Source organism: Vipera berus (genome assembly GCF_964194415.1).
Source record: "Vipera berus genome assembly, chromosome: 16".
NCBI lineage: Eukaryota > Metazoa > Chordata > Lepidosauria > Squamata > Viperidae > Vipera > Vipera berus.
This window is the reverse complement of record NC_138219.1, coordinates 7,089,191-7,341,685: the sequence shown is the minus strand read 5'-3', so window position 1 is coordinate 7,341,685 and position 252,495 is coordinate 7,089,191. Positions and strand designations below refer to the sequence as shown.

The following is a 252,495-nucleotide window of genomic DNA, read 5'->3' as shown; positions in this document are numbered from 1 at the left end:
GTTGATCCTGGTTTAGCGAATGGGTTTAAGACAACCCAGTTAACAGCTCCTGGACAGGAGTTCTAGATTAGCAATAAAACTCTGTTCATGCCCAAGTAGACCGTTACTCCTCCATGATAGATCAAACTAAGAAAACCAAGCCACACGGATCAGACCAACAAGGAGCCAATTTAGTGACCATTCAAAGTTACAACTACGTGGAAAAAACGGGAATTAGGACCGTTTTTCATACTTAATGACCGTCGCCGGTCATGTGATGAAAATTCAGACGCTTGGCAATGGGCTCATGTTTACGTCGGTCGCAGTGTGTCCCGGGGTCACATGATCCCCCTTTTGCGATCTTCTGACAAGCCGAGGTTGCTAACTTAACAACTGCAATGATTCGCTTAACAAATGTCTCACTTCTCAACAGACATTTTGGGCTCAGATATGGCCGTTAAGCTTAGGACTAGCTGTATTTTTTTTATATATATATATATATTTGCCAGCTTAAAAGGCCAGCGAAGGGCCATTCGACTTGGCCCCGACCTTGGAGAAAAATAAGAAATCTGTGGTTTCCCCCACACACACCCCTTCCTGTCAGATTTATGATTTGCAATTTGCAAACTATTCCGGCGGTACCCTCTCATTGGTATGGCTTCTCGGAATCTCCCATCCCTCTGGATTTTAACGGCCAGAATGATTCCATCCGTCTGGTGTCCAGTCACCCGAGGGATCTGGGCAGTCCGGGCCTACCAGCACAAAATGTGAAGGTCACTTTGCCCACGTCACAGTAGCAATACGAAGGGCGTCCGAGAATCGGACCACAGCGTGGCGCGACCTTGTTTGAAAACATTCCAGACGGACAGCAAAACTTTCAAAAGGAAGGAGAATGAGGGGGGAAAGGGAATCACCAGGAGACGGCGAGTTCTAGTTCTACTTTAGTCAAGAAAGCAAGTTGGGTGACCTTGGGCCAATCACTGGGAGATCGTGAGTTCTAGTCCTGCCTTAGGCATAAAAGCCGGCTGGGTGACTTTGGGCCAATCACGGGGAGACTGGGAATTCTAGTCCTGCCTTAGAAATGAAAGCCGGCTGGGTGACTTTGGGACAATCACCGGGAGACTGGGAATTCTAGTCCTGCCTTAGAAATGAAAGCCGGATGGGTGACTTTGGGACAATCACCAGGAGCCTGGGAATTCCTGCACGAGACACAAAGCCAGCTGGGCACCCTTGGGCACCCTTTTTCTCCGCCCCAAGAAGGAAGCAACGGCAACCCCTTTGTGCAATCTTGCCAAGAAAACGGCAAGTTCCCAGCAATCCAAAAACCGATTTGAAAGCACACACAAAAACACACACACACACACACACACACACACAGACACAAAACACCCTCCTCTCAGGGAAGAAACTCCCACTGCCCACTACTCACTCGAGGGCTTTGCTTGCCATCCCACCCACCCTCCCCAAAAGCATCATATCAAATAAAGTCGCATTCTTCTTCTGCTGACTCGGTCAAACCCTCTCTCTCTCACACACACACATACACACACACACTTCTTCGCTGTGACCCTTTCCACTTTCAGTCCCGCTGCCAAAAAACCAGCGTGGGACAGACGGGAGGGGGCTGGGGGACCCACACAGCAGACAACTATTCCCTGACACAGCGGAAAAATTGTGTTTCCCCCCCCCACCACCACCACCCCTTCTGTCTTTTTTTTTTTGTCTGCAGTTCTGGATTTTAGCTGGCAGAGGAATTTTGTGTCAATCTGCAAAGCCAGGCTCATGGGAGGGGGCTAATCCCCCCCTCTTCCCCCCCATCACACATTCCACCGAGCAGGCATGCGCAGACACACACACACACACACACACACACACACACACACACACACACAAACACAAAATACACGTCCATGTTTCGTCCATTGGGGAATCCCTGGAGCTAAATCAGATTTGGCCATTTGAGGTGTCAAAGGAAGGTGGTCCTTGACTTATGTCCAAAATTTCCGTCGCTAAGCGAGACCTCGGTTAAGCGAGCTTTTGCCCCGTTTCGTGACCTTCCTTGCTTGCAGTTGTGAAGGGAATCACTGTGAAAAATGGTATTGATTGCTTTTTTTTTTCAGCGCCGTCGTAACTCAGCTCGCTAAATGGATGGTTGCAAGTCAAGGACTCTCTGTAAGGGAATAACAGAGGTGGGAGGGACCTTGGAGGTCTTCTATACCAACCCTCTGATTGAGCAGGATGCCCATTTCAGTCAGAATCCATTCTTGAAAACCTCCAGGGATGGAGCACCCACAACTTCTGGAGGCAAGGAGTTCCACTGGCCAATTGTTCTCCCGGTCAGGAAATTCCTCCTTAGTTCTAGGTTGCTTCTCTCCTTGATTGGTTTCCTTAGCCTGGTCTGCTGAGTCTCTATGGCTGAGCCCCCCCCCATCCCAGCCTCTCTGCCCCCCCCTTCTTATTCACAAAGGCATCCCTTCAAAGAGAATCTCAGATCTGAATGCAATTCAATCGCAGAAATTTCCTCCTTGTCTTTAGTTGCTTGAGAAGCCTTGGACGGGTATCCCAATCCTTTGACTCATGGCGGGGGGGGGGGAGGGGAGGGGTTGTTGGTGGGCTGGCCTCCCAACCTTGAAGGTTCTCTCTCATGAGTGAGTTGCCCCACCAACGTTCACCCCCCACTCATCCTCCCCCAGGGACCCGAGGAACGTCTTGCAAGCTTGGGTGAAAGGTTGAGTCACCAAAGACGATGAACTCAGCTGGAAACGCTGCCTGGGGCCTTTTGATTCGAGGTCAGGGGGTCACCAGCGGCATCCGAGAAGGGTTGTGACTCACAAGCCCACAAGGAATGGGCTTACAAAGAGGCAGGCGACCCAACTTGTGCAGTTGCTGACCAGCTAGGAGAAAAGGAACTCTTGGGTGGCAGCCTGAGGTGAAGCCCCAAGGGAAGGTCAGGAGATGGCCACTGTGGTTCTCCAGGAACGGCCTGCTCTGGATAGCAGAGAGTTTTCCCTAGCTCAGGAGTGACCCCTGGGGTCCTTGGTGACCTCTGAGCTGGCTCGTTTTCCTGCAGACGTTTCAGGAGCCGGCTGTGCCAACACGGTTGGCATCATGTTCCTGCTTTGCAAAAAACCAGCTGGCAAGGTCCTCTGACGTTGGGACAATCCATTTCATCCTTCTGGACAGGCAGAAGCTTCACCTGGGCACTGAAGAGAATAGAATAGAATAGAATAGAATAGAATAGAATAGAATAGAATAGAATAGAATAGAATAGAATAGAATAGAATTTAGGAATAGAATAGAATAGAATAGAATAGAATAGAATAGTGTAAACTAGAATAGAATAGAATAGAATAATGGAATGGAGGAATAGAATAGAATAGAATAGAATAGAATAGAATAGAATAGAATAGAATAGAATAGAATAGAATAGAATAGAATAGAATAGAATAGAATAGAATAATGGAATGGAGGAATAGAATAGAATAGAATAGAATAGAATAGAATAGAATAGAATAGAATAGAATAGAATAGAATAGAATAGAATAGAATAGAATAGAATAATGTAAACTAGAATAGAATAGAATAGAATAATGGAATGGAGGAATAGAATAGAATAGAATAGAATAGAATAGAATAGAATAGAATAGAATAGAATAGAATTAGAGTAGAATAGAATAGAATAGAATAGAATAGAATAGAATAGAATAGAATAGAAAAGAATAGAATAGAATAGAATAGAATAGAATAGAATAGAATAGAATACAGAATAGAATTTAGGAATAGAATTTAGGAATAGAATTTAGGAATAGAATAGAATAGAATAGAATAGAATAGAATAGAATAGAATAGAATAGAATAGAATAGAATAGAATAGAAGCTGGAAGGGACCTTGGAGGTCTTCTAGTCCAGCCCCCTGCTCAGGCAGGTGATTGTCCAGTCTCTTTTTAAAAACCTCGTGATGGAGCGCCCACGATTTCTGGGGGTAAGCTGTTCCACTGGTTGATTGTCCTCACGATCAGGAGGTTTAACTGGGACTTGGACAGGGCATGGCTTTGGGGGATCATGAGGACCAGAGAGTTATTTTTTTAAAAAAAAATTATTATTGTTTAAAAGCTGAGCTTTTCAGGAACTTCAATTCCACCGTATCTTTTATCCCTTGGAGCACCCAGTAATAAAGATTTGGAATTCCGTCGGCCATCAGGAACCAGCCTGTTTGGAAAGGAATGGGAGAAAAAAAAGGGGGGGGGAATCTTGCAATTTAGCCATATTTGCTTGACAGACTGAGGCCAAGAGAATCGGAGTGGCGAGGCCAAATTTAATCCTGCCAGCTACAAACCTCAGCAGTGCAAAATTGAAATGTGGGCAGGAACGGAGTTTCTGAGAAATTTTCAAGGCCCTTCAAAGCAACGGTCCAACGGTAGGATTTGTGGCTTCCCACATGTAGGGGGAAAGAAAAAAAACCTGATTTCTTTAACGTGCAACTTGGCCCCTGTAGAGTTGCAGGAGGTGACTGGGGCCAGCTCTGAGCCTTCAGCCTTATTCTGGGGGAATTGCTTTGCTTTTAAGGCAATGCTCCACCGGCCCCGTTTTAAATGCTTGTTAACTATTTAGATTACCTTGCTAGGCCCCAAACATGGGACAAATCTTTATTTCCTGTTTCAGCCTAACCGAAGGCCATCAACAGGCAGTAGTCACAACAGTGACAGCTCATATTTGTGTAAATTTTATATATATGTAATCTCGCTTCCTTGGAGTCTTGTCACTTTTCCTTTAGAAGCTGCCAAATGGGACCTTTGGCCAAAACAAGCAATGGAAAATCTGTCTTGGAGATTGTTCCTTGCCACCATAAGGGGGCGGGGGAAAACCACACACACACACACACACACACACAAACACACAAAACCCAGGGTTTTGGAGTCCCCTAAGAATTTGAAAGTTCAACGGGTAAATTCTGCAAACCCTGTAATTCGGGCTTTCCCCAATGCAACCGCCTTCAGGTGGCTTGGAAGGAAAACCCATCATTCCCGGCCCCCGTGGTCAGGCTGGTGGGAAGGGAGGAAAGCTGTAATCTTGGCTCTCCGAAGACAGTCCCAAGATGGGAAAGTTTGAGGGAACTCCAGATGGAGAAAGCGGCAATTATTGTGAAGACGATCTCACCGGAATTCTTGACCAACTGGTTTTCAAGGGGGGCTTTTGAAGGCAACTGAAGCCAGGAAGAAATTGAAGATCAGTAATTTCTCTCCAACTTGAAATGGGACGGGGCGAGGAGACAGGCAAAGAAATGAAATGAAATGTTCACCGTGGCTGGACACTCAACTTCAATGTTCTACCAACCACAGCCCTCCTTGGAGGTCGTCCATTGGGTGATGGAGTTGTTCGACCTTCTTCTGCAGTCATCAAACCGGCCTTTTTTTTTTCTCCAGCAGCCTCGAACTTCAGCAGAGGGCAAGGGTGTTCCATACCACCTCATTGGACATGGGAAAGTTGGAAGACAAGGCGGGAAATGAACCAGGAACTTCCTAGATCACCCTCATTTGCTATCATCTAACCTCTGGAAGCTGATAGGGAAGCTTTTGGAGAACGGTGGAGGGGTGGAGGGAAAAAGGGGCTACTATTCATATTGCTTGAACCAAAACAGAAGAGAATAGAAGAACAGAGTTGGGAGGGACCTTGGAGGTCATCTAGTCCAACCCCCTGCTCAGGCAGGAGACCCTATACCATTTCAGACAAATGGCTGTCCAGTCTCTTCTTAAAAACTTCCACTGTTGGAGAATTCACCACTTCTGGAGGCAAGGAGTTCCACTGGTTAATTGTTCTGACTGTCAGGAAATTTCTCCTTAGCTCTAGGTTGCTTCTCTCTTTGATTAGATATGTTTTACCCTTCAGCCAAGCACGAGGACCCTATTGACTTTTCAGACAAACGGTTGCCCAACCTCTTCTTAAAAACCTCCAGGGATGGAGCCCCCACCCACCCACCCAAAATTTCTCTAGGAATTGGGTGGAGCGGAGAAACAGCTGCTGAGAAAAACCAGAAGCTACTATGGTTTTCCCACAGGAAGCTGGCTTAGCCAAGGGGGGCATCCTCTGGTGTCCCACCCATGTAAGTCGGCCTCAAGGAATCCGGTTCCCGTAATGATTGCAAGTGTGAAGTTGTAACGGCCGGATGTGGAAAAATCCCACATTGGCACCCTTGCCCAGCGGTGTTTCCCAAGCCCGTGGCGTGCTGTTTGATGAAGAGCAGTCGCCTTACCAGACGGGGTGAAAAATTGCATCAGAGAAATAAAATAAAGGCGTTTTTTTTCTTTTAGGCAATCTGCAAATGTCACCTTGGATGAAAGGACCTTGACTCCATATGTAAAAACACATATGGAGTCAAGGTGGAAAAAATCTGGGATTTCTCGAACATCCCGTAGTTCAGCCTATATTGCAGCTAAAGAAAAGAATTTCCCTTTGGTGTCCCGGGATGCTAAATGGATGATGCCATTTATTTGTGCGTTGTGTTGTGTTTGTTTTTTTTTTGTGTTTTTTTTTTGTCCTTTCTTCCCAGGTTTTGAGACTGTTTTCGGATGTTGTGAAAAGCCACGCAATCTCTTGACGACACTGGAAGTTTTAAAGAAGAGACTGGACCGCCATTGGTCTGAAGTGGTATAGTGTTTCCTGCCTGAGCAGGGGGTTGGACTAGATGACCTCCAAGGTCCCTTCCAGATTCTATTCTATTCTATTCTATTCTATTCTATTCTATTCTATTCTATTCTATTCTATTCTATTCTATTCTATTCTATTCTATTCTATTCTATTCTATTCTATTCTATTCCCTATAAAGATTCTATTCTATTCTATTCTATTCTATTCTATTCTATTCTATTCTATTCTATTCTATTCTATTCTATTCTATTCTATTCTATTCTATTCTATTCTATTCTATTCTATTCTATTCTATTCTAGTTAGTCTATTCTATAATATCACTTGGAGCACCTACCAACCTTGTTGTTGTTGTTGTTATTATTATTTCAGCGCTTGTTCTTCAGAGCATGGCTGGCGTCACTGTTAAGCTGGGGGTGGTAATCTCCCATGTGCTGTTTTTCAAAATAAAAGAATAAAAATAAAAGAATAGGATTTTTGCATTTTGTAAAAAGATTCCGTTTACAGGAATGGCTGCTTTACCACCTATTGTCCAGGCACCTCAAAAGGAAGAAAAACAGTCTTTTCTTTTATCTTTTCAAAGAAAAGCTTCATAAGCAAGGAAATATGAGATGTTTGCCTGCAGAACATGGGGCTAAAACCAGCAGAAAGGTCAGCAAAAAATCTTCCTAGAGTTGGGAGGGATCTTAGAGGTCCGCTAGCCCAGCCTCTGCCTGGTGCAGGAATTGTTAGACTGTTCTGGAACACGGGCTGTCTAGTCTTTTTCCCCCCCCCCTAAAAAAAATCTCCAGCAATGGAGGATCCACCACTTTGGAATGGCAACAGCTGTATTGTTTCATCGCTCCCGCAAGTCAGGAAATTCCTCTTTAGTTCAACAACTTCTGGGGTTTAGTCCCACAAAGAGTTGGCTCTTTTGCCGCTCCTCCTTCTGTGTTCCTTGCGTTTGTGTTATAAACACAGGAACACTCCCGCCATCGAGGATGTGTTTACTCAAGCAATGCAGCTGGATTTCAGAAAACTGCCGCAACTAGAGGAACAGAGGCAGCTCAGGGCTGAACTGTTGCATCCGTAAGCTTCTCAGGGCCCGGTTGACTTCTGCAGACGTTTCATGACCAGACTAGGTTGCGTCATCATGGAGGCTGGGAGGGGTGGGTTGTTGTCTACTAGCTTGCTCTGCCCATCTCGGTTCAAGGGTGGTTACTTGCCTGATAGAAAGTAGAAAACAATGTGCGATAGGAATTGGAGGGAAGGAAGGAAGGAAGGAAGGGAGGAAGGAAGGAAGGAAGGAAGGAAGGAAGGAAGGAAGGAAGGAAGGAAGGAAGGAAGGAAGGAGAGGGAGCAATAAAGGGAGGAAGGAAGGAAGGAAGGAAGGAAGGAAGGAAGGAGGAAGGAAGGAAGGAAGGAGAGGGAGCAATAAAGGAAGGAAGGAAGGAAGGAAGGAGAGGGAGCAATAAAGGGAGGGAGGGAGGGAGGAAGGGAGGAAGGGAGGAAGGGAGGAAGGAAGACCCCAGCCAAGACTGCTAAAGAAAACTATTGTATCTAAACAACCAAACCACTTCACTCCCCCATATACTGATAATATTACCTAGCCTGTTCCCAAAACACCCCCAGGAAAGCCATTCCACTCAGAAGCCCCCCCGAGAAGCCCCCAGGTCCACCCAGGCAGAGTGCAAGGAGACCTGGCCGATCTCTGCAGGACCTCAGCCGGACATCCAGGAGGCATCACCTCAGTCTTTTCCACCTTGGCTCGGACCTTTGGGGAAGGCCTGGTCAATGTCCCCGTCGCTCAGAACAGCCTGAGTGAGTCAGAAAGATGTTGAAGGATTCATGATTTCTTCCTGGGCAGCTTATCGTGGTGATGGTGGCGCACCACGTCGGGCCCGAAGAATGTGAGAACGTGAGTCCAGGCGCCTGGTTCACAAGGCAGTGATTCAGATGGCCCAGCACTCCAGCTGAAACTCGATTCCTTATTTTTTCCTCCTCTTTCTTTTCTTCTTCTTCTTCTCCTTCTCTTCCCAGGGCTGAGCTCCGAGAGCTTTTACAACTGTTTTTCCGAGAAATTCTCATGTCAAGTTTTTGGCCAGGCCTCCAGAGACGTCACCACTGGGTCTAGCTCTGACCTACGAGTCCCAAATGTGCGTGGATTTGTGCCAAGGCAGCTGAGGATAGACAGGAGGGGGAGGGGGGAGCAGAGAGCGAGAGAGAGAGAGAGTGAGAGAGAGAGAGAAGGAAAAAAGCAGAAAGAGAGAGAAGGGAAAAAGCAGAGAGAGAGAGAGAGAAGGGAAAAAGCAGAAAGAGAGAGAGAGAAGGGAAAAAGCAGAGAGAGAGAGAGAGAGAGAGAGAGAGAAGGAAAAAAGCAGAGAGAGAGAGAGAAGGAAAAGCAGAAAGAGAGAGAGAAAGGGAAAAAGCAGAGAGAGAGCGAGAGAGAGAGAAGGAAAAAAGCAGAGAGAGAGAGAGAGAGAAGGAAAAAAGCAGAAAGAGAGAGAGAAGGAAAAAAGCAAAGGGAGAGAGAGAGAGAGAAGGAAAAGCAGAAAGAGAGAGAGAGAAGGAAAAAAGTAGAGAGAGAGGGTCCATCAATCAAAATGATAGACAACATCGGATACCAGCCAGCCCTATGATGAGAAGAGACAGAGTCTGATACATAACAGATGTGCAAAAATATAAATTTAAACAGATAAGGGTACATTTTAAAAAAAAATGGAGGTGTTTTTTTTTAAAAAATTGTACCTTTATTTATTTAAATTAATATTTTTTTAAACAAAAACCCAATATCCCCAGTTGTATCTTAAAAAATCAGGGCTGTTCATCCCCCCCCCCATTCAAAGCCGCTTGGTTTGGTCTCCTTCGGTGGCCTGTTCTGTCATTATAGGTTGGGCCAGCCAAAGTCATGGGAAGAGGGGGTGGGTGGGGGGGTTTGCAGGAGGCAAGGACAGAATTAATTAAGCTTTTATTTCCATTCAATTATCCTGGCTCCACGCTTCTTCCACAGCTTTCTGTCACGTTAAAATATACGACTCTAGCAGCCCCTTGGGGCAAAGGCCAGGATAATCTGAGGACCCAGATTGTTGGGGGCAATTAAGCTGACTTTGTAATAATGCCGCTTGGTGTGTGTGTGTGAAAGCCCTAATAAGCAGGCATATACATAGAATGAAGGGACGCGGTGGCTCAGTGGGTTAGGACGCTGAGCTTGTCGATCGGAAGGTCGGCAGTTTGGCGGGTCGAATCCCGAGTACTGCGTAACAGAGTGAGCGCCTGTTACTCGTCCCAGCTTCTGCCAACCTAGCAGTTCGAAAGCACGTAAAAATGCAAGTAGAAAAATAGGGACCACGGTGGTGGGAAGGTAACAGTGCTCCGTGCGCCTTTGGCGTCTAGTCATGCCGGCCACATGACCACGGAGATGTCCTCGGACAAGCGCTGGCTCTTCGGCTTTGAAACGGAGATGAGCACCGGCCCCTAGAGTCGGAAACGACTAGCACGCATGTGCGGGGGAAACTTTACCTTTACCTATACATAGAATGAAGGCTACTGCCCTGAGTCTTCGGAGAAGGGCGGGATATAAATGGAATTAAAATAAAATAAAATAAAAATAAAATAAAAATAAATAATTTGAACGGCCAGGCACCAAGCTCTCTTCGATGTCGGTCTGCAAAAATGGTGGCCTCCTCGTTTGGGCTTCTCTCCTGCAAGGCTGAAGTTCTTTCATTCTCCTCGGAGCTGCCAGAGGAAAAGAGGCAGCCAAACCTTTGCTAGTCACCGGGATGGATAAACAGACCTAGAACAAAACGTGCCGTTCCCTCTGGATGCGACTCAGTGTTCGGGATGGGGCGAGCCCGTTTCCCAGCTGGGTCACAAAATGACCGGTCCAAAGCGATCCAGGAAGCCTTTGAGTCTGATCTGGGTCTCCTGGGACCCCCTCCCCTGCTTTGCCAATGGAAGAGACTGTAGGCTGTGATTCATTGGGGTAGAAGATTTGCTTATCACAGTATAATTAAGGAATGAAAACCTCTATCATCTCTCTCTCTTCTCTATTTTCTATCATCTATCTATCCATCTCTCCCTCTCTCTCTCTCTCTGTCTATCTATCTATCTATTATCTATCTATCTGTCTGTCTGTCTGTCTGTCTATCTATCTATCTATCTATCTATCTATCTATCTATCTATCTATCTATCACCTATGTATTATCTTTCTCTGTCTGTCTCTGTTTGTCTGTCTGTCTATCTATCTATCTATCTATCTATCTATCTATCTATCTATCTATCTATCTATCTATCTATCTATCTATCATCTAATATCTATCTATCATCTATCTATCTATCTGTGTCTGTCTGTCTGTCTGTCTATCTTATCTATATGTATCACACACACAACCTAAACCCAGAGAGCTCACCGGATCCAAAACGACATTTGTGTGTGTGTGTGTGTGTGTGTGTGTGTGTGTCTGTCTGTCTGTCTGTCTGTCTGTCTGTCTGTCTGTCTCTCTCTCTCTCTCTCTCTCTCTTTATATATATATGTGTGTGTGTGTGTGTGTGTGTGTGTGTGTGTGTGTGTACAAAACATGCATCGCCCTTTGAGGTGCATTACAAATCCCAAATCTGCAGCAGCCCTGTTCACAACTGCGGGCACGCACGCACACACACACACACACACACTCTCTCTCCAAGCGAGAGGTGGGGCAGAAAAGGTCCTTGGCTCGATTCAAGCCAAATATTTCTGCCTGTCAGGCCGTTTGGGAGAGAGGGCGGCCTGCTCCCTTCCCCATCCGTGTGGGGGTTTCAGAAGCTGTTTGGAGACGTGTCAGGAATCCCTTGTCTCTAAGCATCTCCAGATGGCCATTAAGCCTCTGATCACGGTCATTAAACAGAACGAGCTGGTCGGGATCCGAGAAAGCCTTCCCAGACTCAGGTTACCGTCGGTTGAGGAGCTTCTCCGCTCCCCAGCTATTCACCCCAAGACTTGCAGGCCACAGACAAGCCCCCCCCCAGCACCCCATTTACAGCTCCTTGGTTCTCTCCACCCCAATCAAGCGCTGACAAAGCGGAGGATCCTCCGAGAGCTGAGTTTCCAAGGCTTTGGTGGAGTTTGGACCGCTGCCTTTGCAGTCTTGAGGGATGAGGATGCAAATGTCCCGAGTCAAGAAAACTTAAAGGGAGGGTTTGCATGGACAGCGGGGGGGGGGGAGCACAAGAAAACAGGGGTGCAAGGAAGGGAGGTCCTAAAGCCCCCCTACGGAAGCGTCCTTGGAAATCCGAATTGAGTCGTGGGAAGGCAAGAAACAGGCTTGGGGGCTTTTCAAAGGCCAGCTTTGAAAAAAATGCCTGTTTTGGCAAACTATATAAGTAGTCCTCACTCTGCGACGGCAAGCGAAGGTGGAATTCCCGCTATTAAACAAGGCAGTTGTTAAGGGAGCCTGTTTGGGCTAAAGTTGTTAAACGGATCGCTTGCGGCTGTTAAGCAAATCCGGCAATGCTTAAGGGACTCATGCCAATTTTACGACCTATTTTTTTGGCTAAGGTTGTTAAGTGGATCACTGTCTTGCTCAGCCACGCGAATCCTGATCCCAACAGAAGTTGTAAATTGAGAACTGCCTGTAGTGGAGTTCTTTTAAGCTTATTAAGTCCTAATAAAAACCTTATTTTTTTTCCGCCCCGAATTGCAAAGAGTTTTCTTTCCACCAAGCAGGCAGAATAAAATAAAATAAAATTTAAAAAAAAATCAAATAAAACCCATAGAGGGGCAGGGGTGGGGGGTGGGGTGGGGGGGAATTTTGCATTCCTTCCCAAATGATGCAAAGCTGCCAAAGCTGGAAATATTACATTGAAAATCTTGGAAGTCGGTTGATTAATAGGGAAGGCGAACAGAGGCGGAAAGAGAAGTAGGCCAAACGCCTTTCAAAAGCGGGTTTAGCCGTCGTCAGGTCTTGGCAGCCCTCGTTCCAGCGCTCCCAGTGCCTTTGAACATGCACAGAGTGCCTTCCACTTAAAAGAGCTGGGATCCGTTCTTCATTTCAAGGCGGTGCGGTTGGCAGCTTTTTTCCCCAACAACATCCGATGCCTTTTGCAACTTGAGGCAAAAGGAAAAAACCACCCCCCACTCAAAAAAAAAAGAGAGAGAGAGAGAGAAAAAGATTTAGCAAACTGGGATGAATTTCATCCTCACCCACGGCGGCGACCGGCCCGGGGTTCAAATCCCAGCCTCTGTAAATGACCTGCCGAAGACCTTTCAGCATTGAGGAGGCCTTTTTGCTTCTTTGGAGAGGGTGGAAAACTAGCCTTCACTGGACGATTTCCCGGCCCTCTCGGCTTTTGCAAACAAGGAATTTTTGTATCTTGGTGAGATGGAAAAAAAGAAAGGAAAAAGGAAAAAAAAGAAAGAAAAACGGAGGAGTAGGGAGGAGGGGTGAACCCCCCCCCCTTTATGCCATTTCCACCTGAGTGGAAATATACCTATTATGCTTTCCCGAGAGGAAACAGCCGGAGGGGAAGAAGGGAAGGATCGGCAATTTTTTTGCCTGCCCCCCCCCTTTAGCAAAGTCATCTTTTTCGGGGGCTAATTGATTCACGCCACTGGTCGGGCAAAATAATTTTTAAAAAAATAAAAATAAAAATGGAGCTTTGCCACGTCTGCAAAGGGAAGGAGGAACAGAAGCGTGGAAATTCCAGAATTTATAACCAGGCTTTTCTCCTGTTCTTGCCCCAATTTCCCTGAAATCCAGCCGGCACGGAGGTTGGGATGATGGCATGCCTACGTTGTGCCCCGAACATCTCTATTCTCATTGCCAAACCCGAAGATAATTCCTTAGAGAATCAGCAGTGTGACCTTTCCTACGTCTGAGCAAGCCGCCAGTTTTGGGGTTGATTCTCTAGTTTAGTTCCGGAATTTACTCACGAGGCAGTTTCTGAAATATGAGACTGGGAGTCTGAGCGACTTCCTCTGACCATCTCAAGGACTTCCAAGCAGGACAGTGCCTGATGGGGCTTGGACTTCAGTTCCCATGCTTCCCTGGTTGGCATGGTCAAGAGGTCCAAAGGATGTAGGGAAAGGTTTTCTGGGATGAACTGCAGAAGACCATCCCAAGACAATTTTTCGGGAAGCAACTGGACTTTGTTTTTCCCAGTTGTGTCCTGAAAAAGTGGCTTGGGACAAGCGCGGACTGGATGACTGAGAATCTCCATAGATATGGAAGAAGAGGAGGAGGAGGAGGAGGAGGAGAAGGAGAAGAAGAAGAAGAAGAAGAAGAAGAAGAAGAAGAAGAAGAAGAAGAAGAAGAAGAAGAAAAAGGAGAAGGAGAAGGAGAAGGAGGAGGAGGAGGAGGAGGAGGAGGAGAAGAAGAAGAAGGAGAAGAAGAAGAAGAAGAAGAAGAAGAAGAAGAAGAAGAAGAAGAAGAAGAAGAAGAAGAAGAAGAAGAAGAAGAAGAAGAAGAAAGAAGAAGACGACTTGCAGTAGGGAATTCCACAGAATAATTATGCACATTCATACTAATCATCCCCCCCCCCGCCGGAACTAGGTTCTAGCCCCACCCTTACATTAACATGCAAAGTTTGAACATCGTCTGAAAAGCAATTTGGCCTTTTCCAAAAAAGGAGATTTTCAGGCTGTCCACTCAGGCTGGACAGCTAGCTGTGCCCTGATTCTGCTTCTTCTACGCCAGGGCTTCTCAAACTTGGTCCCGTAACCATGTGTGGACTTCAAGGCCCAGAATTCCCCAGCCAACCGTTCTCCTCCTCCTCCTCTTCTAGGTCTCTCCACCATCAGCGCCTGTTGACTTGGGAACAAGCCCTGGAGGTCCACCTTGGTGGATCTCCTAACGCTTTGGGTCCCCTTCTTGACATCCTCCACGGAAACGGGTGTCACTCTGTGTTTTTCCGAGCGCGTGGTGCAACCTTCCAGATTCTCCAGCCGAATGACTACAAGGTCCTTTGATCTCTTTCATCTCCAGGAGTGACCGATACATGCGGTTGCCTGCAATCGTGACTCTTCTCAACTTCCTTTTTCTTCAGAGGAAAAGGTGCCGTCACCGTAACCTCATCCAAGCTGCAGAAGGCATCATACAGAAGATGCTTCCTTCAGGCCCAGTTATGGTGAGCTGTTTCTACTCCGATTTCCTAACGCACCATATAAGGAGAAGTACGCCAGTGGTTTGGAACAGGCACACTCGAAAAAGAAAGAAATCACCCAAAATAATGTGTGCAAATCAGCCCTGCGTGCACCAGAGCATCCCAGACAGAGATATTCATCTAATCCACTTTTCATGCAAATATATATATATATATATATATATATATATATATATATATATATATATATATATATATATATATATATATATATATATATATAAACGTTTCGACGTAGTTATTGCCACAAAGTTTAACGAAGGGTGAGGGGTGACATGATAGCAGCGTTCCAATCTCTCAGGGGCTGCCCCAAAGAAGAGGGAGTCAAGCTATTCTCCAAAGCACCTGAAAGCAGGACAAGAAGCAACGGATGGAAACTAGTCAAGGAGAGAAGCAACCTAGAACTAAGGAGAAACTTCCTGACAGTTAGAACAATTAACCAGTGGAACAACCTGCCTCCAGAAGTGGTGAATGCTCCAACACTGGAAGTTTTTAAGAAGAGACTGGACAGCCATTTGCCTGAAATGGGATAGGGTTTCCTGCCTGAGCAGGGGGTTGGACTAGATGACCTCCAAGGTCCCTCCCAACTTACTTATTATTATATTATATTATTATAAAGAAGAGGGAGTCAAGCTATTCTCCAAAGTACCTGAAGGCAGGACAAGAAGCAACAATGGATGGAAACTCATCAAGGAGAGAAGCAACCTAGAACTAAGAAGAAACTTCTCTGACAGTTAGAACAATTAACCAGTGGAACCACCTGCCACCAGAAGCTGTGAATGTTCCAACACTGGAGGTTTTTAAGGAGAGACTGGACAGCCGTTCGTCCGAAATGGGATAGGGTTTCCTGCCTGAGCAGGGGGGTTGGACTAGAAGACCTCCAAGGTCCCTTCCAACTCTATTGTTATTATTATTGTTGTTGTTCTATATTATTGTTCTCACCGTATCTCCTGAGCAGCTGTGCTAAAGGTCTTCATCTCATCCCCTATTGAGTGGGAAGCAGGGCTACAACGCACAACCGGCCTTGTTCGGTGGATGGCCAAGTTGTCACTGCCAACAACGGACTGAAAGAACTATTGTTGGCTTCATCAATGGTCGCTGGCTGGCACCGGCTGAGTTGTGGATGGCGTCATCGCCTCTTTTGTTTGCCTCCTGAGGAATCCAAAAAGGTTCTTTTTCATGGGTGCGAATTTGCCCGCTGAGTGATGTCTCCTCCGTGTACGACCTGTGCTCAAGATACCACTGTGTGTGTGTGTGTGTGTGTGTGTGATGGCTCTACAGGGTGGACTTTAAAACATGCTGAGGTTGCCCCTTGCCTTAGACATCCGTTGCAACTGGAGGGTTTTTTAAAAAAAGAGAGAGAGATTGGACAATCATTTGTCTGGAATGGGATAGGGTCTCCTGCTTGAGCAGCGGGATGGACTAGATGACCGCCAAGGTCCCGTCCAGCTCCGTGATTCTGTTATTGAAATTCCTGGCTGAGATTTGGTCTTTTTCCTTCCCCCCCCCCCCTTTTCTTATCAGGTTTCATGCTTCTTTCTTCCGGCGTCTCCTGAAAAAAACTATCTAGGATAGGACAGGACAGGACTAGAACGGAATGGAATATAGAATAGAGCAGAGTACAATGTAGAATATGGAGTAGCATATAAAAAATAGGGTAGGGGTAGGATAGTAACACCAACCGTGTAAGAGAGTTAGAAGTTACCTTAAAGGAGGTCTAGTCTAATCCCTACTCAGGCAGAAGATCCTATACCAAAAGGCTGCCCAGTTTCTTCTTAAAAGTCTCCAGTGATGATAAGATAAAATATAGAATACAGAATGGAACGGAATATAGAAGTAGAAAACGAAATAACAATAGAATAGAATAGAATAGAATAGAATAGAATAGAATAGAATAGAATAGAATAGAATAGAATAGAATAGAATAGAATAGAATAGAATAGAATAGAAATTGAATCTAGAATAGAATAGAATAGAAATTGAATCTAGAATAGAATAGAATAGAATAGAATAGAATAGAATAGAATAGAATAGAATAGAATAGAATAGAATAGAATAGAATAGAATAGAAAATATGGAATGGAATGGAATAGAATTTGGAACAGAACAGAACAGAACAAAATAGAATTTGGAATAGAATAGAATAGAATAGAATAGAATAGAATAGAATAGAATAGAATAGAATAGAATAGAATAGAATATAGAAATTAGAATAGAATAGAATAGAATAGAATAGAATAGAATAGAATAGAATAGAATAGAATAGAATAGAATAGAATAGAATAGAATAGAATAGAAATAGGAATTGGAATTGGAATTGGAATTGGAATTGGAATAGAATACAACACAAGAGAACAGAAATAGAAATAATAAAGAGAATAGAATGCAGTACAAAATAGAAATAGAAATAGAAATGAAGGGAAGAAGAGGAGAGGAGAGGAGAGGAGAGAAGTTTCTTTGGCCAAATGTGGTGAGACACACAAGGAATTTCTCTCTTTGCCTCTCCACTGCAGGCTGACCCCCTCGCCTCTGCTCTAAAAATATTCCCCCGCCTTCCCTTGTCCGAAATCAGTGAATCTTGTCCATCACCACCACCCACCCACCACCTCCCCAAATCTCTGCTTGTCCTTTCCTGCCCCACCCTTGATAAGCCATCATCCCCTCGGCCCAGCCCAAGAGGAAAAGGTCTGAGCTGGGACAGGAAGAGCTGGGAAAAATTTCCTGCTGTTAGAAATGTGTTAATTTCCGATGTTTCACCTATTTGGTGGGCAGAAAAAGACCGGCTGGCTTCCTATCGTGATGTAACCGGCCGGTTTCTCCGGGAATCACTGTCCTCGGTCACAGTGGGAAAGGTGACCCTCCTTTCAACCCGTCCCTTCAACTCCTGCTTCCAATAAATGGCCTTAATTCTCCTTCTGCTGGGAATTAAAACAGCTGGGAACCTTCCCCCTCCAAGGGATGGTTGTGAAACTGACTTGGTACCAACGCCTGAATTGGGCAGACACACGAAAAGACGGAGAGAAGACGGAAGAATAGGGATTCCCAATCACTGACCGACGAAACCAGGATAGGGGATGAACGAACCAGACTGGGCTAGGGGTTAAAGCAACAGGTTAGAAACCAGGAGACGGGGAGTTCTAGTCCTGCCTGAGGCATGAAAGCCAGCTGGGTGACTTTGGGCCAATCACCAGGAGACGGGGAGTTCTAGTCTCACTTTAGGCATCAAAGCTGACCTGGGTGACTTTGGGTGGATCACCAGGAGACGGTGAGTTCTAGTTCCACCTTAGGCATTAAAGCCAGCTGGATAACTCTAACCCAATCACCAGGAGACGGTGAGTTCTAGTTCCACCTTAGGCATGAAAGCCAGCAGGGTAACTTTGGGCTGATCACCAGGAGACGGTGAGTTCTAGTCCCACCTTAGGCATGAAAGCCAGCTGGATAACTCTTAGCCAATCACCAGGAGACGGTGAGTTCCAGTCCCAGCTTAGACCCGAAAGCTGAACGGATGCCTTTCGACACCCTGCCCTTGTACGGTTTACTATTTCTTCTAATCATCCAACTCAGATACCACAATGTCACGTTCTGTCTCACACCACAAGGCACTTCCACCATCATATCAGGAAAATAAATTTCCCTGGATTTTATTATTATTATTAATTATTATTATTATTATTATTATTATTATTATTATTATTATTATTATTATTATTATTATTATTATTATTATTATTATTATTATTATTATTTTCCTCATTTTTGCTCCGTCGGTGACCAAAAACCAGCATAGGTCAAAGTTGGTTTTTCTCCTCCGGACAACAAAGCGAAGCATCTGAATCTCAAGATTGGGAGTTTGCCGGTCCATTTTGATGCATGGTTCTCTCTGCAGGGTTTTCGTTTCGTCCGTGAGGTCCTGAATCACCTTTTTTGGGGTGGGGGATGGGGGGGGTGTTAAAAAATGGAACAAGCTCTGTGTGCGGAACGGGTGGAAGTGAGGTTTGGTTCTGGAACGGATGGCGAGCGCTTCCTTTTCTTCGCAGCTGGGTGAATAATCAGATTTCCCCACCGCCCTCTCCTTCCTTTGCAAGGCCCAGGGGGAAAAGCCGATTGAAATGACTCTTCCAGATCCACTTTTCCAGACCCGGAATCGGTTCCAAATATAGGCCAATAAATAGATAGGACGGTAGTGAGCGCCAAAGTTTAGAGAGTTTAGTTCAGGGCCGAAATCATACAGGTCCTCCTTGAGTGACGGCCGCAAAAAAAAAAATCTCTTGTCGCTCAGCGAAACCTTTGCGAAGGGAGCTTTGCGCCCTTTAACCCTTTTTCTGGCCACCATTGTTAGGTGAATCCCTGCGTTTGCTAAGTTAGAAAGCTTCTCTCCTTGATGAGTCTCCATCCGTGGCTTCTCGTCTTGCCTTCCGGGGTTAGAATCACAGAATAACAGAGCTGGAAAGGGACCCCGGAGGTCTTCTAGTCGAACCCCCTGCTCAAGGAGGAGACCGTCTACCATTCCAGACCAACAGCTGTCCGATCTCTTCTTTAAAACCTCCAGTGTTGGAGCATTCGCAACTTCTGGTGGCAAGCTGTTCCACTGGCTAATTTTTATCCCTGTCAGGAAGTTTCTCCTTAGTTCTAGGTTGCTTCTCTCCTTGATTAGTCTCCATCCGTGGCTTCTTCTCCTGCCTTCTGGAATTAGAATCACAGAATAACAAGGGTAGGAGGGACCTTGGAGGTCTTCTAGTCCAACCCCCTGCTCAGGCAGGAAACCCTATACCATTTCAGACAAATGACTGTCCAGTCTCTTCTTAAAAACTTCCAGTGTTGGAGCATTCACAACTTCTGGAGGCAGGTTGTTCCACTGGTTAGTTGTTCTCACTCTCAGGAAATTCCTCCTTAAATCCAGGTTGCTTCTCTCCTTGATTAGTCTCCATCCGTTGCTTCTTGTCCTGCCTTCAGGTGCTTTGGAGAAAAGGTGGAAACACCACCACCCCTCTTCTTTTGGGGCAACCCCTTAGAAATTCCAATTCGCTTCTGGATATCTAGAGCTATTCAAAAGGGCAGGCCTGCCTTCCTTGCCTCAATCTTTGGCTTGGCTTCAGATGGCGCTTACGTTACCGGTAAGAAAGTTGGATGCGGAACCATCCAAAATCAGTGGTATCGATGTGCCTGATGCAAAAAAAAAGGGGTTATAATTCAACTGGAAAGAAAAAGCAGAAGGAGCGAATTTCCAAGAAAGGAGAATTGGGCAAAAGCTGTGGTAATGAGATTGGCAGCCCGGGTGCCAAAGCATTCCAGTTCCCCACCGGGAGAGAGTTTGCTTCGAGATTCCAGATTGCAACAGGATCCCTCTCTTCGTTCGTGTAGGCCCAACTGAGCAAGAAATAAATTTAAAAAGTTGAGGGAGGGGAAGGACCTCCGGGCGGTGGGAACAGATGGGGTGGGAGAAGGAAACACTTCTGAAACAATTAGCCAGGAGGTTGATAGATGGGGGGGGGAAATGAAGTAGCAGAGAAGAGGGAGGAGGAGGAGCTGAAGGAGAAGATGGAGAAGGAGGAGGAGAAGATGGTCAAGGAGAACATGGAGAAGATGGAGAAGAACAAGATGGGAAAAGAGAAGGAGAAGATGGACAAGGAGAACATGCAGGAGAAGGAGAAGGACAAGATGAAAAAGGAGGAGAAGAAGATGGACAAGGAGAACATGGAGAAGATGGAGAAGAACAAGATGGGAAAGGAGAAGGAGAAGATGGACAAGGAGAACATGCAGGAGAAGGAGAAGGACAAGATGAAAAAGGAGGAGAAGAAGATGGACAAGGAGAACATGGAGAAGATGGAGAAGAACAAGATGGGAAAGGAGAAGGAGAAGATGGACAAGGAGAACATGCAGGAGAAGGAGAAGGACAAGATGAAAAAGGAGGAGAAGAAGATGGTCAAGGAGAACATGCAGGAGAAGGAGAAGGACAAGATGGGAAAGGAGAAGGAGAAGATGGACAAGGAGAACATGCAGGAGAAGGAGAAGGAGAAGATGAAAAAGGAGGAAAAGATGGACAAGCAGAATATGGAGAAGATAGAGAAGAACAAGATGGGAAAGGAGAAGGAAAAGATGGACAAGGAGAACATGCAGGAGAAGGAGGACAAGATGAAAAAGGAGGAGAAGAAGATGGACAAGGAGAACATGGAGAAGATGGAGAAGGGAAATTAGAAGAGAAGGAGAAGATGGACAAGGAGAACATGGAGAAGGAGAAGATGGGAAAGGAGAACATGTAGGAGAAGGAGGAGAAGGAGATGGAAAAGGAGAAGATGCAGGAGGGGGAGAAGAGAAGATGAAGAAGATGGGAAGATGGAGATGCAGAAGGAGGCAGAAGAGAAAGTGAAGGTGAAGATGGAGACGGCTAAGATGGAGATGGGGGAGGAGAAGGAGAAAAATGGACATGCTGGAGGAGGAGGAAGAGGAAGGAAAGGGGAAGAGGAGATGATGGAGGAGGAGGAGGAGGAGGAGAACAAAGAGGATCGGAAGGAGAAAAGGGTGGAACATGGGCAAAGAAGATGAGACCACCCTACTGGACGTTGATGAGAAAATTATGCAGATCCTTGATGCGATTTTTGTGACAGGGCCTGCTCAGAGGGGTATGCAAAAGGCCCAGTTCAGAGGACCAACCCTAGCTATTGTCTCCAACAGCCCTGCAAGGGAGGCCCTCTCAACCCCGAGAGTCCAGTTGGAGACCGGCTGGAACAGAAAGAGGGGATGTGTCAGGGGTCAGTGGAGGACAACGAGGGAGAAACAAAGGCGAGAGGAGACAGCAGCCCAGCGAAGAGCCGCACCACACGGATCTATTGTCATAGGAACTTTGTTGAGAATGTGTCAAGATGTGTGTGAGTCATCAGCCCAATCTCACGGCAACAGAGCCGGGGGTTTCGTGAATGCCGGACTGCGGTTTCAGCTGTTTGGGGGCTGGAATCTCGGAGGGAGGGGCAGCTTGGAAAGGATCCACCCTCCAAAAGTGGGTCTCACCTCAACACAGAAGGTCCTACAGGTGGTCCTCGACGTACGACCCCACTTGAGCCCCAAATTTCTAGACATTTGTTAAGTGAGTTTAGCCCCATTTTACGACCTTTTTTGCCATAGTTGTTAAGTTAGTAACATGGTTGTTAAAGGAAGGAAGGAAGGAAAAGGAGGGAGAGGAGAAGAGAAAAGGAAGAAGGAGAGGAAGGTTGAAGGTGAAGAGGGGTAAGAGGAAGAAAGAAAGAAGAGAAGGAGACGGGGAAAAAGAAAAGAAGAAAGAGGAAAGAAAGGAAGGAAGAAAGAAAGAAAGAAAGAAAGAAAGAAAGAAAGAAAGAAAGAAAGAAAGAAAGAAAGAAAGAAAGAAAGAAAGAAAGAAAGAAAGAAAGAAAGAAAGAAAAAGTAGGAGAAGGAAAGGAGAAAAAGGAGGGAAGAGAGAGAGAAAGAAAATGAAAGAAAGAAAGAAAGAAAGAAAGAAAGAAAGAAAGAAAGAAAGAAAGAAAGAGAAAGAAAAATAGGAGAAGGAAAGGAGAAAAAAGAGGGAAGAGAGACAGAGAGAAAAAAAAGAAAGAAAGAAAGAAAGAAAGAAAGAAAGAAAGAAAGAAAGAAAGAAAGAAAGAAAGAAAGGAAGGAAGGAAGGAAGGAAGGAAGGAAGGAAAGGAGGAGGAAAGGAGAAAAAAGAAAGAAAGAAAGAAAGAAAGAAAGAAAGAAAGAAAGAAAGAAAGAAAGAAAGAAAGAAAGAAAGAAAGAAGGAAAGGGAAGGAAGGAAGGAAGGAAGAAAGAAAGAAAGGAAGGAAGGAAGGAAAGGAGGAGGAAAGGAGAAAAAAGAAAGAAAGAAAGAAAGAAAGAAAGAAAGAAAGAAAGAAAGAAAGAAAGAAAGAAAGAAAGAGACAGCTGCCAAAGCTCAAGACAGACTTTTCCCTGGAACCCAGCCTGTTCCTCCTCCTCCTCCTCCTCCTCCTCCTCCTCCTCTTCCTCCTCCTCCTTCCAAGGTCCTTAACCTCTGGAAACAGCTGCCCTGGGATCCGGGCTTGGCTTGGCACTCCCTCCCAGTTTGCTTGGGAGACCTCAGGGAATTGTGAGAAAATGGGACACTCTGTTCCCAGCAGATCCATCCCGGTTCTGGGCAAGTTAGGAAAGAGCTGTCGAATGAAGAGACGCATCCCTCCGATTCCCGCATCTGACCAGAACCGTCTGGGATGGGTCAGAATCCCCAATGACGAGCTGATGTTCCATAAGGCACGTCACCCCCCACGTCACCGGGGGGCCACGTCACCCAGAATCACGAAAGCACAACGCCAAAAAGGGGAGGGGAAAAACAAAAAAGGCCTGGAAAATTTTCCCTAGGCAAAACAAACAAAAAAAGACATTAATTTCGATGACAGTCCAAACACTGGGAAGGCCCAGGACTAGAAGTTCTCCTGATTTTGGAACGATGGCTGTATCTCCAAGAGGGATGCCTGGATTTCAAATGTTTTCATGAGTTTTGGGGTGTCTGAGCTCACTTCTTTTTGCTTTAGGGGAGAAAAAGGGGTGTCAGAAAAAGGCAAACAAGGTGGCCCCAATCCCCATTCGGTGAAAGCACGTGGGTGGACACCCTCAAATTGGTCCCAAGATGGTGCTGTTGAAAAATCAAGGACGCCAACTTTGAAACAGAAAACTTTCTCCTGTGAAGACCACAACTCATGGTGTGGTTCATGGGTGGCCAACATCTGCCTTACAAACATCTCTGGGCCTTGGGGGGGGTGTGTGCCGAAGTGGACATTGCCAAGCAACCCAGGAGAAAAGATCTAAAAATGACTGACAATTAGAAGATCGTCACACCAACCACGGTTGGCAACATGAGGAGCTAGGAGGCCATGAATCTCTCAAAATCTGCCCGTACAGGATACCTTCGCAAAGTTCATGAGATGGTTGCAGTGGTGGTCAACCACAAATCGTTTAGGGCTTCCAGATTGGGATTGCAAAAAACAAGGTCGCCACTGGTTGGCAGTCACGAGCTGGGCAATGCTACCTCTCTCTCTCTCTCTGCTGTCCCTAGTGATCATCTGCATTATTATATTTGTTTATTGTCAAGCTTCCGAGGCATTGTTATATTGTTGACATTTATTATACAGTATTATATTATATTCTACCCTTATTATTGTTTGGAAATAACTCAAGGTGGCGAACACACAAAATACACCTTCCTCCTCCTATTTTCCCCGCAGCAACAACAACAAGCTTGCAAGGTGGGTTAGTCACCCAGCTGCCTTTCATACCTAAACCAGAACTAGAACTCACAGCCTCCTGGTGATTGGCCCTTTAATTGGATCTTTAAATTAAAAACATCTTTTTGTTAAGACTTAAGACAAGGAGGGAAAGAGCTGACTGGGTGTCTAGGAGTCAAATCACTTATGGTGTTGATGAAGATTTCTGCTCCCACCTCCTGCAAAAACCTCCAAAGATTGGAAAGCTTGTGGACTAGCAACTTAAGAAACATTTGAGAGTTTTGCATTCTCCACAGGAGCCAACCCACTCACAGGTGGGTGGGTGGGGGGATTTAACTTTCAAAATATTGCCTCTCTTTTGACAATGAGGAATCCTTAAAATGTTGATGGATAGAGATAAGCAGACCACAATTCCAAGATTTTTCTCTCTCAGAGGTGGGAGATCAAACATTTGTACAGGAGGGGTGGGGGAAGAAACTGCAAGGCATCTAGAGAAAAGGAAAATTTACACACACACAGACAGACAGACACACACACGCACGCACGCGCACACACACACACACACACACAGACACAAAAACCTGCCCCAAAGTGTGTGTCTCATCTCCGCCAACTCATCTGCCATTCCCATCCTTAAATCATCTTACAGCTAAATAGCAACTCTGCTTTTTTTTGCTTTTTTTAAACAAAAAGAGGAAAAGATTTTTTTTATTTTTTTTTTAAAAAGGGGAAAAAACTTATCTTATTCATAGCATTACGTCTTTCGGCATCATCCTTTTTGACTCAGCTCTGCAGCCAATGAAAAGATGTAAGCAGAAAAGAAGGCGGAGCTAACTGCAGAGTAATTCAATTCAATAGACACACACACACACACACACACACACACACATATATATATATATATGGACATGTATACATCCCCACATCTCAAACTCAGAAAGTTCCCAAGGATTAAAAAACAGAAAGGGAGAGAGAGAAAAATAAACCAGGATCGAGTTGATTTCTTCCTCTTTTTTTTGGTCCATTGTCTGATTCTACAACTCTTCGTTTCAAAAGAGAAGCAAACTGAAGGGTGACAATAAGGATTTTTTCCTGTTGCTTGCTAAGATCTGGAAGGAAGAAAAGAGAAGAAGAAAAGAGAAGAAGAAAAATTCGTTTGCATCCTGCAGAAAACCCAAATCAGCTGCAGGAGCGGAGGGGAAAAAAATAAATAAAGGGGGGAAAAAAAATTCTATTTTTCAATTGTTTCTCTCTGGCAACTCAACTCAAAATCTCTTCTAGTTTGATCTGATTTGTTTTTTTTTCCCTCTTTTCTCCTCTTGGGGGAATAAAACCTGGTTAAGTTTTACCAACTTCGGGTTTGCAAACGGCAAAGAGAAGAGAAGGGATTACAGAGTCCTTTATTCTTATTTTTATTTGGCATTTGTCACTGGGGCAATTTTTAAACCATCGGGGATTTCTTGATTTAGCCCTGGTTTTCTCCGACAAGGGAGAGAAATTTGGTGTGGGGGGGTATCCCTTCTTTTCTTCTGAAATTGACTTTAAAAAAAAATTATCCATGTTTCTGCTGCTGCTCATCCTCTGTTTTAACCCGGCTTGGTCAGCAACCCAAAGGGGTCCTTTGAGCAGATACGATGAAGAAATCGTTTATCCTGAAAAACTGAATGCCACTTCAGTTTTGGGGGGTCAAGACCCGGCTGGCACGCTTGACAATGAGAATTCCCTCGATTATAACATGGATTCGGACCAACATCTGTCATTTCGACTGCAGATGTTTGGGGAGGAACTGACCCTCCATTTAGAGAAAGACCCCAGTTTTTTCTCCAAGGACTTGACCGTCCAATATTTGGGCAGATTGAGGCTGGAAGTGGACACTCCAACCGAACGTGGCAACTACTACACCGGGACAATCAATTCGGATCCGGAATCGATCGTGGCAATCAATTTTGACGGGACCTCTTTGATTGGGGTGCTGCAGTATCGGGGTACCGAGTATCACATCCAGCCTCTGAGAGGGGGAACCCCAAACATGGCAGGAGGAACCGAGGCCCACGTGGTGAGGAAGAAGATGCTGGACAAAAGGGACGGGCCGATGTGTGGGGTTGGCGCGCAGGCGCCAGAGGGTACGCCCAGCGAAGAAGGAAAGCTATGGGAGAAAATGGACGCATCTCCCAGGAGAACCAAGGTAGGTAGATAAGTCCGCCAGCTTCATTAAGGGGCGGTTGTTGTGGATCTCAAGGTTTCTCAAGTGGGTTGGGGTCTCGGCTGGGTCTTCTGAAGGAACCTTTTGTTCTTAGAGTGTTTTCTCTGGCGTGGAGTCCCACGTTTGGGGTGTAAAACGTTTCTTGGTGTCTCCTCCATCCTGTGGACCCAGTTTGCTGTGTGTTCCTTCAACAGAGCCCCAGGGTCATTGTCAGACCTGGTGGCCCATGGCTGGTGCTAAGGTTGTCCCTCAGAGCATGGTCCTGACCCAGGAAGGCTGTCAATTCAGAAAGCCAGCTATGGACTTAAGGAGGAGATAAAAACCTATGATAGCCAGAGATAAGAAGGACTGGAACAATATAGGCTGACAGGAAGACTGGCTGAATTCTCGTCACCCAACTAGGTGACATTGAGAGGAGGGGGTTTGCACTGATGACATTACCTAGTTGGATCACCAGATGTCTGCAAGAAAACCACCAAGCTCAGAGAGCTCCAAGGACCCCACCCCCCCCTCCTCCTCCTCCTCCTCCTCCTCCTCTTCTTCTTCTTCTTCTTCTTCTTCTTCTTCTTCTTCTTCTTCTTCTTCTTCCTCCTCCTCCTCCTCCCAGCAAACCTCTGTCCCTCTAGCACTGACGATGTTACCGTTTGGTCATGAAATGTCTGCAAGAAAACCACCCAGCTCAGAGAGCACCAAGGACCCCACAGTTGTCTTCTTCTTCTTCTTCTTCTTCTTCTTCTTCTTCTTCTTCTTCTTCTTCTTCTTCTTCTTCTTCTTCTTCTTCTTCTTCTTCTTCTTCTTCTTCTTCTTCTTCTTCCTTCTTCCTTCTTCCTTCTTCCTTCTTCCTTCTTCCTCCTCATCCTCCTCCCAGCAAACCTCTGTCCTTCTAGCACTGACGATGTTACCTAGTTTGGTCATGAAATGTCTGCAAGAAAACCGCCCAGCTCAGAGAGCACCAAGGACCCCACGCTAGCAAAACCCTAACCATCTCTGGAAAGCAGCAAAGACAGAAGGCTAATTCTTAACACTGACCGGAGTTTCCAGAAGAGAGGTGGGACAGACCAAACAAGGGCACCCCAAACCCAGATTTGCAGTCATGGATGACTTGAAAAGAATCTGGGAACTCTGTTTACTAGCAAGTTGGAGATCGGAAGCTGAAGACGAGGTCCTCAGATTTATTATGCCAGTTGTTAATATAAAAGAGTCAGCTTGGTCTAATGGTTAAGACGCCAGGTTAGAAACCAGGAGACGGTGAGTTCTAGTCCTGCCTTAGACGTGAAAGCCAGCTGGGTGACTTTGGGCCACCAGGAGACAGTGAGTTCTAGTTCTGGCTTAGGCATGACAGCCAGCTGGGTGACTTTGGGCCAATCACCAGGAGACGGCGAGTTCTAGTTCTGGCTTAGACATGAAAGCTGATTGGGTGACTTTGGGCCATTCACCGGGAGACGGCGAGTTCTAGTTCTATAATAGCCACGAAAGCCAGCTGGGTGACTTTGGGCCAGTCCCTCCTTCTCAGCCCAACCATTTCACACGATTATTGTTGCAGGGAAAAACGGGAGGAGGAAGGAGCATAAGCCAGGTTCGCTGCCTCGAAATGTTTATAAAAGCCTAACAAAGGCACAATATAAACACACCATCAAAATGAAAAAATAAAGACGCACAAAAGGGGTGGGTGGGGAGAAACACTGTTTTCCAGGCTGTGTGCGACCTCAACTGTCTAATCCAGCCACGATCTACAGCCTGAACCCCAATGGCTTGAACCTTTTGGTCCATTTGGGGGTTCGGGCTGTCCTTCTGAACCCCCCCCAACCTACACACACACACACACACACACACACACACACACAAAATGTTGGACTGGCAAATGCAGCTGTACCTTTTCTCGTAGCCTGTCGAAAAAGCTCATTTCTGCCCGGAAGCAGGAACAGCTGGTCTCTGGTCTTAACAGTTGTGTGAACCTTCACTCTGGGTTTTGCCCAGCCTGGCCCCGGACCCAGCTACGCCCGGCTCTTTAAGGCAGAACTAATTTTTTTTTCCCAAGGAAGGAATTTCTCTCCGACTAAGCCAGCCAGAGGCATCTGGAAAGTGGGGTGGGGAGGGGAGGAAGAAAAACCGAACGGGGTGGAATTAGGTTTCTCACGACGCCCGACTGGTTTAAAACAATGTTTTAAACTCCTGGGTTTGGTTCAAAGTCGCTCCAGGGTGGGAATTGGGGCTTGGTGTTACATGCACCGTTAAGAGATGGCTGCAGAAGCTTGGGGGAAGAATTGGGAGGGGGGGGCAAAATCTGGGGGTGAACTCTGAATTTGGGGGGGATGCTTGGCGGATTGATAGCCCAGGACTTGGGTGGCGTTCACACACACACACACACACACACAGCCAGCTCCCCTGGAAATGCAGCTGTGGCCGGGAGTCACAATCTCAGCCCCAGACACCCCCAGGCCCATCTTCCTGTAGGATTTGGGGCTTTGTGCCAGCCTCAGAGACCATCCCGCGCCCTTTCTTGGCTCGGGGGAAAGCCACAGCAGGCAGCCAAATTGGGCTGCCTTGAAAGCAGCAGCTCCGATTTAACTCTCACAAGGCCGGGCCGCGTCCAGGGAGCCAGGCTAAACGGGAGATGGTTTGGGCCGGGAGACGAATCAAGTCAACTTGTGGGGATTCCAACGTGGGCTGGGAACCGGCGCGTCCTCCTCAAAGTGTCCCCTGAAAAAAGGTCTAAAGCTAAAAAGATCTCCTTCCTTCTTGCACTGATGATGTTACCTAGCTGGGTAATAAGATGTCTGCAAGAAAAGAATCAGGGAGCACCGAGGACTCCACAGTTATTGTCTTCCTCCTTCCTTCCTTCCTTCCTTCCTTCCTTCTTCCTTCCTTCCTTCCTTCCTTCCTTCCTTCCTTCCTTCCTTCCTTCCTTCCTTCTTTCCTCCTCCTCCCTCTCCTTCCTTCCTTCCTTCCTCTCTTCCTTCCTTCCTTCCTTCCTTCTTTCCTTCCTTCCTCCCTTCCTTCCTTCCTTCCTTCCTTCCTTTCTTCCTTCTTTCCTCTCTCCCTCCCTCCCTCCCTCCCTTCCTTCCTTCCTTCCTTCCTTCCTTCCTTCCTTCCTTCCTTCCTTCCTTCCTTCCTTCCTTCCTTCCTTCCTTCTTTTCCTCCTCCTTCTCCTCCTCAAGCCCTTCCATCTTAAAACATGCTGGCTGGGGGGTTTTGGGAGTTAAGAATTCTTTAAGAGATGATGACCCCAATTTGGTGTCTTCCTGCTTTCCTGTTTTCTTGCTTCCTGGTCTTTCCCAGGAAATAACAACAACAACAACAACAACAATAATATCCAAGGTCCAACTGACTTTGATTCTAGCCTGGTGCTTTAACCCCTAGGCTAAACTGCCTATGCTCAACCTTTTGTGCCTTCTTTTCTCCCCACAGCGCTTTGCGTCCATCCCACGCTACGTGGAAACCTTGGTGGTGGCCGACGAAGAAATGATGCGCTTTCACGGCGCCGGGCTCAAGCCGTACCTGCTCACCATCATGGCAGCCGCTGCCAAGTTCTTCCGCCACCCGAGCGTCAGAAATCCCGTCAACCTGGTGGTGACCAGGCTGGTGGTGATCGGAGAAGCCGAGGACGGGCTGAGGGTCACCTCCAACGCGGCTGAGACCCTGCGCAATTTTTGCAGCTGGCAGAAAGGGCTGAACAAGGCCAGCGATAAAGACCCCGAGCATTTCGACACGGCCATTCTCTTCACCCGACAGGTGAGATGCTACACCTGTCCCATCTCGCAGGCATCTGAGTTGGCTAAAAACAGGTCTTTGGAGGGCCAGCGGAAACCTGGAGGGGGGAGGGTCTTTAAAGAGCATCTTGTAGGCGCTTTCACAAAATGGGGAACAGGAATGGGCAGGTGGAAAAGAAGGAAATTGGAAGAAAAGCTTCTTTAAGTTCCTTTTAGGATGGTGTTTCTCCACCCTGGCGACTTTTCAGACAGGTGGACTTCAACTCCCAGCATGCCTCTGGTGAATTCTGGGAGTTGAAGTCCATCCAACATAAAGTAAGCTGGCTGGGGAATTCTGGGAGTTGAAGTCCACCCATCTTCAAATTGCTGAGGCTGAGAGATGCCGCTCTAGGATATTCTTGACCAACTTCGGTTACTTAATAATAATAATAATAATAATAATAATAATAATAATAATAATAATAATAATAATAATAATAATAATAATAATAATAATAATAATAATAATAATAATAATAATAATAATAATAATAATAATAATAATAATAATAATAATAATAATAGCACTTCCAAACTCTGGGTTGCAGCAATTTGCCATTTTCAATTCCCTAGAATTCCTGCAATTACAGATCCCCAAATCCAACTTTGGAAATAGAAGTTATGCTACTGAGCTTTCTAAAATGTCTTATTTTTCGTGAAAAGTAGGTTTCTTTCGTCAGAGTTGACCAGACACTGGATGGCACAAACGTTAGGAACTTAAGCCTCATCAACGGAGTGAGGGAAAAACAATGTTTACAATACACGTTTACCTCTTCTCTGCCAGGATCTCTGCGGACGCTCCCTCCAGCTGTGGTACCCTTGGCATGGCAGATGTGGGCACAGTCTGTGATCCGACTCGCAGTTGTTCCATTGTTGAGGATGACGGGCTTCAGTCAGCCTTCACTGCGGCCCACGAATTGGGTAAGTGGGATCAGATCTCGAATCTGAACAAATCTAAAACTAAAGCAGCTTAACTCTTGTTAAATCAAACGGAAAGAAACAAACGAGGGCTGAGTTTCCCTATCCTTAGCCTCAAATCCGTTGACCGAGTCCACTAATGCAGAGTAGGGAAGGTCACCCTGGTTGTTGATCAGGAGGGTACCGAAGCTAAAACCGTCCTTCTCGACTCGCAGGCCACGTCTTCAATATGTTGCACGACGACGACAAACACTGCAAGGAGCTGAACCGCCACAGCAGCGCCCGCCACATGATGGCCTCCGTCATGTCTCCCGTCAACCCCGACGAGATGTGGTCCCCGTGTAGTAGCCGCTTCATCACGGATTTCTTGGACAACGGCCACGGTACGATTCCGTCTCTCTTCTCGTCCGTCTCTCGTCCATTCCTGGCCGAGAGTCCGCCTTAACCTGCCTTTTCCTTTAGGGGATTTTTTTTTAAAAAATAAAAAATTTAAAAAATAAAATACAGGTGTCCCTCCACTTACGACCACGATTTCCGCTGCTAAGCGAGATGCTCGTTCGGCGAGTCTCGCCCCGTTTTATGACTTTTCTCGCCACCGTTGTTAAGTGACACGGCGGTTAAGCGGATCTTACCGACTTGGCTCATCAGAAAATCGCAAATGGGGATCACGTGACACACACACACCCCGGGGGGACACCGCAACCGTCTTAAGTACAATGCCAGTTGCCCAGCATCTGAATTTTGATCCCATGGCGGTAGGGATGTTGCAACGGTCGTAAGTGCGCAAAATGGTCCTCTTTTTTTAAGTGCCGGTCGCCAAATGAATGGTTGCAAGTGGAGAACCTCCTGTATTTCTAAATATTGTGCATGGGGAAAAAGAGCTGAAGCTTGAAAAATGGAATTCTCCATACCCAGGAAATCTGGCCAGCCTTTAAACATTCTTTTTTTCCCCTTTTTTCTCCCTTCAGGCTCCTGCCTTTTAGACAAGCCCCATGAACCGCTGAAGCTTCCCGCCGTCTTCCCTGGCAGCAATTACAACGTGGACCAGCAATGCCAGCTCAGCTTCGGCACCGAATCCCGCCACTGCCCCAACATGCACTCCCCCTGCTCCTCTCTCTGGTGCACCGGCCAGATCAACGGGCAGTTCATGTGCCAGACCAAATATTTCCCCTGGGCAGACGGGACCCCCTGCGGGGAAGGGAAGAGCTGCATGAGTGGGGAATGCATCAGCCACACGCAGCTGAAGGCCTATAATGTAAGTTGTCAGATCGATTATTCTGTTCTGTTCTATTTATTCCATTCCATTCTATTCTATTCTATTTATTCCATTCCATTCCATTCCATATTTTCTCATTCTATTCTATTCTATTCTATTCTATTCTATTCTATTCTATTCTATTCTATTCTATTCTATTCTATTCTATTCCTTATTTCTATTCTATTCTATTCTATTCTATTCTATTCTATTCTATTCTATTCTATTCTATTCTGTATTTCTATTCTATTCTATTCTATTCTATTCTATTCTATTCTATTCTATTCTATTCTATTCTATTCTATTCTATTCTATTCTATTCTATTCTATTTTCCATTATTCTATTCTATTCTATTCCATTTTATTCTTCTGTTCCTTATTTCTATTCTATTCTATTCTATTCCTTAATTCTATTCTATTCTATTCTATTCTATTCTATTCTATTCTATTCTATTTCTTCTATATTCCATTATTTATTCTGTTCTATTCTATTCTATTCTATTCTATTCTATTCTATTCTATTCTATTCTGTATTTCTATTCTATTCTATTCTATTCTATTCTATTCTATTCTATTCTATTCTATTCTATTCTATTCTATTCTATTCTATTCTATTCTATTCTATTCTATTCTATTCTATTTTCCATTATTCTATTCTATTCTATTCCATTTTATTCTTCTGTTCCTTATTTCTATTCTATTCTATTCTATTCCTTAATTCTATTCTATTCTATTCTATTCTATTCTATTCTATTCTATTCTATTCTATTTCTTCTATATTCCATTATTTATTCTGTTCTATTCTATTCTATTCTATTCTATTCTATTCTATTCTATTCTATTCTATTCTATTCTATTCTATTCTATTCTATTCTATTCTATTCTATTCCTTATTTCTATTCTATTCTAGTCTAGTCTACTCTAGTATAAATTGCTTTGCAACTGTGACGTTCACTTAACGGTAGCAAAATAGTTTCATAAATTAGTAACTGCAAAAAGGCTTTGGAAATCAACTCAGTCACATCACCAGCCCATTTTATGACCGCCCCAACTTAACAACTGTAATGGGCAGGCTCCTTTATGGTCGCTAACTTGAGAACTACTCTTCAATTCGGATTTAGAACGCAGGATCCGTTTTTTAAAAATCCTCTTGCACATTAGGCACCGTTATCTTCACTCAGTCCCCTTCTTTATCCTTGCAGATTCCGACCCACGGAGGTTGGGGCTCCTGGGGGCCGTGGGGCGACTGTTCCCGCACTTGTGGCGGTGGGGTTCAGTACTCGACCCGGGAATGCAACAAGCCGGTTCCTCGGAATGGGGGCAAATACTGCGAAGGGAAACGGACTCAGTTTCGCTCTTGCAATGTGCGGGAGTGCCCAGACGGAAACGGTAAGCTCATATATATATATATATATATTTCTTTTGCCGTTTTCCTATTTTTATTTGCAGCTGAGGTGCTTTGTTTATTTCACTTAAAAAAATCAGATCCCCAAGGGATCTGTGATCCACCTTCCGCATTTTTTGGATGGACACAACAGCTCATCAAAAAATGTGAACAATGGAAGGATGTGAGCCAGGGAAAACAATTCCGAAGCGCACAGGGTCAGCGGAAGGGAGGGTCCCATTTTTTCGATTTATGACCAGCCATGAATGCGAGACGGAGCCAAGATATGCTCTGGCAACATCTGGCAACAGATGTTTGCTCCAAGCCGGGAAGGAATTTCAGAGCAAGATTCCAGAATGAAACATGCTTGGCTTGCTAGAGTGAGAAAAACAGATTTCTATTCTACAGTGATTAGTAATCTCGAATTGCAGGGAAAATAAAATACAGGTAGTCCTCGACTTACGACGGTTTGTTCCAAGTTACAACGGCACTGAAAAAAGGGACTTATGGCTGTTTTTCACACTTACGACCGTTCAGCATCCCCCATGGTCATTTGATCCAAAATCAGATGGTTGGCAACTGACTCGTATTTATGACAGTTGCAGTGCTCCTGGGGTGATGTGATTCCCTTTTTGCAACCTTTTTGCAACCTCCTTAGGGAACACCTGCTGCCGGCATCAACTTCCCTCCGCCCTGTGCGTTCCCACAGAGAGGGCCTCCTCAGGGTGCCACCGGTCAGAGAATGTCGATTGGTGGCCCCCAGGGGGAGATCCTTCTCTGTGGGCGCCCCGGAGCTATGGAATCAGCTACCGGTTGAGCTCCGGACGGTGCCCGACCTCCGCTCCTTTCGCTGCGAGCTAAAAACATACTTTTTTGAACAAGCTGGCCTGGCCTGATGGAGGACTGGGGGGGTCATTATTGTTATTTAATTGGGGTTTTTAAGATGTATTTTTAGTATATGGGCATGTATTTAATTATTTTTTAACTTTTGTAATCTTGTATTTTTATTCTTGCCCTGTTCACCGCCCTGAGTCCTTCGGGAGAAGGGCGGTATAGAAATATTATTAAAAAAAAAAAGTCAGATTCACTTAACAACCGCATTGCTAACTTTACATCTACAGGGATTCAGGTGAGGCAAAGAAGGCGGTAAAGTGGGGCAAAATTCACCTAAGAAATGTCTCGCTTAGCAACAGAAATTTGGGGTTTAATTGAGGTCGTAGGTCGAGGACTACCCATAAAAGTAATCATGGACGTACGGCGGGGCGTTTCCCCCCCGTTTTTTCCCTTTTTAAAATTGATTCGAAGGTGAGATTTATTTTTTTTAATCTTTCATCCAGCTCTGACCTTCCGGGAGCAGCAGTGCGCCGTGTACAACCACCGAACGGACATGTTCAAAGATTATCCCTCACCCATGGACTGGGTCCCTCGTTACAGCGGTGTGGCCAAGCGCGATCAATGCAAACTGACTTGCCAATCCCATGCTTTGGGCTACTATTACGTGCTGGAGCCAAGGGTAAGTTTTAAGCCAGGAAACAGCAACGTTGGTCCTGACCGGAGACGAGTATTTGAGTGTCTTCCTTCAGACGTGCTTCAGTGGTCGCCAACTTCTCAGCCGGCGGCCACAACATCTAGAAAGTTGCAGATCGAGGACTAAAACAGGATTCCTCCTTTTTTCTAGGTAGCTGATGGGACACCCTGCTCCCCAGAATCTACCTCGGTCTGTGTCCAGGGACGCTGCGTTCATGCTGGCTGTGACCGCATCATCGGGTCCAAGAAAAAGTTTGACAAATGCATGGTGTGTGGTGGAGACAACTCGCGATGCACGAAAGTCTATCGCTCCTTCACCAAGCCTCAGTAAGTGGCCTTTTGGCTTGAGATGTTGAAAAGATGGTTTAAAAAGAGATCGGAGAGCCATTCGTCTGAACTGGGATAGGGTTCCCTGCCTGAGCCAGGGGTTTGACTAGAAGATCTCCAAGGTCCCTTCCGACTGTTATTCTTTTTCCCCTCACTTTTGATCCGAGTAATTTACTCAAGCCCGTTTCCCCCCCCGAGAGGATTAATCAAGTTTTAAAGCAAATTGCTGGAGCTTTCCAGCAGCCTGAGAAAAACCCGTGCTGAAACATCTGGATTTTTCCAGATGTAAGACACACTTGGATCTCCTCTGATTTCAAACGCGCTTTCTCTTTGGGTTTCCCCCAAAGGTCTCCTACAAATTGTGCATTGTGAGTCACCCTCTCCTATCCTGCGAGGGTTTGTGGTTTGGGTTTGTTTTTGTTTTTTTTTTTGGTCCAGCGAGTTAGCCTGCTCAGCTGCCAAGCTAACCACTCTTTCTGTATACTTATTTTTTTATAAAACTCAGTGCCACGTGTACAAGGAGCTTGTGCGATTAAAACTGTGGCAGGTCTTAGTGACTCTAGAATACTGGGGCACGTTGAAAGATTGATGGTTCTCCCCCCCCCCCCGGAGATTTAAATCACTTCCAATATTCAAAAGGGAGCCAACGGTGGCTAAATGTTGACTCTTTTACAACGCTGTTTTAATTCTGCAATTGTTGTTGGCCCTGGCTTGGTGATACACAGCTGAAAGTCCTCAAGGACTGGGGTAGGCTGTAAGCATGAGAAAAAAAACAGATGGAAAGGGAACGCTGATGGTTTTATATATTAATTTATTTCAAATTTCTGCACCGCCCATCTCGCTAAATTTAGTTTAGAGCCAGGAGTGCCACGTTGGTGGCATGGCGAAGGTGCTGCCTTAGAAACCAAGAGACTGGAAGTTCTAGTCCTGCCTTAGACATGAAAGCTGACTGTGTAACTTTGGGCCAATCCTGAGGAGATGGTGACTTCTAGTACCGCCTTAGGCAGGAAAGCCAGTTGGGTGACTCTGGACCAATCACCAGGAGAGAGTGAGTTCTAGTCCCGCCTTAGACAGCAAAGCCAATTGGGTGACTCTGGCCCAATCACCAGGAGAGAGTGAGTTCTAGTCCCGCCTTAGACAGCAAAGCCAGTTGGGTGACTCTGGACCAATTACCGGGAGAGAGTGAGTTCTAGTCCCAGCTTAGGCATAAAAGGCAGCTGGGTGACTCTGGGCCAATCACCAGGAGACGGTGAGTTCTAGTCCCGCCTTAGACAGCAAAGCCAATTTGAGTGACTCTGGACCAATCGCCAGGCGAGGGTGAATTCTAGTCCTGCGTTAAGCATGAAAGCCAAATGACAGCCCTCTTCCTCAGCCCAACCCACCTCGCAGGGTGGATGTTTTGGGGGAAAATAGGAGGAGGAAGGCGTATTTAGCATGTTCGCCGTCTCGTGTGACTTATAAAGCAGCAAAACCGCTAACTTTCAAGGCCAGCCTTTCACCTTTCAGTCTCTTGTTTCTCCAACCCACAGGTACGGCTACAACGACGTGGTCACAATCCCTGCTGGAGCCACTGGCATCCTGATCCGCCAGATCAGCAGCTCGGCGACGGCCAGCGACGGCATCTACCTGGCCCTCCGCCGGCAAGACGGCTCCTACGCCCTGAACGGCAACTACATCCTGATCCCCTCCGAGCAGGACGTTCACCTCCGCGGCGGCGTCACCTTGCGCTACAGCGGGGCCACCAAGCCGATGGAGATGATCACCGGCACGGGACCCCTGAAGGAGCCGCTCACCTTGCAAGCTTTGGTGGTGTCCGATCAGAAGGCCCCCCGTCTCAAATACACCTTCTTCGTTCCCAAGCCCACCAAACACCTCTCCAATCAGTGGCTGAAGCAGAAAGCCCGAATTCTGGAAGTGCTACAGAGTCGGCGAGGACGCAAATAGAAGGCCTTGGCAGGAGGATGTGGGGCAGGGGTCTCAGACGCTTCCCCTCCCCCTTCCCACCTCGTGGGGAAGGCCAAGAGTTAAGGGGGGAGAGGTTTGCCCTTGCCTGCATTTGCAAAGAGGACCTTCCCGTCCCAAGGCACCCAGAGCTGATAACTCAAATTGCTCAGCAAAGTCTGGAATTAAAGCGGGGTGGTGGTGTCTTTCTGTTTCTCGGCTTGCCACGGACAATTGGTTTGGACGTTAAGCGAAGCGGGAGTCAGATCTGGGACCGGGGAAGGAAAGGCTATGAACCGGCCAGGGATTGCGGCCATGGGGCTAAATTTTTTAGCACTGATTTGTTAGGTTGAAATAGTTCCCTCCGGAGAGATGGGTGGGGAGGAGGAACGTGGAAAGAAACGGACGGAAAAGACAGACGGGAAAAATCTTTTTCAAAAGCCAAAAAAAAGAAAAGAAAAGAAAAGTAAAAGAGGGGGGGGGCGGAAAAAAGCCACTTTGGGATTTGGTGGAAGAAAAATGTTGAGAAGCCGAAGAAAATGGAGACCGGACTTGCAAAGTCGGATCCGAGTTCTCTTCTCGTGGGTCAATTCCGTGCAGCGACTGGACTTTTTGACGGTTCGTCTCCGGCCGTTCCTGTAATATATTTATTATTTCATCTATTTATTTGTCATTTTGGAGAAGCAAGAGAGGAGATTTGGGGAAGGGGGAGAGGCGACCGGCCAGGCACATTTTTGAGAATCAAGCAGGCGGCATCCCGCTTCTTTCGCTCTTGCGTGACTTGCTTGGTAGTCCTCGACTTACGAGCACAAACCACCATTGTCCGCTGGTCTAAGCAATGTCCGGCGAGCGGCATCCTATTTGACGGTCCTTTTGGCCAGGGTGGATAAGCAGATCCCTGCGGTTCTTAAAAGTGAATCAGGCAGTCATTAAGCAAATCCGGCTTCCCGCGTGGACTTTGCTCGTTGGAAGCCGGCTGATGGCGCTCATGTGACCCTGGGATGCTGCGACCGTCGTAAATATATAACGGTTGCCAAAAGCAGCCCAGTTTTGATCGTGAAGATGCTGCGACCTTCGTTATTAAGCGCGAGGACTGGTTATAATCACTTCTTTCGCAGTGATGTTATAACTTGGAACGGTCGTTAAATGGATTGTCGTAAGTCGAGGACCACCTGTATTTTACACCCACCCGTTTCATGGGATGGCCAGCAAAGGCATCTCCATCTACTTTGTCTACCTCATCCTTGGAGGAATTCCTCCTCTTTTCATCTCTTCTCCTGCTTCTAAGAATGCTGTTCTGTCCTTGGCTGGTGGGCGCCCACCTTTTCAAGGTCCGGCCTACATCTAACTTCTCCTGGGCACCAGAAAAATTGCAGACCTGGGGTAGGGCAACCTCCCATCCCATCCCTTTGAGGAGCAAGGGTTTCAATCACGCCATTAATGAAGGTCCTTCAACCCTACCATGCTCTCCAGACCTGGTTTCTCAACCTTGGTACCTTGAAGACGGTCATCTGACTTCAAGACTTCACCTCCCAGAATTCCCCAACCAACCTGTGTCCTCTTCTGGGTCTCATAGCCAGCTGATCTTGTTGACTTCGGAGTCCGCTTTGGAGGTCAGCTTGGGTCGAGCTCCATTCTAGCTCTACCTCGTTGGCGTCCTCCACGGAAATTCTGGGAGTTGACGTCCCAGCCTTCTTCAAGGTGGTCAAGGTTGAGGAAGGCGGATCGAGGGGGCTAAGCGGAGATCCACTGCACTGTTGACCCAAGGGGTTGGGTCTTGGGAGGACCCCCAAGTCGTGGGAGAGCAAAGCAATGGAACATCTGGAGAAGAAGACCACCTCGGATGGAGTGAATTAGCTTTGCAGGCCAATGTCCGTTGCTCACCTTAGAATAGAAGGAGGTGGAGGGCAAATTTTGGCAATTGAAGTGCACAAATCAATCTCGGCAGCTCATCCTGCCCTAGATGGTCTACCTATTTCTCACCTCCTTCTCCAGGACATTGTCCCACCTAAGCACCAGCCACAACTTTTTCTTTGGAGGGTCTGATGCTTTTTTTTTAAAAAAGAGTCTCTTCTCCCAATTTTTTTTTTGTGTGTGTGTGTGTGGGGGGGGAGGAGGATAAGGCAGGACACAACACCTCTCCAAGTTCTCCACCTTTCCAAGTTCTTGTCCTTTGCTAACCGCTCTTCAGCCTGACTCGATCTTCTCGCGGTGATCCCTATCCCAGAGAATCTCCCCAAACTTTCCCCCTGGAGGGGTGGATCTATTTAAACCCTCTGTAGAATCAGAGGGGAAACCTTTTCAACGGAACCCCTTCCGTTTCTCCTTTGGCCAAAGGGATCGCTGACCAAAGTTAATTTAATTAAGTTATAATTTTAACGGGGCAGCAGCCTAAGTCTTCCGGAAGCCCCGAGGCAAGTTCCCCGGGCCTGGAGGCAGGGCCTGTTTTATCCATTGGGTTAATAAGCATTATGTTAATATTATTAATTATGGTTTATTAATGGTTTGTGTTGTTGTTTTTTTCTAAAAAGCAATAAAATGCTGCCTGTTTTATTTATTTAAGGCTATTTATAAAGTCACTCCTGGTGCCGCATGGTTCTTTATGGGGATGAAAGCCAGGTTGAGGCAGAAAAGGGGGGGGGAACGTTAGCAGAAAATGTCACTTGGTCTGGTGGCTGGGGGATTCTGGGAGTTGAAGTCCACCCCTCTTAAAGCAGGCTGGCTGGGGGATTCTGGGAGTGGAAGTCCACCCCTCTTAAAGCAGGCTGGCTAGGGGATTCCGGGAGTTGAAGTCCACCCCCCTTAAAGCAGGCTGGCTGGGGGATTCTGGGAGTTGAAGTCCACCCCTCTTAAAGCAGGCTGGCTGGGGGATTCTGGGAGTTGAAGCCCACCCCTCTTAAAGCAGGCTGGCTGGGGGATTCTGGGAGTTGAAGTCCACCCACCTTAAAGTTGTTGAGAAACACCGATCGGGGGTGGTGGTGGTGGGGGAAGCAGAGGCCCACGGAAGAGGCAGCAGCAGAATCTTCCTTCAGTGGGGAGACTCGACCTTTGAGGCTCTCCCGTCCAGCTCAGTCTGGAATTTCACTTTTTGATAAAGTCACAAAAACAGCTGTTGGGCAGGAAGGATGCTTGGAAAAGACTTTGATGGGATTGACAGCTGGACTCTGCAGCGGGGAGGTGGAGGGGGGAGAATAAGTTACCTGCTTTATGGCTTCTTCAGATCCCCACCCACCTCCTTCCTTGATCCAAGCGGGACGGCTGGCGCCTACCATTTTCCCTTTTCCCATAATGCTGCAGCGGTGCCCCCCAGATTTGATTATTCTGGGAAATCTTTTCATTTCTCTGTTCCGGCTTAGCCAGGACTGCCCTCCGTCCCCTGCACAGGGCGATCCCAAGCCAAGCTCGTTCTGAACATCGTCCAGATCAGGCGAGATCTTTTTCCCCCCTCTTTCGGGTTTGTAACCGTTACTCAAGTGGCATCTCTCGTCTCCCAAGGATTCTGGGAGGATTCTCCAAAAATGAACATGTATATATTTTTTCCTTGATTACAAATCTGCCAACCCCCTTTTTAAAGTTAGCTTGAAACCAGACGAAAAAGGATTTTGCGTGGTCAGTTTTGAGTCTCCTCCGGCCAATGTTAGCCAGTGGCTCGGAGTTCCTGGTGGTCTCCTTTCCTTCTCCAGGCCTGACTTTATTACGAACTTTGCTGCCCTCTAGGGGAATTGGGATGGTGTCTCTCACCAGGAAGGAACTCTGGCTTAGCTGTGGTCAAACCAACAATGTCTTAGTTTACAGGCAAGTCCTCATTTAGCAACCGTTCGAATTGCAACAGCACAGAAAAAGGTCACTTGCGATTTGGTCCTTCCCTTAAAACGATCGAGGAGAGAAGCAACCTGGAATTAAGGAGAAACTTCCTAACAGTGAGGACAACTAACCAGTGGAACAGCTGGCCACCAGAAATCGTGGGCGCTCCATCACTGGAGGTGTTTAAGAGGAGACTGGACAGTCACTTGTCTGAAATGGGCATAGGGTCTCCTGCTTGAGCAGGTGGCTGGACTAGAAGACCCCAGCTCTATCCCGACTCCGATTCTTTTAAGACTGCGGAGTGAGGCCTGGAAGCAATCCGATGACGCATTCCCACGTTACCAAATGGCCAAAAATCAAAGCTTCCCTTCTCCCCTCGTCTGCCTGATAGTTACGGCAGGCGTACTTACGCAAAAATCGCCCAATTCTAGCTTTTCCTGAATTTCTCTTGCCACCCACAGACGCAGAGATAAGAGACACGGAGACAGAGATAAATGTTTGTAGGGGTGTATTTTTCACCTCCACCCGTTGCGGACCAAGCCCTGAGAAGCACACACACCTGGAGTAAAACGTTCCCAAATTAAATTACGTGGCACTGGAGATTCTCTATCATCCAGGTCATGCTTGTCCCAAGTGTTTCCCCACCCCCCACTCCCAAAAGGCAACTGGACTTTCTTGGGGGGGGGGGTTTCCCCTTGAAAATATTTCGTTTCTTCTCTAAGGAACGAACCGAAGAAGCTTCCTGGATGAGAAGCGAAAATTTTCAAAGGAAAAAAAAAAACAAAAGAAGGAAGTCCGGTTTCCTTTCGGGGGGGGGGGGGGGAAACACTTCTGCGTTCCCAAATGAACCACACCAAATGATTTTTCGGGGTGCCCCCAATTTGTCCAAGGGTACAATTTGGATAGGACGAGGCGGACGAGAAGGGGCGGGCGAGGCAAATACGTTTCGTTGAGTGACCGTTTGGAAGTTTTTCACCCCGACGAGCACGGCAGCGTTCCCCCGGGGTCACCGGATCAAAATTTGGCCGCTCAGCAACCAACGGGTTTAAGCGTCCCAGGGGGGGGGCGAGGGTCACATGACAAGGCCAATTCACTTAACTTGTGTCTCACTTAGGAGAAGCCACACATTTTGGGCCTCGGTCGTTAAATTGAGGACTAGCTGCATGCTGAATTCGGCCTCCTTTTTGTTGTTGCATTGGAGACGCTGAATTCCTTCGTTTACTGGGCTTTTGCAAAAAAGGCAGGAAGTGAACGAAACAGGGCAAAGTTTGCACAACAGGCTGCAAACTTACATGTGCTTTTGCAACTTACAAACTGGATAAGCCGACTTTTAAAAAAACAAAACACACACACACACACAAAAACACAACCAATTCCCCCTTCTCCAAAATCTTTTCCATCTGAGCTCTCCCTGCCTTTTAAAAAAATAACAAATAAATAAATAAATAAATAAATAAATAATCTGCAAAGAGGGATTCTTACTCCGGACGTATCTTGATGTCAGATGTTCACTCGGAGGAGTAAAGCGTGTGTAGTTTGCACAACCGAAGCCCGCGCCTTTTGCGGGTTGGTGGTGGTAGTGGTAGGGTTTTTTCGAAAATTGTCCGTTTCACAACCTTTGCACACAGAGGGTTGTTCTGGATGCAACTGGGGGTGGGAGGGGGGGGTCGAGAAATTTGAGTGGAATTGGAGGGGTCTGGATAATTTATTGTGATGATCTTTTATTCCGACGCGTATGTATTTGCTCAAAGCTCAGCCTTGCTACTCCAGAGAAATCCCATATGGGCATTTTAAAAAAGGCAGGGAAACGAGGCTGAGCTCCGTCTTTCTGAGATGCAACAGGATAGAGAAGGACGTTTTTCACCCCAGCTCCTTTTTGCGTCTGCAAGCATCGCGATTCATTGTTGCAGGCTGGGGGATTCTGGGAGTTGAAGTCCATCCCCTCTCTCTTAAAGAAAGCTCTCTGGGGCAGTCTGGGAATTAAAAGTCCATTTATCTTCAATCAAACCAGCTAGGGAATCGTGGGAGTTGAAGTCCACTCATCTCAAAGCATGCTGGCTAGGGGATTCTGGGAGTTGAAGACGGTCCATCTCAAAGCATGCTGGCTAGGGGATTCTGGGAGTTGAAATCCGTCCATCTCAAAGCATGCTGGCTGGGGGATTCTGGGAGTTGAAGTCCGTCCATCTCAAAGCATGCTGGCTGGGGGATTCTGGGAGTTGAAGTCCACCCATCTCAAAGCATGCTGGCTGGGGGATTCTGGGAGTTGAAGTCCACCTATCTTAAAGCAATGCTGGCTGGGGGATTCTGGGAGCTGAAGTCCAGTCCTCTTAAAGTGGCCAGGGCTGACAAACACTGATCTAGCCATAATGAAACCCAGGTTCTATCAATCCCAGAAATCCAGGTCAGGGAAGGAAGAATTTGAGGAACGATGTTGAGGTTTAGTCCTGGGACTAAACCTGGCTTCAAACAAGTCCGCTGATGGACAATTCACCCGTTTGCCTTTTTTCTTTGAACTGCCAAGGAGGCAGTCTCAATAAATAAAGTTAATAAATAAGTCTATTTACAGGCATACAGGGGATGAGTTTGGAGGCGGTAGGAGGGAAAATTCTGGATAAAGGGAGCAAAATGAATCTCCTGGCTTGTTTTGGGTGCAGGCGAGTCCTCGACTTACAACAGCTCATTTAGTGACCGCTCAAAGTTGCGACGGCACCGAATAAAGTGACTGAGGGCCGTTTTTTTCACACTTAACGACCGTTGTGGCCTCCCCGGGGGGTCACGTGATTCAAAGTTGGAGGCTTGGCAGCGGGCTCGTATTTACGACGGTCGCGGCGTCCCCGGGATGGTCACGCGGATCCCCTCTGACCAGGAAAGTCCACGGGGAAGCAGGATTCATTTCCCCACCTTGTGGCTAAGTTAAGGACTTTGTCGATTCGCTTGAACAACCGCTGAGCGAGAAGAGAAGAGAAGTTGGGATCAATCGCGATCGTAAAGCCGAGCCGTTCCAGCTAGGGTCACCTCGCCTGCTCTGCGTTGCCTTCTTCGGCTCAGGGGGGCAGGGGGCTGAAGCCAACGCTTCCCCCCCCCCCCGAAGAGAGAAAGAGAAGCGAGCGGAGAGGGACGGGCCAGAGGGCGGTCAGACGTCGTAGTTGGGCAAGTAGCTGTAAGACGGGCCGCTGGCCGAGGGCAAGGTGAGGTTGCAGGGGAAAAACCAGCCGATGACAAAACCTGGGTGGGCAAAAGAGTGGAGGAGAGGGTGAGGGTGAGGGTGGGGGCCCCAAGATTTTGCACCTCCCTCCACACCCAAGCGTGAAGGAGGGAGAGGAAGGAGGGGAGGAGGAGGAGGAGGAGGAAGGCTTGCAGACCCACCTCGGCCGAAGACCTCGCGCAGGAGGGCGATCTTGGGTTTGCGCGTCTGGCTCCCTGCCCGCGGACCCTCTTTCTGGAGCCGGTTGCGTAGCTGCTCGACGGGGGTCTCGTCGGTGATGATGGAGACCACCTGGGAGGCAGACGGGATGGGTGGGAAGCTTTGCGGGGGGGGGTTGTGTCTCTGAGACCAGGTTCCCCAGCCGGATGGCCGAGGGGTGTGTGTGTGGGGGGAGCGGCCTCCAAAGGGCTCTCCGCTCCCCCCTGCCCTGCTTTACAACCTCACCTGGTCGTAAAATACCACCGTGACGAAGAGGCCGAAGAGGATCGACTCCACCAGTAGGATGATCCGGTGAGCGCTGGCGGTGGGGGGGGAGGGAGGGAGGGAAAAAGCAGAGAATCAGTGATTGGTTGGAGAGTTATGGAGCTGGGGAATCCATCTGACGTATTCGGAGGCGGAAGAGATGGGGGTTTTTAGGAGGGGGGGGCCCTGAAGCAGACCCTGTGGGGGGGGGTCTTCATCATTTACTTCACAGGTCCTGCAGGCCCAAATTGGAAATCCCTGGGGGGGGGAGGGGGAAGGGAAAGACCCTCCTGTAGCTGAAGGGGACCCAAGCAAGGGCCACTGTAGAAGTGGGGCACACAAAGCAGAGGCAAGCCGTTCCCAGAGTTGCACAGTCTGCCTTGCATTTCCCATGTTGGCTGGGGGATTCTGGGAGATGACGTCCACCGCTCTTAAAGCATGTTGGCTGGGGGATTCTGGGAGATGAAGTCCACCCCTCTTAAAGCAGGCTGGCTGGGGAATCCTGGGAGTTGAAATCCACCCATCTTACACGAATGCTGCCTGGGGGATTCTGGGAGATGGAAGTCCATCCCTCTTAAAGCACGCAGGTTGGGGAATCTTGGGGGTTGAAATCCACCCGTCTTAAAGCGGGCTGGCTGGGGGATTCTGGGAGATGAAGTCCACTCCTCTTAAAATCTGTTGGCTGGGGGATTCTGGGAGTCGAACTCCATCCATCTTAAAGCACACTGGCTGGGAGATTCTGGGAATTAATTGAAGTCCACCTGTCTTTAAAAAGTGCTGGCTGGGGGATTCTGGGAATTCATTGAAGTCCACCTGTCTTAAAAAGTGCTGGCTGGGGGATTCTGGGAATTAATTGAAGTCCACCTGTCTTAAAAAGTGCTGGCTGGGAGATTCTGGGAATTAATTGAAGTCCACCTGTCTTAAAAAGTGCTGGCTGGGGGATTCTGGGAACTGAAGTCCACCTGTCTTTAAAAAGTGCTGGCTGGGGGATTCTCTCCCATTAACCAGCGGAACGACTTGCCACCAGACATTGTGGGTGCTCCATCACTGGAGGTTTCCGACAAAAGAGGCTGGACCACCTTACTTGTCCGGAAGGGGATCAGGTTTCCTGCCTGACCAGGGGGCTGGACTAGAAGACCTCCAAGGTCCCTTCTGTCTAAAGCAGAAGCAACCTCTGGAGGAGGAGAGGAATTGAAAAGGCAAAATCCTCACTTTTCCTTTGCTTCCAACAGCCGAGAGAGACCAGCTGTTCCCTCAAGGCCAGCTTGGCTGTTCTGCCTCTTCCGAATCCCGGCCAAAACTCTGGCGTTCCAGTTGTTCTTGGCAAGGATTCGGTGACATGGCAGTTTTCTTTTGACTATATTTCTTCCTTTTTAAAGGCCAAGTGAGGAAAAAGCACAAGGCTTCTGCACGGCCCCCAGCTCCCCATTTCTAAAGTGGGGGGGGGGAAAGAAAATATATATATATATATATATATTTTAAAAAGCCTGCTGGGAGAGGGGAAAAAAAAGCAGGACTTACATTTGGATCGGGCTGCCCGGAACGCCGTCTTGATACTCTTCGGGTCTGGTGGCCGAAGTCCTGTCCAGGGGCCACACCCAGGCGGTCAAGACCAGCCCCATGGCGTAGAGGCTCGCCAAGCCTGAGGCCGGGAGAATATAGGTCAGCCGACGCCAGGAAAATTGAAGAGGGGGAAGGAAGTGTCCGAGCCAAGTCTTTCCCTGTATCCGTCATTAATCCTACAGGCTCCTTCTCTCCTCCGTTCCCACCGCTGTGGATGGGTGGGGGAGGGAGGGAGGGAGGGGGGGAAGGGTTCCCCCTGCAGTCTTGTGGGGCTCGGTCTAATGTTTCAGGAGGTTTTCTAGCGGAGAAAATCGGTGGAATCAGCGGAACGGTTCGCCTCCTTCGCTGGAGATTTTTAAGAAAAGATTTATCTGGGACACTAAAGGAACTCCTGCTTGAGCAGGGGGTTGGACTAGAAGACCTCCAAGGTCCCTTCCGTTATTTTGCTATTCTTGTTTTCTCCTTCCTTCCTCCCTCCCTCCCTCCCTCCCTCCCTCCCTCCATCACTGGAGGTTTCCAAGAAGAGATTGGACGGTCATTTGTCTGAAATGGGATAGTGTTTCCTGCTTGAGCAGGGGGCTGGACTAGAAGACCTCCAAGGTCCCTTCCAACTCTTGTCTTTCTGCTATTCTTTTTTTCCTTCCTTCCTTCGTTCCTTCCTTCCTGATGCTGCAACGGTCGTAAGTGCAAAAAATGGCCCTAAGTCCCCCTTTTTTTGCAGTGCCGCTGTGACTGGTCGTTAAGTCGAAGAGTACCTGTACTACGGAGTGTAAACCGATTGTAGGTTTCGGAGGGGATGGAGATGTAAGGGAAGACAAGTGGGGTTAGAGCAGCCTCTAGTGGAGGACATCCGCAAGTGCACGTCCGATTTCAAAAAGCAAAACTCCCCCATTTAGGATTGCAAGGTCCAACTGTGAGGTCTTGAAAGGTCCACTACATTCTGCCACCTGGAAGGGGAGGGGGGGGCGGGTTGGCTCACCTATAACACGACACGGAGTCCTCGACTTATGGCAACTCGCTTAGCGATGGCCGGAAGTCACAACGGTGCTCAAAAAACAGCTTAGAACCAGTCTTGGAGGTTGCGCGATCAAAATTCAAGGGCTGGGCAACCAGAGTTCCGTACTTACGACGGTCGCAACGTCCCGGGCTCACATGAAACGCCGCTTGCGACCTTCCCAGCCGGCTTCCCCCAAGCAAAGTCACTGGGGGAAGCAGGCTTTGCTTAGTGACCGCCTGACCCACTTAATAACTGCAGCGGTCATAAAAGCGGATCATGTGACTCCAGGACACTGCGGCAGTCGTGACCCTGGGATGGTCATAAGTCCCTTTTTTCAGTGCTGTTGTAACTTGGAACGGTCGCTAAATGAATTGTTGTAAGTTGAGGACCACCTGTAAAAGGTTTTCTTGGAGAATCCTGTCTCAGTGACCTGATACTCCCTCCCTCCCATAATCCCTCTTGTTTTTCTGTTATTCTTTCTTCCTTCCTTCCTTTCTTCCACCCTCCCTTCTGTCAACATTTTCATTTTTTTCTCCATCCATGTATCAATTCCTTCCTTCCATCCTTCCATCCCCCTTTCTGTCAATTGTTTCCTTCCTTCATTTTTCTCTCCTTTTCTGTGTACCAATTCCTTCCTTCCTTCCTCCTCCCCTCCTCTCTTTCTTTCTCTTTCTTTCTTTCTCTTTTTCTTTCTTTCTTTTTCTTTCCTTTCTTCCTTCCTTCCTCTTTCTTTCTTTCTTTCTTTCTTTCTTTCTTTCTTTCTTTCTTTCTTTCTTTCTTTCTCTTTTTTCTTTCTTTCTTTCTTTCTTTCTTTCTTTCTTTCTTTCTTTCTTTCTTTCTTTTCCTCCCTCCCTTCCTTTCCTTCACCACTGCAGGTGAGGAAACGGTACCTGTGTAGAAGAGGAACTGGATGAAGTATTTCTGGTTAAGTTCTCCCACGCAGTTGTTGATCCTGTGGAAAGAAGGAAATATCCTTTTAAAAGAAACCCGGGGCGACCTCACAAACCAGCAACAAGCAGTCCTCGAATGTACGGCCACCGCCGAGCCCTGGATTGATGCTGCTAAGGGAGACATCTGTTCAGTGAGCTTTATGCCCCCTTTTGCGACTTTTCGTGCCCCCCCCAGGGGATCAGGGAATCGCTGCAGTCGCTAAGTGGGTCACACGGTCCTTGTGGGAATCTAGCTTCCCTGCCGACTCTCGCTTGTTGGAAGGTCGCAAAAGGGGACCGCGTGACCCCGGGGACGCGGCGAGCGTCGCAAACCTGAGTCAAGCGCCTGAATTTTGGCCCTTAACCACGGGGATGCTGCAATGGGAGCAAGCGTGGGAAAACCGTCGTAAGTCGCTTTCTTCAGTGCTGCTGTGACTTTGAGTGGTTACTAAATGAATGTTTGTAAGTTGAGGACTATCCGCAAAAAGGGAAAATGATCTCCAACTCGAGCAGAAGGCAGGCCTGGCAGTCAGGAAACAAGTGGGAAACTCGGGGCCTTATCCCCAAACCCAGCCGTGCCACAGAACCCATCAGGCTGAGCAGCTCAGGGCCGATGGGGGCCTTGTCTCTGCCCCAGCCATTCAGCCTTGAAGCTCACCAAGGGCAGTGATGGTCCATCCGGCGCACGCAGCGGTGGCAAATGCGGCAGTGATGGGCCCGGGGTGGCCGGTAGGTCTCACAACGGTTGCACACGGTCCAGTCCTCATTATTCTAAAAATCAATCAATCATCAATCATCAAAATAAAATCAAAATAGAATGCTGGAAGGAAGGAAGGAACACCTGCATATGGAGCACTCCTCCACGTTAACATGCGAGTTCAGGAGTCTGCAGCTTTTTAAGACCTGTGGACTTCAACTCCCAGAATTCCCCATCCAGCAGGCCTGCCTCAGACATGAAAGCCAGCTGGCTTGACTTTGGGCCAATCACCAGGAGACGGCGAGTTCTAGTCCCGCCTTAGCCATGAAAGCCCACTGGATGACTCTGGGCCAATCACCAGGAGACGGCGACTTCTAGTCCCGCCTTAGCCATGAAAGCCCACTGGATGACTCTGGGCCAATCACCAGGAGACGGCGAGTTCTAGTCCCGCCTTAGCCCTGAAAGCCCACTGGATGACTCTGGGCCAATCACCAGAAGATGGCGAGTTCCAGTCCCGCCTTAGGCACGAAAGCCAGCTGGCTGGGGAATTCTGGGACTTGATGCCCACCTATCAAAAATGTGTCAAGGTTGGGAAATCCTGGTTTAGGCGGATACACAATCATATCCATGAAGGAAAATGAAGGAAATAATAGCCATTTCTCTCCCTCCCCCCCCCCTCATTGGCCGGAGATTCATGGCTATCCACAGACCTCCTGATTTCACAACTCACACGGCCATTCTGATGTGCGGCGTTGTTGCTGTTGCTACTCCTGAGATCCGAGAAATCCAGGGCGGTGTCGGGCAGCGGGACCACACCTGGGGGAAAAAAAAAGTTCCAAGATCAGACTACCTTACCCATAATCCCTGCCCTTTTAGCCGCACTGGTGGCAGCAAATGGGAGCTTGAATCCAGCCTGCTAACGCTTGACCAAAGACCCAGTTGTGAGCAGGATAAGACAGAAATGAAATTAATGATAAATAAACAGATGGAGAGAACTTAAAGGAGTCTAGTGGCCCCGAAATAAATAACTCAGATTTTGTTCTTTTCTTGCATGTCTCTTTCTCTCCGACTCTCACCTTCCTTTCTTCATCACACAGAACCCCTTTACATTCCAAATCCATTATTTTCCCCCCCCTTTGAAAAAACAAAACAAAACTTCTCCAATAAAAATAATGTCTTCCAGATGAATAATCTACCTGTCTGGCTTGGGGCCAGATCTGCCAATCTATCATGGGAGGGGGGACTCTTATCAATTATCAATCTTATCAATTAGACTTGACCACTCCCTCCTTTATTTTCCTAATGCTTCCTGGAAGAGCCGGCACTGATCTTTTCTTAATCCAAGGACATCTTTGGGAGGACAAAAAAAAAATGGAAAAAGAGGTGGCTTTTACATCACAGGCCTGTTCTTGTTCTGTTCGGGAGCATCTGTTTGGCTAGCGTTTCTAGTTTCGATCTCAGATCCCATCCAGCGAGGCCGTTATTACATCTTTGAAGCAAACAAACGAAGATCAAGCCAGCTCTCCGTGGAGAAAGGAGAGGGGGGGGGAAAGAGATAGACTCATAACCTCCCCCCCCCTTTCCGTTCGTTGCTTGCAAAAGCCTCTGTCCCAAAACAGGAACAGAACAGAACTTCTGACGGTGGAGGATTACTCAACCAAGATGTTCTTCTGGCAAGTGACGCAGCTGAGGAATTCCGACTCGATAAATATTTTGATTTGGAATCGGACGAAGGGCAAAGAGACTGAGATTTCCATAAATCAATCTTGGCGGATTTTTTATTTATTTATTTTAAAAAAAAAAACATTTTATAAAGAGATGCGCAAACTGAAGTCAAGTTGGCCGAACGACAATAAACGACAATAAGTGATGTTCCCCAGAAGGGACACCAGATTCAACTGGATCCCTGGGAGAGCAGCGAAAGGGGAGCCAAAAGAAAAATAAATATTGCAATGCAGGTTTTATTCACTTAGTGCAAGGGTCTTCAAAGGCGACCCTTTTAGGACTTGTGGACTTCAACTCCCAGAATTCCTCAGCCAGGCACGTGTGGTGCAAAATGGTACTTATTGCAAAAAAAAAAAGACATATAATGGAGGAAAGAGTCACCTGGGTCAGCAAAAACGGCCCTCGTGTGACAGATCAGGAGCATCAGAACGACAAGGTTAAAAGCTACAGCATGGAAAGGACACCAAAAGCTGGAAATAAATAGAACAGTTATAAAAATTAATATTATAAGATTGTGCACCTATTGCAAGGTCTTTAGCAGCCTCCCCGCTCAATATCTTCTTTGAACAGATGTTAAATATTAAAATAATCCTCCAATCTCTTATTACCCAAATGCAGATTGGACACTAGGATAACTTTTACCAACCGGGCTGATTTGAGCTTCCTTGCAGAAATAAATGGTGGTGTTTTTTTTCCCCCAAGGGGTTTGGGTGAGTTAAGAGAGAAAAAAAACCCCTGGGGATTTATTGGTAAGAATTAAGGATATGGGAGGCCAGGAGGTATGTAGATGAAAAAGCACTGCAGTCCTGATTTTTTTATTTTAAAAAAAATTGCAACTACAGGCAGTCCTTGACTTACGACCACAACTGAGCCCCAAATTTTTACTGCTAAGTGAGACATTTGTTAAACGAACCCCTGAGCATGTAGAGAGAGCTCCTTCCTCCTGCTAGGTCAGTGAGCTCCTTAACATATGCCGAGAACATCTTCCTCCTACATCAGCGAACCCCTGAGCATGTACAGAAAGCTCCTCCCTCCTGACAGGACGCTGAACCCCTGAACAGGTGCAGAGAGCGTCTTCCTTCTAGCTCACTGGGTTTCTGAACATGTGCAGAGAGCATGAGGTTTATACCTTCCTCCTAAGCCAGGAATGGGCAAACCTTGGCTCTTTTATGACTCGTGGACTTCAACTCCCAGAATTCCTGAGCCAGCCGTGCTGACTCAAGGATTCTGGGAGTTGAAGTCCACGAGCGAAAGTCGCCCACCCCTGTCCTAAGCCGCCGAGCTCCTGAGCATGCGCAGAGGGCTCCTTTCCCCCCTCCCAGAACACCGAGGCCCTGAGCATGCGCAGAGAGCATCTTCCTTCTAGGCCACTGAGTTTCTGATCACGTGCAGAGGGCGTGAGGCGTATACCTCCCTCCTGAGCCGCCGAGCTCCTGAGCATGTGCAGAGGGCTCCTTTCCTTCCTTCTCCCCCCCCCCCCCGCGAAACCCCTTCCCTTTCCCACCCCGTTTGGGAAGCAACCCAACCGCCAAGCACGGCGTTCCTGAGCATGTGCAGAGGGCCGCGGGGGGGGGGGAGGCGGGCCTACCTGTCCCGGAAGCCCGGCTGGAGTAGGACGTGCTCCAGGATGACGTAATCGGCGTAGCCCACGCTCAGGTAGGTGAGCAGCAGGCAGAGCCCCCCGCAGGGGTCCAGCCGGGCCCGCCCCTTCCCGCCGCACCGGCACCGGGCCCCGCTCGCCGCCGCCGCCGCCCCCATGGCAACCCCGGCCGCCGCTTCCGGTCCCGCCCTCGCCCCGCCGCTCGGCCAATCGGCGCGCGGGAGGCGGGCGGAGGGAGAGGGGAGTGAAGGAGAGAAAAAAAAAGAGAGGAAGGAGGCGCGCGCACCCGCCCGGCTCTTCCCGTCGCCATGGCGACGGGGCCCGCCTGCTTGCTTTGCCGGCCGGCCTGCCTGCCGCGCCGGCTTCCCCGCCCCGCCCTTCCTCTCTCTCCTCCCAGACCAGCCTGCCTGGCAGGGCTGTTGTGAAGGCATAATCAGAGGCTCAGGGAGCAAACACACACACACACACAAATACACACACCCGAAGCCCTTTCTTGTATCTAAGGCTCGGTCAACAGCCCTGGGCTGCCAAACACTAAATAAATGACAGTCCTGGGCGGCAGGAGAAGGGCAACATCTTGAGGGGGTGCAGATGTTTCACCCCCCCCTTTCCATTGGATGGGATGGGCTGTTCCTAGGCCAGGGGTAGGCAACCTCGGCTCTTTTATGACTCGTGGACTTCAAGTCCCAGAATTCCTGAGTCAGCTATGCTGACTCAGGAATTCTGGGACTTGAAGTCCACGAGTCATAAAAGAGCCGAGGTTGCCTACCCCTGGCTAGCCATTCCTTCCTTCCCTCTATCATCTGTTCTGTTCTCTTGTACCTCTACTACTTCTACTTCTAGTCTCATTCCTGTTTCTCTTTCCATTATTTCTATTTCAGTTCTAATTTAATTCTGCTCTGCTCTATTCTATTCCTTTTTCTGTTCTACTCTATTCCGTTCTACTCTATTTTCTATTCTATTCTGTTTTCTGTTCTAGATTCTATTTACTACTACTTCTATTCTATTCTATTATTCTATTCTATTCTATTCTATTCTATTCTATTCTATTCTATTCTATTCTATTCTTATTTCTTACTCTATTCTATTCTATTCTATTCTATTCTACTCTACTCTATTCTGTTCTTGTTCCTGTTCCTGTTCCTATTTCTCATTCTATTCTATTCTATTCCATTCCATTCCATATTTTCTATTCTATTCTATTCTATTCTATTCTATTCTATTCTATTCTATTCTATTCTATTCTATTCTATTCTATTCTATTCTATTCTATTCTATTCTATTCTTTCCCATAACCATCTATTCTATTCTATTTTCTATTCTAGATTCTATTCTGTTCTATTCTATTCTATTTCTATTCTATTCTCGTTCCCATTTCTGTTTCTATTATTGCTGTTTCAATTCTTTATTCCATTCTTGTTGCTCGTCTGTACACTGAGAGCTTCTGCACCGGAGACAAGATCCCTTGTGCGTCCGATCACACTTGGCCAATAAAAAAGTCTTCTGTTCTATTCTAAAATACCATAACCATCCTAACACCTTGCAAAAAAATAAAATAAAATAAAATAAAATAAAATAAAAATCCTCTTCCTTGTGCATTAAGTGCGCTTTAAGGGGCGGGGACGAGAGGGGAACCGCCCCGCCCCCTTTGTCTGACGTCACAAGCCCTGCTCTCGCCCCGCCCCTCCGGGGAAGCTGGACCTGCGAAGATGATGATGATGATGGTGGCGGCGGCGGAGATGCAGGTCCCGGGGCGGGGCTGAGATCCGCGGGGCTCTTTCACACGTTCAGGTACCCGTGTCGGGTCTGGCCCTTGGAGGAGCATCTTGGGGTGCAGCCCTGGGTCCCCCACCGCCTCCTCCGCAGCGGCCTCCCCCGGCCCTGGACCGCTTGCAAAAAAAACCACAACCCTCCAGCTCTGTAACCTTTCTTGCAACTGAGCTCGGGCTCCGGCTGGCTGGGGATGATGGGAGCTGCGATCCCCAGTCCCGCAAGGGGGAGAAGCTGCAATCAGCCAGCCGGGCGAGGAAGCCAAAGCCTATAGCTTTTTTTGGGGGGGTGGGGGGTGGGGAGGAGTTAGGCATCCTTACTCCCGTGCAAAGGATTTAGGGGGAAGAGGGAATCTGGACACGGGTTTCCACCACCCCCCTTCCTGGCTGCATTCACACGACCCGTGCAGGGTGACATTCTTTGGGGATCAGCAGGTGTTTAAGCGCTGGAGGCAGGTCAGGCTTTGCAAGCCACGATTCAGGGGCCAGGAAGGATGTTGCCCTCTCGCTTTCGGTTCTTAAACTCGGGTTTGTGGGGGGTGGGGGTGTAACTTCGAACGGTCACTAAAGGGAACGGTCGTGAGTCTGTCATCCCTTCCTATTTTTCCCACTTCCCACCCCCCTCCCCAATTTCCACCTGGGGTGTTATTGAGGAGCAGAAGAGAGATCCTTTCGTCCCGGCCTTAAAACATTTCTTTTCCATCAGGCTGACCTGGACTGACAATAGGGATTTTTTTAAAAAAATGTTTTTAATATTTTATCATTGGGGCTTTAATTTAATTTTTTAACATTTGTATTGTTTTTCTTTTATTGTGGTTAGCCGCCCTGAGTCCTTCGGGAGATAGGGCGGCATATAAGTCATAATAATAATAATAATAATAATAATAATAATAATAATAATAATAATAATAATAATAATAATAATAATAATAATAATAATAATAATAATAATAATAATAATAATAATTTTATTTATATACCGCCCTTCTCCCGGAGGACTCAGGGCGGTGAACAGGGCAACCATATAAAAATACAAAAAATACAAAAGTTAAAAAAGAATTAAACATATGCCCAAGCTAAAAAACAGTAAAATAAATAAATAAATAAAATAAACAAACCACTGCAAGGTTGTCCCTTTTATCTCACCAATTTTGAAGAGCCAAAGAAACCGCCAAGCCCAGGTTTCTACAAGAAAACGACTTTTAGTTTGATCAAAACAAGAGTCGGGGGGGGTCCTCCCCCCCCTTTAGGGGGCTGCTTACGGGGATGAAGGCACACACAGAGCAAAGGTTTCTTCCACTTTTGGTACCTTTTCAGAACAAAGAGACTCAAGTCTCTGAACCAGGAGTAAAGAAGTACAGAAAAACAAATTGCAAGATGGTGACTCATATCCATCCATCCAGGCTAGCTCATCTCCCTCCCTCCCTCCCTCCCTATTTCCTGGACCATGAATCCCACTTTGCTCCTTTCACGCCTCTGTATATTTTAGCGTGAGACTTTTGATTTTATGTAAATAATTTCCCAGGAAGGCACCTACAAAGCTACTTGCACATAAACTATTTATACATACATACATGATCACAAAGTATCACTCCTAATATCAATATAAAGTGGTTTCAAAGTACCACTCCTAATATCAAGCTTAAGCATAATCAAATCATAAACACAATCAAATGTGAGCCTTGGTGGAGCAGTGGGCTGATGCCTCCTGAAGTAACACCAGCTGCCTGCAATTAGTGCAGGTTCGAGTCCCACCAGGCTGAAGGTTGACTCAGCTTTCCATCCTTCCAAGGTAGGTAAAATGAGGACCCAGATTGTTGGGGGCAATTAAGCTGACTTTGTAATAATGCCGCTTGGGTGTGTGTGTGAAAGCCCTAATAAGCAGGCATATGCATAGAATGAAGGCTACTGCTAAGCACATTGGTTTGCGCTTAAATTGTAAGCCGCCCTGAGTCTTCGGAGAAGGGCGGGATATAAATGGGATTAAAATAAAATCAAATAAATAAATAAAATCCCTTCACCGCCCTTCCTTTCTTTTGATCTTGCTGGCTTTGAACCAGGTGAAAAACTGGGAATCACGGGTGCCGGTTTCAGAATGGACCCTGAGCTTTTCTGTTCCTCTGATCTCAGGTTTGGGAGCTGGGAAGCAAGAAAGGAAACTCGGGGGGGGGGGGGGAAGCAGAAAAAAAAATAGGAACGGGTTACGGGTAGTCCTCGATTTACGACCGTCTGTTTAGTGACCCTTCAAAGTTGCAATGGCAGGGAAAAAAGTGACATGACCGTTTCCTCCCCTCCCCCCTTTATGGCCTTTGCAGCATGCTTGGCAACTGACTGGTATTTATGACGGCCGCAGTGTCCTGGGATCACATGATTCTCTTTTGCAGCCTTCTGACCAGCAAAGTCAATGGGGAAGCCACTTAACAAGCGTGGGAATTAAGGTCTTAAAACGGGACCAAACTCACTGAACAAATGTCTCACTTAGCCCCAAAAGTGTGGGGCTCCATTGCGGTCGTACGTTGAGGACTATCTGTATATGTTGTCATCTGGATGACCTTTCTGGTGTCCGTTCCGGAAAGCAGATGTGATTGTGTTCCCTAATTCCGGCCTTCGCTTGCAGCCTTAATCTGGATTTAAGGCTCAGCTGCTGGAAAAACGCCATCCAGCTGCCTTCCGAGATTAATTCCGTGGTTTTTTTTTCCCAAGCCTGTATCCGGAATCCGGAGCTGAAACCGGGCAGAGTTGTTCCCTGAAGTCTCCTCTGCTTATTTCATTTGATTTGGATTTATTACACGTATAGGCCTTCCCCGCTGCCCTCTCTTCCCACACGGGTTTCACGATAAAAATGGGAAAATTTGCAGGCTGCCCGTCGTGAGAATCCGTGTGCAAGCCATCCTCTATTTAGAACCCCACATTTCTGTTGTGAAGTGAGTCTTGCCCTGTTTTACGACATTTCTTTTCGCAGTTGCTAAGGGAACCACTGCGGTTGTTAAGTCAGCAACACGGTTGTTAAGTGGATCTGGCTTCCCCATTGACTTTGCTTGCCGGAAGGTCGCAAAACGGGGTCACGTGACCGTCAGAAGTACAGGCCAGTTTGCAAGCATCTGAATTTTGATCCTGGGATCCCAGGACACTGGGAACCATCATAAATACGAGTCAGATGCCAAGGGTCTGATTTTTTTTGATCGCGTGACTAGAGGGATGCTGCAAGGGTCCTAAAGTGTGAAAACTGGTGATAAGTCCCTTTGTTTAGTGCTGTTGTAACTTTGAACGGCCACTAAATGAAGTGTTGCAAGTTGAGGGCTTGCCTGTAGTTAAAGAGTTTAAATTCTGCAAAATATTATGCTGGTGAAATTCTGTCAAAAGCCCTTTCTCTTTCGAACACCCCTTTTCTTTGATTGTGTGGCCCAGGAAGTAAATGAAGGATATATTGTTGTCATGATTAATTTTGCAGAATGCTCCTGCTGGGGATTGCTTGCCAACAAATCACATTAGGTGGTTTGGGCAAGGCTGAAATAGGAAATTCAGAATTTGGTGGTTGGACGAGAGAAACTAGAACCGGTTTTTGCCAGTTTAGAGGGTTTTTTTTAAAAAAAAATCTGCATTTTGCTTGAGGGATGGGGCAGAAAGATTGCTATCACGATGTTGCAGCCGCTTTGTAAATTAATGCTTAAAAACTAGGATACGAAATGACGGCATTTTATGAGAGGGCCAATCCATGTGTTTTGAATATTTGCTGCGTGTCAGGAAACCAGACGGAAGCAGAGGTCAAAAACTTTGGGGTTGAGGACTAGAAACTTAACAAGCCCACACACCAAACAGGAGTGGCCAGCCTCCAACATTCCTGAGCATTGAACCAAACACCGGTATATCTCCTTTGTAACGCAAGCCAGTCTCCTTATTGGCCAAGTGTGCGCAAAGCCACAAATGGTGTGTGTGTGTGTGTGTGTGTGTGTTTGGGATGTTGTGTTCTCTCAGCCTACCCTGCAGGCTTGTTGACTTAACGACCACAAGGGAACCCCAAATTCCCGTTGTTAAGCAAGGCAGTCGTTCAGTGAGTTTTGCCCCACTGTACGAGTTTCCCCCCCCCACAATTGTTAAGTGGACGTTACATGAATCGTGCAGTCATTAAGTGAAGTTGCCTTCCCCTATTGCCTTTGCTGGTCGGGAAATGACCGGCTGAGAAGGTCGCAAAAGGAGAAACGCGTAACCCCGGGACACTGCAACCGTCACAAACACACGCCGGTTGCCGAGTGTCTGAATTTTGATCACGGGACCACGTCACGTGTAGAAGCCGATCCCTAGAGGCCTTCTCCAGCCTCATCGTAACTTACAAACCGTCCTAGGTCAAGGACTAACTGTGTCCGTCGGCAGGCTGATTCCTTTGGGGCTGGGAACGAGGAGGAGCCCCCTGGGGGAACTTTGGACCCCTCGCGCTCGATCGAGCCCACCTGGCAGGGATGTTGTGGGGGGAAAGTAGGAGGGGGGGGAAAGGCAGGATGGAAATGGGAGGGGGGAAAAATCTGCTTTTTGATGCAGGCGACTCCTCACCCTTCCTCTCTCCCCGCGACAGAACCCGTGTCCCCGGCTGATCCAATGCTCCAACGCCATGCTCCGCCGATTCCTGGACCGGCCTTGCACCCTGGCTCTCCTGATCGGCTTCCAGTTCCTCTTCATGGCCTATTTTTCCTTCGGCGGCTTCCGCAACTTGGCCTCCATCTTCGGCCGCGACACCAGCCCTTCCTTCGACTATTCCCGCACGCACGATGTCTACACCAACCTCAGCCTGGTCTTCCAGCTGCCCCCTCGGCTCAGCACCAGCCAACCCCTGCCCTACTGCCCGGATCGGTCCCCGCACCTGAGTGAGTCAGATTCTGCCTCGGTCACCCCCAAAGTCGCTGGCACGTCCGACGTGGGCGTGCTAGAAGGCGAGGATCTCCAATTCGAAGGCTTATGATGGACTTGCAACTCCCAGAATTCCCCAGCCAGCACGGCTGGCTGGAGAATTCTGGAAGTGGAACGGTTTGGAGACCCCTGTCTAAGGGACGCTTCCGAGCCTGGAGTGAGAACTCAAAAAATGGGATGAGGGTGGAAGAAGAGAGAAATCAAAATGTTAATTAGGAATTGCAATAACTCAATAAGAGAGTTGGAAGGGGCCTTGGAGGTCTTCTAGTCCAACCCACTGCTCAAGCAGGAATCCCTATCCATTTCCGGACAAATGGCTGTCCAATCTCTTCTTAGAAACCTCCAGGAATGGAGCGTGCACAGCTTCTGGTGGCAAGCAGTTCCCCTGGTTAATTCTTCTCACGGTCAGGGAATTCCTCCTTAATTCCAGGTTGCTTCTCTCCTTGATCCATTTCCATGCGTTACTTCTTGTCCTGCCTTCGGGGGCTTTGGAGGAGAGGTTGACCCCCCCTCTTCTTTGCGGCAGCCCCTCAAATATTGGAAGATGCTGTCTGTTTGTCTGTCTGTCTGTCGTATCTATCTGTCTGTCTGTCTATCTATCTATCTATCTATCTATCTATCTATCTATCTATCTATCTATCTATCTATCTATCTATCTATCTATCTATCCATCCTGTTGGTTCCTTTTAGTTGGCCCTTTGATGGTGAGTTTCAGCCATGTGCCCACTCTGGAGAAGATTCAGGAGAAAAACCCGGCCGTCGAATTAGGAGGCAGATACCGTCCTTCCAACTGTGAGTCCCGCTCCCGGACGGCCATCATCATCCCCCACCGCAACCGGGAGACTCACCTCCGACACCTCTTGTACTACCTCCACCCTTTCCTCCAGCGCCAACAGCTACATTACGGAATTTATATCGTGCACCAGGTAGGTGATGTACGAAAGGTGGGAAAGGTGGTTGAGCACGCAACGCGCCGCCTGGCTGAGGGATTCTGGGAGTTGAAGTCCACCAGTCCTAAAAAGGCCCCTGATATAGACTTTAAGAGGAGTGGACTTCAGCTCCCAGAATTCCACCAGCCCTAAAAAGGGCCAAGTTTGAAGGCCCCTGATATAGACTTTAAGAGGAGTGGACTTCAACTCCCAGAATTCCTCAGCCAGCGTGCCTGGCTGAGGAATTCTGGGAGTTGAAGTCCACCAGCCCTAAAAAGGGCCAGGTTTGAAAACCCCTGGGTTAAGAGAATCCCTGCAGTTGTTAAGATAGGAACACAGTCCTTAAGCAAACCTGGCTTTCTTAAACAAATTTGTCACTTAGCGAGAGAAGTGTTGGCCTCGACTGCGGTCATAAGCCAAGGACCACCTGTAATTTGGTTGTAGGCGTTTGTCTGTTGTTGCAGGTAATTCAAATGATCGAGGTTGCCTCTTTTCCCGCAGGCCGGGAACGCCACTTTCAACCGGGCCAAGCTTCTCAACGTGGGCGTGAAGGAAGCCCTGAAGGACGAAGAATGGAACTGCCTTTTCCTTCACGACGTGGACCTGATCCCGGAGAACGACCACAACCTTTACGTGTGCGATCGTTGGAACCCAAAACACGTCTCCGTTGCCATGAATAAATTCAAATACAAGTGAGGGAAGAGAGCTGGGAAGTCTAGAGCAGGGGTGTCCAACCTGTGGTCTGCGGGCCGCGGTACAGGCTGGCCAGGGCTTATATGTGTGTGCGCTCCCTTGCGCTAGTGCCACTGCCGCTACGCAAACAGGGCTCCATGCGGCAAAAACGGGGCGCCGTGCGGCAAATGGCTTGCCGTGTGGCGAAAACGGGGCGGTGCTAGCATCACCCCGTATGCGTCACACATGCTCGCGGCCCCGTTTGTATGTGTGCACGCATGCGCACATTACAATGCTTCCCTCTCCCTTTCCCTTCGGTCCGCTAAACAGGAAAGGGTTGGAGACCTCTGAGAAGGGGGGTGGGATTTGCCTGCCCCTCCTTTGATCCGCAGGGAGTCCTCGGCTTACAACAGGCCCACTGGCTGAGGAATTCTGGAAGAGGAAGCCCCCAAGTCATCAAAGGGTCAGGTTTGAAGACCCCTGCCTTAAGTTAAACCCTGTTAATCTCGGTTTGCAGGCTCCCGTATTTCCAATATTTCGGTGGGGTCTCGGCCTTGACCCCAGACCAGTATCTGAAGATTAATGGTTTCCCCAACCAGTACTGGGGCTGGGGCGGGGAGGACGATGACATCGCCATGAGGTGAGTTCCTGGTTGACCTTCTTCCCCTACTGCCTCTTACAGGTAGTCCTCGGATTATGACCGTTTAGACCAAGGATAGGCAATCTTGGCTCTTTTCTTATGACTCGTGGACTTCAACTCCCAGAATTCCTGAGCCAGCCAGGCTGAGGGGAAAGGGAGAGTTTCCAAGCTGAGCCACGCTGGCTCAGGAATTCTGGGAGTTGAAGTCCACGAGTCATAAAAGAGCCAAGGTTGCCTACCCCTGCCATATGCAGCACCCTTGTTCTAGTCCAGGGGTAGGCAACCTTGGCTCTTTTATGACACGTGGTCTTCAGCTCCCAGAATTCCTGAGCCAGCGCGGCTCAGCATGGAAACCTCTCCCTTTCCCCTCAGCACGGCTGGCTGAGGAATTCTGGGAGTTGAAGTCCACGAGTCATAAGAAAAGAGCCAAGGTTGCCTACCCCTGGTTTAGGCTTACTACAGCCTTGAAGGGGAAAAAAAGGACCATTTTAACTCAAACACTTGGCAACCGACTCATATTTATGACGCTTGCAGTGTCCTGGGGTCACTTGATGATTGGGAACAATAATGTGGACACCTGTCAGCTTGTGTGTCTTTTTTTCTTTTCCTAAACTCTATGGTTTCTGTGTCCTGTTTCTATGTTCCCCCTGTTGTCCGGTTGACTCTCGCCTTGCATGTAACCTGTGCTTTGTTTTCACTTTCTGCGTCCAGCATATTTTTTTTCCCCGTTCTTCATTTCCAGTTTTGCATCTTGAGTGGCACCTGTCTTCACCTTTCCACCATGTCGTCATCTCTTTTCTCTGCTTTCCTTCTCTCTTCCTCCTTCCTCCCTATTTCTCCTTCCTTCCTTCTCTCCCTCTTCCATTTTTCCTTCCTGCCTTCCTTCCTCCTTCCCATCAATTTTTTCCTTCATTTTTTTTCTCCTCCTTCCTCCGCTGTCAATTGTTTCCTTCCTTCCTTTTCTCTCTCCTTCTCTATTATCAATTCCTTTCTTCCAGTCCTTCTCTCCCTCCCTTCTTCCCTCCCTCCCTCCCTCCCTTCCTGCATCTTTCCTCCCCTCCCTTCTTCTAGCTTCCGTCCCTCTTCCTTTCCTTCCCTCTCTCTCTCTCCTTCTTCACCTTCTTTTCTCTCTCTCTCTCTCGTGAAGCCCTGCATGCTCATTTTCCTTCACACCATGTAACCATTAGAGGCTGTGCCAGCCAGGTAAGATTTTGGTGATTTTTTTTTTAAAACAAAACGAAACAAAACAAAAAGATATCTCAGCAAACCTCAAAGGCAGATAGATCATCCTTCACTTCTCCTTGTAACAAGGCTGCACTGATTTGAGCCCCGATGACGAGAAAAGTTCAAAAACACGGTCAGCTCGCGAGCAGGCCAGGCTAAATGTCTGTACTTGGCCACCTTTTGAGGTTTAGAGTTTGGAAAAGGCGAGATGAGAAACTGCTCAAGGCTTTCAGACGAAATGGTTTCGAGGCTGGGCCACTGCGTATTGAACTCGGGGTGGGGGGGGGGGAAGGAAAATATTTCGTAACCAACAGGACGTTTTAAAGCAATGGCTTTTCAACGGAAGCTAATTGCTTTTTTTTTTTAAGTCAAGGCAAGTCCAGGCTATTGCCAAAATACAGAATCTGTGGTGTTTTTTTTTTATGGAGGCCCTAAGCTTGTAAGCCGCCCTGAGTCTTCGGAGAAGGGCGGGATATAAATGGAATTAAAATAAAAAAAATAAATAAATAATTTTAACGGAAAATTGGGCCAATCAGTTGAAGACCTACTGTTTTTAAAAGAGCTAAAGATCTCTAAGATCTTAATCCACAGCCTCTTGGATTGAGGCTACCTTTGTTTCGTGGCTTGTTTGCTTGATTTAGGAGACCCGTTGTGAATAATTTAGCTTCCCTATATAGTTCTTTTCCAATGGGTGCGTGCCGGCTAGGGAATTCTGGGATTCGGAAGTCCACCCCTCTTTAAAGCATGATCATTGGGGAGTTTTTTGAATTAAAATCCACATATCTTCAAGCTTGCTGGCTGGAGGATTCTGGGAGTTGAAGTCCACCCATCTTAAAGCAGGCTGGCTGGGGGAATTCTGGGAACTGAAGTCCACCCATCTTAAAGTTGTCAAGGTTGAGGAACAGCCCTTCTGGTCCGATCCCACTTTTCCAGGGTGCGCTTCCGAGGGATGAGGATTTTACGGCCGCCGGTGTCCGTCGGCCATTATAAAATGGTGAAGCACGAAGGCGATCAAGGCAACGAGCAGAATCCGCACAGGTCGGTATAAGGTGGGGAACGTAGTCTTGAGTCATGACAAAAGATCCTGCCCTTTTGTGATAAAACACAACAGTGTGCAGGCTGAGGAGAGCTTTGAATAAATGGCTGATTTGTGTTTGTCGCCAGGTTCGATCTGCTGATCCGGACGTACCGGACGTGGTCCCAGGACGGCATGAATTCTCTCTCCTACAAGCTCCTGTCCAAAGAGCTGCTGCCCCTTTACACCAACATCACCGCCGACATTGGCACCAACCCTAAGGCCACCAAAACCGGAAAGGGCTCCTTGTCTGATTTCGGCAGGAGGGACTATCCGCGAGACAGCAATCACGATTTCCGTCAGGAGATGCTGCGTAAGACCCCCTTTGCCAAGCTCTCCCAAGCCATGGGATGGCAGGACCCTCCTCCAGTGACGGAAAAAAAGGGGGAGAGGCCAGCCCCAATCTCAGCAAACCCCAAACCGAGCCCCGGAGCCCCAAAATGGGAGATGGACGCTACCCTCGAAACGTTCAGCGAGGCCGTCCCCAGTCCGGAAGTCTCCAAACGAGTTTTCGAGGATAGCACGGAGACGGTCCGACCCAAAGGAGCAGGCGCAGCTTCGCCACAACCCTCAATCGGACACACTGCGCAGCGCTGGGCTCCCCGACCCGACTCTACAAATCACACGGATGCTAGAACGGCGGATTAAAAAAAAAACAAAAAACGATGACAGGCAGATTGTCAACGAGAGGTCGAAATTTAGAATTACTCTCTCGTTCCCTGCTCGGAGTTTGGGGAGGATCCGTCATCGTTTCTCCCCAGGCCAACAGAGCAAAAGGACCGGACAGAGGTGAAGTGGACAAAGAAAGGGGCAGGTGAATGGGGAAGAGTTAGGACGGCAACGGGAATTTGGTTCCCATAATCTGTGAATGCCGGCCGACTCTTCCTTCCCGGATGCAGGTAATCTACCAAGGCTCCCTTTTTCTATCTCGCGCTTCGCAGGACTGGATCCCGCTCGGAGGTGACTGGAAGCACAGGAGTGATCGACTTGGGGTGGGGGGGAGGACACTTCTCGTCTCCCAGATTTCTGTGCGCCCCCCCAAGCGCCAGGAAAGCATAACTCGCTTTGCTCAATTTCAGCTCAATTTTTTTTCTTTTTCGTCTGTTCCCTCCTTGTGAAATTGGGATGGGGGGGGAATCTACTCCCACCCCAGTGGTGCCCTCCCACACAAGCGAGCCAGCCAGGATCAAGGAACGGAGGGGGGAGATTTTGTGATGGAAAGAGGCCCCCCGCCCGGGGCGCTCAGCCTCTTCTCAGGTGCAGGAAAATCTCCCCCCCCTCGAATTGAAGGAGAAACAGACTAGACATTTAAACAGCGTCAAAGCTGTGCTGCTCTCCTTTCTATTTCTTCTTTTCTTCTCCATCCTTTCTTTTTCTTCCTCACCCTCTTCTCCATCTTTTTTCTCTCCATTTCTTCTTCTTCCCTCTTCTCCATCTCATTTTTTCTCTCCTTTTTTCCATCTTTTTTCATCCCCTCGTTCTCTTTTCCCTTTTTCATCTCTTCTCCATTTTTCCTTCTTTCTTCCTTTTTCCTTTCTCCATTTTTTCTTCCTCTTCATCTCTTCTCCTTTTCCCTTTCATCTCTTCTCCATTTTTTCTTCCTCCTCCTTTCTTCATCTCTTCTTTTTCCTTCCATTTTTCTTCATTTTCCTTCTTTTTCCATTTCTTCTTTCTTCTGCTTTCTTCATCTTTTCTTTTTTCATCTCCACCTTTTCTTTCCTCCCCATCTTTTTTCTTCTTCAGCCCTTCACCATTTTTTTCCTTTTCTCCTCCTCCTGCCTCTCCTCTTCCTTTTTTCTTCCTCTTTTCCATCTCTTTTTTTCCCTCCTCCCCCTCCTCCTCCAGAGGAAATTTTAAACTCTTTAAATAAGCTACAGAAGCCTTAAATAAGCTACGGAAGCTGAGTAAAGTCTCCAGTCAATCAAAATTCTCCTTTAAGAGTACAATCCGGAGCGAAAGCTTTTAAGAGCTTTTAAGAGTCAGATCTGCTCAGTGTTTGGCAGGAGAATTCCTTCTCCCCACTGGACTGATGTTTATTACTATTTTAGCTGCTGGACCTGTTTTGTAGGTTCCTTGCACCCAGCCACCCAGAAAAAAAAAAATCAGAATTAAAAAATAATAATCAGGACCTGTTTTGTAGGTTCCTTGCACCCAGCCACCCAGAAACAAAAAAAAATCAGAATAAAAAAAATAATAATCAGGACCTATTTTGTAGGTTCCTTGCACCCAGCCACCCAGAAACAAAAAAAAATCAGAATAAAAAAAATAATAATCAGGACCTATTTTGTAGGTTCCTTGCACCCAGCCACCCAGAAACAAAAAAAAATCAGAATTAAAAAATAATAATCAGGACCTGTTTTGTAGATTCCTTGCACCCAGCCACCCAGAAACAAAAAAAAAATCAGAATAAAAAAATAATAATCAGGACCTGTTTTGTAGGTTCCTTGCACCCAGCCACCCAGAAACAAAAAAAAAATCAGAATAAAAATAAATAAATCACCAGACGAACAATTATTGTTCCTTTAGCCAACTTGCCTTCCCTAATATTTTGGGTTTTTTTTTTTTCTTCTTTCCGTTCGGGCTGGTCCCAGCCTGTTCCCTCAATTCCCAATCAGGGTCCTGCTCCCCACCGGTTACGCACCTCACAATCTCTCGATACTGCCAATGATGTGTCATTTTATTTATTCTATTGATGTAGCCGTCAATCCCCTTTGCGGTAGTGATACCCTTTCCTCCTTGGTTTTGAGATATATATATATATATATATATATATATATTATATATATTTGGGTTTGTTTTTTTTTTACAAAAATAAATATTTCCCCCACCCAATGAAAGAGCTGTTCTTTCCTCTACCAACGGATGGCCAAGTTAACCGAGTTGTAACCATGGTTTAGTTTTATTTGAAAGGCAACGCATTTACCTCAAAACTGGTGGTCTTTTCTGCTTGGCCTCCCGCCCACCCACCCACCCACCTCCCAAACCAACACGATTAATTTCCTCCGGCCCCCTTCCTGACAAAGTCCAGCATCCAAATGCGGCTCAAATCCTGCGAATCCAGAACTCGGCACATGCTCAGGAGACCCTGCCCACCAGCCGAGCCACCGCCATCTGGGCGCTGAAGATGCAATCGTTGACGGAGACCCCGGCATAAGAAGCCCCCACCAGGCTGAGGGGCAGATTCTGTTGCTTCAGTTGAGAAGTAGCGCTTTCTGGAAAAAGAAAACACGAGCCGTCCTCAGCTTACGACCGGGATTTCAGTCGCTAAGCGAGGCAGTCGTTAAGCGAGTCGCCTTTTGCGGCCTGCTTTGCCTTGATGGTTAAGGTAATCCCTGTGGCTTTTGAATGGGACCTCCTGCTTGAGCAGGGGGCTGGACTAGATGACCTCCAAGGTCCCTTCCAGCTTCTATTCTATTCTATTAAGCGAATGCAGCTTCCACACTGACGTTCTTGGAAGCCAGCTGGGATGTCGTAAATGGTGATGGTGCGGGCCCAGGATGGTGCAACCCGTGTAAATATAATGTAAATATAACTTTAATATTTAAATAATATTTAAATAAATCCATGTAAATAAATCTTTGCCTTATGAAGAAAATTGAAACAATAATTTCATGGCTGCAGCTAAAGGCCGGACAAGAAGCAACGGATGGAAACTGACCAAGCAGAGAAGCAACCTAGAACTAAGAGGTTTCCTGAGAGTGAGAACAATTAACCAGTGGAACAACCTGCCACCAGAAGCTGCGAATGCTCCAACACTGGAATTTTTCAAGAAGAGACGACTGAAATGGTCTAGGGTTTCCTGCCTGAGCAGGGGGTTGGACTAGATGATCTCCAAGGTCCCTTCCAACTCTATTATTATCGTTGTCATTGTTATATTATTGTTCTCACTGTCGGGAAATTCCTCCTTAGTTCCAGGTTGCTTCTCTCCTTGGTTAGTTTCCATCCGTTGCTTCTTGTCCTGCCTTCAGGCGCTTTGGAGAACAGGATGACATCATCATCATCATCATCATCATCATCATTATTATTATTATTATTATTATTATTATTATTATTATTATTATTATTATTACCGATGTGTTTCCAGTGGCCGAGGGTGTACTGGGGAATGCAGGACTAAACAAGAAAAAGAAAATTCACAAACTTAGCTGATTTCAGATAGGAGAGGGGGATTAAAGAATTTCTAAAAACAAGACTGGAAGTTTTATACAGGCGGTCCTCGACTTACAGGCTTCGGAGAACTAACCTTGTGTACTTTAACGATGGAGTAAGCAGGCCTCGCGGAGATTGCAAGGTGTTTCTTCACAGCCTCCTCAGCTCTGCTTAACAACTCGCTGTGCGGAATTGTATCCGGATCACCAAGGTGTGATGTAAACCAGGCGCCACCGAGCATCACCTGGTCATTGGGAAGATTAAAAACAGCTTTTCGGGAAATCCACCTACCTTAAAGGATGCTGATTGGGGGATTCTGGGGCTTGAAGCCCACCCCTCTAAAAGCATGTTGGCTGGGGAATTCTGGGAGTTGCAGTCCACCCACTTTAAAGCACGCTGGCTGGGGAATTCTGGGAGATGAAATCCACCCCTCTTAGAGCATGCTGGCTGGGGGATTCTGGGACTTTTAAGTCCCCCTCCCCTGCTTAAAGTGGCGAAGGTTGAAAAACAATACTATATAGGGAAAAATAAATTAGCCCCCAGTTCCACGCTTAGCCTCTCTCCCCTTCTTGGCTGTGCTTCAAATTTAAAGGCACTCGTGTTACGCCTAGAAAAATCCGACAAGGAGGAGTGAAAAATTAAACAACCCCACCACCGTCCCCTTGCTTCGTACCGTCAGTCGGGTGATGGAGTCTTTCTGACCATTTTGTTCGGGAAACGCCACCGAGTCGTAAACGACGCCCAAAAGCGAACGATCCTCAAACGAAGGCACCAAGTGACCGAATCCCTGGAAAAAATGTTTTAAAATGAATTAAAGAAATAATAATCACTGCACCGCACCTGTGGTTTGGAAGCCTTACCCAACAGACCCTGAAAGTAATACAGGTGTTCCTTGATTTACGACCACAATCGGGAGCGGAACATTCGTCACTCAGCAAGGTGGTCGTTAAACGAGTCATAGGATTTTATATATATATATATTTAGTATATATTTTATTAGTTTTTATAGGAGTAGGAATAAGGCGGGGTTGGGATTTGGCTTAGGGTTAGGGTTTTTTCAAATGACATTCTCAATATTTAGCAAACAACATAATGTCTGGGTTCATGTGTTTAAAGAAAAAAAACAATGAGTGTTAATTATCATAAACATGTTAATTAATCGCTCGATGGTCTTCTTGCTTATATTCAAAGTTACACATCACATTCCTTTTTCTCTAACTCGTTTTTCTAGACATGGATAACAATTATCCCATATTCTAATCTAAAGTCTTCTTTCTTCTTTCATCTTTAAAGCCAATCTATCCGTTTCCGCACACTCTAAAATTTTCTTAATTAATTCTTCTTCAAGTTGGTAAATTTTCATTTTTTCCCCAATACTGGGCAAATACAATTCCTAGGATGTTTTTTTGACACGGTCCTTAAGCAAATCACCATAGCTGTTAATGCGAATTTAGCTTCCGCCCCACCCCCCGCCGCCCCCGTTGTGATTTTGCTTCCTCGCGCTTTGCTCTCTCCTTTCTTTGAATCCCGCTAGCTAGCCGAAAGGTTACCGTGACAGGAAGCTGCACGTTTTCATATTGTAGATTCACCACCGCCACGGAAACGGCTTGGATAGCCAGCAGATCTTGGGTAAGGGGTTCGAATCCAGCGGGGAGCAAGTCAGCCAGAGCTGGAAGGGAAAAGAAAAAAAAAGCAATATCAGAATCTTTTTTTTCAGATTGGCCCTTTTGCAAGTTTCTAGCCCTCAAGGCTGCACCAAAGAAATCAACCACCTAACGTTGCTTCGTCTTAGGTTTGGGGGGGGGGGGCAGGGTATCATTTCCTGAAAAGGTGTATTTGTGCCTGTGGGTGTGTGTGTGTGAGAGAGAGAGAGAGTTAGAGAGAGAGACCCAAACTTTGGATCTGCAACGACAACCACCCCTGCAAGGAAGGGGCCATTTCTCCTACCTCGGGCGGGCAAAGCGCTGATCACGTGATCGGCCTCCACGGTGCCGTCCTGCAAGGTGATCTATGGGGTGTTGTGGGGGGGGGGGGACAAAAAACAAAACCACCATCAGCATTCACGTTCTCTGGCCGAGTCACTCTACTTGCATGGTATTCAGGGCGGGGATTCCATGCAGCTAGAAATCTAGCCTGTCATCAACGGAGCCTGAGAAGCTACATTTCTAAGAACAGGGTTTGGTTTTTTTAATCGACACAGAAGGACGTTCCTTCTTTTTTTTTTAATGAAAAAAAGAAGAAGAAGGACGTTCCGTCTTGCTGGTCGGGAGAAAACCAGACCACTCTTTGCAATGTCCAGCTGAAAAATCTCAGCCTGGACACTCCTAGGATGGAAGACTGGAAGGTGGTGGTGGGGGGGGCCCAAACCGAGGGGGAGGTAACCCCTCCCCCCCAAAATTCCTCTTGGGTCTTTTCTCCCACCTGCCAGGACCCCGAGGTCGTTCTGTCCAGGCGCTTCACTGGGGCGTTGCAGTGGATTTCGACCCCTCGTTCTCTTGAGAAGGAAGCTAAACTTTTGGGGAGGGTGTCCAGTCCGTCACGCAGGGACCACTGGCTCCAGCGTCCTTCCTGGGCCTGGCGGATCAGGTGGCAATCCACCGGAGAAGTTTCCTCTGGAAGGAAAGAGGGGAGAATTTGGAAACGCTGCCTCGGTTGGCCAAACCTGGTTAGAGGATCTGCCCCTGCCATTTTCCTCCCTTCCCCTCCTCCAGTCTGTTTAATATTGGTAAGTTGGCCCCTTGCCGGCAAAGGAGCCTGTAGCACTTCTGCAGCAGGCAGAAATTCAACAGGTGTCCGCTCGGCTTCTCTTGCAGCACCCAAACTGCCCAATCCCAGCTGCTGAATTAGCACACAGCTAAATTCTCAACTTATGGCCACAACAGGCCGGCATTTGGGTCGTTAAGAGAGGCAGTTTGTTTAATGAACCGCACCCAATTTTGCCACATTTTGTTGTTTTGGGGGGGGGGGGTTTGGCCCAGGTGGTGAAGTTCAGTCGCCCAGGTTGTTAAGGGGATCACAGGGTCGCTAAACGAAACCCCCATTGATTTCGCTCATCTGGGAAGGTCGCAAATGGGAATCATGTGATCCCGGGACGTGATTGGTTTTATTTATTTTAAAAATGGGAATGTTCTTCTGGGTCGAAAGGATGGATTTGATGATTTATTATTATTTCCCCCCACTCACTTTTTGCAAGGGCCATGCCCAGCATAACAGAACCGTATTTCTGCTCCGCCAGGAATAACGCAGGAAAACAGGAACGGACGCTTAGTGCTCGGCAATCACCAGCAAAGACGCCCCGACAAAGACTATCCACGGCTATATCAGCCATCTGAAAAAAAAAAGAAAAAAACACCTCCAAATTACAGACAGTCCTCAATTTACGACTATTCATTTAGCGACCGTTCCAAGTTACAACAGTGCTGGGGGAAAAAAGCAACTTATGGACCCGGTCCTCAGACTTACAACCAGGTCCTCATCCTTACAACCGGTGCAGCATGCATTTCACCATTTCCATCGCCCGATCCCTGGACTGTGCGGACTTTACACCTTATAAAGCTTTTTTTCAAGAGTTTTTTCAGAAAAACAAAACAAGGTGGTTTGTTTTTTTTTAAAAAAATGCAGCGGGGTTCATAAGCTGCCCCTAATGGCGATTCCTATTTTTTAGGAAATGAATTTAAGCTTCAATTTCTACGGCTGGAATTTGTGCGTGAGAGAGAAGAGGAGTCCAGAATACAAATAAGGAGTCGGGCAACGCTCTCTACATGGGGCTGCCCTTGAGGACCACTCGGAGGCTTCAGCTGGTGCAGAATGCGGCCGCGCGAGTTGTGATGGGGGTTTCCTGATACTCCCATGTAACACCTCTACTCCGCGAGCTGCATTGGCTTCCGGTTGCCCTCCGGGTGAGATTCAAGGTGCTGGTGATGACCTATAAAGCCCTAAATGGCTTGGGTCCGGGATATCTGAGAGAACACCTGCTGCCGGCATCAAGTTCCCTTCGTCCTGTGCGCTCCCACAGGGAGGGTCTTCTCAGGGTGCCACCGGTAAGAGATTGCCGGCGGATAACACCCAGGGGTAGGGCCTTCTCGGTGGGTGCACCTGCCCTTTGGAACCAGCTGCCCGTGGAGCTTAGGACTGCCCCCGACCTTCGTTCATTTCGCCGGGACCTGAAGACCTGGCTCTTCGAGCTTTCCGGCCCAGGCTGAGAGTTTTTAATTGGGGTTTTTATATTTCTTCAGGGATTTTATTTAATCTTTTTTAATTGTTTGTACTTTTTATATCGATGTTTTAAGTACCCTGTAAACCACCCTGAGTCCTTCGGGAAAGGGCGGTATATAAATTCAATAAAATTCAAATTCCAACATATACAGCACACTTAATAATATGATTCTATTATATTGGCGAGTTTGGTTTTCCCCAGGCTGGAGTTGCCTGTAAGTTATTCCGCATTTCTGTCATCTCACATCATCCCGTACAAAAAGAAAGATTATTTTAAGAGAAGCACAGCTGCCTCTGCATCCAGCTGATAAGGCAGAAGGATTCCCACCCTGTACTTCTCCTTTGCCCCACCTTTCAAAATACCAGCCTTAACAGAATATATTAAAAAAAAACCCATCCTTTTTTTAAAAAGGAAATTTCTTCTCTGGTTTAAGCTTTGTTACAATTCTTCCCCAATTCTCTTCTGCTTTGCACAATGCTGCCCACTTAGCCTTGACCCCAAAACCCTGAGACCCTAGATTTCTGCATGCAGGGATTGTTTTCCAAGGCAGCACCAAAAGAAAGTATCGTAGACCATCCTGCCTAGGGGGAAGAAAGCTTCCTAGTTTGTTTGGGGTTTCTTTTAAGAAATTTTTTTTCCCCTGTGTTTGGAAAATGAGCTTCTCAGTTTATTTTATTTTTTTATTTTTTTTCCTACTTTTTTAAGATGAGGCAGAAACCTAGCAAGTGAATTTTCTCCTGGGGAAAAAAATGACTTATTTTTTCACATAAAGCAGAGGTTGAAAGGTAGAAGGGGCCAAGCTAAGAGCTGGGGTGGAAAACAGGATGATCTCTAAAACAGAGAGATTTTGGGGTGGGAATTAAGGAGGGTTTCGTCGCTCGTGGAAATACCTCCTGGCCAAAACGACGGGCCACAAAGCCATGGATGGTCTCATCGGGTTCCTTTCCGCGGGTGGCCAGCAGTTCCTTCAACCCACTCCAGACAAGAGGACTGGAGAACGGAGGCACGGTCTGCAAAATGCCCCTGAAAGAGAAGAAATATTATCGATGGAGGAGAATCTTTGCAGCTCAGGGTTGAAATGAGGGGTCCTTGGCGGTCTCTGAGCTAGATGGTTTCCTAGCAGATGTTTCATGACCCAACTGGGTAACAATATCAGTGCAAAAAGGGAGTAAGTTGGAGGAGGAGGAGGAGGAGAAGGAGGAGGAGGAAAGAAGGAGAAGGAGAAGGAGAAGGAGAAGGAGGAGGAGGAGGAGGAGGAGAAGGAGAAGGAGAAGAAGAAGAAGAAGAAGAAGAAGAAGAAGAAGAAGAAGAAGAAGAAGAAGAAGAAGAAGAAGAAGAAGAAGAAGAAGAAGAAGAAGAAGAAGAAGAAGAAGAAGAAGAAGAAGAGGCGGCTGTGGGGTGCTTGGTGCTTGCTTGTTTTCTTGCAGACGTTTCATGACCCAACTAGGTCACATCCTCAGTGCTAGAACTGCTAGAACGCTTCTAGCTAGGAGGCTTCTAGCACTGATGATGTGACCTAGTTGGGTCATGAAAAATGTCAGCAAGAAAACCACAAGCTCAGAGACCACCAAGAACCAACCCCCCCCATGGAAATAGTATTCCTAGTGCAAATGAAAAAAGATGCATTTTTCCCCCCATACAAAACAAAATGGTTGGATTTTGTGGAAGGATGAACATACTTAATGCCGGAAGGGAGTTTGTGAAGGGTGCCCCCAACGTAGAGGTAGCGATTTTTCGAGGCTGGATGGTCTCCTGGAACGGGAAGAACATCGGCTTCTAATCCGAGTTCTGAAACCTAGGGAAATAATAATAATAATAATAATAATAATAATAATAATAATAATAATAATAATAATAATAATAATAATAATAATAATAATAATTAATCATCATCATCATCATCATCATCATCATCACATTTTCATGCCACTTTGCTTGTAAGTCAGGAACTAGGTTTTGCTCTTCGCCTACCCAACCTACCATCAGAAGGGTGTTTCTTCCTACAATCCCGGCAGGCCGGATCCCTCTGGGGCCATGTTCAAAAACAGCCCCACCTTCGGTCTTGGTGGAATGAATCCAGCCCCCCAAGCGATGGCTGCCCTCGAAAAGGGTGATCTGTATGAAGGGGGGAAAGCCAAGAAAAAAAGAATGAAAAAAGGATAATAAAACTAGACTTCTAGCCCCGATGGTGGCACCTAGTTGGGTCAGGAAACGTCTGCCAGAAAACAACCAAGCTCAGAGAGCACCAAGGACCCCCCAGTCACCATCCTCTTCTCTCACCTCTTCGCTGTAACTTGGCTCACCAAATGTTGTGAGTTGAGGACTACCACAATTTCCCTTGCTAAGCCCAACAGTTGTCGTAATTTGATATTACAGGCCGTAGCCTGGATTTTATATTTTTGTTGTTTAGATGCCACAGGGGTTGTTTTACAAACGTGTTTGAATTCTGTCCTAAATTTGATTGGTCTACGAATCACACCCTGCTCTTCCGACAGCCATAAATCAAACTGATGGGTTGGATGGGCAGGTTCTCACCTTAGATGCCAGGGAGCTTCTGGCCAGGTAATAGCAAGCGGCGAGACCACTCACCCCTCCGCCCAGGACAGCCACCCTCAGCTGCATCGGGAACCTGATGGGAGAGAGGATGCGATAAAGCCGGGTGTCCAAAAGCTGGGTGAATCCCCCCAAACTGGGCGGAAGTGGTTTTTCTTTGGGTTGACGGCACACAAACCCATGACCCAATCAGAGCAGGGGCCAGGAAATTAAATGTAATTAATGACATTGCCTCTAGAAATTGTGGGTGTCCCAACCTGGGAGGTTTTTCAGAAGAGACTGGGCAGCCATTTGTCTGAAATGGTATTAAGTACAGTATAAGGTCTCCTGGTTCAGCAGGGGGTTGGACTAGATAACCTCTGAGGTCCCTTCCAGCTCTGTTATTGGGAAGGAAGGAAGGAAGGAAGGAAGGAAGGAAGGAAGGAAGGAAGGAAGGAAGGAAGGAAGGAAGGAAGGAAGGAAGGAAGGAAGGAAGGAAGGAAGGAAAATCAGAAGCTGATCCACATGCATTAGGCTGCTCTTCCTGCATTGCTTTATTTACTGTTTATTTACTATACTGTTATTTCCATCTCCATTTCACACACCCACACCCAAAGTCTTAACTCTTTTCACTTTTCACGGATCTTTCCTTCCTAAACCTTGCAGGGTGTGAAGCTTTGGGTTGCACCGATCCTGGATTTATTCCTCCCCTCCCTAATCGTAGATTAAAAACGCCTTTTTAACCTGCCTTTCAACTCTCCCCACGCTTGCCAGAGGCTTCGATAGCCATCTTCTGCAAGCTTTCCTCTCCGCCCCGCTTTCCCCGCCCCACCCCGCTGTTCTGACGGCTATTTTTGCAAGAAGCAATCCCTCCTGCGTCCAAATCCCGCCTTCTCTAACTCCCGGTTGCATTCATACGACCAGCGATGACCCGCGAGTCGCAGCGACCCCTTTACCTGCTCTTCCCACGCCGAACGAACACGGGCTTTCAATCCCCCAGTGCAGCTGCCATGCAAGCTCCTCCCCCCGGCCGGGATTGGTCGAAACAGGCGGTGACGTCACGCATCACGGATTGGGCCGATCGCCTCCAATCGGAGGTCGAGGGGCGTGGCCAGCACATGGGCGGAGACACCGGATTGTTGACGGAAGCGGCGTGGCGCAGTATTGCGCAATCCGTAGCTTTCCTTCTCCAAATCGTGCCTAAATTACCTTTGAAAGCAAATCGATCGGATCTAATAGAGATAAATTCATGAGGACTAGGATTTTCACCTCCTTTGATAGCAGATAGGAAGATTAAAAACCACCAAAGATGTGATGGCACCACTCTGCAAGGCTGTTGTACGGTTTAGAATGAGGCAGTATACATTAATGCAATTATTTATCGTCTCAGTGCCTTGTAATAATTTTAGTTACATTTTGAGTCGCAAATGTTTCCAGTGAAACACAGACCTTCCCTATTCACTGAATGCTATTTTTTTAAAAAAAATACTCTGGCCAGCTCAGGCCTATAAACTCCCTCTGTCACTGGAGGTTCTACATCCTGAGGGACCTCTTGTGCTAATTTTGTCCCAATGAGGCGGTTCCAGATGGGTCGCAAGGACTAAATTCAGAATACGGGGATTTTTTTATTCATTATTAGCAATGAAATGACATTAAAAATTAGTTTTATTAACTTTATATGCCTGTCTCGCTATCCAGTTTCAGAATTGTGCAGGAATTACAACCCCCCCCCCCACACACATACAGAGCCATGCACACAAAGAAACACCACACACAAACACACACACACAGCCTTTTAGCCTAGAGGAAATTGCAAATTTGCAGAGAAGTGAAAAACAGGTTACAGAGGCAGCGACAGACCTTAAATTAAGACACATAAGCCTGCATCGCCAAACTGCCGGCATTTTTGCTTTCTACCACTTTGACCCCGAGGGAAAGTAATTCAGGTTGTAGACAATTCAGTGCCAGATGTTTTGAAAAGTGGATCACTGATAACTGATGGGAAATGGCAGTTCTCGGCAGCTGTTGAGAATCAATGCCGGCTTAATGGAACCTCCACATTGAGACGCAGTATATCTCACTTCATTAACTCCAGCAGAGCAAAAAGAGTTTGTGTGTCTCACATCTGACTGGAATAGCTTGCGCTCATCAAGATGCCCCTATCAATTAGGACGTGCGTTGTTTTTTCTCTCTGTAAGCATCAGATGGTTAGATCAGTTAAAACACAGAAATTCTCAGTCTCCCCCCTCCCCAATTCTCCAGGGATCTCACAACGAAGACCCTTTTCAAAAAGCCAGCCCTTTGGGGACTCGTATCCCTCTCCCCAACAGAACCAAGACAACATGGAGTGTTTCTTTTTTTTCTTTTTGTTAAATAAATTTATTCACAAAAGTTTCAATCTCTTCATTTTCTCTCAATCGTCTACTGCATATGTCGAACAAACCCCTTCATTGTGTAGAAAGTTGTTAAAACCAAGCACGATGCCCCGGTCTCTGACTGGGGTGTATATTTGTGTGTCACAGCACACCTTAATTTTGGCCCTGAGGGTTTTAGGAGGAAGCCAGGAAAGGAAGGGAAGGAGGCGAAGAAAGGAAGAAAAAAAAACACAGATGCGCAGGCGAGGATAATGCTGCATCCCCTCTCTGAGGTTTCAATCCTCCAATCCTCATTTTCCTACCAGGTCCATTTTTAGTAATAATAATTATAAAGTTGGAAGGTACCTTGGAGGTCATCTAGTCCAACCCACTGCTAAGGCAGGAAACCCTATACCATTTCAGAAAAATGGCTGTCCAGTCTCTTCTTAAAAACTTCCAGTGTTGGAGCGTTCGCAGCTTCTGGAGGCAGGTTGTCCCACTGGTTAATTGTTCTAATTGTCAGGAAATTTCTCCCCCTTATCTTAAAAATTCTGGGCAGTTCAGGAGCAAGGAAAACCGTCCCCCAGAGGCAAAAAAGAAAAAAAAAAGATTTAAAAAGCCAAAATAAACCTGGATAAAATTGTAGGAAAGAGAAGCGGAGATCCAGCCTGGGGAACGGGGGGTGGGGGGTGGGCCCTTTGGAGAAACAAATCTCACGCGGATATCGTTCGTTGGTTTTATTACAATTTTTTTCCCCTCGCCATTGCTTTCCCCCCCTCCTTCCCACCACCGCTTTTTCTTTGAAGGTTAAAAAGACCCAGGTGCGAGTCTCTTGAGGTAAAAGGGGTCTGAGGGTCAAAAAGGGGTCTGCCAGTCAATACTTAATTTCTTTTTTTTTTACTGTTTCTTCCAGTGGAAGTCATCCAGCTCGTAAAAAAGTACATAACCTTCGCTGGAAGGGACCTGATTCTCGCTGATCGGTGACACCCTGCGGAAAGAGGGCAGAAATTGGGGGATTGGGGGGGGGGGGAGAAGGAGAGAGGTTAATATGCCTGGATGCATATTAGTCCTCAACTTACGTACCACAAGTGAACCCATATTAAACGAGTGGCTGTAGGTCAAGGGCTGCAGCTGTACGGCACGGCTGCTTACCGGGAATCGTTAAACACTCGCCAGCCAGACTGATCCTTACAGAAGGCTGTATAATGACCGTAGTGGACACTTCCGGAGTGATTGCACAAGGCGTAGAGGTTGTATACTGGGGTGCCTTCAAAAGAGAGAAAACGGCATGTAAGGTACGCAGGAATACTTTTCTCTGCTTCCTGGATCCTTAAAAGGCCATGTTTAAAAACACAGGTTTGATGCTACTAATGAGATTGGATTGGTTTAAAAAAAGCTTTTTAAAATTCGGGGGTGCTGGTATTTTGGGGGGATTGGATCAAGATTAAAATTATCTATTTCGTTCTATATTTTCTATTCTGTTCTATTCCTTTCCATTCCATATTCTGTTCTGTTGTTCTATTCTATTCTATTCTATTCTATTCTATTCTATTCTATTCTATTCTATTCTATTCTATTCTATTCTATTCCTATTCTAAATTCTATTCCATTCTTCAATCTTCTATTCTATTCTATTCTATTCTATTCTATTCTATTCTATTCTATTCTATTCTCTATTCTCTATTCTCTATTCTCTATTCTCTATTCTCTATTCTCTATTCTCTATTCTAATTCTATTCTAATTCTATTCTATTCTATTCTATTCTATTCTATTCTATTCTATTCTATTCTATTCTATTCTATTCTATTCTATTCTATATTCTATTCCATTCTTCAATCCTGTATTCTGTTCTGTTCTGTTCTATTCTATCCTATACTATTCCTATTTCTTATTCTATTCTATTATTATTAAATTCCAATTATTGTTCTTTTCCGCTCCGCTCCACTCCATTCCATTCCATTCGTTGCTTGTCTGTACACTGAGAGCTTCTGCACCAGAGACAAATTCCTTGTGTGTCCAATCACACTTGGCCAATAAAGAATTCTATTCTATTCTATTCTTAAAAAAAAAAAGACACCCCAAAAAAAGAATCATTTCCCAATTCTGGAAATGACTTACCGGCCTTTTCGCTGGCAAACTCCTTCAGGTTGAGCTGCTGGAGGGGGAAATCCACATATACAGAACATTTCTTAATGGAATAGCGGGTGGTGGAAAACCGGTTGAGATCTGAGACAACCGAGGGGGGGGGGGTGTTAAGGAGCAAGTTAAACTCACAGCTTTGCCCATGTCGGTTTCCCCCCAAGGGATGCACAAAAAGCAGACTCGACTCAGGCTGGGCTGCTTTCGAAGCCACGCTTCTAGATTTCGTTTATTTCGTTCATTGGATTAAATTTACAGGCAGCCCATTCTTGCGGTTAGGTGACTCCGGGGGGTGGGAGGGGGGGAAAGGGGCTTACAACACACGTCACCTTTCTCCCTCTTTCTCCTGGACTTCTCCCCCGCCGCCGCCCCCCCACCCCACAAAAAAAAAACAACCCCAAACCCCAGGAGAGACACAGAAACAAATAATGGGAAAGGATACGTAGCACGAGTATACGGGGGAATCGCTGGATGGTCAATTTCTTGGTGCTTCGGGTCCTCTGTCGGCACTTGTCACATACCTTGGCCGAAAAGAGAGAGAGAGAGAGGAGAGAGAGAAGAGAAGAGAGAGAAGAGAGAGGAGGAGGAGGAGGAGACAGAGACAGAGAGAAGAGTGAGGTGATTGAGTGTGAAAAACAGTCCTAAGTCCCTTTCTTCAGGGCCGTCGTAACACTGGTCGCTAAATGAATGGCTGTAAGTCGAGGACTATCTATACCCGGGCTGAGACCTGCTCACTTCATCCCTTGGCTGCGTACTGCTGGTGCGGCCTCTGCTTCCTTCCCTGCCTCGTTTGGAAGTTTCAGCCCGTATCCACAACCGACCGAATCAAAGCCAGATGTTGCAATCAAAGCAAGCCAGCATGACTGCATTCCTAATCTCCTGGGCTGGAATTACCTCGCGGCACCCAGAAGTGGAATGCCCAAAGAACGGGAGGGGGGGGGAAGAAAAAAAAGTCTTACCGGGGCGTTTTCGGAATCTAACTCCTCTTCTTTGGTGAACAGATTGAAACAGTCGAGCAGGGAGACTTTCCCGCTGGCAAATCCTTTCTGCGAAAGGCAAATGAAGCATTGGGTTGGGGGAGGAAAAAAAATACTCCCTGCCTCGCCATTTGCCAGGCTGAAGCCCGAATACAAGTTAATAATAATAACAATAATAATAATAATAAAAAAGTTGGAAGGGACCTTGGAGGTCATCTAGTCCAACCCTCTGCTCAGACAGGAAACCCTATCCCGTTTCAGACCAATGGCTGTCCAGTCTCTTCTTAAAAACTCCCAGTGTTGGAGCATTCACAGCTTCTGGAGGCAGGTGGTTCCACTGGTTAATTGTTCTCACTGTCGGGAAGTTCCTCCTTAGTTCCAGGTTGCTTCTCTCCTTGACTAGTTTCCATCCGTTGCTTCTTATCCTGCCTTCAGGCTCTTTGGAGAATAGCTTGACTGCCTCATCTTTGGGGCAGCCCCTGAGATATTGGAACGCTGGTATCCTGTCTCCCCTCGTCCTTCTCTACGTTAAACTGGACATCCCCAATTCCAGCAACCGTTCCTTGTATGTTTTATCCTCCAGTCCTCTAATCATCTTTGTTGCTCTTCTCTGTGCTCTTTCTAGAGTCTCAACTTCTTCGTTAGCACGTAGTATTGTATGTGCTGCTGATAATCACCGTTTTATCCCGTCTTTCAAACTGGCAGACACGGTTCTTGCCTGCTCCCATTTTATCCTCGGGGACACGTGTCTTCAGGTACGCCACTGGACTGAGGGTGTGGACTGGCTACCCGCCCTGGGTGATCCCTTGGAAACTCACCTTGGGGATAGGCAGGGAGAGGTCGCAGAAGACTTCAAAGGTGGTTGACCGGTAGCCACAGGCCTGACACTTGAGGCAACTCTTCAGCTGGCCGACGAAGAGGTCTGGAGGAAAAAGGAGGAGGAGGAGGAGGAGGAGGAGGAGGAGGAGGAGGAGAGAGAAGATAGGATACGAGGTTCTGTTACTACACGGATCAGGGTGGAATCTTGGGATCCAAATATTTTGCCTGTTAGACCCGAAGCAATGGTACGGTCAGTCCTTGCTTAATGACTGCTCTCTTGGTGACTATTTGAAGCGACGAGGATCTCTCCAGGGCTTCTTTACGATGCGGTTGCTGAGTTCTGAAAGCCCGCATACCCGTAGGTTCACGCCTACCTGGCGGACATGTGAATATACAGGGAGTCCTCGACTTACAAGAGATTTCACGACCGTTCGAAATTACAATGGCACTGGGAAAAGGGACTTGTGACCGCTTTCCCAGAGTTACGGCCGTTCCGGCCGCCCCGTGGTCAAAATTCAGAGGCTTGGCAACTTGACTCATAAGCCAGATCCGATTTAACAACTAGCTTACTAGCTTAACAGCTGCAGGAATTCTCTGAACAACCCGTAGCCCAAAAGATTGCAAAATGGAGCACAGCTGGTTTAACAACTGTTTCATTTAGCGACAGAAATTTTGGGCTCAATCATAGTCCTAAGTCGAGCACTACCTGTGTTTTGGGTGCTTGGCAACTGGCTCGCATTTGCAGGCATTTGCAGCACTCTGAAGTCACGTGACTGCAATTTGGGGGGGGGGGCTTTTGCCGGCTTCTGTCAGGGTCTACTCACCTACTATTTTGCTGTCTTCTCTTTCTAAGTAGCGTTTCCACATCTGGTTAGCTTGTTCTTCGTCACTAGAAGGAGAGCAGAAACCCAAGGGGGGGGGAAATTGAGAGAGAGGAAGGAAGGAAGGAAGGAAGGAAGGAAGGAAGGAAGGAAGGAAGGGGTGTGGATGGAAGGGAAGAGAGGGAGAGAGAGAATGAGAAGGAAGGAAGGAAGGAAGGAAGGAAGGAAGGAAGGAAGGAAGGAAGGAAGGAAGGAAGAAAGGAAGAAAGGAAGGAAAGGGAGAGAGAGTGGGAAGGAAGGAGACGGAAAGAGAGTGGGAAGGAAGGAAGGAAGGAAGGAAGGAAGGGAAGAGAGGGAAAGAGAGTGGGAAGGAAGGAAGGAAGGATGATTGGGGGCCAAAATGGAGTTATTATTTTGTGTCAACTAATGCACCCACATTTTTTAAGCCAAGAAAAACTAGCAGGTCGTTTCCTTGGCGTTCAGTTTTTGAAGACAAGAAAACAAAAGGCGATTTATTTATTTATTTATTTATTTATTTTAAAAAAATAGTAATTTGTTTATTTTAGGACAAGTTTTTTAAAAATAGACCACGATGCAGAAAGGTATATCCAGCTCACTTCCAAAAATAGAACAAGGGGGGGGGGGGAAATGTTACGATGAAGTCAACAAACCTTATCGAATATATAAAGCTGATACAAAAAGGCAAAGCAGATACCAAGAAAATTTCACATGCAAAAAAAATAAAATGTCAGAATTAAGTGAAAGGAAGTTTAAAAAAAATTAATAACCCACCATAACGAGGCAAAAAAGAAAAAAAAGATATTTTAAAAAGCATTTGCCGATGTGTCGAACAATAAACCACGTCTGAAAAGTTCAGATTAAAAAAAAGGAAAAAAGCCTCCTCTAGTGTTGTGAAACGCCCACAAAATTTGTGCAATGGTCACACCAACCAATAAATTAAAACCGTCTGAATACGCAAGGAAATAATAATAATAATAATAAGAAGAAGAAGAAGAAGAAAAAGAAGAAGAAGAAGAAGAAGAAGAAGAAGAAGAAGAAGAAGAAGAAGAAGAAGAAGAAGAAGAAGGAGGAGGAGGAGGAGGAGAAGTAGTAGTAGTAGTAGTAGTAGTAGTAGTAGTAGTAGTAGTAGTTGGAAGGGACCTTGGAGGTCATCTAGTCCAACCCCGCTTCCTGCCCTGGCTCACCTCAACGTTTCGGATTCCTCTAGTACCGAGGCCCACTTGGCATCTGAGAGAATGCAGGGACTCTTACGGCCCTTCCGGTTAATCTCCACGTGGAGCCGATCCATGAGGAACTTCAGAAATTCCTGAGCATCTTGCTGGCTAGAAGGAAAAGGGCAGGAAAGATCACAAGCTGGTGTTAATTTCCCAATGTGTGAGATAACACACCCCTGGACAAAAGAGATTGATCATAAATCCTTTTTAAAAATTCAGGGGAGAGCACATGACCTGGCCGCTAACAGCAGCGTTTCCCACATCTTAGCCACTTTAAGCTGGTTGGGGAATTCTGGGAATCGACGTCCACCTCTCTGAAAGCATGCTGGCTAGGGGATTCTGGAAGTTGGAATCTACCCAGCTTAAAGCCTGCTGGCTGAGGAACTCTGGGAGTTGAAGTCCACCCATCTTAAATAAAGCTGGCTGAGGAATTCTGGGAGTTGAAGTCCACCTATCTGAATACACAGCTGGCTGGGGAATTCTGGGAACTGAAGTTCTCCCCCTTCTCAAAATGGCTAAGCTTGTGAATCTTTGTAAGAGTGCAACTTTTGCTTCTAGTGAGCATTGGGGAAAATAGGTTAGGCGCTGAGGGGACCGGGCGCGTCTCACCTGTATCCTGTAAAAGATGGGACGTATTTCTGAAAGACGGACTTAAAGCGGCTGGGGTTGGCAGCCTCGACGGTATCGGGGTGCCACAACGTGGCGATGACATCTGCAAAGGCTGTAAAGAAGACGGGGGACACACCCAGCCCTGGTCATTTTCTCCCACCTTCCCATTCCAACTATCAGCAACTTGCCCAAAAGCTCACACAGCGTGGACTCTTTATACATAATTCACTAGGTCAATAAGTTAATGGACCTAAGTCTGCACTTCTGTACATCCTGTTGGGGATGAATTTCCTAAAGCGTACTGAACTGAGAGGAACTTAATTTTAATTGGCGACACAATTGTACAGTGAACAGAAAAGCTTCTGTCTCTCCCCCCCCCCCCCGGCCAATGGTTTAATTAATGGCTGAGATATTCTGGGGTTTATCAGAGAACTGGGCGGCAGAGAAATGTAGTCAGTAAAGGAAATAAATTGTCCCCGAGAACAGACCCCGTGGGCTCTGCGAGGGTCTTCAAGCAAGCTCAAGAGAGCATCCCGAGCTACAAAGCTTCTCTCCGGGCTGTTCTGAGGCTTCGTGGGGCGGTGGCTCGCCCATTTGCAACCCTGGGCTAAAAACAGCCCCCAGGTGACCGAGGGACAGGATTGCCCTGGCATTAAGGCTTCTAATTATACCCTTAAGACCGGAGTGCTTATATAATCGCAGCCTGCAAAACTCGGATTAAGCTTCTCTCGGGAGACCAATTAAGCTCTCTGGGTGGCGGCAAGCGTATTTACGAGGGTGAGAAAGAGGGCTGGTACGTGTGTGTGTGTGTGTGTGTGTGTGTGTGTGTGTGTGGGTGGGTGGAAATCTTGTCGCCACCCCTCTTTCTTTACCTTCCGTCAATTCCTGCTGGGACCGGAGCGTGCATGGCTGCTCCTGCCGAAACTCTCGACGGAGGCAGTAGTCTCGTAAGGCCTTGGTGCTACTCAGGCATTGCAACACCGCGTTCATGAAGCACTAGGAAGGAGGGAGGGAGGGAGGGAGAAAAAGGGCAAGGTGAGACCTCCCACCTGCAGCCCAATTGTACTGGGGTGGGGAGGTGGGGGCGGTTGACTCCTCACATCTTGCTTACCGTGTTGCCAAGGTTGCGTAGACCTATGTGCCCGGAGCCTAGCAGGAGCGTGTGATGTGTCTAAAAGGAAACAAAACAGGAGAGAAAATGAATCGGTGACGGGCTTGTTGTGACAGCTGGCGTAACGAGGTAGTTTGATTCGCGTCCCACCCCCCACCCCCGTTAACATGGACTAAATTCCTATATGCGAATAGACAAAACGGAACGGCCCATGACAGGGAAATGTAAGCTTGTTTGAAGATGCCCTTCCTCACACACTGGGATGCTCACCGTTGCCAGCCCCTTCATTGCTGGAAGGGACCTTGGAGGTCTTCTAGTCCAACCCCCTGCTCAAGCAAAAAACCCTATCCAATTTCATGGTTCTCCAATCTCTTCAGGAAAACCTCCAGTGACGAGGGAGGGAGGGAGGGAAGGAAGGAAGGAAGTAGAATAACAGAGTTGGAAGGGGCCTTTGAGGACTTCTAGTCCAACGCCTGCTCAGGTAGGAGACCCTATACTATTTCGTACAAATTATTGCCCCATCTCTTCTTAAAAACCTCCACTGTTGGAGCACCCACAACTTCTGGAGGCAAGCAGTTCCACTGGTTAATTGTTCTCACTGTCAGGAAGTTTCTCCTTAATTCCAGGTTGCTTCTCTCCTTGTTTAGTTTCCATCCGTCGCTTCTTGGCCTGCCTTCAGGGGCTTTGCAGAAGAGGTTGACACACACACACCCCTCTTCTTTGGGGCAGCCCCTCAAATATTGGAAGACTGCTATCATGTCCCCCCCCTAGTCCTCCTTTTCATTAAACTAGGCACCTGTCTCTGCAGCGTCCTGTTGCAACTCTCCACCCACCCGCCCTAAAGGCCATCAAGCAAACAGCTTCAGGTTTGAAGATACAACGGCACTTCACACAACCAAGCTCAGAGAACACCCAGGACCCCACAATCCTCCTCCTCCTCGCCAAAAATCCCTTTCCTGCTAGCACTGATGATATTACCTAGTTGGGTCACGAGACGTCTGCAAGGAAACCACCAAACTCAGAAAGCAACATGGACCCCACAGTCTTCCTCTTCCTCCTCCCTTCTAGCACTGATGATGTTACCTAGTTGGGTCACGAGACGTCTGCAAGGAAACCAGCCAAGCTCAGAGAGCACCAAGGATCCCACGGCTGAATCCTGAGCTACAAAGCGTCTCTGCCGGTGGCATTCCTAGTGTTACCTTGCTGGTCATCAACAGAAGCCCCATCGTTGCCGTATGGACGACCGACTCGGAGATGTCCGTCCCTCGGCCATTGACCTTGCACTTGGCGCAGAGGGTGCGGTGCAATTTCTGAGGCAGCTCCACCAAGGTAACCCCCTGGACCTCCGGCATGGCTCCCGTTGGGTCCCAGACGTTGGCTGAAGGTGCTGTGCCTTTCCCCGTTCGGCGCCGAGTGCGAAAGGGCCGCCGAGCCCTCCCCGCTGTCTCTATAAGCCATCAGCTCACGAGCCAATCCCCTTTCCCCCAGCTATTCTTGGCAATTCTGGAGGCTCGCCGCCCAGGGATTAATTAGCCGAGCGTGCTACTTTAGGGATCCGGCGAGGCAGAGGGAACAGCGGAGCCGAAGGGGAGAAAATAAAATAAAAAACAAGCCAGCACAAACACCAGGAAGGTGACGGCAACCAGGATTGCCAGTTCTGGGGAATCCACAAAAGAGCTAAAATGAATCTGGAGAGAGGGATCCAAGGAGAGTTTCTCGTCTCCACAGGCAGTTTGCCCTGAAGGCAGGAGGATGGCTTTACAGATGGCCCTCGACTTATGACCACTCCCTTAGTGACCGTTCAAATTAGGAAGGTGTTGAAACAAGTGACTCAGGCATAAAATCATCACGGCGTCCCCTCCGGTTACACGATCAAAATTGGGGCACTGGGTAACCAGCCTGCATTGATGACAGCTGTACAGACAGTCCTTGACTTATAGCAGTTCGTTTAGCGACCGCTCAAAGTTACAGCGGCGCTGAAAAAAAGGGGACTTGGGGCCGTGTGTTTCACACAACTGTGGCAGCAGCCCCCACGGTCCTGTGATTGACATCCAGCTGCTCGACAACCGGTTTCGTATTTATGGCGGTCGCAGCGTCCCGGGATCACGTGATCCCCTTTGGCGACCTTCTGACCAGCAAAGTCAACGGGGAAAGCCAGATTCGCTTAACGACCGCGTGACTAGCTGGACAACTGCAGTGATTCCCTCAACGGCTGCGGCAAGAAAGGCCACAAAGCGGGGCAACATTCACCCGGCAGCTGTCTCGCTTAGCGACGTAAAATGTGGGACCCCACTGTGATCGTAAGCCAAGGACTCCTTGTGGTGTCCTGGGATCAGCTCATCTCCATTGGTGACCTTCCCACAAGAGGGGGAAGCCAGATTCGCTTAACGATGTCATTCGCTTAACGACCCTGGCAAAGGGAGGTCTCCAAATCGGGCGCAGCTCACTCACCGGCATTTAGCAATGGGCGTTCTAGTCCCAAGGTAAGCCGTAAGCCGAGGACTTCCTGAACAGCTAAGCAAGTTGGCAGAAACTGCGAAAGAAATATCTCTCTCCCCCCCGCCCCCCCCCAGTGGGAATTAATTAATGGTTACCACCTTTTGCCAGCACTGGACTCACCAATGAGTTGGGAGAAATAGCTTGGGAGAGGTGGAGGGGGGCAAGGCTTTTCAGCGGGGGATTGTGGGTACACAACCGAGTAAAAATAGGGACGCCGTCTCCCTTCGGATGACTCCAAGGGAGGGTGAACAAACTAGAGATGTACAACAAATTAAACAGGAGACTCCTGAGAGGGCAACTTCTCTTAGCTGCCCTGCCAGTCGGGAAAGACGGAGTCTGTATTAAAAAGGAAGATATTTTTTTTGGGGGGGGGGAAGAGATTGTGATATCTTACGCGTGTTTCTATGGAAACAATCCACTTTTTTTTCTCGTGTGTGTGTGTTTGTGTTCGTGTGTGTGTGTGTGTGTGATTAGCAACGATATCTTCCCTTCCCGCCCTTCCCCAAACCTGCCTTGTGCTTCAAAAAAAAAAAACCACCTGAAAACAACAACAACAACAACAAAACACACCCGGAGCAATTCCATAATCTGAATTTGAATCGTCCGCTCAGGGAACTAAGGGGTGGGGGGGGGTGTCTCCCTGAGCGGGACAGCTAGGATGGAAAGACAGGGAGGTTCAGTTAAAAGAAGAAAAAGCAAATAAAGGGAATGAAATGCAGAAAATGCAGGAGCAACGAGGTTGCTTCCTACAGCCAGGTGTTTTCCCAAATGCTCCCCTGATCTTCAGCAGACCGTGGTAAAACCAGCAAAAAAAAAAAGGAGGGAGGGAGGGAGGGAGAGAGAGAGAGAGAGAGAGAGAGAGAGAGAGATTTAAACAGAAAGAACGGAATCAATGAAGGAGAATATTTGCAGCTCAGGGTTGCAATCAGGGGGCCTTGATGCTCTCGGAGCTTGGTGGCTTTCTTGCAGACGTTTCATGACCCAAACAAATAACATCATCAAGGCTAGAGGGGTTTGCAAGGAGGAGGAGGAGGAGGAGTAGGACGCCCGGGAACTCATTTTCGTGACGGTTGCAGAGAGCCGGGGTCACGCGACCACCACCACCCCTTTTGCGACCCTCTGACAATGGGGAAGCCAGATTCACTTAACAACTGTGGCAGGAAAGGTCCTTAAATGGGGCCAAACCCACTTAGCCACCGTCTTGCTTAGCAAGCTAGCTTTCTGCCTCAGGTGTGGTCGTAAGTCAAGGACTAGCTGGGTCAACCCTCTCCTAAAGCCAGAGTCTGGCCAAGGTAGCCCCTGGCTGCCCCAAGGTAATTTTCCCAAGCAAGCCGGGGACTGCAATTTTCCCACCCGGCGTGACATTTGTCACTGGGTTCCGCAAATACAAACAGCCCCTTACGGCGGCCTTGTCTTCCAGCCTACTCAGCACCGGCATCTTGCTTGGAGGCGGGCTGGCCGACATCAAGATATCTTGGGAACGGGCGTACTCCGCGGCCAGCGGGTCGATGTTGCAAGTCCTCAGGTAGCTCTCTGTGCGGACGGACAGGAGCGGAGCGGTAGGTCTCCCGTCCAGGCCGGACGTCACGTTGACCCGCCGGAGCGAAGAGCTCCTCTTTAAGGCCAGGGCGCCCAGGCCGAGCTTGTGACTGCAAGAAGGGTTGTGGTCCTGCAGGGTGAGCCGGCTCAGCGCCATGGTCAGCTGCTCTTCACCGCGGCTGCCGGGATGGCTTAAGTCCCCGATGCTGATGGACTTGGAGCGGAGGAGGTTGCTCTGCCGCCACTCGGCATCCGGCCCGCCGAGGAGGACCCCAAGAGGCATGGTGAAAGAGGTGGTGCCGGAGACCGTGCCGGCTTGCGGGCAGCTGGGCACGCGCAGGGCATGGTCAGCTTTGAGCGGTCCCCGGCGGGAGGCCGAGGCCCGAGGAGCCTCGCTCCGTTTGGAGCTCCTGCCTCGCTCCAGTTCCATTTTCTTGCTCCTCTCCTCCAGGTTGCCCGGTCGGGGCGGCAAAGGCCGGAGTTTGGAGGCAGTGCTGATGGTGGCGGGGGTGGAGAGCCCATTGGAGAGGGCGGAAGAGGGGCAGCAGGCCCGGTGCTCTTGGCTGGGGGCCCGTGGCCCGTTGAGGAGCTTGGTGGTGGCTTTCGGCTGGGAGGTGATGACGGCTTGTTCTCGAGCCCGGCTCATGCGATGTTCCGAAGCTTGGGGCATCGTGGAGAGAAGGATGTGAAGAGCTCTGAAATGAAAACAACGGAGAGAGGGAAAAGCAACAGGGTAAGCCACGATCCAAAGGATCTCAGCTTCTGGAGAAGTCCCCGATTAGAATTTAAGACAGCTAGCTAGCTTTGAACGCAGAGCCTCAACCGAGATCCAGAAAGCACGACGGTGTGTGTGTGTGTGTGTGTGTGTGTGAGAGAGAGAGAGAGAGAGAGAGAGAGAGAGAGAGAGAGAGAGAGAAATTTCCTTTCCAGCGACACAATACACACCTCTGGCAAGTGGAGAGTCTCTCAACTCTGCTGGCCCCTCGTTCACACCTCACAGAGGTGCCTGACTGTACCGGACTTCCCCTTGGCTGTGGCCCTGCAAAAGAGAACGGGGAAGCGGGGTCACGCAGGGCTCTTGGTTCATGGGAGAAATTAAGAGGCGCCACGACGATGCAGAGATGGTTACAAAAACAGACGCAGGTTTTAAGCCTGCGGAACGGGGGAGCAGGTTAGGAAACAGCTCAAGTTCAGCTCCACCCTAAGTGGCGGGGTGTTGAGAGAGAGAGAGAGAGAGAGAGAGAGAGAGAGAGAGAGAGAGAGAGAGAGAGAGAGAGAGAGAGAGAAAGGGAAAGCCCGGGTCTTTGTTTTGCAAATTCCCTTACTAGAGGCTGTATCAACAAAGAAGAATTCCACACAAACTTGCAGAGTTTGTTCCTGACCTAGCCGGCTGGCTGACAAATAACACCCTGCTACCCGTCTTCCAAGGGGAAAAAAAAATAGCTTAAAGGTAGCTTCTCCAGAGCTCTGGCTGCTATAATAACAGTGAAGGATTCTCACAAACACGCTGCCACCAGCAATGACAGGGCAAGCGCCACTTTATCTATAAACACAGAGCAATCCCTTCTAGCACTGATGAGGTTACTGAGTTGGGTGATGAAACATCTGCAAGGAAACCACTAAGCTCAGAGAGCACCAAGGACCCCACAGTTCTCGTTCCCCTCCCTAAAACACGTCCTTTCTGGCACTGGTGATGTTACCTAGCTGGGTCATGAAACGTCTGCAATGTTTGCTTCATCGTCAACACAGAGAAAGCTGCACATGTAAATTAACTGAAGCAAAAATAAATAAATAAATCCTAACAGTCCTTCCAGAATTATTATTTTTTTTTAAAAAAAAATGGGAAATTCAAAATTTGAGCTATATCAATCCATGAGTAGAGCTGTAGAAATGGACAGCGACATGTGCTTCAAGAATAGAGGCGGTTTCTCTCTAAAAAATCAGCCCGGAAATAAATGCTGTTTTTAGCTTCAGGGCCAATAAACCGTCCTTAGATCTATCCTCCTTAGGATGCGCCTTAAAAAGAGTTAATTTGCAATAGCAACCATAAAGGCGCGCTGGACAGGAAACCACACAATCAGCAATCAATATTGCGACAAATTATGACAATTAACAGACTTTCCCCCCCCCCCTGAAAAATACACCGAACAGAGCCAGGAAGGAAAATGGGATAAGGAGAGGAATCAATTTCCCATCTGAATCCCACTCCCTAAATAGACTAATCAAAATCTGAATCTAAGTGATCAGATCTAACTGGAAATTCCCTAAATGGACAATGGAGCCGTACCGTAAACAGCTCCAAGGCTGCTTACTAATATTCTTATTAGCAAGCAGATAATCAGCTAAAAATGGGGAATATTGAGTGTAAGAGACTGTTAGCACAGAGATTCTTTTTTTAAAAGACAAAACAAAACTTTTGAGTTTACACGCTCTTGCCAAAGTACTAAGTATGGGGAGGACAATGTCTAGTTAGTAATGAACATAGCTGGGAACAATAGGAATTGTAGTTCCTGGCATCTAAAAAGGATCAAATTGAAGGGAGGCTTATTGGTGTCTCTGGGAGGGAGAGGGAGGATGGGAAGGAAAGGAGGGAAGGGAAAATAGCGGGAGGGAGAGAGAGAGAGAGAGAGAAAGAGAAAGAGAAAGGAGGAGGGAAGGAAGGACAGAGGGAGAGAGAGGAAAGGGAAGAGGAAGAAGAGAGAGAGAGAGAAAGAGAGAGAGAGAGAGAGAAGAGAGAGAGAGGGAGAGAGAGAGAGAAGAAAGAGAGAGAGAGAGAGAGAGAGAGAGAGAGAGAGAGAGAGAAGAGAGAGAAAGAGGGAGAGAAGAGAGAGAAAGAGGGAGAGAAAGAGAGGGAGAGAGAGAGAGAGGGAAAGAGGGAGAAAGAGAGAGAGAGAGAGAAGAGAGAGAGAGAAAAGAAAGAGAGAGGGAGAGGGAGAGGGAGAGAGAAGAGAGACAGAGAGAGAAGAGAGAGAAAGAGGAGAGAGAGAGGAGAGAGAGGGAGAGAAAGAGGGAGAAAGAGAGAGAGAAGAAAGAGAGGGAGAGAGAGAGAGGAGAGAAAGAGAGAGAGAGAAAGGGAGTATATACACACACACACACATACATATACACTACACACACATATATATATACACTACACACACACACACATATATATATACACTATACACACACACACACACATATATATATACACTACACACACACACATATATACACACACACATACACTACACAACATATATATATATATATATACATGGCTGGGGAGGGTCTCGGGGGTCCCCCAGGCTCGGGGGCAGCGCCTCCTGAGGTGGTGGGGACCCCTCCCCATATTCTATCCAGAGCAAGGGGAGGCCACCTGCCCCCCACCAAAATAGGGGCGCCTACTCCCCCAAGGACCCCTCCCCCGAGACTCACCCACCTCTCCCCCCACCGCCTGCAGGTTACATAATAATGCCCCCCTCGCTCTCCACGCCCTTCCCCCCCCCGTGTGACACCTATATAATGTATAGGCGGCGCCCTTCCCCCTCCCCCCTCCCGCCCCCCACGGGCCCCTCCGCATCCCCACGGCGCCGGGGCACCTCGGTTACAACGGCGTTCTCGAGACCCCCAGTCGGTGGGCCGCTCGCCCCGGCCCCCTCAGCGGCCCCGACGACCCCTCCGCTATCCCCGCACCCCCCCAAATACAACCCGGAGCCGCGAAGGTGTGCGGGCCTCACCGCCGGCGCGACGCCATGGCAACGACTCCTGCCGCTCCGGCCGCCATCTTTGTTCCTCCTCGCCCTCCCGCGCCGCGTAGCGCGTTGCCCGGAGCACGGCCGGCTTCGCCGAGGGCTTCTGCGCAAGCGCCGACTGGCGTCGGCCGACCCCTGAACGCGCCGCCTCAGAGAGAGTCGGCGATCGAGCGTGGCGCATGCGCAACTCCGTCCCGTTCTCGTTTTCTGGAACGTCCTCCAAGGAGGAGCTTCTCTTGTTTTCCTCCCGGCCGGGCAGAAGCCACGCTCTCGTTGTCACAGCAACGGGGAGCCTCTTTCCAGCAGGGATTTAAAGAGGCCGCAGCATGTTTTTCAAAAGTTGCTGCTTTGCAATGTTAATGCAATGGGATTCCTGGGGAAAAACGTAATTATATAGGATCCCTTTATTCGTCAATACAAAAATTCCTATTAATAAAAGAGGCTGCATTTTGTTTAAGCAAGGAAACCCATCAGGATGCAAATCAGAAGAGAACGCTTTAATGTACAGTAAATGCTCCGCTTCTCCAACTCGTTGGGACTTGAACTAATCCTAAATGGATTGGCCCCCACAATGGGATTTTTCCACGTATTTTACCAGGAAACCTTGATAACAATGAAGCTCAGGGTTGAAATGAGGGGCCCTTGGTGCTCTCTGAGCTTGCTTTGTTTTCTTGCAGAGGTTTCATGACCCTAAGTCAGGAGTCTTCAAACTTGGCCCTTTTATGACTGGTGGACTTCAACTCCCAGAATTCCTCAGCCAGGCACGCGTGGAGTTGAAGGGCCAAGTTTGAAGGTCCCTGCCCTAACTAACGTCTGCAAGAAACAAGCAAGCTCAAAGACCACCAAGGAGACCTCAAACCATGATAAAGTAGGCTTGAAGTCAGCACCCTCTTATACATAGCCGTGTCCTACAAATCCATTGGAAATGTCCATTTTGCTGTCCGAATTCGTGGACACCTAGCCCTAAGTGGATTTGCACACACAGACACCCCGAGATATGCAAATATATGCCAGTTGCCATATGTCAAAATTTTGAATATAGGAATGGTGCAAAGGTCATCAAATGCAAGGAACTTCTCACTTTTTTTAAGGGCTGTTGTAACTTCGATTAATCACCAAGTCAATCGTTATAAATCAAACATTACCTGTACAATTCATTTTTTAAAAAAACCATCAACACCTTGAAATCCATCAATGAATGTCACGGACAAAATTAAAGCTAGGTTGAGAAACAACAAGAAAAAAAAATGAAGGTTGCGAATAGACTCCCTCCGAGCACAAGCTAAAGAATTTATTTGCAAATCAGAAATGAGGTTGATGGGTGTTTTGCACAATCCAGCTGTACCAATTTTATAGCATAAATTGGCAGAAAACCTCAGGTCATGTTCTTGAAGAGTCAATCTGTCTGGTCTTGTTTCAAGTTGTTCGCATTCTATGTTTTCAATAATCTTTTAAACCATTTTTTTTAAAAGTAGCATGCAAATTGCAAGTAGTCTCCAAAGTTCTGAAAAATTGGCATGCTGGTACTTTTCTTAAATAAATAAACTAGGTCAAATATGTCTCGGTGAACTCCAAGTCATGGTTACAGATCAGAAGGATTATTTTTAATTTGTTGTGCTAGACAGACACAATGCACAGATTGGCTAGCAATCCACAAGAAGAAATTAAGACACAGAAATATATGACAGTCACTATCAAGGATCCGAGTGCCGGAGGGTCCTAGCAGAATTAGTGAGGTGGGGGCTTCATTTGTCTTTGTGTTCGATTAGCCCTTTGGATATCAGATCAGGAATCTCTACAGCTAGCCACGGCCCCAGCTGTTAAGGCAAAGGAAATAATAAAGTGAGTTTGTACGACACGCGAGGCTAGACAAAAAAACAGAACAAGTTGTCCTTGACTTACAACCATAAATGAGCCTAACATCGCAGCTTGTAAATCATGACGGTCAATAAACAAGGCATCCCATGACCAACCTGAGTTTATAACTTCCCCACCCAAAAGTCATTAAGGGAGTCTGGTCGGAAGATTGCAGCTGATTTTACAGCCTTTTTTGCCACCGTTAAGTGAATCACTGCAGTTCTTGAGTGAATGACACAGTCATTAAACAAAGCTGGCTCCCTTTACTGACTTTCCTTGTGGGAAGCCAGCAGGGAAGGATGCAATTCCAGGACGCTGCACCCATTGTAAACACCTGTCAGTTATCAAGCACTCAAATTTTGATCACGTGACAACAGGGGGAGGGAGGTCACTGTAACAGTCGTAACTTGCAAAAATAGGTCGTAAGTCACTTTTCCCAGCATCGTAATTTCAACTAAACAAGGATTACAAAAAAAATAGCGCTTGCTCACTGAAATCTGTCACTGTGGTATCTGCATCCAACCTAACCCAAATTTTGCTTCTTTTCTTTTGAAGTTCTTCTCCTTCCAGTCAAATGCTCCCCAACGTGTCAGAAACTCACCCCCAAGGCCATGAGGTGGGCTAGTCCAAATTTTGGTACGTTCCGAGCCCACAAGGGCTTAAAATGGTCCGTCAGGCATATCTTGCCTCCCCTGTAAGAAAAAAGTGTGTGTGTCAGATTTTAAGAAAGTGCAATTGACAGATTACAGGAGATATCAAGTACCCTCTAACAAGTATGAATTTTAAGCACAACTGACCTGTACATTTTGGCTGTTTTGCCATCCAGTTCTGGAATAGCAATTTCCGGTGCAGTAGATGGATAAGTAACTGGAATCTGAAAAGGAAGCAGACTAGGAGTGCCAAGCAATTCTTAGGAAAGAAGTCCCATCAGGATGGAGAAGGAGAGACCAGGAATGCAAATTAATTCAGAAAAGTAAAAGGGAAAAAAGGAATAAGAAAACATCAAATAATATATTGGGTAAAACTCACATCAAACTCAACAGCAAATTCGTATTTTAAGAGGTTGTGGATGTACCAACACTTCCCAAACCACCTACAGAGAGAAAAACAGAAAGGGAAAAAAGGTAGTCATCAACTTACAAACGTTGTTTTGATGACCGTTCAAAAGTTACAACGCACTGAAAACAGTGACCGTTTTTCACATTTACGACCGTTGCAGCATTCCTGCAGTGATTCACTTTACAACTTGGGTAAGAAAGTAAAATGGGGCAAAACTCACTGAACTGTCTACTTTAGCAACATAAATTTGGGGCTCCATTGGGGTCATAAGTCAAGGACTGCCTGTATACCACCCAAATTTTTCACAGAAAGTAAAGGTTTTAACTTTTGTATGTTTTGATTTTTAATTCCCTGTAAACCGCCCTGAGTCCTCAGGGAAAGGGCGGTATACAAATGCAACTAATAAATAAATAAAGTCAGAACCAGCCCACTTGCCCCATCCTGAGCGATGCCAAGCACTGAATCTGGAAGCTTCAACAGATGCAGCGTGCATTCCCTCAATAAATATATCTTTTTTTTTCTTTATCTCCCTTACCTGGTACCTTCCTTGTTGGATTCTAACCTGAACCAGTCATTGTCGGCATTCTTATTGTTCTCCACGTACTACAGGAACAAACAAAAAGACATTTTGCAAAGCAACGAGGGATGCTTCAGGCAGGCATGGTGGTCCTGCCTGAAATTTTGCAAATCCAACTTTTAAGTTTGAGGCTGCTGTCTCCCTTGATCGTCTTCCCCACGACCGTATTGACTCGCCTGACTTGAGGGAAAGGAGCAGAAACGTTCCTGCGTCCTGGCTTAGTTTGACCCTCTGGAGCCACCGTCGGCAACGCGAAACGTTGAAAAAGACACGTAAAACGCCGGAATATAACTTTCCCTGCCTTTAAGTAAATAAAGTACGGACCTTAATGAGCGCTTGGTACTCCTCCTTCAGCCGCTGGATCCACGGCTCTTGATCCCGCGGCCCGGCGTTGGTTTTCAGCAGCGGCAACGCAGCCACTACTCGCCGGGTCGCCTCGTCTGCCATCTTTACTCAGGGAGAAAGAGGAAGGCGGGGCCGGAAGTGGCTTCACTAACGCAAGAGCAAAGCAGCCACAGTCGTCCTCCTGATCGAGGCCGAAGGGCTTCAACCGGAAATGCGTGAGGAAAATAGGGAAAGGAGCCGCCATGATGACTGCTGGCGCGGAAGTGGTGTCAACCTGCCGGCCCGCGGGCCGGTCGCGTCATCAGGAAACCGCGCCCACTCCATGGCCGGCAATAGAGAAAAAGATCCGAGACGTCGCGTGAGGTCGCGAGTTTGACAGGTCGTATGTACGAAACGAATGAATTGCGGGTAGAAGGCAGGTTGGGATGGGAGGGGATGCGAATGACGCATCGTCCTGAGCCTAATCTGGTTGGTTTGTGTGGGCCACATATTGTGTGTATGTGTATTTATATTATTATATTATATTATATTATATTATATTATATTATATTATATTATATTATATTATATTATATTATATTATATTATATTATATTATATTATTATATTATTATATTATATTATATTATATTATATTATATTATATTATATTATTATATTTATTATATTATATTATAGATAGAGAGATGATAGGTATATGATAGAGAGATGGATGGGATAGATAGATAGATAGATAGATAGATAGATAGATAGATAGATAGATAGGATGGATAGGTAGGTAGGTAGGTAGATAGATAGATAGGATGGATGGATGATAGATAGATAGGATGGATGGATGATAGATAGATAGATAGATAGATAGATAGATAGATAGATAGATAGATAGATAGATAGATAGATAGATAGATAGATAGATAGACAGACAGACAGACAGACAGACAGACAGACAGAGAGAGAGATATAGATAGATATATGCAGGTAGTCCTCAACGTATGAGCACAATTCAGCCCAAAATTTCTGTTGCTAAGTGGAACAGTTGTTAAGTGAATTTTGCCCCACATTATGACCTTTCTTGCCACAGTTGTTAAGTGACTCAGTAGAAACACGGTTGTTAAGTGAATCTGGCTTCCCCGTTGACTTTGCTTGTCAGAAGTTCCCAAAAGGGGATCACGTGACCTCAGAACACTGCAACTGTCGTAAATAGGAGCCACTTGCCAAGCGTTCACCTGTCAAGGACCGAGATGCCCTACGTACAGTCACCCACGCACTCGTTACCTCCCGTATTGATTACTGTAATGCTCTCTACATGGGGCTGCCCTTGAAGACCACCCGGAGGCTTCAGCTGGTGCAGAATGCAGCTGCACGGGTTGTGATGGGAGCTCCCCGATACTCCCATATTACACCCCTCCTGCGTGAGCTGCATTGGCTACCAGTTGCCCTCCGGGTGAGATTTAAGGTGCTGGTACTTACCTTTAAAGCCCTACATGGCTTAGGTCCGGGATACTTGCAGGACCATCTGCTGCCGGGAACAAATTCCCATCGTCCAGTACGCTCACACAGAGAAGGCCTCCTCAGGGTACCGTCAGCTAGGCAATGTCTTCTCTGTGGGAGCGCCAACCCTATGGAATCAGCTCCCCCCTGAGCTTCGGATGGCCCAAAACCTCCAATCCTTTCGCCGCGGCCTCAAAACACACCTGTTCCACCAGGCTGACCTAGACTAACAGGCATTTTAATTAATTTATATTTAGTATTTTTAATTCATTTTTTAAATTCTCTAATTTTTTATTGCACTGATGTTCTCAATTTCATTTTATCTTGATTTATGTACTTATTATATGTTTTGTTGTTAGCCGCCCTGAGTCCTTCGGGAGATAGGGCGGGATATAAATCCCATCAATAAATAAATAACTAAATAAGTGTCTGAATTTTGATCACGTGACCACAGGTATGCTGCAATGGTCATAAATGAAAAATGTTCATATATATGACATGTAGATAGATAGATAGATAGAATATATTTATATTTATTTATTTATTTTAATCCCATTTATATCCCGCCCTTCTCCGAAGACTCAGGGCGGCTTACAATCTAAGAAGCACAAATCAAAGTGCTTAGCAGTAGCCTTCATTCTATGTATATGCCTGCTTATTAGGGCTTTCACCACCCCCCAAGCGGCATTTTTACAAAGTCAGCTTAATTGCCCCCAACAATCTGGGTCCTCATTTTACCTACCTGGGAAGGATGAAAGGCTGAGTCAACCTTCAGCCTGGTGGGATGCGAACCTGCACTAATTGCAGGCAGCTGGTGTTACTTAAGGAGACATTAGCCCACTGCTCCACCAAGGTTCCTTTGTGGGACACAAAGGATATTCTACTTAAACTTATATTTTTATTTGTGTGCATAATGCACTATATTAGAATTGTGTATCACTGAACCATGACCTCTGTAAATATGTTATTAAATATTTATAAATAACTCAAGGTGGTGAACCTACCTAATATTCCTTCCTCCCCCTATTTTCCCTACAACAATCCCTTGAGGTGGGTTTTATCTATTGCATCTATCTGTTCATTCATCCATGCATCCATCGGTAGATCTTTCTCTATCTGTCTGCTTATCTATTTGATTATGTTATTGTCATCCAACCTTTTCCTTCACCTTGCAAATCAATCTTCAAGTATTTTACCTTCTTGGATGAGTCAGCCATTGGACTTTGGTCCTTCTGTATGCAGATGATCTGCTCTGTTACCTGGAGCTTCTCCTACAGTTCAAAGATTCTAGCCCTTATGGTACTAAATGAGATTTGAGTTCCCGAGAACCAAAAGCCTGGCAGGGGGTTCCCGAAGCTGATGACTTAAGATGCCTGGGTGAAGCCAGGGCCGGGATTCCAGGAAGTCAGGCGCCCCAAAAAGCAGGAAAACAGACCGGAGGTAGGTGTCCAGAATGCAAAACTGGGACACCACTGGGCATCTTTCCTTAAGACCCCGAGTTTTCAATCAGATTAGACACACAGATAAGGAAAGGAGAAACGATTTGTCTTTATTTATCTGCCAACATTTTCAATTCAGGAAAAAGCCCCAGGATTTTGCTAAATATACACCCTGCGCAGAAGGAAACGGAGAACACAATTTTGAGAGAGTCGACTTCACGCTCCTTCTTCGGCAGGTTGCTGGGCCTGAACAGGGAGTTTGAACAATTGGGCCATATGTTGCTGCATCTGCTCGGTGAAAGGATGAAGGCTGTCTTGTAATTGCTGAACTGCTGTCCTGCAGGGAGGGGGGGGGGAAAGGAAAAAAGAAAATTAAAAAACAAACAAACAGAAGCTTACTCATTTTCTACCCCACAGAAGCACCTCGAAGAGCTTTTAACCCAGGGCCCTTCCGCTCTTAAGGTAGACTGCTGCCAAACATGGAGGTTCCGCGTTTAATAAAATCAGTTATGCCTGCACCCAAATTCCAGGCATCATCTGAATGCAAGTCGTCGAATTACGACAGTTCCTTTAGTGTTCCTTTGAAAGTTACCACAGCAATGGGAAAAAAGCGCCTTTTGGCCCTTTCCCCCCTTACTTACGACCATTGGACATAAATTTTGGGCTGAATTGTGGTCGTAAGTCGAGGACTAGAAGGAAGAAGGGACTTGGGGGGGGGGGGAAAACCCCAGCTCTTACTCTATTTGGGTCCTTATGTCTTCTACCGTCGTTTGCCCAAATTTGTCGATGGATGAAGCGAACCCTTCGGTTTGCTGCTGCAGCCTCTGGATTAATTCAGTGAACTGAGCAGTGAAGCGCTTTGAGGCTTCAACTGGAGGTTCTTCCTCCGCTTGACGTTTCACTACACCGCCTGTGTAAAAAAACACACAGGAAACATGGATGAGAATCAAGAGCCCAGGAAGGCTGCCGATGGAACGTTCTCATAGAACGCTCAGAACGGAGTTCCGGCACCTTTTTTGGATAGAACCTTGTAGGGAAGGCAAGGCGGGTTATATGACGTGTGAGTTCTGGCACCTTCTTCTTTTACAAAAAAAAAACACTGTATATGTGTGTGTGTATATATAATTTATATAATGATACATTTATATATTATATATATATATATATATATATATATATATATATATATATATATATATATATATATATATATATATATATTTGTTTTCTGAGGTTTTCGCGGGTGTTTGTATGTAGATCTTTGGTCATTCGGGTTTTTCCCCACGTAGAATTGAAGGTATAAGGGCAACGTTTCGACGAAATCTCATCCGTCATCCTCAGGCTGGTGGCTTCAGCTTCGTTCTTCTGGGAGAAGTGTGTGGTACTACCACACTACCACACACTACCACACACTTCTCCCAGAAGAACGAAGCTGAAGCCACCAGCCTGAGGATGACGGATGAGATTTCGTCGAAACGTTGCTCTTATACCTTCAATTCTACATGGGGAAAAAACCCGAATGACCAAAGATCTACATATATACATATACATATATAGATATAGAGACAGATAGAGATAGATAGGGATGCGGTGGCTCAGTGGGTTAGGACGCTGAGCTTGTCGATCAGAAGGTCGGCAGTTTGGCGGGTCGAATCCCGAGTGCCACGTAGCAGAGTGAGTGCCTGTTACTCGTCCCAGCTTCTGCCAACCTAGCAGTTCGAAAGCACGTAAAAATGCAAGTAGAAAAATAGGGACCGCTACGGTGGGAAGTTAACAGCGTTCCGTGCACCTTTGGCGTCTAGTCATGCCGGCCACATGACCACGGAGACGTCCTCGGACAAGCGCTGGCTTTTCGGCTTTGAAACGGAGATGAGCACCGGCCCCTAGAGTCGGAAACGACTAGCACGCATGTGCGGGGGAACCTTTACCTTTACCTTAGAGATAGATAGATAGATAGATAGATAGATAGATAGATAGATAGATAGATAGATAGATAGATAATAAAGATATAAATTATGCCAGAAAAGGACAGGGCTGTGTCCCACAAAGGAGAAAAACTAGGATTGATTTTCTTCGGCGGATAATAACCCAGTCTTGCAAATGTTGCTTGGTAGATTCTGTCATTTCATATAAAATTGGGGTCCTTCCAAATACTCTGTTTTCATTGGTAGAAAGCTGGCCTTTCCAAAACCTTCTAATGGTCAATGTGTCTGTTCAGGCATAATATTTTCTCAGAAATCAATAGCACCAAGTTGGCTGCTTATTAAAAAAATACATCCTCTACTTTTACGTACCTTTTACACAGCAAATGCTGATCAGCAGGAGGATCAAGGCAAAAACTTTCATTTTCTCACCTGCTTTGAGTTCAGCCTACTGGAGAGAAAGGGGGACGAAGAAGGGGAAACAGACAGAGAAGGGGGAAAAATATCATTAATTATTCCTTGCCTAGCTCATCCAGCTGTCCTTCTCTTGGAAATTTATGACTCAGCCAGTTGAACTTCTGATTATTATTTTTTAATGCCATCATAGGGACTAGAAACTTTGATACTTGACATGCCAGAAAACTCCTTAACTTCCTTAACCAGGTGAAGTGAGCTGACAATGGGCAACAGTCCTGGTTTGATTTAGTAACACAACATCTATGCTTAGACAGAGTCACGCAGAAGAGGGATATGTCGGAAATATAAAATGGTTTTTTCCCCCAAACTAAAAAGATGGTTGCCACGGTTGGTTGCTTGCCTGCCCCATATTTAGCAAAGCCATTTTAAATGCATATATTAAATAATGAGAGACAGACAGACAGGTAAATAGACAGATTAGGAGATAGATAGATAGATAGATAGATAGATAGATAGATAGATAGATAGATAGATAGATAGATAGATAGATAGATAGATAGATAGATAGATAGATAGGCAGGCAGGCAGGCAGGCAGGCAAACAGACAGACAGACAGACAGACAGACAGACAGACACAGACAGACAGACAGACAGATAATAAATAGACAGACAGATTACTATTATTTACTTACTTTTCATTTTTTTTAAAGAAAAGCCTTTGATCCTTACCTGTGTGAAGAATTTAAAAGAGACTATCTGGAGAAGAAATGTGTTTTAAGCAGAGGCTGGGTATTTTATACCTTCTCCAAAGAGCCCAGCCCTTCGTGCCTGATCTTTTCTGACCATGATTGGCGCTTATGTCCCCTTCCACCACCACCACCCCACCCCACCCCCGTCTATACCGGCCAGCCCCATCAATTCTCTTGGGAAGGGGACAATTGCTGCTTGTGTAATTCTTGTGTAAACAGGTGTGTGTGTGTGTGTCTGTGTGTCTGTGTCAAGACTAATCTTCTTTCCCCATAGGCACAGACTTTCGTGATAACGTTCAGTTCTGGCCAGAAGCTTTACAAGAGGGCAAAGCTCAGACTGAAACCCTGAGTCCTTCGGGAGATAGGGCGGGATATAAATCCCATCAATAAATAAATAAATTTTCCTGTTTCTGACTTTGCTGAACGGGTGTCTGCTAAGGGACGTCTCGGCCAGGGGTAGGCAACCTTGGCTGTAAGATGAGGACTCCCTACGTTTGGCTGGAACAGGAGGGAGGGATGGCCATCCTCAAAGACCTGTTTTTGCCAGCTCATATGATTTGGGAGCAGGGAAAGGGCAACCTCTGAGTTATCTCTTATCCACTGGACATTAACCTCCAGCATGGCAAGGTGGGAGAGAAAAAAAGCTAACAGAGCAGAATTATTTTTTTAAAAAAAAACATCCATGATGGACAGAGAAACATCCTGATCCAGCTGGCCCCGAAATCAGAATAGAATAGAATAGAAAGAAAATAGAGAATAGAGAATAGAGAATAGAATAGAATAGAATAGAATAGAATAGAATAGAATAGAATAGAATAGAATAGAATAGAATTAGAATAGAATAGAATTAGAATAGAATAGAATAGAATAGAATAGAATAGAATAGAATAGAATAGAATAGAATAGAATAGAACAGAACAGAACAGAACAGAACAGAATTAGAATAGAATAGAATAGAATAGAATAGAATAGAATAGAATAGAATTAGAATAGAATAGAACAGAACAGAACAGAACAGAACAGAATTTAGAATAGAATAGAATAGAATAGAACAGAATAGAATAGAATAGAATAGAATTAGAATAGAATAGAATAGAATAGAACAGAACAGAACAGAACAGAACTAGAATAGAATAGAATAGAATAGAATAGAATAGAATAGAATAGAATAGAATAGAATAGAATAGAATTAGAATAGAATAGAACAGAACAGAACAGAACAGAACAGAATTAGAATAGAATAGAATAGAATAGAATAGAATAGAATAGAATAGAATAGAATAGAATTAGAATAGAATAGAATAGAACAGAACAGAACAGAACAGAATAGAACAGAATTAGAATAGAATAGAATAGAATAGAATAGAAATAGAATAGAATAGAACAGAACAGAACAGAACAGAACAGAACAGAATAGAATTAGAATAGAATAGAATAGAATAGAATTAGAATAGAATAGAATAGAATAGAATAGAATAGAATAGAATAGAATAGAATAGAATAGAATAGAATAGAATAGAATAGAATAGAATAGAATAGAATAGAATATTTATTTATTATTGTGACTTATATGCCGCCCTATCTCCCGAAGGACTCAGGGCGGCTAACAACAGTAACATATAATAAATACAGAAGTTAAGATAAAAATTAAAATTAAAGGCCTCTGTACAATAAATTAAAATTAAAATAAATTAAAAGTTAGAGTTAAAAATTAAAAACATAATTAAAATCCCTGTCAGTCCAGGTCAGCCAGGTGGAAAAGGAGTGTTTTGAGGCTGCGGCGAAAGGACCGGAGATCTTGGGCCATCCGAAGCTCAGGGGGGAGCTGGTTCCACAGGGCTGGCGCTCCCACAGAGAAGGCCCTTCCCCTGGGGGTCTCCAGCCGACATTGTCTAGCCGACGGTACCCTGAGGAGGCCTTCTCTGTGTGAGCGTACTGGGCGATGGGAATTCGTTCCCGGCAGCAGATGGTCCTGCAAGTATCCCGGGCCTAAGCCATGTAGGGCTTTAAAGGTAAGTACCAGCACCTTAAATCTCACCCGGAGGGCAACCGGTAACCAATGCAGCTCACGCAGGAGGGGTGTAATATGGAAAATAATAGAAAAGAGAAAATAATAGAAAAGAGAATAGACCACAGAGATGCCCATGAAAAAAAGAATCCTGAATACATCAAAGATCGGATTTAATCTTACACTTCCTTGCATTGTTTTGATCTCTCAACAGTTGTGACAAGGAGCTCAAGGCAAGTGACAAATTAACTGCTGAGTTAAGGAGCAGGTGATTGATTGACCCAGATATCCTGAACAAGCCAGCGTCTCTTCTGCCACCCACCAAAGGCTTCCTTGTAAATACCCAAATGCCTCATCCTTATTCTCACAATCTGTAGGGTAACAAATTTAACTGAAGGGGCGGACAAGAGAGGGAAGACAGGAAAGGAGGGCTTAGTTCCAAGGTTTGTTTTCAAATTCCAAAGATCTGGAAAACTTTGATCCTCATGGGACGGGGTGTGTGTACGTGGCTTGCGGGTGATAAACACAGTGGACAGTCAACCTAATTTTGAAGGCCTTCGCTGAATTTCAAGATCTGGGAATAATCATTAATCATACAAGATTAATCATTAGGGAACACCGTGTTCTCTTCTTGTGGGTTTTAGAATACAAATCAAACAGTTTTTGTTTGGTAATGGCGTCAAATCAAGGTCTTGCAAGGATCCGAGAGAGGGAAGGCTTTAATGGCATTTTCCAAAATTGGGGGGGGGATTTGACACCTGCAGTACAGGTGATCTCCCTTAGGTGAGATAAGTGGTGTAGAAGATAGATAGATGATAGATAGATAGATAGATAGATAGATAGATAGATAGATAGATAGATAGATAGATAAGACGGATAGCTAGATGGATGATAGAGGTATTAGAAAGATAGATAGATAGATATAGATAGATAGATAGATAGATAGATAGATAGATAGATAGATAGATGGATAGATGATAGATAGATAGATAGATAGATAGATAGATAGATAGATAGATAGATAGATAGAGGTATTGGATAGCTAGGTGGATGCTAGAGGTATTAGAGAAGATGGATGGATGGATGCTAGAGGTATTAGAGAAGGATGGATGGATGGATGGATAGATAGATAGATAGATAGATAGATAGATAGATAGATAGATAGATAGATAGATAGAGGTATTGGATAGCTAGGTGGATGCTAGAGGTATTAGAGAAGATGGATGGATGGATGCTAGAGGTATTAGAGAAGGATGGATGGATGGATGGATGATAGAGGTATTGGATAGCTAGGTGGATGATAGAGGTATTAGAGAAGGATGGATGGATTTATTATTTATTTATTTATTTAGATTTATTTACCGCCCTTTCCCGAAGGACTCAGGGCGGTTTACAGGGCATTTAAAAACAGTCAATACAAACATTAAAACAAATTAAAAGAGATTAAATAGAACCCTGAGAAAATTAAAACCCAGTTAAAATTAAAATTAAAAATATTCTCAGCCTGGGCCAGAGAGCTCGAAGAGCCAGGTCTTCAGGGTGAATGGATGCTAGAGGTATTAGAGAAGATGGATGGATGGATGGATGGATGATAGAGGTATTGGATAGCTAGGTGGATGATAGAGGTATTAGAGAAGATGGATGGATGATAGAGAAGATGGATGGATGATAGAGGTATTAGAGAAGATGGATGGATGATAGAGAAGATGGATGGATGATAGAGGTATTAGAGAAGATGGATGGATGATAGAGCTATTAGATGGATAGCTATGTGGATGACAGAGGTATTAGAGAAGACGGAAAGATGATACAGGATACAGAGCCAGGGATAGCGGCCTCGCGCTTAATCCGGATTCCTTTTCACACGTTCACAGGTGGGGAAGAGACCCGCCTGGCTAAGCCTCCCCGTCTCTCCCCGCCAGCCGCCTGGACCAACGCGCGGCGCCTTCGGAAAGCCAGCCGAACGTCGGCGGGACATTGCCAGCCAATCCCGGAGCGGCTCGAGAGAGAGAGAGAGAGAGAGAGAGAGCGGCTCCATTGTCGTCCAATCCCAGCCCAGCTCGGCTTCCGCTCCTACCAGGAGGGGCGGGCTTTGAAGCCTCACGGCGACCAATCGCCTCCTGAAAGAGGGCTGGGGTGGGTGGGGGGGGCGAGAGAGGAGAACCTGGGGCGGGGAAGATGGCCGCCCCCATCAAGATCAGGGAGGAGGAGGAAGAGGAGGAGGAGGAAGAGCAGGGGGGGTCTTGTCTGACGTCTTTCTGACCTTCCCCATCTCTCTCACCCCCTTTTCCAGCCAATTCCCACGCTCTGGCTTTCTCCTTTGGGAAAAGGGGAGGTCTGTTTTTCCCAACCCCAAGCCCCCCCCAACATTATTTCTTGCTGGATCCCTAACCTGCGGGTCCCCCCCACCCCGCTCTTCTCAAAGCAAGAGCAAGGGTCACCATTTTTTAAATTATTTGTTTTATTTTTCTGCAGAAGGATTGTTTTTCTTTTCCCCCCCCCACATCCTCCTCCCCATCACACACACACACACACACACACACACACACCAGTGAGCCACTAAGGTGCGGTTCCGTGGTGTGAAACAGCACAACCCTTTTAATTTCTTTTCTTTTAGTCGAGGCTCAAGGTTGCTCAAGCCTGAAGGCAATGGGCCAGAGCCTTGGCTAGGTAGCCTGGCTTAAGGAGGTGAGGGCCGGGGTGGGTGGGTGGGTGGGTGGTCATGGGGAATATATTCACCCCCTTCCCTGCCCCACGGAAAGGGGCTCGCCGGGCCGAAGGACTCTCCAACCCAGGTAGCTTTGATGAACTTCACCGCAAATGCAAAGGTAAACACACTTTTTTATATATATATATATATATATATATATATATATATATATATATATATATATATACAAATTTACACAAATACGAGCTGCCACTGCTGTGGCTACTGCCTGTAGATGGCCTTGGGCTAGGCTGAAACAGGAAATAAGATTTGTCCCCGTGTCTGGGACTAAGCAAGTGTATTCTTTGGTCATTCGGGTTTTTCCCCACGTAGAATTGGAGGTTTTATATATATACATATATATATATATATATATATATATATATATATATATATATATATATATATATATATATATATATATATATATATATATATATATATATATAGTCCAACCCCCTAAGAGAGGACTATTTATAGAGGACTAATAAGGGCAGTCCTCAACGTACAACAGTTTGTTTAGTGACCATTTGAAGTTTACAGTGGCACTGTATTGTTTTAACGACCTTGCTGGGGGTTTATCTGGAGTGTTACAAAACGTGTTTTACTTTTATTATCCCGGGTTTAGGGGTTGTTTCTGTAAATGGCCAGTGCGTCGAATTTCCCTTCCGTCTCCCTGTTCATATTTAGGGTTGCCAATGCTTCTTTTTATTCCGTCATTTTTATCCTGTTGTAAGTCAAGTGTGAGATGGGTGGCCTTTCGTAAATAAATAAAAAATAAACTTAAAGGTGGCTTCAAACTCTCTTTTCCCCCCCCCTTGCTTCCGTTTCAGATGTTTTCCCTCAACAAATGGAAGGCGTCAAGCTGATAATTAATAAATCTCTGAGCAGCCATTTTCAGGTGGGTGTCCTTGACTCTAGGAGTCTGTAGTTGGGGGGGGGCGGGGGGTGTCTCTGTAACACGTTTCAGACCCTCGGCAAGTCTCGTACTTACGATGGTTGCAGTGTCCCCAGATCACGCGATTCCCCCTTTTGCGGATTGGTTTCACAACCGTGTCACTAACTGAACAACGGCAGGGATTCCCTTAAGAACTGCGGCAAAATGGGGCAAAACTCACATTAACAAATGTCTCGCTTAGTGACAGAAATGTTGGACTTGACTGTGGTCGTAAGTTGAGGACTGTCTGATTTTAAAGCTGCTGTGGGTGGCTTCCCTGCAGGTATCCCACACCATTCACCTGAGCACGATTGGCCACTCAGGTTACCATCTGAATACGACCTACGTGGGCGATCAGCAGCTTAGTCCCACCGAGGTGAGTGAAAGTAGATTTCTGGGCAGGATGGGATTCAAAATTGTCTTTTTGATTCTAATTTCCAGGTTACGACAAGTGGGTGGGTTTCGAGTCCCTCAAAGTTTGGCTTGTGAAATCAGATTAGTTAACTAGCCTTAGGAATGAGAGGCAGCTGGGTGACCCTTTAGGCCAATCACTAGGAGACGGTGAGTTCTAGTCCTGCCTTAGGCAAGCGAGCCGGCTGGGTGACTTTGGGCCAATCACCAGGGGACGGCAAGTTCTAGTCCTGCCTTAGGTATGAAAGGGTAACTTTGGGCCAATCACCAGGAGATGGGGAGTTCTAGTTCTGCCTTAGGTACAAAAGTAGGCTGGATAACTTTGGGCCAATCACCAGGAGACGGTGAGTTCTAGTTCTGCCTCAGACATGAGAGCGGCTGGGTGACTTTGGGCCAATCACCAGGGGACGGCAAGTTCTAATCCTGCCTTAGGTATGAAAGCCAACTGGGTGACTTTGGTCCAATCACCAGGAGACGGTGAGTTCTAGTTCTGCCTTAGGTACCAAAGTAGGCTGGGTAACTTTGGGCCAATCACCAGGGGATGGTGAGTTCTGGTCCTGCCTTAGACAAGAGAGCCCACTGGGTGATTTTGAGCCAGTCCCTTCCTCTAATCCCAACCCACCTTGCAGGGTTGTCGTGTGTGTGTGGGGGGGGGGAAATAGGAAACAGGAAGGAGTATCAGTTACGTCCCCACCTTGAGTCATTTATTTAAAAACCCCCAAACAATTCATTTTAAAATGTATAACATTTAACCATTTTAAAAAAAGAGTTAAATTCAATTAAAGTTCTTTTTGGAAAAAGGCTTCATTTGGGCACCTTCAAAGCAGACCAACCTCAGCCCATTTTCCTAGGATGGGAAATTGTTTTTTTTTTCCTTTTCACAGAAGTCAACAAATACAGTTCGTGGAACGATTAATAATTGAAAAGTTTCTTGGGACACCAGTTGAAATTTGGTCCAAAACTATTAAGTTTGAAAGAGAGTTTTTTTTCCCCAGTTTTTTTTTTTTAAATTCATCCAGTCCTTTTTTCCACGGTTGTTTCCTAGAGTTTTCCCACCCTTGTTGGTGATATTAGCAACGTCGGGAGCCTCAGTGCCCAAATTCTCCATCTCATAACAGAGCGGATACGGACCAAAGCAATTTTCCAGGTACTGCATTTCTCCCTCCTTGTCTGTCTGTGAATTCAAACCAGGATTTTGATGTCCTCCAATTAGCCCTAAACAGCCCTATGCTGTTTCTTTGCCTCCCTCGCAGGACTGTTGTAAAGATGACGGAGTATTTTAATACCCAAAGCTGCAATTTGCAGCCTGAAACAAATGGCAGGGTTTTTTTTTTTAAAGGCTCTTTGACTTGGGAGGCCGGTGTGCGATGTAGTTGGTTCACATGGTGTGGTAGGATGTAGGGTTTGTTGTCACTGTGTGTTGGGGGGGGAGAGCACGGGGGGGGGGAGGCTCAGCTAATCTCAGTGTACACATGTTGTACTTTGACAATAAAGGTTTATTATTATTTAAAGCAAAGAGAGACACAGATTGGAAGTAAATGTAAAACACACACACACACACACACACACACGACTTTTAATTAACTTTTCCTGTCGAATTTAAACTGTCATTGCCTCCTTTTAATTTTTTTTTTTTAAAAATTATATTCGGTTTTATGATTTTAAGATTTGCGTGGGTACACCGCCCCAAATCCCGCTGTGAGGGAGATGGCGGGTGTTCTAAGTGTGATTGACAAAGAAAAATAAATGATTCATGATTATGGAATAAAGAGAGAGAGAGAGAGAGAGATGATTTGGGATAATGACTTTTGAATGGCCCAGGCTGAGCTTTTGAGATGTGGGTTAGGATTTCTTTGTTAAAAAGGGAATTGCTGACTGGTTCAACCTGTTCCAGACTCAACAGGCCAAATTCACAACGTGGCAATTTGATGCGGAATATCGTGGGGATGACTACACCGCCACCCTGACTCTGGGGAACCCCGATTTGATCAGCGAATCGGGTGAGTCTGCCGTTCAGATAATCTTTGGCAGGTATTGACATCTCTTCCTTTCCCTTCTTCATCCGTTTACTTCCTTTCCTTTCCTTCCCTTCCCTTCCCTTCTCTTCCCTTCCCTTCCCTTCCCTTCCTTTCTCCCTTCCCTTCTCGTCTTTCATTTTCCTTTCCCCCTTTATTTTCCTTTCCTTTGTTCCTTCCCTTCTTTTATCTTCTCTTCCCTTTCCTTCTTTCCTCCCTCCCTCCTTCCTTCCTCTCTTTCCTTCCCTCTCTCTCTTTCTCTCTCCCCTTCTTTCTCAATCTTCCTTCCTTTCTCTCCCTCTTTCCCTCTCTTTCTTTTGTCTCTCTTTCTTTCTCAATCTTCCTTCCTTTCTCTCTTTGTCTCCCTCCCTCCTTACCTCTCTTTCTCTTTGTCTCTTTCCCTTTCTTCCTTCCTTCCTTCCTTCCTTCCTTCCTTCCGACTGACTTTCAGAAACATTGTGGTAAACTATACAACTGAATGGCTGCTTGTGCACTTCCAACCTGGGAATGGCTAATGCAGGGGTCACTTTTTAAGTGGTGGGGCCAAAGGGCCGCCCCTGCCACTGCTAACCGATCCTTGACCATCTTTTATTCCACACAGTTATTGTTGTTGCGCACTTCCTCCAGAGCATGACGTCACGGTTGGTCCTAGGGGGTGAATTAGTGTATCACCGACGTGCCGGAGAAGAAGGAACCATCGTCACTCTGGCTGGCAAGTACACCGGTGAGTTCCTTGGAGGGAGAATCAGATTATCCCCAATTCAGGGGTCTCCAGATGCCATCAGAGCAAGAATTCCTGGATCTTAAAAGGTAAAGTAAAAGTAAAGGTTCCCCCCCACATGCGTGCTAGTCGTTTCCGACTCTAGGGGCCGGTGCTCGTCTCCGTTTCAAAGCCGAAGAGCCAGCGCTTGTCCGAGGACGTCTCCGTGGTCATGTGGCCGGCATGACTAGACGCCAAAGGCGCACGGAACGCTGTTACCTTCCCACCGGAGTGGTCCCTATTTTTCTACTTGCCTTTTTACGTGCTTTCGAACTGCTAGGTTGGCAGAAGCTGGGACGCGTAACAGGGGCTCACTCTGTTATGCGGCACTCGGGATTCGACCCGCCAAACTGCCGACCTTCTGATCGACAAGCTCAGCGTCCTAACCCACTGAGCCACCGCGTCCCATTTTGTTTTCTTCTACCTTTGTCCAAAGACAGTTCTAGAAAGAACAATACATAATTTTTCAGGGGAAGGATGAGCGGAGAAGCCAGGGAAAAACACGAAAAAAAAATAGTGGAAAGAAGGGAAGGGAAAAAACAGAGAAAGGAAAGGAAAAGAGAGACAGAGGAGGGAGGGAGGCAGGGAGGAAAATGAAAGGAAGTGAAAAGGGAGGAGAAGGAAAAAAGGAAGGAGGAAGGGAGGAAAGGAAGGAAGGGAAATGAAAGGAAGTGAAAAAGGAAGGAAGGGAAGAAAGGAAGGAAGGAAAATAAAAGGAAGTGAAAAGGGAGGGGAAGGGAAAAAAGAAGGAGGAAGGGAGGAAAGGAAGGAAGGGAAATGAAAGGAAGTGAAAAGGGAAGAGAAGGAAAAAAGGAAGGAAGGGAAGGAAGGAAGGAAGGGAAATGAAAGGAAGTGAAAAGAGGGGAAGGGAAAAAAGGAGGAAGGGAGGAAAGGAAGGAAGGGAAATAAAAGGAAGTGAAAAGAGGGGAAGGGAAAAAGGAAGGAGGAAGGGAGGAAAGGAAGGAAGGGAAATGAAAGGAAGTGAAAAGAGGGGAAGGGAAAAAGGAAGGAGGAAGGGAGGAAAGGAAGGAAGGGAAATGAAAGGAAGTGAAAAGAGGGGAAGGGAAAAAGGAAGGAGGAAGGGAGGAAAGGAAGGAAGGGAAATGAAAGGAAGTGAAAAGAGGGGAAGGGAAAAAGGAAGGAAGGGAGGAAAGGAAGGAAGGGAAATGAAAGGAAGTGAAAAGAGGGGAAGGGAAAAAAGAAGAAGGGAGGAAAGGAAGGAAGGGAAATGAAAGGAAGTGAAAAGAGGGGAAGGGAAAAAAGGAGGAAGGGAAGGAAGGAAGGAAGGGAAATGAAAGGAAGTGAAAAGAGGGGAAGGGAAAAAAGAAGGAGGAAGGGAGGAAAGGAAGGAAGGGAAATGAAAGGAAGTGAAAAGAGGGGAAGGGAAAAAGGAAGGAGGAAGGGAGGAAAGGAAGGAAGGGAAATGAAAGGAAGTGAAAAGGGAGGGGAAGGGAAAAAGGAAGGGAGGAAAGGAAGGAAGGGAAATGAAAGGAAGTGAAAAGAGGGGAAGGGAAAAAAGAAGGAGGAAGGGAGGAAAGGAAGGAAGGGAAAGGAAAGGAAGTGAAAAGAGGGGAAGGGAAAAAGGAAGGAGGAAGGGAAGGAAGGAAGGAAGGGAAATGAAGTGAAAAGAGGGGAAGGGAAAAAAGAAGGAGGAAGGGAGGAAAGGAAGGAAGGGAAATGAAAGGAAGTGAAAAGAGGGGAAGGGAAAAAGGAAGGAGGAAGGGAGGAAAGGAAGGAAGGGAAATGAAAGGAAGTGAAAAGAGGGGAAGGGAAAAAGGAAGGAGGAAGGGAGGAAAGGAAGGAAGGGAAATGAAAGGAAGTGAAAAGAGGGGAAGGGAAAAAGGAAGGAGGAAGGGAGGAAAGGAAGGAAGGGAAATGAAAGGAAGTGAAAAGAGGGGAAGGGAAAAAGGAAGGAGGAAGGGAGGAAAGGAAGGAAGGGAAATGAAAGGAAGTGAAAAGGGAGGGGAAGGGAAAGTAAAAGAAAAGATGAGGGAGGGAGGAAAGAAGGAAGAAAGGGAAGGAAGAAAAAAGGAAACGAAGGAAGGAAAGAAGGAAGGAAAGAAAGAGAGAGGAAAAGAAAAGAGAGAACTTGTGACTCTCTCAGGCTGAAACAGCAGCGTAATCCAAAATCAAATATCGAAGTTCAGCTGAAGACTCCAGCTGGATTTCGGATGGATCAGCAGTAGCTCCGTTCTTCCCGGATCGATCATCGGGGCCCCCGTTGGGAATGGCTGGCGGAGACGTGGGGATTAGCAGAGAGGCCCAAATTGTCTCGGTGGGTTGGATTAAAATGCCTCTCTGGCTGGCTGGCCGGAAATCCTGTCTGGAATCTCGGTGGGGGGGGGGGAATCTGCTCAGTCAGGTTTACTAAGGTTTACTAAGGAGAGGAGTTCTTGCTTTCTACTCTTGCTTCGTGCTCCAAATAAATAACAAATAAAGTACGTTTATTTGTACTTTTTTGTGTGTTTTTGCCTTGTTTTAGCTCTGAAATGGCTAGCCACCCTAAATTTGGGGTTTGGTGGGGCTCATGCTAGTTACTACCACCGGGCTAACGACCAGGTGAGTTTAACCGTCTTCCTTCGCCTCCATCTTCTCGTTTTTCGTTTCCTCCTCTTCCTTCCTCTTTTCATCCTTCTCTTTCTCCTCCCCATCTTCACCTTTTCTTCCTGTCTTCTCCTCGTTCTCCTGCTTGTCTTCATCTCTTTCTCGTCTTTTCTCCTTCTAATTTTCATCTTTCTTTTCCTTCTTCTCCTCCTCTCCTTTTTCTCCGGCTAGTTTTCATTCACCTCTTTCTTTTGTTTCTTCTTTTCTTTTTCCTCCTCCTCCTCCTCCCAATCCTCCTCTCTTCTTCTCTTTCTCCTTCTAATATTCCTCTCGTTCTGCCTTTCATTTTTTTCTTCTCCTCTCCCTCTATCTTTCTTCTCCTCCTTTCTCCTTGTATTCTTCCCCCTTCCGGTCTTTCTTCTCCACCTTCTCTTTCTCCGTCACCTCCTCCTCTCCCTTCATCTCTCCTTCACTTCTTCCTCCGTCTCTCCTTCCTCCTCCGTACTTTTCTCCTTTTCCTCCACCTCCACCTTCTTCCCTTCTTTAACTTTTCTTGGGTCCAAATAGCCTTTCAGTTCGACTTTGATCTTTATTTTATTTTTTCCTTTCCTTGGCAGATTCAGCTGGGAGTGGAATTTGAGGCCAACACTCGGCTTCAGGACACAAGCTTTGCCTTTGGCTATCAGCTCACCCTGCCCGAAGCCAACATGGCTTTCAAGGGTGAGTGAAATTAAACTCTCCAACTGCCCTTCACCGTTTAAGGGACAAGAATTCTTTTTCATTTTGCTTGCCAAAAGTCTTCTTGTCCAAGGGAGGACTAGAACTCCCAATTTACTAATGATTGGCCCAAAGTCAAATCAGTCGGCTTTCATGTCTCAGGTGGGACTAGAACTCCCTGTCTCCTGGCGGTTGGCCCTAAGACACCCAGCCGTCTTTCCTCTCTCAGGTGGGACTAGAACTCCCCGTCTCCTGGCAGTTGGCCCTAAGTCACCCAGCCGTCTTTCCTGTCTCAGGTGGGACTAGAACTCCCCGTCTCCTGGCAGTTGGCCCTAAGACACCCAGCCGTCTTTCCTGTCTCAGGTGGGACTAGAACTCCCCGTCTCCTGGCGGTTGGCCCTAAGTCACCCAGCCGTCTTTCATGTCTCAGGGGGGACTAGAACTCCCCGTCTCCTGGTGGTTGGCCCTAAGTCACCCAGCCGTCTTTCATGTCTAAGCCGGGACTAGAACTCCCCGTCTCCTGGTGGTTGGCCCAAAGTCAACCATTTGGCTTTCATGCCTAAGGCAGGACTAGAAGTCCCAGTCTCCTGGCGATTGGCCCAAAGTCACCCAGGGAGCTTTCATGCCTAAGGCGGGACTAGAACTCGCCGTCTCCTGGTTTCTGACTCGGGGCCTTAACCACTAGACCAGACTGCTACTAATGGCTCTTTCCTCTTCTTCCTTCAGGCCTTCTGGACAGTAACTGGCGCGTGGGCGCAGTTCTGGAGAAGAAAATCCCCCCCTTGCCCGTGACCGTAGCGCTGGGCGCCTTCCTCAACCATTGGAAACACCGGTTCCATTGTGGGTTCAGCATCATCGTGGGTTGAGGGCCTGCACGCCAGCCTGGCTCTGTTACAAAGGAGAGGCAGTTGGGGTTGAAAAGTGGTGGGATCGCTCGCTTAGAGCGTTGCACCCCTGGATGATGGGCGCGAGGGTACTGGTGCCCGTGCAGGGCAAGAGCGTTCTCCCGCAGGCGCGTGGCTGGTGCCATGACCGCCTCCACGGGTCCGTGCGCAATTCCTGCCCGGAAGAAAACAACACCCTGGCGCGAAGGTGCCCGATCTCTTAACCCGGAAGTCCGATTTCGGTTGGCTTAGGGCAAAGTTAAAACCGGGCACAGGATTTTGGGCTGGGTGGTTGCAAAGCTTTCTTATTTAGAGAGTTCTGATCACCGGATTCCCCAGCAAGGGATCGGCGCCATTTTGTGTGGGTGACGTGGGGGTCCTGAAATTCGGAAGACACCCCCCTCCCCCCCCCAACTCAGCTGCTGTGTCTTGGGAGCGTTTGTGCTCTCCGGCTTCTTCAGGGCAGGGACCAAAAAGCTGAATTACAACTTCTGTGCAATGGTGAGTCTAAATACGATTAAAATAATGATGAGGCTGGGCTTTCTAAGCCCTCAAAAAAAACAAAAAACAGCCCCGGTCTGGTTCTTTAGCTCCTTTGTCTGATATTTCATAGAGGGGAAATCGCGCTCCTTTTTTTATCAAACTTTACGGATAGTCGTCTAATTATGCCATTTTTGAGTGTGGAAAACGATAGATGCTAGGAACGGATGACAATAGGTAAAAAGCAGAAGAGATAAATAGATTTGATACATTAAAAAGAAAAGGCGATCGATAAACCCAGGGAAAGATGGCGGATCAAAATGAAGAGAGACAAAAGCGATGTAAAGAAAAATGAAGGGTTAAAAAAAGACAAGGCGATAAATAAAAACCGAATAGATAAAATGGGTAAAAATGTACGAAAAGAACGATGACAGAGGAAAAAAAAGAGAGAGATGAAAATAAAACGCGGGATCGATGAAGATGGTAGAAAAGGAATCTAAAAGTAAAGCAAAACAGCTAAATAGATAAAAATTGATGAAAATAAAAAAATAAAGCAGATAAACTCAAAAAGAAAGATGGTGAAGAAGAGATGAAAGGTTAAAATGAAAGGATAGATTCAAATAGATGAAAATGGTAGAAAAGAGGTTCGCTAAAAATAGATAAATAGCTAAAATGATAAAAGAAATACATAAAAATAAAACGGGTGAAATAGATGAAAGATTAGATAAAAATAAGTTAAACAGAACAGATGAACAGAAAGATGATGGGTAAAATATTGCTTGATAAAGCTGCAGCGAAAGCTTTTGAGCGAACCCACAAAAGAAGGAAAAACCGATGTGGAAAAATAAACCGTGTTTTTATTTAATTAATGCTACCATTAAAGTGCTACTGAGAGAGCAGGGGGGGAAAGGTCTGTTTCCTGGTTGCGCTATAAACTAGCAAAATAGCATTTCAAAAAGCCCAGATGTGGTGCAGAAAAACATCTGCCAGCCGGAATTCAGTCCAAGATGCCCTGTAAGTCCTTGACTTACGTCCACAATGAAGCCCAAACTACGTTGCTAAGTGAGACATTTGTTAAGGGAGCTTTGTCCCATTTTACAACAGTCTTTTGCCACAGTTGTTAAATGAATCACAAATGTGTGTGTGTGTGTTTTCGTAGATTTTCAAGGGTACAGGTATGTAGGTCTTGGCGTATTCGGGGCTAGAACTGAGCAAAGATTTTGGGGTGGGGGTTTTTTTTTTGGCTGTACAAGTAGTCCTCTACTTGCGAACAACAATTGAGTCCATCGTTTCTGTGGCTAGTCCTTAAGTGCAACTTGTCCCGTTTTACGACCTTTCTCACCACAGTCGTTAAGCGCATCGCTGCAGCTGTCGAATTAGTGACACGGTCGCTCAGCAACCTGCCTTCCCTTCTTTTGCTGCGGATGTTAAGCGAATCACGAGGTCATTAAACAGATCCGACTTCCTCCCATCGACTTTTTCTTTGTCAGCCGCTTTCAGTAATAATAAGAGTTGGAAGGGGCCTTGGAGGTCATCTAGTCCAGCCCCCTGCTCAGGCAGGAAACCCGGTACCATTTCAGGCGGGGGGCTGTCCAGTCTCTTCTTAAAGTCAATGGGGAAAGGCAGATTCCCTTAACGACCGTAGCAAAAACGGGGAAATTCACTTGGCTGGCCAGAGGGTTGCCAAAGGGGGTCCCGCGATTACGGCAACAGTCATAAATATGAGGAGGTTGAATTTTGATTGCCTGTCCCTGGGGATGCCACGAGGCTGAGAAACGGTCCCCATTTTTTTTCCCAGCGCCGGCATCACTTTGAAGCGGTCGCGAAACGAACGGTCCGTCATTCGAGGACCGCCCGACTCGGCCTTCTAGGATTTTGCCAAGCGGAGATTCTCCCAATCCAGGTTTTTGGGGTTTTGTTTTTTTTTTTAGCTGATAATTTCGGACAGTAGAGGGGTCATGGAGGAGAAATTCTGGCTGTCGTCGATATGAAGGATTTGACGGGTGTTTTCCACTTTAAGCGTCCGGAGTTCGGTCAGCAGCAGCAGAAGTTTGGCATAGAGAAACCTCAAGGGAAAAAAAAAGATTTTTAAAAAGACCATCCGCTCAATTTGTTCAGTCTGTTTTCCTCCTTCCTCATCTTTCCTTCCCAGTTCCTAATTCACTTAACAACCATCCGGGCTTGGAAAATATTGGCCTAGGCCAGGGGTAGGCAACCTTGGCTCTTTTATGACTCGTGGACTTCAACTCCCAGAATTCCTGAGCCAGCCAGGCTGAGGGAAAAGGGAGAGGTTTCCAAGCTGAGCCATGCTGGCTGAGGAATTCTGGGAGTTGGAGTCCGCAAGTCATGAAGGGGCCAAAGTTCCCCCATGCTGGCTCAGGAATTCTGGGAGTTGAAGTCCACGAATCATAAAAGCGCCAAGGTTGCCTACCCCTGGCCTAGGCCAATATTTTCCAAGCCCGGATGGTCGTTAAGTGAATTTTGCCCCATTTTGGCCACCTTTTCCACTACGGTTGTTAAGGGAATCGCTGCCACAGTCGCTAAGCAAATCTGCCTTTCCCCATGGATTGAAACCCATTGACAAAGTCGATGGGGGAAGGGGGGGGAGCTGGATTCGTTTAACGACCTGGTGATTCACTCCAGAACGGCAGCGATTCGCTGAACATCCGTAGCAGAAGAAGCCCCAAAAGCAAAATCCGGCGTGACTCGCTTATCAACTGCCAGAAATTCCGCTCTCCACCGTGGTCGTAAAGCGAGGACTCCCTATAATTCAGGCCTCCCTTTTGAAATAATTCACACAGCCATTTTTTCGTTTGGAGGGTGCAGAAAGCTAATTCTTAAAAGAAGAAGAAAGGAAACTAAAAAGCAGTTTGAGCTGGCTTTGAATATTTGCGTACCTGGCAGAGAAAAGAAGATGGGAAAAGCTGAATTTTCAGCAGTTTTGAAGCCAGCTGGGAAATCAAAGCCAGACTCACTTTAACAACCGTGGGGCTAATTTAACAACTCTCTCCCGCCTTACCTGCCTTCAGGCCAGGGATGCCAGCGGTCGATGTATTTCTTTAAGGTCAGGGCGATCTTCTCCTGGGTCCGGTCGATCTCCTCCCGTTGGGTCACCTCTATGTGATCTACGAAGGGAGAAGGTTGTGGGTGAGGAAGAAGAGGACGAGGCGGAGGAAGGCTGGGGTGGTCCCCGACGAAGCGAAACGGGACAAAGGAAAAGGAAAGGGGCAGCTGGAGCCACCCTAGCTAGGCACGTTGGGGATTCAGGTTCAGAATGCGAAGCTTTGGAAGGGGCTCTTAAGAGGTCATCTAGTCCAACCCCTTGGCTCGGGCAGGATACAGTGTATTGGAAACAGAAAAAAAGCGGGGTATGACCTTAGAGGTCCTTTAGTCCAAACACACACACACAGAGAGAGAAGAGAGAGAGAGAGGGCTGGAATTCAGTGCATAGGATCCTAGAACGAATAGGCGGGAAGTGACCTTAGAGGTCATCTAGTCCAACCCCGTGACCAGGGCAGGAAATCATTGTATGGCAGTCCTAGAACAGAAAAGGACCTCCTGGTGTGTGTGTGTGTGTGTGTGTGTGTGTGTGTGTGTATAGAGCCTGCCCCCCTCGCAAATGGGGGTCTTACCTGGGTAGAACAACACCAGGGCTTGCAGCAAGACGTACTCGGCTTGGTGCAGCCTCAGTCTCCGCAAATTGTTGTGGAATTTAAGCAGCTGCTCTAAATAAACCTGCTGAAGTCCAACTTGGGGGGGGGGAGGAAAAAAAAGGGGGGAAATCAGAGAGGTGTCACATTCTTAAAGCCAACCTGGTTTTTTCTATCCCGACTTGGATAAAATATACCTCGTTTGGCCATGGGAGGGTGCTTTCACACAACCCAGGCAGTGTTAAAAAGAGTCCAGAGGCCACGCCAATTGGACGCCCTTGTGAACCGCCCTCCCTTCAGTAATCTCTGTTCCATGCTTGGCTTCGTGGCTGTTTAATCTCTTCCCCGAGATTAATTACAGTTTGTTCAGTCTGGGATGGAGGGGGGGAAAAAACAAAAACAACCCACCGTCCAGATGTCCAGGATCGTTTATCTGGGGTCTTAATTAGTCAAATGCTTTTAATATTAAATCCCCCACGGGGGGGGGGGTTCTCAAGGACGAGGGGAGAGGATCGGAGGTGGCTGTGTGAAACGGATGTAGTTGGGGCACCCCTGTAGCCTTCCAGCGGTGGTTGAACTACAGTTCCCAGCAGCCTCCTTGGTAGCAAAGGCTCTTGGGAGTTGTAGTTCAATCGGTCCCCCTATCAATGCACAGCACGGCGGGAGCTTGAAAACAAATTCCACCCCTTTTTACAGGTTGCCCCCCCGACTTACAACGGTTCATTTAGCGACCGCTGAAAGTTACAACAGCACTAAAAAGATGGACTCGTGACTGTTTTCACGCCTAATGACCACTGCTGCAAATGTGATCAAAATTCAGATGCTTGGCAACCCATTCAGATTTATGACGGTTGCAGATCTCACTTAACCAATGTCTCACTGAGCCACATAAATTCCAGACTCAAGGGCGGTCATAACTTGAGGACAACCTGGAGTGCTTTGGGCGGAACCTGCCTGCCAATTAACCATTTCAGCTTCTAAAATGTCCTTTTCTTGGCCAGTTTTTCTAGCAATGGAAACCTAGAAGGAACTACAGTTCATAGGGATTGTCTGACTTACGGCCACAACTGGAAAGGGAATTCCCCTTGCTAAGCAGCCACGGCTGTTCAGCAAATCGCTTTGGTTGTTAAGGGAACCACACGGTCGTTAAGCGAATCTCATTGACTTTGCTTGTCGGAAGCTGGCTGGGAAGGCCCCAAAGGGCGATCCTCTGATCCCAGGACACCGCCACCATTGTAAATACATAAAAACCAGAAGTTTCATCATATTACAATCCTTTGTCACTCCAAGAACTGGCCCCACGTCACGTTTTTCAGTGACGGTTGTAACTTGGAACAGTCACTAAGCGGTCCGTCCTAAGCCGAGGACCACCTCTCAAGCTTTTCCTCCCTCCCTCTGTGTTTGATAGCGCAAATTCGCCCATGAGATCCTCTCCGACCGGTTTGAGCAAACTCAAAGCAGGCTTCTCAATTTAATTAATTGAGAATTAATTTCTCAACGGCCCGATGCAACGTTCAGCTTCCATCCTCGGCATGGGGGCAGAGGGGCCCTCCTAGCCTAGCCACCAATCATAGTTAGCTTGTTTTGCAGTTCAAAGGCTAGTTTGTGAACCACAAGCTAGCCAAGCCTCTTAATCACGGCGCCGGTCAGGGCGAGCCACATTTTATACTGCAGCGCATAAATTAATCATTGCTCTGTTTTCGTCTGCACATTGCTTAATATACTGTGGCAAAGATCAGACAGCTTTAAATAGGGAACATAGTTCTGCATCACAGACACACACACACCACAAATTTAGAGATTAAACGTGGAGGTATAGAACCAAGTGGGTGTTGGCAGCCCAGATAATCACAATATTTATAATCTAGGAACGTTGATGTGTTTTTGGCTTGGGATGATGGCTTGGGCCTTCGATCCGGGGACTGAAAAAACGGATCGATACGGTTTTATGCAAGCGAGGTTCCTGGAGGGTTTAAAAAGGGGAGAGAATATTTTCTCGCAGATAATGAAATATGCATTTGGGCTTGGCTGTTCGGTTCGTCTTTCCCGTCAACTGCTTGCCGGGTCCGTTCTCTTTCACGGAAAAAGAAATTAAAAATAGTTTTGTGAGCCCTATGTTATTGCACAGGGCGTTTCTCAGCCTCTGCAACTTTAAAAGGGGTGGACTTCAACTCCTAGAATTCCCCAGCCAGCCTGCTTTAAGAGGGGTGGAGTTCAACTCCTAGAATTCCCCAGCCAGCCTGCTTTAATCGGGGTGGGGTTCAACTCCCAGAATTCCCCAGCCAGCATGCTTTAAAATGGATGGACTTCAACTCCCAGAATTCCCCAGCCAGCATGCTTTAAGATGGGTGGAGTTCAACTCCCAGAATTCCCCAGCCAGCATGCTTTAAAATGGATGGACTTCAACTCCCAGAATTCCCCAGCCAGCATGCTTTAAGATGGGTGGAGTTCAACTCCCAGAATTCCCTAGAATTCTGACATAAGGCGGACATAGAGGCAGCTCAGGACAGCTCCTCCCTGCACATGGAAGTGTCTGGTGCGATACACAAGGCTGTTAATTTACAAGAGGCACACAGTGAGTTCTCTTCCCAACCCCAACGCCCCCCCGTCCTCCCCCCCCCCCCCGATCTACCCAGGGCGGCATCTTGGATGGTGTAACAATGTGGGCCACATTTCCAAGCGTTAGTTTCCTCGTTGAAGACCGTGTTGAACTCGATCTGGCAGATCTCCAGCGTGGCTCCTTTCAGGAGGGAGATCTGGTCGTCGATGGGCAGGTTTCTGAATAGGAAGAAAGATCAAGCTTAGCCAGAAGTTGGGTGATGCTCTTAAGAAGATCCAACTGGATCCCGTGGCAACTCGGCTGGATTTGTTCCACCTTTTGATGAGTGGCTTTGTTTGATGGCTTGAATCCTGGTGAGTTTGGGATCCAGTGGACCCAGCAAAATAACCGCAACCGGGACCAGGAATTCTATTCTAATGAAGAATAGAATAGAATAGAATAGAATAGAATAGAATAGAATAGAATAGAATAGAATAGAATAGAATAGAATAGAATAGAATAGAATAGAATAGAATAGAATAGAATAGAATAATAGAATAGGAATAGAATAGAATAGAATAATAGAATAGGAATAGGAATACAGAATAGGATAGAATAGAATAGAATAGAATAGAATAGAATAGAATAGAATAGAATAGAGAAGAGAAGAGAAGAGAAAAGAAATGAATAGAATAGAATAAAGAGAAGAGAACAGAAGAGAATAAAGAGAAAATGGAATGGAATGGAATAGAATAGAATAGAAATAGAATAGAATAGAATAGAATAGAATAGAATAGAATAGAATAGAATAGAATAGAATAGAATAGAATAGAATAGAGAGAAGAGAAATGAATAGAATAAAGAAGAGAATAAAGAGAGAATAGAATAGAATAGAGAAGAGAAGAGAAGAGAAATGAATAGAATAAAGAGAAGAGAAGAGAAGAGAATAAAGATAGAATAGAATAGAATAGAATAGAATAGAATAGAATAGAATAGAATAGAATAGAATAGGACAGAGTTGGGAGGGACCTCGGAGGTCTTCTAGTCCAACCCCCTGCTCAGGAAGGAAACCCTATATCATTTCAGACAAAGCCCTGTCCAGTCTCTTCTTAAAAACTTCCAGCGTTGGAGCATCAACAACTTCTGGAGGCAGGTTGTCCCACTGATAAATTGTTCTCACTGTCAGGAAATTCCTCCTTCATTCCTGGTTGCTTCTCTCCTTGCTTAGCTTCTTCTCCTGCCTTCAGGCGCTTCGGAGGAGAGGTTGACACCCACCACCCACCCCCTTCTCTTCTTTGGGGCAGCCCCGAGAGGTGGGAACGCTGCTATCATGTCACCCCTCGTCCTTCTCTTCATTAAACTAGAGATGCCCAATTCCAGCCACCATTCAGCAACGGATCGGGGTGGGTGGTGTTGGTCTGTTCTTGCCGGACTCCACCACAGGGGGGATCGGAAGCGTGCGAGACCCCCCCCTCCCCCAGCCCCCCCAAGTCCAGGGAGGATGGAGACCCCAGAGGACAGGGTCCGCCCTCCCACCGCCACTCACCTGAAAGCCGGGATGGCCTTGGCGAACTGGATGATCTGCTGGATCATGAAGGTGCTGAGGTCGGCGAACAAGGGCAGTAGGGAGAAGACATCCGGCAAGGCCTCCTCCGAATGGTCCTCGTGGGGGGGCAGAAGGTACAGCGAAGGGAAGGCGGTTTCCGGAGAAGCCTGAGCCTCCGGATTGTGGATGCAGAGACGGACCGGCGGCTGGAAAGAGACGCTGGGTCAGGTGCCTTCACCGGGGACGTGGTGGGCGACCCCTTTTCCCAGAAGCGGGACGGCCCCGTCCTCAACAACCATTCGTTTAGCGACCGGTGGTGGTTTACCCACGGCACAAAGAAAAAGGGGGCTCGGCACCAGTTTGCACACTTAACGACCGTCGCAGCGCACACACACACCCCAGGGTCACAGAATCCAAATTTGGACCCTCGGCAACGGGCACATACTTAACAACGGTTGCAAGGGCCCAGGGCAGGGGTAGGCAACCTCGGCTCTTTTATGACTCATGGACGTCAACTCCCAGAATTCCTGAGTCAGGAATTCTGGGAGTTGAAGTCCATGAGTCATAAAAGAGCCGAGGTTGCCTACCCCTGGCCCAGGGTCAACTGATCAAAATTTGGACGGGAGAGAGAGAGAGAGAGAGAGAGGCTTTGGAGGGGGGAAAAATAATAGAGCAGATCCATCCTTCTTAATGGCTCACTTGGTAGTGGGTGAACTGGGAGAAATTGGAATCAAAGTGTTTCTTGTGGGCTTCTGTGAGGATCTCAATCAGCTGTTCCTGCTCCGGAGACAGGCCACGATCCTCCGGGGGTTCGACCGGGAGAATCAGGGGGCTCTTCTGCAGCTTCCGCTTGCGCAGCGCCCGGCGAGCGTACAGGGCCTCCTCCGACATGATCACTGCGGGGGGAAAGGGAATCGGGGTTCAGATTCTGCCTTGACGGTAGTCCTCGGGTTACGACCGTTCATTTAGTGACTGCGGCTTTACAACAGCGCTGAAAAAAGTTCCTTGTCCTTGTCCTTCCTTCTTTCCTTCCTGTTCTCTCTCTCTCTTCTTTCTCTCTGTCACTCTTTCTCTGTCTTTCCCTTCCTTCCTTCCTTCCATCCATCCTTCCTTTTCTCTCTTTCTCTTCTTTCTCTCTGTCACTATTTCTCTATCTTTCTTCCTTTCCCTGTCTTTCCCTTCCTTCCTTCCTTCCTTCCTTTCTCTTTCTCTTTGTCACTATTTCTCTATCTTTCTTCCTTTCCCTGTCTTTTCCTTCCTTCCTTCCTTCCTTCCTTCCTTCCTTCCTTCCTTCCTTCCTTCCTCTCTCTTTCTCTTTCTTTGTCACTATTTCTCTATCTTCCTTCCTTCCTTCCTTCCTTCCTTCCTTCCTTCCTTCCTTCCTTTCTCTTTCTCTTTCTTTGTCACTATTTCTCTATCTTTCTTCCTTCCTTCCTTCCTTCCTTCCTTCCTTCCTTCCTTCCTTCCTTCCTTTCTCTTTCTCTTTCTTTGTCACTATTTCTCTATTCCTTCCTTCCTTCCTTCCTTCCTTCCTTCCTTCCTTCCTTCCTTCCTTCCTTCCTTCCTTCCTTCCTTCCTTCCTTCCTTCCTTCCTTCCTTCCTTCCTTCCTTCCCTTTTTTTTTAGCATGTTAGTTTCCAACTTTGCTTGCTCTTCTCCGGCTTGCCAAAAGCCAACTGGTTTGCTTAAGAAACACTGCAGCTGGCTGGTCTCAAATTCCTTTGCCCTGCCAGCCTCTGGGGGTGGGGGGGTGGGGGGGGGTTTCAAGCTTCTCTCTCTCTCTCTCTCTCTCTCTCTCTCAAGCCCCCCCCCCACCAGCCCCGGCAGGCGAGGGCAGCTGCTGTGCTGCCCGTTTGCCTCGCAAGCTGCCCAGGATGGGGAGTGCAGGTCAGAAGGCAAGACTGCAATGCATCACGCCTCGCCCGCCTGCAGTGGCTGCAGCTGCCATCTTGCGCTCCGGGTTTCTGTGCTCCCCCCCCCGGTTCCCCCCCCACATCCATGCCCTGCGGGGGAGGGGGAGAAATCCAGCATTTGGCTGGATCCTGATTTCACCTCGATTGGATCAGTGGCGGCTCCAGAGCGCCTTGCTGGATTTGGGGCCCAGGCTGATCTTTGTTTGGGGTGTGTGGGGTGTGTGTGTGTGAAGCTTCCTTCCTTCTTTTCTTCTTTCTTTTTTTCTTTCTTTTCTCCCTCTCTCTTCTTTCTCTTCTTTCTTCTCTCTTTCCTTTCCTTCTGTCTTTTCCTTCTATCCCTCCTTCCACATTCCATCTTCTTTCTTTCCTCCCTCTCTCTTCTTTCTCTCTTTCTTTTGCTTTCTCTCTTCCTTTCCTTTCCCTATCTTTTCCTTCCTTCCTTCCTTCCTTCCTTCCTTCCTTCCTTCCTTCCTTCCTTCCACATTCCATCTTCCTCCCTCCCTCCCTCCCTCTTTTCTCTTTTCACTCGCTTTCCAGTTCTCTTCCCTTCCTCCGTAAAAGATAATCCAACGGATGGATGGAGAGGCAAAGCCTCTTGGGCATCCTTCTCTATCTGCCTTTCCCAGCCCCGTTGCCTCTTCGGGGGGGGGGGAGCGGGGGGGCTTCCCTCTTCTCGCTAAGGCAGCTGGCAGCTGCCAAGCCACCTCGGCTTCCCTCTTGAAATCAGCAGGGCTTTGCAGAGGCTCCGGGGGTTTCCCCCCACAGAGGGAGTGGGGGGTGAGAATCTCCCACAAGTTCTCCCTGGACAAAAGCAGCGCTCTGCCCCCCCCCCAAAGGCTGCCATTTGAAGCGCTTGCAAGGCAGGGAAATGCCATCTATTCATTCTGGCTTTGCCTTTAAGAGCTCCTTGTCAGACAGGGAGTAGAGATAGGGAGGGAGGGAAGCAGAGAAAGAGAAAGAAAGAAAAGAAGAAAAGAAGAAAGGAAGAAAGAAAGAAAGAAAGAGAGAGAGAGAAAGAAAGAAAGAAAGAAAGAAAGAAAGAAAGAAAGAAAGAAAGAAAGAAAGAAAGAAAGAAAGAAAGAAAGAAAGAAAAAGAAAGAAAGAAAGAAAGAAAGAAAGAAAGAAAGAAAGAAAGAAGGAGAGAGGGAGAGAGAGGGAGGACGGGGAAAAGAAAGGAAGAGAAAAAGAAAGAAGGAGGAAAGAAGGAGTACAGATAGGGAGGGAGGGAGGCAGAGAAAGAAAGAAAGAGAGAGGGAGAGAGGGAGGACGGGGAAAAGAAAGGAAGAGAAAAAGAGAAAGAAGGAGGAAAGAAGGAGTACAGATAGGGAGGGAGGGAAGCAGAAAGAAAGAAAGAAAGAAAGAAAGAAAGAAAGAAAGAAAGAAAGAAAGAAAGAAAGAAAGAAAGAAAAAAAAAAGGAAGGAAGGAAGGAAGGAAGGAAGGAAGGAAGGAAGGGGAAAAGAAGGGAAGAGAAAAAGAAAGAGAGGGAGGAAAGAAGGAGTAGAGATAGGGAGGGAGGGAGGCAGAGAAAGAAAAAGAAAAGAAAGAAAGAAAAAAAGAAAGAGAAAGAAAGAAAGAAAGAAAGAAAGAAAGAAAGAAAGAAAGAAAGAAAAAGAAATCAGAGCTCCCCGCACTTACTGTCTTTCCTCATCCCAACTGCGAGGCATTTTTTGTACCGGCAGGCCTGGCATTGTCGCCGCTTGGCTTTGGTGACGGGGCAGCTCTGAGTAAAGGGGCAAGTGAACTGGACGCCTTTCAGCACCGTCCTCCTGCAAGGCAAGGGGAAGAAGCCTGAGTGGGAGTCATGAGGACTAGAAACCTGTGTGCGCGCCTGCATCCACCCAGAGTCGCGGGGACTAGCGTCTGAGTTTGCTTTCCTGGCATTGGTCGATACTAACTAAAAATACTCTTTTCAAAAGGGAGCAAAGCGCCCAGGGAGAGGAAGGCACCTTTCCCCCTCCTCGGTGCCTTAGGGGTTTGCTGAGAGAACGCCTGGCCTGACGTGGGCAGACCACGCAAGGCACTAATCCTCATAGGGGCTGAGGAGGAGGAAGAGAAAGCCAGGCCTCCATGCCTACCGGAAGAACCCTTTGCAGCCTTCGCAGGTCATGACATGGAAGTGGTAGCCGCTGGCTCGGTCCCCACAGACGGCGCAGGTCTTCTCCTCGGCTTCCAGGTCCGGCTCACCCCAGAGGCTTCGGCCTTCGCCGTCCGAGGAACTCTGCATGATGCCAGGCGCCGGCTCCCTAGGGGGAATGTCACAGACTCATCTGCCTCCTTTTGTTATTGTTTAAAGGGATTCGCCGGTTGGCCGAGGAAGGAAACGCCCAGGGCTCCTGCATTTATTTTTCCCAACAACAAGCCTGCGAGGTAGGCTGGCTGAGAGAAAACAACTAACTCACAGCCTGCTTAGAGAGCTTCTCTGGCTAAAGCGGATCTTGAACCCAAGTTTCCCCAATCCCCACCGGCATTGACAAAATCCCCATCGGTCAATTGCGAAAGGCAGCTTTGCTTGGAAGAGCTGCCACAAAACCTTTACTATGAATTAAACATCTGTCCGGCCCAGGTCCTCAAGAAGGACTCGGTGGGTGGATAAATATGCTTATATTTGACCTTGCATGTCACAACAGCGGCAAGAATTATATATGCGCAACGTTGGGAAAATGAAGGAATACCCTCAGATGAAGAAATAATTTAAAAAAAAATACTGGAATGCGCAGAGACAGATGGAGTATGAGATTGAAAGAAAAAGAAGAAACGGAATATTGTCAAACTTGGGACTTATTCTATCGATGGCTAGAGGAAAAAAATAAAGGATTAGAAATTAAATAGGTATTAACAAATGTAAACTCAGACAGCACATCGGTTGAAAAGTTATTACTGTATGTATGAAAAAAATTAATAAAAACCTTTCCCAAAAAAATGCCATTTTTAAAACAAACAAACATCTGGCTGATAAGTCAACCAGCCCTAATGACTATTAACGCTCGCTTTATCCTATTTTTCATCAGTCGATTATAAAAAGCCAAGTTGTTCCCAGCCACGCAACTACTACGCCAATAAATTGCGACATCGAATGTTCCTGGAAACGAAGCGACAGAAATGAAGGTCAACCACCAGCTAAAGAACTGGCAGCTGTGATTTTACCTTGTTGCGTAGCACAAGAACCATCCTCTGCAATAGTGACAATGATTAATACGTTACGCAGATCGCCCGCGACGTACAGTCCCGAAATTTGTGTTGATAAGCGAGACGGTTGTTAAGCAGATTTTGTCTCCCTTTGCAACCGTTCTTGCCTCAGTGCTGAAGTGAGTCACTGCAGTTGTGAAGTTAGTAACCGAGTTGTTAAGTGGCTTTGTCAGAAAGTCGCAAAAGGGGATCACGTGACCCCAGGATAGTACGGCCGTCATAAATATGAGTCAGTGGTTAAGTGTTTTCATCTCGATCAGCTGAGCATGGGGGATGGTGCAACGGCCGTCGGTACAAAAAAAAAGGATCCTTAAGTCACTTTTTTTCGGCACCGTCGTAACTTGGAACGGTCGCTATGAGGACCGTCGTAAGCTCTGTAGATCAGAAACGACAAAGACCGCAAACAGAACGACAGCGGCTTAGCAAACAGAAAATTTGGATTCAGTTGTGTCCAAAAGTCAAGGACTACCTGAAGTTTATCAAAGTTTGATTTGACCAGAAAGATAGTTCTGGTTGGTTTTTTTTTCCCCCAAAAGGTGAAATCCTTGGTTGCTTACAAGGATTAAATTACTGCAAAGCGGGAAGACCACCGATTTTAAAAAAAAACCCAAAACAATCAAGTCTAACGTGGGAACTCATCGCCAATCCTTTCACACACACACACACACACACACACACATAGATTAAACGTAGAAATTTGGATCACCGTTTTGTGACATCCAGCCAGGACCTGGTTTGCTTTCTCCAGCCACCCGTGAACCGTCGTGGGCCACACGTTGTGGTCCTCCCTCTTCTGCCCCTTCTGGCTTTCCTTACCTTTTTTCTTCGCGGCGTGAAGTTCTCGCTCTTCCCAACCCCTGAAAACCCTCTTCCCCACGGATTTGGGGATCTCCAACGTGCAGGGGGTGTGGGGAGAGATCCAGACTAACTTTCTTTGATAAGGGAGGATACGGTCGGTCGTACTTTGAACCCATGAGCCAGCAAGAGAGAAAGTGCCAGCTGGCCAGTGGGTGAAGGTTAGCAGGGAGGGAAGAAGGGAAGGGAAAAGTACATGGCCGGAGAGATGGAAGAAGGGCTGGAGGTCACCAAACGCCAGTGGCGCGAAAGCTAAGCTTCCTTCGAACAAGATTGCAGCTGCTCCTCGGTTTACGACCATTTGTTTCGAGTTACGAACGGCGCTGAAAGAAAGCAGAGAGAGTCCTCAGCTTACGAGCGCAACGGTGCCCCAAATTTATGATAGGTTCCTTGTCCTTTGAAGTCTGCCTGGACCAACAGTCCTGCGAGGTAGAATTTAAATTCAAGATTTTCAGTGCCGTTGTAACTTCGAACAGTCACTAAACGAACGATTGTAACTCAAGGACTACCGGTCGTTCCTTTTTGTACCAAATCAGCATAATAGTGTGAAAAATAAATAATTTTTGGTCTCTCTCTCTTTCTCCCCTTTCTCTCTCTCTCTCTTCTTTCTCTTCTCTCTCTTTCTCCCTTTCTCTCTGTCTCTCACATACATAAACACGCACACAAACACAGAGACAAGTTGACATACCTAGTGTTTTTATTCACAGTAACTTACCTCTCACCTGGAATCCTTGAGCAACATTCCCACAACATTCCCACAACCAGGTTCCCACTTCAGTTCTGGGGCCAGATTGCCCTTAGCCCAAAGACAAGCAGCCAATTTTGGGGAGCCTGCTTTGCAACCGCTGGGGGGGTCCCCCATGGCTGTCTAGGGTCACCGGGAGGTAACCATGCGCCTCGCCAGGCTCCGAGTCCTGGTAATGGTTCTTGCAATCCTCCTGGAATGAAGTTCAACCCGTTTGGTTCCTGACAGGCAAATGAGAGAACTCACAACTCACAGCCGGATTGTCTCCAAGTGGCTGACGCATGTGGACAAGAAGTCGGCTTGTTCCGTTTGAACTGGGTTTACAGGAGGGTGGAAGGTACACAGGGGGTCCTTGACTTACGTCCACAACGGAGGCCCAAATTTCCGTTGCTAAGGCGAGACGTTTGTTCATCAGGTTTTGCCCCGTTTTACAACTTTCTTTTCCCCAGTTGTTAAGTGAATCACTGCAGCTCCTGAAGTTAGTCACCACGGTTGCTAAGTGGATCTGGCTGGCCCCGTTGACCTTTAAAAGCTGATCACGTGACCCCGGGATAAGGCAACCATCATAAATGTGAGTCATCTTTGCCCAGCGTCTGAAGTTTGATCATGTGACCCTGGGGAGGCTGCGACGGTCGTAAGTATGAAAAACGGTCATATGTCGCTTTTTTTGCAGTGCAAAAAAACAATCGGTCACTAAATGAACTTATAATTGAGGGCTACCTATATATGGGAATGAATGGGGCTGTCTAGGCTCCTCTACAACGTCCCTGCGAGGTAGGCTAGGGGGCAGGGACCGGCTGGACCTTTTGGCCCCATTTTTCCAAGCTACGGCTAGTCCTCCACTTAGCACAAACCCCAGTTACAATCTCTCTCCCCCAGTTGGATGCAGAATTCGTCCTGATCATGGTTTGTTAAAGAAGGCTAGAGTCATCTTGTTGGATCAGCTGAGCATCGGTTGAATTTCCAGCCCCCCTCAATTAGATAGATAGATAGACAGACAGACAGACAGACAGATAGATGATAGATAGATAGATGATAGATAGATAGATAGATAGATAGATAGATAGATAGATAGATAGATAGATAGAATAGATAGATAGATAGATAGATAGATAGATAGATAGATAGATAGATAGATAGATAGATAGATGATAGATAGATAGATAGATAGATAGATAGATAGATGATAGATAGATAGATAGATAGATAGATAGATAGATGATAGATAGATAGATAGATAGATGATAGATAGATAGATAGATAGGTACTAAAATGACAAAACAGGATAAGGCAGGCTTTTCAGCCAAGGGGAAAAAAGATTTTAAACAAGCTAGAAGTAATGAACTGATATCCAAAGGCGGTTTCACAGGGTGGTTAGTTGCCAAAGAGAGATGGGGGGGGAGAAGGAATATAAATGGTCCAGCGCTAGCCTCAGCCTGGTCCTGGCGTGGCCTGAAGACCTGCCAATTTGATGAAATCAAATTTGATCTTTCCACGTTGATTAATGATTTCCTGTTTGGGCCCCAAGATACGTGGGGTTTTAGGAAAGAACATAGCAAAGACAGCCCTAACCCATCGCTCAACCAGCTCCCTGCTCTCTCTCTCTCTCTTTCTCTCTCTCTCTCCCTCGCCCCCTTCCCCAGGCTGGGCTGTGTCACATGAATTTTTTATCTTCTGCTCTTTTGAGCTTTAAATTAAACATGATGGGAAAAATCGAGCAGAGAGGGCGAAGCAGACAAAAACACAAGGTTTTAATCAGGTTTAAAGGGAGAATTTAGAGATGCACCCTGGGTGCGAAAGAGGACAAGGAGCCACCTTTGGAAATACGGTGGCTGAATTTAATAGAATGACAGAGTTGGGAGGGACCTTGGAGGTCTTCTAGTCTGTTATGGAATTTGTTGTGCAGAGGTCTCCTTGTGCTACCAAAGAGTTGCACAGACAAGGAAGGGCACTGAGAGCAGTAAAAATCACACACAGAAATACACTGAGTTCTAAAAGCAAAAAGTATTTTACTTTGAGGTGGTGTAAGAACAAAAATGCACAGTCAAAAAATAAACAGTCCAGGTCATAAACAATAGCAACAGTCCAAAGAGTAATCCAAACTACAAAGTCTTCTTACCGGTCCAGAGGTCAATACACAGTTCAGGTTTACAACAGTAGTAAACCAACAGCAGAGCAAAAACAGTAACAGTAGAAAGCAGTGAATTCAGAGAGAGAAAGAAGCTACGTTCCTAGCTTCCTCTTATGGCCATGAGAACACTTACACACCCATTGGCCAATTAACAACTTAAAGACATAGCATTATGGTTAATATATTTTCAACCCAACATTGTAGGCTAGCACCATATGCCTAACATTCTCCCCTTTGGGTAGAATAATATATAACTCTTACAATCTTATGCACATTCTTTCACAATTAGCATTGTGTTTCACAGCACCTTGTACCTTCGTAAAATGGTCTGCAATATTTACATCAGATGAACAATACTCTAGCTGTATTAATTTATCTTTGACACATTGTCTGACATTTAAATAACGAAGATCAGTATGTTTAGATCTTGTTCTTACTGCAGCATTATTAGCCATCTTTATTGCAGCTTGATTGTCCTCATATACAATAAATGGATCATTTACATTTAAACCCATATCTAACAATAATTGTTTGTACACTAGCAGTTCTGTACATAACACTGATAGACATGAAAATTCAGCCTCCATTGTAGATAAGCTTATGTGTTTTTGTCTAATAGACTTCCATCCAATCAAAGAATCACCCAACATTACAGCCAACCCTGAGGTAGATTTACGACTGTTTGAATCAGAGGCAAAACTCGCATCTGCATATGCAGTAAGGATTAACTCACGATTTGGCTCTAAATATAACGAGTAGTGAATAGTTTGTTTCAAATACCTTAATACTCGTTTAGCTGATTGCCAGTGTCTAACAGTTGGATTATTGTTGTACCTAGCTAATTGATTTACACAGTAAGAAATATCAGGTCTAGACCAATTACTCAGATACATAAGACTTCCTATCAAAGATTGGTACATAGTCTTATCAAATACAGGACTCTCAACATTAGTGTCCTTAAAATCCATAGCCATCGGAGTTTTTGCTGGTTTACACATTTCCATATTGTATCTCTTTAATAACAGATATTTTACTGGCTTGCGACATCTTAAAACCCCTATTTGTTTTCACAATATCTAACCCCAAATAGTGGCTTATTTCTCCAAGATTTCTAATTGTGAATTTATTTTGCAATCTTGAAATGATAGTTTGTGCTTCTAACTCAGTTTTTGTTATTATTGCAATATCATCTGTGAATAATAAAATAAAAGATAATGCTCCGTTGTGTTCCCTTCTAAACAAACAAGGATCAGCATTACTGGCTACAAAACCTAATGCACTCAACTCATTAACTATACATTTATTCCACTCATAGCCCGATTGTTTCAATCCATAGAGGCTTTTCTTTAATTCCCAACAATCATGGTCTCTATCACTGGTCAATCCTGGTGGTATTCTTAAATAAATAGTATGTTGCAATGGAGCATGTAGATATGCAGTTTCAACATCTACATGGGTAACCATATATTGGTTTTTAGCCGCCCATACTAAAGCTGCTCTTAAAGTAGTTGCCCTTAGACTGGGTGCAAACACTTCGTCATAATCCTCAGTAGTTTGGGCAAAACCTTGTGCAACCAAACGTGCCTTATGGGTTATAGTTCCATCTACTCCCTTCTTTATTTTATATATCCATTTACAACCTATAGCTTGCTCACCAGGTGGCAGTTTTGCTTTCTGATAAACCTTAAGATTCTGCAAAGAATTCAACTCCCTGTTCATTGCAGCTTTCCATGATGCTTGTTCCTTTTCAGGATACATCCTGATCTCATCATAGTTAGATGGCTCTACACTAACTTGACATACTACACTTGCTTCATAGCGATCAGGTGGATGTCTGATACGCATTGAACGCCAAGGAATTACAGGGCTTTGAGTTTCTGTCTCCTTTCCTTCCTCTGATTCATCTATTATCTCCCCTATCTCCTCTTCATCTTTTATATTTACAGGAGATGTATTATCATTACTAGTTACGTTATCAGAGGAGTCCTCAAACACTAGAGGATCAGTATTAACAGTTACTTGCTCTAACCTATCCCAACCAACGTGCCCAAGGAATTTTGCACTAGCACTGTTATATACATTAGTTGTGCCTCGTTCCCAGAAACGATAGGATCTGTGGTTAGCTTCGTAACCTACGAAGTATAATTGCCTAGCCCTATGTTGGCCTTTACTCCTGAGTTGTGCAGGAATGTGGACCCAAGCTGGGGTGCCAAACGTGTGCAGGTAATCAAGGTTTGGTCTTCTACCATGCCATATAGTATATGGTATTTTACCAGTAGAAGTATTAACAACTATATTCAGAACATGGTTTGCACATTTTGCTGCCTCCCCCCACAGTCTATCTGTTAAGCCAGAATCTCTTAACATGGTTCTAATCATGGCTTGTAACGTTTGCCCACGTCTCTCAACAAATGCATTATGTTGTGGCCTATAAGGGGCTGAACGTTTATGCTCAATGCCAGCTGATTGTAGCATATCAACAAAACACTTATTTGTAAATTCAGTACCATTATCAGTAATTATGCACTGTACCTTTCTCTTTGTTTTTCTCTCCACGAACTTCAGCCAGTTTGCAAATTGTTGGAAAGTATCTGCCTTTGACTTAAGCAGATAACAAAAACCATATCTAGAGTAGTGGTCCAATATACTTAAAACATAACATGACCCTCCTAAACTTGGTTTCATGGGTCCAATTAAATCAGCAAACACAACTTCCAAAGGTACAGTTGTTTTGAAGCTGTTTATCCTGTTTGCCGGACTTGCCTTACTCTTTTCCTGATTACAGGCATTGCAATTCAAATACTTACTACATGGCTTCAGTTTAACTCCCTCTACTAATTCCACTGTTTTACGTAGTGAGTTAAAGTTTACATGCCCTAACCGCCTATGCAATAAATGTATACATTCATCATGTGGCTTCTTGTTCTCACATATCGAGTTAGCTTTAACTGTACTAACCTGGTTACTTGTGAGAACGAATAAACCATTTTTCAAATTAGCAGTTACACAGGTTCCATTCCTCTCAATAGTGCATTGCTCCCCTCTGAATGTTACCACAAACCCAACCTTAACCAATTCCCTTACAGATAACAAGTTGAATCTTAGTTTAGGTATATATAACATAGGTAACTGTTCATTAATGCATGGACAATAGGAATTACCTTCACCAGAGGCCTTCATCTTCCAACCGTTTGCTAGTGAAACATATTGGTTGCTGTTTTTCATATTAATAAACCTCTTTTTCACTTTGGTAATGCATTGTGAAGCCCCACTATCAACAACCCACAATTCATTATTTCTGGATGTTGATTCACCAGAAATAGCCAAACCAATGCCCTTCTTAGCCTTCCCACTGCTATTCACATTCTGTTTTTTACCCTTTCTACAGAATTTGGCTATATGCCCTCTAGCCCCACAAGAATAACATTTCTTGACGTTGTAAGCAGTGGCAAATGGCTGCTCCTCTCGTGGTTGTGTCTCTCTCAGCTGGTCTCTGTCACGCCTCCTTCTGGACTCTTCCAGCAGTCTCCCAGTAATGTTAGTCAATGTCAGTTCCTCTCTGGTCAGGACTTCCAAAGAAGAAACATACCCATCATAACTCTCATCCAAAGATGACAGAATAATGTAGACCTGATGCAACTCTGAAAAAATCAGCTCCTTTTCATGAAGCTCTTGAAAAGTTGCCTTCATGTAATTTAAATGGGTCAGCATATCTCCATTCTTCTGCAGACGAGCCCTAAACAGCTTACGTGTAAGGTGTATATGTGCACCCACACTGTCTCGAACATAAAGCCTTCGCAAAACATCCCAACACCTAGCAGCAGACTCCTCACCACGAATATGGACAAGCTGCTGGTCATTCAGTGTTAGTCCAATAATGCAAAGAGCTTTCTCATTGCTACGTTTAAAGTTGTCTAACTTCTTTGCATCCTCTTCGTCATCTGGATCCCAAGCAGTAGTATCTGGTGGGTTATTTACAACAGCCCATAGTCCTTCCTTGCGCAAAAGCAAGCAGCATTTTGTGGACCAGGAAACATAGTTTGTCCCATCCAACCGGGTTATCCAGGAGATGCCTGACAACTGTTCTTGTGCCATTTTACACCAAATACAAACTCAGCTAGGAATACTGTGTGTACTTACTCTCAGTACAGGCCTGGGCCCATAACCAGTGTTATGGAATTTGTTGTGCAGAGGTCTCCTTGTGCTACCAAAGAGTTGCACAGACAAGGAAGGGCACTGAGAGCAGTAAAAATCACACACAGAAATACACTGAGTTCTAAAAGCAAAAAGTATTTTACTTTGAGGTGGTGTAAGAACAAAAATGCACAGTCAAAAAATAAACAGTCCAGGTCATAAACAATAGCAACAGTCCAAAGAGTAATCCAAACTACAAAGTCTTCTTACCGGTCCAGAGGTCAATACACAGTTCAGGTTTACAACAGTAGTAAACCAACAGCAGAGCAAAAACAGTAACAGTAGAAAGCAGTGAATTCAGAGAGAGAAAGAAGCTACGTTCCTAGCTTCCTCTTATGGCCATGAGAACACTTACACACCCATTGGCCAATTAACAACTTAAAGACATAGCATTATGGTTAATATATTTTCAACCCAACATTGTAGGCTAGCACCATATGCCTAACATAGTCCAACCCCCTGCTCAGGTCGGACTAAGGCTTCCTTGCTTGTTTGTACCCGGCCTCAATTATTTTTAAAATAACTCCAGGTGGAAAATATAGCCAAAACACCTTCTTTCTCCTTATTTTTCCCACAAAGTCTTGACCCGAAGTCACCCAGCTGATTTTCATACCTAAGGCAGGACTAGAACTCACCGTCTCCCGATGACTGGCCCAAAGTCACCTAGACGGCTTTCACGCCTAAGGTGGGACTAGAACTCACCGTCTCCTGGTAATCCATCCATCTTAAAGCAGGCTGGCTAGGGGATTCTGGGAGTTGAAGTCCACTGATCTCAAAACATGCCAGCTGGGGAATTCTGGGACTCGGAGTCCACCCATCTTAAAAGCAGGTGGGCCAAGGAATTCTGGGAGTTGAAGTCCACCCACCTGAACCTTGGCAAGGCTGAGAAACCCTGCTCTAGTGATAGCCTTGCAAACACACCATTTTTTTTGCCCCTTCTCTATAAAAAAAAAATCTTAGCTACCGCATTCTTTAAATCCCTACCCTCCCAATTTTTGCAGCTGAGACTTCCCAAGCCTGGGGGTCTCCAGTGCTCTTGGGGAACCCCCCCCCAAATCTCAAATCACCACCACCCCAATCTAAATTGACCAAACTTTAATGAGGTCTTCTTCTGAAATCAGCAGAAACTAACATAAGATATATTTTTTTTAACACACATTAGCATCGCAGCCCATCCGCTGGGCGTTGTGGGTTTCCCAGAGAGAATTGCTGAATTGTGCAATCTCCCTGGGACTCCTCTCTTTTTCTAAAAAAAAATAAAATAAAATTACATTAAAAAAAAAACAGGGGGAAAAAAAGAGAGAGGCAGTTTGTTTACTACCACCAAGCTGGTTTATGCTCCACTTTGGCAAAGGGGCTGTAGAAAGCCCTGGCTCCTCTCATTGGCTGCCCGGCCCTGTCAATCAAAGTGCCGGGTACCTTTGAGTACAGCTAAGTGTGCCAGTGAGCTGGGAATTGAAGCAGAATGCTGTCTGCATGAATGAAAACCCAACAGAGAGAGAGAGAAGAAGAAGAAGAAGGGATATAGCATCTTCCTTGGAGCATCTCCTGAGCATCCGACTGCAGGCACTATGAGTAAGGTACGGGGAGGAGGAGGAGGAGGAGGAGGAGGAATAGAGAAGGGGAAGAGGAAAATAGACAAGAAGAAGAAAGGAGGAGAAGGAGGAGGAGAAGATAAAGAAGGAAGGGGGGAATGCAAGAATTTGGAAGGATGAGATGCGGAGAACGGCAAAGAGAGTACCAGCCTGAAGCTTCCCGCTTGGCTAACGGATTTCCCTTCTGTAAAAAAATAAAAAAGCTGAGAGCCTTTCCTGATGGAGCAAAGAGGTGCCAAAAGGTGATCCAGGGACAAGCGCTTTTAGACCCCCTGCAAAGGGGAAAGGCTCAGCTTAGATTGCAACCGTCTCTGTGTGTGTGTGTGTGTGATTGTGTGTTTTGAATTGCACGCTATAAATTTAACTGCAAGCGGCGGCGGCGGGGGGGGGGGTTTACGGCTTAGGGCGCACTGCACCTGTAGGCACCCAGGCAGGGCGGGTGTGCGAAAGAGAAGGCAAGGCGAGGCAGGAGGAGAGAAAAATAATACGAATAATAATAATAATAATAATAATAATAATAATAATAATAATAATAATAATAATAATAATAATAACAATAGCAATAATCCGGGAAAAGAGTGGGATTACTTGAGCGTGGCATCTACGAGAGTAGGCTCAGATGGACGGGGTGCCTCAAAAAAAGGCTGGGAGAAATTGAAGAACTGTGCCACGGCCGAGTGTGCCCTTTGCACGCCTGTCTTGCAAGGGAGGGAAAGGCTGCCTTTATTTGCCTCTGTTCACAGACATTTCCAGGCTGTCTTGTTGGTTTTTCATCCCCTTCCTCTTATGCCTCTTCAATATACCCTGATCCTGCTTGCAAGGAGGGATGGGAATAAATGGATTAAAAAAAATGTTCCTTATCCTGTATATATGTGTGTCTGTGTGTGTGTGTGTATGTGTGTGTGTGTGTGTGTGTGTGGGTTATAAGGAGGGGAAATTCTCTTTCGGACCGTCGTAAGTCGAGGACTGCCCATGCAAAGCTATCGTTTCCCCTGAGATGCCTCTTTCTCCGGTTTAAACCCCCCCCCTCTGTCTTTTTCAAACATTTATATTTATTTTATCTGAACGTATCGCGTGCGCCTCCTTCCCCCCCCCCCCAGCTCCTATTAGAAACCTGGGCGGCAGACAAAACTAGCATAAACGGAGCTTCAACACGTTTAAATCAAAAGAGACAGCCCGGAAAATAGACGTTAAATAACGTTGTCCTCAAAGCTGCCAGTTTTTCAAATCTGGCTTTTGCAGAGGAGAATTTTGTAAGCTGTTTCCCCGCCGCAATTAATCCCCAATTTGACAAATCTAGAGTTTTAACCCGGCGCTGGTTTTGTAATTGTTAAAACTCTACCCTTTTTTATTTTAACCGTTAGGTCATAAGGCTATCCAAGTGAGTGATGTATAAGCCTTGTCAATAAATAAAACCAATGCATATAATCTGTTGGAAAAGGATCTTTTTTGAGCCAGGCGTTTGGCTGCTGTTGTTGATGGCTGTTTTTAATTATTTGTAATGCTCCGAGTTTCCTATCTGATGTTCTGTTTTAATTGCAATCTGCCAGGAGACCTCCAGAGTCAGCGGAATAAATCAATTTAATAAACAGATTCAAGCAACTATCCTGGCTTCCTTTCATCCCCAAAGTCGAGTGAGAACAACATTTTGAAATTCAGAGAAAGCCAGAATGGAAATCCATACATTTTTTTTTCCTAGTTTGGTCAGGACAACCTATCATAGGTTAATCGACACGGGGCACCAGGCAAACCTTTGGGAGTCTAGCATCATGTGAGAATTCAGTCAAGCTGGGGGAAGCAAGTCAGTAGAAATAGAAATAAAAGAACGGAGTCGGAAGGGAACTTGTAGGTCGTCTAATCCGACCCCCTGCCCCATCGGTCAAGGTTGCACGCGGCTTAATTTTGGCAGCATCGCCTCTTTGTAACTTGGTTTGTTAATCTGGGTTTGAGGCTGCACCTGCTGTAGGACGGAAAGGTAATTTGAGGATGGATTCACATCGTAGGACTCTGGTTGGTGGGAACAAAAATGGTTGAGAATTTCATTATTAAGTTATTTTTTTTCATATTTTCTCTAAAACTAACATTTCTGGCTCAAACATAGCTATGTACAAGTAGTCCTTGATTTATGACAATGGGGACCAGAATTTGTATTGCTAAGCAAGATGGTTGTTAAGCTCATTTTGCCCCGTTTTACGACCCTTCTTGCCACCGTCCTTAAATGAGTCGCTGCAGTTCGTTAAGGGAATCCCGTTTCCCCCCTTGGCTTCGCTTCTCAGAAGATCGCAATAGGGGATCACGTGACCCCAGGACACTGCAAAACTGTCACAGATGTCAGTCAGTTGCCAAGCGTCTGAATTTTGACCCCTTGAGCATGAGGATGCCGCAACGGCCGTAGGTATGAAAAACGGTCATTAAGTCCCTTTTTTTAAATGCCGTTGTAAACTTTGGTCTTTAAATGAATACCGTTGTAAGCGGAGGACTACCCGTGCAGTTGCATGTTGGAGAAAGTAAGTCTCCTGCTTTGAGTGGGGTGAATGGGGTGGGGTTGGACTAGATGACCTCCAAGGTCCCTTCCAACTCTTGTTATTTTGTTATTATTCTGCTTGAGCAGGGAGCTGTTATTCTGGAACTGTATATCGTCCTTTGGGGCTAACCAGATCTGATCTTCCAGTCTAGTGTGAAATATCCTGGATTTTCTTTTTTTGAAGAAAGGCTTTAGAGAAAGGATTCGTGAAGAACACCTCGCTGTAAATTAATTTTTTTAAAAAAGGGAATAAAAAGAGTCGGGATCCAGCTAAGGTTGCAGAACCGAGAAACGTATTGATTTGCAAAACTCAAGCCAGTTGGCATCCAGCTAATTTAAGACTGCAACGTTACACAAGGGGACACTTAATTAACACAACTTGAGACTTTCTGGATGCCTCGTGGGGGGGGGGTTGTCTCCTCCCCCCCCCACCATGTCCCCATTGGGATGTCTCCGCAGCGTTCCCCCCCCCCACTCCGGTAGTTAGATTGACAGTCCTGGGGCTGATAAAAAAAAAACCTACACAAATTTTATTCAGCTCTTTATCAAGATGTGTTCAAACGTGGAAGTGTTTCATTTGATTTGCGGTGGCTTCATGCAGGAGGCGGCTTCTGGGGCAACCTTCCTGGCAAGAGCATGGAGGGAGTTCGCCACCTTGTTTAGTGACCGCCTCGTTTAGCGCCCATTCCCAGTTAGGACAGTGATTGTTTTTTTTTAAAAAAAATAAGTTTACAACTGAACACACTTGACCACCTTTGTGGCTGTACAAAGCGAAGGGAAGCTGAAGTAAGACCGTAAGCACAGTTGTGCTTTCACGTAGTGACCCCTTCGTTTAACGACTGAGTTGCCAGTCGCAAATACGGTCGTTAAATAAGAACTTCCTCCATTGTTTGTTTTTAAGTTACAACCAACCCTTAACAACCTTTGTGGGACTCTAAAGCCAAGGCAAGCCGAAGTAAGACTATATGCATAGTCATGGTTTCACTTAGTGACTGCTTCACTTAATAACCGATTTGCCGGTCCCTATTTTGGTCATGAAACAAGGACTGCCTTTTTTCATAGATAGATAGATAGATAGATAGATAGATAGATAGATAGATAGATAGATAGATAGATGATGGATGGATAGATAGATAGATGATAGATGATAGATAGATAGATAGATAGATAGATAGATAGATAGATAGATAGATAGATGATAGATAGATAGATAGATAGATAGATAGATAGATAGATAGATAGATAGATAGGCAGAGAGACAGAGAGACAGAGAAGGAAGGAAAGTATCATGGAGATAGATAGATAGATAGATAGATAGATAGATAGATAGATAGATAGATGGATGGATGGATGGATGGATGGATGGATGGATGGATGGAGAGAGAGAGAGAGAGAGAGAGAGAGAGGGATGGATGGATAGATAGATAGATGATAGATAGATAGATAGATAGATAGATGATAGATAGATGATGGATGGATGGATGGATGGATGGATGGATGGATGGATGGATGGAGGGATGGAGGGATGGACGGATAGACGGATAGACGGATGGACAGATAGAGAGAGAGAGAGATCGAAAGAGATCCATTAATGGAATCAATTTCCATTCTCATCGCCCCCCAAAAGCTTCGTTTTCTCTGCTCTTGTTTCTTCCTGGGTGATTATCGGAACATATGCTGCTGTTTCTCCTGTCTCTTTTCTAGTCTTTCCCTGTCTGCAATGGTGTGCTCACTATGGGATGGATTTGCAGTTGCCTTGGCAACAGAGGAAGGAGAGGAGAGACCTCTTCTCAAGGAGAAAGGCTTAAAAAAAGAAAGGAAAAAGTACAATCTGCCTTCCAAAATTCCAGGGAAGGAGGCGTGGGGGGGGGGGAGGTGAGAAGGAAAGAATTTGGGGACGGGATGGGGCTGATTTGCAGCATCCAAAATGTCCCCGCCTCCAAATTCTGCGAGGGTGGGGGTCCCATCCGGAGGGCTGGCACGATGATCAGGATGATGGAAGGGGTAGTCCCAGCCAGTGAGGGGTGGGTGGGGAATGGGGAACACCATTCCTGCTTTATTTATGAGCTGCCGGCGACTTCTCTTATGCTAAAAAGCAAGCAATGATTTAGGCTTCACTGAGCAGTTTTGAAAGCTTTAGCGGCAGCCCCTCAGTTGCTTAATTGTGAATACTTTTAAGCTAGGTTGGGTTTTAAGGTTAGGGTATTGTGCCGGTCCAGGAAATGGGCTTATTCAGGAAACAAGGCATGGGAGGTATTGCATGGGCTTTGCAGAGTTTGGTTGGTACAATATATATATATATATATATATATATATATATATATATATATATATATGGATCCTTGGTTTTTCGGGTTTTTCCCCGCGTAGAACTAGAGGTGTAGGCGCAACGTTGCGCCTACACCTCTAGTTCTACGCAGGGAAAAACCCGAAAAACCAAGGATCCACATACAGGCACCTGCGAAAACCTCAGAAAACATATATATATATATATATATATATATATATATATATATATATATATATGTAGGTCTAGGGTTTCTTCCCGCGTTCCTTTCATCTTCAGAAGGTTGTGGCGACGTTTCGACGAAATCCCATCCGTCATCATCAGCCCCACCGGCAGTTGGAAGGAAAGGAACAGACAGACCACGCATTGCTCCTGAAAGCAGCAGGAGGAATACTCCGGCCTGATGATGACGGATGGGATTTCGTCGAAACGTCGCCACAACTTTCTGAAGATGAAAGGAACGCGGGAAGAAACCCGAGACTCTAGACCTACACATACAGACACCCGCGAGAATCTACGAATATATATATATATATATATATATATATATATATATATATATATATATATATATATTAATCCCATTTATATCCCGCCCTTCTCCGAAGACTCAGGGCGGCTTACAATTTAAAGCACAAATCCATGTGCTTCAATATGCAATATGCAATATGCAATAAACTGCAATATGTTAAGTCAGGGTGAGGAAGGAGAAGCTGAGATAGGCAGTGACTGAGAAACTGCTTAGAAGTTTTTTTTCTTTTTTAGTGAAGTTTATTTGCTGTTGTTTTTAGGGCTGAGAAGAAGGGAAAGAGAGAGGAGAAAGAAAGAGAAAGAGGGAGGGAGAGAAGGAGGGAGGGAGAGAAAGGGAAGGGGAAAGAGGAAAGGAGGAAAGAGAGAGAGAGAGAGAGAGAGAGAGAGGAAGGAAGGGAAGGAAGGGAAGGAAGGAAGGAAGGAAGGAAGGAAGGAAGGAAGGAAGGAAGGAAGGAAGGAAGGAAGGAAGGGACGGAAGGAAGGGAGGGAGGAAGGAAGGAAGGAAGGAAGGAAGGAAGGAAGGAAGGAAGGAAGGAAGGAAGGAATTTCTTTCCACAAAATATAATTTTGGAACTTCCTGCCACAAGGTTTGCTAAGAGCAGAAAAAGTAAAATAGGGCTGTCCTTTGCTGAAAGACCTTCTGGCAGATGAACCAAATCAATTGAAAAGGAGAACAAGTAAGTGCCAAATGTCCATTTTGGGGAGAGGGGGGGGGAAGAAAGAGAGGCCAGGTAGCAACTATCCAAGTTTATATTGCTGTGTTATGGATGTTTTTAATTTCGGCACATCCCCAAGGGTCACAAGATTTCGCCGCTTTAAAAAGCCAATAAATAAGTAACATTCAAAAGTTATGGAGGCTTAGCTTGGGAAACAAGCTGCTCCCGTTTCTTGGCAGGGCCTGCCTGACGTGCCCAGGGGCTAAAATTTGGATTTGCAAAACACAAGTGTGCAGAAGTGGGACCTATTTGGGCAACTGGGTGATGTGTCTTATGCTCCCCAGAGTCTCTCGGTTGAGTAGGGCAGCTTTAGAAGCGGAATAAATTGAACCAGCCAATCAATAAATCACTTGATTCAATCCAGAAAGGGCTGTAATAAACCCCCACCCCACCCCCATTTTAACTTAGATTAGGGCGCTGAGAGACCCGTTTGTGGAATAACAGAATAACAAGAGTTGGAAGGGACCTCGGAGGTCATCTAGTCCAACCCCCTTCTCAAGCAGGAAACCCCTAGCCTAGACCATTCCAGACGCAACGTCTGTCCAATCTTTTCTTTCAAAGCTCCAAACTCAAAACACCCACAAGTTCTGGAGGCAAGCAGTTCCACTGGATCATTGTTCTCGCCGTCAGGAAATTTCCACCTTAGTTCCAGTTTGCTTCTCTCCTTGGTTAGTTTCCATCATTTGCTTCTTGTCCTGCCTTCAGCGGCTTTGGAGAATAGGTGGACCCCCTCCTCTTCTTTGGGACAGCCCCTCAAATACTGGAAGACTGGTATCACGTTCCCCCCCCCCCGCCCATTCCTTCTTTTAATTAAATTAGACCTGCTCAATTCCAGCAACATCCAGTCCCCTGATCATTTTTATGGTTCTTCTCTGCGCTCTTTCTGGAGTCTCAAGATCTTTTCTAGGGGTTGCATGACCTCTGTCGAAGCCATATGCTAAATCACTACATAAAATCACAGATGTAAACATGTGCAGAGGGCTTTCGTTGTGGCATCTTGTTGTTGTTGTTAGCTGCGAAGTCGTGTCCGACCCATCGTGACCCCATGGACAACATTCCTCCAGGCCTTCCTGTCCTCTACCATCTTCTGGAGTCCCTTTAGGCTCAAGATAGATGATAGATACATATATAGATACATAAAGTAGATGGAAGATGGATGGATGCATGGATGGATGCATGGATGGATGGATAGACAGACAGACAGATAGAAAAAGAGACACATAGGTAGAGGGAGAGATGATGGATGGATGGTTGGATAGATAGACAAATAGATGATGTTGTTGTTAGCTGCGAAGTCATCTCCAACCCATCACGACCCCACGGACAACGTTCCTCCAGGCCTTCCTGTCCTCTCCCATCTTCTGGAGTCCATTTAAGCTCACGCCTCCTGCTTCAGTGACTCCATCCAGCCACCTCATTCTCTGTTGTCCCCTTCTTCTCTTGCCCTCCACCTTTCCTAGCATTAGGCTCTTCTCCAGTGAGTCCTTCCTTCTCCTTAGGTGGCCAAAGGATTTGAGTTTTAGCTTCAGGATCTGGTCTTCTAAAGAGCAGTCAGGGTGGATCTCCTCTAGGACTGACCGGTTTGATCGCCCTGCAGTCCGAGGGGCTGGCAGGAGTCTTCTCCAGCACCACAGTTCAAAGGCTTCAATTCTTTGGCGCTCAGCCTTTTTTGTGGTCCAACTTTCACTGCCATACATTGCAACTGGGAAGACCATAGCCTTGACTCTACGCACTTTTGTTGACAGGGTGATGTTGTAACGACACCCTAATCGTCTTTGTTGCGCTTCTCTGCACTGGTATTTGACACGAAGGGAAGGAAACTGCCACCGGCACATTTGTTCCACTCTGCTTCAAACAAGGCTTCGTCATTATATTCTCCATCATCCTGTTCCTCGGCTCCACCTCTGGGCCCTATTGCTGGCCTGGCCCTGAGTGACAGCAGCAGGGCGATGGGTATTGTTATCCCAGCAGGGAAGCTGGCTTTGGAAACAGTTGGAAAGCAGAGCAAAAAAAAAGAGAGAAATACATCTGCCTTGGAAAGGGAAGCAGCGAAGCTTCATACCCAGTCGAAATAGAAAAATAAAAAGCTTTTCTGAGTTTATTTATTTACTCCCTTTGCCAATTTATGCCGTATAGCTTACTCCTGTCCGCATAAAGCCACTCTGGACAGAGGACAGACTCACGCCAAGTTTTTGTTGCTAAGTGGAACATTCACTAAGTGCCCCATTTTATGACCTGCCGTTGTTTAAATGAATAACACGGTTGTTAAAATGGATCCGGCTTCCCCCGCTGACTCTGCTTGTCAGAAGGTCGCAAAAAGGGGATCACGTGACCCCGGTGGATGCCGCGTCCGTCATAAATACGAGTCAGTTGCCAAGCGTCTGAATGGGGGAATGCTGCAACGGTCGTAAAAGCGAAAAACGGTCCTCAGTCACTTTTTTCAGGGCTGACCATTTAGCGACCGTTCCGAGTTCCAACGGCACTGAAAATCTTTATCTTTTTATCTTTATTATATTTATATACCGCCCTTCTCCCGAAGGACTCAGGGCGGTGAACAGGGCACATAAAAATACAAAATACAAAAATTAAAAAAGAATTAAATAAGAGCCCGAGCTAAAAACAGTAGCGTAATAAAAATCCCCAATGAAAACCCCATTATGGCCATTTTCACACTTAACGACCGTCTCAGGATCCTCCAGGGTCACGTGATCAATATTCAGATGCTCGGCAACTGACTCACATTTATGACGGTCACGGTGTGTCCCGGGCTCACGCGATATCCCTTTTTGCCACCTTCCGCCGAACAAAGTCAACGGAGAAGCCACGTTTATTTGCCTTACCAATTGTAACACCTGCCGTGATTCGCTTCACAACGGTGGCCAAACTCGCTGAGCCAATGTCTCACTTTTCAACAGACATTTTGGCCACACGTTGAGGACTAGCTGTATATAAATAATAATAATAATAATAATAATTCTGGGGTGACCTGGGCTTGAGGTCAGGATGGATTCGGGAAAAGCGCAAGGGAGGAACAGACAGATGAACAGATTAATTTTGTGGCATATAAAGAAAAATTTGCCAAAACACACCAGAAAGGAACACACACACACACACCACCCCTTTTTCTTTTTTTCCTTTTGCAATTCCTCCTGCTTCTTTTCCTCTGCTTTGGGGGGGGGAAGCAAAGAGCGTTTAATTGCTCTTTTCCAGCTTAATTGCCCACTGGGGTCTAATAAAGATCAGCTGGGCTTCCTCTGCGCACCCAGGCTTCGGCTGGCCGGTAGGAATTCCCGGCTGCTCAAGGAATCCACTGATTTGCTTTCTATTTTCCCAGCCAGGCTGGTTATATTTTTCTGAAGGGTCTAAAAGGGGAAAATGAGAAAGAGAGAGGGATAATTGGGTTAGAGGATAGACAGAGATGGATGGATGGATGATAAATAGATAATGCGGAGAGTTAGAGAGACAGAGAGATAATAGAGATAGCTATGGATGGATAGATTAGATGGATGGATAGATAGATGGATAGATATAATAGGGAATATACACAGAGATGGGAGATAGATAGATAGATAGATAGATAGATAGATAGATAGATAGATAGATAGATAGATAGATAGATAGATAGATAATACATATAGGGATAGATAGATAGATAGATAGATAGATAGATAGATAGATAGATAGATAATACAGATAGGGATAGATAGATAGATAGATAGATAGATAGATAGATAGATAGATAGATAGATAGATAGATAATACAGATAGGGATAGATAGATAGATAGATAGATAGATAGATAGATAGATAGATAGATAATACAGATAGGGATAGATAGATAGATAGATAGATAGATAGATAGATAGATAATACAGATAGAGATGGATAGAAAGATAGATAGATATAGACAGACAGACAGACGGAAGGGATGGTAGAAGGAAGGAAGGAAGGAAGGAAGGAAGGAAGGAAAGAAAGAAGGGAGAGAGAGAGGGAGGGAGGGAGGGAGGGAGGGAGGAATAGACAGATGAACAGATTAATTTTGTGGCATATAAATTTTTGTGAAACACCTTTGGAAAAACACAGGCAACCTATTTGAACGGATGCAGCATTCGTGTTTGGAAGGAGGCCCAGAAGAAGGAAATAATTCCGAAAAAAACCAAAACCTTCTTTTGCAGGGACAAGAAAAGCAAAGCAAAAAACCCACTGAGCTTCCGCAAAACCAATTCCACAAGGTGTTCAAAATAATAATAATAATAATAATAATAATAATAATAATAATAATAATAATAATAATAATAATAATAATAATAATAATACAGTAGGTCACGAGGCCAGCCTTCTGTTCCAAAGCTGCACCCTCTAGGAGGACCCCTGGCGGGGGGAGGGGGGGGAGAATCCGAATCCTGGTGACTCGGCAGCGAAGAAATTCATCTTCCCCAAACCAGCATGGTCTCAAGACCTCCTTCTTTCTCTCTCTTTCCCCCGCAATTCATTCTCTCTTTTCTTCTCCGCAGCTGACCTCCAATGAGTCACCCATCTCCAGAGAGGTCCCGAGGCAGGAAGAAAAAGGTGAGTGAGACTCTGTTTCCCTATATTTATGCCGATCAATTAACCAGGAATGTTATCTAGGGCACATGGAGGAGGCCACAGAGGCTGTAAATAGTGCCTTTCCTTCTTGGATAGGTGGTCAAGAACTCCTTTTCAAGTGCCTTTATTCGTGGATTATTCTATTTATTGGTATCCCGCCTTTATTGTTTTTACCAATAACTTGAGGCAGTGAACATATCCCATGCACTTTCCTCCTGTTTTCTCCCCCAAAATAACCCTGTGAGGTAGGCTGGTCTGAGAGGGAGGGTTGGCCCAGAGTCATCCAGCTGACTTTCCTGCCTAAGGCAGGACTAGAACTCACCGTCTCCTGGTGACTGGCCAAGAGTCATCCAGCTGGCTTTCCTGCCAAAGGCAGGATTAGAACTCACCGTCTTCTGGTGTTTGGCCCAAAGTCTCCCTCTGGCTTTCCTGCCTGAGGCGGGACTAGAACTTGAGTATTACCACCTCGCCTTTCCCGCCCAAAAAACCCCCAACCCTGTGAGGTAGGCTAGGTGGAGAGGGAGGAGCCATCTGTAGCTGGGAACTTGAACCCAGCACCTCGTCTGGTACCTTCCCTACTATCTTTTGCAAAAAAAAAGGATAAAGGTAAAGAGGCAGGGATGCTCTCTCACCGTATTGGATAGTGGTTGCTAGGCAACGTGGAAGCAGTGACGCTCTCTTGTCTATGTTCCAATATGGGTGGTTGTCCGCTTCTGGTTGCTAGGTTACCGTGTCCGCTTGTAAGTTAACGCAATAGCCAGAAATCCTGGTTTCCTTTGCTGAACGGTTCATCCGCTGTCCAAGGATAAAAATACATTTTTAAAATCTGGTTGTATTTTAATGATGAGGGGGTGCACAACTGTGTCTTTTTTAAAAAAACTGCAATTGGACTCTGGATTTTGGTAAGTGAAATATTGCAAAAAGCGAGTGACTTTCTGGGGGTGTGGGGGGGCGGGGCGGGGGAAAGGAATTTCCTGCGGCAACCGAGAATTCTGGGAGTTGAAGTCCACGTGGCACCTCGGCGTCGGATCTATACAACAGCATCGTACAAAGGGTTAAAAAAAAAGTCACTTTGAATCCTGAGATGATCAGGATTCGCTGCTTGTTGTTCAATGAATAACCTGGTTGTTCAGTGAAAATGGATTCCCCGTTAACTTTGCTTGTCGGAAGGTCGCAAAAGGGGATCACGTGAACCCAGGACACTGTGACTATCATAAATACGAATCAGTTGTCATGCCTCTGAATATAAATGACCGCGAGGACGATGCAATGGTCATAATTGTGAAAAAGTCATAACTTATAACTATTATAACTTTCAACAGTTATAGACAGTTGTAAGTCCTACTATTTCTTTCTCCTGAATCACCCTGTCTTTTTTACCGATCCCCCTACCTTATTGGCTCAAACCAATAACCCCACAGCTACCAATTCAAAGGTACTGGGAACTGTGGGGGGGGAAATATCTAAAATATTCAAATTATTTTGGAGGCCGGAGTGGGGGGGTGTTGTTTGATCTAACGAGGGTCTTGTTTGCAATCCCGCTGAAAAACTCCACGGATTGCTTTCTCCCTGCAGACAAAATCGAAACCCCCAAGAAAACGGAGCCCGAAGAGGAAGAAATTGATATAGATTTAAATGCCCCGGAAACGGAGAAAGCTGCTCTCGCCATCCAGGGGAAATTCCGGCGTTTCCAAAAACGGAAACAGGACCCCAGTTCATGAGCCTTTCCGGAGTCTTCCCGCCTCGCCTTGACGCGCTTTTCCTTCTCCCGTCCCTGAAACCCGCCGCAGTTCCATTTCCTCTCTTGTCTTCCCACCCCGAGGAAGGGGGGAATCCTCTGATCTTCATTTAATTTAATTTTTGCACGTCCTGGAAAAATGGTCAAAGCAGAGGAAGGGAGGGGGATGGGGTGGGGTGGGGTAGGTGAAAGGCACACACGCCTTCCAGTCTGCTTCACCAGAAGCCACCGATAATGGGCAGAGCGAGAGATGTCGCTAAATCCTCGACTTACGACTGGTTGTTTAACCAGCGTTACAACGAGCTTAAAAACAAATCTACTTATGACTCATCCTCAAAGTTATGACTGCTGTGCCTCTCTCGGCACAGATTAGCAATTGAGGAACTCGGCAACCAGCTCTCATTTGTGATGGTTGCATTGTCCCATGGTCGCTGTTTGTGACCTTTTTTTGCTGCTTTCTTGGAAAAAACAGCCCTTCGGAAGAACGAACCACGTGATTCGTTTGAGGACTACCATGACTCGCTTTATAACAGTTGTAAAAACAGTCGTGAAATTGAGACCGGTTATATGGTGCCTCGACTTACGACAACAATGACTGAAAATCGGGGTTCTGCTGTGATCGTAAGTCGAGGACAACATATAGGTAAGAAACCTAGGCTAAGAAGATTAGAATAGCCATTGGGTCGATTTGAACCAAATACTTCATCCTTTTTTCCTCCCCTCTATCATCAAGGGGGGGGTTTTTTACTCCATAAATGGAGGGTTGAGATTTTAGTCTCCCTTTTAGCAGATTGGGAACGCAATTCCCTTACTTCGATGCCAACTTCTAAACATTTATAGTGAAGATGCCATATTGACGGGAAATTATTATTTTTTCCCCCAAAAGTTTGGTTCTCCTAAAATCCTTAAAACCTTGCTGTGACGTTTGAATCCTTTGGGTACCAAATCTGGACCACTAAGGACCTCTTGCAAAATTGCAAAAACGGAAAATTTGCAAGCCACTTCCAAGTTCCATGTGAAAGGTAGGATTTTAAAACGGGTCCGTTTTGTGTCCCAATGTGGTCGCCAAAATTTTCCTTCGCTGTCTGATGGAGGTCTAGGACAGGGGTAGGCAACCTCGGCTCTTTTATGATTCATGGACTTCAACTCCCAGAATTCCTAAGTCAGAAGGAAGTCTATTAGTCATAAAAGAGCCGAGGTTGCCTACCCCTGGTCTAGGACAATTTGCCGCTGCCAACCTGTCATGTTGTGGGACAATTCACTCGATGTGGGACAATTCAACACCGTATTAATCATTTCATTCAGTTACTTTTATTACTGGTGACCATGTTTTCATTTGAAATTAACATAATTCTTGTCTTTCTGGATTGACTTTCCTTATTTTCCTATTATTGGCCACGGTTCCATTGAAATTAATTTGATTTTTGCATTTGTTCAATTGTTTCATGGTGAGTTTGTCCCGCAGCAAGTTGGCCATGGTAACTTGTTCCATTCCACTGACCGAGACATTATGAAAAACCAAGCAAATTCATTCAAAGAGCCATAAGCCCGATGCAGGGAAAATATTAGTTTAATATTCTAAAATAAGCCTATTTTCAAAACAGGAAATTGAGTCCCGAGACTCGATGCCAACCTGGACAACGTGTTGAAAAGGGGGAAAAGTCTCTTTTCACTTCCCACTTTTCTCAAGAGCCAATCCTGTGCCCAAAGGAATATTTTGCACTAGAGGCACCTGTCTTTTGCACCGATAAGAGTGAAATCGTCTGCAAAATTGGGAGCTCCTTCCCACAATAATATTTTTGAGTGTCCAAAATGCTTTTTATGAAGTCAGCTTCAACTTCCTTAAGCCATACTTCACTAAAATAACATCCGAGTGTTGTTACCAAACTCAGTGTCCGTCCTATGGGGCCATCAGATCTCAGCACCCCGATTTCTCTGTCCGTTCACCCACAAAAAGGGCTGCTAGCTACAGAGCCATGCTTCCCTCCTCAGGGCCCAGCTTATTACGAGCCAAGAAAAAACCAGGAACAACCCTAAATCTATCCGCCAAGGTCATGCACCCATTTCCCCACCCCCCCCACCCCCACTTAGCGGCCTCACAGCCATTCCACTTGTGGGCCAGTGGTGTTTGCGAGATTCGTGACGGGCAATGACACATTGTCAAGAATGAATAAAAGCTATGTCATCTTGGGCACGGACTGATCTGCTTTGAAGACTGACACGTTTAGCATGTTAATAAAATAATCAGGGGGAAAACCTTGTTTTGGTCTTTCGTCTGCTTTTCCCTTCTGTCTGCACTTTTGACACAGCTCCTATTTGCAGATTTCAATGTTCCGGTTTGATAGGATAGATAGATAGATGATAGATAGATAGATAGATAGATAGATAGATAGATAGATAGATAGATAGATAGATAGATGGATAGATAGATAGATGATAGATAGATGATAGATAGATCCAGAGAGAGAGAGAGATAAATATATATAAAGATATATAGATACATAGATAGATGATAGAGATAGAAACAAATAGATAATATTGAGAGAAAGACAGATACAGATAGAGTGATATAGATAGATAGAGAAAGATAGAGAAAGAGTGATACATAGAAAATGTCTATGGACAGCACTGGCTCAGTGGCCTTGAAATGGAGATGAGCAGCGCCCCATTTAGTCAGCAACAACTCAAGGAGTAAAATCCGCAGGGATTCCCCTACCTTTTTTATTCCAAGTTTACTATCAGGATCACAGACCACAAGGAAACCAGCTTGGCATAGAAATGTCAGTCTTTTTAATTAATTCTTTGTCATTTTAATGATGTCGTTTGTTTTTGGCGACGGCTGTTTTTTTTTTTTTTGAAAGACATCCATGGGGTCGGGAAAAGCCCCTAGGAAATTGTACACACATCGTTGTTGTTGTTTTTTTTAAAAAAAACCCACACATACACGAGTTTAGTTTTCTAAGACTACTTGTGACAACATGTGCTACACAGAACGGTCGGTGGGAATTGTCTGCTTATGTACATTGCTTTAGCACCATCATTCGATGTTGCGTGATTTGAAGACAAGAAAGAGGCCGAAGGACAGCGGTAAGAAAGAGACATGAAAATTGTCTGAAAATTGTCTGAGCAGTGGGTTGGACTTGAAGACCTTCAAAGGTCCCTTCCAAAATCTGTGATTCTGTTAAAACACGCAAAACCGAAGCTATGGTGTGTTTGCTAACAAAATGTTCCGGGATCTCCTGTTTTGCTGCTGCAGGAACATGTTGTCCTAATAGTTAATCTGAGCAGAATAATTTAAAAAAAAAAGAACAACAGAATCTAAACAGAAGCAGAGGGGGGGGGGAAATGCAACCTTTGATCTCTGCCTACCAATGTAACGTCATGCAGAATTCGGTCACCGGGCAGAGCACAGCAAGGAAGAAAGAAATATATATATATTTCCGCAGGTTAATCATAAACTTCATCCCAACCTCCCTTTTGCAGATCGTACGGCAAAGTTTTGCGGCTGTCGAGTCGATGGTTTAATTTCCCTCTCGGGAGACACCCTGGAAATGTCAAACAAGTCAGAGCAGAAATATAAATTCGTCTGCTTCGACAGACTTTGGGGGAAACTGGCAGAAAATAATCTGCATTTCTCTCTCTCTCTCTCTCTCTCTGTTATAGGGGGGAAAAATTGATTTAACTGGTTTGCACCAACTTTTTGCAACGGGGCGAGAATTTACCAGCAGACCAAATTGGGCAGCCTCTTTAAAAATGAGCAAAACCCCCTCCTTGAGAAAATTTCAGGGATTGTCTTAGTGGGTTATTTTTAATTATTAATATATATTTTTTTACCTGCCTTGAAATGTCTCAGATGCTTTGCTCAAGCGAGAGGCTCCGAATTTGGCCTAAAATGAAATCTCTCTTTAGGATCGCTACTCCTAGGATCAGAAAGAGAAAGAGAGAGCGCGATAGAAGTCTTTGGGGCATTATTTTTTTTTTAAAAAATCGTATTTTCTTCTTTAGTTTTAATTTTCGCTCGGGAGGGGCAAGCAAAATGTTTTTGTCCCTCCTGTCCGAGTGAAATTAGATCCCCTTTGTGAGTTTGTGAGATGCACCGACTAAAATCTCGGATTAAAAAGAAAAAAGGAAAGGAAAGGAAGAAAAAAAAAACCACAGGAAAGAAAATTACATCTGCGCTCGAATCACGGAGCGGAAGAGTGTCACAGTGGTTAGAGCAGAAGAAGGCACCGTTTGGGGAGAATTTAGCATCTTTGGGGCCAATTCATAAGAATTCGGGAGGGTTAAAAGGATGGGGGCACCCAGTTTGCTTTATCCTCATGGCGATGAACGGGGGGTCCAGGGGGCTGATGGAAATCTCCCTTTGGTGAAAATTATAAGCTTATCTCCTACAGGTTTTGTGACTTATTTACGCACGTGTGTACCCGAGTTTGAGTTTGGGGGACCTCGGAAGGGTACAAAAACGCTAACACAAAATGTTGGATCGTAGCAGATGGAAGTCACGGGATTTTTCTCTCTTCCTGCAGCAGAAGCGGCTAGGACACGGATAGTCCTCTACTTATGACCATTCAAAGTTATGAAAGTGCTGGGAAAAGTGCCTGGCAACTGATCCTCGCATTTACGACCGTAACAAAATGACCTTGGCGACGGTCTGGTGTTGACAAGAATCACAGCCTCCACAGACTAATATTTGCAATCTTTCCCAGTAGGAGGAAGCCAGCAAGGAAGGTTGAAAGACACTGCCCTGGAGTGTCTTGTTTAACGACCACACCGCTTAACAACAAATTTTCCAGCCTTTCTGGTGGTCATAAATGGAGGACTGCCTGCATCGAGGGAGGAATCTCAAGATTTTTTTCGGTTTAAACTTTGTTTTCTGATGGTGCCACGCAAACAAAGATTCCTCCCCCAAAATTGCAGGGGGGAAAAAAAGGAATTTATGTCAGTTTGATACCAAATGCTATCAGCCCGATTAGGCAGATTACCGCAGCAGTACAGATGGCCACATAACTTGTCCATGCTTTTGTTTCTCAGCTTTAAGATGGGAGGACTACAATGCCCAGAATTTGCCAGCCAGAAATCTGGGAGTTGTAGTCCACACCTTTTAAACTTGACGATGAGATTGAGAAAAGTGCATTAAAGCACCATTGGTGAGCTGCAATCTTCCAAGGGGCCAGCGGGTGGCAGCAGAGACCTGCAAACCCACTCCTTGCTGCCCCCATCTGGCAGTCAGAGGTACTGCACCCCCGATCTGGTGGTCCTAGCAAAACCAAGAGGACTGGGTGGAGGAGAAAGGGACCTCCTGGCTCCCACCTTCCCCGCCTGGAGAAGAGGAAGGCCAGGAAAGGCCCCGGGTTCAAATTATAAGGCCGAATCGCTTTTAATGATATTCATGAGGGCGTTTTTGAGGCTGTTCTTGCTGGGGGACTTGACGGCGGGCTTGAGGCCTTCAGCCTCGAGGTGGTCCTTCTTCGGTTCCATCTCGATGGTCAGGACCACCTGCCTCTTGGCCGCCTTCTTCTCGATACCTTCTCTGCCGGCTAACCGCTATTTCTTATCTTTGCGCGAGTCTCCAAAGCCTCCCCTGGATTTCTTGTCGCTCTTGGTTAGGCGGCTGTGGTCCAGCATGGCGTACAGGACGGGGGTCTATCAAGAGGGGAGAGAAAAGAAGAGAAGGTTGGCCAGGGAATAGAGTAGAGTAGAGTAGAGTAGAGTAGAGTAGAGTAGAGTAGAGTAGAGTAGAATAGAATAGAATAGAATAGAATAGAATAGAATAGAATAGAATAGAATAGAATAGAATAGAATAGAGAATAGAATAGAATAGAATAGAATAGAATAGAATAGAATAGAATAGAATAGAATAGAATAATAGAATAGAATAGAATAGAATAGAATAGAATAGAATAGAATAGAACAGAACAGAATAGAATAGAATAGAATAGAATAAGAAATAAGAATGGAATGGAATGGGATGGGATGGAATGGAATGGAATGGAATGGAATGGAATAGAATAGTATAAGAAATAGAGAATAGAATAGAATAGAATAGAATAGTGGAATGAAGAATAGAATAGAATAGAATAGAATAGAATAGAATAGAATAGAATAGAATAGAATAGAATAGAATAGAATAGAATATAGAAAAGAAAATAGAAAATAGAAAATAATAGAAAATAGAATAGAATAGAATAGAATAGAATAGAATAGAATAGAATAGAATAGAATAGAATAGAATAGAATAGAATAATAGAATAGAATAGAATAGAATAGAATAGAATAGAATAGAATAGAATAGAATAGAATAGAATAGAACAGAACAGAACAGAATAGAATAGAATAGAATAAGAAATAAGAATGGAATGGAATGGGATGGGATGGAATGGAATGGAATGGAATGGAATGGAATAGAATAGTATAAGAAATAGAGAATAGAATAGAATAGAATAGAATAGTGGAATGAAGAATAGAATAGAATAGAATAGAATAGAATAGAATAGAATAGAATAGAATAGAATAGAATAGAATAGAATAGAATAGAATAGAATAGAATAGAATATAGAAAAGAAAATAGAAAATAGAAAATAATAGAAAATAGAATAGAATAGAATAGAATAGAATAGAATAGAATAGAATAGAATAGAATAGAATAGAATAGAATAGAATAGAATAGAATAGAATAGTTGGAAGGGACCTTGGAGGTCTTCTAGTCCAACCCTCTACTCAGGCAGGAAACCCTATACCATTTCAGACTAACTAGGCAGGCTCAATTACGGTTGTACGTTGAGGACTACCTGTACGTCTAACTGATCCTTACTTGGGGGGGGGAACGTCTTCCTCTCGCACCCCCAAAGTCTCACCTGATGGCGCCGTTTAGAAGAATCCTTCCCCAGCCTCAGTTTCCCTTTCTCCATCGCGCTAATTGGAGACAAGAACAGAGATGCGCATTGAGGTACGATGATGAAAAACCGGGGAGCCATTTCCCGAGCAAGGAAACCCCTTGCCTAAACCCCAATTATTCTAAAATCCTGCACTCAAATGCCTAGCAATTAACGGCATTTAAAACAAACAAACAGTCGTGGGGAAATTGCCCCTTTCCTTTCTTTGCTCTCCCTCTCTCGTTGTGGTTCGTGTGTTTGTGTGTGTGTGTGTGTGTGTGTGTGTGTGTGCGCGCGCGTGTGCTTTCTGTTTCAAAGCGAGTGGGAGTGAGAAGACTTTGATGTGGGATTAGCGTAGCCCTCCCCCAGCCCTCCCAGGTTGGAAACACTGCCACAACTCCAGGCAAGGCTGAGAGAGCCGAAAGCAGTAACCTGAGGCCCAGCGGTGAGGCAGGACTACAGGTCCCATCATCCCCCAGCCTGGCATGAGGCTGGAAAGCTGGCAAAGGGCTCTCGAAGGAAGGGTTCCCCGCACCTTTAGCAAGAGAAGGATAGTGGCAGACAGAGGAGCCGGGGGGTGGGGTGGGTTTCTGGGTTTACCTGAGACGCCTCTGGAGGGTGGCTTGTCTCCTCAGCCAGCAGTACCTGATGAGGTAGGCTATCAGCAGGACCACTAAGACCACAGCCAAGACACCTCCGATGATGCCACCCAGGACTTGGCCGTATCTGGTAGGAACTGGAGAAGAAAGAGAGGAGGGGAGAGAGAGAGAAAGAGGAAGGGAGAGGTAGAGAAGACAGACAAAAGTGAGGAAAAGATGGAGGAGGAGGAGGAGGAGGAGGAGGAGGAGGAGGAGGAGAGGGAGAAGGTGAGGAAGGGAAAGGAGAAGCAGAAAGAGAAGATGGAAAAGGACAAGATGGAAAAGGAGGAGAGGAGGAGGAGGAGGAGGAGATGGAAGAGGAGGAGGAGAAGGTGGTGATGGAGGAGGAGATGGAAGAGGAGGAGGAGGAAACGTTATTAAAATATACATTTCCAACTGGGTTTGTTCAGCAGTCCAGCCTCCACTCAATCATTTTATTCCAGCCACCCATTCACACATCACCCCAAAAGGTTGACCTTTCCCCATAGAAACCCTGCATCCTGGTCCATTGAGTTCGATGGGATGACAACCCAAGGAGAAGAGATTGCACAGACTTAATATGTAGAGGGAAGAAATTGGGGAAAGAGTCTGACCAGAAATAATTGTTCCTTCCTTCCTTCCTTCCTTCCTTCCTTCCTTCCTTCCTTCCTTCCTTCCTTCCTTCCTTCCCTCCCTCCCTCCCTCCCTCCCTCCCTCCCCTTAGGCCAGAAACTTCAGTTCGCCCCAAAAGTTGTGGCGTCACACTTATTAAAAATGGGAAGATAATGGTAACACCACAAACAATTTCTCGCCGGTCAACGAGCATTACCGTTCTCAAAAACGTAGAGGGTGACTTGTGATGTTCTCCCCACAATGTCCGGTGGGTTTTTGACATCGCAAGTGTAGGTCCCGTTGTCAGTGTATTCCAGGTCATGGATGATAATGGAACCGTCTTTCCAGCGAGGGTCCCCGATCCACTCAATGCGCTCCTTGAAGGACCCAACATTGTCAATGTAATGCTGGCCTTTGGCGTAGTGAAATATCTGGGGTTGAATAAAAGCAAAAGAATTGGTGGGACGAAAGTTACCACCCGCCTGGAAGAATCAGATCAGGCTGCAATATACATGGAACCACAAGAGGGCAGCAGAGGCTAACACTCCGTTTTTGCTCTGGCCCTCTAGTGGTCATCCAAAGTTCTACAGCCAAAATATTATATGTAGTTCTCCTACAATATTGAAGTTGCTCATCTTCTAGCAAGTTCTAGTGTATCAATAGATACAAATTATATATATATAATAATATATTATTATTTTACCGAAATACTGTCCTTTCCACGTTCCGGCTGAAAGTGCCAAGTGATGGAAATGTCATCGGAGATCCACTCGTTGGACCAGAAAGAGCAAGAGAGCTTAATTTTAGATCCCACCGTGCCGTGGACCTCGTTTGCCGTGTAAACTTTGATGGCCAAGGTTGGAGAGAGCACTGCAGAAAAGAAAAGAAAAAAAGCAGAGAGGTGAAATTAATCAGTAAATTAATGAATGGGTAAATCCCAGATCACTTTCCTAAGGCTTCTGCCCAGATCCCAAAAAGGCAACCCCACTTAACAACAAACAGGTTAAATGAAATTTCAAAGCCCAAAAGTCAATCCATTGGCAGTTGACACATCCGGAAACCATGGTTTGTTTGTTTGTTTGATTGATTGATTCATTCAATTTCTATAGCTACCCATGTCAATCAATGGCTTTGGGCAGCTTCCAATTCCCAGATTATACAATTAAAAGAGTACAAATATGAAAAAGAAACAATAAATTTTTTGGGGGGGGATAGCTGTCCTGGATTCCTGTGTACCTCTTTAATTTACACATAGTTCCCAACTTATGACCACAGTGGAGGCCGGAGAATTGGTCATTATCTAGTCTGATTTTCCATTGTTGTTGTTGTTGTTTTTAAAAAAATTAGTCTATGCATTTGGGGGAAATTTTTCTTGGTTTCGTTACTTATTTTAGGGGAAAGAAGTTAAGCACATCAAACAATTTTTTTAAAAAAATCCGTGTGAATTTCTTTTAAAGTTTCTCCCTTGTTCAGATTGGCCCTTAATTTCCCCCCCCCACAAAAATATGGTCACTGCGTAGATGTATCATACATCCAGAGGTGGCTGTGTAGTCCTCCGTGGGACAATTAGCCCATGGAGCCATTTTGAAGGTGCTGGCCTAGAAATCAGGAGACGGTGAGTTCTAGTCTCACCTTAGGCATAAAAGCTGGCTGGGTGACTTTGGGTTAATCACCAGGAGACGGTGAGTTCTAGTCCCACCTTAGCCATGAAAGCCAGCTGGGTGACTTTGGGCCAGTAACCAGGAGATGGTGAATGCTAGTTTCGCCTTAGGCATGAAAGCCGGCTGGGCGACTTTTGGCTAATCACCGGGAGACGGTGAGTTCTAGTTCCACCCAAGCCATGAAACCTGGCTAGAGGACTTTGAACCAGTCCCGTTGAGCCAGGATGAGGTCTGCTCACCTCCTTGATTTGTTGGTAAAGCTAATGAAAGTGGGATAAAAACCCGAGGAATAAAAATTGAGTAAACAAAACGAAGGAAGGAGAAAGAGAGACACCGCCTCATTGTTGTGATACGAAAACCCACAAGGCGCTTTTGAGTTTTTGCGGATTTCTCCAGCCCCCCCCCACTTCTGCCTCCCCACCCCTCCGTCTGGGAAGTGGGAAGGGATCCTCAGTCGCTCCTTGAAGCACATTGCTGAGTGATCTCGAAATTGCGACATTTGCAATCAAAGGATCCTTCTGTGCAGCCGAACAATCGTCTCCTTCTCTACGGCCTTTGGGGTGCAAATTCCAAACTGCCGGGGGCCGTCGGATTGAGTGGCAAATTTCCCTCCCGATTTTTGGCTGGAAAAAACAACAACAACCTTTTCCTCCCCTCCTAACCCTCCCTATTTTCCCTTTTTTTCTGGCACGATTTTGTGCCCGTCTACACACAAATGACAACCTGGAACTGTGACGAACCCCAGGTTGCCGTTGTTTAAATGAGTCAGGAGTGGTCTGATTTTGACAGCTATAGATTCCAGACCATCCTGTTTTACAACCGTTCGGTCTTACAACGGCCCTGAAAAGAGTCGCTTGTGAAAAGATTCTAGTCCTCATGATTCTAAACGGAACAGAGCTGAAGAAATGGGTTTCTCCTGAAATATTCACCACACCCCGGTTTGCAGTTTCAAGCTGAGGGGTTTTAACTTATCGGCGGAGACACCGAGAGTGCAAATAAGCTTTGCTTCCTATACTGCTCATCCTCCTCATGGTTTATGTAGTCACATCTGGAAAGCTGGGGAGGGAGGGATATTCCTTCTGCAGGCAAAGCATGAAGATGACGTGGTTTTAGCACCCAGTTTGCACAGAAGCCGAGGGATAATAGAAGATTAAGCAGGCAGAATAGCGAGTGGAACAATAGGGATTTTGAAAAGGGAGAGAGGAGGAAAAAAATATTAACGTTCAGGGATGGCAAGAGATAGCTGCGGGTGTCTGTGGCAAGCGTAAAAGAAAATAAATTGAAAATTTAATCATGGCGTTCGATTAGCGCCTTCTAACCTGTGTACTGAAGGAGTTTGCTATCAAATCAAATTGTGACCAAGGTGCCTTTAATTTATAGCAATGGCAAAGTAAAATTTCCTTCCTTCCTTCCTTTCTTTCCTTCCTTCCCTTTTTCTCCTTCCTTTCCTTCCTTTTCTGTCTCCTTCTTTCCTTCCTTCCCTGTTTTCTTCCTTCCTTCCTTCTTTCCTTCCATTTCTCTTTTCCTCCCTCCCTCCCTCCGTTCCTTCCTTTTCTCTTTCTCCTTCCTTCCTTCCCTTTCTCTCTCTCTTCTTTCTTTCTTCCTTCCTTCCTTCCTTCCTTCTCATTTTCCTTTCCTTTTCTTCTAAGCCGAGGGAAGAAGCATCCCGAGGGAAGGTGTTATTCTACAACATTTTTCCAAAACGTTGCTCTCCCCGGAATTAAAAGCCACTGCATTCCAGTATTCACCCATTCCTCATTTCTAAATCTCCACCGCTCCTGTAACTTTTATTTTAATTTTTTTTTTAAAAGCAGTTTGCATTAAGCACTAGGTACCTTCACCGTCTTGACTTATTTATAAAAATAATAAACACGGGATATTTTTTTTAAAAAAAATCTAAAATAAACATAAATAAAATAGTTCTTTTGGCTTCCCTGTCACTGAGGTTTTGAAAGCGAACAGAATTCGTCTTTTCTGCTTCTTTTCACCCATTTCGGCTAGGAACAGCTGGGTGAAACATGTCAGCCCAGATTTGCACGGTTCATAAACCTCGATTCCTTTGCCCATCTTAAATAAACCAGGAAATTACATTGTTTGCAGTGCTGTAGTCTGTCTCTCCAGGGCTCAGGGCATTTGGCTAAGGAACACAGTAAAAATAACCCGGCTTGTTCAACCTTTGGTACAGGATGGAAATAAACTGGCAGTATTTTATTTTTTTATTGCACTGTGTAGATACTCGGACTGTGGAAAAATACGTTCAGAGAAATTAAGAATATTTGTTTCTTAGATCTCCTTTCCTATTTCCCAAACCCAATTTTCAAACGGGGTGGGGTGTGTGTGTGGGGGGGGTGTCCCTTCCTTGGGAACATCTCCTGCTCCAAAAGACAATTTCAAGAATCCATAAGCACGGGAGTTAAAATGAAGATGTAAGAAAAAGGGGTAGAATTAAACTACCTAGAGATTTATAACATCGTTTAAAAATTCTCTTTTACTTAACCCCCCCTGGCTGCAGATAAATTTAATTTGTTCAGGTCAAACCTGTGTCTCTTAAAACACAATTCTTACTTGGCTTTCCTTTCCCATTCCCGGTTCCCACCTTAACTCCTCTGAAGATAACAGGAAGAGATTTCAGAGCATTATAAAATATCTTGCTTTATTCTGCTAATGCGCTTTGCTTTTCGGCTGAATGGGAACCAGTTTAATCTGACTGGCACCATAATGGGTTGCATTTTTTTTTCCTCCCGAGTTGGAAAAAAGAATGATCCACTCCAAAAATGAGACACTTTGCTGCATCCCAAACAACAGAAAACAGGGTTGTGTTTTCGAGACGCTGAGACGGGCGACGTACAAGTTTAATAAATAAATCGTTTTCTAGATTAAAGTCATCCACGAGCTTTCGCTCATCCTACAAACCACGTTTTGTCCAGTTTGAGGGTAACCACAAGAGGAGAACTCAGCCCAAGGTGTTTTTTTTTCCCCCAACAAACCACAATCCAGCAAAGTCCAGGAGCCTTGGTGGAGCAGTGGGCTAATGCCTCCTTAAGTAACACCAGCTGCCTGCAATTAGTGCAGGTTCGAGTCCCACCAGGCTCAAGGTTGACTCAGCCTTCCATCCTTCCCAGGTAGGTAAAATGAGGACCCAGATTGTTGGGGGCAATTAATAATAGTAATAGTAATAATGCCGCTTGGGGTGTGTGTGAAAGCCCTAATAAGCAGGCATATACATAGAATGAAGGCTACTGCTAAGCTTGTAAGCCGCCCTGAGTCTTCGGAGAAGGGCGGGATATAAATGGAATTAAAATAAAAATAAATAAAAAGTCTCTGTGTTGTGTGAACCCCATTACTCAGGTTTTAAGGCGTGACAAGACACAGTTGTTTCTCAGAACGATAAGAGGTATCGTGATTGTTAATTATTCAATTAAGCAAGATACAGTCACTTCTTTCCCTTGCTTTAAATTGCAGGCACTTTTTGGATTTATGCATGTTATTAAAAGACAGAAGCGTCGGCGTAGCTTGCAATATTTAATAGTATTTTTAGTTGGAAATTTTAACATGGGTTAACTTCTCATTGTTAGCTACGCAGCTCTCCTTAATGGCCCTGTCATTTACAAATCCATCACCATCGTCTTTCCCCCCCCCCACACCAAATCTCCTTAAATTGGTCCATCCCCTTAATTCTCTGCAAAACCCAACATCAGAAAGCTCGAAAAGCAAAACTCAGCCTAGATTTTATTGAGGATTTTATTCAGATGCACCGTTTTTGGAGACAATTGAACATATGATGGAAACATTTGAGGCTTTGAGAAGTAAACCGTCGGTAATCTCATTTTCCCCTGGAATCTGCAGAATTTTCCTAGAATCGCCTGCGAGTCAGCCCCCGCTAGCCATCCCTTGAACTAAACCACGATCCAAACCATCATTCGCCAAGCCACGCCCAGAAATCTGAAGGTGAATAGCATAGGTATGCAGAACGGCCCATGAAGCCGTGGCCTCTGCTTCAGTCCTCTTAAGCGTGACAAAAAGGACTTAGCAGACTGGCAGAGGGCCGAAGGACTACATAGCCCATGCTGCAGCACCGGAGAGAGAAAAACCGAAGCTCAGATTCCCAATGCCACAATGCTGTGGAAATTACGTTAGGAAAACAGGAGACCTCCAGGGCTGGTTCTCAACAATCTACGCCCAGCGTAGAGCCTCCAGCTTCAGAGGCAGTCTACCCCTAAAGGACCCCACAATCAGGGAGGGTTGGGAAAAAAAACACCAAATAGATGTCATATTAGTTGATAATATAGTTCTTAAATCTTCTCTCCACCCGAGAGTCGTCTTCTTCTTCCAACACATATTTAATGTTACATAGTACGTATTACGTTCTTCTCTCTAGCTCGTTTTCCTAGCCACTGGTTAAAAATTGTCTCGTGTTCTAAATTATACTGAATCTTCTTTCTCTTTTTACCTTTAATTCAAGGTCAATCTGTCCATTTCTGCACAATCTAAAATTTTCTTAATTAATTCTTCTTCCACCGGGGTGTTACTTTTGAAGATAGCCCTTTGCCTGAAATGTCTACGGTCGCCTGCTTGAGCAGGGGGTTGGACTAGAAGACCTCCAAGGTCCCTTCCAACTCTTGTTCTTCTGCTCTTCTGCCTTTGGATACTTATGACTTTGGACACACACACACACACACACCCAGTGATCTCTTTGAGATTTTTCTAAATTTTCAAAATCTTTTCCTTGAGCGTCATGCAACTTACCCACGGTGGACACGAGTAATGACCAGAGGAAGGCTTGGCTCTTTCCGGCGTCAGCTGGACCCCCCATTTTTTTTGGGTTAGTGTCCAAGTCCCAGCCACATGGAGGGGAAGAGCTGGTAGCAAGGCCGAGGACGCCTTCCCGTCGAATGGCGGAGAGGGGGGCACCGTCCGTTTAAGAACTCGCCTGCTGCAAAGGATGCTATCTCTGCAGAAATCTGGAGCCAATGAGAAGGTGGCGTTTGGGGAGAAAAAAAACGGGGTGTGTGTGTGTGTGCAGAGATGAACCAGTTTCCCCCCCACTCCCCAAAGAGAACAAAACATAAAAGCTTGCATCTATGGTGGCTATTGTTGAGCAGCCTGCGAACATAGCTGGGCAAAGAGGCTGCATTCTTGGCAAACTGTGGGTGAGGGCACAGCCTCTGAAAAATGCCATTTTTCTCGCCTCCCGACAGGCAGAGCCTTCGGCCAGGGATAGGAGGGGTGGGGGGTGGGGGTCTGTAATTTCAGTTTTAAAGTCTTTTTTTTTAAGGAGATTTCTTGACACAGAATCCACAGCTGGCAGGGTGAATTCCAATAGCAGAGAAGATTTGTAGGGTTTGAAGCACTGATGATGTTATCTAGATGGGTAATGAAACGTCTGCAAGAAAACCATCTAACTCAGACAGCATCAAGGAGCCCACCTCAAAGACCATCAAGCATCCAAGTTACATTCCTGCTGCCTTGGGTCAATTTTGCTCGGCCGTTTTGCACATCACCTGGACCGGACCACTGCAAAGAGATTCTTTACTGAGCCAGTAGGGGGGGGGGAAATCAGCTTAATCAATTACAATTTTCCTTGCCCTATGATGCTCGAAGAGGATTTTCTCTCTTAAGAGAACAGCAGAACTTCTGTTTGCAGAATTAAAAAGTTCCCTATTTTTGGAGAAAACAGACTGCAGTGGGCAGCCTGAGGAAAACCTCAACGGAGCTGGGTTCAAACCGTGAATGCTAGACAAACACACCCACAAAAGAGCTTTCGGATTTTGTTCATGGTGGGGCTGAAAATTAGGCACCTGTCGCTAAAGTTAAGATAAAACCCTAAGGCAGAAGAAAAAAATATCAGATGTCACAAACAGACAAATCTTTTCAAAATCTTCCTCTGAAGGCCACTATTTCAGTACAATTGCGGTTTTTAGTAGGCGTTACACATTCCAGAGAACACACAGGCATGTGTTGTGTTCTCTTTGGTCTTAGCCAAGTCCAAAGTGGGCAGTTGGAAGATGTTGGGTTTGCAAACTGCTGTTTATTTATTTATTTATAGAATATTTGTAGCCTGTGGGTCCTTGGTGCTCTCTGAGCTTGGTGGTTTTCTTGCAGACATTTGGTGACCCAACTAGGTAACATCCAGTGCTAGAAGGGAGGGGTGTGTGGGGTCCTTGGTGGTCTCAGCTTGGTTGTTTTCTTGCAGACGTTTCATGACCAAACTAGGAAGCATCGTCATTGCTAGAAGGAAATAGGGTTTGCTGTCTCTGCAAGCCAGCTGATTTTACATAAAGAGACAAATGGCTGTCCAGTCTCTCCTTAAAAACTTCCAGTGTTGGAACATTCACAACTTCTGGAGGCAGGTTGTTCCACTGGTTAATTGTTCTCACTCTCAGGAAATTTCTCCTTAGTTCTAGGTTGCTTCTCTCCTTGACTAGTTTCCATCCGTTGCTTTCTTGTCCTGCCTTCAGGCGCCTTGGAGAATAGCTTGACTCCCTCTTCTTTGGGGCAGCCCCTGAGACATTGGAAGGCTGCTATCATGTCACCCCTCACCCTTCTCTTCATTAAACTAGACCTTCCCAATTCCAGCAACCGTTCCTTGTATGTTTTAGCCTCCGGTCCCCTGACCATCTTTGTTGCTCTTCTCTGCACCCTTTCTAGAGTCTCAACATCTTTTTTACATCGTGGTGAGCAAAACTGGAGACAAGTGTTCCAAGGGTGGGCTTACCACGGCCTTGTAAAGTGGTATTAACACTTCAGGTGACCTTGATTCTCTCCCTCTCTTAATGCAACCTAGCACTGTGTTGGCTTTTTGGGCAGCTGCAGCACAGGGCTCACAGGGCTGGCTCCTAGCTAAGGGATCGTCCACTAGGACTCCGAGATCCCTTGCACAGGTGCTACTACTGAGCAAGGTGCCATCCATCCTATACCTGGGCGTTTGTTTTTTCTTGCCTGAATGTAGAACCTTGCTAGTCATCTAGTCCAACCCCCTACACCGCCCCCCCATCGGACTACACCCCCCATCCCCGGGTAGGAGAGATGGGCACTGTAGTCTGGAAGGGCAACCTGCTCCCTCCTTCCCGCCCGCACGTGCTGAAGCCCGGCTCCTTCCGGCTTCCGCCCTTCCCGGCCTCCGGCGACGGAAGTCGGGCAGTGACGTCACCGCGCGCAGCGTCCCGATCTCAGCGCTTCCCGGCCAAGATGGCGGCGTCCGTCTTGAGGTGACCGCGGAGGAAAAAAAAAAGGGTGGGGGGGAAGTTCCCGCGGTGGGTCCGGCTCGTGTGGAAGGGCTTTCCGCCTCCCCGGAGTGGGGAAACACGCGTGTTCGGGGCTGGGAAAGCGGATCCTGAGGCGCTGGGAGGCTGCGGGGTGACCTCGAGGGCGCCCCGGCTGCGGGGGGCGGATTCCCTCGTGCACAAAGACACGTGTTTCGCCCTCCTCCCTACCCCGCTCGTGCCCTCGAACCGTCCGTCCCCCTTCCTCCCTGCTGGGGTGGGAAGGGGTCGGACTGCACAACCCATCATGCCCGGCTAGCTCGCCAGGCGGGCTGGACCCGCACCTCCCATGCAAGCCGGGGACGATGGGCACTGTAACCCGACCCTTCCAGAGCTGCGCCTTGCGAAAGGGAGCGAGCTCAGACCCGGGATCTGCAAAACAAACAAGCAAACAAAAAAAAGAGTGTACACGTGTCTATGTGCATGTCTGAGTGTGCCCCGCGGACACAGCGCCCTCTGTTGGTGATGGCTAGTATTAACAGCATATCTGAGCGAGAGTCTGGCCGGATTCGTTTGAAATCTGGGCCTGAACCAGGGGATCAGAGCCGGCGTAAGGAAAGTGTCAGAATAGGATTGTGGAGACCCGGGTTCGAGTCCCCCCTCGGCCACAGAAGCTCCCTTGCTGTCCCTTGGCAAAATATCACGTGGGCCTTCAAGAAAAACCTGACCCTAACCCTGCGAGGTAGGCTGATACCCAGCAGGGGGTCTTCCAACTTGACTCTTGGGCAGGGGTCTTCAAACTTGGCCCTTTTATGACTTGTGGACTTCAACTCCCAGAATTCCTCAGCCAGGCATGCTGGCTGAGGAATTCTGGGAGTTGAAGTCCACAAGTCATAAAAGGGCCAAGTTTGAAGATCCCTGCCCTTGGGTGACTGGTGGACTTCAACTCCCAGAATTCCCCAGCCAGGCACGCCGGCTGAGGAATTCTGGGAGTTGAAGTCCACCAGTCATCCAAGGGCCAAGTTGGAAGACCCCTGGCCTAAAAAGAACAAACTCCTGCCTATAAGTCTTGTAAATTTTTTTGGCTGTTTCAGATTAGCAAGTCGGCGCTGCCTCTGCCTACGCCTCAGCCCGGGCCGGTCCTCCATGCCACAGTAAGTTTCTGATGCTATTGAAGAAGAAAAAAAAAGTTATCGCTTACCGCTTTCTTAAGTCTTTGCATGTAAGGAAAGATTTTTTTAAAAAAAATAGCCGCAGTGGAATATACCATTTGTATAGTAAATTTGATTTTTTGGTGAAGCCCCCCCCCTCTCTCAGTCAATAGATTTACGGTTTAGGGCAGGGGTCTGCAAATTTAGCCCTTTTGTGACTTGTGGATTTCGACTCCCAGAATTCCTCAGCCAAGTTTGAAGACCCCTGGTTTACTCCCTTTTTACGTAAGTGTGGAAAAAAAAGGTCATAAAGGGTCACTTTTTTCAGCGCTGTTGTAACTCAAGATCCTTGGTGGAGCAGTGGGCTAATGCCTCCTTAAGTAACACCAGCTGCCTGCCATTAGTGCAGGTTCGAGTCCCACCAGGCTCAAGGTTGACTCAGCCTTCCATCCTTCCGAGGTAGGTAAAATGAGGACCCAGATTGTTGGGGGCAATTAAGCTGACTTTGTAATAATGCCGCTTGGGGGTGTGTATGAAAGCCCTAATAAGCAGGCATATACATAGAATGAAGGCTATTGCTAAGCACATTGATTTGTGCTTCTTAAGATTGTAAGCCACCCTGAGTCTTCGGAGAAGGGCGGGATATAAATGGGATTTTAAAAAAAAAGTGGTTGTAAGTTGAGACACAATGGAGCCCAACATTTCTGTTGCTAAGTGAGACAGTTATGGGAACCTCAGCCTTCTTGCCACCGTGGTTCAGTGAAACATTGCAGCCGTTAAGTTCGTAACCTTGTTGTAAAGTGAAGCTGGCTTCCCCATTGGCTTGGCTTGTCGGAAGATGATCACGTGACCCCAGGAAACCGTCGCAAAGTACACGCCAGTTGCCAAGCGTCCAAATTTTGATGGACTTACCTGTATGCATTATTGGGTGTTTGGGGCCTGCCTCCTAACACATTCTCCGTGGCTTTGTTCCAGTGTGGTCCCCATGGGGACGACCGCGAAGGAAGAAATGGCTAGGTTTTGGGAGAAGAACACCAAATCTCAGCGCCCCTTGTCCCCACATATCACCATTTATGGGTAAGACACATCTTTAATTTTTGGGCGTTTGATAATTGCAGGTGCCCCTGCAAGGTAGGCTGGATTGAAAGGACAAGAAAGGAGAAGTTTTGAGGTGTCCTTGGTGCTCTCTTGAGTTGGGTTGTTTCTTACGGACCTTTCATGACCTAACTAGGTAACGTCATCAGGGGGATTTGCCTTCGGCAAGCAAGCTACTTGTATATGAACAGAGAGTAAACCCCACTCCCCTCTAGCACCGATGATGTTACCTAGCTGGGTCGTGAAACGTCTGCAAAGAGCCTTTGAGCCAAGCTCAAAGACCCCCACATTCCTTCTCCTCCTTTTTCCCTCTCTCTTTTCTTTCTCCTCCCTTCTACAAACTTAATTCCCTTCTAGCACCGATGATATTACATAGTTGGGTCATGAAATGTCTGCAAGAAAACCACCAAGCTCAGAGAACACCAAGGATCTCACATTCCTCCTCCTCCTCCTCCTCCTCCTCCTCCTCCTCCTCCTCCTCCTCCTTGTAAACCTCAATCCCTTCTAACTGAAGATGTTACCTCGTTGGGTCATGAAACGTCTCCAAGAAAACCACCCAGCTCAGAGAGCACCAAGGATCCCACAGTCACAATCCTCCTCCTCCTCCATCCTTCTACCATTGATGATGTTTCTTAGTTGGGCATTGAAATGTTTGCCAGAAAACCACCAAGCTCAAAAGCCCCCTGGGTTGAAATGTCCTACTCCACCCCCAGCCACCCATAGCACTGAACAGGTTTTCTTTCAGTCGTAAGCCGAGGATTACTTGCACCTCAGTTTGCCTGCACTTAGCTGCTCCCTGGGGGGGGGGGGAAATGCCATCCCAAGCTTTTGCCACTGACAGCCAAGCTCAAAATCTTGGCTCCTTTCTCTTTAAGGAACCGGTTCCTCTGCTGCCCATCGAGGAGAATTTCCCCTCCCCCCCACCTCCGGTCATCTAATTCCTCGGCCACCTCCAGAGATTCCAGTGTTCCTTCTCTTGTTCGCTCTGGTGGGATTCCTCAAATAATTCGGAGTGGGGAGCAGATCAAAAGAGCTGGAACAGTTTGGCCTGGCCTGGCCTGAGCTCGGTGCTCGGGACACAGAAGAGCAGAATAACAAAAGAGTAGGAAGGGACCCTGGAGGTCTTCTAGTCCAACCCCCTGTGCGAGGAGACCCTATACCGTTTCAGACAAAAGGATGTCCAATCTCTTCTCCGGTGTTGGGGAAGGAAGGAAGGAAGAAAGGAAGGAAGGAAGGAAGGAAGGAAGGAAGGAAGGAAGGAAGGAAAAAAGAAGAGCAGAATAATAGAGGGGTCTTTGAAGTCTTCTAATCCAACCCCTCGCTCAAGTAGGAGACCGTGTACCATTCCAGACAAGGGGTTGGACAATCTCTCCTGAAAAACCTCCAGGGTTGGAGCCCCCACAACTTCTGGAGGCAAGCTGTTCCACAGGTTAATTGTTCTAACAACGATTCATGGGTCTCTCTCCTTTGCTCCTTTCTTTCCCCTTAATAAATGTCAGCGCTGTCATTTACAGTATCCCCCCTTTCCTTCCTTTTAGGTGGTCCCTGCCGATGTCAATGTCCATCATTCACCGCGGGACCGGTGTGGGAATGAGTTTTGGTGCGTCACAATTTCTCAATCTTTTCCCTGATTGACAAGGAATGTTTCCCGCGAGGAGCGGGAAACCTCTGTGAGTTATTGTATCACCTAACGTCATCATCAGTCTTAGGTGATACCATAACTCCCAGGGCACCTGGGCTGATCTCATGGCAGCCACATCAGAAGCAGTTGGTGGGGGGGTTTGATGCTGAATTATAACATCTGTCCCATTGCAATTCTATGCCTTCATTTTATCATGGTTTTATCTTAATATTTTATCTCCTATAGCATAGTCCACATATATTTTTGATAAGAGATAAATTAGATAGATAGATATAATGATAGAGATGATAGATATATAGAAATGATAAGAGATGATGGAGATAATGATTGATAGATAATGATAGATGATTGATAGATAATGATAGATAAAAGATAGATAGATCAGAGATGGATAGCTGGATGGATGATAAAGGTATTAGAGAAGATGGATGAATGGATGGATGGATATATATACACACACACACATATATATACACACACACATACGTGTATGTGTATAGATATAGATAGATATATTTATTTTATTTTATTGAATTTGTATACCGCCCTATTCCCGTAGGACTCAGGGCAGTTTACAGGGCAGTTAAAACCATGAAATACAAAAATTAAAATCAATTAAAACAATTAAATTCAAGCCCCAAGAGTAAATCTAAACCCCCCCTCTCTCTCTCTATATATATATATATGTATATGTGTATATATATATATATATATATATATATAGAGAGAGAGAGAGAGAGAGAGATTTTAGCTGACGGTTGATTTAAACGAAATTTGCAGGATCCGCTCTGGGTTGGTCACTGGGACTAAAGGTTTTGTCTTCCGAGCTTTTGAACCCGTGCTCGAACCCCTCCTTGGGGACAGAGAGACGTTCCCTGAGATCGACCCAGACTGGATCCTGCAACATCATCCCGGGAAACGTATATTTGCCTCCATCCATAAACTAAGGGTCATCCTCGACTTAAGAACAGTTAACGACTGTCCAAAGTTACAACAGCCCTGAAAAAAAGTGACTTAGGACCGTTTTTCACACTTATGCCTCCCCCACCACGGTCCCAGGATCAAAACTCAAGACACTGGCAACTGACTTACGTTGACGACGGTCGCCGTGTCTCCCGGGAGGTCATGCGATCCCCTTTTGCGACCTTCTGACAAGCAAAGTCAAGGGGTGGGGTGGGGGTTAGGGTTTGGGTTAACCCTAACCCTAACCGGACTCATTTAACAACCATGTTGCTAACTGAGCAACTGCAGTGATCCCCTTAACAACTGTGGTGAGAAAAGTCATACAGTGGGGCAAAACGAGAGATTATGGGCTGAAGTGTCATAATTCGAGGACTCCCTTCATTGTGTGTCCTGCTGGATGTGTTTCCTCACCAGGTGTGTCGCTCTTCGCCTTAAGTGCCTTGGCTCTTCCCGGACAGTTTTCTGACTACCTGGACATGATCAGGTCACTCAGCCTGGCGCCTGCTCTGATTTACTCAGCCAAGTTTGCTTTGGCCCTACCCATAACCTACCACACCTGGAACGGGATTCGGCATCTGGTAAGCAGCCACTATTACTGTTTGTATGTCAGCCTTGCAGGGCCGATGAGGTGAGTTAATCCTACTTCATGGTGACACTCCATTGACGGAATCTTGCCCCGGTGAATGTACGGAGACAATTCTGAAATAAACCTCCGTTTGGTTATCAGTGACAGACACGCACAGATATGGAACTTTTATTACACGCCTTAGAAAGCTACAACATTAAATTACTTTAAATCACCATTGAGACTGAGGCACTGGTTAGAATAGAATAGAATAGAATAGAATAGAATAGAATAGAATAGAATAGAATAGAATAGAATAGAATAGAATAGAATAGAATAGAATAGAATAGAATAGAATAGAATAGAATAGAATAGAATAGAATAATGGAATGAAGAATAGAAGAGAATAGAGTAGAATAATGGAATGAAGAATAGAAGAGAAGAGAAGAATATAGATTAGATAATAGAATAGAATAATGGAATGAAGAATAGGATAGGATGGGATGGGATGGAATGGAATGGAATGGAATGGAATAGAATAGAATAGAATAGAATAGAATAGAATAGAATAGAATAGAATAGAATAGAATAGAATAATGGAATGAAGAATAGAAGAGAAGAGAAGAATATAGATTAGATAATAGAATAGAATAATGGAATGAAGAATAGGATAGGATAGGATAGAAGAGAATAGGATAGAATAGAATAGAATAGAATAGAATAGAATAGAATAGAATAGAATAGAATAGAATAGAATAGAATAGAAATAAGAGCTGGAAGGGACCGTGGAGGTCTTCTAGTCCAGCCCCCCACTCAAGAAGAACCTATAGCATCTCAGACAAGTGACTGTCCAGTCTCTTCTTAAAAACCTCCAGTGATGGAGCCCCCCCGATTCCTGGAGGCAACTTCTGTTCCACTGGTTGATTGTCCTCACTGTCTGGAAGTTTCTCCTTAATTCTTTAATTCCCCTTAATAATGCTCGCCCGCACACTGCTAGATGCACCCGGGAACTTTTGAAGCCGTTCCGTTGGGATGTTTTTGATCTCACCCACCCACCCCAGAGCCCAGATTTGGGCTGCGACGACGACTAAGGAATTTCAAACCTCGTTAAGATGTTATGACCGGTGCCTCAATTTGAACGGCGGCGATGTCAAAAAGCCAGATAATGTAGCTTTCTAACGTGTGTAATGAAAGTTCCGTATCGGCCATCGGTGTCCATCACCAATAACCAAACGGGTTTATTTCCGAATTGCCCTCGTATAATTCTGACCCCCCCCCGTCTCTTTTACAGCCTGAGAAATTAGGGAGGGTCCTTCGGACTTTCCCCCCTCTGCCTAGTATCAACTGGGGGCTGATCTGATCTGACTCCTCCCTCTGCAGCCCTTCTCCCCCCAATGTTCCAAAGTCTTTCCCACATGCCATTCCATCACAGCTAGTCCTTGACTTAACCACAGCTCGTTTAGTGACGGTTTGAGGTAGCTGTGGCCACCCACCGGGTTATCTTCTAGTTCCTCGTGTTGTGACGTCCTTGTCTCCCTCTTTTGTAGGCCTGGGACATGGGCGTGGGTTTCAAGATACCCCAGTTGTACCAGTCTGGAGTTCTCGTCCTCGTCCTGACGATTCTCTCTTCCCTTGGGATCGCAGCCATGTGAAGAGAATTAAGAGGCACAGCCTCTCTGCACGCTCCCCGACTTTCTCACTTTTGCCCCCTTCCGCACCCACAGAGTTGGCACAACGGGGGACTTCTGCCCCATTTGCTAATTAGGAAAATAGCAGGTGAGGGCGGAAGGGCCGACATCAGCGAAATTCACATTATTGCCCAGTTGTAATCAGAAAGGAGACAGTTCTACTTGGATCTTTGTAGGGATTTCTCTCCTTTTATTTTTATTTCCCCCCCCCCGCCATTTCTTTTCATTGCGAGAAGACACAATTTTGCCCCAGGGGCTCTTGGGGGGGGTCCCTCCCCCAGCCTAAAAATCCCACCGCTCGAAAGGCGGCTAGGCTAAGAAGCTGACGGTTCTCCCACGGTGGCGAAGGCCAACCGTTCGCTCTCAAGAACAATCCTTTCCTTTGAAAGAACCACAGGGTATGCGTGCACACGGGCGTGGGTGCAACACATTTCAGGAAACACAACACCGTCCATTGACAGCAAGCCGACACGAAGAGGCACACAGCTGAAGGGGACACCTCCAGTCTGGCTGATGTTTTTTTCCAAGTGGGCCTGTGGATCCTGGTGCGTGTGTGTGTGCGTGTGTGTGTGTGTGTGTGTGGAGGGGACACGGAGGCAGGCCGAAATCTTGCAAAGTTTTCTCTATCCCATTTGCAGGAGGAGGAAGGGGGAAAAAAAAAACAACCAGTCCTATCTTTGCATTAAACTTTTGGGGAAGCCAAATTTTCTGGCCTGGCCTGGCCTGGCTGGATTCATCGTCCAGTTAATTGTTCGCTTGCTTTTGAGCCAAGGAAAGATTTTCAGCCTTTCCTCTCCACCCCCCTCCTCCAAAAAAAATAAAAATGAAACCCACCCGTTCATCTTCTGTAAATAGTCTTATTTTGCTTTTCCATTCGTGAATGATGAGAGGCTGACAGCCCCCTCGCCAGAATGAAATTTTTCCTCCTGGTGGCGGCGGTGGGTGGGGTGGGTGGGTTTGCCCGATGAGGATTTTCCGGTTAATAATAAAAACATTGCAAAATAAACTCGTGCGCTTGCATTTGTGGTTTGAAACGGGAGAGGACCTTTTCAGATGTCAACTAGCCGTCAAAACGGACCAGTTTAGCACCCCCTCCCAAAATACGGACTTTGACTCCTTCCTTCCTTTCCCAGCTGTTATTTATTAATTAAATTTCTTGGCCACCCATCCTACCACAGGGTGACCTTGGACAGGCTTATAATATTAAAAAAGATTTTTTTAAAAAAATGCAATACCGCAAAAATACAATACAGGTAGTCCGAGATGTTTTGCTAAAGCGAGCTTTTGCCCCATTTAACAATCCTCCTTTCTAACTATTGTTAAGGGAATCGCTGCAAATTTTTAAATTGGCACCACCGTATCACGAACTTAACTGCAGTGATTTGCTGAACAACTGCGGCAAGAAAGCTCGTTTAGCGAGTGTCTCGCTTAGCGATAGAAATGTTGTGCTCAAGGACCAGATTAGAAGGATGCTGAAGGCTTGTTAGGCAGCAATTTGCTTGCAAACCATAAAAGCAGATTTTATTTGGGGGGGGGGGCGAGGAGGAGACTCAAGCAGTTTTGTAATGAATTGTTCACCAATTAAAAACAAGAATAAATGTAATTACGTGCCCTCAGGTCGTTTTCCTAGCCTGCCCCATGGACGAAATGTTTTCTCCCAGCCCTAGATTTAGCTTCCATCCAGCCGAAAACCATTTTTTTTAAAAAACAAAAACACACGCTTTTGATTGTCGAAATGCTTCTCGGGGAGCACAAGCTGATTTTTTTGTCTTCTGTTCCGCAAATTACGTGTCTCTTCGCTGCTAGCGGCCCGGCTTATTCTGCACCAGGCAATTGTTTGGTGTCTTGGGTTTTTAAATCTTTTGATCTAGGTGCACGGAGTATTTGCAAAGCCGAAAAGCCGGGTCCTACTCAAATGGGTTCCCTTGAAGCTCCCAAAATTAATTGCCTTCTTTCTGCCTCCTCGCGGTTCCGCAAATGCACACTCTTTCGTTAAATAATTCTCTTTTTTAAAAAAATCAAGGGTGCTGTTATCGCCACCTCTGCCTTCCAATTCCTGCAGCTTATTGCTTTTTGTAATAAAATCCCGCACGTGTTTTTAAAAAGGGGAGACTTTAAAACACGGAGCCTAAAATTCCCCCTCCCCCCCCCGTTTTAATGCTGCTGCAGGAGAATTCATTCAGATGGAAACGCGGAATGCACCACCACGATTGGGACTAGGATTTCCATTGCTAAGGTGGTGGTGAAGTGGTTTTACGTCCAATTTTAAACTTTTCTCACCGTGGTCGTTAAGGGAAACACTGCAGTTGTTCGGCGGATCACACGGTCATTAAGTAAAACCAGTTCCCCCACTGCTTGCTGGGACGACGTAAGCCCGGGAGGCTGCTACAGTCATAAGTACACGCCAGTCGCCAAGTGGCTGAATTGTGATCATGTGACTAGGGAGGCTGCAGAGGTCATACGTGCGAGGACTGCTCATAAATCTCCTTTTTTAGTGTCCTAACTTTGAATGGTTGATAAAACAATGGTTGTAACCGGTGCCAGTTGTGGTCGTAACCTTGAGGACGACCTGTATCTTAAGTAACGCTCAGGATACATTGTCACTGGCTTAAATGAAGATACCACCCCCCATCCCCACCCTTTCCGGCCAGGAAAAACAGCTGGAAATTCAGTGTCCAATTAGCTTTATTAATTATTAGCAAAACAACCCCTCCGGTGTTAACGGACCCCCTTCAGTTGTTGAGCCACCCCTGTGATTTTGGTTTTCTTCCGAACCCTTGCACTCGTGTTGGTATCCCACAAATAGTTTTCTCTCTCTCTCTCTCTCTCTCTCTCTTACACACACACAAAGACACACACACAGTGCTCAGACACAAACGGAGAATCGGGGTGTGGGGGATGGAAGAATGGATCTGAACCGGGACGCGTGGGGAAAAAAAAAAGGAAAAACACAGGGGGAAAAAAAGCTTTTAAAGACTGGTGCTTTCCACTTTTTTTTAAAGCATTGGTAATTGATTTTTTTTTGTTTTGTTTTGTTGTGTTTTATTAAATCTGGCCTCCCGGGAAGATTTATGTGGAGGAAAGGGGTCTGGACGCGGTCCTTTCGGTCGCCGTCTTCGGCGTCTCCAACCCCTGCCTGCTTTTCGTGAGCGGCCGACTGGAGGGCAGAACCTCCGGCGAACGGTCACCCCGGGGGTTGACCTCCAGTGACCCCGGTCGGGGGTTCCCCTCCAGAGACCCCGGACGGCAAGGAGAGAGACCCCGAGAGTTGACCTCCAGTGACCCCGGGCGAGGGTTGACCTCCAGAGACCCCGGACGGCAAGAAGACAAAGGCTCCGGGGCCCCCAAGCCTTTGGGCCTTGCTTCTCGGGACCGGGCTTTCCTGGATGGAGGGGCCTCGGCGGAGATCGTCCTCCTCGGGGTGGGCTCCCGCGAGCTGGGGCGGCTGGGGGTGGGCGGCTGGGGGCTGGTGTCCTTCAGACGCAGATCCATGCAACCCGGCTGGCGGGAAAGCGGGACATCATCGTCCGCTCTCTCCTTCGGCGGCTTGGCATCCAATTCGGGGGCTTCCAGGGCGTCCGGCCCACCGGCGTCTCTCAGCCGGAGGTCCATGCTGCCGGGCTGGCGAGACAGCGGGCCACTGGGGGTAGCGCCTAGCCGGGACCCAAGGGTTTCTCGAGCTGGCATCTTCCCACTTGAGGGTGGTCGCTCGGCGCTTTTACCGGGGGTCCGGCTGTGCTTAGAGACGGCTTCCTTGGGCACGGAGGGCTGCCGGGGGGGGAAAGAGAACCATGAAGGGTGCTTCCTATAGAAGGGGGTTCGTTTACTCCTCCTTAGCCTCCCCTCCTCCTCCTCCTCCTCGTGCTCCTCCTCTTCGCCAACCCCTCTCCCTTCAAGCACTGATGATGTTACGTAGTTGGGTAATGGGACGTCTGCAAGGAGATCAAGCTCAAAGCACCAAGGGTCCCACAGTTGTCGTCTTCTTCTTCCTCCTCCTCCTCCTCTTCTCCTCCTCCTCCCCCTCCTCCTTTCCACAAAGCCCTTTCCCTTCTACACTGTTGATGTTAGCTAGTTAGGTCATGAAACGTCTGCAAGAAAACCGCCAAGCTCAGAGGGCACAAGGACCCCACAGTCCTCCTCCTTTTCTCCTCCTCTTCCTCCTCCTCCTCCTCCTCCTCCTCTTCTCCCCCTCCCTTTCCACAAACCCCTTTCCCTTCTACGTGAAGCGTCTGCAAGAAAACCGCCAAGCTCAAAGAGCGCCAAGCACCCCACAGTCTTCCTCCTCCTCCTCCTCCTCTTCTCCTCCTCCTCCATTCCACAAACCCCACTCCCTCCTACGCTGATGACGTTACCTAGCTGGGGTCCTGAAACGTCTGGAAAGAAGCCACCAAGCTGGCAGAACACCCCGAGGACCCCTCCTTTCAACCCAGAGCTGCAGATATTCCCCCCGCCCTTGGCGGCATGGGGCTGCTTACCTTGCCAACAATTTCCGGACACAATCCGTTGCAGGCTTTGCTTAAGGCCGCCGATTTATTCATCCATTCGGTAAGCCGGGCCGCTGCGTCGATGGAACGGGAGGTGAGAGAGACCTTGGCCGGTGGGATTTTCAAGGGCATGTCCCAGGTGGTCATATAGGTACCCCAGGGAGAAGCCTAGGGGAAAGGGGAGACCTCTCTCTGCCACGGGTTCAACACTGCAGGCCAGGGGGAAAGAAGCGGGGGCCCCCCATTCACACGGCAGGGCCTAGGACACAGATTTGGAGAAGCCCACCGTTGTAATGCAGGTCGCGCCTGTGTTCGTAACTCAAGGACAATCTGCGTTTGCAACAGCCCTGAAACCTTTGCCGGCTTAGCGCAAGCAAACCTGGGGGGTTTTGTGGGAAACCAACCCCAGCTTTAGCCTGTTAAGTTATTGCCAAGGGGTCCTTGACTCACAACCCTTTTAGTGAAGGTGCAGCAGCCCTTTTAAAAAAAAAACAATGGTTTTTTCACACCTCTGCAGCGTCCCCTGTGGTCACGTGATCGAAATCCAGGCGCTTGGCCACTGACTCGTATTTATGACGCTTGCAGTGTCCCCCGGGGTCAAGGGACGACACCCCCCCCCTTTTTTGTGGCCTTCTGAGAAGCAGAGTCAACGAGGAAGCCGGGATTCCCTTAACCAGGGTGGAAGGAAAGGTGGTCAAGTGGGGGAGGCTTCCTCAGCCGAGGTCTCGCTTAGCGACAGAAATTTTGGGCGCAACGGTGGCTGTAAGTTGAGGGCTACCTATGCTGATCTTATTGTTACGTCGTGGTGGTCAGTTTAAGGGGTGAAATCCCTGGCTGGGGAAAAAGAGAATAAAAGTCACCTTGGAGCGCGGGATGGAAGGAAGCAAGTGGCCTCGGTCATTGGCTACGAACTGAGTGAATCCTTCCCGGGTTGAAGGATGCTGATGGGAGAAAAACAAGGGAAGGGAAGGAAGGGGAAGGGAAGGAAGTTAGAGGGAGGGGAGGGAAGGAAAGGAGGAAAAGGAAGGGAAGGGAAAGAGGGAAGGAAAGGAAGATTGAAGGAGGGAAGAAAGGAAAGGGAAAGAGGGAAGGAAAGGAAAGGAATGGAAAGGAAGATAGAAGAAGGGAAGGGGAGGAAAGGAAAGAAGGGAAGAAGGGAAAGGAGGAAAAGAAAGGGAAGGAAAGAAGGAAAGAAGGGAAGGGAAGGAGGAAAGGAAAGGAAGATAGAAGAAGGGAAGAAAGGAAAGGGAAAGAGGGAAGGAAAAGAATGGAAAGGAAGATAGAAGGGAAGAAAGGAAAGGGAAAGAGGGAAGGAAAGGAAAGGAAAGGAAGATAGAAGAAGGGGAGGGGAGGAAAGGGAAGAAGGGAAAGGAGGAAAAGAAAGGGAAGGGAAGGAAAGAAGGAAAAGAGGGAAGGGAAGGGAAGGAAAGGAAAGGAAAGGAAGATAGAAGAAGGGGAGGGGAGGAAAGGGAAGAAGGGAAAGGAGGAAAAGAAAGGGAAGGGAAGGAAAGAAGGAAAAGAGGGAAGGGAAGGGAAGGGAAGGAGGAATGGAAAGGAAGATAGAAGAAGGGAAGAAAGGAAAAAAGGAAAGGAGGAAAAGAAAGGGAAGAGAAAGAATGGAAGAGGAAGGAGAGAAAAGGAAAAAGGATGGAATGGAAAGGACGGTGGGGTTGGAGAAAGAGAAAAGAATGGAACGCAGAATAAAATAGGGGAATAAGTGCAGAATGCAAAATACAAAACGGATTGCAATAGAAAAGAACACGACAGGAAGGTAGGAACAGGATCGGGAGTGTGAAATGCATTATTCATTAGATTAGCTCTCTCAAGCTGCTTCTGGTAATTTAAGGCACACAATACCAGCACATCCCACTCCTCTCGCTTCTTGTTCTCCCGTGCCTACGTTCTTTTCAAAAAAATAAAATAAAATAAAATCAAAATGCAATCATCCATTAGACTTAATCTGGCAAATTTAACACTTGTCCTGCTCTGGTTTTTCACCTCCACCTTCGTTAATGAACAAGGATCCAGAAGCAAAACCCGTAAAACCCATCTGAGCTGTAAGCGCTTCCCCAGAGGACGGTGAGAAGCGCATCCCATTTTTTGTTTTGATTATTTTTTTTACAAATCTTGACTCGAAAAATGATTAAGATGACAAAATTCGCAAAGTGGAACCAAAGGCCTAGAACAGACATTTTTAAAAAAAAAAAAAGTGTTCACGTTTCCTTAGAGGTTTACCATTTATTTTATAAATTCTGTTTTATAAATTATTGAATTTATAACCAACCATTTTGCAACTGTTTGAAGTTACAACAGCACTAAAAACAGGGGACCTGGAGCTGGTCCTCACGCTTACGACCGTCGTAGCATCCTCACAGTCCCAGGATCAAATTTTGGATGCTTGGCAAACTGGCATTTATTTACGATAGTTGCCAGCGTCCCCAGGACACGCGATCACCATTTCTGACTTTCCCAACCAGCTTCCGGTCCCTAAATTCAAGCAAGATCTAAAACTGAGATTAAGATCAGCCTTTTTTCAAGGAGGGAAAAAAAAAACACCCCAGGAAATTTAGAATTTCAATCTATTTCGAAGGTCCGGTGATATTTTTCAGGACCCCGTTTGCCCAGGGTTAGCGGCAATTAGCACTGCCACCATTTTGCGAGTCCACAGGACACGCGGAACGCAAGCAAACACCACGAGACGTGTTCACACAACCCCGGTTGGCTACAATCCGGGGATTCAGCAGGTCGTGCCTTCTCCTGTTTAAAAAAAAAAGGGGGGGGGCTTTTTTTCCGTCTTGGAAGCAACTCACCGCCTTAGTGACCTTGGGAAGATTCCAGCTTTGCAAATTCCGTGGATTATAGGCATCTTCATACTGGAAAATGAGGTGGCGGGTGGGGTGGGGGGGTGGGAAACGAAATATTTAAAGCAATAGAATTTTTAATTTATTTTTTAAATTCTCTAATTTTAATTTATTGCACAGATGTTCTCAATTTTATTTTTATCTTGATTTCTGTACTTATTATATGTTTTGTTGTTAGCCGCCCTGAGTCCTTCGGGAGATAGGGCGGGATATAAATCCCATCAATCAATAAATAAATAAATAGATCAAAATAGATCAATGTATATGCATTGACATACCGAGACATATATGTTGATATAGGAAACCAGTATATTAATGTGTTTATAATGGGGAACAGGCCAAAACAGGACTAAGGTGGGGGGGGGGAAATGGGGGCAGAGCCTGTTGGGAAAAGAAAGGGGGAGGGGCACGCTTGCGGCGGGAAAAGGGATTTTAAACCCCCCTCCCAATAAAAAAGATTTTATTTTATTTTTCTCGTTCTATTGGAAAAACTTTTGCTCCTGTGGGAACTTGGGATTTAGAGGTGAAATTGGGGTGGGGGAGGTGTGTGTGTGTGTGTGTGTGTGTGTGTGTGTGTGTGTAATCCCTCCTGCACAATCCTCCCCCCCCCCCGTTCTGCGCTCCAAGAGATCACCCTTATGGGATTTGTAGTCCCGAGCATCTCTCCTCCCCATCTGCATCCAGATGGGAGTTGTAGTCCAACATATCTGGAGGGTGCTTTGGGGCAGGGAGGGTCGACCTCCTCCCCCCCCCCGCCCGTCCTGAGGTTTGCCTCCCCCCAACATGCATTTAAATCCCCCAGTTTGGGGGGGCGGGGGAGTTTGGGGGGCGCCGGAGCCCCCGCCCCCCCCTTTTCTCACCTGCCCCGAGCTGAAATGCGTTGCCATCGCGGCTTTGCAGGGGTTTTGTTTGGGCCGTCGCCTAGCAACCGTGGGCGTGGCGGTTGAGAACAAAGGAGCGGCTCCGGCCAATGAGGGGAGGGCGGGAGGCTAAGCCACGCCCCCTCCTTCCGCCTCGGACCGCCAGGCGTCGCCGTTGCTTTCCGAAGAGGCCAGGCCGCGTGTTTCGCGTCCTCCTTGAGGCCTAGCAACTTGGTTTGTCATTGAAACGGGGGGGGTTTAAAAAAAGGCGGGAGGGGAATTGGGGGTGGGGCAGGGGCCTGGTGGTTTCCCCCACTGAGCCAATTCGCTCTTAAGTACTGTACTGCTTTATTTTTCATTATCTATCTATCTATCTATCTATCTATCTATCTATCTATCTATTTATTTATTTATTTATTTATTTATTTATTTATTTGATTTGTATACCGCCCTTCTCCCTAAGGACTCAGGGCGGTGAACAGTGACATAAATATCAGAATGCACAAATACAGATATTGAAAACAAATTAAACCCTAATTTTGCCCAAATGCAGAAGATAAGTTACCTTAAAACAATAATTACAAAATTTAAATGCTGCCTTTAAAATAAACAGGCCGAGTTGGGTGGTTTTAAAGATGTATAAACCAGGATGGCTTTTAAAAGGGGGTGGTGAGGCTGGTTTTTCCTCTTCAACGTCAAGTCACCCTTTTGTTTGGGTGTTTAATGTGGTTTATTTGCTTATTTCGTTTCTGTTTTTTATTTATTTCATGTTCGTTTATTATTTTTTAGGCGTTGGTTTCATTTTTTGGGGGGGGGGTGTTGCTTTGTGCGTTTTACTCCTTTAATTTTCAGATGTTTCTCCTCGTTTTTTAGGTTTTAGTTGTTGATTTAATTTTTAGTTGTGTTTTTTTTTTAAAAAAAATACGTTTAGCTCTTTTAATTCAGGGGTCTTCAAACTCGGCCCTTTTATGACTTGTGGACTTCACCTCCCCGAATTCCTCATCAAATTCCTATTTTAATGTTTATTCTCTTTTTTTTTTGTCTTTTTCAGATGGGGGCCCTTCACGATCGGGTCTCTTTCTGCTTCTCCTGCCAGATGTTCGCCAGATGTTGGGAGACCCTCCTCCTCCTCCTCCTCTGCTTTTCCCAGTCACCTTCCCCCACCCACAGTGAGCCTTCAAAGATGCATTTTTATCTGCCCCAACCAACCTCTGCCGGCAGTAATTAAATTGTATTTATAGCAAGCGGGATGAGTTAATCTGCAAAGATAATTAAGAGCTGCCAGGTTGCCCTGTGGGAGCTCTTTTGCCTCTGCCGGCTTTGATGAGGAAGGCAAGGGCTGCCAACCTCTGGAGAGCCGCTAGGGGGCGGCATGGCGGCACAGACAGTTCTGCCACCTCCTGGCCATTTTGGAGGTTTGCAAAATGAGAAGTTGGCAAGCAAGAGCATTTGTTTCTACCTGGGGTGGGGGGTGGGGGAGGATATAAGGGGGAGGGGGGGCTGCAGATCTCTGACTGTAATAAAAAGGATCCCTCAGTTCTAGAGGCTTTGGGATAGAAACGTTGGGTGTTAATCTGGGATTTAAAACTGCCCTTGGGGCATAAAAGAGGATTTAAGCCCTCACTTTGAAAATAGAAATGGAACAACTGAATATCGGAACAGATGCCAAATTGAGCTGCTGTGTTTCTTTGGCTCTCTCCTTCCTTCCTTCCTTCCTTCCTTCCTTCCTTCCTTCCTTCCTTCCTTCCTTCCTTCCTTCCTTCTCTTTTCTTTTTTTTGCTTTTCTTCCTTTTCCTTGTTCTCTTTTAGCTCCCTACCTTTTCCTATTTCTTTCCTTCAGCTGTCCCCTTGCTCGCTCCCTCCTTTTATTTTTTCCTTCCTTCCTTCCCTCCCTTCTCTTTTTCTTTCCTCTTTCCTTCCTCCCTCTCTCCCTCTTTCCTTCCTCCCTCTTTCCTTCCTTCCTTCCTCCCTCTTTCCTTCCTTCCTCCCTTCCTCTTTCCTTCCTTCCTCCCTTCCTCTTTCTTTTCTTTCTTTCTCTTTCTTTCTCTTTCTTTCTCTTTCTTTCTCTTTCTTTCTTTCTTTCTCTTTCTTTCTTTCTTTCTTTCTTTCTTTCTTTCTTTCTTTCTTTCTTTCTTTCTTTCTTTCTTTCTTTTCTTTCTTTTCTTTCTTTCTTTCTTTCCTTTCTTTCCTTTCTTCCCTTGCTTTTTCTTTCTTCCTTCCCTTTTTCTTTCTTCCTTCCTTTTCTCTCTCTCCTTCCATCCTTCCTTCCTTCTTCCTGCTTTCTCTTCCCTCCCCTGCTGCAAATACTCCCTCCGTAATTCAGAACCCAGAGCCAGGAAAGTGGCATGGATGTTCGGGCCTGGAGTGCCCGTGTGATGCTCAAACCGCAGCTGCCAAGGGGGGGGAAGGACATCTGTGCCCATCAGGCTGGGCTGGTGGGTCGTGTTCGGGAGATGCCGCAGCAGAGATTTGGTGGGGGGCACCCTGGGCGGGAAGCAGCTCAGCCCCCCAGCCCGTCTCTGCTCTCCAGGCCTGCTGTGCAGGCAGAGAAGGGGGGGTGCTAGTGCCCCCCCTTGGCCAGCTGAGGAATGACGGGCGGAGAGTGACGGAGAGAGTGACTCACCCTATGCAAATATTCCACCAATGGCTGCCAGGACAGCCAGCTGGCATGATGGGAAACACGCAGTGGGGAGAGAGAACCCTCCATTTTCACCCCCAGGAGATGCGGTTGTAGTCCAGCCCAGGCGAAGAGCCAGGCAGAATCGATCCACTGATCTTAAACTGGGATCTCTTTGCAAGCCATTCGTGCTCCCTGTAAACTGGAGGACCCCCCGCACGGGAGTCTCGGGCCCCGTCCGCCTTCCTCCGGTATCGCTTCTCGGCCTTTTGGCTAAGATCAAGTGTAGTATCTGTTCTTATCAGTTTAATATCTGATATGTCCTCTATTTGAGGACTACATATTAAATGGATTTTTGGAACTGGGAGATGGAATAGGGGCTTGCTCCGTCCACTCCAAGCATCGGCCTGGTATTGCAGTACCTCCAGGAACGGTGCACCTCCCCCTGGGAGGAATCTCACGGGTCAAAAAACAGATCTTGTATCAGAAGCTCCTTGTGGGGGAATCCTCTGAAGGGGTCCTTTTATCTGGGATCTGCCCACAGGTTCTCTCTAACCACGGTGAACCATGGTGTTGGTTTGTTTGCCACCATCATCTACACACACAGAGACACGGACAGGGGGGGAGTCAGTTGCTGTGTTGGGTGGAATAGATCAGAAAAGGATGCAGTTTAAGGCTAGGAGGGGGTGCTCAATTGAGGAGTGGGTTAAAGAGGCTTTAAATGCTCTAAATAGATTTAAAGTTTCGAATCTTGCAGAAATGTCTAAGATTTCTGCTTATTTGAAAGATCATTCACAGGAAAGATATATCTCAGTTTGGAGGAGATGGATAGATTATATTCAGAACAAATATGGGACTAAAAAGTTCCATTTAGTTTACGAGTAGATTTTAGTGGCATATTGTTATTGGTACTTTGTTTGTAGTTATGTTAAAGGGGAGTTAAAGCACATTATGAATTTGGTTAATTGTATATTATGCATAATTTTTATTTAGAATATGATTATTGTAACTATAATCCTGTATTTAGCTCTGGGAAGTGGGGAGGGGGGAAGTGGGCGGGTTTGGGGTGGGGGGGATTTGGGGATATATTGTAAAATTTTGTTTTTGTAAAACTCTTTAATAAAAAAATGCCCTAAATAGATCAGAAAAGGATCCAGTTTCAGGCTAGGAGGGGGGGTGCTCAATTGAGGAGTGGGTTAAAAAAGGCTTTAAATGCCCTAAATAGATCAGAAAAGGATCCAGTTTCAGGCTAGGAGGGGGGGGTGCTCAATTGAGGAGTGGGTTAAAAAAGGCTTTAAATGCCCTAAATAGATCAGAAAAGGATCCAGTTTCAGGCTAGGAGGGGGGGGTGCTCAATTGAGGAGTGGGTTAAAAAAGGCTTTAAATGCCCTAAATAGATCAGAAAAGGATCCAGTTTCAGGCTAGGAGGGGGGGTGCTCAATTGAGGAGTGGGTTAAAAAAGGCTTTAAATGCCCTAAATAGATCAGAAAAGGATCCAGTTTCAGGCTAGGAGGGGGGGGGTGCTCAATTGAGGAGTGGGTTAAAAAAGGCTTTAAATGCCCTAAATAGATCAGAAAAGGATCCAGTTTCAGGCTAGGAGGGGGGGGTGCTCAATTGAGGAGTGGGTTAAAAAAGGCTTTTAAAATATCTTAACAGAATCAGAAAAACCTGTCACTTCTCTTCCTTTTAAAGACCCATACCACACAAAAAACAAACACAAACCCACTGTCTTATCTTTGGTTAGCAACGCTTGCAAGTAAGAAGATCCATGAGCAATCGGTCCATAAATCACTGTGAATGGTGACCGCTGGACAGGCGGAAAGAGAAAACCTTGGATCCTTTCCTAATTGCTTGGGAGGGGAGGGGAAAGGAAAGGAAGGAAAAAAAAAGGGGGGGAGCGATGGAGAGAGAGGATTGTCGTTTGCTGAGCCATTTTTGCTTTCTGCTTTTCCTCCTTGGCTCCTCCTTAGCTCTCCTCCCTCCGAGAAATGGCAGCCACGAAGGCGTTTGCAGAAAAGCTGACACTCCTGATCCAGAGGCTTCCTGCGTCGGTCGCTCCTTATTCTTCCTGGACAGGTGGAGGAGATAAGGAGATTTTATTTTATTTTATTTACTTTACTTTAGTGTCGTTCAGCTTAGGCTTGGTTTAGCTTAATTTCGCTTCGTTTAATTTATCGAATTGAATGTCACCTAATGTTTACGTTTATTAGCTTAGTTTAATATTTTCTTATTTTAATTTGTTTCAATTTCATTTTATTACTTTAGCTTAGCTTAGCTTACCTTCACTCAGCTTCATTTAGTTCATTTAATCTAATTTTTAAACTGGTTTTTTTTAATAGCTTAGTTTAATGTAATATTCTTTTCTTTTCTTCTAATTTTACCACTTTGATTATTTTAGTGTATAGTGTAGCTTACCTTAGCTTATCTTCATTTAGCTTCACTTGTCTAATTTTTGAATTTATTTTTTTATTTTATTAGCTTAGTTTAATGCAATATTTTATTTTATTTTATTTTATTTTATTATTATTATTATTATTATTATTATTATTATTATTATTATTATTATTATTATTATTATTATTATTATTAATTTTATTTGTATACCGCCTTTCTCCCGAAGGACTCAGGGCGGTGAACAGGGCAATACATGTTAAAAAACATGTATTTTCTTTTCTTTTAATTTTCTTTTGTTATTTTAGTGTGGTTTAGTGTAGCTTAGCTTAGCTTCATTTCCATCCGTTGCTTCTTCTGCCTTCTGGTGCTTTGGAGAATAAATTAAACCCCCCCTCCTTCTTTGTGGCAGCCCCTCAAATATTGGAGCCCTGCTATCCTGTCACCCCTGGTCCTTCTCTTCATTAAACTAGACATCCCCAATTCTTGCAACCGTTCTTCTTCGTCTGTTTGCACCTCCGGGGCCCCCGTAATCATCTTCGTTGCTCTTCTCTGCACTCGTATCTGACGCAAAAGGATGGAAAAAATGCCCCCCCTTACGTCTGATTGTGGGGTGCTCACGTTTAATTTCTCTCCATCCCACCCACCCTCTTTGCAGATGATCTGCTTCGGAACATGGACCAGCGGGAAGCCTGGGATCGCTTCTACTCCCGGAGGGAGAAAAACGGGCCTCCCCATCCATTTGACTGGTTCTTTGGCTACAAAGAGATCTCAACGTTTCTCGGCTCCATTCTTGGGGGGCTGCCCCCTGGCCGGGCCCGGGTGCTAGACGTGGGCTGCGGCACTTCGTCCTTGGGCTTGGAACTCTACCGACATTCATCCGTCCAGGTTCATATCTGTTGTCTGGACTTTTCCTCCCCAGCCATCCGGTGTCTCGCTCGGATGCTTCAGGATAGCCCCCCGCCGCGCCACCCTCTTTCCGAGCTGCGGTGTCACTTGGGCGACGCCACCAAGCTCTCCCACCTCTTTGCTTTGGGGTCCTTCCACCTGGTTCTCGACAAAGGGACCTGCGATTCGGTCCTGCGGGGATGCCCCCGGCGAGCGAGACAATTGGTGTCCGAGTGTCTACGAGTCCTGACCCCGGAGGGATGTCTCGTCCAGATCTCGGACGAGGATCCGGATGCCAGGGTGCCGTTCCTGGAAACAGCCGGCGGAGCCAACATCAAAGTCGGGGAGATTGCCAATCTTAATGGCATCTCGTATTATGCTTACATGCTCAGCCCACGGGCTCCAGACCCCTCGGATGTGGGGCAGCCCACCACGGCTCCAAGGAATCCAACTGGCGAGCGGCATTGAGTGAAATCTAACAAGCGCCCTAATACCCATGCATCTTTTATCATACACTCCAGTCGTTTAGTGGTAGTTAATTTGTTTTATTTTCTCAGTCTGAACTCTCCCGAGTTCCCTTTGTGAAGCAAAGTCATAAACACAAGCAATCTCTCTCTCGTTATCCTATCTGTCCATCCATGCATCCTTAGGGCCTTTGTTGAGATCGATCAACTTTGGGGGAACAAGCCACGATTGGCTTGTTTCCTGCAGACCAAGAAGCCATAAAAGCTAGTTTCCTAATGGCAGGAGCTCTGCTCTTAGCACCACAAAGTAAATATGGTGGTTAGTGGAATTCTTGAGTTCAAATACAAGATTGGCCCCTGTTCTAGAGACTTGAGAATACTGCGATATGTTTAAAAAAACAAAAACTGCCATCTCTTGATTTCATTGATTTATTGAATTGGTAGGAACCATCCAGAGTCTTTCAGAGTTGGGCAACATATAAGCATGTTCAATCAATGCAAATTATTATTATTATTATTATTATTATTATTATTATTATTATTATTATTATTATTATTATTATTATTATTATTATTTATTATTATTATTATTTAGAATGCAGTACATCTCTAACTTCCTAACTGTTGCAACACGGTCCCCATTTTCTTGAAAAATGGCCAAGCCAGGTTCTCAAGTCTGATCCCAAAGCCGACTCCACTTTTACAATAAGTTGCAGGAAACACGAGACGGGATCAGCTAAATTCCTTGCAAGATTCTCCCAACTATTTCAACGGAAACCCGGCTGAATTTTAACTTGGCTGAACGGGTGGAAATGTTGCCGTGTGGGTGTAAATCTTTCATTTCAAACCAGTCCTCGGCTTACGACATAATGTTCGTGTAGGAGTTTGAGGAAGAAGAACTAGGGCAAAATGGGGAGGGGGGTAAACGGCCTTCACAATCTCCACGTTGACTCGGCGGTACTAGCCAGGTTTCCCATCCTGGTTCTGGTTTATAAGAGGTTTATGAAAACATCGGCTTGTCCCGTCAGTCGCAGGTTAACAAAGCCAGCTTTGGGTTTTTATACTAAGAGCTCTTCCACGTCGCTTTCAAAAGAGGCGAACCCTAAAAACGGTAAAAAAATAAAAAATGGTAAAGAGTTGAGCGCTATTTGGCATTATTTTATTACAAATATACTTTAAGATACCTTAATCCCCTAGAAGAAGCTCAGTATTTACTTATTATTTGTTAATTTAGTCGTAGCCTCAGGGATTGGGGTGCTCGCTCACAACTGGGTAGTCCTCGACTTAACGGCCAGAGTCGGGACAAGAATGTCTGTCACTAAGCAAAGCAGTTCAATGAGTCATGCCTAATTTTATCAATTTTTTGGCCATGGTTGCAGTCGTTAAGTGAAACTCGTGGCTGTTAAGCGAATCCAGCCTCTCTCCCCCCATTGACTTGGCTCATTGAAGCCAGAAGCATTTGGTGATCATGTGATCCCCGGGATGTTGCCACCATCCTAAATATGACAAGGGCCAAGGGCCCCAATTTTGATCTCAGGATGCAAAGATTGTCATAAGCCCCATTTTTCAATGCCGTTGTTGGTTCAGCCGTTAAATGAGTGGGCGTAAGTCAAGGACCACCTGTAGGACCACAATGGTGAAGCTGGTCAGGGTGGATTTTGGCTCGTGGATGGATTGATAACATCTGGAGGAGCTTCCAAAGAACATCTGGAAGAACTTCCCAGGAACATTTGGAGGAAGTTCCCAAGAAGAGGTTCCTGGGAACATCTGGAGGAGATTCCCAGGAACATAAATAAAATAAATAAATAAATAAGAGATTCCCGGGAACACCTGGAGGTGCTTTCCAGGGGCATCTAAAGGAGCTTCTGAAGATCAGCTGGAGCTTTTCGGGAACCTCTGGAAGAGGTTCCCAAGAAGGGATTCCCAGGAACCTCTGGAGGAGCTTCCCAGGAACACCTTGAGAAGATTGCTAAGGATCCTAGCAAAACAGTGGCCGACCAGCTACTCAAAGGGTCCCAGATGACCTGGACGCCAACCATTCTCCCAACCCCAGGCTCACCAGCCTCCAGTTCCTCCTCCTCCTCTTCAGCCAGGAACTCATCTTGCTCAGCCCCTTCCAGCAACGGGAAGTCCTCCGGGGGCCACAGCAGCTCCCCACTCTCCCCATCGCTCCCTTGGCTGGGCTCCACCACGATGGAGGGCAGACGGCTCTTCTGGAGCACACAAGGCCACCGGTCCGGCTCCTTGAAGCCATCCGAAAGCCTTCCAGCCTTGTCCAGAAGCTCCGGGGGATCCTGGCAGCACATCTCTTCACAGAGAAGGCCCGTGTCCAGGGGAGGACTCTTGGAGAGCTCCCAGCCCAGGTCTTGAGGTGGAGTCAGAAAGTCCTGGGGGAGGGAAGATAAAACACCAAGGGGATCTGCCTGAGAACAGATGGGGCGTTTATTTTATTGTATATTCTATCTATTCTATTCTATATTCTATTTTTTATTATCTGTATTCCACCTTTATTATATTTTACAAATAACTTTTAAGGAGGTGAACGTATCCACTTTCTCCTTGTTCCCCATCACAACAATCCTGTGATGTAGGTTGGGCTGAGAGGGAGGGACTGGCCCAAAGTCACCTAGACGGCTTTCATGCCTAAGACGGGACTAGAACTCCCCGTCTCCTGGTGATCGGCCCAAAGTCACCCAGCTGGCTTTTCACTCCTAAGACCTAGAACTTACTTTCTCTCCTTTCTAGCCTGATGCCTTAACCACTAGATCAAACTGGCTTCTACCTAGCTCAGGATTTGTGTGGAAGTCGATACCGGTGTTGCCTTGAACCGCCGAGGAGGCCGCGAATGAGTTGGGAAAGAGAAGCGGATTGACCCGGAGGGGGCCGTTCCCCTAAAATGAGGGGGGAGGGTCTTTTGCAATCAGGAGAAGCACCCCTGAGCCTTACCTGCCTGTTCAGAGAAGGATCGGAGCAGGTGCAATCTTCTTTGGCCAAGCTCCACTGCATTTCTTGGCTGGCGTTTAGATCCGGCTGGCTGCTCGGCGTTGGATTCGAATCCTGGGCCAGACTCCGATAAGGACTGTGTTCCTCGGCCGAAGTCCTGGGATTCTGACACTTCTGGACAATTTCCATCATGTTCGCATCTGTGGAGGCAGCAAAAAAAACGCAAGCAGACCTCGTTTAGCGTCCGCAATTGGACTCAAGTTGGTCATTTGGTCATTAAGTGGAGCAGTCAGTAAGCGGAAACCGCAGCCGTGCCCAGGACTGGAGTTCCGTTTTCCTTTGCTGGACAGACCCGCGAAGGCGGTCAATGGGAACACCAGGTCACAAAGTGACTTTTTTTCAGCACCCTTGCAACTGCGACTGGTTGTGAAACGAGGCAGTCACTAAACGAGGACGGCCTCTCTTGGATTTTAGCAGCTCACAAATAAAAGCGGAGGAGGGGGGAAAAAAGGTACTATACAACCAAAAAAGAGAAGAACCAGCATCTCACGATCCATATTAAATGCAAATCCATCCGAGGGTGATTCGCTGGGCTCGGCGGCCTGGCTCTCAACCCACCCCACGGCTGGCTGGGGATGATGGGAACCGTGGTGCATTCCTTTCAAGCTACATCGACCATCGAGATAGGTCTCGATTCTCTTTCCTTGGCCGCGGTTCCTGGAAACCATCCTCCCAAGCGCTTTAAGCAAGGATTAGCGGCCTTCAAGAGATAAACGTCCGGATTGATATTTCAAAGAGGCCTTTGGCCTTTTGGCAAGATCATCCTGGGGCAGAGGAAGAGGTCAGCCAGAAGAGGAACCCCCCCCCCCTTTCAGATCATCCTGCTGTGGGGCAACCTTAATAGGAGACAGCTGGCCTGTAGCTTGCCAGAAAGTTACAATTATAATAACAGAGTTGGGAGGGACCTTGCAGGTCATCTAGTCTAACCCCCCCACCCAAGCAGGAGTTATTTGCAGCAACGTTTTGGGCTAAGCTGCAGCTCTGGTGCGTGGCCCACGTGAAACTGGAGGTCCAGCTGCTAAACCAATGTTTTTGAAGTGGGTGATGTTCAGATGCGTGGACTTCAAACTCCCAGAATCCCCCAGGCAGCTTTCAGATACTGCCGTAGAGGCTTGTGCTGCCAGCGTTAGTGGGAGTGTTTTTTCCTTGACTAGGCCGTTTTTCACTGAGTTGTAAACCGACAATGCGGATAAGGCAAGCTGGTTTGTAGGTAAACACCAAACCTCTCTCCCTTCTAGCACTGATGATGTTACCTAGTTGGGTTCCTGAAACGTCTGCGAGAAAACAACCCCAAACCCCAGGCTTGGTTAAAGGCAGATCAGCAAGAGCCTTACCGATGTCCAAACATACCACCCTCTTCTAGTTTGCAAGATCAGAGAAATCAAGAGGGGAGAAAAGGAGATGAATTCCAGCAACTTTTAACCGACACTAATTTTGAACCCCAAGCGTCCCATCTCCATGCATTTCATTTCTTCACCCACCCACCCACCCCACCCCCATTGCTTACCTTTTCTTGAATCAAAACAGCTCTGGTCTAAATTTTGGAAGCCGAAGGAGACACGGGCCCTAACGGCAGCTCATCCTTTGGCCTCAGTCGACTAACTGGGGGGTCTGGAGAAGAATCAGGGCTGGAGTCACCATGTGAAGCGGCCCAGGCGACAATGCCCAGTTTAATCTCCTTCTGAGCTCATGGAAATTTCAGTGAGAGCTAAGGAGCTCAAGGAAATATCGGGTAATCTTCACGGAGGAGGGCGGGCAAAAAGGAGATAAGCCTTGACCCCCTGAGGCGTGGATAACATCGATTATTTGGGAGGCCTTGACCCATCTCCAGCTTCTTTCAGAGAAACCTGGTTAGTGGGCCAACAGCCTGAGCCACGACTGCTGCGCCTGGACTCAACAGAGGTCAGCCAAGTTGTTTAAGGCACGGCTTGTTAACTCAGCCACTTTTATGATGGGTGGACTTCAGCTCCCAGAATTCCCCCTCCAATCCATGTGGACTTCCAGAATTCCCCAGCTGGCATGGCTGGGGTTCAAATCCCAGAATTCCCCCAGTTCCCCCCCCCACACACACACAAGCTTTTTAAAGCACATCTCTGGGCTTTTGAGGTGTTGCAGAGGAAAAAGCGCACATCCAAATAATTCCATTTTTATTTCTTGTTTGAAAAAAATCGGGCGTTTTGTCCTGTGTAACAGAGGCCTGTTACTCGTCCCAGCTTCTGCCAACCTAGCAGTTCGAAAGCACGCAAAAACGCAAGTAGAAAAATAGGGACCACTACGGTGGGAAGGTAACAGCGTTCCGTGCGCCTTTGCTGTCTAGTCATGCCGGCCACATGACCACGGAGACGTCCTCGGACAAGCGCCGGCTCTTCGGCTTTGAAACGGAGATGAGCACCGGCCCCTAGAGTCGGAAACGACTAGCACGCATGTGCGGGGGAACCTTTACCTTTAGACATTGGCTAAATCTAGTTTGTAGGGAAGGCAAGAGGGTTGCCCTGCTTTTCATCTGAGCTTTGGAGGAAAATGTTGAGTTTGGTGCTGGCTTGGAAACTGTCTGTGCAAGAAGCTGGGAGGGAAATCCAGCCTCCTGAAACAGCATTTTGTCAACCTGAGCAAAGAGAAGATGGGTGGACTCCAACTCCCAGAATCCCCCAGCCGGCATGCTTTAGGATGGGAGGACATGCTGGCTGGGGATTTCTGGGAGTTGAAGTCCAACCCTCTTCAAGTTGCCCAGGTTGAGAAACGCCCTTCCAAAGAGTGGCAAAATGCAAATGTGAGACCTGGACGCTGAAAAATAAAATAAAAATAAAGATTCCTCAGGCCGCCACACGAGGGCGCGCAGCACCTGATTAACAAGCTTCTCTTTGTGCTTGAGCTGCATGCTCTGCCCGCGGCGCTCCGCCCGGGCGCCCTTCTGCTCTCTATGGTGTTCCCGTGCCGCTTCCTGTCCCCCATTCCGCTTCCCGGAAGAGGCGCCTCGGCCCGCCGCCATGGCCATCCAGTGGCGCGTCGTCAAGGCGGTGGGCACCGGGGTGGGCATCTTCGCCGGGGGGCTCTTGCTCTTGCAGCTGTGGCCCTCCGACGAGGTGCGGTCGGCGAAGATCAGCAAGGTGAGGAAATAGGCGGAGGCCTTGGCCCGAGGGTGCTGCTTTAAAACACGAGGACTAGCGCCTCGCGTAAAGACCCTGTTCTGAATCACGAGGACTAGCGCCTTGCATAGAGTCCTCACGAAGACTAGCACCTTCCATAAAGACCTTCTTAGTGCCTTGCATGAGACCTTGTTCTGAATCACGAGGACTAGTGCCTTATGTAAGTTCCAGTTCTGAATCAGAAGGACTAGTGCCTTATGTAAGTTCCAGTTCTGAATCAGAAGGACTAGTGCCTTATGTAAGTTCCAGTTCTGAATCAGAAGGACTAGTGCCTTAAATAAGATTGCATTCAGAAATATCAGGCTTTTATTTATGTATTTGTTAGATTTTTTTTATTTCACTCATTAGACTTATTTGCTTATTAGATTCTTATTTCATCAATACCTTCACCACTACACCAAACTGGCACTTTAGATCACCACAGGGACTAGCATCTTAAATAGGATTCTGCTCAGAAACATGAAGATTAGCACCTTAAATAACATATCCTATTCAGAGCCACAAGGAATAGCCTCTTAAAGAAGATCGTATTCGAAACCATGAGAACTAGAATCATTTCTGACTATTTAGGAGAAGAGATGTGGCTTATTTCACAAAGGACAAGCAGTTTGTCCACCTCAGGTGATGTACAGATCAACACAACAGGGATGTCCAAAACCTTTGGTTTGTCTTCCTTACGTCTTTGTTCTCCTTGCAGGAATTCCGGGAGTCCAGTCAGAACTATACGGACACACATCGACAGAACGCCTTGATGATGGAAATCCTTAAAGAGGCTGCAACGACAGAGGAGAACTGGGCCCGGAAACCTTTCTCTTGGAAAAAGTAGCAATGCCTGTGACTCGAAAGAGGCCTTGGGCTGCTTGGGCTGCACAGTGTTGTGACTCTGTAATGAAAAATCATGTTTTTCCTTCGACCCGTTTATTCCTCGGGGTCCTTCTGCGGCTTGCTTGGTAAGCTGTCTTTATAAATTAAAAAGGGCACTTGGAGTGTTATTATGTCTGTGTTTCGTGTCTGACAAAAAAATAAAAAAATGGACCTTAGACAAATGCACGTCCTTAGGGTGGCCCAGCGCTGTCATCCTTGTGTGTTTGCCTGGCTCTTCGAATTCACACATCAAACTGCAACAACAACAACAAAAAGTTTTGCCTGTTGCTAGCTTAGTGTCTGGTTCGTCCTGAAAAGTTTCATTTTATTTAAATTTATAAGCTGCCCGTCTTGCCTAGAGGTGACAAAGTAAAAGAAACAAGGCAAAATATTAACATAGGTTGATCTAGAAATGGATAAAGAGAGATGCTGAAGAACAGAAGTGCTTCTGGTAAGTTAGGTTTACGGTAGAAAAACTGCGGAAGCCACATGCTGGCTGCCGTTTATTGACATTTGCGTATTTGTAAATATATAGTTACTTGTATTTTTATGCAAGGCATTTAGCAACTAAAATTTTCATAGCTGCCCTTTAATAACTTACTTATAAGTTATTAAAGGGCAGCTATGAAAGGGCAGCTACTTATAAGTTATTAAAGGGCAGCTTATTCACATCCCACCAGGCTCAAGGTTGACTCAGCCTTCCATCCTTCCGAGGTAGGTAAAATGAGGACCCAGATTGTTGGGGGCAATTAAGCTGACTTTGTAATAATGCCGCTTGGGGGTGTGTATGAAAGCCCTAATAAGCAGGCATATACATAGAATGAAGGCTGTTGCTAAGCTTGTAAGCCGCCCTGAGTCTTCGGAGAAGGGCGGGATATAAATGGAATTAAAATAAAAATAATATGTGGCTTAACTGGTTAACTTTTAATTGCAATTTAATCATCAGTGCATATGTAGGAAGGAAGGAAGGAAAAGATGGGAGAAAGGGGGAGGAGAAAGGGAGGAAGGAAAAGAGATGGGAGGAAGGGGGAGGAGGAGGAACCTAGGGCAAGAAGCCCTGTTGCCCAACCGGACGTTTATAGAGGTCGGACGTCCTGCCCTGGCGACCTTCCTTTACGCGCTTCCGGCTCGGCCACCTGGATCATGGCGGCCCAGCCCGGTGGCGGCCTGGCGGCGGGGTCCTCCCCGGCGGCCCCCAAGAAGTCCGGCTTCTGGTCCTGCTTCGCCTGCCGCCTCCTAACCGGCGGCGGGCTGCTGGCCTCCGGGGCCTGGGTCTACATGGGCGTCCGCCAGTCCTTGCGGCAAAGGAGGCCCGGGACGCCTTTTGACGTCTTCCGGCTAGCTTTCGCCATCGGTAAGCGGGGCTGGGGGAGGAACATTCGGACGTGCAAGGTTGACACGTGCAACGCCTTTTTGTGCTTGCAGAGCGGAGCTCATTCCCCGCTTGGACGGGTTTTTTTGGGGGGTGCAATGACGCGGCTCGGTCACCAGGTGGCAGGCTTCCCCCGCAAGAATTAAGTATTAAGATTATTAGCAAGGATTGTTGTATTGGTGATATCCCCGCCTTTTATTATTTCTGTAAACGGGGTGGGGGGCGGAGTGTCTGGTGCCTGAATCACGAGGATTAGCGCCTTCGAATGAGATTTTTATTGAGAAATACGAGGCTGTTCTTGTTAGATATTTCCTCTACTTATTTTTTTTCATCCCTCCTTTATTGCTTTGTAAGTAACTCCAGGCAGCAGACAATGCTTCTTTCTCTTGCTCTTTTCCACCATAACAGCCCTGTGAGGCGGGCTGGGTTGAGAGGGAGGGATTGGCCCAAAATCACCCAGCAGGTTTTTTTTCCATGCCTAAGATGGAACTAGAACTCTCTGTCTCCTGGTGATTGGCCCAAAGTCACCCAGCCGGCTTTCATGCCTAAGGTGGGACTAGAACTCGGCGTCTCCTGGTGATTGGCCCAAAGTCACCCAGCCGCCTTTCATTCCTAAGGCAGGACTAGAACTCACCGTCTCCTGGTGGTTGGCCCAAAGTCACCCAGTCAGCTTTCATGCCTAAGGTGGGACTAGAACTCGGCGTCTCCTGGTGATTGGCCCAAAGTCACCCAGCCGGCTTTCATGCCTAAGATGGAACTAGAGCTCTCTGTCTCCTGGTGATTGGCCCAAAGTCACCCAGCCGGCTTTCGTGCCTAAGATGGAACTAGAGCTCTCTGTCTCCTGGTGATTGGCCCAAAGTCACCCAGTCGGCTTTCATGCCTAAGGTGGGACTAGAACTCGGCGTCTCCTGGTGATTGGCCCAAAGTCCCCCAGCTGTGTCTCGTGACTAAGGTGGGACTAGAATTCCTAGTCTCCTGGTTTCTAGCTTCACTTACTAACTAGACCAACGTGGCCTGTGATATTTTCAAAATATTTTTACTATCTATCTTAGTGTCAATATATTATCAATAGATTATGGCGTTGGATTTATACAGCTGTCCATCCCGGGGGTGGGGAGAAATAATTCTTTGCGGAACAACACAAATGATCAGTCCGCCAACTTGATTGCGCCCACCCCCCTTGCCGACAACTATTTTTGTGTCTTTTCAGGCATTTCCACTTGGGCAGTCATAGTCATCATAGATCCCATCCAGCCGAAATGAAACGGGAAAGGCCTACTTCATCAGCCAAGGTTTTCCAATACCTAAAAGGGGGAACACCTTTCATTTTGGGGTTGGGGTATCCTGGAATCCGCATGAAGACGGGACAGAAACGTTGCGGGTTTTTAATCTTCCATGGAAAATGGCTGCTTGTTGTCGCAGGCGTGTCCTTTTTTGTTGTTTCCTGTGTCAAAACGGTCAGTCACGATTCTGAGCGATCATCTCCAAGAAGGATGTGGACCTGATTATCTTCAGTAAATGGAAGAAGCTATATTTCCTATATTTTATTATATTGTAGGAAAATAATGCTTGTTTGGGTAAATAGAGGGGAAAAAAACACTTCTAGTTTTGCCTTGTGTGTTTTGTGTGTCGTCTCTCTTTTTGCTCAGCCCGTGAAACTGATCAACGTCAGGGGTCTTCAAACTGAGCCCTTTTGTGACGTGGACTTCCAACTCCCAGAATTCCTCAGCCAGCATGCCTGGCAGAGGAATTCTGGGAGCTGAAGTCCACAAGCAGGGGTCTTCAAACTTGGCCCTGTGCGAGTTTCAAGCTGCAATCCTGCCTCCTCCTCCCGAGGCAGTCTACCTCACGGTGCCAGGTATTCTGGGGACACACAACTGTGTGTGTGTGTGTGTGTGTGTGTGTGTGTGTGTGTGAGAGAGAGAGAGAGAGAGAGAGAGAATTTGGGAAGGGTTGCCTGCCGGCAGATCGGATCCAGCTACCTGTCCAGCGAAAAAGAAAACCCAACAACAGCACGCCAGAGTGAAGAGGTTTTATTTGGGCAGGGTGGGGGGGGTATCCAATTGCAAAACGTTGGGTCCTCTACAACTCTTCTACCCACACAGTGCCTGTTTCGGTATCCCTGGGTCAAGGGCTGCTGTTTCAGAGTCTCTGGGGAGAGGAGGGGCTGGCGCGCTACGGTGGCACCCGGTGGCCAGAGGTTTAGGTCAGCCTCCGTCAACCGGCACGAAGGAGGGAGAGCCGCAACCATTGCAAGCCGAGAGGGGCGCTCAGCTGTTGCCCTTCTTCGCCACTATCAACACAGCGGAAGGCACCAACCCTGGAGACAAGAGAGGAAGGGGGGGGGGGGAAATATTTATGTTTATGTTACTTATATGTAAAGGTGTAGATCTACACATATGTTGTATATAGTATGTTTAAATATGTAAGTGTACACTTTGAGAGCAAGCAATTAAATTTCATTTTTAATGTCTGCTGTTGTGCCTACGGTAAAAAATGACAATAAATGCTATCATCTATGTGTTTCTATCTGTATCTCTGTATCATCTATCTACCTATCTGTATATCTATTTCTATATATCACTATCATCTATCTAACTCGCTCGCTCTATCGCTATCTATATCTGTATCTATTTATTTCTGTGTATCACTATCAACTAGCTCACTGTTTCTATACATCTCTATCTTTATCATCTACCTATCTGTATCTATATTTCTATGTATCCCTATAGCTAGCCAGCTCGCTCTATATATCTGTATGTATCTATATCGCTATATATCTCTCGCTATCTAATCTATCAGGGACGCGGTGGGTTAGGACGCTGAGCTTGTCGATCGGAAGGTCGGCAGTTTGGCGGGTCGAATCCCGAGTGCCGCGTAACAGAGTGAGCGCCTGTTATTCATCCCAGCTTCTGCCAACCTAGCAGTTCGAAAGCACGTAAAAATGCAAGTAGAAAAATAGGGACCACTCCGGTGGGAAGGTAACCGTGTTCCGTGCACCTTTGGCGTCTAGTCATGCCGGCCACATGACCACGGAGACGTCCTCGGACAAGCGCTGGCTCTTCGGCTTTGAAACGGAGATGAGCACCAGCCCCTAGAGTCGGAAACGACTAGCACGCACGTGCGGGGGAACCTTTACCTATCTAATCTATCATATCTATAGCTCTTATATATTTTACACACATGCACAAACGCCTGTCTATTTAATGCTGGCAGTCTTGCCCGGCATTTCAGGAGCAAAGGCTGGGAGGCAAAGCATGGGATGCCTCCGGCTTGGAGCCCAAACTCACCCAGCTCCTGCAGGGGCTTCTCCATGTCGTCCTCGGTGAAGACTCGCCGGGGAAAACTCGTCAGGAGGTGAAAAGGGTCTTCGCCGCCGTCTTGGCGGTTCAGCTCTACGTAAAGCCGCACGGCTGCCAGTTGCTCCTTGGCTTTGAAGGTGTGGGTCAGGGAAGTGCCATCCAGGAGTCTCACCTGCCGGAGCGAAACACCAGTCCTCGACTTAACGACCACAATGGAGGCTGACGTTTCCGCTGCTAAGTGAGGCAGTTGAGTTCTGCCTCGTTTTGACGGCCTTTCTGGTCACCGTTGTTAAAGTTAGTCACACGGCTTGTTAAGCGAATTGGGATTCCGCATCGACTTTGCCGGTCAGGAGGGCCGCGAAAGGGGATCATGTGACACCCCCTGGGACACCGCGACCGTCATCAATAGGAGTCACTGACCAACAGTCCCAATGTCGGGTCACGGGATCACTGGGGACGCCGCAACAGGCATTCAAGTACGGGAAACGGGGGAGCCAAAGGCATCCGGATCCAAGTCCCTTACCTGGATCTTACACTGGTCGTATTCCCGCTTGGGGGGCTCCTGGCTGGGGGAGGAGATGAGCGCGGGGTCCACTGGCTCAGGCAGGGCCGAGGTCTGGGTGGCGCTGCTGCAGCCGAACTAAGGGGCAAAAACCAGGGAGGTGGGGGGCAAAAGTCACCCGCCAGGCTGTGCAATCCCTAAGCCAGAGCCTCTTAACTTTGAGAAGGGTGGACTTCAACTCCCAGAAGTCCCTAACTAGGATGAGGGAGGGAAGGAAAGAAGGGAGGGGGAAAGGGAGGGAGGAGGAAAGGGAGATGGGGGAAGGAAGGAAGGGAAGAAGGAAGGAACAGGGAGAGAGGGAGGGAAGTAAGGAGAGGAAGAAAACCGTAAGACATTAAATAAGTTTTTTAAAAAACATTTTTTTCCCTCACCTTCTTGGCCCTCTCGGCCTTGTCCCGTTCAATCTTCTCTCGCACTCGCTGTCTGAAAAAAAGGAGCAGGGTGTTGTTAACGCTGGAAGGCTCCCCTTACCCATGGCAGAGTTGGGGGGCAAGGGGGGGGGGAAATGACAGCCACCAAAGCTGGAGATCTTGGAAGGATGGGAAGAACCTGGAAAAGGTGGGGGGGAAACGTGGGATGAACCTGGTGGCAGAGAAAGCAGAGGGACAAAGCCCTTTTACCCAGAATGCAATGCTTCAGTTCCCCTCCTTTCCCCCCGGCCCACAATTGAGCTGAATTCAGCTTCCCGGCAGCCAATACGGCCATGACCGAGGGATGCTGGGAGGCGTAGTCCAAGACAACCCCCCCCTCTTGTTTAAGCAGAGCTGAGAAACTTTGAGAGGGCTGGACTTCAACTCCCAGGATTCCTCAGACAGCCGGCAGAGGTCCAAGCCCCTTGAAGGCTGCTGGCTGGGGAATCCTGGGAGTTGAAGTCCGCCCGTCTTAAAGAGTCAGAAAGGCGGAGGTTGAAGAATGAGATTTGCCCCTGGATTCCTCCCGGTTTACACGCCCGTGCTCTTCTACACCCGGCGCACCCCCACGGCCCCTCCCTCACTTGGCCAGCTTCTCCTCCAGCTTCTCCCTCCGCCGCTCTTCGGCCAGCTTCTTCATCTCGTCCTCCTGCAGCTTCTGGCGGAGGAGCAGCAACTCCTGGCCTTGCTTCCGGCGCTGCTTCTCCCGCTCGATGCTCTCCCGCTCCTCCCGCTCCTCCCGCTCCTTCTGCTTCTGGGAGATCAGCTCCAGCATCCTGGAGGGGGGGGGAGGAGGAGGAGGAACCGTTGGGGAGGGGCTCAGGGGGCACAGCTGCCTTGCCCCCTCCAGCCCGGGAGGGAGAACAGACGGGAAGGAAGGAAGAGCAAGAGGGAGGGAAGGAAGGAAGGAAGAAGGGGGAAGGAAGGAAGGAGAGGGAAAGAAAGAGGGAGGAAGGAAGGAAGGAGGAGAAAGGGAGGGCAGGAAGGAAGGAAGAGCAAGAGGGAGGGAGGGAGGGAGGGAAGGAAGGAAGGAAGGAAGGAAGGGGGGAAGGAAGGAAAGGAGAGGGAGGGAGGGAGGGCAGGAAGGAAGGAGAAAGGGAGGAAGGAAGGAAGGAAGGAGGGAAGGAAGGAAGAAGGGGGAAGGAAGGAAAGAAGGAGAGGGAGGGAGGGAGGGCAGGAAGGAAGGAAGGAGGAAGGGAGGAAGGAGGGAAGGAAGGAGAGGTCAAACCTTTTCGTCTGTTCCTGCTTTTCCTCCTCCGTCAGGGGACGCTGCGTCTCTCCTTCAGCCAGCTCATCTACAAGGGGCGGGGGCAGAAAGAAAGTTCATTTATGGCTTTTTCAAGGGACCGGGCAAATAAAAACAACAATCTACTGCTGACTCTACAGGTGGTCCTCGACTTACGACCGCAATCAAGTCCAACATTTCTGTCACTAAGTGAGACGTTTGTTAAGCGAACTTTGCCCCATCTTATGACCTCGCTTGCCACAGTCATTAAGGGGCAATCCCTGCAGTGGTTAAAATTAGCCACACGGTTGCTAAGTGGATCTTGCCTTCCCACGTTGACTTCGCTCGTCAAAAGGTCGCGAAAGGGGAATCGCGTGACCCCAGGACGCCGCGACCGTCATAAGTACGAGTCAGTTGCCGAATGACTGAATTTTGACCACATGACCACAGGATAACTGCAACGGTCGTAAAGTGTGAAAAACGGTCCCACGTCCCTTTTTTTAACGTCGTAAGTCGAGGACCACCTGTGCTGAGGGCCCCCCCAAAACACACACACACAATTTGTTCTGACCCGATCCACCCTGCACCGAATCCGGCGTCGTTGTTTCAGGGGTTTCCTCCGCGCCCAGAACGTGGCCTTGCGGGGCCACGTAAGGATCGTCCAGACCGGGGTCGTTCTCATGTTCCACCAACCTGGGTTGAAGAGAGAGGCGCCACTCAGAAGGGAAAAGGGGAGGAGGGAGGAGGAGGGCGTCTGCAGAGAAAGGGACGGGAGGAGAGCATACCTACCAATCCATGGCCTGTTCGATCCCCTGGTTCCCGGTCAGCGCCAGGGCCTTCTCCCTGGGGAACAGAAAGCATGCAATTCAACACACACACACACACACACACACACCATGGAAAGCCAAGGATTTTTCACCCCGTTTTCCTGCTCTCCCCCCGTTCCACCGTTCTGACAGCTCCTTGAGGAACAGAGAAGGTCGCAAGTAAATCAACAAGGAAGATTCATGCGGCGATGCTTCATTGCTGATGGATTTGCAGCTCGGGGTTGAACTGAGGGGTGCTTGGTGCTCTCTGAGCTGGGTGGTTTTCTTGAAGACGTTTCAAGACCCAACTAGGCATCACCATCAGTGTTAGAAGGGAATGGGGATTGCAGAGGAGGAGGAGGACTGTGAGATCCTTGGTGCTCTCTGAGCTTGGTTTTCTTGCAGACGTTTCATGACCCAACTAAGGAACATCATCAGTACTAGGAGGAGGAGGAGGAGGAGGATCACTGTAGGGTCCTTAATGCCCTCTGAGCTTGGTGGCTTGGAGATGTTTCAAGACCCAACTAGGGAACATTATCAATGCTGGGAGGGAGGGAAAGAGGGGTGGGTGTGTTACTTTATATACAAGTAGCTTGCGGGACGCGGTGGCTCAGTGGGTTAGGACGCTGAGCTTGTCAATCAGAAGGTCAGCAGTTTGACGGGTCAAATCCCGAGTGCCGCGTAGCAGAGTGAGCGCCTGTTACGCGTCCCAGCTTCTGCCAACCTAGCAGTTCGAGAGCACGTAAAAATGCAAGTAGAAAAATAGGGACCACTCCGGTGGGAAGGTAACGGCGTTCCGTGCGCCTTTGGCGTCTAGTCATGCCGGCCACATGACCACGGAGACGTCCTCGGACAAGCGCTGGCTCTTCGGCTTTGAAACGGAGATGAGCACCGGCCCCTAGAGTCGGAAACGACTAGCACGTATGTGCGGGGGAACCTTTACCTTTACGTTTGCCTTTAGTGTTGTCATTTTACAACTCAATAAACCACAAAGCAATAAACAACCATCTAACCAAGAATACCCCCACCAACACTGACAGGGCAAGCCACCGTCTCCTCCCTCCTAGCACGGATGATGTTCCCTAGCTGGGTCATGAAACGTCTGCAGGAAAACCACCCAGCTCAGAGAGCAGCAAGGATCCCACTCTTCTGTTTTTCCATGTTTTCTCCACATCCTGCTGCTTCACAGCCTCAATAAAAATCCAGCTACACTCGTTTAAAAAACAACAAAAAAACACCCCCCCCCCAAAGCTACAGGTGTGCATTTTCATAATCCGATTGCTTAAATAAGCCGGAGTCCTCCCACATGTATTCCCACACTTTTTCGGGATGGAGACATACGCTCGGTTCTGTGGGAAGCCCATCTCAATTAAACTTTCCAGCGCTGTGTTCTCCATCAGGCCGGCCTTACAACCGTCACTGCCAGCAAATTCTGCAAAATAAAAATAATAATAAAAAAAGACATTAGGCCTTTGAGACGCTGTGGGTTTTATCCGTCAAGATTGTATTTCAGTGGAAAATGTGTGTGTTTGTCCTTAATGCAGCCTTCCCTGGTTATGCATGTATATAGCATGTCTGTATGTGTGTCATGTATGTGCACTTTTGAGAGCAGGCAAGAGAATCTCATTTTTAATGGGTTCCAATGTGCCCACAGTAAAAAAATAAATAAAAAAAATGTGTTCTTAGGATTCTGCCCTCACACATGTTAAAATTTTTCTTTACCTGAGGCTCAAAAATATTAGATTCAAAACTTAACATTCTCTCATTGCAAAGTTGTTGGTTTTTTTTTGTGGCCGGATATATAAGCTCTTGACCTGAAGGCGGTTCTGTTAGAAGACAAAAATTCGCTCCTAAAAAGACAAAAATGTTGAATTTCCAGCTCCCGATCCCACTTTTTATGTATTAGGTTTATTTAAATTGCTATGCCACCCATCTCATTACCCAAAGGGGCACCAAGCAGAGAGCAAAAATCACCCTGCAAAACACTCTTTCAGCCTTTGCCCTGAGGATTTGGGGCGACACCCTCCCTACCCCCCTACCCCCCAAAAAAAACCCACAGGGGTTGATGGATCTCTCGATAAACGGATCCCTCATTTGGGGAGGGAAATCACCCAGGCTGAATCTCAGCAAAAGCAACAGGGATTGCGGCAGGCGTCAACTTCCCTCCGTCCAGTACGCTCCCACCGAGAGGGCCTCCTCAGGGTGCCACCGGTCAAAGAATGCCGACTGGTGGCCCCCAGGGGGAGGGCCTTCTCTGTGGGCGCGCCGGATTTATGGAACCATCTTCCGGTCGAGTTCCGGATGGCACCTGACCTCCGCTCCTTCCGGCGCGATCTCAAAACCTACCTTTTCGAACAAGCTGGCCTGGCCTGATGGGATGGGGTTGGGTTTTACTAATCTGTTTTAACCTACTTTTAATGTGTTTTAACTTATTCGTGGGCATTTCCTTTAATTGTTTTTAATTTTTGTATCTTGTTTTTTTGATACGTATTGCCCTGTTCACCGCCCTGAGTCCTTCGGGAGAAGGGGCGGTATACAAATTAAATAAATAAATAAATTGTCGAGGAGATCTCGATTTAAATCCCTCTTTGCTCACGATGGGATAAAATGAAAGTAGAACTCTCTCTCTTTCCCCTAAGGGGAAAAAAACCCCAAGAATTGCATTCTTGATGATTAGGAGAAATTTTTGACTTTTAGAGGAGGGTGGAATAGCTTGGAGGTTTTTAGCGTGTTCAGTTGCTGGAGGAAAGAAGACTTTGGCTGAACAGGATAAAATCTATTTATTGATGTGGTTGTTTTGCTCAGGGGCTCAATGGCCCTCCCCAAATATTAACTAGATATCATCATCATCATCATCATAATATATAAAGTTGGAAGGAACCTTGGAGGTCATCTAGTCCAACCCCCTGCTCAGGCAGGAAACCCTATACATTTCAGACAAATGGCTGTCCAACTCTCTTCTTAAAAACCTCCAGTGTTGGAGCATTCACCGCTTCTGGAGGCAGGTGGTTCCACTGGTGAATTGTCCTAAGTGTCAGGAAATTTCTCCTTAGTTCCAGGTTGCTTCTCTCCTTGACTAGTTTCTTCATCTGACTAGACATCCCCAATTCCAGCAACCGTTCCCTGTATGTTTTAGCCTCCAGTCCCCCAATCGTCTTTGTTGCTCTTCTCTGCACTCTTTCCAGAGTCTCGACATCTTTTTTACATCGTGGTGACCAAAACTGGATGCAGGATTCCAGGTGTGGCCTTACCAAAGCATTGTAAAGTGATAATAGTACTTCACTTGATCTTGATTCTATCAAGATCATATTAATTGCATCCCAGATATTTGGCTCTCTCTCTTAATCTGACCCCAGTATACATGATTGTGCAGAGGAAAGCAGGGTGTGTGTGTGTGTGTTTGTGTGTGTATGTGAGGGATTTCTATTGGGGGTGGGCCATTCCCCATACAGAATGGAGCCCCCAACCAATGGCTGGGCTGGCAGAGGAGGATGGGTCTTGTGATCCAGCCCAACTCGGGGGGGGGGGCAGAAGCCTCGGAAGCGGGTCGGGGGGGGGAACCGGTGGCAAGACGGCTGCCTCCCCCCCAATGGAAAACCCCCACCCAGGGCCGGGGTGGTGGCAGGCAGATAGGAGAGGACTGGCTGCAGATCGGGGGGGGAGGTGGGGTGATGGGCTTTGTAGTCTATCCAGACTTTGGGATGCCAGCCCCGGCGGGGCAAAATGCAAAAGACCGTCCTCCCACCCAGGCGGAGGGAGGGAGGTCGGGAGGTCGCATTAGCCTGGCCGGGGATGATGGGCTAGGCCGGGGGCCCCTCCGGCCGCGGCAAGGGACGATGGGCCTTGTAGTCCGGCCTCGGGAGCAGCCCTGGAGGAGAGCCCCGCTCTTCCCTCCGCCCGGCCGGGAAGGGGAGACGGGTGCGAGGCTCTTACCGGCGGCTCCGGCTCGGCGAGGAAGCGGGAAGCGGCGGCGGCGAGGGAGGCCCCGGAAGCGCCAGGCTGTTTGGGTCACGTGGGAGGGATTGCCGGAAGAGCGGACGGCGGCCGCGGAGGGACGCGACGCGCCGCCCACGAAGCTTCGCCTTCGCTCCGGCGTCTCTTTGCTGCCCCCTCGCGGCCGCTCGCTTTTTTTATTTTATTCCACGACAGTCTCCAAACTGAGGTTTGGCTTAGTGGCGGTTTATTGAAAGCGCCCCCAGGGGTTTTTTTTGCAAGACGCCCCCCACCCAAAAAAACTACGATTGGCTAAAATAGAGGCTTATTGAGCGCAGCATTGCCCTAGGCTGGCGTTTCTCAACTTTAGCACTTAAGATTTGTGGGCTTTTAACTCCCAGAATTCCCCAGCTAGGCAAGTCCCAGAAGTCCCCAATCCTCATACTGGAGAGGCATTCTGGGAGCTGAAGTCCACAGCTCTTAAAAGTTGGTTGTCCCCTTGGTAGGTCAGCGAGGACTGGAAATACGTAGCGATGGTGATTGACCGTCTCTTCTTGTGGATCTTCATTTTTGTCTGCGTCTTCGGCGCCATCGGGATGTTCCTCCAGCCTCTCTTCCAGAACTAGGCCACCAACTCCCTCTTGCAAATAAACCATAATCAGCCCACTTCCCATGGTGGCTAAGGGTGGTTGTCTTCTGCATCAGGAGGGAGAAAGGGACGCCCCCCCGTGGTTCTTCCCAGGGAACACCATTTCATGGGGCTACCAAGAGGGGACCAAAGACCTTGAACCCAGCCATCTCTTGGCCCTTGGTGGAAGGCTAGGGAGACAGACAACTTGAGGAGAACCTCAACAAATTCTGGAAGGGGTTCTTTGTTGCTCTGGAAAGGCCTGTTGACCAACGGGATGACCTGGTCAACCAGCTGAGCAGACCTCCTTGCAACGGGGGTGTCCAGTCACACATCCCTGCCCTATGGGGACCAGCTTGAGTAGCAAGGAACAGCCGAGAGAGAAGTTTCTCCTAGCCAAGGTGGTCAAACCATATCCCTTGCTACCCTTAGGCCCTACTAAGAGGTGGCTCTTGGGAGGATGGGTGGTTTCCCCAAACCTTTTCAGGAGCAAGCTGGTCCCACCAAGGATGGAAGACCTCCATTTTGGAGGAGGAGGAGATGGACCAATGGTGGTGGAGACACTTCCTGCAGTTTCAGGAAGTGCCGTTGGGCATTGTAGATTAGTCCTTCTCTCCAAAATAAACAAACCATGGCTTGGAGACCAGTTATGGGGTATTAGCTCCCAACTCAGGAAATATATTTATATATATATTTATGCTTATATCCATCTTTCCTGGACGTCTCCATGAAGCTGCAAGAAGAATGGGTTTTGCAGCGGCAAATTAGCTGTTACCGAATGATCTACAGGTAGTCCTCAGCTTACCGACCACAATCGGAATCAGAATTTGCACACAAAGCGAGGCAGCGGTTAAGCAAGCCGCACTCGCTTTTACCACCATTTTGTTTTGCTGAATCAATTTAGTGTTGAACTTTAATCATCTAAGATTCTGGTGTTTGGGCATGGGAAATCTTCTGAACTACAGCTTAACCGATGGTCCTGATCCCTTGTGCCTAAGGACAGCTTGAATGGAAGCAACGGAATAGCTTCAGTTTTCCAAAAGTTGACGTGACAAATCCCCCCCTCTTCCCACAGCATTTTTCTAGGCTTAGCACCCTAAATATAGAGCCCTAACCTCATCTTTGTTGACTTCTTAAAGGGCAGCTTTATACCACAGACTAACCCAGACCAAAAAGGCAGTCCCTGGAATCTGAAATCTTACTCAAGAAGTTCAAAAACCATTTGGGGTCCCCCCCCCCACCGATTGTGAGAGATTTTCTCAAAGAGATTTGGAGAGTTCGTATTTTTTAAAAAACTTTTCTTTCCCATTTCATTTTACAAAAATATGTCTTGCCATTTGGGGTTATTGCCAAACCTGCCCAAGCCAAGTCCCCAGGAAAGAAAGAGTCTCAAGTCCATTGGGTTGAAGCAACAGGTTCTTTTATGAAGGGTTAGAGGTGGCAGTAAAAACAAGGCAAGGTCTGAGTACAGATTTTTACAGATTTTTCCCAGGTTCGTGGGCTTCTCCCCTGACCAGAACATCAGTGTTCAATAGATCCCGGCTTGATATTGTGAGAACCACGTTGATTGTAGGTGCATCGTGAACAGTTCCACATCTCGAAGGGGTGGAAACTAGCTGCTTAGCCCCCCCCCAGGTTCCTGTCAATGTTCACCCTCCCCCCTGCACAGCTTCTCCAATTTTCTCTACCAACCCCCCTTCCTTTATGACATGATGCCAGCAAGCCTAAAGCACAATGAAGGTGGCAGAGCTGACATTTAATAACAATGTTAACAATAATAATAAATTATATTAACATTAACATTAACTAACAATATTAACAGTAATATTAACATTAACAACAATATTAACATTAACAACAATATTAACAACAGTAACATCATTAACAATAAAATTGGGAAGGACCTTGGAGGTCATCTAGTCCAACCCTCTGCAACCCGCGGCTCCGGAGCCACATGCGGCTCTTTCAGCCGTCCCCTGCGGCTCCCAGTCCTCTGCCATGTGCAGTCCAAAAAAAAAAGTGGGACTAAAAAAGTTCAACCAATCAATTCAAATATGCAGGGTAGGGGCATATCTCGCCTTGGCTCCACTCTTCAAACCCTGTTCTGCGCATGCACGCATGTACGCGCATGTGCACACATTTTTTGCGGCTCCCAGTTTTTCCTTTTGTGAGGGAACCGGTTCCGAGTGGCTCTTTCACTGTTTCAGGTTGCTGATCCCTGCCCTATACCAGGGGTCTTTAAACTCGGTCCCTTTTATGACGTGTGGACTTCAACTCCCAGGCACGCTGGCGAAGGAATTCTGGGAGTTGAAGTCCACGAGTCATAAAAAGACCGGGTTTGAAGACCCCTTGCCCTCTACCATTTCAGACAAATGGCTGTCCAGTCTCTTCTGAAAAACTTCCAGTGTTGGAGCATCCACAACTTCTGGAGGCCGGTGGTTCCACTGACTAATTGTTCTCGCTGTCAGGAAGTTTCTTAGTTCTAGGTTGCTTCTCTCCTTGGGCCAGCTTGACAGGGATGTTAGTCCTGGAAAAAAAGAAAATAGGAAAACACCACTTAGATTGGATTCATTGGGATTTATCCAGCTATTCTCTACGGAATGGAGGTTGGGGGAGCCCTGGGGGCTTCCCCGGGTGCCTTTTTAACAGAGGCACATATAGGGCAGCTAGGCACATAAGGGCTCAACTCAGCCAGGGCTGGCCAGGCATCTGGTGCAGCCAAAGTCCCAACAAGCCCTGGAGGATGGCACCACCAACTCTATGGGGATGGCTACTGGGATTATGGGGCGACTTACCAAGAGGTGGTTGTCCGGGTCGGTGTCGCTCTCCACTGGGATGGACAGACTTCGCGCCTTCGTTAGTTGATAGGGTGAACGCAACGGCTTCGACTCCCTCCAGCGCTGTTCCTCTGGTTCTCGCAGCTGGCTTCTCCGGTTCCTTGTAGGTCCCAGGGCTGGTTTGGGGACTGGTCCCGCAGTTCAGCAATCGGTGCTCAGGGCCCCTTTTCCGCCCTTAAAACAAGCCGTGGAGCGTCGCCACAGACTTTGCTTGCCTTTGGCTTCAAGGCTTTTTTCTCTTTTTCAGTGCCCTGGGAGATGCAGGTGGCTGTAGACGTCGCTGCTTAGCCTGCCTTGCAAACACTCAATCAACGTGTCCCATGGCCGGCCAGCCAAATTCTTGGGCCTAGGAAGCCACAGGACTCCGGCCCCGGCTGATAGTCTTTATTCACTTCGTTCTCTGAGCTTGTGGGTTGGTTTCCGAACGTTTCATTACCAGGCTAGCTAACACCTTCGGCAGAGTTGAGCAGATGTCCGTGTTCTGTTTATAAGGGCTTCCGATGAGGGTGTGTCGAGTGAGGGTCTTGTGATGGCTCAGGGGTGGGTGTGTCGAGTGAGGGTCTTGTGATGGCTCAGGGGTGGGTGTGTCGAGTGAGGGTCTTGTGTGAGTCATCAGTGAGAGGCTTGTGATGGGGAGGTTACATCAGGTCAGCATCATTGGGAGGTGAACTGAGAGGGGGAGGGGGGTTGCATAGGTTGGTTGGGGGTCAGTGCTGTCCAGAACCAAAGACAAGACACAAAATCAACTGTAACGACTGCAATCAATTCTATGTTCGACAAACATCACATCAGCTAAACAACAGGATCCACGAACACCAGCTGTCAAACACCACAATCCCAAATCCTTCATCTCTACCCACAGCAACACCAAACAACACCAGTTCGAATGGAGCAACACTGGACTTATTGGCTAGGCTGCCACCCGCCACACTCATGAGTTCATCGAAACCTGGCACTCCACAAGCAATTCCGTCAATACACACCTGGACCTACAACCAGCCTACGAACCCCACAGAATCCAAATCAACTGCATAGAAAACCAGAGACAGCACTGAACCCCCAAACCAACCCCCCCTCCTCCCCAACACCAGTTCACCTCTCAATGACTGACTTGATGTATCCTCCCCATCACAAGCCTCTCACTGGTGACTCACACCTGACCCATCACAAGACCCTCACTTGACACACCCACGTCGGAAGCCCTTATAAACAAAACACGGACATCTGCTAAACTCTGCCGAAGGTGTTAGCTAGCCTGGTAATGAAACGTGCGGAAACCAACCTCCTGCTTCCCAGCACTTTGCATGAGCCCCAAACTCCACTTCCCCATTTTGGGGGTATTTCAGAGCTCGTGCAAACCGCAGTAACAGCAGCAAAAGCACCAGACTGCACCACCCAAGGGCCACCTGTGGGAACCAAAACATCTTGGGGGGCTGGACGCCCTCTTTGCAGGAGAAGAACCTAGTTCTAAGAACCTTCGCCGTGGCCAAAGTTATGCCAGGCAAGGACGTCAACAGCCACAGCTACCATTAAATTGGGCCGTTGAGCTCTTCTTTCCGGTTCTAAAAACCATCGCCATGGCCAAAGTTACGCCAGGCAAGAAAACTATAAAATCTAGTATAGGTCAACAGCTACACCTAGCGTCAAAATGGGCCGTTGAGCTCTACATTTTGGTTCTAAGAACCATCACCATGGCCAAAGTTACGCCAGGCAAGAAAACTACTGTATAAAATCTAGTATAAGTCAACAGCTACACCTAGTATTAAAATGGGCCGTTGAGCTCTATGTTTTGGTTCTAAGAACCATCGCCATGGCCATTACGCCAGGCAAGAAAACTATAAAATCTAGTATAGGTCAACAGCCACACCTAGCATTAAATTGAGCCGTTGACCTCTACTTTTTGGTTCTAAGAACCATTGCCAAAGTTACACCAGGCAAAAAAACTATAAAATCTAGTATGGGTCAACAGCCACACCTACAGTAGCATTAAATTGAGCCGTTGAGCTCTACTTTTTGGTTCTAAGAACCATTGCCAGTTACGCCAGGCAACAAAACTATAAAATGTAGCATAAGTCAACAGCCACACCTAGCATTAAAATGGGCCATTGACCTCTACTTTTTGGTTCTAAGAACCATTGCCAAAGTTACGCCAGGCAAAATAACTATAAAATCTAGTATGGGTCAACAGCCACACCTAGCCATTGAGCTCTACTTTTTGGTTCTAAGAACCATTGCCAGTTACGCCAGGCAACAAAACTATAAAATCTAGCATAAGTCAACAGCCACACCTAGCATTAAAATGGGCCATTGACCTCTTCTTTTTGGTTCCAAGAACCATTGCCAAAGTTACGCCAGGCAAAAAAACTATAAAATCTAGTATGGGTCAACAGCCACACCTAGCATTAAATTGAGCCATTGAGCTCTACTTTTTGGTTCTAAGAACCATTGCCAGTTACGCCAGGCAACAAAACTATAAAATCTAGCATAAGTCAACAGCCACACCTAGCATTAAAATGGGCCATTGACCTCTACTTTTTGGTTCTAAGAACCATTGCCAAAGTTACGCCAGGCAAAAAAACTATAAAATCTAGTATGGGTCAACAGCCACACCTAGCATTAAATTGAGCCGTTGAGCTCTACTTTTTGGTTCTAAGAACGATCGTCATGGCCAAAGGTACACCAGGAGAGCAAGTCAACAGCCACACCTAGCATTAAAATGGGCCGTTGAGCTCTACGTTTTGGTTCTAATAACCATCGCCATGGTCAAAGTTACGCCAGGCAAGAAAACAAATAAAATCTAATTTAAGTCAACAGCCACACCTAGCATTAAAATGGGCCATTGACCTCTACTTTTTGGTTCTAAGAACCATTGCCAAAGTTACGCCAGGCAAAAAAACTATAAAATCTAGCATAAGTCAACAGCCACACCTAGCATTAAAATGGGCCATTGACCTCTACTTTTTGGTTCTAAGAACCATTGCCAAAGTTATGCCAGGCAAAAAAACTATAAAATCTAGTATGGGTCAACAGCCACACCTAGCATTAAATTGAGCCATTGAGCTCTACTTTTTGGTTCTAAGAACCATTGCCAGTTACGCCAGGCAACAAAACTATAAAATGTAGCATAAGTCAACAGCCACACCTAGCATTAAAATGGGCCATTGACCTCTACTTTTTGGTTCTAAGAACCATTGCCAAAGTTATGCCAGGCAAAAAAACTATAAAATCTAGTATGGGTCAACAGCCACACCTAGCATTAAATTGAGCCATTGAGCTCTACTTTTTGGTTCTAAGAACCATTGCCAGTTACGCCAGGCAACAAAACTATAAAATCTAGCATAAGTCAACAGCCACACCTAGCATTAAAATGGGCCATTGACCTCTACTTTTTGGTTCTAAGAACCATTGCCAAAGTTACGCCAGGCAAAAAAACTATAAAATCTAGTATGGGTCAACAGCCACACCTAGCATTAAATTGAGCCGTTGAGCTCTACATTTTGGTTCTAAGAACCATCGCTATGGCCAAAGGTACGCCAGCCAAGAAAACTATGAAATCTAATTTAAGTCAACAGCCACACCTACCATTAAAATGGGCCGTTGAGCTCTACATTTTGGTTCTAAGAACGATCGCCATGGCCAAAGTTACGCCAGGCAAGGAAACTATAAAATCTGTTAGTCTCCTTTACTGTATATGGCATCATATTAAAACGCATCACATTTACTTTTGCTGCTAAGAAGTCAGACTGGTACTGTAGTGGCAACTGCTGGAGGGAGGGAGGTCATCCAAAAGGACTCCCTTCCAGTCGGAGTACTGAGGGTACTCAGGCCATGGAGGAGGCTTGTAGCCAAGTGCTCTTGACTTCTCCAGGGTCTTTTGCCCTCATTACTCGCTCAGGGACTGAAAGGGTCACCCAGTGGAGCCCCAGAGGTCGTCCAGTGTGAGTCTCCCAGGGTGTGCGTGTGTGCAGGGACCGAATGAGACAGGGATCGGCTGACTCCCAGGCTCATTGAGTCTGAGTGTGAGAGACTGGAAGCTCAGGGATTGAACAACCTCCAATGTAGGGGCATCACCCCCATCTCCATGCTGTGTTGGTATGAAGAATATTTTTGAGGCCTTCTCATTAGGTTTTTGTGGTTGTTGTTTTTTTTGCAAAACTTCACTAAAGCAAGCCTTACTACATGTTGCCAACAGTACCTGTCAGGCTTCTTGGCTAAATGAGGTGTGTATAGTTAATGAAAATGACTTACCCCCGATGTCTTCAGTCTTGATTGATGCCACGCAGCCGGTGCCACAAATCATCTTCTTTGGGTGCTAAGAGGTCTGACTGGTACTCTACTGGCAACCGATGGAGGGAGGGAGGAAGGTCATCCAAAAGGACTCCCTTCCAGTCGGAGTACTGAGGGTACTCAGGCCCTGGAGGAGGCTTGTAGCCAAGTGCTCTCGACTCCTCCAGGGTCTTTCGCCCTCATTACTCGCTCAGGGACTGAAAGGGGCACCCAGTGGAGCCCCAGAGGTCGTCCAGTGTGAGTCTTCCAGGGTGTGCGTGTGTGCAGGGACCGAATGAGACGGAGTGGATGACTCCCACGTCCATTCAGTCTGAGGGTGAGAGACTGGAAGCTCAGGGATTGAACAACCTCCAGTGTAGGGGCATCGCTCCCATCTCCACGCTACGTTGGTAAGATTTTTGGAGTAATAAGCCACGTGTTGCCAGCAGTACCTGTCAGGCTTCTTGGCTAAATGAGGTGCGTGTGTATAATTAATGAAAATGACTTACCCCCGATGTCTTCAGTCTTGATTGATGCCAATCAGCCGTTGCCACAAATCATCTTCTTTGGGTGCTAAGAAGTCTGACTGGTACTCTACTGGCAACCGATGGAGGGAGGGAGGGAGGTCATCCAAAAGGACTCCCTTCCAGTCGGAGTACTGAGGGCACTCGGGCCCTGGAGGAGGCTTGTAGCCAAGTGCTCTCCACTCCTCCAGGGTCTTTCGCCCTCATTACTCGCTCAGGGACTGAAAGGGGCACCCAGTGGAGCCCCAGAGGTCGTCCAGTGTGAGTCTTCCAGGATGTGCGTGTGTGCAGGGACCGAATGAGACGGAGTGGATGACTCCCACGTCCATTCAGTCTGTGTGTGTGAGACTGGAAGCTCAGGGATTGAACAACCTCCAGTGTAGGGGCATCTCTCCCATCTCCACGCTGCATTGGTAAGGTTTTTGGAGTAATAAACCACGTGTTGCCAGCAGTACCTGTCAGGCTTCTTGGCTAAATGTGTGTATGATGAAACTGACTTACCTTTGATGTCTTCAGTTTTCACTGATGCCATGCAAGGAGTGCCTCTGAAATAAAAAAAAAATCAATATCACCAAACGAATTAAATTGTGTCATTGAGCTCTTCTTTCCGGTTCTAAGAACCATCGCCAGTTACGCCAGGCAACAAAACTATAAAATCTAGCATAAGTCAACAGCCACACCTAGCATTAAAATGGGCCATTGACCTCTACTTTTTGGTTCTAAGAACCATTGCCAAAGTTACGCCAGGCAAAAAAACCTATAAAATCTAGTATGGGTCAACAGCCACACCTAGCCATTGAGCTCTACTTTTTGGTTCTAAGAACCATTGCCAGTTACGCCAGGCAACAAAACTATAAAATCTAGCATAAGTCAACAGCCACACCTAGCATTAAAATGGGCCATTGACCTCTACTTTTTGGTTCTAAGAACCATTGCCAAAGTTACGCCAGGCAAAAAAACTATAAAATCTAGTATGGGTCAACAGCCACACCTAGCATTAAATTGAGCCGTTGAGCTCTACTTTTTGGTTCTAAGAACCATTGCCAGTTACGCCAGGCAACAAAACTATAAAATGTAGCATAAGTCAACAGCCACACCTAGCATTAAAATGGGCCATTGACCTCTCCTTTTGGTTCTAAGAACCATTGCCAAAGTTACGCCAGGCAAAAAAACTATAAAATCTAGTATGGGTCAACAGCCACACCTAGCCATTGAGCTCTACTTTTTTGTTCTAAGAACCATTGCCAGTTACGCCAGGCAACAAAACTATAAAATCTAGCATAAGTCAACAGCTACACCTAGTATTAAAATGGGCCGTTGAGCTCTATGTTTTGGTTCTAAGAACCATCGCCATGGCCATTACGCCAGGCAAGAAAACTATAAAATCTAGTATAGGTCAACAGCCACACCTAGCATTAAATTGAGCCGTTGACCTCTACTTTTTGGTTCTAAGAACCATTGCCAAAGTTACACCAGGCAAAAAAACTATAAAATCTAGTATGGGTCAACAGCCACACCTACAGTAGCATTAAATTGAGCCGTTGAGCTCTACTTTTTGGTTCTAAGAACCATTGCCAGTTACGCCAGGCAACAAAACTATAAAATGTAGCATAAGTCAACAGCCACACCTAGCATTAAAATGGGCCATTGACCTCTACTTTTTGGTTCTAAGAACCATTGCCAAAGTTACGCCAGGCAAAATAACTATAAAATCTAGTATGGGTCAACAGCCACACCTAGCCATTGAGCTCTACTTTTTGGTTCTAAGAACCATTGCCAGTTACGCCAGGCAACAAAACTATAAAATCTAGCATAAGTCAACAGCCACACCTAGCATTAAAATGGGCCATTGACCTCTTCTTTTTGGTTCCAAGAACCATTGCCAAAGTTACGCCAGGCAAAAAAACTATAAAATCTAGTATGGGTCAACAGCCACACCTAGCATTAAATTGAGCCATTGAGCTCTACTTTTTGGTTCTAAGAACCATTGCCAGTTACGCCAGGCAACAAAACTATAAAATCTAGCATAAGTCAACAGCCACACCTAGCATTAAAATGGGCCATTGACCTCTACTTTTTGGTTCTAAGAACCATTGCCAAAGTTACGCCAGGCAAAAAAACTATAAAATCTAGTATGGGTCAACAGCCACACCTAGCATTAAATTGAGCCGTTGAGCTCTACTTTTTGGTTCTAAGAACGATCGTCATGGCCAAAGGTACACCAGGAGAGCAAGTCAACAGCCACACCTAGCATTAAAATGGGCCGTTGAGCTCTACGTTTTGGTTCTAATAACCATCGCCATGGTCAAAGTTACGCCAGGCAAGAAAACAAATAAAATCTAATTTAAGTCAACAGCCACACCTAGCATTAAAATGGGCCATTGACCTCTACTTTTTGGTTCTAAGAACCATTGCCAGTTACGCCAGGCAAAAAAACTATAAAATCTAGCATAAGTCAACAGCCACACCTAGCATTAAAATGGGCCATTGACCTCTACTTTTTGGTTCTAAGAACCATTGCCAAAGTTATGCCAGGCAAAAAAACTATAAAATCTAGTATGGGTCAACAGCCACACCTAGCATTAAATTGAGCCATTGAGCTCTACTTTTTGGTTCTAAGAACCATTGCCAGTTACGCCAGGCAACAAAACTATAAAATCTAGCATAAGTCAACAGCCACACCTAGCATTAAAATGGGGCATTGACCTCTACTTTTTGGTTCTAAGAACCATTGCCAAAGTTACGCCAGGCAAAAAAACTATAAAATCTAGTATGGGTCAAAAGCCACACCTAGCATTAAATTGAGCCGTTGAGCTCTACTTTTTGGTTCTAAGAACCATTGCCAGTTACGCCAGGCAAAAAAACTATAAAATGTAGCATAAGTCAACAGCCACACCTAGCATTAAAATGGGCCATTGACCTCTACTTTTTGGTTCTAAGAACCATTGCCAAAGTTATGCCAGGCAAAAAAACTATAAAATCTAGTATGGGTCAACAGCCACACCTAGCATTAAATTGAGCCATTGAGCTCTACTTTTTGGTTCTAAGAACCATTGCCAGTTACGCCAGGCAACAAAACTATAAAATCTAGCATAAGTCAACAGCCACACCTAGCATTAAAATGGGCCATTGACCTCTACTTTTTGGTTCTAAGAACCATTGCCAAAGTTACGCCAGGCAAAAAAACTATAAAATCTAGTATGGGTCAACAGCCACACCTAGCATTAAATTGAGCCATTGAGCTCTACATTTTGGTTCTAAGAACCATCGCTATGGCCAAAGGTACGCCAGCCAAGAAAACTATGAAATCTAATTTAAGTCAACAGCCACACCTACCATTAAAATGGGCCGTTGAGCTCTACATTTTGGTTCTAAGAACGATCGCCATGGCCAAAGTTACGCCAGGCAAGGAAACTATAAAATCTGTTAGTCTCCTTTACTGTATATGGCATCATATTAAAACGCATCACATTTACTTTTGCTGCTAAGAAGTCAGACTGGTACTGTAGTTACGCCAGGCAAAAAGAACCATTGCCAAAGTTACGCCAGGCAAAAAAACCTATAAAATCTAGTATGGGTCAACAGCCACACCTAGCCATTGAGCTCTACTTTTTGGTTCTAAGAACCATTGCCAGTTACGCCAGGCAACAAAACTATAAAATCTAGCATAAGTCAACAGCCACACCTGAGCTCTACTTTTTGGTTCTAAGAACCATTGCCAGTTACGCCAGGCAACAAAACTATAAAATCTAGCATAAGTCAACAGCCACACCTAGCATTAAAATGGGCCATTGACCTCTACTTTTTGGTTCTAAGAACCATTGCCAAAGTTACGCCAGGCAAAAAAACTATAAAATCTAGTATGGGTCAACAGCCACACCTAGCATTAAATTGAGCCGTTGAGCTCTACATTTTGGTTCTAAGAACCATCGCTATGGCCAAAGGTACGCCAGCCAAGAAAACTATGAAATCTAATTTAAGTCAACAGCCACACCTACCATTAAAATGGGCCGTTGAGCTCTACATTTTGGTTCTAAGAACGATCGCCATGGCCAAAGTTACGCCAGGCAAGGAAACTATAAAATCTGTTAGTCTCCTTTACTGTATATGGCATCATATTAAAACGCATCACATTTACTTTTGCTGCTAAGAAGTCAGACTGGTACTGTAGTGGCAACTGCTGGAGGGAGGGAGGTCATCCAAAAGGACTCCCTTCCAGTCGGAGTACTGAGGGTACTCAGGCCCTGGAGGAGGCTTGTAGCCAAGTGCTCTTGACTTCTCCAGGGTCTTTTGCCCTCATTACTCGCTCAGGGACTGAAAGGGTCACCCAGTGGAGCCCCAGAGGTCGTCCAGTGTGAGTCTCCCAGGGTGTGCGTGTGTGCAGGGACCGAATGAGACAGGGATCGGCTGACTCCCAGGCTCATTGAGTCTGAGTGTGAGAGACTGGAAGCTCAGGGATTGAACAACCTCCAATGTAGGGGCATCACCCCCATCTCCATGCTGTGTTGGTATGAAGAATATTTTTGAGGCCTTCTCATTAGGTTTTTGTGGTTGTTGTTTTTTTTTGCAAAACTTCACTAAAGCAAGCCTTACTACATGTTGCCAACAGTACCTGTCAGGCTTCTTGGCTAAATGAGGTGTGTATAGTTAATGAAAATGACTTACCCCCGATGTCTTCAGTCTTGATTGATGCCACGCAGCCGGTGCCACAAATCATCTTCTTTGGGTGCTAAGAGGTCTGACTGGTACTCTACTGGCAACCGATGGAGGGAGGGAGGAAGGTCATCCAAAAGGACTCCCTTCCAGTCGGAGTACTGAGGGTACTCAGGCCCTGGAGGAGGCTTGTAGCCAAGTGCTCTCGACTCCTCCAGGGTCTTTCGCCCTCATTACTCGCTCAGGGACTGAAAGGGGCACCCAGTGGAGCCCCAGAGGTCGTCCAGTGTGAGTCTTCCAGGGTGTGCGTGTGTGCAGGGACCGAATGAGACGGAGTGGATGACTCCCACGTCCATTCAGTCTGAGGGTGAGAGACTGGAAGCTCAGGGATTGAACAACCTCCAGTGTAGGGGCATCGCTCCCATCTCCACGCTACGTTGGTAAGATTTTTGGAGTAATAAGCCACGTGTTGCCAGCAGTACCTGTCAGGCTTCTTGGCTAAATGAGGTGCGTGTGTATAATTAATGAAAATGACTTACCCCCGATGTCTTCAGTCTTGATTGATGCCAATCAGCCGTTGCCACAAATCATCTTCTTTGGGTGCTAAGAAGTCTGACTGGTACTCTACTGGCAACCGATGGAGGGAGGGAGGTCGGTCATCCAAAAGGACTCCCTTCCAGTCGGAGTACTGAGGGCACTCGGGCCCTGGAGGAGGCTTGTAGCCAAGTGCTCTCCACTCCTCCAGGGTCTTTCGCCCTCATTACTCGCTCAGGGACTGAAAGGGGCACCCAGTGGAGCCCCAGAGGTCGTCCAGTGTGAGTCTTCCAGGGTGTGCGTGTGTGCAGGGACCGAATGAGACGGAGTGGATGACTCCCACGTCCATTCAGTCTGTGTGTGTGAGACTGGAAGCTCAGGGATTGAACAACCTCCAGTGTAGGGGCATCTCTCCCATCTCCACGCTGCGTTGGTAAGGTTTTTGGAGTAATAAACCACGTGTTGCCAGCAGTACCTGTCAGGCTTCTTGGCTAAATGTGTGTATAATGAAACTGACTTACCTTTGATGTCTTCAGTTTTCACTGATGCCATGCAAGGAGTGCCTCTGAAATAAAAAAAAAATCAATATCACCAAACGAATTAAATTGTGTCATTGAGCTCTTCTTTCCGGTTCTAAGAACCATTGCCAGTTACGCCAGGCAACAAAACTATAAAATGTAGCATAAGTCAACAGCCACACCTAGCATTAAAATGGGCCATTGACCTCTCCTTTTGGTTCTAAGAACCATTGCCAAAGTTACGCCAGGCAAAAAAACTATAAAATCTAGTATGGGTCAACAGCCACACCTAGCCATTGAGCTCTACTTTTTTGTTCTAAGAACCATTGCCAGTTACGCCAGGCAACAAAACTATAAAATCTAGCTTAAGTCAACAGCCACACCTAGCATTAAAATGGGCCATTGACCTCTACTTTTTGGTTCCAAGAACCATTGCCAAAGTTACGCCAGGCAAAAAAACTATAAAATCTAGTATGGGTCAACAGCCACACCTAGCATTAAATTGAGCCATTGAGCTCTACTTTTTGGTTCTAAGAACCATTGCCAGTTACGCCAGGCAACAAAACTATAAAATCTAGCATAAGTCAACAGCCACACCTAGCATTAAAATGGGCCATTGACCTCTACTTTTTGGTTCTAAGAACCATTGCCAAAGTTACGCCAGGCAAAAAAACTATAAAATCTAGTATGGGTCAACAGCCACACCTAGCATTAAATTGAGCCGTTGAGCTCTACTTTTTGGTTCTAAGAACGATCGTCATGGCCAAAGGTACACCAGGAGAGCAAGTCAACAGCCACACCTAGCATTAAAATGGGCCGTTGAGCTCTACGTTTTGGTTCTAATAACCATCGCCATGGTCAAAGTTACGCCAGGCAAGAAAACAAATAAAATCTAATTTAAGTCAACAGCCACACCTAGCATTAAAATGGGCCATTGACCTCTACTTTTTGGTTCTAAGAACCATTGCCAGTTACGCCAGGCAACAAAACTATAAAATCTAGCATAAGTCAACAGCCACACCTAGCATTAAAATGGGCCATTGACCTCTACTTTTTGGTTCCAAGAACCATTGCCAAAGTTATGCCAGGCAAAAAAACTATAAAATCTAGTATGTGTCAACAGCCACACCTAGCATTAAATTGAGCCATTGAGCTCTACTTTTTGGTTCTAAGAACCATTGCCAGTTACGCCAGGCAACAAAACTATAAAATCTAGCATAAGTCAACAGCCACACCTAGCATTAAAATGGGCCATTGACCTCTACTTTTTGGTTCTAAGAACCATTGCCAAAGTTACGCCAGGCAAAAAAACTATAAAATCTAGTATGGGTCAACAGCCACACCTAGCATTAAATTGAGCCATTGAGCTCTACATTTTGGTTCTAAGAACCATCGCTATGGCCAAAGGTACGCCAGCCAAGAAAACTATGAAATCTAATTTAAGTCAACAGCCACACCTACCATTAAAATGGGCCGTTGAGCTCTACATTTTGGTTCTAAGAACGATCGCCATGGCCAAAGTTACGCCAGGCAAGGAAACTATAAAATCTGTTAGTCTCCTTTACTGTATATGGCATCATATTAAAACGCATCACATTTACTTTTGCTGCTAAGAAGTCAGACTGGTACTGTAGTGGCAACTGCTGGAGGGAGGGAGGTCATCCAAAAGGACTCCCTTCCAGTCGGAGTACTGAGGGTACTCAGGCCCTGGAGGAGGCTTGTAGCCAAGTGCTCTTGACTTCTCCAGGGTCTTTTGTCCTCATTACTCGCTCAGGGACTGAAAGGGTCACCCAGTGGAGCCCCAGAGGTCGTCCAGTGTGAGTCTCCCAGGGTGTGCGTGTGTGCAGGGACCGAATGAGACAGGGATCGGCTGACTCCCAGGCTCATTGAGTCTGAGTGTGAGAGACTGGAAGCTCAGGGATTGAACAACCTCCAATGTAGGGGCATCACCCCCATCTCCACGCTGTGTTGGTATGAAGAATGTATGTGAGGCCTTCTCATTTGGTTTTTGTGGTTTTTTTCTTTCAAAACTCACTAAAGCAAGCCTTACCACATGTTGCCAACAGTACCTGTCAGGCTTCTTGGCTAAATGAGGTGCGTGTGTATAATTAATGAAAATGACTTACCCCCGATGTCTTCAGTCTTGATTGATGCCACTCAGCCGTTGCCACAAATCTTCTTTGGGTGCTAAGAAGTCTGACTGGTACTCTACTGGCAACCGATGGAGGGAGGGAGAGAGGTCATCCAAAAGGACTCCCTTCCAGTCGGAGTACTGAGGGCACTCGGGCCCTGGAGGAGGCTTGTAGCCAAGTGCTCTCCACTCCTCCAGGGTCTTTCGCCCTCATTACTCGCTCAGGGACTGAAAGGGGCACCCAGTGGAGCCCCAGAGGTCGTCCAGTGTGAGTCTTCCAGGGTGTGCGTGTGTGCAGGAACCGAATGAGACGGAGTGGATGACTCCCACGTCCATTCAGTCTGTGTGTGTGAGACTGGAAGCTCAGGGATTGAACAACCTCCAGTGTAGGGGCATCTCTCCCATCTCCACGCTGCGTTGGTAAGGTTTTTGAGTAATAAACCACGTGTTGCCAGCAGTACCTGTCAGGCTTCTTGGCTAAATGTGTGTATAATGAAACTGACTTACCTTTGATGTCTTCAGTTTTCACTGGTGCCACGCAGGGAGTGCCTCTGAAATAAATAAATAAAAAAACCCAACATCACCAAACGAATTAAATTGGGTCGTTGAGCTCTTCTTTCCCTGTTCTAAGAATCATCGCCATGGCCAATGTTAGACTTTGGTTCAAATTACCTCAAGCCTCAAAGAATTGACTTTATTTCAAGAAAGCAGTTTCAAGTCCCTTAACTTTTGCCTTTTGTTACTTGAAGTCGCTAGTCCTTTACCTATTTTGCTTCTTTTGGGAAGTTGAACCTTGGCTAAAATTGCTTCAGGTCCCAAGACTTGAAACTTTGTTCAAGAAAGGATGAGGAGCTCCAGGGCGTGAAGCCATTTTGCCTTTAGGCTAATTTTAAGCCCTTTTTTCACACCTGTGCTAATGTAGCCCTTCTCAATGCACATGGCTCAAACTGCCTTTATTCCTCCCAGGCTAATTTTAACTCTTATTCACCTGGGGTGCTTTGGTGGGTTTTTTTTTTTAACAGGGCATGGCTGAAATCACCTCAGCCAACATTTTCCTTGAAGAACCCCGAGCCTTGCCTAGAATTACTTCAGGTCCCCCCAAAATGGACTTTTATTTTCTGAGCACCAGGTCAGCTCCTGAACCTGAAGTCATTGTAGTTAACTTTAGAATAGAAATACTTTTGATTTTATTCTTCCTAGGCTAGTTTTAACTCTTATTCACCTGGGGTGGTTTGGTGGGTTTTTTTTTGTTCTAAACAGGGCATGGCTGAAATCGCCTCAGCCAATATTTTCCTTGAAGACCCCCCCCAGCCTTGCCTAGAATTACCTCAGGTCCCCCCTAAAATGGACTTTTATTTTCTGAGCGCCAGGTCAGCTCCTGAACCTGAAGTCATTGTGGTTAACTTTAGAATTAGAAATACTTTTGATTTTATTCGGCCAAGAAGAACTGGAGCCTGGATTAAAATGGCCTCAGGTCCCAAGGATTCATTAATTTCAGGGAGATAGCTCAGCTCCTGAGGTAATTTTTTTTTACCTTTAAAGCTATTTCTTTTTCCATCGGCTTGCCTGTGGTGGCTTGGCCCTTTTAAAAGAGGACCTGGCTTTGATGAATTCATATCCCACCATCATTTGACTCTTAAAAAAAACGCCAGCCTTGGCTAAAACTCTCCAGGACCCAAAGTTTGCCTTATTCCCCCGAGGTAAATAACCCCCTTCGTGGGACTGAGGTAACCCCCCCGAGGTGAGCCGTCCTTGAAATAAGACGCCCTCGGGATTTTACCTCAGCCGCCACTGGCGCTTGGCTCCCCCGGACAGACGCCGTGCTGGAAAGGACCGCAAAGGCTCGCTATGAATTGCCTGCCCTCCGTACCCCACGAAGGCGGAGAGGGGCCGCTCTAATTACCTCAGGAGGCCAGAAGCCACGGCGAGGTGCCCGGTGCCCAGCCTTAACCTGCGGAGGCGCAGTTGGGGGAAGAGACGCTCGGCTTGGAAAGAGCGGCGGAACGGCTCGGGCACGGGAGGAGAGGGAAAGTTCCTTCCCCGAGCTCGTGGGGGGCTTTCGGAACGTTTCGTTGCCAGGCGAGGTCGCCCCTTTATCGCTCGGCTCTCGCGAACTGAGGTTTTTGGTTTTTAAAACTCTCGCACCGAGGAACGAGAGACGCGCCCGCCGCTCTTGGCGGAAACCTTCGCTGCCTTTGCCTCAGTCTGAGGAGCCCGCCGACTTTTTAAAACTTTCCGCACCCTTCGGAGGCGGAGGGAGAGGCCGCTCGGCCAATCCGAGGGAGGGGGTTTCCAAAGCAGCCAATCCCAGGCCAGGTGGGGGTGTGGAGGCGGTCCGAAAGCCGCGGCGGGAAAATCACACGTTGCAGCTGTGCCGTCCAGCCCGGGCCGGGGTTGCCAGGGAGACGGCGGGAAGCAGCGCGCGGCGGCTCATCACGGGCAGGTGTGCCGCGGCCGCACAGGTGAGGGCGATTGCAGGCACGCGGTCCGTGCACCTGTCTGAGTGCGTTAATGCCTTCTGCTCCAGGCTTCGCCCCACCTGGGGGCCCTTTGCCCCACCGGGGGAGAGGGTGGGGGCTTTGGACTACACATCCCATCCGCCACCCACCTACCTACCTACCCACCCACCTATCGATCGATCGCCCCTTTTGCACGAGAGGGCGGGGTAGCTTTAGCTTTTCTTTGGGTGGAGGCTGGCCTTCCGCTACAAAGGTCCGGTTTCTAAATTATAATAATAATAAAGTTGGAGGGGACCCGGGAGGTCATCCAGTCCAACCCCCTGCTAAGGCAGGAAACCCTATATCCCATTTCAGACAAATGGCTGTCCAGTCTCTTCTTAAAAACTTCCCAATGCTGGAGCGTTCACTGCTTCTGGAGGCAGGTGGTTCCACTGCTTAATTGTTCTAACGGTCAGGACGTTTCTCTTATTAACTTTGCAGAGGTGCTTTGAGGACCGAGAGAACAGAGGAAGACTTGGATTCTATGTCCCATCAGCCACCTCCCAGGTGGGGGTGTTGATAGGGGATTGTCTTCTTGCAACCAGAGAGCAAGAAGTTGAAAAGGTTGCCCCCCCTTAAAATACAGTATTCATCGTTTAAAAAAAATTGGAAAGTGTAATAAAAAATAAATAAAATTATGATACATACGCAAATACAGAGTACAGGAGATGTTTTGAACTAATGTGAACTGGGAACAGCTTCTAGGGAAATGAATAGCATAGAATAACAAAGCTGGAAGGGACCTTGGAGGTCTTCTAGTCCACCCTCCCCAGGCAAGAAATTCAGGTTGCTTATGGGAAAAAAATGGTGCAGATAATTGGCAAAAGGTTTCCCATGCAGCCACCCAGAGACTTACTACAAAATTATCTCATTCTAACCTTCGTGTTCCCAGTTCATGCATGTTCATCCCAAGTAAACATGCAGCTGAACCCTGTGAGGGAGGATTGGTCCAAAGTCATCCAGTAGGCTTTCATGTCCAAGGTGGCACTAGAATTCAGTCTCCTGGTAATTGGCCCCAAATCACCCAGCCAACTTTGATGCCTAAAGTGGGACTAGAACTCGCCGTCTCTGGGTGATTGGCCCAAAGTCAGAGGTTTATTGAGTGCAGCGTGCCCTAGGGCTAGTGTTTCTCAACTTCAGCAATTGTTAAGATTTGTGGGCTTTTAATTCCCAGAATCCCCTAGTTAGGCATTCTGGGAATTGAAGTCCATCCCTCTTAAAACTGGCTGGGGGATTCTGGCAGTTTTATGTCCATCCATCTTAAAGCACACTGGCTGGGGAATTCTGGGAGTTGAAATCCACCCATCTTCAAATTGCTGAGATTGTATTTGCACAACACCCAAAACTACGGTTGGCTAAATGTCAGCTCATTGCATGGACCCTAGCCTATGTTTGCATACCACACTAAACCCCAATTGGCTTAATCCCAGTTTAGTTATCCCTCTCAGGCAGGCTGGCTTGTGGTGTTGCTCCTGCAAAGAGTTAAAGCTTTCCGTGTCCTTGATTGAGTGAAGGGCGCTCAGCTGTTCTTTGTCCAGCCTGGGTACAACTCTGACTCATCCAAACAAACAATAAGACTCTTTGATTGTGAAAAGGTGAATTCAGGGCCAGCAAATCCTTCCAGTTCAGCTGCTTCAGCCTTTCTCAGCTCTTCGGGTCCCCTGGCCCTTCGCCCAGCTCCTCCTCACTGGCCTGGCACACACAAACACATACAGAACATACACACACAAACAAACACAGGCTGCCATTTGGCATCGAAGATCCATGAACCCTGATTGGCCCTCACTACACTCATTGTAATTAAAATCTATTTGCATTTTATTTGTCCTGACTTCGTCTTAAGACACTTTTACTTTCAGAGATTGTTCTATTGAATGGAGTTCAATAATCTGTCTATCTATCTATCTATCTATCTATCTATCTATCTATCTATCTATCTATCTATCTATCTATCTATCTATCTATCTATCTATCTATCTACCTACCTATTTATCTATCATCTTTCTATCATCTCTTTATCATCTATCATCTATCTATGCTGTATATATATATATATATATATATATATATATATATATATATATATATATATATATATATATATATAATTAGATATTAGATATCCAATATCTAAGGGGCCTCCCCAAAAGGGAAGGTCCACCTATCCTCCAAAGCCCCTGAAGGCAGGACAAGAAGCAATGGATGGAAACTAATCAAGGAGAGAAGCAACCTAGAATGAAGGAGGAATTTCCTGACAGTGAGAACAATCAATCACTGGAAGGGCTCTCCTCCAAAACCTGTGGGGGTGCCAACACAGGAGGTTTTCAAGAAGAGACTGGACAGCCATTTGTCTGGAATAGGGTAGCGTAGCCTGCTTGATCAGGGGCTGGACTAGAAGACCTCCAAGGTCCCTTCTATCTTTATTCTTCTGTTATTATTCTGCTTGAGCAGTGGGTTGGACTAGAAGACCTCCAAGGTCCCTTCCATCTGTGTTATTATTCTGCTTGAGCAGGGGGCTGGACTAGAAGACCTCCAAGGTCCCATCTCTGTTATTCTGTTATTATTCTGCTTGAGCAGGGGGCTGGACTAGACGACCTCCAAGGTCCCTTCCAAGAATCCGTTTTTTGATTCTGTTATTAGTGTTGCGCATCAGTGATTGCATAACCTGCACAAATGCTACACACTAAATGAAGAAATCAGTGAGTGCAATAAATGGAAACCGAAATCAACGGGAAACTTCCCCCGTCCCCTTGGATCTGCCTGTTCCTTTCCTAGCAAGACTCTCTTTGCATACTGATAAGCTGGGCCTCCTGCAGCTGGTGGACGGCCGGGCACGGGTCCAGGGGAAAGAGGGGGAAAGTGAAGAGAATGGCCCCTTGGAAGCCCAGCCAGGGCTGCGTGCCAAGACTCCCCAGCGGCTGCCGACCAAATCCTGGGAACGAGAAGCTGGGGAGACACACAGCAGCAAAGAGGCCCGCAGGCGTTGATCCGAAGAGGCCAGGAAAGGCCAGCTCAGGACCCAGGAGGGGCACAATGGGTGGGCGGCAAGGCTGAGACCCCGGCGCTGCTTGGCACCGAGCGAGGGGGTCTACCAAGAACTGACCGGAAGCTGCAGATGGCAGCGCACCTGAGAAAGACACCAGAGTTCTCGCACAGCTGCCTGCCTGCCTGGATGGTGGGTGGCCCAGGCTCCACTTTGGGCCAGCTCTACCTGTTGGTCACTCTCTTCTTGGCGGAGATGGTGGCCAGCCGTGTGACGGCCTCGCTGCTTTTGCAGGCTTGCGCCTTCCACACCTTGGAAGGCACGCTGGCCCTGGCGCTGCGCTCGATGGAGGCTCGGCTGGGCCCGGTGGCCGGCGCTTACACCAGCTGGAAGAACACATTTGGGTGGTCGCGAGTCCCAGTCGCCGGCACCCTGGTCAGCGCCGTGTTGCTGAGCTCGTTGTGCCTGGCTCTGCTGGCCGAGGCCCTTCGGAGACTGGCGGAGCCCCGGCTGACCCAGCACCCGCTGGCGCTGATGGGCATCGGGGCCCTGGCCATCCCCATCCATCTGGCCAGGGAGGTTTTGCCCTGGAAAGCGCGCGCTAAGCTGGACGTCGGAGCCTGCTGTAGCAAACAAAGATTTGGGCCAATGGGGAAGCAGGAAACAGAAGGTAAGTTTGCACAGGTGGGCCACTGTGTGTGCAGGTGGAGAATGGAATGGAATGGAATGGAATAGAATAGAATGAAATAGAATAGAAACAGGAAGAAGAATGGAATGGAATGGAATGGAATGGAATAGAGAATACATAGAATGGAATGGAATGGAATAGAATAGAGAATAAATAGAATGGAATGGAATAGAATAGAATAGAAATTAGAATAGAATAGAATGGAATGGAATAGAAATTAGAATGGAATGGAATGGAATGGAATAGAATAGAATAGAATAGAATAGAATAGAATAGAATAGAATAGAATAGAATAGAGAATAAATAGAATGGAATGGAATGGAATAGAATAGAAGCTGGAAGGGACCTTGGAGGTCTTCTAGTCCAGCCCCCTGCTCAAGCAGGAGGACCTACACCAGACGTGGAGCTGTGTCTTAAATTCAAAACATCTTAAACTGTGAGGCTCTTAACAGTTTAACAATTCTCCCCAGCTGGTCTTAGTCTTCATTCTCTTCCACCAACAGATCTTCTGGGCAACGAATCCTCAAACCACAAACAAACCTGGTTGGTCAAAGAGAAGGAGGGAGATACTGCATCGGCCACGGGACCCTGGAGAACTCTTTATCTCGGATGGATGATGGCCTGTTTTGGGCCCGTGGCAGTTTTCCTGCATTCTGTCATGATCTACCTCTGGTGGACTCCCTGCCCGGGACACGTGACGTGTCTTGAACCCTGCCCAAAGCATCCGTGTCAACTTTGGGCAACGTCTGAGGTCCTGCAAGCCCTGTCAGTGGATTGTTGGCTGCTGTACGTGGATCCCGGGATGGCGATGGTGATTGCCGTGGCCTTCCTGTGGCTGATCTGGCCCGCCTTGCGGGTCTCAGCCCTGGTCCTCCTCCAAGCCACACCAGAAGGCCTGGATCTGTGGCTCTTGGAGAGACGCCTCCAGGCCACGGAGGGGGTGGCGGCCGTTCAGCAGCTCCGGGTCTGGCAGCTGGACGGCTGCGGCCGTTTGGTGGCCACGGCCCACGTGGCGTGTCTCGATGTGGCCGCTTTTGGGCCGGTGATTCAGAGGGTCAAGGGCGTGTTTTGCGAACATGGCATCCACGCCGTCACGGTGGAGCCGAACTTGGGGATGTGCCTGAATGAGGAATGTCGGGAAAGGTCCGGACAGGGGCCCGCTAAGAAGCAGCTGTGTGCAGATGCTGCAGAGATGTGGGAGTTTGAGACCTGTGTATGAAACGAAAAGAAGGAAAGGAAAGGAAAAGGAAAGGAAGATAGACGAAGGAAAGGAAAGAAACAGAAGGGAAAGGAAAGGTAGAAGAAGGAAAGGAAAAGAGAGGAGAGGGAGAGGAAAGGAAAGGAAAGAAATAGAAGAAGGGAAGGAAAGAAAGATAGAAGAAGGAAAGGAAAGGAAAGGAAAGGAAAGGAAGAGAGGAGAGGAAAGGAAAGGTCTTTTCGGACGGGTTGATCCCAGGCAATGAGAGTTACTGCATTCCTCCTCTCCCCCCCCCCCCCGCCAGCTCCCCTAAAAGAAATAAAATGAAAACCCATCCAAGAAACCAAAGTGAAAGGATTTTCCGTTTTCTTTAACCGCGCGTCCTCCGCAGTGAGGATGGGAAATTAGGAGACAGAGAGACATCAGGAATCACCCAGGCCTCTTCTTCCTTTCGGATGACCCCATCATGATCTGCCTTCCGAGTTCTTCACGTGCTGCAGGAACAAGACATTATTTCCCTCAATTTGGTCTGTGTGTGTGTGTGTGTGTGTGTGTGTGTGTGTGATTGGAGGACAGGAAGCCCTCCCCCTTTTTCCTAAATCCTTGGGGCCCTTCCTTATTACCTGGGGACGGTGGTCTCTAAATCATTGGTTGTCTCAGTCAAGAGAGGCATTTCTGCTTTCTTTTCCACCTCTGGAGAAGCTGGTGAATCCGTCAGGGGTTCTTCTTTCAGTTCTGCTTCCTCCTCCTCTTCCTCTTCCGCTTCCGGTTTCGTTTCCGGCTTCACTCCCGGCTTGGCTTCCGGTTTCTGACTCGCATGACCCTGTTGTTGTTCTTTCTTCAACAGGAGCTTCTTGGTCACCACGCTGCTCTTGGGCGATTTGCTCTTCAGGTGCTTCTTGATGCCTTCACAGATGGCTTTTATCTTCTCCTCGGTGTCCACGTAGCCAGCGCCATTCTGGGTGGGGAGAAGGAAGAGGGACCTCTTCGTTTTTTTTTTTTCAGATTGCCTGCTCTCCATCCCTTGCCACCTCAAGTCTGGGCACCTCTGAGGTTTGCCGGTCCCGGATTGGAGTGGTGAGTCCCAACGCTTCCCTATGGGAAGGGCTGGGCAAACAGCCACGCTTCCCTCAACAAACCATCGTAGCCATCTGAAAACCAGGATGGTAGACTTTTGGAGAGGTTCCAGTCAGTTTATAGACCGGTCAGGGTCAACCTGTCAGCGTTGACGGGAATGTTCTTGGTAGTTTTTTGATTAGGAGATACTTGGGTGTGAAAAGAGGGCAAGCCCCATTCTTTTCAAGAACTGGTGGGGTTACCTACTTGGGTTATGAACTACTAGGGTCTTCTGCTTGAGCAGGAGGTTGGACTAGAAGTCCTCAAAGGTCCCTTCAAATCAGTTGTTATCTTATTTCACCTCCCCCCCCTCTCCGCAAACCCCATTCCCTTCTAGCACTGATGATGTTACCTAGTTGGGTCATGAAACGTCTGCCAGGAAAAACCAAGTGCAGGGAGCACCAAGCACCCCCCTACAGTTCAACGTTAGTTTGGCCCATAAAGTCCCATTTCAAAAGCCCCCCCCCCTCAAAAAAAATAAAAAAATTCCCCTTCTCACCTTCTTGGAATGCAAAACTATATCGGGCTGTGGCAGAACCACTTCGAAAGTTCCACTCTCAGCAACTTCGCCAGTCTGGAGAGGAAAAAGTGATGGGAAAGGGGGGAATAATAATAATAATAATAATAATAATAATAATAATTTAATTTCTATACCGCCCTTCTCCTGGAGACCCATCAGGGGCAATCTCAGAGCAAGCTGCCCTGTCTGGTCCTAGCCTCCCTCGCAAGGCTGTTGTGACAATGCAAGGGTCAGTCAGTCGCTCTCATCAGAAGAAGCAAAGGGAGGGAATCCCAGACACTGATCTCTCCAGCTACGGGAGTCCTCGACTTACGACCACAAAGGAGCCCAAAATTTCTGTCGCTAAGCGAGACCCTTGTTAAGTGAGTTTTGCCTCAAAGTGATTTCTTGGCTTTAACACCTTGTTGTCAAATTAGCCACGTGGCTTCCCCATTGCTTGTCAGAAGGTCGCAAAAGGGGGAATCATGTGATCCTGCGACGCTTCGACCGTTGTAAATCTGAGTCAGTCACCAAGCGTCCAAATTTTGATCACGTGATCGTGGAGGATGATGCAACGGTCGTTAAGTGTCAAAAATGTTCACAAGTCGCTTTTTTTTAATGTGCCGTCGTAACTTCAAACGATCACTAAGCGAACTGTCGTAAGTCGAGGACTACTCGGACTGTAAAAATTCATTTAGGACAGCTTAAACCTGGGCTTTGTGGTGCTTTGCAAAAAGGAGACCAATTTTCGAAGTCCAGCACGGAAGCAAGCAAAGGGGCTGCTGGTTTAATTTCAGACAGATTTTCCAAGTCTGGATTCGGGATAGGAAGGAAATGTTTGGGCTCTGTTCAGACCACCGACGGATTTACGCCCAGCCCTTCCCCACCCTTCTGAATCGGCTCCACCACAACTCACAATGTCAAGCTTGTTCGGGAATTTTTTCTCCAAGAGCTGCTTAATCTGCATGAACTGGGGAAAAAAAATAATCCATGTTTATAACACAGAATTATAATGGGTGGGTAATCTACAGCAGAATAGAATAGAATAGAATAGAATAGAATAGAATAGAATAGAATAGAATAGAATAGAATAGAATAGAATAGAATAGAATAGAATAGAATAGAATAGAATAGAATAGAATAATGGATGAGAATAGAATAAAATGGAATGGAGAATGGATGAGAATAGTATAGAATAGAATAAGAAATAATAGAACAGAATAGAGAAAATATGGAATAGAATAGAATAGAACAGAACAAAACAGAATAGAATGGGACCTTGGAGGTCTTCTAGTCCAGCCCCCTGCTCAAGCAGGAGAACCTATACCATCTCAGACAGGTGATTGTCCAGTCTCTTCCTGAAAATCTCCAGTGATGGAGCGCCCACGATTTCTGGTGGCAAGCTGTTCCACTGGTTAATTGTCCTCACTGTCAGGAAGTTTCTCCTTAATTCCAGGTTGTTTCTCTCTTTGGTCAGTTTCCAACCATTGTTTCTCGTCCTGCCCTCTGGCGCTTTGGGGAACAACCTGACCCCACTCTGCCTTGTGGCAGCCCCTCAGATACTTCAACTCTGCTATCGTGTCTCCCCTATTTCCAAAATTCGGTCTAAGACTGGTGGAGAGTGAATCATGCAAGCCTTAACCAATTACTGCTAGTGTTAATTATCATTATTATTATTATTTAAAACCTACGAGCCAACAGGAAAAGTCAAGTTAGCTTCAAGCCCACCCAGAGCTTAGGATCCTGGACTGAGGGATTGGATTTGAGAGTTTAAATTTTAAAAATTTTAAATTTAAGAATGTATTTATTACTTAGGGCTATTGATTTGATCTTATTTTAATTTTTATACCTTGTGTGTTGTTAGCGTTTTAATTGCCCTGTACACCGCCCCGAGGCCTTGGAGAGGGGCGGTATATAAATCTAATAAATAAATAAATAAATAAATAAATAAATAAATAAATAAATAAATAAATAAATAAATACGCTCTTAACACACACGTTAGGTTAAAAAGAAGGAAGCCTCCGTGTGCTATTAAAAAGAACCAAAAGGCGTGAAGTCTTGAAGGAATTAGGCGCTCCAAGGGAAGAGATGCATTCTGGGATATTTGAGGGAGGGCGAGGAGGGGAGAGAAGGGGTGGGTGGGGGGGCAGAAGGCAGGATGGGCGCTACGGAGGGGGACTTACCCGAACTCTGGATCCTCAGGAACCTCTGCAAAAAGGAGAGAAGAAGGCGGTAGGTCAATTTATCAGATGATGGATGGATGGATGGAAGGAAGGATGGAAGGAAGGAAGGAAGGAAGGAAGGAAGGGTTGGGGAGGAAGGGAGGCAGGAAGAAAAAAGGAGAAGAAAGGAGAACGAAGGAGAAGAAATGAGGGAGGAAGGAAGGAAGGAAGGGTTGGGGAGGAAGGGAGGCAGGAAGAAAAAAGGAGAAGAAAGGAGAACGAAGGAGAAGAAATGAGGGAGGAAGGAAGGAAGGGTTGGGGAGGAAAGGAGGCAGGAAGAAAAAGGAGAACGAAGGGGAAGAAATGAGGGAGGATGGAAGGAAGGAAGGAAGGGAGGAAGGGTTGGGGAGGAAGGGAGGCAGGAAGAAGAAAGGAGAAGAAAGGAGAACGAAGGGGAAGAAATGAGGGAGGATGGAAGGAAAAGAGCAAGGGAGGGAGGAAGGAAGAGGGAGGGAAGGGAAGAAGGAATAGAGAGAAAGATGTGGAAGGGAAGGAGAAAGAAGAAGGAGGGATGAAAAGGAAGGAACGAATAGAGTGAAATATAGGGAGGAAGAGGGAGAGGCAAAGGCAGAGGGAGGGAGGGAAGGAAGGAAGGAAGAAAGGAAGGGAGGGAGGAAGGAAGGAAGGAAGGAAGTCAAGAAAAGATCCAGGATAAGGATAAGAATGAAATTGAAAGCATTCAAAAATTCCCACCAATTACCCAAAATCAGAATTAGGAAGACAGGAAAACAAACTTTAGCAGCCCGGAAAGCAGCTTCATCTACTTAAACACACACACACACACACACACACACACACAAAACTACACAAACCTCCCCCCCTTTCTCCCAAGGAGGAGGAACTCGAAACATGCACCTCCCATACTTTGGAGAGTTTGGCCTTTGCCTTAACTTCCTTCTCTAAATGTTCAAACTGCCCTTAATGAGGGGTGGTTTGTTTTTTTTGGGGTGGGGGTGACCCTCCCCAACCTTCAGTGGTCTCTCCTGGAAGAGGACAAGAGGGGGGGGTTCCCAGGGGAGCAGAAACACAAGACACCCCCCCCCCCACACACACACACCCAGGGTCTTCTTCTCATCTCACCAAAAGAGGATCTTCACTTCGAGCAAAGAGTTAGGAGGGTTCATGGCCGTCCCTCGCTCAGCTGAGGGGGCCGGAAGGAGAAGGGGTGACCGGTTGAAAGGGTTCGCCCCACAAAAGAAGCTTTCTGGGTGGGGGGGCAGGTCAATGAAGAGAGCAGGGGGGAAAGACAGCTTCATGGAGGCTCCCTTGTGGGCTGAACGTCAGAAGATCTGATGTTCCTAAGCAACCACCCCAAAGTTCTGAGTTCAGACACACACACAGAGAGCTGAAGAAGCTCCTTGGCGGGGAAGCGAAACGCCTTCAAAGAAGAACAAGAAAGTCCAGTTGCACCTTTGGGAAAATATTATTGATTAGCTTAGTTCTCCAAACAGTTTTGCTTTGATCCGGACCCACCGATGTAAATGAACTTCTTTCTTTCTTTCTTTCTTTCTTTCTTTCTTTCTTTCTTTCTTTCTTTCTTTCTTTCTTTCTTTCTTTCTTTCTTTCTTTCTTTCTTTCTTCCTTCCTTCCTTCCTTCCTTCCTTCCTTCCTTCCTTCCTTCCCATTTCTTTCCTTCCTTTATTCCTTCCCATTTCTTTCCTTCCTTCCTTCCTTCCCTCCCTCCCTCCCTCTCTCTCTTTCTTTCTTTTCTTCCTTCCTTCATTCCCATTTCTTTCCTTCCTTTATTCTTTCCCCCTTCCTCCCTCCCTCCCTTCCTTCCTTCCTTCCTTCCTTCCTTCCTTCCTTCCTTCCCTCCCTCTCTCTCTCTCTCTCTCTCGCTCTTTCTTTCTTTCTTTCTGTTCTATCTGCCTTAGGGGCCGAAGAATCTTTCCCAAGCGTTGTTTTTACTCAATTTGGGGCGTTTTCCAGCCATTTTCCCAGAAAGATAAAATGCTGGAGCTGGAAAGGCTGTTTGCACTCCCAACAGGACGAAACCTTTGAACCAAACCTGACATGTTCTTGACAATACCTGGAGGGTCAGCATCTTGCAAGCTACTGATCTGAGTGGGATTGTATCTTTATCTTTCCCTGCTTGTTTTTCCACCGCTGGAGGGGAGAAAAATATGGCAAAGATAGCATCGGAATTTCCCCTAAGGATGGTTTCAATCCTAAATGACTTATGACCCAGCCCTCCATTTATGAGGAGCAACCTGGAACTGGGGAGAAATTTCCTGACAGAACAATTCACCGGTGGAACGACTGGCCTCCAGAAGTTGTGGCTGCTCCATCACTGGAGGTTTTTAAGAAGAGATTGGACAGCCATTTGTCTGAAACGGGCACAGGGTCTCCGGCTTGAGCAGCGGGCTGGACTAGATGACCTCCGAGGCCCCTTCCAACTCTGTTATTCTGTCAAGCAGTCAACTGAGCAGGGATCCCTGAGCAGGAACACGAGGTCACCGCCAGCTCATCCTCCTCTTTTCAAGGCTAGACTGTTTACATCCTAAGATTCTCACCCCTCCCAAATCCCCCAGCACTACTCCCTCATTGCTCCCTGTCATCACCTTGGAGTTAGGCCGAGGAGAAGGAAATTACACAACGCAAAGCTGTTTAATTTTTTTTTTAAATGAACGGTGGCCTGGCAGGGAGTGGAATCCGAAGAGAGAAGGAAAAACATCCATAAGAACATAAGAGGGTTTATTTGGAGGAACGAGAGTCAAAGCGTCCAGTTCTGAAGACACAAATCTCTCTGTTTCACACAACTTCATCCCAACAACCTCGTTTTTCTCCCGTAAGACCTAACTCGGTGGAATAATCGTTAAAGCAACAGGAAAACTTTCAGGGAGAGAGGGATGGTTTGGAAATAAGACACCTAAATAAAATGAATAATTATCTCCCCCCCCCGCCGCTTGTTTGCACAGCACTGCACCCGCCCAACGTGCAATTTTCACCATTTTTTCCATGCGTATTTCAGCTATTATTATTATTATTATTATTATTATTATTATTATTATTATTATTATTATCATTATTATTATTATTCCAGGCTTTTTCAAGTTGCTGATGACCTTTCTTTCTTTCTTTTTTTTTCCAAATCACCTGAAGGCAGAACAAGAAGCAACGGATGGAAACTCATCAAGGAGAGAAGCAACCTGGAACTAAGGAGAAACTTCCTGATGGTTAGAACAATTAACCAGTGGAACTCCTTACCTCCAGAAGCTGTGAATGCTCCAACACTGGAAGTTTTTAAGAAGAGACTGGGCAGCCATTTGTCTGGAATGGCCTAGGAGGGTTTCCTGCCTGAGCAGGGGGTTGGACTAGAAGACCTCCAAGGTCCCTTCCATCTCTGTTATTCTGTTATTATTCTGCTTGAGCAGGGGGCTGGACTAGATGACCTCCGAGGTCCCTTCCAACTCTGTTATTCTACTTATTCCCTTATCATCTCAACAGCCGCCCACACCAGTAAATCCAAATGGGACCTTCAAAAAACAGATTAGAGCCATTTGACCCACAAGGCTACCTAAACCTTTTAAAACCCATTGTTATTTTAAAATCTGAGGCCCTGAAAACATAAATGAATGTTTAAAGAAGTAATCTGGGCTGATGTGGGTTGGATGCTATGTTATTGTTGGTTTGCTTCTCTTCTCTTCTCTTCTCTTCTCTTCTCTTCTCTTCTCTTCTCTTCTCTTCTCTTCTCTCCTCTCCTCTCCTCTCTTCCCTTTTTCCTTTCCTTTCCTTCTTTTTCCTTTCCTTTCCTTTCCTTTCTTTCCTCTGCTGTCCTCTTCTTTCTCTTTCTCTTTCTTTCTCCTTCATTTCCTTCATCCCTCCCTCCCCTTTACTTTGTATCACATTTTACTACTACAATCCAAATCCTTCACACACACATGCACACATATATAAAATCCACGTTTATAATTGCTAGAGGTCGGAAAGAAAGAGGAGGACAAGTCAGCTTGCTCAGCTGAGCTGCAAACCGCAACGAAACTCAGCGAACAAGGGCAGGATTCAGCCCCATCCCATCCCTGGCGGGTCTCCTGACTGTTTACCCAGAACTAACCACAAAAATGCCAGCAATGCACCAGGCTGGTTCCTTCCTTCCCGCTCAGCTTAGCTAAGAGGGAGAGCAAGGATCGAATGAATGAATGAGCGAATGAATCAACAGGGATAAAATTAAGCCCTGGACGTGGGGTGGCCAAGCCTGGGGGGGTTTGAGCAAGGCCATCAATCAATCGCCCTTTGTGCACCGTGCCTGGTCTTCATTTGCAAGCCAGGATTTTTATTATTTTTAGAGCAGCAAAAGCAGCCGAGGATCAGCTTGCATGGAGCAGCCAAAATGAAATGCTCTATAATCGTTTTCCGGTTGACGCATTTGCAGCCGGCAAGAGCGCAGAACCCACGCGTGGGGCGTCGTGCTTAGCGCCCTTCCTGGAGGCCGTGTTTTGCTCGCCTTGGGGATGTTTTTGCACACGACAACTGGGTCTTATTTTCAGATAAGACCGTCTCAGCCACCTTTGGGCGATCCTTTTTTTTTTAGGGTCTTTTTCGAGCAATCTTTAATTTACAATCGCTCGTTTAGTGACCGAAGTTACCACGGCTCGGGGAAAAAAGCAACGTATGGCCATTTTTCATACTTACGACCGTTGCAGCATCCTCCAGGGTCACGTGATCAGAGTTCAGATGCTTTGCAACTGATTCGTATTTATGACGGTCGCAGAGACCACAAGCCATGATGGGGAAGATCCCCTTTCGTGAACTTCAACGAAAAATAATGATGTTTGGACAGTGTGCAACATTCCAATGGTGCTCTCACGCTCCTGGAAGATAAATCTTCTATTTATCTATCTTTCCTTCTATTTGTCTGTCTGTCTGTCTATCTATCTCTCTCCATCCAAGCCTCCCCCTTGCAATTTAAAAATTCAGCACAACATAGACTCCAAACGGAAGTTAAAGACATTCCCACCCTTAAGGAATGGAAAATTAAGATGTTCTGCCTCTTGATACATGGTCTGTGAACCGAAGGCCACCCTCCAGCTTTGAAAGTAATCTTTTTTTTTCCAGGGGAATGTTTTTTTTTGCTTCATCTTTTCTGGTAAATATAGATTAAAGTACTGCCATCCGATTCCCTTTGCAGAGATCATCTTTCTGAAGTTATTTTGTGCGGGCCCTTTTTGGACCGATGTTTTTAACGTTGACAAAGACAACACATGGAAAAGTTAGAGGGGAAGAGCGTGGAAACGAAGCTGGTGGGAAAAAAAAATCTGTTGCACATCTGGTTTTGAAGTTAGAGAGGCATTTAAGGCAGACCCCAGGAATGTGGGTACAAATTGTCCCAAACAGACTGAACGGTGGGCACCTCCAGCTGTTGCCGTTCCTTTGGTCATCTGGAAAATGTTTAATTTTCTTGGAGGAGGTAGAACAGCTGGCCAAACTCAGCCACAAGTTAAAAACTGCAGCCTTGGGACACGGATAGGAAAGGATGGGGGGCGCGTGGGGGTGTGTGAAATCTACCTTTTTTTCCTCATCATTTTTCTGAGGGAGGAAAAGCAGCAACGGGGGGGGGGGGGTGGGAAACGGAGAGATCAGATTTAAACCCAATTTTATTCTCCCCAGTTCAAAAAACAAAATATCTACCCTTTTTCTCTTCGTTCTTCTGAGGCTCTGTAGGAGGAAAAGTAGTAATAGAAGAAGCCAAGACATCAGATTGAAATCCAATTTTATTCATCCCCCATTTCTCCCCAGCAATAAGAATTAAACATCGGTCGACAGGGTGGTTCTTAAAGTTGTTGGTTAGGCTCAGAAAGTTGCTTTTTAGGCCAAATGGAGAGAATAACATTGTGTGAGCCCAACCCCATGCGCGCGCGCGCGCACACACACAGACACACACAGAGACACAAAAGTATTTCTTACAGCTAAATTATTAAGCTACCCAAGGACAAGTGAAACCACAAATGTCTCCACGACAGACAAATGCTGGAGAGGAATTTTTCCAAACCGCGCAGGGAGCTATGGCTTTTCTCCTAAAAGTAAAAATAAGTGTCTAGTCCTCATTGTGCAAAATAAATAGAGGTTTGTTAAATAAGCAGAACGTAAGCCGCTGGCTTCGTACCGAGACAGACCACTTAACTGAGCGCCCAAAGTCCAGACTAGCCAGCGGTAACTCTCCAGATGTTCAAACCGGAGTTTTTCCTCCTGCTTGGAGACCACAAGGATAGAATTTGCCCGTGTCTAAAGGCCAAATTGGTAGAAAATAAAAATATCCCTTGCTAAGGAAGACAAGTTAGTTGAGGATGGAGTTTGCGCAAACTTCTGGATATTGAATTCCAGAATGCCTTTGGAGCGGGAAGCGCGCCTAAATTGAAATAAATGAAATGAAATTATATTTCCCCAGCTGGCATGGCCACACCACTGAAGGATGCTGGGAGTTGTAGTTTGCAGGAGGAGAAGACTGAGTCTCCCCCCGCCAATGAGATCACAACTCTTGAAATGGCTGTTAGGCCTTGGTCCTTCTCCGAGTTGCGTTAACAAAAAGCGATCACAATGTTGGATGCAAAAGGATTATTCTGGGATTTTGAGGGAAGCATCTTTGGACACCAGGGTTAAACTTTGCAGGAAGAAGACCACCTGAAATCCATGAAACCTGACCAGTGAAGGGATTCCCCACAGGATCACTGAATCATTGATTCTAACCGTTGGGAAGGATCTTGAGATAATCTAGTATCCAACCCCCAAGGATGAGCTCTTATAGTTCTGAAGATGCTAGCCAGCCACAAAAGCAGATGCCCAAACGTAGCAAAGTTTCTTCAAAGTACCTTCAATCATTGCAACAGACAGGACATAGCTATCTTGCCCCCCCCCAACAGATTTCCCCCCCCCCATCGATCCCTTTCCCCCCATTCCATTTTCTTGTGTGGTCTTCCCATCTGGCCCTGTCATCAATTCACACAGCTGTGAGGAGGGTACCAGGATAGCTGTACCTTGACATGATTAAAAGAGAGAGAACGATAGAGAAAAAAGCTAATAAATACATAAATAAACATTATTCATAACATCTGGGTTGGAAAATTCCCCTCCATTCCAAGAACTAGCAGCCACCAGGAAAAGAAAGGAAGGAAGGAAGGAAGGAAGGAAGGAAGGAAGGAAGGAAGGAAGGAAGGAAGGAAGGAGAAAGAAGGGAGGGAGGGAGGGAGGGAGGGAGGGAGGAAAGAAAGAAAGAAAGAAAGAAAGAAAGAAAGAAAGAAAGAAAGAAAGAAGCAGGAGAGGGGAAAGGAAAGAAGGAAGGAGGGAGGGAGGAAAAAGAAAGAAGGGAGGGAGGGAGGGAAGAATGAAAGAAAGAAAAAGAAAGAAAGAAAGAAAAAGAAAAAGAAAGAAAGAAAGAAAGAAAGAAAGAAAGAAAGAAAGAAAGAAAGAAAGAAAGAAAGAAAGAAAGAGGAGCAGGAGAGAGGGGAAAGGAAGGGAGGGAGGGAGGGAGGGAGGGAGAACCCAAGCAGTCCTCGACTTACGACAACAAATTGGGACCAGAATTTCCATTGTTAAGCAGGGCAGCTGTGAAACAGCCCAATTTTACAACCTTCTTTTGCCACGGTTGCTAAGCGAATCACACAGTCATTAAGCAAATCCAGCTTCCCCCACTGATTTCGCTGGTCAGGATCCTGCTGGGAAGCTCACCAGTGGCGATGACGTCACTCCGGCATGCTGCCACCTTCATTAAATTCACGCCGGTTGCCAAGCGACCGAATTTTGATCACGTGGCCACGGGGATGCTGGGAGGGTCATTAAGTGTGAGGACCGGTCGTAAGTCACTTTTTTTCCAGGGCCGCCGCAACTCTGAACGGCCGCTCAACAAGCGGTCGTAAGTCGAGAACTGCCTGCAATGAGTAAAGAGGATTGATTCACTTTGAAAACGGTCGTCCGGAAGAATAAGGCTTCGCTCCGAGCATCCGGCATCAAACCCCTTTGTCTTTGTCTAGGATTGTGCCTCAGTGTCTGCGGTCATCCCAAACAGGACATGCGTAGAAAAGTGGCACGGGGGTGACACCATCACAGCTGTTCTTCCGTCCGGAACGAGCTGTTGGTGGCTCCGGAGTGTCCCGAACTCAGCTCTCCATCCAGGATGTTATCCAAGGATCCGTGCTGGACTGGTTTGGCTTTCCGTAAGTAGAAACGCCAGAGCAGGGCAGAAAGACCCACGAGGACAAGGGCAGAGGCCAAACCAACCGCCGTGTAGACATAGGTCATCTGATGAGCTGGGGTTCGAACCCGCCGGCAGGGCCCGTGCTCTTGAACGCCCTCATCCGTCGGGCTGGACCCAGCTCGGTTGGCCGCGACAACGCAGAGGAGATATTCGGTGCCGGGCACGAGGCCGGGCACCACCGCGAAGCGGACGGTGCTGTTTAGTGGGCCCCCCGAAATGAAGTCCTCGCCGAGGAGCTGGTACTTCAGGTAGTAATCGTGGACCGTGGAAGAGGGGGCACACCAGTGCAAGCTGGCTCTGGTCTCGCTGACGTGGACAGCTCGTAAACGGGGAGCCTCTGGGGCCACGTCGGGCCCGGTGATGCCAGGACACAAACATCTGCTCAGCTGGCTGAGTTCCACGCAGGGTACCTGGAGGTGTTTGCAGCGGTCGTAGGCGCAAAAGGGGGTCAGTGACCCCGGGGAGCTGGAACTGGGGGGCTTGGTGGTGGGAAGGCTGTCGTAATAATCTTCGTAGTAGTCTTCGTAATCGTCGGAGGCCGCGGGAGAGCCTTTTTCCGGTCCGGAGAGCAGAGTGTGGCTGCCCGATGGGTGAGGGGTGTGTTGGCCTTGGAGGGGTTTGGGCAGGGGGTGGCCCATGCTGGTCGGGGATCCCCGGGGGCAGAGCATCAGGAGACCACAAGCCATGATGGGGAAGAGCATCCAAGATTGCATGACTCCTACGGAGAAAATGACGAAAGAGGAGGTTGGGGTAAAAAGGCACAGTTGATATACAGGTATTCCTTGTAACAATTCGTTTAGCGACCGTTTGACGTGACCACAGCACTGATTAAAGTGACTTGGGTTTATGGCCATTGTAGCCTCTGCATGGTCATGTGGTCAAAAACCGGACGCTTGGCAACCGGCATGGGTTTACAACAATGGCAGCTTCTGAACAACAGTGTCAATGGGGGGAGCTGCATTCATTTAACGACCACAGAATTCACTTAACAACCAAGCTCAGACGGCACCAAGGACAATTCCTCCTCCTCCTCCTCCTCCTCCCCCACACAAACCTCTCTCTCTTCTACTCCAACACTGGAAGTTTTTAAGAAGAGACTGGCCAGCCACTTGTCTGAAATGGTATAGGGTTTCCTGCCTAAGCAGGGGGTTGGACTAGATGACCTCCAAGGTCCCTTCCAACTACTACTACTACTTCTTCTTCTTCTTCTTCTTCTTATTATTATTATTATTATTATTATTATTATTATTATTATTATTATTATTATTATTATTATTATTATTAATTATTCTTATTCTTATTCTTATTCTTCTTCTTCTTATTATTATTATTATGTTAACTAGTGGGGTCATGAAATGTTTGCAAAAAAACAACCCAGCTCAGAGAGCACCAAGGACCCTACAGCAGTCCTCCTCCTCCTCCTCCTCCTCCTCCTCCTCCTCCCATTCTCTTTCACCTATTCTCTGCAACCCCCCCCCCCCTTCTAGCACTGATGATACTACCTAGTTGGGTCAAGAAACGTCTGCAAAAAGGTCGTAAAATTGGGTGCAATTCACTTAACAACTGCCTTGCCTAACAAAGGAAATTCCAGCCCCAACTGCGGCCGTTAAGTCGAGGACTCCCTGTAATGCCAAAGGCTTTTTCCAACTATCCCTGTGGGACTTTCAAATGCGGGCTTCACCCCTTGGATAACTATCGCCAGGTGCCCCAATTCATCGGGAAAAGCAACCCAATTAACCAGCAACAGAGGGATGATGGCTCACCTGCCTTGTTCAGCACTGTCCGGCTCAAATTTCAGTAAAGGATAATTCGGGATCCAAGGACGAGCGAAGGAATCGAATTCAGGAATCCGGGAAGAAGCTGTCCAGCATTAGGGGAACCCCTTCCCTCCCCGTAAAAACAGAGGGGGAAAAAATTAGCTTTTCTCCCAAGCTCTGTTGAGCATCACCTTCCCAGCTTGGCCACCAGCAGCTAAATCAGGATTTTGCCCTCACTTTACAAGGCACAGCTCGCGGCTTGACTGTGCTAGGACTCGCTCCCAGAGAAAAACTTCGCATCTTACTCATCCAAGATCTTACTCATCCCTCCTCGCCTTCCAGTCCAGCCAGTGGGAAGCAGGGAAAGGAGAGCCAAGGGGTGGGTTTTCTGTTTTGCATAAAAAAAAAAAATTGGCCTTGCCTCCAGAGCCCCCGCCACTGCAGGTGTTCGGACAAAAAAAAAAAAAAGAGCAAAGCATGCCTTATAAGGACTGTTTGCATACTCCCGTCTGCCGTGAATCTGCTCGGCAAAAAAATAATAAAAGAAATAAATAAATAATCAAACTTCCGCCTCCAGAAGTCGTGGGTGCTCCAACACTGGAAGTTTTAAAGAAGAGATTGGACACCCATGGGTCTCAAATGGTCTAGGGTTTCCTGCCTGAGCAGGGGGTTGGACTAGATGACCTCCGAGGTCCCGTCCAGCTCTGTTTTTCTGTTAAATAAACTCAAGACGCTTCATTCGGGGGCCCCTTAATTAAGGGAATGGAGGCTAAAACATATGAAGGACGGTTGCTGGAACTGGGCACGGCTAGTCTAGTGCAGAGAAGGACCAGAGGAGACAAGATAGCGGTGTTCCAATTATTTGAGGAGGGGGTCTCACAGAGAGGAGGGGGGGTGTCAACCTATTTTCCAAAGCCCCTGAAGGCCAGAGAAGGGATAACGGATGGGAACTGATCAAGAAAATAGGTATAGAAATAAAGAGAAATTTTCTGACGGTGAGAACAATCAGCCAGTGGAACAGATTGCCTTCAGAAGCTGTGGGAGCTTCATCCCTAAAAGCCTTCAAGAACAGACTGGATTGCCATCTGTCAGAAAGGGTGTAGAGTCTCCTGGTTGGGCGGCGGGGTGGGTGGGTGGGTTGGACTAGATGACCTCCAAGGTCCCTTTCCAACTCTGTTATTTCTGTTATTCTCTTGGGGAGGTGGGGAGGGATTAACCCAGAGCTCTGAAAAGACAAGGCAGACAGAGAGAAGGAAGAAAAGGGAGGGGCCCTTAAAAAAAAAAAAAGCAGGATTTTGGGACAAGCAGCCCAGACTCATCCCTGATAGACAAATTTCCTGGCAAATTCAACCTGGATCAGGGATTCCACTCAGGCCCCAGTCATTCTGCTGCCGATTCATCAGACAGAGGAAAAACATGTAATTTCAGGCGCGACCTAACTTTATTCAGTGGCCCATTGCGCTCATTTTACAGACGGGAGGAGCAAGGTTGAGGTCAGATAAACCGATCAATTCGCCCGCCCTTTCCCCCCCCCAAATCTGATTGCTGGGCAGACGAGAGGCTGTTCTTCAAAGCACCTGAAGGCAGAACATGAAGCAACAGATGGAAACTAATCAAGGAGTGATCCAAGTCCCAGAATCCCCCAGCCAGTCTGCTTTAAGATGGGTGGATTGCCTCTGAACAGGGCATGACCGATTTAACAACCGCCTTGTTTAGCAACGGAAATTCTAGTCCCGATTATGGCCATAAATGGAACGTATTTCTTGGATTCTTTTTACGAGAAAGGGGCATATTAAATAGTCAATCCATTTCTTTTCCCACCGAAAAAGAGTTTTAATTTTTATTTAATTGTTCTTGCTTCGACCTGCTCCTGAAAGCCAGTAGGAAAACGTCTCCCTCTTTCTTAGGGAGTCCTCAAAAAACCCCAATATTGGCAATGAAAGAAAAAAAAAATGTTTACCCCAAATGTCTCATTCTATGTTTGCTGATTTTATCCATTTGTTTCCCGGCCTGTAGCAACCTGGTTGCTAAAATAAACAAATCTAAATTCTTCAGCCGAGTTCTCTTAAATATTTTCTTGCATTTATTAAAACGCTTCCTTCATCCACTCTGGAAAAAAAAATATCCATGAAAATTGCCAGTAGGATGGGGCCGACACAAAAGACTAATTCATCCAGGGAGCCAACAGTTTTAAAACCAGCTACCCAAAATACAATATTTTTTTTCCAAAACACCAAATATCTCAAAGAATCGTCACCTGGCAGCTGAGCCGTTTCTATTTTCTGGCAGACGTTTCTCCCGTTAGCAAAAAATATCTTGGATTTTAATTCACACTTATCCAAAAGGTCTTTTTTTTTTTGACATTTTTTTCCTGGAAATGTTTTTTGCTCGGGAACATCTCGTGCTGAGTCAGAACATCGTGTTCGTGACTCAGCGTAAATCTTGAGAAGAAATGGCTTTTAAGGAAAATCTCATTTCCTTTCGCCTGAAAATAATTATGAGGGAACTGTTATTTGGGACCCTTGGGTGATCCTTAAATATTCGGACAGGTCTGGTTGTTAAGTCGAGGATTTAACTTATTATGGAGAAATGTAAAACAACAACCACCAGCTAAGGTCTGGTGGATCATGACACAACGGGGGTTAAACTGACTAACGCATTTCAGTGTGTGGCTGGCAAGAGAGGTGTGATTACACACGTCCCTGATGGGTGGGGAGCCCTGGGGGTCAGATCCAAGCCAAAGTTGGCTAATACAGAGTTTATTTGCGGTTTGTGGAATGCAGACCGTTCTCCTTCCCAGAAATGAAGGGTGGAGAACCGGACAGAGACGGATCATTCCCCACTCTTCAGCTAAATTGAAAAAAGACATAGCCAGCTGGGAGGGATCCCATGTCCTCATAAGCTGATTATTAATAAGATAAATAGAAAATTTAGACCAAAATTCCAGGACCAGAAAGAATTAAAATTTGCCATTCGAGTTACGCAAAATTAGGTTGTTTTTTTTAAAAAATATTAATAAATAAAATTATTCTGGTTGAATCCTGCAAGGATTTTTCTCCAAATCTGGCTCAATTCAGATTTCAGAACATTTCCTTGATTATTATTTTTTTTTAAAAAATCCCTTTCTCCCAAGCCATCCTCTCGGCACTGAGGATTAGAAACCTGTCTTCCCATCCAAACGTTTCAAAAACCTAGGCATTTCCGGAGGGCCCAGGGCAGCTGGAGTTTCTTACGCAGGGCTTCTCTGTGACCTGCTTAAAACCCAGAAGCGGTATTGAGCAGTTTCTGTTTGCTTTCGGCAAACACAAATTTTGTGGGTCTTTGACGGCGTCTGACAATTAGTCAGCGAGCTCAGAGGATTTGCAATTGCATTCCTGAGGTGGGGAAAAGAAAAAAAAAATCAGGTAGCGGTATCAGAATTTACTAGGCTGAAAATACCAGCTTGCATTTTGCACTGTGGAAAAGTAAATATATTGTAGTGGTTTTTTTTTGGGGGGGGGCTCCAAGGTTGTGTTAAAATAAACTCCCATAAAAAGGAGGGGAAAAATTACCCAAATGCAAAGACGCCTTGCAGTTTGCCTGGGGTTAAATTCACACAACACAAGTCACAGCTTTGGGCAAGGTGCGCTCCCAAAGCCAAATCCTGCATAATTTCATACTTAGGTCAGCAAATGGAGCAAAGTGTGGTTTTAAGTCAGTGTGGTCTAGTGGTTAAGTATCAGGAGAAACCAGGAAGACGGTGAGTTCTAGTCCTGCCTTGGGTACGAAAGCCAGATTGGTAACTTTGGGCCAATCACTAGGAGAGGTGAGTTCTAGTCCTGCCTTGGGTACGAAAGCCAGATTGGTAACTTTGGGCCAATCAGTAGGAGAGGTGAGTTCAAGTCCTGCCTTAGGCATCAAAGCCCACTGGGTGACTTTGGGCCAATTACCAGGAGACGGTGAGTTCTAGTCCTCCCTTGGGCATCAAAGCCCACTGCGTGACTTTGGGCCAATCACCAGGAGACGGTGAGTTCTAGTCCTGCCTTAGGCATGAAAGCCAGCTGGGTGACTTTAGGCCAGTCCTTCTCTCTCAGCCCAGCCCAGCCCACCTCACAGGGCTGGTGTGTGAGGAAAAGAGGTATTAGGTGTGCGCCGCAAATACGGTCTGGTTGCCAAAGTTCACGCGTGTGACTGGAGGGAGCAACCATCGCAGCTTCAAATTGTAAGTAGCCCCCCGGTAGATCAAGGACTACTGTCGTAACTGGAGGACTCCCGAATACCTCAGGGGCAAGCTTCCTTCTGCAGAGAAAGGTGGGTTTTTTCGACCCCGAGACGGGGCAAACAGGCAGCTGGTTTTAGTGACTCGCCGTTCAACTTTTATTTAACTGACAGTGTTTCGTGTGTACGGAGAAGGAACCGGAATGTAAACATAAGCAGGGCGTAAACACAGCCCTCGGGAGAGCAAGGCCTGCGATGGGCTGCTGGGTGCGTCACATGGGCAGGACTCGAACCCGTGACCCATCAGGAACTGGAGCAGCTGCTTCTCTGGCGGACCTCCGAGCCAAGAGAGAGGGTCTGGGATACGGGGGGCAGAAGCTGCGAGCTGTTTCCTTCCGAAGAAGGGGCAGGAAGGTTGACGTCGGTAAGCAGGGGTGTCTCGTCCGTAGAGTCGTATTCCGCCTCTGTCAAAAGAGGATAATCCCACCCCCCCAAAAAAAATTAGGATCCGATCTGAAGGCGTTGAAACAGACACCCCCAAATTGTGTAAGTAAAGGGGTTTCCTGGCACGCCATACAGTTATAAAGCTGGATTTTTGGGGGGAACCAAACGAATCTGAAAACCTCGGTCCTTCGGGGCGGGGAAGGTTTTTAAAGATCCAGACAATCCTCGAATTACAACCATTCACTTAGCGACTGCTCAGAGTTGCGACGGTGCGGAAAAAAAGGGACTTGCAACCGGTCCTCGTGCTTACGACCGTCGCAGCATCCCACGGACCACCCCCGATCAAAATCCGGACACTTGGCAACCGGCATGTGTGTACGACCACCTCTGTATCTGGTGATCGTCATTGGCAACCTTCTGACACAATGGGATAAGCAGGATTCGCCTAACGGCTGCACGATTCGCTTAGCGACTGCAGTAATTTGCTTAACTGCCACGCCAAAAAAAAAAAAAAGCTTGTCAAAATCAGACGGGGACTCCTTAAAACGGGTTACAAGGCCAGTCATAACTCACTTTTTCCCCCCCCCCCCACATGGTGACTTCGAACAGTCGCTAAACTGAACGGTTGTAACTCAAGGTCTGCCTGCAGAAAAGGAAAGAGCCAGTCACCTTCGTTTGAGCCGGCGCCCACGCTGGGTTCTGTCCCCAAATCGGATTTTTCAAGACTGCTTTTCTTCACCTCCGTTGTAGACGCTGCAGAAGATGAGAGGGGATAAAATCGAGAAAACGGAAGAAATTCTAAACTAAAATTCTAAACTAAACTAAAATTCTAATTTCTAAACAGTTTGTAACACTGAGGACTGCCTGTAGATCAAAATAAACAGTCCTCAACCTATGACTATCAAAAAGTAAAGGTAAAGGTTCCCCTGCACATGCGTGCTAGTCGTTTCCAACTTTAGGGGCCGGTGCTCATCTCCGTTTCAAAGCCGAAGAGCCAGCGCTTGTCCGAGGACGTCTCCGTGGTCACGTGGCCGGCATGACTAGACGCCAAAGGCGCACGGAACGCTGTTACCTTCCCACCGTAGTGGTCCCTATTTTTCTACTTGCATTTTGACGTGCTTTCGAACTGCTAGGTTGGCAGAAGCTGGGATGAGTAACAGGCGCTCACTCTGTTACGCGGCACTCGGGATTCGACCCGCCAAACTGCCGACCTTCTGATCAGTTTGACTATAATTGAGCTCAATATATCCGTTGCTAAGGGAGACAAGGGTTAGGTGAATTTTGCTCCATTTTACGGCCTTGCCAGTTAAGGGAATCACTGCCCTTATGAAGCTACTAACACGGTTGTTAAGTGAATCTGGCAACCGTCACAAATACAGGCCACTTGGCAAACATCCGAATTTTGATCACGTGATTACGGGAATGCTGCAACGGTCGTATGAAAACCGGTCGCTCATCCTTTTTTCCAGTCCCGTTGTCATTTTGAGTGGTCACTAAATGCGTCGCTGTAAGTCGAGGACTTCCCGAAATCTGCGACCCAATCCAATAAATCCACAACCCGAATAAAATAAATTGGCAAACGAGCTGATTTATTAGTTAGTCACCTGATCGTTAAGTGGATCCGGCTTCCCCCACTGACTTTGCTTGTCAAAAGGTCGCAAAAAGGGGAATCATCTGACTCCGGGAGTCTGCAACTGTCGTAAATAAGAGTCAGTCGCCAAGTGTCCGAATTTTGATCACGTGACCATGGGGGAACGCTGCGACGGTTGTAAAAGTCACTTTTTCCCCAGTGCCATCGTAACTCTGAGTGGTCACTAAATGAACAGCCATTAAGTCGAGGACTATCTGTACTAAAAAGGCAGCCACGAAAGCGGCAGGAAATCAGGCTGTAAGACGGCTGGGATGTTTGGACTGATCCCGGCAAACCATTTTATTGTTATTCAGGATGAATTTTAGAGTCTGCCTTGTTGAGAAAAGAGAATTTAAAATCAACACACCTTCTTTGGACAATTTCTCTCCTTCGGCAACTCCGACATCTTCTGGCTGCAGCGAAGAAATGTCTTCTTCTACGTCGCCTCCTGGGGGAAAAAAAAGGCAGAGAAAGCTGATTACAGGCAGTCCTCGAACTTACGACCATTGCTTTTAGCGACCGTTCCACGTTACCAACGGCACTGCAAAGCCAAGATCCTCTTGTGTGATCTTAAGAGAGAGTGCAACGAAATTTCATTTTAATCTATGCTGATGAGTGTACATTTAAAATGACAATAATGTTGTTGTTTTTTTTATTCGATTCTGTCTTCTTTCTTTGGCGACTGAACTGAAAGTTGTGACTCTATGATCACAACCGGGCTCACCTTCTTTAGGAAACACAACTTGTCGACGTGAATCATCCAAAGCTTGCATTGGTCCAGGTTTCTCACGGCCTGGGATCTGTTTGGAAATAATAATAAATAAATAAATAAATAAATAAAAAGAAAGCAATCGATTATTTCATTGGGACTTGGTCCAGCACTGGTAGATGTGTACTTGTTGAGTTTGTGAAGGTCTTTTCATGCCCTAATGTGCGTAGTCCTCAACATAAGATGGTAATGGAAACTGCCTTTTGCAATTGACCGATGGGGATTTTGCCAATGCTGATGGTGTTCAGTTATTATTGTGGTTCGGTTTTGAAATCCGACTGATGGAGATTTTGTCAATGCCCATCAGTCAATTGCGAAAGGCAGCTTTACCTGGAACAGCTGACTTTCATCAATTATGAGGATGATCAAATGTATTTAACAGAATAACAGAGTTGAAAGGGACCTTGGAGGTCTTCTAGTCCAACCCACTGCACAAGCAGGAGACGCCACACTATACCATTCCAGACAAGTGACTCTCCAGTCTCTTCTTGAAAGCCTCCAGTGATGAAGAACCCACAACTTCTGGAGGCAAGTTGTTCCACTGATCAATTGTTCTCACTGCCAGGAAGTTTCTCCTTAATTCCAGGTTGCTTCTCTCCTTGATCGGTTTCCATCTGTTGCTTCTTATCCTGCCTTGTTGGGCTTTGGAGAATAAGTTGACGCTCCTCTTCTTTGTGGCAGTCCCTCAGATATTGGAAGATGCTATCACATCACCCCCTAGTCTAGG

The 252,495-nt window shown here is 46.7% G+C and overlaps 18 protein-coding genes across 32 annotated transcripts in view; 8 read left to right on the top strand and 10 right to left on the bottom strand.

The window, feature by feature from the left end:
* Positions 1 to 25,333: 25,333 nt before the first annotated feature.
* On the top strand, positions 25,334 to 37,279 carry ADAMTS4 (ADAM metallopeptidase with thrombospondin type 1 motif 4). Its single transcript, XM_081340963.1, is given in 10 exon segments — positions 25,334 to 26,126; positions 29,553 to 29,876; positions 30,678 to 30,695; positions 30,697 to 30,814; positions 31,027 to 31,194; positions 31,780 to 32,066; positions 33,269 to 33,455; positions 34,788 to 34,963; positions 35,129 to 35,304; positions 36,834 to 37,279. Coding segments are annotated over 10 exon segments (2,496 nt in total). The 5' UTR covers positions 25,334 to 25,499; the 3' UTR covers positions 37,249 to 37,279.
* Positions 37,280 to 41,551: 4,272 nt separating this feature from the next.
* On the bottom strand, positions 41,552 to 52,403 carry LOC308675478 (palmitoyltransferase ZDHHC3-like). Of its 5 annotated transcripts, none has more exons than XM_081340841.1 (9): positions 52,216 to 52,403; positions 51,009 to 51,097; positions 49,633 to 49,718; positions 48,864 to 48,976; positions 48,167 to 48,228; positions 46,238 to 46,358; positions 44,699 to 44,771; positions 44,416 to 44,573; positions 41,552 to 44,274 (listed from the first exon to the last, which is right to left on the bottom strand). In XM_081340841.1, exons 1-9 carry the CDS (start codon positions 52,383 to 52,385, stop codon positions 44,094 to 44,096), a joined length of 1,053 nt encoding a protein of 350 aa, XP_081196967.1. In that variant the 5' UTR covers positions 52,386 to 52,403; the 3' UTR covers positions 41,552 to 44,093. The 5 variants fall into 5 exon arrangements, with proteins under 5 accessions (XP_081196967.1, XP_081196969.1, XP_081196968.1 ...); XM_081340843.1 differs by having other exon boundaries at positions 41,552 to 43,994; XM_081340842.1 differs by having other exon boundaries at positions 44,416 to 44,545.
* A 1,529-nt stretch (positions 52,404 to 53,932) lies between these two features.
* On the top strand, positions 53,933 to 64,604 carry B4GALT3 (beta-1,4-galactosyltransferase 3). Its single transcript, XM_081340874.1, has 7 exons — positions 53,933 to 54,018; positions 58,567 to 58,855; positions 59,589 to 59,824; positions 60,329 to 60,519; positions 61,017 to 61,139; positions 63,297 to 63,401; positions 63,528 to 64,604. The coding sequence occupies exons 2-7, from the start codon at positions 58,603 to 58,605 to the stop codon at positions 64,084 to 64,086; spliced, it is 1,467 nt and encodes a 488-aa protein (XP_081197000.1). The 5' UTR covers positions 53,933 to 54,018; positions 58,567 to 58,602; the 3' UTR covers positions 64,087 to 64,604.
* Positions 64,605 to 65,043: 439 nt separating this feature from the next.
* Positions 65,044 to 74,748, bottom strand: PPOX (protoporphyrinogen oxidase). The gene is made up of 13 exons (XM_081340875.1): positions 74,614 to 74,748; positions 74,339 to 74,432; positions 73,784 to 73,918; positions 73,483 to 73,598; positions 72,694 to 72,826; positions 70,771 to 70,915; positions 70,009 to 70,199; positions 69,535 to 69,595; positions 69,138 to 69,256; positions 68,261 to 68,374; positions 67,682 to 67,831; positions 67,509 to 67,551; positions 65,044 to 66,650 (listed from the first exon to the last, which is right to left on the bottom strand). Exons 2-13 carry the CDS (start codon positions 74,423 to 74,425, stop codon positions 66,514 to 66,516), a joined length of 1,431 nt encoding a protein of 476 aa, XP_081197001.1. The 5' UTR covers positions 74,426 to 74,432; positions 74,614 to 74,748; the 3' UTR covers positions 65,044 to 66,513.
* USP21 (ubiquitin specific peptidase 21) lies at positions 74,641 to 92,375 on the bottom strand. The gene is made up of 16 exons (XM_081340859.1): positions 92,159 to 92,375; positions 89,385 to 89,478; positions 88,303 to 89,134; positions 84,402 to 84,461; positions 84,163 to 84,286; positions 83,291 to 83,402; positions 82,652 to 82,789; positions 81,450 to 81,514; positions 80,625 to 80,728; positions 79,789 to 79,875; positions 79,272 to 79,350; positions 78,809 to 78,916; positions 77,842 to 77,956; positions 76,417 to 77,677; positions 75,292 to 75,544; positions 74,641 to 74,733 (listed from the first exon to the last, which is right to left on the bottom strand). The coding sequence occupies exons 1-14, from the start codon at positions 92,352 to 92,354 to the stop codon at positions 77,587 to 77,589; spliced, it is 2,205 nt and encodes a 734-aa protein (XP_081196985.1). The 5' UTR covers positions 92,355 to 92,375; the 3' UTR covers positions 74,641 to 74,733; positions 75,292 to 75,544; positions 76,417 to 77,586.
* A 1,374-nt stretch (positions 92,376 to 93,749) lies between these two features.
* UFC1 (ubiquitin-fold modifier conjugating enzyme 1) lies at positions 93,750 to 96,226 on the bottom strand. Of its 2 annotated transcripts, none has more exons than XR_014028154.1 (6): positions 95,991 to 96,226; positions 95,625 to 95,692; positions 95,060 to 95,123; positions 94,828 to 94,904; positions 94,522 to 94,722; positions 93,750 to 93,990 (listed from the first exon to the last, which is right to left on the bottom strand). XR_014028154.1 is itself a non-coding variant. In XM_081340975.1 (6 exons), the coding sequence occupies exons 1-6, from the start codon at positions 96,111 to 96,113 to the stop codon at positions 93,919 to 93,921; spliced, it is 495 nt and encodes a 164-aa protein (XP_081197101.1). In that variant the 5' UTR covers positions 96,114 to 96,226; the 3' UTR covers positions 93,750 to 93,918. The 2 variants fall into 2 exon arrangements, 1 of the variants encoding a protein (XP_081197101.1); XM_081340975.1 differs by having other exon boundaries at positions 94,632 to 94,722.
* Positions 96,227 to 98,546: 2,320 nt separating this feature from the next.
* LOC308675498 (uncharacterized protein) lies at positions 98,547 to 104,566 on the bottom strand. Its single transcript, XM_081340888.1, has 3 exons — positions 101,236 to 104,566; positions 99,680 to 99,851; positions 98,547 to 99,278 (listed from the first exon to the last, which is right to left on the bottom strand). The coding sequence occupies exons 1-3, from the start codon at positions 101,285 to 101,287 to the stop codon at positions 99,158 to 99,160; spliced, it is 345 nt and encodes a 114-aa protein (XP_081197014.1). The 5' UTR covers positions 101,288 to 104,566; the 3' UTR covers positions 98,547 to 99,157.
* Positions 104,567 to 106,744: 2,178 nt separating this feature from the next.
* TOMM40L (translocase of outer mitochondrial membrane 40 like) lies at positions 106,745 to 117,565 on the top strand. Of its 3 annotated transcripts, none has more exons than XR_014028136.1 (10): positions 106,745 to 106,865; positions 107,581 to 107,648; positions 107,968 to 108,060; positions 109,141 to 109,242; positions 109,990 to 110,095; positions 110,712 to 110,834; positions 113,353 to 113,429; positions 114,032 to 114,134; positions 114,858 to 115,516; positions 117,427 to 117,565. XR_014028136.1 is itself a non-coding variant. In XM_081340877.1 (9 exons), exons 1-9 carry the CDS (start codon positions 106,760 to 106,762, stop codon positions 114,995 to 114,997), a joined length of 918 nt encoding a protein of 305 aa, XP_081197003.1. In that variant the 5' UTR covers positions 106,745 to 106,759; the 3' UTR covers positions 114,998 to 116,048. The 3 variants fall into 3 exon arrangements, 1 of the variants encoding a protein (XP_081197003.1); XR_014028137.1 differs by having other exon boundaries at positions 117,294 to 117,428; XM_081340877.1 differs by lacking the exon at positions 117,427 to 117,565 and having other exon boundaries at positions 114,858 to 116,048.
* NR1I3 (nuclear receptor subfamily 1 group I member 3) lies at positions 117,423 to 130,096 on the bottom strand (the record flags this gene model as incomplete). The annotated part of the gene is made up of 10 exons (XM_081340876.1): positions 129,900 to 130,096; positions 129,146 to 129,507; positions 127,219 to 127,386; positions 126,779 to 126,909; positions 123,930 to 124,126; positions 123,231 to 123,436; positions 121,778 to 121,923; positions 119,128 to 119,244; positions 118,515 to 118,620; positions 117,423 to 117,561 (listed from the first exon to the last, which is right to left on the bottom strand). Exons 2-10 carry the CDS (start codon positions 129,301 to 129,303, stop codon positions 117,423 to 117,425), a joined length of 1,368 nt encoding a protein of 455 aa, XP_081197002.1. The 5' UTR covers positions 129,304 to 129,507; positions 129,900 to 130,096.
* A 7,729-nt stretch (positions 130,097 to 137,825) lies between these two features.
* On the top strand, positions 137,826 to 150,214 carry PCP4L1 (Purkinje cell protein 4 like 1; the record flags this gene model as incomplete). The annotated part of the gene is made up of 3 exons (XM_081341061.1): positions 137,826 to 137,834; positions 148,421 to 148,475; positions 150,069 to 150,214. 3 exons carry the CDS (start codon positions 137,826 to 137,828, stop codon positions 150,212 to 150,214), a joined length of 210 nt encoding a protein of 69 aa, XP_081197187.1.
* Positions 150,215 to 152,998: 2,784 nt separating this feature from the next.
* Positions 152,999 to 164,863, bottom strand: MPZ (myelin protein zero). The gene is made up of 6 exons (XM_081340883.1): positions 164,740 to 164,863; positions 159,036 to 159,202; positions 158,550 to 158,763; positions 157,704 to 157,839; positions 157,086 to 157,143; positions 152,999 to 155,874 (listed from the first exon to the last, which is right to left on the bottom strand). Exons 1-6 carry the CDS (start codon positions 164,804 to 164,806, stop codon positions 155,776 to 155,778), a joined length of 741 nt encoding a protein of 246 aa, XP_081197009.1. The 5' UTR covers positions 164,807 to 164,863; the 3' UTR covers positions 152,999 to 155,775.
* Positions 164,864 to 167,157: 2,294 nt separating this feature from the next.
* Positions 167,158 to 174,739, top strand: SDHC (succinate dehydrogenase complex subunit C). Of its 2 annotated transcripts, XM_081340901.1 has the most exons (6): positions 167,158 to 167,201; positions 168,290 to 168,349; positions 169,322 to 169,423; positions 170,980 to 171,041; positions 172,461 to 172,624; positions 174,159 to 174,739. In XM_081340901.1, exons 1-6 carry the CDS (start codon positions 167,182 to 167,184, stop codon positions 174,261 to 174,263), a joined length of 513 nt encoding a protein of 170 aa, XP_081197027.1. In that variant the 5' UTR covers positions 167,158 to 167,181; the 3' UTR covers positions 174,264 to 174,739. The 2 variants fall into 2 exon arrangements, with proteins under 2 accessions (XP_081197027.1, XP_081197028.1); XM_081340902.1 differs by lacking the exon at positions 167,158 to 167,201 and having other exon boundaries at positions 168,290 to 168,417.
* A 12,182-nt stretch (positions 174,740 to 186,921) lies between these two features.
* CSKMT (citrate synthase lysine methyltransferase) lies at positions 186,922 to 190,052 on the top strand. The gene is made up of 2 exons (XM_081340882.1): positions 186,922 to 187,197; positions 188,171 to 190,052. Exons 1-2 carry the CDS (start codon positions 187,110 to 187,112, stop codon positions 188,866 to 188,868), a joined length of 786 nt encoding a protein of 261 aa, XP_081197008.1. The 5' UTR covers positions 186,922 to 187,109; the 3' UTR covers positions 188,869 to 190,052.
* A 6,924-nt stretch (positions 190,053 to 196,976) lies between these two features.
* DMAC1 (distal membrane arm assembly component 1) lies at positions 196,977 to 199,122 on the top strand. The gene is made up of 2 exons (XM_081340889.1): positions 196,977 to 197,231; positions 198,460 to 199,122. The coding sequence occupies exons 1-2, from the start codon at positions 197,021 to 197,023 to the stop codon at positions 198,510 to 198,512; spliced, it is 264 nt and encodes an 87-aa protein (XP_081197015.1). The 5' UTR covers positions 196,977 to 197,020; the 3' UTR covers positions 198,513 to 199,122.
* A 144-nt stretch (positions 199,123 to 199,266) lies between these two features.
* On the bottom strand, positions 199,267 to 207,567 carry UBXN1 (UBX domain protein 1). Of its 4 annotated transcripts, none has more exons than XM_081340880.1 (10): positions 207,488 to 207,567; positions 204,896 to 204,986; positions 203,538 to 203,591; positions 203,307 to 203,441; positions 202,752 to 202,818; positions 202,108 to 202,299; positions 201,485 to 201,536; positions 201,075 to 201,191; positions 200,540 to 200,723; positions 199,267 to 199,569 (listed from the first exon to the last, which is right to left on the bottom strand). In XM_081340880.1, exons 4-10 carry the CDS (start codon positions 203,428 to 203,430, stop codon positions 199,520 to 199,522), a joined length of 786 nt encoding a protein of 261 aa, XP_081197006.1. In that variant the 5' UTR covers positions 203,431 to 203,441; positions 203,538 to 203,591; positions 204,896 to 204,986; positions 207,488 to 207,567; the 3' UTR covers positions 199,267 to 199,519. The 4 variants fall into 4 exon arrangements, with proteins under 4 accessions (XP_081197006.1, XP_081197004.1, XP_081197005.1 ...); XM_081340878.1 differs by having other exon boundaries at positions 203,320 to 203,441; positions 207,488 to 207,561; XM_081340879.1 differs by having other exon boundaries at positions 203,320 to 203,441; positions 204,896 to 204,988; positions 207,496 to 207,540.
* A 21,624-nt stretch (positions 207,568 to 229,191) lies between these two features.
* LOC308675615 (proton-coupled zinc antiporter SLC30A1-like) lies at positions 229,192 to 230,966 on the top strand (the record flags this gene model as incomplete). Its single annotated transcript, XM_081341059.1, has 2 exons — positions 229,192 to 229,729; positions 230,251 to 230,966. The coding sequence occupies 2 exons, from the start codon at positions 229,192 to 229,194 to the stop codon at positions 230,964 to 230,966; spliced, it is 1,254 nt and encodes a 417-aa protein (XP_081197185.1).
* An 11,851-nt stretch (positions 230,967 to 242,817) lies between these two features.
* On the bottom strand, positions 242,818 to 243,786 carry LRRN4CL (LRRN4 C-terminal like; the record flags this gene model as incomplete). Its single annotated transcript, XM_081340782.1, has 1 exon — positions 242,818 to 243,786. Exon 1 carries the CDS (start codon positions 243,682 to 243,684, stop codon positions 242,818 to 242,820), a length of 867 nt encoding a protein of 288 aa, XP_081196908.1. The 5' UTR covers positions 243,685 to 243,786.
* A 5,280-nt stretch (positions 243,787 to 249,066) lies between these two features.
* BSCL2 (BSCL2 lipid droplet biogenesis associated, seipin) overlaps positions 249,067 to 252,495 on the bottom strand; it is a 19,535-nt gene continuing 16,106 nt past the window's right edge. For 3 of the 4 annotated variants that reach the window (XM_081340180.1, XM_081340179.1, XM_081340181.1), the window contains 4 exons: positions 251,724 to 251,799; positions 251,367 to 251,447; positions 250,039 to 250,122; positions 249,067 to 249,389 (listed from right to left, as the gene is read on the bottom strand). In XM_081340180.1, coding sequence (XP_081196306.1) covers positions 249,229 to 249,389; positions 250,039 to 250,122; positions 251,367 to 251,447; positions 251,724 to 251,799 — 402 coding nt within the window. In that variant the 3' untranslated portion in view covers positions 249,067 to 249,228. Of the gene's footprint in view, positions 249,390 to 250,038; positions 250,123 to 250,547; positions 251,064 to 251,366; positions 251,448 to 251,723; positions 251,800 to 252,495 lie in introns of those variants that run through there. The other variant, XM_081340182.1, reaches the window with a different exon arrangement.

Bases quoted from the DNA above. Each gene is read 5' to 3' on its own strand.
- UBXN1 (XM_081340878.1), bottom strand. From the start codon at position 204,951: ATGGAGAACACAGCGCTGGAAAGTTTAATTGAGATGGGCTTCCCACAG. The intron at 203,592-204,895 runs GTATGTCTCCAT...TCTGTTCCCCAG, and splicing joins GGCTTCCCACAGAACCGAGC to GGAGAAGGCCCTGGCGCTGA. The intron at 200,724-201,074 runs GTAAGGGACTTG...TCGCTCCGGCAG, and splicing joins ACGACCAGTGTAAGATCCAG to GTGAGACTCCTGGATGGCAC.
- CSKMT (XM_081340882.1), top strand. From the start codon at position 187,110: ATGGCAGCCACGAAGGCGTTTGCAGAAAAGCTGACACTCCTGATCCAG. The intron at 187,198-188,170 runs GTGGAGGAGATA...CCCTCTTTGCAG, and splicing joins TCCTTATTCTTCCTGGACAG to ATGATCTGCTTCGGAACATG.
- SDHC (XM_081340901.1), top strand. From the start codon at position 167,182: ATGGCGGCGTCCGTCTTGAG. The intron at 169,424-170,979 runs GTAAGACACATC...CCTTCCTTTTAG, and splicing joins CCACATATCACCATTTATGG to GTGGTCCCTGCCGATGTCAA. The intron at 172,625-174,158 runs GTAAGCAGCCAC...CCTCTTTTGTAG, and splicing joins GGAACGGGATTCGGCATCTG to GCCTGGGACATGGGCGTGGG.
- DMAC1 (XM_081340889.1), top strand. From the start codon at position 197,021: ATGGCGGCCCAGCCCGGTGGCGGCCTGGCGGCGGGGTCCTCCCCGGCG. The intron at 197,232-198,459 runs GTAAGCGGGGCT...GTGTCTTTTCAG, and splicing joins CCGGCTAGCTTTCGCCATCG to GCATTTCCACTTGGGCAGTC.
- LOC308675478 (XM_081340841.1), bottom strand. From the start codon at position 52,385: ATGGGGGCGGCGGCGGCGGCGAGCGGGGCCCGGTGCCGGTGCGGCGGG. The intron at 46,359-48,166 runs GTACCGTTTCCT...TCCCGGCCTCAG, and splicing joins CCAGTTCCTCTTCTACACAG to GCTTGGCGAGCCTCTACGCC. The intron at 44,574-44,698 runs GTGAGGTTGTAA...CCCCCCGCAAAG, and splicing joins CGGTGGTATTTTACGACCAG to CTTCCCACCCATCCCGTCTG.
- LOC308675498 (XM_081340888.1), bottom strand. From the start codon at position 101,287: ATGAAAGTTTTTGCCTTGATCCTCCTGCTGATCAGCATTTGCTGTGTA. The intron at 99,852-101,235 runs GTACGTAAAAGT...TTTTTTACACAG, and splicing joins CAGCATTTGCTGTGTAAAAG to GCGGTGTAGTGAAACGTCAA. The intron at 99,279-99,679 runs GTAAGAGCTGGG...CCCTCCCTGCAG, and splicing joins GACATAAGGACCCAAATAGA to GACAGCAGTTCAGCAATTAC.
- PPOX (XM_081340875.1), bottom strand. From the start codon at position 74,425: ATGCAGCTGAGGGTGGCTGTCCTGGGCGGAGGGGTGAGTGGTCTCGCC. The intron at 70,200-70,770 runs GTGAGTGGGGGG...CTTTCCTTCCAG, and splicing joins GGGCATGGCCCTTGCAAAAA to AGGAAACTTCTCCGGTGGAT. The intron at 67,832-68,260 runs GTACGAAGCAAG...CCCAATGACCAG, and splicing joins ACTCCATCACCCGACTGACG to GTGATGCTCGGTGGCGCCTG.
- USP21 (XM_081340859.1), bottom strand. From the start codon at position 92,354: ATGCGCCACGCTCGATCGCCGACTCTCTCTGAGGCGGCGCGTTCAGGG. The intron at 89,479-92,158 runs GTGAGGCCCGCA...TCTCTTTTGCAG, and splicing joins GCCATGGCGTCGCGCCGGCG to GGCCACAGCCAAGGGGAAGT. The intron at 84,287-84,401 runs GTAAGCAAGATG...CCTCCTTCCTAG, and splicing joins TACGCAACCTTGGCAACACG to TGCTTCATGAACGCGGTGTT.
- UFC1 (XM_081340975.1), bottom strand. From the start codon at position 96,113: ATGGCAGACGAGGCGACCCGGCGAGTAGTGGCTGCGTTGCCGCTGCTG. The intron at 95,124-95,624 runs GTAAGGGAGATA...TTCTCTCTGTAG, and splicing joins TCCAACAAGGAAGGTACCAG to GTGGTTTGGGAAGTGTTGGT. The intron at 93,991-94,631 runs GTGAGTTTCTGA...TTGCCTTAACAG, and splicing joins CCCACCTCATGGCCTTGGGG to CTGGGGCCGTGGCTAGCTGT.
- B4GALT3 (XM_081340874.1), top strand. From the start codon at position 58,603: ATGCTCCGCCGATTCCTGGACCGGCCTTGCACCCTGGCTCTCCTGATC. The intron at 58,856-59,588 runs GTGAGTCAGATT...GGTTCCTTTTAG, and splicing joins GGATCGGTCCCCGCACCTGA to TTGGCCCTTTGATGGTGAGT. The intron at 61,140-63,296 runs GTGAGTTCCTGG...CCACTTTTCCAG, and splicing joins GACGATGACATCGCCATGAG to GGTGCGCTTCCGAGGGATGA.
- TOMM40L (XM_081340877.1), top strand. From the start codon at position 106,760: ATGGGGAATATATTCACCCCCTTCCCTGCCCCACGGAAAGGGGCTCGC. The intron at 113,430-114,031 runs GTGAGTTTAACC...TTTCCTTGGCAG, and splicing joins ACCACCGGGCTAACGACCAG to ATTCAGCTGGGAGTGGAATT. The intron at 114,135-114,857 runs GTGAGTGAAATT...TTCTTCCTTCAG, and splicing joins AGCCAACATGGCTTTCAAGG to GCCTTCTGGACAGTAACTGG.
- MPZ (XM_081340883.1), bottom strand. From the start codon at position 164,806: ATGGGGGGTCCAGCTGACGCCGGAAAGAGCCAAGCCTTCCTCTGGTCA. The intron at 159,203-164,739 runs GTAAGTTGCATG...TCTTTTCTGCAG, and splicing joins ATTACTCGTGTCCACCGTGG to TGCTCTCTCCAACCTTGGCC. The intron at 155,875-157,085 runs GTGAGACTTTGG...CCCTCTTGATAG, and splicing joins CTTCTAAACGGCGCCATCAG to ACCCCCGTCCTGTACGCCAT.